Source organism: Liolophura sinensis, chromosome 10 (assembly GCF_032854445.1).
Source record: "Liolophura sinensis isolate JHLJ2023 chromosome 10, CUHK_Ljap_v2, whole genome shotgun sequence".
Classification (NCBI taxonomy): Eukaryota; Metazoa; Mollusca; class Polyplacophora; order Chitonida; family Chitonidae; genus Liolophura; species Liolophura sinensis.
In genome coordinates, this window is record NC_088304.1 from 4,447,067 (window position 1) to 4,735,424 (window position 288,358).

Consider the following 288,358-nt stretch of genomic DNA (forward strand, 5'->3'; position numbering starts at 1 on the left):
CATGTTAAAGCAACGGGAAACACGATGTCGCGTCATTCGTTCCCCACCTACACGCACATAGGCCCAGGGTTAGACAAGAAGAAAAAATGACACTTTAGGCTGCACAGAGCACATTTTTTTCTATCTGGTGGTGCCTGCTGCATAATTTTGCGATTTTTTCCTCGCCATACACATAAAGCCTGAAAACGGCAAAGCTGGCGTAAATCGCTGAGTCCATAGCGTCCTCCATCTCTAACACCCTGTTATTTATGCTGGGGTGTGTTGCCTCTCAGCCGATGAGAGTTGTTAAAACTGCCGGCTTGTTCGTGTAAACTCGGAACGTACATCCAACATTCCGGTTTCCTGATCGTCAAGTGGAAAACGAACTGCACTGTTCGCTACCTTCTGGAAGGAAGGATATGTACGAATTGCACTTCGGCGGTTTCCGACGGCAGTTCTCCTCCTAACACAGAAGGCTTCAGGACTCGTTCTTATAGGCAAAATGGAGTCGCCCACAGCTGATTTTGGCTAAATTATTTATAATTTATCAACTTGAGGTACATATTAGAATTTTTTATGGCATGCACCTTTCTTCTCCTTTAAAAGGAAAACCAGGATTCCGGTGAAGTACGCCTAAGCGGAAACAACTGCATCCTCGGGTTATATGAAGATCTATGCGTCGAAACAGTCATTTGTTTACCATTGCGTGTGTGTACATATACTGTGTCTTCTTGTGGCAGGGCGTCCATGCCTACAAAGTGCTGCCGCCAGTGAAATATCATGTCAAAGACACCAGACATGACACCTCACCAAGGCACATTATACTGACATGGGGTCAACCAGTATTGTTTCCTCTCAATGCTGAGCACCAAGCGAACTAGCATCAAGTACAATTCTTAAAAGAGAACCCCAACACCTTATATTCATACTAAATGTTCCCTAGACACACTATTTCGGCTGTGTTAGTATGTAAGCTGCCTTAAAAAATTGTTTCAACTAGTTCCACTTGAAAAAACCCATTAAAGTTGGACCGTCTGCCTATTTGGTAACACATAGAAACTTAAATTTTGTTTGAGTTCCCGTTACGGGCTTCAAGGTACGGCATGCTGTAGGGTATCACGCGCGCACAGTGGCCTGTAGGCGAGGTGGAGACCACGCTGTAGCCTCGTCGGCGCTGTAAGGCAAAGGCTAGAGGCTCCCAACATTTCGTGCCACAGCCTGCTGTTTCAAACAAACAAGTAACTAACACTTTCTGCATACCGGGAGTGAAAATCTGCATTTCTTTTGGTTTTTGTCCATCGGCCTTTTATTTTAACAGGCATAGCTGAATTAGCAAGTCTCGTACAACTACGATCGATTTCTCCTTGATCACTTAAAGCGTGTTTTTGATGAAGTCTGGTCCATATTTTCATAGCCTGTGGTATTTTTAGGGAATGCATGTAACTTTACAGTATTACAGTTGCAAAGCCACACTTAGGCGTAGAATCATCTCGAAATTAGTTGTAAAAGTATAGCGATTAGAGTCTCCTGAGGCCTGTGTTGTACACATATATAGACGAGCCTCACGTCTGCAGGGAATGTACCCCGTAACGTCACAAGGTCAATGGTGGCTCGATCGTAGTGGAGTAGATTTCTGATGTTTGATGACCACATTCTGCCGTTTTTCCCTCGGTTCCTTTTGCAACTTTACAGATTTTTTCCTTAAGAGGGGGTTTCATTGTCAGTTTTAACAATGCATGGAATTCCGAGTATGGCAGAGATAATATCCATGACCGAAAGCACTTCTTTAGCAGAGGCTGATTTTATGATTTCTGCTACGGGACATCTGAAAAAATCGTCAACGATTACCAGCAAATAGTCACTACTGGGAAATGGTCCACACAAGTCGATAGAAATGTTAGTCTACATGTGGTGCTTCCAGTAATTCCTATATCAACAAAGGTTCTGGTTTAACCGTGTCGACATTCGCTTAACATACAAGGCAGTCCTTAACATTCGATTTAGCGAATGCATCTTCAACAGGAACCACACTTTCTCACGAAGCAATGACTTCGTTTTGGTTATACCTTAATGGTTTTCGTGTGCAAGCTGTTCAGATTTGAGCTATAGTGACATCGGTATCATCAATATGTGTTCACGAAGAAGAACATCATCAAGAGTTAGCTCATCACGTATCTTGGTAAAAGTTTTGAGTGATGCGTATTGTGGATCTGGGGTTTTGGCAGATGTAACTTCATGCAACTTTTCAGTCTTCAATGTTTCAAAGACTCTCTGCAAAATAGCATCGTGCTTTGTGTCGCCGGGTACCTCTTGTAGAGTCATAGGTGTAGGAGTATCATACCCGATTATCAGATGAACAAACTGTTCAGCTGATTTGGTTGCCTTCGCTGGTCTAATGGTGCTTACTGGCATGGGATGCCAGTAGTAATAAGGCTGCGCTGGAACTCTTATGATTATGCAACGTTTTACGCAATATATGACATAATTTATTACATAGGAAGATGAAGCAAGACATGACGCAACATATTAGAACGTCATTATGGCGATATATGAATATGTGAATGTTAAATCACGTAATAAGTTCCAATCTCATACTGCAAGGGGAGGTAACTACTATCACAGAGCGGGCCAAAAAAAAGTTTGGGTCACGTGATTTTGAACGGGGCGAAAAGTTTGGGTCACGTGATCTTGGACGCGCCAAAAAGTTTGGGGTCACGATCGTGACGTGGAGCGTTGCCCAACGTATTGCACAACGCATTACACAACGTATTACGTGTGTTGTTACTGACATCAATCGACCAATCACAGCTTGTTATGAATTTACTCGGCCAATCAGAGGTGGCGTCTTAGAGCCAACCGTGTGTATAAAAGCCCCAACATTTTCAAAGTTCGGCGGTTGTTTGCGGTATTTTTTTTACCTAGGATGACGATCTGGCCCGCATTTACATTTTTCAAAAAGGCATGGACACCCCACTGGTTTTGAGTTTAAGAGCGGTGAAAGACATTTCACCCCGTGATTTGTTAGATCTCATAGAGAAAATGTTACAGTCTAATGAAACACTGGTTTTTAACGAAAGTTTTGAAATACACGTGGGTGTTATTAGACTCATTAGAGGAGGGATGAGGAAAAGAATTACCAATATCGAGGAGGCAAAATGTGTGAAGAAAAGTGTAGTACAGGTGGCTAGTAAGGATAATATGTGTGCAGCCAGAGCGATCGTCATAGCTAGGGCTTATATGTTAAATGACCCTGAAAAGAAAAGAATAGCTTTCTCTAACAAAGCCCTCCAAAAAAAATTGGCCTTAGAGCTTTGTCAAAAGGCTGGGGTAGATCCGACAGTGCAGACTGGGTTAGATAAGATGCATTTATTCGAAAATGCGACCGATACTCAGATAGTAGTGGTCGACGCTAATGCGGCCAATGCTATTGTGTATCGGGGAACAGTCGTACGACCTAATAAGATCTACATACTACACCACAACGGGCATTTTGATGTTATCACTAGAATGCAGGGTTTTTTTTGCGCGGTCATACTACTGCGAATCGTGTTTTAAAGCATACAACACACTGTCTTCGCATAGATGCGATGTTATATGTAGCATGTGCTACAGTAGAAACTGCCCCATCACGATACCTGTAGATTGCGGTGTGTGCAACAGGCGCTTCCACAGTGAATCCTGTTATCAGAGGCACTTGGAACGTAAAAAAAATGCTGTGAAGAAGGAATATAATTCCATATGCGAGACTTACTGGTCTTGTACTAAGTGTCGCCGGCTTCTCCGGCGCGACATTAGACCGCCTTGTAAGCATATTTGTGGTGAGAAATATTGTACCAGGTGTTTAGTGTATCATATGGGTGACCATAGGTGTTACATGAAGCCATTAGTGGTGAAAGAAAGTAGGAGTTTATACATCTTCTGTGATTTTGAAACAACGGTAGAATCAGATGAACATGTGCCGAATTTCTGCGTCGCGCACAAGGTATGTAATGAATGCATCGATTTCGATGACATACATCAGGCTTGTGTTAGATGTGAAGAGCGTGAGGTTGTTTTTAGAGGTGCAAACACAGTCGATGATTTTGGTAAGTGGTTGTTTAGTGAGCGTCACCATGGCTTTACAGTGATCGCCCATAACATGAAGGGGTTTGACGGGTATTTTATGTTACGCTACCTAATCGAACAGACTGTAAAACCTAATGTCATATACAGCGGTGGCAAAATCATGTGTATCCATATAGATAGTCTTAAAATGAGAATCATAGACAGTCTGAACTTGATCCCCACACGCCTAGCTAACTTTCCCAAGACATTCAACATTCCCGGCAAAAAAGGCGATTTCCCACACCTGTTCAATCTAGAGAAAAACCAATCCTATATAGGTCCATTGCCTGATATGCATTACTACGGCATTGACAACATGTCTAAAAGTGACCTAGACCAGTTCGTGAGCTGGTACAGGGGACTGAAGGAAAAAAATTACGTGTTTGATTTCCAAAAAGAAATGTTGGACTATTGCCGTTCTGACGTGACCATTCTCAGGCGGTGTTGTTTGAAGTTTAGGGAACTGATTATGGATATCACCACCCCCGAGCCCACAGCGATAGACGAGGAGGATGTGTTTGGCATTGATCCATCAAAGAGCATTACTATCGCGGGTCTTTGTTTTGAGATTTTCAAAGCCCGCTTTCTAAAACCGTGGGAGGTGGCATTAGTACCAGCAGAGGGCATAGTTGAGAGAGACCAGTTCTCACAACAGTCCATCCAATGGTTGGAATGGCTAATGCACAAGGATAGGCAGAATGGGGGGCAGTTGGACATCCAGCATGCATTGAATAAGGGTGAGCATAGGATAGGGAAAATCAAACTCGATGGTTACGATTCTACAACCGACACAGCCTATGAATTTTTAGGATGCGTAGTACATTCTTGTGTTCGGTGTACTGATAAGGACGCTATTAACCCCATAAACAAGAGAAATAACGAGAGTGTGTACAACGATACAATGGCTGGCATTCGTAAGAGGGAAGAACTAGGTCTCAACTGTATCTACGTTTGGGAACACGAGTTTAGAGAGGAAATGGAAACTAACCACGAGCTTAAGGAATTTGTAGCGTCTCTGGATGTGGTGAGTAGGTTAGATCCTAGAGATGCATTTTTCGGTGGTCGGACAAATTGTACAAAGTTATTTTACGAAGCAAAAGGCGACACGAGTGTTAATTACGTGGATTTCACGTCACTCTATCCTTATATTAACAAATACGCCGAATATCCTGTTGGCTATCCCACCATCATCACCCGTGACTTTGGTGATATACATAAGTATGTGGGTTTCATTAAATGTAAGGTTGTCCCCCCCCCTAGAAAGCTGTACCATCCGGTTCTCCCCTACCGCAGTCATAACAGGCTAATGTTCCCCCTGTGCAAGACATGTTGTGACAACCTTATTTAGACTTGTAAACACACGGATGAACAGCGTGCTATCACGGGTACATGGGTGTCATTTGAAGTACAAAAGGCCTTACAGAAGGGTTACAGGTTAGTCAATGTATATGAGGTATATCACTTTCCTAGAACAACTAAATATAACGGCAAGGATGACACTACAGGATTATTCACCGGCTATATTAACACATTTTTGAAAATTAAGCAGGAATCATCGGGATGGCCTGCATGGGTTAAATCTGAGGCCGATAAGGACGCTTATATCGAGCGGTATGAGGCCCACGAAGGCATAAGGCTAGATAAAAACAAAATCCAGAAAAATGCCGGCCTGAGTTCAGTGGCGAAACTAGCCTTAAATTCACTTTGGGGTAAATTCGGACAGCGCAATGGTCTTAACCAAAACTGTTTTATTAGCACGCCGGCAGAATTTTATCAATTGCTCAACGATCCGGAGAAAGACGTGAGTGATTTTCACGACGTCAACGAAGAAATCCTGTTAGTAGACTGGAAGAGTGCAAAAGAATACACCCCAACTGGGTCTTCTTCCAATATATATATCGCTAGTTTTACCACTTGTTTTAGCCGTTTGAAATTATACGAAGTGCTGGAAAAGCTAGATTCCCGTTGCATATACCACGACACTGACAGCGCCATCTATATTACTGAACCGGGACAATCCGATCTTCCATTAGGTGATATGTTAGGTGATTTGACATCTGAACTGGCCCCCGGAGATTCCATCAAAGTTTTTGCTAGTGGAGGGCCTAAAAACTACACGTACAAGACTAGGCTGGGTGAGACAGTCACCAAGGTACGCGGTTTTACCCTCAACGCCAAAAACTCTAAAGTAATCAATTTTGATACTGTATGCGATATGGTGAAAAATGTGATGAAGCGATGTCCTTGCTCTGGAACTGGTGAGGTTTGTGGATTATGTAGAAAGACCGTGTTTAACGAGCGGAAAATCACTCGTGACAAAACACGTGTCAGAATTCTCAACAAGCCCGAGAAAAAGGACTATAGAATCAACTATATTAAGCGGGTGATAAAGCCTTCATTTGACACTGTCCCGTACGGGTATTAAACACAAAACCACCTCCCCCCTCTCGTATGACATATCTGACATGTACATTTCGTGTGACTAGAGCCATATATACTTTGTGCAGCCGTGGGTTCGAAACCCAAAGTGATCATTTTTTTTACAGAACTAGAAATTGGGAGGTAATTAAGACATCACGATCTTACATCGGATTTGGATGTATAAGTGTATTTATTTATGTATATGAAGATATGTATATATGTGTATATAGCGTTTATGGGTTATACCGCTTAAACTTTGTGTTATGCTGTACATATGTGTGTATGTGAAAAAAATGTATCGAGTAATGGAAACGAATAAAAACACATAATTGTCTGTTTAGAATCATCTGACTCTCTAAAACACGGAGCTATGATCGTAAATAGGCATTTAAGTGTTTAACGAACGACTATGAACTGAACTAGAAAGCGGATGTGGGATTTTTTCACATATGATATTTATTAACTAGAATATACATAGACATATTCGGTTAGGACCATTTACCACCCGATCGTCAGATCTGTTGAAATCTGTCTCAGGTTGTATTCAACGGATTTGAGTCACAGGGCTCTGATGTGAAGCTTTTCCTAGGTAATTCGTCCTTTACAAAACTAAATGGCATAGGGGAAGTTGTAAATGTCATATTTATAGGCGAAGTAATCAAATATCTGAACGTCATTATCGTCACAGTCCCCATCGAATTCGGCTACTATGGTTTCCATAGACTTTCCTCTAAGGGATTGTAAGATAAAGTAGACGCAGTACTGACCACATACTGTGGAATGGGAGCCTTGTACACGTTTATCGTTAAATGTCCACGATCTTGTGTTGTTATTCATAAACTCGTGAAACTCATAGTGTATCGGGTAAATGCCATATGGGTCGAAGTAAAATCCTTTGTCTTTTGAGTCAATGTACATGGCCACCCAGTGTTCACCAGGTGCGTCATCCGGGTCTGTGTTACATACATAAGCCCTCTTTCCATTGGTCCGTATCTCGGGCAGCGTATTGCGTGAATAGACACCTTGAAAGTAGCCTTTAGTGTAATTATCACGCCTCAGTATCTTCTCTATCTGGAGGTTGTTCATTATAATGAATAGTCAAAAAGCACATTTCGACTTTTATCTATGTGGACTATGTTATCGAATTCTGCGTACACTATAACGTTAACGGTACTAGGCAATGGTACGGAGAAACGCATTTCTAACCTTATATTACCCTTCTTTATGAGATCAAAGTGATCACCGTCATTAAGTTCCGGTGACAAGTCAAATGCGAACAATGTGTACCCCCTACTGTAATCGGTTCTAGAAATGTTATTGCCTTCATCTCTGCCTAACTGTCCCGTGGCGGCAAACAAGCCGTGGTAAGCCCTCAGATAGTCGTGTCGCTCAAAGTTTAATGTGTACACAGGTGTCGGAACCTGCTTTTCATTCACATATAAACAGAGAAATGATGTGTTATAGTGCCCGAATAGAAATGGGTTTTTAGCGTATTCGCCGTTAAAACCACCTGAATCCACCATACCTATGATAATGCGCTTAGGTAACTGTCCTATATAGAGATTCTCCTGATTAACGGATAGATTACCTCTGGGAACACTAAACACCTTACAATCCACACGATTGATGGGGTATCGGGCTGGGGATCGTTCCAGCGCTTTCATATGCGCTATCTGGACGTGTGGATTTATTTTCACTTTACGTACAAAAAATGATATTTTCTGTATGGCTATCTTAAATGTGGGATTTTCATCATTCGTGATGACGCAAAATGCGTCATTACTTCTTACCAGTTTAAGTTTTACATCGACACCATTTATCAATAGCTTTGACTGGTGTAACATACTCAAGTGTGGCCGACCGATCATGTCAAAGATACGACTGTGGTTGGTAAACTGGCGGCGAAGTGTCAATCCGTCATTAGCATTCACGCTGTTTAGCTGTCCAGCGGTGTCTTTGTAAAACATTCCGCACGTCAGCTGTGACTCTTTAGCTTCTCGACCGTAACTCATAAGGGCTTCTATCATTGCCCTGTAGGGGTATGTGTTTGTAGGCATTGACAAAACAGCGTCATTTAGGGAAAGCTGCATCTGTGAAAACATACTATGCAAGGTATAATTTGTAGGCCCTACTTCCGTTTCACCACCTATAAGCGTCCCATCCCCATTAACTAACCGGGCACGGACGTAGAGATACGAACTCGCTAGGTCTAGATAATGGTCGGACGAACCACTCACATGAAATTCGATCGGGCCTGAATCAGTGACTGAAGAGACCGGTTGGTACTCTAGCCATTGGGAATCTTCAACGCTAGTTTGTGTGGGTGGGATTTTAAAAATATCTAAATTGTCATTCGTGCATAAACACGACATGGGGTGGATTAGACTCATCGTTAACCACTGAAAATATCTCTCTTAGAACCGTTCGCACGCCTGCCTCTCACTCGAATGACTTCTACCCGTGGCTTTTCTCTTTATAGGTTTTTTTTCCAGGCTGATCAAGACGATGCACAGCATTGTTTATGAGAGACCTACCGGCTTCTCGAGTTCGGCGTTTGGCCGACTCTTTAAAATTCTCCCCACCTACCACATCCCCCGCTATTTGTAAACCCGTGTGTAAGGCCTGCTTACCGACTGTTTTACCTACTGATTTAAAAATGGGTACTACTGAATTGAATAAGCCTCTTATAACATTCCCCAATCCATGCCCTCTCTGCACGCTAGCACCCGCGAAGAAGGGAAGTCCTCCCCCTCTTTGGGAATCGTAGTAACGTTGGTAAAATTCGGCATCTGTATAGGGTGACATTCTCATATAAAATTTGTTGACCTGCGTTTTCTGAAATGTAACGACACCACCACTTTCCCACGCTCAAATGGTATTTTCTTCCCTGAATCGTCTCTTATATCCACTTCTACGGTGAAAAATGAGTTATTTTGGAGGGGAAAATACTTGACATGTTCGAATGTGTGGGCTATGGACTGCCCCGGTTTACCCTGAACAGGTACGATTCTCATCAGAGGCACGAGCTTATCTCCGACTATGTGTGGCTGAACCACATCGGAATATATGTAAAGAGAATCCATGCCCCTATTAACGTCTAATATAGCAGAGCTCATGTGTATCCCGGGTGCGCACTTGCGATCCGTAAATCTCAGTATTTCTTGCAAAGCATCGCTGAGCACTACCTTCGCATTATCATTAACTATCAACACGGCTTTCTGATTAAACTTGTCGTAGCGCAACTTGATACTGTCTTGATGGGCTGTTCGAATTTCATTATTGAGTGCATCTACGAAGACTTTGCCCGAATTATAATATCCCTCTCTCATCGTGATTTTCACTGATTTGACATCGTCGTCAGTTTTAGAAATACTAATAAGCGATACCTCGTCGGATTGTACATTGTACCATGAAAATGGGTAATGAAACTCCACTATTCCTACTTCCCACTGCCCGTGAAGCTCTAGTGGACGGGGTAATCTAGTAATGTAATTCGTGAGTGTATTATTCGGAAAATAATCTAACGAGCTGTTCGACGGTAGAGTCAGGTAGAACATATCGAATTAAAACTGTATTAGAGCACTCCTCTGCGATTGCGGGTATTGGTTATCTTTAACGTAAACAAAAAAATAGAAAACTTAGAATTTAGACCACCTCAGGCGTCTGGTGCTAATTACTCTAGGTCCATAGGCACCCCGTCTGCCAGATCTAGTTCTGGGCGTGGGCTCGACCGATCTAGTAGACCTCGTCGTTACCGCGGGGCTAGGTGTGAAAACAGGTATTTTAGAGGGGCCTGGGGGTATACCCGGTTTGCGTTCATGCATGTATTCCCACCTCTGCCTGTTCCCGACTAACTCCAGAGGGACGTTAATGTCTTTCAGACCTTGAGCAAATGTCTCCCACCCCCTGGGAGTAAACTGACGTCTATGTCTCAGCACGTCGTTAACCAGATCCGAAATGTTAGTGTCAGGTATTGTATTATCTTTATATATAAGCTCGCCTTTGTCATTCCATGACATCTGAGGGCTGGACTTTATTCTCTCAATAAGGAGTCGGGCCTTTTTATGCATGGTTTTCGGTACACTCTCGACTATTTCACGCTCTATATTACTTCGTAACGGTTCATTCACAGCGTTGTCAGTTGACCTGTCTTGTACGACTTTAACGGGTAGGGGGGTAATTGACGTTGTTCTCTGGTTTTCAAATGTGAGATATTTCTGTAACGCATCATTGTACATTCTAACTTTTTCACGCTCCGTTATATTATTCCGTCTAAGCACGGACTCCATGTCTCTGTCTAGGGCCTGCATCATAGATAGAGTGCTATTGATAGGTATTTGTTGTTGTTGTAAGGTCTGCAACAACTTGGGCTCTATTAAAGCCATCTTTTTCACGTGCTCCATGCTCAACTGAATACCTTAGAAACGATAGGAGCTAGTATGGAGGCTAGGGGTGCTAACAGCGCTCCTAAAAATCCGCCTTTCTGTAGTATACGTTTCCTTCTCTTAATACTCGTATTTTTCTTGGCCAGGTGTCGCAAGCCCGTCTTGTGTCGCTGTAGTTTCGATTTGTGAGCCGTATTCAACGGTACATTGCCTTTTAAGATATTCGAGGCGCACTCGCACAAACAATAGATCAATTCCTTGTCAGCCCCTCTTAGTATTGTTTTCACGAGTTTCGGGTTAGGCTGAGAAAGTGCCTTTAAAGTAACGGCGTGCTTACGCAGTCTTGCGGACATGATGACTAATAACAAAGTGGCGATAATATCATGTGAACATTTCTTTTTATCATCTTTTCAGATACACGTACTGTATTTCACCTGGAAAAATGTTTGTTCGAAGCCTCAAATGTTCAGGTGTGTCCTGTTTAAAGTCCACCAGAAGATAACCGTGAGGCTGCGAGGTGGCGTCCCTATAGGCTTCCTGTATAAACTGTGTGTGTCCAGGGTACATCTGTTTGGCGAGATGCATGATCTGCGAGGCGTCTCTTGGATTTTTAAACAACACTAGGTAATGTGTGTTTAAATTGATAGTTCTCTGTTCTTTGTTTTTACTGAATAGGTTTTGTGTTATGTATATAACACTACAGGAGCAGTGATGGGATTGTTTTGTGAAAAGCTGTGACACTGTCTTGTCAGTCTCCATCATCAGATCGTCTATGATCAATAGCTTGTTGCCAGGTGCTTCGATGTCCTGTAGGCAGTTAAAACCTTCCCTGAAATCCACGTTTTCGCACTCTGCATATCCTTTTTGCCATACACCATAACACCATATCACTTTGTCCGGGGGTGGCTGGATCATAATAGACGCGTCACGGATAAGTCTCTTGACGAATTCTGATTTTCCACATCCACTAGGTCCAGATATGATAGATGTAAAGGGATGTCTTAACGTGACGTCCATCGTCACCTACTGATAGGTTTAATACCGTTCTGCAGGTTTATATAATATCTCCAGATCTGTTCGCACACCTCATCCGATGAATTATTGCATACAGTCAGTGTATACGCATGTAGTACGACTAATCTGCTGTGATTGACAACACCGTCGTTAAACATCTCGTTCAATACTGCCTTGTACGATTGAAGGGATGTGACCACGGACACCATGGCCATCCAGTCATGTTTTCTAGCCCTCCTCACAAATAACTGACAGAATAAAGGAAAGGTCACCAACATGTCGCGAGTGAGCTCAGCGGTCAAATGAGACTAGAACAACTAGTCGTGTATTTTCAAGGCCTTGTCTACGATTCTCATGTGTTCTTTGAGAGCTATCCATTGGTCAATCCCCAGTCCTATACCTTTCCTAGTAGGTTTGTCGTTCACAAACTTTCTGATGTCAATACGTGGACTATCTCTATACATACAAGCTGTCACTCTCACATTCTTTCCAATGGGCAAACCTACAGCTTTAGCGCACGTAGTTATGTTAAAAGGTTTTAAGCTAGTATTTCGTGGCGGCGACTTACTGCTACAACTACACGTGTGATTAACACTCAGCGTTATGGTTGTAGCTATGACAATAACCAATGACAGACTGATCAGTAAGCCACCAGCTGCGTATTTTTGGCGATGCCTAGCCTCCACGTTGGTGTTGATACCTGCCATGCCGCCTGTGCGAATGACTGTTTCATAGCATATTACTTTTTTTATAATGTTTTCAACATTTCTTTCGACACATATGAATTGAAGGCGGAAGGCCAACCTTTCCATTTGACTTTATAATAAGTTTTCCCCCCTCGACGTTTTCTTTCTAGGATTTTTTCTATTTTGTAATACTCATCATCCTTTTTAATAATTTGCTGTAGCTCTTGTTCGTAAAAGGTACCGCGCAATACTTCGCCGTTTAAATCACGTAACTTATACACAGGAGGTATTCTGGTATGTCGACTGTGAATTATGAATATTTCATCTGTCCACGATGGTATATAGCCTTTATCGAAAATGGCTTTCACCTTACTTACCCTAACGCTATCACCCACATTAAATTTAAATTTGGATTTAGTCTTTTCGGCGGGATACAAGTTCTTGCGTACTATGTTTTCTGTAAGTTTATTCACTTGTTCGGGAGCCATTTTAATACTTCTATGAAATGACTTGTTATAGCTAGATATCAAGGCGGGTAAGACATCCACATATCGTTGAGTATTCTTGGCTGTGAAGTATTTATACATTTTAGACTTTAAAGTCCTATTGAAACGCTCTACAATACTGGCGTGCGTTTCATTGTGTGTGTTAAAGTGGTAAACCTCATTGGATTTCAAAAACTGTTGAAATTTTCTGTTAAAAAATTCAGATCCGCTATCGGTTTGGAGATACACAGGCTTTCTGCCTTGTTTAAGTATTTTGCCGAATGCCTTCACCATTGTTCCACCAGTCTTATCTTTCATGGGAATAGCCCAGCTGAATTTCGAAAATACATCTATACACGTCAATAAATACTTATGCCCTCTGTTAGATTTGGCCATATGACTCATGTCCACCAAATCAGCTTGCCATTGGTCGTCGATCTTATCCACCTTAACTCTGTTTCGCTTATACCTCTTTGCAGGCGGTTTATGCAATGTGTACGCATCTTGTGTCTTTAACCACTCCTTGATTTCCTTTTTAGAGATGGTATACCCGTTCTCCCTGACTGCCCTGTACAAGGCCTGTACCCCACCGTATGATGATTGGCTGGCTGGGGTATAATACAGTTTCTGTAAGATCTTATCAATCTCAGATCGTGACGGATCCATGACTATCTCTGCAGCTTACTTCGGAACGAATGGTGGGGAACTAGTGAAACACATCGTATAAATAACAAACAACAGTGAGTACATTTTTTTCAAAACTGTATTCTGGGAATATAGACACATGATAATAGTGATAATACATAAACATTAGGCACAGTCTATTCCTTCGTCTTCCAGGCGATCATTCATGTCACCTTCATCTGTAACCAAAATGTTCATAACTTCAGACTTTAAATTGTCCATGAAGCATCTCGTCTTCAAATAACAATCACGCCACACTTCATCTTCATAATTGATCAGGAATACGGGATGCACGTATACATCCGCCGATTTGTACAGGAGACATTTCACCTCCTCGATGAGGGCATCTTCATCCAGGGAGGCAAATGCATTTTGAAACTGTTCGTCAAATGTCGCTAAGACATCAATGCCTTCTTCTCTCTTTAGACGGATGGCTTTCACAACAGCATCCTTGTATACACCATTTACAGTCTGTCGCAAGAATTGGGACCTTTTGCTGCGAAGGCCCCCACCACTTACGAAAGAGTCCTCATCATAATTGTCTGTATCACATTTCTTTATTTTCTTCCTAGCCGGAGCATTCGGGACGGTTGCATTCATCTCCATAGACATGAGTGGTGTCCCCTGGAACATATCGTCACTCTCCATGTAATCTCTCAGCACATTGATGATGTCTTCCGACACTTTCTTGAGGGCAACCCAGGCTTGCACGGAGAAGGCCACGCCTTTCATAGTAGGATACAACAGTCCCCTCCTACTCCTCTCCCACTTTCTTATATGGACGAGTGACATCCCCTTGTAGTCACCGTAGGACATGTGTATATCTTCCCCCAACAACAGAGGTTGAGGAGTGGGTTTGCCAGACTCAATGTGCATGTCAATGGTTGACATGTAAAAGATAAAATGTTCCCATGTCCTCTGGGTCATTGTGATGGCTTTGACACTCTCCCTGCCAGCTGTATCACCCTTCTTGCTCAGCTCCACGTAAATACTTGTCCTCTCCTGGAAGACTCTAGCGACGAGATCTCCATAGACTTCGTAATTCATGATGTCGCTAAAACTGGTGTTGTTGTTGTAAAGACGATTGTTGTTGATGTAGAAGCAGATGTTGTTGTCGTTAAGACCGGCGTTGTCGTTGTAAAGGCAAGCGTTGTTGTTGTTGTGCATCTGCTGTGATCTGTTGGAGCTGGATGCCGATATGACTTTTGGCGCAAATTATATAGCAAAATGTCACGTGACTGTTTCCATATTAGAGGTCTGCGATTGGTCTGATCATGTACCACGTGGTCATAACCTTGCTTCATCTTCCTATGTAATAAATTATGTCATATATTGCGTAAAACGTTGCATAATCATAAGAGTTCCAGCGCAGCCTTATTACTACTGATGCCTTGACACCAAGTCAGGTGGATTGTCCTTTCCATTTTTGTGCACAATAGGGTAACTGTACTTTGGAAGGCGAAGACTCAAGCGCTCAATTCTTACTAGAGATTTTGAGTGAGGGTTATTGATGATCAGTTCTAGTGGCTTGTGGTCAAGTGTAAATGGTGCTTTATGCAAATACAAATGAAAGTGTTCACAACTCCACACTATCGGTAGGGCTTCACGTTCTTTTAGTGTTCATGCAATTCTTAAAGAGAATGCTGGGTGGAATAAGATTTTCGCGGCCCATCACCTTGCCCGAAGTTGAAAAACAAAAGCCAAACATGGCAAACGTTGATATGAGTTGTCCGGTTCGAAAGTTTAAACGGGTGGATTACAGTTGAAAGATGGTTTACCAATGCTGGCATTGACATATTACATTTCGGGCGTTTTAGGGAGTAGGTGGATATCAAAGATAAGGTAGGGTTTGAGCCGGTTTTTAAAGTGAAATTGTCCGCGTGGAAGTCTACATGACCGAATATTAGATTTGGGCTAAACCAAAGCAGCGACGACGGTGTGATAGCTGGCAAATGGTCAGATGTAATCGGTGACATACAGCCTGTTGTCAATTTACCTCAATGCACTGATTAATTGCAATTTATTAGAGGTCACTGGTCTAGAATTACTCAAAACGCTGTATTGTCATCACATTTAATATACAATCACATTAAAACAAATGCATAGAGACCTGGACCAGCAGAGTCCTGGTCTGTTCATGAATACAAGATGAACCGGTGAAACACGACCTCTTGGCAATTTATCTCAGTCAGGGTTTTATTCTCGCGTTTCCTGTAAATGCATAAACAGTACCAATTGACAAGCCCACTAGCACCATGTCTTAGGTCAAAAAAAATCCAGTGATATAAATTGCAATTTATTAGACGTCACTGGTTTAGAATTACTCAAAATGTTGGGTTATCATCACATACATGTAGGTCCGTACATGGATAATTATCGATGCTGACCGTGGACATTAAGCATGGTGGGGATATTGTGTAGCTAGGAGTTCCCTGTCCGTTGAATTCTTGGTCGGCTCTGGCATGTAGAGGATAATGCGCTGAGGATCATGCGCTGAGGCTCCACAGTGGATTCACGACGAATGACCTCGCTTTGTCTGTCAAGCTGAAGAGAAGGTTTTCGGGGGGGGGGGGGGAGGAAATCTGCCATGGCATAGGTGTGTGTTGTCCTTTTGAACTAGTGGACTGAATGGCCAGGTGGCTTGAATGCGGCAGGTGGTTATCTCTCCGTGTAGACACCATGTGATACAGCAGGCTAAGGCATATTTTACTCTGCTTATTGGTAACCCTCCAATCGTACAGACAGGAGGCGTTAGACGGTGAATTCTGCTGGGCATATTACACGCATACGGGCGCTCATCGAACACACTCACCGAGACCGGCTCTGGATGGCATATTTTTCATAGGCCTACGCAACCCGGAACATTGAATAGGGCAGTACTAGTCATGTACAGATTGTATACATGTTTATAGCACTTTCCTGTTGTATACATAGGAGTCCTGTGTAAAGCGTGCCTCGTCGACAATGAGGCAGGGACACCCACTAGTGACGAGCAGGTCTAGGCATCTACATACAGGCATACCCCGTTATTCATAGGCCTAGTGTTTGATCGGGTTTGAGCCGTACTGTTTGTACAGCGATTACCTTGTAGGCTGGCCAGGGTTGCTCTCTCTACTTTTTTCGTGAGCACAACAAACTTCCCCGGTTACCTCCATTGTCCGAGCCTAGCCTGCTGAAGCTGTTCTTCCGCGTCTCGTCGCCATTTCCCTACTACGTACTGATAGCTCATATTCACGTCCAGCAAGCCAGCGCGCGTGGTTTCCATAGAGACAAGGATGTGAGTGGAAAGGAAGTTTATTGCATCACGGTGGAATGTAGTTTTCTTGTTGAAATACCTTTATTAGTACGACCAGTCTACATCCTATCAGGATACTACATGGATGTGTTCTGTTATGATATCGATTTGTGATTCTTTTTCTTTGAGCTAGATGTATCACGCCGCGGTCTTCTCTGATCGTCAGACAAGCAGCTAGGACGTCGCCTCCAGGCATACACCGAAATGTAAGTATATCACACAGTACACCAACATGTGCCATCTATATTAAACACGAACAAGCAAGCACGCCTGGTTCATATGAAAGATACAAATTTAGGTCAACGTTGTGTAGTCTTGACACGGTTTGGCTATTTGACTAATTTATTTGGTGTTTTAGGGCGCATATTTATACTCAACAATATGGCTGCCGAAAAGGAAGGAAAGGAAACCTCATATAGGTCTACCTTATATTTTAGACTATTTGTTACCTGGCCAACCTCATTACGGATATTATGAGACATTAGTATAGGTAGTAGCCTATAGGGATCCTCTGTCAGATTTAAAGTATTAGATTTATTTATTTATTTATTTGATTGGTGTTTTACGCCGTACTCAAGAATATTAAGGTATTAGATAATGTGTAGGCCTATAGACGTCGGCTACGTTCAAGCATCTAAATGTGTACAGGATACCATTTTGCGACATTTATATATACAGGCCTACACTATATATACATGGCACCATTTTGCAACATTTACATATACAGGCCTACGATATGTATACATAATACCATTTTACGACATTTACATATACAGGCCTACACTATATATACATGGCACCATTTTGCAACATTTATATATACAGGCCTACGATATGTATACATAATACCATTTTACGACATTTACATATACAGGCCTACACTATATATACATGGCACCATTTTACGACATTTACATATACAGGCCTACGCTATGTATATGTTCAACAGAAACATGATTCACAAACACGTTACAGTTCACTATTTAGTAGGATTGTCGTAAGACACCAATAGCATACATGCTCTACGCACAGTATTATATGCACTGCCATTAAACTTGTTAAACAGGTAGTTCAAGACGTATCCAATAACATACACACTTATAATGTTCCACCTCACCTTGTACGTCTGTGTCAATACATATCGTATTTTCGCTTGTGTCGCCCTGTAACTACAATTGAAACTCAACACGATCGACTCTTTCTGAAGATAAAGTATTTAGACAGTGGCCTTGATTTAATTAACCTACCACGCATCTTTAATGAACCTGATGTTCATAGTGCTGTGCCTAATTATTTTAATATCCAAGAGCCGCCTTGCATATCCTATGAGTATACAAATCCTATCGCTTCCAAAATTTTCAGTTATTCCCAGGCCATCAAGGATTTCGATTTGGCGACGTATACTTCTCGCGGCTATAACTGTGATTGTGAATCCTCGGTTTTTACCTACGGCAAATGTAAACATGTCCTGAATGGTGACCTTAATATTGTCAAGAATCATGATCTAAGGAATCTCTTTGTGAGGGGTCCTAAGTACAGAGAAAAGAGTAATGTCAACATTCGATCAAACAAAAAAAAAATATCATCTCGGCACTTGAGGAGTATGTTAAAAAATGGTCAAAACGGGAGAAAGTGGATTCTTCGTTACTTAACGATTGGCTTAAGATTGTCAAAAAGAAAGTTAGTTTAACTATACATCGCCTAGACATTGATGCTCTACCTAAAGTTAAACAGGTTCTGAAGGATCCCACTGTGAAAGAAACACTCGCTGACCTTCATAGTAAATTTGTCATCACTGTAGCAGACAAGGCTCCTAATAATGTCATCTTTATTTGCAAGAATTATTATTATCAAATTCTTGTTCAAGAGCCATGTGTATCTACAACGACATCCACGTATTCTGCTACTACATGTTCTCTGGAGGAACTATTTAACAAACACTAAACCTTTCTTAAAGAAAGCGCATAAATATACCTACCCGTCATGCAGAAATACCACAACTTTACTGGATTCCTAAAATGCATAAATCCCCATACAAGGCTCGATTTATTGCGGGTTCAAGAAGCTGTACCACCAAACTCTTGTCAACCCTACTTACAAGAACTTACAGCGTTACAAGAAGTTAAGTCATTTTGGAATAAGTATTGTTGTGCCATAACAAAAAATTCAGGTGTCAACTGCATGTGGATTCTTAACAACTCCAAACGTCTTACAGAAGAACTTGATGCTCATATGCATATACCGTACAAAGACGTGTCAACATGGGATTTCTCTACTCTCTATACTACAATTCCTCACAAAGATCTTATTGAAAGAATATCGTCGTTAATTTCTCTCGGTATTTGCTAAAACAGGTCACCGTTACATTAACGTCAGAAGCAACACGGCTTTCTTTAGTTCTACTCTTTATAAAGGTTACCACTCATGGGATGTTACATTATTTATTGAATTGCTTGAATTTCTTATTAATAACATCTATGTGAAATTCGGAGATACCATTTACCAACAGTGCATATCAGGTCCAATGGGTGCCAATTGTGCGCCTGTTTTGGCAGACCTATACCTGTTTTCATATGAATACGACTATATGTAGAAATTACTTAAAAGTAACATCTTTAAAGCTCGATCCTTTTCATTTACCCAGCGGTATATTGTAATATAATATACATATAATCTACTGGCGGTGAAGGAAATCTATCCACCTTCATTGGATTTAAAGGAGACAACAGATAGTCCTGATGGTACATCTTATTTGGATCTATATTTGTACAAAAACGAACAAGGTCTCCTTTCACGCTGCCTTTACGACAAAAGGGATAATTTCAAGTTTGATATTGTAAATTATCCTTATTTGGATAGCAATATACCAAAGGGTCCTGCATATGGAGTATACATATCTCCCTTATATTATACGTCAGATCTTGTGTTAATTGTGATGATAAAGACTTCAGTATAGCTTTTGACTTATTATACTCGTGATGTAGTGCTAAAAAGTAACTGCTTTTCACTGTGCGACAAAAGACATGGTGTTTATTATCAGTGTTGAAGGTAGACGCACGTTTGGACCAATGCTTGACCTCTGATGTGGTTGTAGTGCTTGACTTTAAACTCGTGACTGTTACTATAGGTATATAGGTTATAACATAGTGCGTTATAGGTTATATCACTGCATATGTCTTCCTTTCAGTTATCAGGATTTAGCGGTAATCCTTTGTCTTCCTGTCAATTATCAGGATTTAGCAGTGATCCTTCGTCTTTCTTTGAATTATCTGGATTTAGCAGTGATCCTTTGTCTTTCTCTGAATTATCTGGATTTAGTCGTGATCCTTTGTCTTTCTATCAATTATCAGGATTTAACAGTGATCCTTTGTCTTTCTCTGAATTATCTGGATTTAGCCGTGATCCTTTGTCTTTTTATCATTTATCGGGATTTAACAGTGATCCTTTGTCTTTCTTTGAATTATCTGGATTTAGCAGTGATCCTTTGTCTTTCTCTGAATTATCTGGATTTAGCCGTGATCCTTTGTCTTTATCTGAATTATCGGGTTTAAACAGTGATCCTTTGTCTTTCTGTCAGTTATCAGGGTTTAGCTGTGATCCTTTGTCTTTCTATCAATTATCGGGATTTAGCAGTGATCATTGTCTTTCTATCAATTATCGGGGTTTAACAGTGGTCCATTGTCTTTCTGTCAGTTATCAGGATGTAGCAGTGATCCTTTGTCTTTCTCTGAATTAGCTGTGATCCTTTGTCTCCCTGTCAATTATCAGGATTTAGCAGTGATCCTTTGTCTTTCTGTCAGTTATCAGGATGTAGCAGTGATCCTTTGTCTTCCTGTCAATTATCAGGATTTGGCAGTGATCCTTTGTCTGTCTATTAAGTATCAGGATTTGGCAGTGAACGTTTGCCTTTCTGTCAATTGTCAGGATTTGGCAGTGACCCTTTGTGTTTCTGTCAATTATCAGGATTTTGCTGTGGCCTTTGTCTTTCTGCCCAGTTATCAGGATTTGACAGTGACCCTTTGTCTTCCTGTCAATTATCAGGATTTGACTGTGGCCTTGTCTTTCTGCCAGTTATCAGATTTGACAGTGACCCTTTGTCTTTCTGTCAATTATCAGGATTTGGCAGTGACCCTTTGTCTTTCTGCCAGTTATCAGGATTTAATAGTGACCCTTTGTCTTTCTGTCAATTATCAGGATTTGGCTGTGGCCTTTGTCTTTCTGCCAGCTATCAGGATTTGACAGTGACCCTTTGTCTTTCTGTCAATTATCAGGATTTGGCTGTGGCCTTTGTCTTTCTGCCAGTTATCAGGATTTGACAGTGACCCTTTGTCTTTCTGTCAATTATCAGGATTTGGCAGTGACCCTTTGTCTTTCTGTCAATTATCAGGATTTGCAGTGACCCTCTGTCTTTTTGACAATTATCAGGATTTGGCAGTGACCCTTTGTCTTTCTGTCAATTATCAGGATTTGGCAGTGACCCTCTGTCTTTCTGCCAGTTATCAGGATTTGGCAGTGACCCTATGTCTTTTTGACAATTATCTGAATCTGGATTTCCGTCAACCGAAAGTAACCTACACTGAAAGGTCTGAACATACGTGTTTTGGCTTTTTAACAATTATTTTGAGGCTTACAAGATCCTTACAGATATATAGATACATGGTGTTATTTACAGGTCACCTTTTTGCAACTGATAAAAGGTATGACATGGTGTAAACATTTTATCTCAGTTGACCCCAGCGGGCTTGTGCGCTGGTCTTGTGCGCTGGTCTTGTTGGTTTTTCGGCGACAACCTGGGCTCTGGTCAGTAGAGGGTTTATCATGGGCCAGTAGAGTATTCAATATCTCTGAGCACTCTACGACTTTTAATTTGAGTTGCGCTGTAGCTCCTGATCTCATGTTTAGCTGAATTAAATACATAGGTATAAAGCATATAAAGCGTATAAAGCTAAAAGTAGTACCGGCACTTATAGTAAAAGAAAACTAAAACATGAAGTAAGGTCCATCAGTAAGACAACTGAAAACTATACGTAAAAATACTGTCATTTATTTTTTTAGAGTTTTGAAGAGTTTTGAAAGGTATTTTAATATTTGAATTCTATGATCCCGATTCCTGATCTTCACCAGAAGGAACGAATATTTGAGAACGTTATTTCATTCTTTTACTAGTGAGTAAAGATAGTTATTCCAACATTCAGTGTAGCGACTTTATGTGACTATAGAGTTTCTAAACTCTGATAATATGGTCCATAAAGCCCACCTTAGAATTCAAACGTTTGAACGCCTTTACCTCTATTTGCAAAAGTCTAAAAAAAGTAAATGAAAATATTTTTATGCTTAATAGATGGAAGTGCTCTGTTAGATGATGCCTACTTCGACTTTTAGAGGCCTTTTCCTTTAATGGTTAGTATTAGGCCTCATTGGTGTAGAATTACTCAAAATGGTGGGGTATCAAGTCAGAGTCAATAAACTCTTACATGAAAGCAATGCAGAGGGACCAAGCCCCGGTGACTAATTGTCAACCAATAGAATCCTTGTTTAGGCACTGTAATTCGATGACCACATTATTGACTGTAAACCTCCGGGAAGACACGCATAGAAGGAACATTGCTTCCATTATATTATTATATTTATTCTAAATAGTGCATGACTAGCAAGGTCACACAACAGGAGGAAACCATCGGTTCTAAACAAGAGGGATACCAGCATATGAGGGTGACTGAATTTAGTTTGAACGAGGGTCAAATTGATCTCAAATGTGACTGTAGGAAATTAATCAACAAATGGTTTCAGCAGTGTAACTTTCGTAGGTATAAGTATGTATGGCCTAAACTTTGACAGTGACCACACTTCCATGAAATGAACGCTGTTACCACCTGTGTACATATCGTCTGACACACATCTGTTACAAAATTTGAACCTATCTGTTACATCATGACGTCACAGTAGCTTTTACCGAGGATTGAATGAAAACTGCATTTATATAGTTTTCAGGAGTCTACAATGCGTCTACAATATGTCACCTACATGAGAATATCTTAGCTGGATAAGGGGTCGACATGACGGAAATTATCCGGAAGGCAGTGATCAACAATGTTGTTGAAAATTGGATCGGTGTGTAGGCCATATTCAGCCGATTTAGTGAGAATTGAAAATCAATTCACTGCCAGTCAAAACTCGTAGTGGTCAATACGATTTAATGGTTTAGCCTTTTATCCTCTAAGCTGTTAGGACAGACAAATACGTCAAGAATACATAAATCTGGCGTTGCCATGACAGTATCATAGGCAATGGTACGTGAAAGCGCCTGACTATCACAACTGCTTGTTGATTCATGCTGTGGATAAACACACGAAAGAGTTTCATAGCCAGGCTCTGGAATTATGATCCAGGGACCAGTTGTTTAAAAGTGTAGTTAAAGTTAAGTCAGGTTTAAACCGACGTTTCTAGTCAATAATCGCGAGACCAGTTTCCAAAACAGCGTTAAACACAATCCACGAAAGAACGAAGAAGGGATATATTTCGTGAGAAATTAGGACGGAATCAGGTAAGCAGTAGCAGTCAACAGTTTTCATTTTAACTGACCTCCTCATTTCTATCATTTATATGTAATTTTATGGTGGAATCTCTAATACTATCCTCTTAATTTACTATCCTCATCTATGAAACTAATTAAATCGCTGCGAGGTTGTCACATTGACTGCCAGATCTTCGGCGGTACCAAGTGCCTCGCCGTTGACAGCCATTTTGAAGTGTAACGTAACCTGCTTCCGGGTTTGAAATGCAACTGATTTTTGGTATTGAAATCCTCAAGAAAACTCTTAATCCTCAAGGATTTTGTTGGTTGACTAAGCATCCCTGAAGCCTGGTCCGTTTGCATTGTTTTAATGTCATGCTATGTTAAATGTGATGGCAAGTATTTCTAGCCCAGTCCATGACGTCTAATACATTGCAGTTAACATCAGATTTTTGCTTATCTAATTATGCTTAAGCCATGATACTAGGGGGCTTGTAATATGGTACCATTTAATCATTTGCATGACCAGTTAAAATAAAACCCTGAGGTAAATTTACAAGAGGCCGTATTTCACCGGTTACATGTGACCATTGGCTAGATACCAGACTGTTGTTGCTGCTCTGATTTTACTCACTATGCTACACCTCTATCACACTGTCGTGGCTGGTCTGGTTTTACTCTGAATGCTGTACGTCTATCACACTGTCGTGGCTGGTCTGGTTTTACTCTGCGTGCTGTACGTCTAACACACTGTCGTCGCTGGTCTGGTTTTACTCTCTTTGCTGCACGCCTGTAAGTATATTATACAAATGTTTATGGACAGATGTAGTTCGGGGCCTCCGTGGCTCAGTCGGTTAAAGCGCTAGCGCAGCATAATGACCCAGGAGTCTCTCACCAATGCGGTCGCGGTGAGTTCAAGTCCAGCTCATGCTGGCTTCCTCTCTGGCTGTACGTGAGAAGGTTTGTTAGCAACCTGCGGATGGTCGTGGGTTTCCCCCGGGCTCTGCCCGGTTTCCACCCACCATAATGCTGGCCGCCGTCGTATAAGTGAAATATTCTTGAGTACGGCGTAAAACACCAATCAAAAAAAAAAAAATCAATCAGATGTAGTTATACACCTTTAGACAATGACCGCTTCCAACCTAGCATTTAGCAACGGGCGTCTTCGAAGAAATATTTAACCGCTTTAAAGAACCACTGAAATCCTTCAAAAATGCGAAAGCTTGTCATATTTACATTTGTAATTTTACTGAAAAAGGGAATGTGTATTATTGTAAAAACAGGCCACATGACCTTGCAAAAATATGACAACAATCAGTGGTATCGTTTTCATACAAAATGCTATAGTTTTGTGTTCATAAATGGATCTTGTTGTTCCAGTCGTCAACTTTCGTTAAATTGAATACTGACAAAAGCAAAAATTCAACGTTGTCAGTTTTACCACGTATTCCTAATGCAGTAATGTAATAAACTATCGTGATTCAATGGAACTCGTTTTTAGCTGCCACCAACAGACTAAGCAACCCTTTAAGTTGGTCGTTCGGTCGGCCAAAATGAGGGACATTTTATCTCTTCACATAGCCACCAGGCTCATTCGTAGCAAAATATAGGGTGTCATGCCATCTGTTGTCATGCATAGCGAGGGTCATATGTGCTCGGAGCCGTCGCGGCTGTTGCTCGTTTCGTGATTGCTTTATTATATTTTTACCTTTTTACATCTTATAAACACATTACTTTACTGCGAAAAGTAATCCTGTATACAGCAGAGAGATTAACACCATCTCATATAAGCACAGTTCCGTTATGCTCCATTCACATGCATGACCTTGCATTATATATAGAGAGCCCGCGCTGTATAACTCACACAGTATGCGTTTCGGGAAGCAAGAATCGATCCGATAGCGCTGTTCATCTCAGTAACTGTGCGTACACACTCCCTTAATATCTACGAAAGCCAGCAGGACGTGTGTGAGGATTTTTTATCGGCCGCGTTTATAGAACTTTATAACAGCGTATATATATTGTACTGCCAAGTCACTCCGCAAATCCGGCAGCAAATACAATAGTAGCTGGGCACTCCGGAAGGTCAGGCACAATTGTATACACGTGGAAAATGTTGGGCGTCTTGTATCGACGCTCAACCGACGCCTTGCACATGTTGAATCGGACTGACTGACACCACTGACTGTTTACGAGGTGAGACGATCACTTAAGGACACTTACTTTTTGATAAGGCAGTGTTTAGACGATGCGATTCGGCGTACGATTGGTCGTATAGAGTCGAATTTAGTGGAACTAAAAGTCTTTCAGAACCCGCATAAAGACGATGTATAATGATGTTATTACCAGGGTATAATGATATAAGAGTCCATGGTATAAATTAGAGTCCATAGTATATTGATGTTAGGTTCCTTGGTATAATGATGTTTGGGCCCATGGTATAATGATGTTAGGGTTCATGGTTTAATGATAATGATCTTAAGGTCCTGGTATAATGGTGTTAGGTTCCATGGTATAATGATGTTTGGGTCCATGGTATAATGGTGTTAGGGTTCATGGTTTAATGATAATGATGTTAAGGTCCTGGTATAATGATGTTAGGTTCCATGGTATAATGATGTTAGGTTCCATGGTATAATGATGTGAGGGCTCATGGTTTGATGATAATGATGTTAAGGTTCATGGTATAATGATGTTAGGGTCCATGGTATAATGATGTTAGGGTCCATGGTATAATGATGTTAAGGCCCATGGTATAATGATGTTGGGTTTCTTGGTATAATTATGCGAGGGCTCATGGTATTATATATTAGGGCCCATTGTATAGTGATGTTGGGGCCCAGGGTATAATGCTGTTCGGGCCTATTGTAGTATGTTGTTGGGATCCATGGTATAATAATGTTAGATTCCATATGGTATAATGAAGTTAAGATCCATGGTATAATCGTTAGGGGGGCCTCTGTGGCTCAGTTGGTTAGCGCGCTAGCGCAGCGTAATGATCCAGGAGTCTCTCACCAATGCGGTCGCTGTGAGTTCAAGTCCAGCTCATGCTGGCTTCCTCTCCGGCCGTGTGTGAGAAGGTCTTCAGCAACCTGCGGATGGTGGAGGGTTTCCCCCGGGCTCTCCCCGGTTTCTGCCCACCATAATGCTGGCCGCCGGCGTATAAGTGAAATATTCTTGAGTACGGCGTAAAACACCAATCAAATCAAAAAAAAAAAAAATAATGGTTAGGTTCCATATGGTATCATGATGTTAGGGTCCATGGTATCATGATGTTAGGGCCCATGGTATAATGATGTTAGGGTCCATGGTATAATGATATTAGGGTCTATGGTATAATGATGTTAGGGTCTATGGTATAATGATGTTAGGGCCCTTGGTATGATGATGCTAGAGTCCATGGTATAGTGATATTGGGCCCCATGGTACAGTGATGTTAGGGTCTATGGTATAATAATGTTAGGTTCCATGATATAATGTTGTTAGGTTCCATGGTATAATAATGTGAGGGCCCATGGTATAATTATGTTAGAGCCCATTGTATAGTGATGTTGGGGCCCATGGTATAATGCTGTTCGGGCCCATGGTAGTATGATGTTAAGATCCATGGTATAATGATGTTAAAATCCATGGTATAATGATGTTACGGTCCATGGTATGATATAAATGTCTATGGTATAATAATGTTAGGTTCCATATGATATAATGAGGTTAGGTTCCATGGTATAATGATGTTAGGTTTCATGGTATAATGATATAAGGTCCATGGTATAATGGTGCTGGGTTCCATATGGTGTAATGATGTTAAGGTCCATGGTATAATGATGTTAGGCTCCATGGTGTAATGGTGTTAGGTTCCATGGTATAATGTTAGGTTCCATATGTTATAATGATGTTGGGGTCTATGGTATAATGATGTTAGGTTCCATGGTGTAATGATATGTTCCATGGTGTAATGATGTTAGGCTCCATGGTGTAATGATGTTAGGCTCCATGGTGTAATAATGTTAGGTTCCATATGTTATCATGATGTTGGGGTCCATGGTATAATAATGTTAGGTTCCATATGATATAATTAGGTTAAGTTCCATGGTGTAATGATGTTATGTTCCATGGTGTAGTGATGTTAGGTTCCATGGTATAATGATGCTAGAGTCCATGGTGTAATGATGTTAGGACTCATGGTATAATGATAATGATATTAGGGTCCATTGTATAATGATAGTGGAGTCCATGGTAATGGTGTGTGGAAACCTGTTAGAACCTGTTAGGACCAGCGTAGAACATTATATTGAACATTGTAACCTATACGCGCAAACTATTCAAAACATATACATTGAAACTGCGTTTACATTATGATTAGGATTGTCCCATTTTCTCAACCTTATAGCATATGAAAGAACAACTTTCAGTGCAATTTATGTAAATTTATAATTTGATTTTGGAGACAAACTACAATGACTGGATTGGCCAGTTTCTGGGCTTCACAAAAAGTATAATTTGATCAATCAACACAGAATAATATGCTTGAATAATACCTCGCAAGCGTGCGAAAAGTATTACAGTGATCTTGTCAATCAATGAGATGTCCGGGGTTGGTATATCCTGTACATCAGTACGGTGTGCAGTACCGGAATTTCTGTTGAATTATGATGGAATAACTGAATTATTAGTTTGGGTTATTAGTCAGTGGGGGGCTTGGTGATCAGTCAGGGTTTTGTTCTAGGTTTTTGTTTTCTTCCTGTAAGTGCTTAAATAATAACAAATTACATGTCACATGTTACATGGGCTTAAGCATAAAAAAATACAGTGATGTTAAGTGCAATTCATCAGGCGTCAAGCTAGAATTACTCAGAATGCCATGTTGTCATCACATTTAACATGTAAGAACACTGACCGTTTGCACAGTCTAACTAGCATTGTCTTCCACCAGTATTTAGGGTTTGTCTTTCTGTATATCAAATGTGGAGAAGTTTGTCTGTAACTCGGTGGCTTTTTCAAACCCACTGGCTGGTTTTTCTGACGGTGACATCACTGTCAGTCATCGTATTAGTGAAAATCCTTAAGTAAAGCGTTAAAAAAACAATCAAATACATTATACTAGATAAACAGATACAATGAAACTTGAGGGATCGCTGTTAAGTTGTGATTTAAACTGTTGTTGAAGTTTGTCGGAGTTCTATGTTCATGTGATAATGACGTGAACACGTGATTGCGTAGTGCACTCCACGCTCTTTTTGGCAGCGTATCATGTTCACCCGACCTACATGTATACTGTTTTACACTGAAATTTGTTGAGTTTCGGTTAGACTGTATCTGTCGGAAGAAACCTGGGTTATCCAATATATGTACATATTATTTGCTCTGTACTGTGCTCTACTCCATGTCAGAGTTCCACATGGACAGTAAAGCATACATACGTACATAACTATCGCTGAGCGCAGAGCAGTTCAAAGTAAAACGCCTCAAGAAAAACTGTAAAAGTCAACATTTTCATATTCTATACTTGTTTGTGATCCACATAACTATGTAGCTATCATTTAGACCGTCAGTATGTAATAGACATGTTATATGTAATGGACAGGTTGTATGTAATATACAGGATATAGGCAATAGACAAGATTTATGTAATAGACAGAGAAGAGCAACATGGGACTCTCTTCTATTGTTTTCAGAGGGTATAGACACTGATAACAAACAGCCAGCAATGAACCATGAAAAACACCACCCCTCTAATCGTTACTAACATTAAACAACAGTCAAATAAATATATAAATTAATAGCCCTAAATCAACTTCTTGTGTTCAAATAGACTAGTGGTATTTTTTCCACCCCTTACCCCCTCGACACACCAATCAAACCGGTCCATCAGGACACCACTATATAGGGCCTACCAGCATATCTGGGTAGTTAGATTTCAACGTATGCATTAAATGTGACTCCCATGATTAGCCATTTGCTTTTTCCTTGATTATTCTGTTATTTTATATGTTCACATACATTAACCGATGTGTGTATATACATAAGCGTACTTTTAATTCCTGCTTTAATTGCTCTGTGCATTTAAGCGTGACCTGGTCATTACCCCCCCCCCCCCCCCCCCCCCCCCGACACACACACACACACACAACCATATTGCTGGCCAGCGTCGTTTAACTGGAATATTTTTGAGCATAGAAATTGTCATTCAAATAAATAAGTAGGCATATTAAGCGTAACTATATTCGTTTCTATGGTAACCCTGAGCATGGATGCATAGTTACGCCGAAAAAGAGCAAAGCAAAAACGTTGACATTTGTATTCCTGGCGTTTCTAGTGTCTACATATCCCGGAACTACATTGCGCTGAGTCACGTGCATCGCATGTAGGCTGTCAGTATAGTGAGGCTTTTATAGTTAGTAGTCCTTGAGTGCAGTCACGTGACGAGTGAAAGTGCACACAGAATATGTTTATTTCTGGATATATCAGAACATGCAGCTCTGTATGTAGTATAATCGACTAGTGGCTGCATGTATGCCCCTACTAAATCGATGTCCTCGCAACAGCCCGTCTGTGTAAACACGTGTCCACACGGGACTCGACTCTCTACATTATAATCTCTCATCATGATTTGATCCAGACTCTTAGTAAGCTGGTTGTTTCAGTTTTTCAAAAGCCATCACTCCATAAATATCAGAGCTCAGAAGACATTTTCACGGTCTCTGTAGCCTCATATTAGTAAAACAAAATGCACGCATATAAATGTCTCCAAAAATAAGGCACTTCTGCCACCATTATATTTGCATGGCGTTGGAATAGCCAGCCTGAAAGAACACAAGTTCTTGGGAGTTTCTTTTAATTCAAGGCTGTCTTGGACATCTCACATTAACTTTATTACATGTAGTAACAAAGTATCCAGAGACACATTCGAGCAAATGTAAACTAAGAAACACTGCTTATTTTGTACTACTCTATGATACTCCATTATCTTTCCTATGCAAATGTTTTATGAGGTAACACATACATAAGTCATCTCCATCCCTTAGTAATTCTTCAGAAACGCATCATTCGCCTCATCACTTTCTCACAATTCTGGATCATGCGGCTCCAATTTTTAAGAACCTCAAAATCCCCCCACTTCCACAAATACACAGATACTCATCCTTGCTACTTTCACATAAATTCATCCACCAGTCACTCTCTCTTCGTCACAAATTCATACAGCTATTCAAAAACAAACCTAACTTTCACAATTACCCAACCAGATCCTGTTCTTTCAATCTCCATGTGCCTGTTCTAACTTCGAATCTATCAACACATTTCATAAGATCATCCCCTAGGGATTGGAATACACTTCCTCCAAACCTCAAAGTAATGACTATCACGTCTTTATTCAGATCCAAGTTAAAAGATTTTTAATTAACAATATTTGATCCACATTTGTCATACAGTCTACGAGACAGAAGGTGTCACACAAAATATTATTCACACTATTGTATAGTTAACTAGAGTGTTTATAGTGTTAAATTTCTATGTGAGTTTTTTTTCTTCCAAGTAAATTTGTTTTTTGTTAATACAGTTGTTCACTAATTATCGCTCCTCACCAAGCATGTATTAATATTATCTGATAATAATGAGTCAGGGATAGAACAAGTCCCTGGGACTTTATTCCCGCCATTTACGAGGTATGTCATTATATATATATTTACGTATGGTGAATAAACATCCAATTAAAAAAAATTAAATTCATTTTATACGGTCTCTGCAGCCTCTGCTGCAAATATGGTCGCGTTTATACGCTCTGTGTAGCCTCTGTTGCAAATGCAGTCATCTTTATACAGTCTCTGCAGCCCATACTGCAAATACGGTCATGTTTACACGGTCTCTTCAGCCTGTACTGCAAATGAGGTCATGTTTACATGGTCTCTTCAGCCTCTACTGCAAATGCGGTCATGTTTATACGGGCTGTAGCCTCTACTACAGATATGGTCATGTTTATACTGTCTTTGTATCCTCGGCTGCAAAAACGGTAATGTTTATACGGTCTCTACAGCCTCTACCGCCAATATGGTAATGTTTGTACGGTCTATGCAGCCTCTACTGCAAATGCGGTTATGTTTATACGGTCTCTACAGCCTCTACCGCAAATATGGTCATGTTTATACGCTTTGTGTAGCGTCTACTGCAAACACGGTCATGTTTATACGGTCTGTAGCCTCTACTGCAAATACGGTCATGTTTATACGCTTTGTGTAGCGTCTACTGCAAACACGGTCATGTTTATACGGTCTGTAGACTCTACTGCAAACACGGTTATGTTTATATGGTCTAGGCTCTACTGCAAATACGGTCATGTTTATATGGTCTAGACTCTACTGCAAATACGGTCATGTTTATACGCTTTGTGTAGCCTCTAGTGCAAATACGGTCATGTTTACACGCTCTGTGTAGCCTCTAGTGCAATACGGTCATGTTTATACGGTTTCCGCAGGTTTTACTGCAAATGTGGTCATGTCTATTGCATCTATTACGTGTGATGATTTTCTAGGTATCACACTGTCGTTCTGGTTTTAGTCTATGTGCAATGGTTTTACTCTCTATACTATAAGACGTGAATTATATTATCTGTGATATGAAATATGTGTTCCGTAATAGGTCTACTTTACTGGATCGCCTGGAATCCTCATTTGTTTGTCAATTTATTATTCAAGAATATCTCACCCATACGACGGTGGGCAGTCGAGTCCGAGAAACCCACGGCCATCCGCTGTCAGACCTTCCCGTTGGACGAATGAGCCAAACAGTAATATGAACTTAAAGGTATATATGTTATGAGAAGTTTACACGGTTTTACGCTTATTGTGATTGTACGAAGCGTTCCGCGCGAGGATACAACTAGTGAGGCGAAACCTACACAAGCCTACGTTCGTCGTAAGGCTCCAAAGGTCAAGCTTGTCTAGTGGTGGCAGGGATATAAAGTGAGCGTCGGGAGGGGCACCTTCGTTGTAATGATTATGGCAAGATAGGTCTTGAATAAGATTTTACTATAAAAGTATGGAAAATAAAGCAGGTGAGAAACACTTAGAATGTGTTTAGCCTTAAAATACCATAGTTAGACCAGTGTTAATTAATTAATTTTTTTTTTCAGCTGCTTGAAATAGTCAATATTGCCTTTTGTACCCGGATATTTGGTTACAGCCTAGAAACGCTAGGTATATTGACCCAAAGCACACGCGGGAAGACTGTCGTGAATCGTCAATGTTACTTGCCATGTTAGCGAGGTCAACGCGCAGTTCGATAGGGCACGCAAGTGCTTTTATAGTTCAGTCGGAGAGTAAGACTGTATATAAATACGTTGTCCCTCCTCCCCCACTCGCCTACCCCACCCGCCACTTGGAACTTGTGAAGGTAAGACATAAAGTCTTCAGTCTCGTAACATAAACCTGGAGGTTGGATGCATAGGCGAGATTGAATTCAAATCTAGTACGGTATATATACTGTGTTTGCGTTTGGGGTGGGAAACATGCGCCTTTCGTGCATGTGCCGCCCTCTACTCTAGGTTTGGAGCTCGAGCTTGTTTTAGCATGAGCCTCATGAATGATGTCCTTGCGCGGGTTTATGTAATCAGTATTCACCAATAAAATTGTTTCTGGTGGCCCTGGGAACTGGGACTATTACATGTAGGCACGCATATTACATGCATATAAGTAGGGGTGGGGGTGGGGGGTAGATTTCCCCAGGCTCTGCTCGGTTTTTCCCACTATGATTCCTCTCCGGCCGTAAGTGGAAAGGTCTGCCAGCAACCTGTGGATGCTGGCTACCGTCGTATGAATTAAATATTGTTGAGTACGACGTAAAACACCAATCAAATAAATAAATAAAGATAATATTGTGCATATTTGAGATAAAACGAATGCATGTGTATCGAGTAATAATAGAAGCAAAGGTTGATTTTTTGGTTAATTTTGACATCCCTTCCTGCCTCACAACCGTGACCATGGCGTTAAAAATTTTTGTACAAAATTTGCTAGTGGTGTCGGTGATATAAAGCGATTTTAGAGAGCGATACATATACGCTGTAAAAAATATGGTGATAGTTTCTATTGGAGAGGGATGCGGAGTAATGGCATTTGTGTACGCATATTATGCACCTGGTACACTGATGATTCTAGAGAGCAATATATTTCCCACTCACCTGCAGATTGCACTTTTTCTCTGCAACATAACAACTGGCCCCGGATAGCACAGTTGGTAGGGCGTCCGCTTCGGGAGCGGTAGATACGGGGTCAATCCAATCACATTTAATCTTTTAAAAGAGGAAGTTGTAACTAAAATATAGATAGATAGATAGATATGTGTGTGTGTGTGTGTGCATCCTATATATGCGCATGTGCATCCTGTGCGGGGGCAATAAGCTTATCTCGAGAAGATATAGCTGCGGTTATACATACAAATTATTGGATGTTAAGAGTTATCTCCCTTATTGGGTATGCCGTCAATGGAGCGGCTCGTATAGTTTACATTAGAAACTCCACATTGAGGGTGTATCTTGGAGCAGGTAGTTGTGTTTACCATGGCAAAGCCGAGATGTGCGACCCAAACAACCGTTCAGGTAGGGTAGTGTCCTTCAACAGTCATGTGTATAGAATATTTATAGCTGTAACGGGAATATGCGCCCATTCTTGGCGATGGGTGAACAGTTGTTTGTGTCACGCATGTGGCGACATTCTAATGTCGTTAATATGCACATTGTGGGAGTTGAGACTGCTCAGTTTCGTCCCACCATAATGCTGGCCTCCATCATGTCGGTGAAATATGCTAGAGTACCACATAAAACACCGTAAAAACGAAATCGCAAGCTCGAATTTTCCCAGCCCTGTGAGGGCATTTCCAGAATATCTACAAAAACTGCTGTCCTTGGACCGTCTCGGGTACTCCGTACTCCGCCAGATTTTCTTACATGTATACAATTATTTCGTCGGGGAATCTTAGACTGGGATCCGAGCGCCCGCTCAAGATCTTTTAACACGTACATTATTGCATTGGATAGTGGTCGTTTAGAAGGTAACTGAGCAAATGCAGAGGCTGTCTGTATATAGATATTGCTACATCCATTGTAGTGGGCAACAAGTAGAAAATATGAAACACTGTACCACTGTGTAGGCTTATATTGCTTTGTTTATTTATTTATTTCATTGGTGCTTTACGCCGTACTCAAGAATATTTCACTTACACGACGGTGATCTGCAGTATGGTGGGAGGAAACCCACGACCATCCACAGGTTGCAGCAAGACCCACCAACGTACGGCCGGAGAGGAAGCCAGCCTGAGCTGGACTTGAACTCACAGAAACCGCATTGGTGGAAGGCTACTGGGTATATTGGTGGACGCAAAGTGAACATGCAACCAACATACAAGTCACTGAAATCTCTTATAGTACTATTGATAGAAACTTTATAGGTATCAAAACCATGTCATGCACCGCACCTGATTCGCGGACTTCAAGCCTCTAAAGAGCTTGTGACATTTAAGTGACCAGTGTAAACTAACAGTGTTTACTAACACGGCTTGCATTACTCATGCATGTAGCCCTTTGTTGCAACAGTGTATTGTGACGTTATTGTTATATTTTTGTTACATTTTTCGTGCCAATTCATGCGTGTGGGCTGAGTCCTTTTTTGCCCTTAGTGTTAAGCCCGGCCTACACTGGACATTCAGTCACGATTCGACTTAACAGTTCGTCTCAGAGACCGATGACCATACGACCTTAAGACTGAATTGCAGATATGTGGAACGACTTGACTACAACTCCAGTTGAATCGTGTCGTTATTTCACATACACGCCTGCTTGGCGCCCAACACAACCGTCGGTTTGAGCTGAATTGAGTCTTGACTCCCATGTATACAGGCCTTTAATTCTCCAATTTTTGAAAAACACACATGTAGTGATTTTACCCTGGTCTACGTCCTCTTTACTAGTACTTGTGCTGAATGCGTGCCTCGCATGAACCTATAGGAGCTGGTAAACCTAGCGGAAATCTTTCTTCTACCCTGCCTTTGTTCACATCTTGTTTTCCAACGTTACCCTGTATAGATGTACAAATCTGTACTTTCTTCGTTTTGGTGCCCGTTAGGTTTCCGGGTAAATAGAATAGGACTTCAGCCTCACAGGTAAGTTTTGGTTAAGTGCAATAACAAAGAGAAGCCCCCACCACACCACTCCCGCCCTGGTGGGCCCCGTGAAGTGAATAGTTCTCCCTCATTTAAAACACAATTTTGTTCTTGATCGGGGCAGGCTCAGAGTTTGTTCCATATGATTAAGGGTGTCCTGATTGGTTGTGCCAAAAGTGTATTCAGTTTTAAATCAAGCTGAAACGGTAATACGCCAGGAACCTGCGGATGTTCGTGCCCCCCCCCCCCCCCCCCTCCGCCAGGTTCTGTCCGGTTTCTTCTTTCCTTAATTGCTTGTAGTCGTCATATAGGTGAAATATTCTTGAGTAAAACACCGATGAAATGAATAAATAAATAAATAATTCGTAATACCAGTCTTGTCGAAAAACACATATACAAAAGAAATAACACTTTATTTTGGTCATAAGATAATGGCCAGAAATCGTAATAAACTTTTTAACAAAACACACTTTCAGTTTATGATTAATCCTTTATTTTCCCTCTTCTTTTTGCAGAATGCCTGCGACAAGTAAAGAGGCTGTTCAGACTTTTGTTTTGTTCATCGTCGTTTCTGCCTTGTCGTACTACCTCTGGGACAATATCCAATTAACACAGACAAGACAAGTGTTTGTTCATCCGCTGCCATACCAGCTATTGGCAGCAAATTTCACAGGAAACAAGACGTTTATAATACTTGATTACGTAGCCTACACGATAAAAGGCAACGAAGACTATTACATCGGTAATTGTTTGGTGACTCAAAATAAAGCACTTGTCGACAAAGCTCATGCGGTTGTGTTTGCGACGCGGAAACTGAGGAGTAAATCGGCTATGCCTAAAGTCCGTCATCAGTGGCAGAGGTGGGTTTGGTTGCTGGACGAAAGTCCTTACCACCCAGTAGATGGACAACCATTTAAACTGACAGATTTCAACTACGTGTACAACTGGACGATGACCTACTCGAGTGATTCGGACGTGTACTGTCCGTACGGTTGGACAAAGCGGAAGGAAGAACCGGAAGCGGAAATACCTGATCTTGGAAAAAGAGACGGTCTGATCGCGGCGGTGATCTCAAACTGCGGCTCGGCTTACGTTCACAATCACAGATTTGAATACCTCAAGGAACTCAATAACACGGCTAAAGTGACGTTATACGGAAGGTGCGGGAAAGCCTGCAAAGGCTACGAGAACGGTCAACAAGGGTCTCCTTGCCCAGAAATTAAGAACCATCTGTTTTATCTGTCTTTTGAGAATTCGAACTGCAAAGAATATATCTCGGAGAAGTTTTACGGTAATGCCATTTCCATGGGAGCCGTGCCCATTGTTATGGGCGCCAGAAAGGAGGATTACGCACGCGTAGGTCCCCCAAATTCGTTTATTCACGTCAAAGACTTCGCCAGTCCTAAACATCTGGGCGACTATATTAATTCATTATCCAAAAATAGAACAGCCTATATGAAGTACCACGAGTGGCGAAAAGAGTATGAAGTAGATTACAGGGTACAGTTTATTAGTAGAAAAGTGTGGCCCCCTCTTTGTGATAAATTGAATGCTGACAAAGGGGAGGTAAACGTTGTGCGGAGTCTGGCAGACTTTTGGAAACTGTCAGATTGCGATGGTACAAAGTTTTGGTAAATTCTACAGTATTAAATGATTTCTGAACGCTGGAGTAGACAAAAGGGAACACAAAGCTTCGCGGGAGACAGAACGCTGATGTAGACAGAAGGGAAAACAAAGCATCGCGGGAGGCAGACATATACCTACTCGGACAACAGTATCCACATGGGCAACAGGCTTTTAGGCAACACAGCAAAAGACGCCTGGACAATGACACACATGAACACCTGAACAACAAGACGCTTGAAACTAACACACCTGAACGTCCACACATTTGAACGGCGACACGCCTTAGAAAAACAACACTCCTGAGCGCTGACACACCTAGACGACGATACGTCTGGACATTGACACACCTGAACGACAACACGTCTGGATATTGACACACCTGAACGTCTGCTATGACGAACTTAGCTGTGATAATGTGTGTATAGTCTATAAAACACGTCCGGACATTGGCACACCTGAACGACGACACGTCTGGACATTGACACACCTGAACGCCAGCTATGACAAACTTAGATGTGATAATGTGTGTATAGTGTATAAACAGGCATTCCAGTTTTATGCTCAAATGTCATATAGTTTAAAGTACTTACCATATATAGGCGCTAGATATTTGTTTACAGTTTGGTCTCTTTGTGTACAGTGTGGCTTCTTTGTATACAGTTTGGCCTATTTGTTTACAGTATGGTTTCGTTGTATACAGTTTCGTTCCTTGGATACATTTTCATGGTAGGTAAAAGTTTAGGTAGTATTGTGTCTTTCATGAAACTGACCCATGTTCTATTTTTATTATTATGGGAGACTGCATTTATTCTCCTCTTTGTCTGCTTCAGTAATAGCTTATTTCAGGTTTGCCTGCAAAATTATTTTTCAAAGATCTCAAAGAAGTGTGGCTCCGAAAAAACAAAGATTTCACGAAGACTCAGTAGAAATAAAGGCCCTAAATACTTGTCATACTTGTCAGTAGAATGACTACATGGTCATTGTATACGCTACCCAAAACTGTCTATGTCTGCAAGTATTCGCGTTCCCACCGTTATCGTTTATCCTTTTCTACAGCAGTGCACTTTCGATAGAATTTGAATCAAGTGGACAGGTTATTTAAAATACCAGTACTGATGAATTTTCAAAGCCATTGAAGCCAAAGACAACACTAAAATGAAGTATGCATCACATGAAAGATCATTAAAAACTGTCCAGGGAAATATTTGGATTTTATTTTTTAGAATTTTTCTAACCGAGTAAAATTGAGTTAAAACACCAGATTCTACGGTGGTCTGTTGTGACCCAGAGGGTATCAGTGACGTCACATCCATTTTTTGGGCCGAAATATTTTCCTGCAACGTCAGATCGGCGAATGCATGTATATAGATCTATATGTTCGTGTCTTTCGAATGGTGAAGTGTAGCAGTCGTATGCGGTTAAGTTGCAAAAACCTTACTTGACGTCATTGTTCCCAATGTGGTCAGAAAAGGCCAAAGTACAATATACTACTAATGTGCATTTTAGTAGGTTGAACAAATTATAAAAAAAAAAATATATCCAACTGTTTTTCTGAACAACAGTTTTTAATGGTCTTTCATCTCATATATTTAATATTTTACCAAAGATCAGTTCGGTGATATATTGTCGCCCATTTTCTTTTTCCATCTTTGTAGAGTGCAATAGTTTTATTTAGAGAAATCCAACATTATCATGTCTTGCATATATTTGAACGTTATAAATATATTTTACAACCATCTTTTTTTTTTGGTTGACTTAGATTTTAAGACTATATATGTTAAAAAGGTATGCTGTATACAGTTAGTAGTACTCTTTAGCCTGATTTTATAGAGTTTATAGATGTGTGTACGTTAAGTGACTGATTAGTAAACGGGATATGTTCGTGATGTTGCAATAGTACATAAATTTGAGTGCAGCCTTTGATTTGCCTACTTCAAACTATACAGCCAATCAGCGTCGATTCGGTTTTCCTGTAACAGCCAGAAAATGCGTCACAACCTAAGGTCATTTCCTCAGCCGTGCTTAACTTCTTATTTAGACAAAGCGCAGACTATCAAGCAAAGTTCATAAATCAAACTACATGTACTTCCGTGGACAGTTTCTTATATATTACTCTATAAAGACGGTAGAGTTCATGGAGTGATGCTGTTGAGTGCAGACTTAGCTAAATCATACGAAACATTGTGTAAAACTTTAGAATCCCGTGGCTACATTGCCAACCAATCTGAAATGCCGCGCTCAATCAAATGAGTTATGACTGAAATTCATGTTATAGTTTGGATTCATATCAGCACTGAAAAATTTCTCCCATTGCTTCATGTGGTGGCGTGGTAAGTAAATGGTGAGGAGAAAAAAACATGGGGGCCTCCGTGTGGTCGACAATGGCGGAGTGGTTAGCGTACAAGCGCATCAGATGAACTCGGAATCCTCTCATCATGGCTGTGAATTCAAGCCCACCTCATGCTGGCTTCCCCTCCTTTCGTTCGTGGGAAGGTCTTGCAGCAGCCTGCAGGTTGTCGTTAGTTTCCCCGTTTGCCTCCCACCAAAATACTGCCCACCCGCGTGTAAATTAAATAAATAAGAAGAGATAATCTTCCATTTAGTGCTAATCTGCTACCTGCTTGTTTGTAGACATTACTGAGAGGTTTGCCTTGATCTGCATGGCCTCTGTCGGCAGCAAATTTTGTATGCGTTATGGTCGTTCATAGAGAAATTGTTTTGGAAAACAGTGAACGCCGTTTAACCAGGTCGAATTGTGTTTCCATTGTCACATTTTTGTTGTTGTTTTCACACAAAAATAAAGCTTTTTACCGAAACATTTTTGTGTCCATGGCGGTGTGACTTTCCTGTGTTGTAGAAGAATGTATATGTGTATAGATCTACAGAGGATGCCGGGTGATGCTTGTGGCAGAATAAATTACACGTAGGGAAATTATTTGCAACTAAAAAAAGTCTCTTAATGTAACTCCTGGGTCATTTTAATTTATTTTATTTTATTTATATATTTGATTGGTGTTTGACGCCATTATTTTATCACTGTGTTACACTAGTATAGGACGACGACCAGGTTTACCGACCTTCCTGAAATTTCTGACAAAACCGGCGCTGCCACGTATGGCAAACAATACTTTCAGTTGTGTGTGGATTGACGTTACGACTGAGAGCAACTGGGTTTTGACGACTGGAAACAACACCGGCACTATATTGGGACATCTATATCATGTGGGTGAGACGATATTCCATATGGCCTCAGATGGTATACGTAAAACTCCAGGTCATACATCATTGGTGGTTGAACGTAATGGAACGACACGGCAAAGTCGCTGATCGCCCCCATACCCTGCAAATGGATTATACGAATCAATATACAGTTAATTCATATACAGGGAGTTAATTAATACGGTCATATTCAGAAAGACCTCCCCGTTGATCAGTGTTGTGTTTGCGATAAATCGACAGACGAAAGGGTGAAGAACATCACTGTGGGCAAAAATGGATAAAGGTTGTCTCAAACGCAGTGACAAAAAATGCCACCTCAACTACATTAGGTTTTCAAAAGAGACCACATTCCGAACAAACTTTTTCGTCAAAACTATCTGGGATAAGCCGCTGGCGGGCGTCGGTAAGCTGAAACCCGTTCCCCTGAGGTAAATGCGGGGTCACGAACCGGCGGTCGAACACCGGATGTGTAAGAAACAAGCTTAAGCCTCATCAAACAAAGCATATTAAAAAAACTGCTTGTTTCCCAGGACTGTCTGTCCCGACTTCTATCCAACACTTCGACGTTTGCTTTACTTTTTTATTATTTTTTAATCTGTAGTTGTGGAGAGTAAAATATGTGTAATCGGAAGTAAAGGAATTTTCAATGGCATGTTTGAAGATAAAATTCTAAAATAAATAAATATATATATATATATATATATATATATATATATATATATATATTTATTTATTTATTTTAGATTTTATATATATATATATTTATTTATTTTAGAATTTTATCTTCAAACATGCCATATATATATATATATATATATATATATATATATATATATATATATATATATATATATTTTAGAATTTTATCTTCAAACATGCCATTGAAATATATATATATATATATATTGCGCAAATATATATATATATATGAAAAAAAGCCATCCTTCCGATTTTTGATGAGGTTTGTGATCGGAAATAAGTAGTTATTGTGGCATATTGTAACTCGTTCCATCACGAGAATGGGCCTGAAACCAACCTTAATTGCTCCAGATTCACCGTCGTAATCATCAAAGCGGTCATTGTAAAGGCCGTGGAGAAATACCTCCGGTCGAAAAGCGTGAAACCGTCGCCTTCCATGAGAATCCGTTGTGTTGCCTCGAGTCACGTTTAACTTCTCCATGCACACTCCCATTTCGATGTCCTCCATGCCGCCATCTTGACGACAATTGGACTCATTCTTTCCGTACTTGTAAAGTTTCACCAGGGCCGCTTTGCTCAGAATGTACCCAGCTCCGCCTGCAAAGTAACCGTTTTTGTTTTTTAGAAAACTGGGCGAAAAATGATGTCCATAAAACACGGGTACGGTGCAGTCTTTGTCGGACAGGAAGTGACGTAAATTCTCCAAGATGACGTATGTGTCATCGTCAGCTTTTAGGAACCAATCAGCGTCGGCCAAATGGTTCTCATGGACGTACCGGAAAGCTTCCATGGTTTTGGCCGTCAGGTGATTCCGACCTTCGGATACGTTGAGACCTACAGTTGGGAAACTGTCATTCCTGACGGAGCTCATGAACAGCAGGATGTTACACCTTCGTCCCCATGTGTTCTTTACATGAATTGCTTTCTTATCCAGGTTCTTAGGCCCAGTCATGATCCAACATAAAACTCGTACAGTTTTCTCCAGGAGTTTAGCCTCAGTGTCGTTGTCTGCAGATGAAAGTTATCAATTGTGCCATGTACAAAGAAACCATACTGAGCTACAGTGTCTTTATTATGAATAATGGAGTCAAGGCATCACCACTTAAATGTAAATTTTCACAAGCTTTCGATCCACATACTGACATCATGATCATGATCATTATTGTTATTATTATTATTATTATTGAAAACCACGTACAAACTATAAGTCTTAAGCAGTCTGTGTTATTGTTTAATCAATTTCAAATGAAAAGGTCTTGCAATTTTTGGACAGTTTCCGTTCCTTAATAGGAAATAGTATCATTAAAATGAAAAGTTATATAAAGGGGGAGAAAAATCATTAAGAGTAGATACCTTAAATATACATATATAAATTTACATCAGTTTTGTGAGAGGGAGATTTAAATTCCAAAAATAGCATAACAATAGAACAGCTTTTGTCTCTCGCATTTTACATCCGGTATAAAGTTTAAATAATAGAGTGTCCATTGTGTTGTTAAAATACTTGTCACTGGTTTGATATAACTTTTTATCCAGGGACAGACACTTATATCCAAACTTTTTTCCTTTCACAATAGAATTGTTCCATAAATAAATGCCGATCTTGTTATGACTTGCGTGTTTATTTACTTATATGATGTTTATTTCCACTTAAACGACTGCGCTCCTGTTCATGGGTAGAGGAAACCATAGAGATCCTTGGGAAACCCACCACCCATCGCCAGGAATATCTGACAACGACTGTGGGGTAGAGGAGACCACAGAGATCCCTGGGAAACCCATCGCCCTTCGCCAGGTATACCTGACACGACTGCGATCCTATTTATGAGTAGAGGAAATCATACAGGTCCTTGGAAAACCCACCACCCTTCGCCAAGTATACCTGACACGACTACCATCCTGTTCATGGGTAGAGGAAACCATACAGATCCCTGGGAAACCCACCGCCCTTCGCCAGGAATGCCTGACACGACTGCGGCCCTGCTCATGAATAGAGAGCACCACACAAATCCCTGGGAAACCCGCCCTTCACCAGGTATACCTGACAAACCTCATCACGCAAACCAACCGCTCTTCGCCAGGTATACCTGACAAACCTCATCACGCAAACCCACCGCTCTTCGCCAGGTATACCTGACAAACCTCATCACGCAAACCCACCGCTCTTCGCCAGGTCTACCTGACAAACCTCATCACGCAAACCCACCGCTCTTCGCCAGGTCTACCTGACAAACCTCATCACGCAAACCCACCGCTCTTCGCCAGGTATACCTGACAAACCTCATCACGCAAACCCACCGCTCTTCGCCAGGTCTACCTGACAAACCTCATCACGCAAACCCACCGCTCTTCGCCAGGTATACCTGACAAACCTCATCACGCAAACCCACCGCTCTTCGCCAGGTATACCTGACAAACCTCATCACGCAAACCCACCGCTCTTCGCCAGGTATACCTGACAAACCTCATCACGCAAACCCGCCGCTCTTCGCCAGGTATACCTGACAAACCTCATCACGCAAACCCGCCGCTCTTCGCCAGGTATACCTGACAAATCTCATGACTTAAAGCCACAGCCGCAACAGCGAGAACTGCATTGAAGCTCGCGGTCTGATTGATCAAGCTCCGTTCGAGAGCGACGTTTTAGTCAAATGAGCCAGACGGAACTCTGTTTTCCCGGATTCGCGGCCCATCCTACTGAAGCATCGCCCAAAATTTTTAATAACGACGTTAAAAAAATTGGGTCGTTTTATAATTTCGTTTAAATGTGTTTGGGGGACGAAATATTAATTGTTAATTTTTGTTTGTCAAAATTAGAGTTAGAGTTCAGAAAACTGATCTCCAGTGTGTATAATAAACTGTCATTTCGAACTTACAATTATCTTATGTCCGGCTTGGGAACAACCATATTGCTAAAAGCCATTGCACTTGAGACAGATACACAAGAATGCGGGCTTTTATTTAACATTGCTTGAGTAGAGCTCTAAGAAGTGATACGGCTGTACCAAGTTAGGCGCTTCCCTGTGACTGAAAACTGAATATTGCGCCTGACAACAGAACCATCGTTTGTTGAAACGGCGTTAAACATTTTTTTCAGACCATGCTCCAGTAAAGAAAAGATTTTACACTTTCGGGTGATTTTACACTTTTGGGTGATTTCACACTTTCGTGCGATTTTACATTTTCGAGTGATTTTTGCTGGTTGTAAACTTGTATTTTCATTTACGTGGTACACGGTACATGCATTTAAATAAGTGAAGCAACCATCAGAAAATTTATAGGTTTTATATACCTTTATGGCATCGCTCATTCTCAAATCGTCTGAAAACTCCTTCAGATTTGTAGTCTTGCTGGGATGTGACTTGGTGAGCATGTTGTCTTCTGAGGCAACGCAGAGAGTGGGACAGAAAGTAGCTCCACACCAGGTACGAAGAAAAAGTTCCCATAGAAAAGCAGAGAACTGCGACTGTCATCCGTGAGATTTGTGCCATATCTCATTCCATCAAATGGGTTACAAATGCTTCGTTTTGAATTATGCTAGGCTTGCCATATTACTATCCCATAGGTAATTCACAGTGTATCAGAATCCGCTCTTATAACACGGCCGAACCAAGCACACTTTCGAAACAATGTAACTCAAGTTAAAATAGACGTGGATCTCGACGGTGGTCATCTTTAAAAAGAACTTTTGGACTACTTTCAAAAGGGAAAACCCCTTCAAGTCGAGGCCCCGCGCTTACGATTATGCACTGTATCTATATTATCAAACCGTTTGTCCTGTTCACATTATTAAACAAATATCTATCTGAGGCATAACACCCAAATTTATGTACTAGTACGTTTTTAATATAACGAATTAATACATTTTGAGTGGTGCTTGGCCGGAAAATGTTCCGAACTATTTGTTGAGGATTATCACTCCGCAAAATGGCGCCAGCCTGTTCTCCAGTGGTATTGTCTTGTACGTGTAATATGGGATCAATCAATGAATCGAAACGGCCATCTCCCCACTCCACGTATGTTGCACGAGGTGTTTACGGATTCATGCACGTTTGTTTACTCTGGAGATAAAGCTGCCAGGTTTGTCAGGAAGGCCATAACTGAAGCTGTAAATCGAATTTTTGATCAATAAGCAAGATAGGGTTGTTTCGATTTTCATGTCCAAGATCATACGGTGTGATTTGCAGCCGTGTATTAGAACATGTAGGTCATATGTCGCCCATGTTGCAATGCGATGTTTCTACCTTTAGTGATAAAAGAGCTTGAACACAAAATTCCCCCATTAAAAGGAAAACATGTTAACAACGCGATAAAAACCAACTTCTTTGTGAATTTAAGGCTGAATACGAACTCTTAATTTAATTTGATTTGAACCTTTAATTCATATTCGATATTTACACAAAAAAGTAAACCATAACTAAAAGAGCCATTGAACCGACATTTTAGCTTATTATTAAAACATTTCTTAACAAAAAAATATACAAATATGAAAAAGATTTGTAACAAAATAGTCCTCCTTTTCACAGCTATCGTATAAGCATGTATATATCGCCGTGTTACACCACATACATAAACACACAAACAGATGAAATATAAAAATAAACAGTAGGTAAATTGTAACCATACAAATAACAACATGTGTAAATAAAGTGTTAAACTTTAAGATAACAGTCAACAGTGATATACTGCAAGGTTCACTCCAATTCTAGCTGGATTGTCTCGTGTTCTAAAATGTGAAGACAGATCATTCCAGATCTTGCTTCCCAAAAACGTAAATCTGCGTCTCCCATATTTTTCACAAGTATGCTACAATTAATTTCTTTTGTATTAAAAAAGAATTGCTTTATTAAAAAACAAACATTCCACATTGGTCGTATGTATGTCTATGGTGAATATCTGTTCACTATAGATAATACAATTCAGTAGCTATATGATTTTACTTACTAGTTATGTGTTAGAACTCGAAATAAATAACATGTATAGCCTTAAACCAAGGTTGGTGGGTGCTACTTTTCCCGACTACGTATCAGAATACAAGGCTGTAAGTGAACCAACAGGTATTACCCCCCCCCCCCCCAGCCAATGATACCCTCGCGGGAATAGTGGTTCGTAAATAAGAGAATACACTAGCGTTCGTACATACACACGCAAATCTCTGTTAAACTTTAGTTTCAGAATGAGAGCAAAAAATGACCGTGTTTCTCGCATTAGAGAATGTTGTTAACCCATTAAAGCTTCAGTTTAGGATATCCCATGCCTTTGGTCGATTTTTTACCATGTTAACTTGCACAAATCTAACTTAAATGCACTGTCAAGTCTGTGAGAACATTGGCAATTTGCGGCATCTAACGATTGTTCATTTGCGTTTTATTGACCGTTCCTCATAGTTCATATCAGCCAACGAACCCCACGTAATGTTATCTCAACGGGTAAACAAGCGTCATCAGCCCCCATGGCACTGAGTGAGTGAGTGAGTGCTTGGGGTTTAACGTCGTACGTAATGTGCCTCCGTGTTGCGGGACGCATTTCCACCGCTCTGAGTGAGTGAGTGCTGCTTCACTGAGACGACTAACCAAAGGCAAGTAAGCAGCCCCGCCCGAGCCATTATACTCATACGGGTCAATCAGTCGTCGCACTATCCTCTTAATGCTGAGCGCCGAGCGAGGAAGCTATAACTGCTTCTTTTCAAGTCTTAGGTGTGACCCGACGCTGGTGTGATTGACCCTGGATCTACCGTTCCCGAAGCGGACGCTCTTCCAACCGTGCTATCGAGGCCGGTCTACCATGGCACTGAGGAGGAATGTATAAAGACATGTTAAACTATACAAATGGAAATAGAACTTCTGTATAACAGCGCAGTCGGTACTCACATATGAGGTTTCAAGGTCAGTCTGAAGGCGATTCTTGTAGTAAACATATGAACAACTTTGTTAAATGCGTAAGAGGAGTTTTGTAAGAAAATAAATATATATGCATTTATATACATTTTGAAACCGAGAATACAGCATGTTTAACGAGGGTTAGTGTGCCCGTTAGAGTTGTCAGAAAATTGTAGCGTCCGTTAAACAAACAAAAAAAAAAAAAAAAAGGAAGATCTAACCGGTCAGTTTGCACGGCGATGAATTGAAAAGTCTATCTCAGCCCTCAAGATATACTTCTGATTTCGAACATACAAACCTACAATGAAGTACAACCATACACATCAACATATGTATCAACTACACTTTATACACTCTAGTTGTGGAATTGGGTGAGTTATGGGGAGAAAGTGCTTCTAATGTTTCGGAACGACGGTAAACCACATTAACCGCACCTTCACACGCGCATTAAAACTTCCCTAGTGTAAATCCATCTCAACCAAGTGGTTCCCATAATCAACTAACCTATTCGGAGTTTCGCAGAGGCAAATACGGCCCATGGCAACCGCACAAATTCACAAAATAAATACAATACTGTAAAAATCATGAAGAGTGACTGCACTTGTAAGAGCTATCTGACCACTTTAATAAAATGTTAATGTTTTAACATTCTTCCAAGTATTCCCATTCCAACACCATGAAAAGTTGGTTAATCAACTCATTTAACCAGAAACAGAGGATAAAAGTTGGTTAGTCAACTCATTTAACCAGAAACAGAGGATAAAAGTTGGTTAATCAACTCATTTAACCAGAAACAGAGGATAAAAGTTGGTTAATCAACTCATTTAACCAGAAACAGAGGATAAAAGTTGGTTAATCAACTCATTTAACCAGAAACAGAGGATAAAAGTTGGCTAATCAACTCATTTAACCATAAACAGAGGATAAAAGTTGGTTAATCAACTCATTTAACCATAAACAGAGGATAAAAGTTGGTTAATCAACTCATTTAACCATAAACAGAGGATAAAAGTTGGTTAGTCAACTCATTTAACCAGAAACAGAGGATAAAAGTTGGTTAATCAACTCATTTAACCAGAAACAGAGGATAAAAGTTGGTTAGTCAACTCATTTAACCAGAAACAGAGGATAAAAGTTGGTTAATCAACTCATTTAACCAGAAACAGAGGATAAAAGTTGGTTAATCAACTCATTTAACCAGAAACAGAGGATAAAAGTTGGTGAGTCAACTCATTTAACCAGAAACAGAGGATAAAAGTTGGTTAATCAACTCATTTAACCAGAAACAGAGGATAAAAGTTGGCTAATCAACTCATTTAACCAGAAACAGAGGATAAAAGTTGGTTAGTCAACTCATTTAACCAGAAACAGAGGATAAAAGTTGGTTAATCAACTCATTTAACCAGAAACAGAGGATAAAAGTTGGCTAATCAACTCATTTAACCAGAAACAGAGGATAAAAGTTGGTTAGTCAACTCATTTAACCAGAAACAGAGGATAAAAGTTGGTTAATCAACTCATTTAACCAGGACTTGAAACAGAGGATAAAAAATTTCACACTTTTAATGGAGTTGGAATATGAACACCTTTGAAGGGTGGTTGAACATTAATATTTAATTAAAGTGGAGGGGAGGGGGGGGGGGGCGGTATTTGCATTTCCACGATCAGATAGAATAAAACCCAGGAGACCGTATTTGAACATTTGTCAAATGTCACGTTATCTTCGTCCCTCGGATTTAAATCGCTATGCTGTAGTTTTATGTATCTGTTACTTAGAAGTTGTAATTATATTCGTAATGTCATTAATGACTCTGAATGGTTAAATTAAGGGTAATGTTTTAATGACTCTAAATGGTTAAACTAAATAGGGTTAAAACAGGCTATCAGTCGGATTTGATGGCAGACACCACCCTTTCCCAGAAGAGCGTCTGGCCATACGAATTTTGTGTCATCTCAATGTACGTCTGCTTTTGAATGACGTCAATAATCTCTGGCGGAAGTTGGTTGATGGGAATGTCCTCCATTAGAACAAGCACTAGTACCTCTCTTCCGTTGTAAATTCCCTCCATCCGGGCCATGTTCAGCTCGTACATGCACCATTTACTTTTGAGGAACGCCCGCGAGAGAAGCACCACGGTTTTCCTGCTGGTCGTTATCGCATGAAGTATGTTGTCCGTGATGAACAATCCAGGAATAAACTCCCTCTTGTCGATGCATAGTTTTAGTCCCGATTCGGTTTCAAGACGCGGGATGATCTGCTCTCGAATGAAGTTTAAGTGAGCATCTTCGTAAGACACAAAGGCGTCGTAGCCGAAAGGATTCTCCGCAACGCTGTCCAGACTCTGGTAGCCAGTTCTCTTTCGCCAGTTGGTTGCCATGTACCACAGGTACCGGAGTTTCCAGCGCTGACGGTGAACGACTTTTACCGCCAACACGACCAAGAACAAGAATACCGTTGAACATAAGCCGCCGATGAGAGCCGCGTATGACCGACATCTTCGTTTGAGGGTGTTCAGGATGACTCTGTTAGCGGAGAGGGGTAGAGTTGTGCCATTCGCCAGTCGACAAAACGTGGACGCCAGATTCCTGAACGTTACCTTCGTTCTTGCCAGCCACTCGATGAAATGCTCTGTGTCACACACACATTGGAACGGGTTGTCCTGGATGTCGACCAGGACGGCGGAAAACTGGAAAATGTCGTCCAGGGCATGGCACAGCGACGGAGGCAGAGTCTGTAATTTATTGTGCGACAGATCCAGAGTTTGCAGTTTCGTCAAGCCGGACATGTTCATGTTCCAGTCCGTGAGATAATTTCCAGAGAGTCGTAGCTCGGTGAGGTTAGAGAGCCTGGAGAACAGATTAAACTCTAAAGTTTCCAACTGATTGTCCTCCATGTAGAGGCGTTTGAGTGAGGTGAGGTTGTAGAACACGATGTCGCTTGTAAAATGCTTTCCCAGTTTGTTCTGGCCAATGTGTAACGTCTCCAGTCCGGTCATGTAAGCGAAGAACATGTCCGAAACATAATTACATCCATTGCCAGTAAGATCCAGGTAACGAATGCTCTCAGCTCCTCGGATCGGACCCTTCCATTTGTTCAGTCCATTGTAAGCAAAGTTTACAAATTCCAGGGAGGAATTTTTCAATTTCAGTTCTGGTACAGTGAATCTGATTTTGTAAACTTTGCTGCAGTCCACTTTCCAAAGATTTGGGGGAAGATAAAACTCAGGTAAAGCCTCTTCATCGAGTTCTATACGTACGTCAGAAAGAACGCGGGAGTGTTTAAGATAACTCACATCCTCTAAACGAGGACCAAGCTGATGAGATAGTATGGAGTCAAAGCTTCTGGTGGAAACTTTCTGCACCTGTCTAGACGATATATTTTCTTGATGTCCGTTCGTCCGTCTATTTGTCACATCATAAACCTCTTGGTTACTAGCGTCAAGTTGTTCCGCGTTTTGCAGCCTCAAGAGAAGAAACACCTGATGTTTGTAGCTTTGTATATTATTCCAGGAAAAACTCAAGTTTCTTATTGAGAGAGGTAATGCCAATACAGGTTCCAACCCGATTATCTGCCCTATTGTATTATTGTCCATGTACAACTCTTCAAGACCTGTTTGGTTCAGATACTGGAAGTCTTCTTTTGTTACTATCGTCAACGAATCAAAAACATGTACTCTTTGCATGACGATTTTTCGTATTCTGCTGTTTTGAAGGCCATATGTGCTGATTCCGACTCCCTTGATCTCTAAATGGACGTTGTGGCTATAGTCGATGGTATCTATCTGTGGAAGGTTTGAAAACGTTTCTCTGTGGATCTGCGTTAAATCGCAATGACTAAGGTTCAGGGTTTTCAAGGAAATATTCTTAAAATTCACAAAGGTGTCCTTGGACATTGACTCGAAAGAGGGCGAGTGTGACAGATCTAATGTCTTTAGCGAGGATATTTTGACGAACCCTTTTCCAAACACTTTGTTGGTCAGGCCATTGATGAGAAGGGTTTCCAGGCGGGGAAGTTTACTCAGGGCGGAATCAGGGTACTGAGACTGACGGTTGTCAGAGGGAAAGGCTGTCTTCAGGTTCAGCCATGTGAGATTTGCGAGAGGGGTAAACACATCGTCGCTGAATGTTTTTGCTGTCATATGCCAAGGATTTTCATTCAACAGGAGTTTTGTGAGTCGATTCAGGCCACTGAACACCCCAGAGCCCATGTGAGACAACTCGTTGTAGGAAAGGTTCAGCACTCCCAGCCGACTCAAGTTCCGAAATGTACCAGCTGGAATGTCTCGTATCCTGTTGTGACTCAAAATCAGAAGAGTGACTCTATCTGGGATACCAGCAGGAACGGAAATTAGACTTCTTCCAGAGCAGTTCACAGTTAAGCCATCTGCCGATTGGCTGCACACACAAGGAAATGTGCGAGTCGTGTTGCAAACTTCATCCGCTCGGACTTTCTTTTCAGTTTGTTTGGCGGTCCCCTTGTTCAAATCTCTGATTTTCTTTACTGCATTCAAATCTACAACGCCCGCCTCGTCAGTTGGAATCAAACGATGATCTCGCATCTCGTTTGTAAAAGTGGCTCGCACATCTATTAGAGGGGTATTGATCATGACGAGAAAGAAAACAAGAGCAGCCAGAATAGGAGGTGATAAAGTCCTCATTGTGGAGCGACAGTCCTCTAAATCATCAGTCACGTCCCCGGGCTCTGAATCCCACCAATACCAGTTTACTACCTCTCCTGTCAACACAGAAATTAATACATGTTTATGCACTTAAACACTTCAACCATACATTCGTCCGTATCTACAGACCTGACCATGGGATCACGAAACGATCTTAAACTTAAGTCAAGAAACGATCTTAAACTTAAGTCAAAATTTCAAATCGTACTAAAATTGCCATTTCTCATGTAACAAGGTCCGAGTAGTGCTTGGCACCGCAGATTTTGGATCAGTTATTGTACAACAAATTTCAGCTAAAATAACGGAAAGGAACATATCAAATTTAATGGTTAAAGTTCTGAAATACGTCTAAAGATAGCTTCGAGATCCCGGGGCCTAAGTTAATCCATACGTTCATGATTCTAGTAATTTTTTTTAGCTTTTTTGATTTTTTTAACACATATGATGTTCGACACCAAGTGTAACATGTTGACCGAATTAAAGGCAAAGACACATTGGTGTGAAGTATACAGCAGATGAAAATAGTTCGAATTTTCAAAAAAAAAAAAACCCAGACTGCTAGATGTCCTCATTCAAAATTCATATACCTAATCCTATAGATCTCTGAATGGATTTCAGCTGTTAAGCCAGGAGGAATAAACGCTTTTAGTAAACAGCATTTCTGTGGTCAATCTTGTTCTTCCGGTAACAGTAGTAGCGGTAGATCCAGGATCAATCCTAGGTCGGGTCACATCTAAGACTTCAAAAGAGAAAGTTGTAACTTCTGTTGGCGTTCAGTATTAAGGGGTTAGTCCAACGACCGGTTGCCCCTTACCAGCATAATAATACCTTGCCTTAGGTAAAAGATAAACCAGATAAAAGGTTGCCTACTACACAAAAGAGCGGTGGAAATCCGTCCTGCAACAAGGAAGCACATTACATGCACTTTAAGGATTCTTTCGTCATCATATGATTGAAAAATTGTTAAGTACGATTTTAACTCCACGCACTTACTCACCCACTCATAAATGGAGGCAGCAGGCGCGTACAAATCTATGCGGAGAAATAACACTGACACACTGACGTTCCGTGAAAACGGCCGTGGAAAAATGTACATGGCATCATGCGTCACAACATTATACCGTACCGATTACTGGCATGTCCCGAAAAGACTTTGTCGTTACCATGGCAACCGCGCAAGTGGACAAATGTGTGCACCAAAATTGTAAACTTTATGTGGCAAACTGTTGGACTGTAGGCCAGAAACGAAATCATTTTTATTTATATAGTATATATAAGGATAATGGCTATCATCTGGTTACCATGACAACCGCGAAATTGACAAAGAGTCTCGGCACATCGTCATCTGTGTATCTATGTATCCAACGAAAATTAAAACTGCGTGGAAAATAGTGGAGTTGTAGGCCGGACACGAAATCATATCTATTTATTACATAGTATGTATAAGGAAAATGACTAACTGGATACAATGACAAGCGTGAAAAAGGACAAATGTGAGTCGCGACGCATTGTCATCTGTGCATCTATGTATCCACCAAAAATTAAAACTCTGTTTGGAAAACAGTTGGGGTTATAGCCCGGACACGAATTCTTACTTATTTATAACGAGTACATAGTGAAACTGGCGATCTGGTAATCATGGCAACCGCGGAAATGAACAAATGTGAGTTGCGACACATCGTCACCTGTGTATCTGTGTATCCACCAAAAATTAAAACTCTATGCAGAAAACAGTTATAGCCCGGACACGAATACGGACGGACAGGCGGACAGACGGACAGGAATACAGACGGACAGACGGACAAAACCACTACAATATGATACGCTCCACCTAATAGCGGGGGCGTATAAAAAGACGTCTATATATAGGTATCTAACTCTAAATAAAGGAATCTCAGTTTACGTGTGTACGTATGTATGTATGTATGCTTACCTTGGAAGGTGGAATGAATACTATACCCGAGGCATATACGTCAAACTTTGTCTGCGTTTCATTCGTGACATTCTATATAGTTAACCCGATTAGGCACTTACATCGGGGTAACCGATATCTTAGTCCAGGTGGGTCATATATAATAGATCTGGAGATTATGAATAATTTAGGGGGCCATACACATATATTTCGTTTTATCTGTATATAACCCAAGTGAACTATATATAGATGTGAATACTGGTCCTGTTGAGGGATGTTTGTGAACTTCCTCAACTTTCTCTGCGATGATTGCTCTACACTAAACCGACCTTTTTTATCAGGTTATTTATACAGTGACTTATAGTATGGCGGGCTGAAAGGGATCGTGAGTTTTATTGAAGGTCTAGGTATTTGCTAAATGGGCAGAGGTGGTATGGCTGAAAACATCTGGAATTTGCAGGGAAACACTGTAGGCCTTTCCGCTTGCCCTAAAACTCACTTCCGGCTTGCACCGACTCTCTGCACATTGGCATAACGAATAGCTGGGATGATCCTAAATTAATCCACTTCTGTATCCGAACATTCGACGCCGTTACTCTGATTTCCAAGCTTCAACACTGTTGTCTATAATATTTACATATATTTATTTCTTTGACTGTTATTTAAAAACATTTTCGCTCATGCTGGCTTCCTCTCCGGCCGTATCTTGGAAGGTTTTCCAGCAACCTGCGGATTATTGTGGGTTTACCCGGGCTCTGCCCGTTTGCCCGCTTTCCTCCCACTGGCTGCCGTCGTATAAGTGAAATATTGTTGAGTAGGGCGTAAAACCCCAATCAAATAAATAAATTTAAAGCCATAGTCAAGAAATTTTCACTTGTTCGAGGTGGTCCTCTCCGGCCGTACGTGTGAAAGTCTGGCCGCAACCTGCGGGTTTCTCCCCGTGTTCTGCCCCCGGCCATAATGCTGACCGCCGTCGTGTAAGTACAATACTGTTGAGTACGACGTAAAACACCAATCAAATAAATAAATAAATATTCGAGGTGGTGGTCAGTTTTATGGATGGAAGAAACAGTGGTGCCTTGGGTAAACCATGGAACTTTGAACCAGTTACTGACGGATTTCCCCTTGTTTGACGTACTTATATACACACCCAATTGGTGGTAGACAAATCGTTCTCTTGACAGCGCATGCGCCGCTCTCAAAGTTTTTGTGTTTTCTGACATCACATCACCGTGACCCCAGTGATAACAATTTAAAGTGTGTAAACCTATCATTGTTCGTAAATGGTTGTTATCTACTCATTATCTTTGTAAACATCGAATATCTCTGTATCCATGTAATCAAGTCAAAAAAGCATTCAAGTCAAAGCACGATGTCATACGCTGTATAATCGCCTATAAATGTGCCCGGAGCTAAGAGAAGGGTCATGAAGACCATAGAGAGTTATGACGCTTATTTCACCCCCAATTTATGCCAAATGTTCTGTTGACTGTTTCGTATAGTTTCGTAACAGTGTTATTATGTCAAATGTTCTGTTGACTGTTTCGTATAGTTTCGTAACACTGTATGGTTATTGGAAACTTCTGAATTCCTAATGCCATAAAACAAGCGCTAATTAATGTTAGGGTACATGTATATATAAGGGCATATGGGCCTACTATATAGTCACGTGACAGGGATCCCACCTCTCATATTAAACCAACCCAATGTGTGAGTAACAGGGATACATCCTATATCTTGAATTAATTTCAACATATCTGGAAATCTTGTTCAGATACGTGAAATTCGTTCAAACAAAGGCGCCATCTACAACAGCCTCAGTACTACGCATGTATAAAAAAGAAAAAATAATAATTAATTAAATACAATAAAAATAAACATCCCGGATATGTAAGACTGATTTCCAGATATGGTCAAACGGATTGAAGATATCTAGAATGAATTGGCGTAGGCCTATTTCCACATACCAGGCGAACTGTCCATGCTACTATGCACAGTACTTAATTGGCGGTATCTCAAACATATGCCTTACAAGTGTCTAGTTTTCGTTCCGATGAACTCTTCCCTAGATCCTAATGATTAACTAATGTGTTCGGATTTTGTTTCAGTGTTTTTAACTTTAAATTCGATTAATATTTTGTCAAATTAATGATACCGGTACTTTAAAAACTTATTTGTCACAATAAACTTTAGTACGTCTACGGAGCAATTCAGTAGGGTGCAGCCTCAACACACGTTAGCGTACAGTGTAGGCCTATACATAGGCTAGTAAATGAATAGTAATGTTAATACACTCAGCCTTATAGTATAAAGAAATAACACTAGCAGAACCAATGATTTCAACTTACAAAAATGTTGGAGCGGAGCAGCAAAAATGGCCGGCTGTCTTCCTGTCTACCGTTTTACAACTATTCCTTGTGCAAATACAGAACTGTCTTCCTGTCTACCGTTTTACAACTATTCCTTGTGCAAATACAGAACTGATATCACAGTTTGGAGGGTCCAGAGTGTGAGGATATAGTGTTTCATAGAACGTTACAGACCGCTATTATTTGATGTAAACAACATTCAAATACGATGTGATGTGATGTGATGCATACTGTTATTATGTGATAAACCACGACCGCGCGTGAATATCCGTCAACAGCCGGAAATTTGACTTAATCAGAATGCTGAACATTAAAACCATGTATTTGGGCCTGTATAAGTTCTATACAGGGAAAAGTGACTTTAGCCCTCTATACAGGCTTACTTCCTGATTCAAAGTTTAATATGGTCATCTGTATGAATTGCTCAAAAGCCCATTCTACGACGCACACCCATTTTCAATAAATGGTTCACAGAGCCCATGCGTGCCTGTTGGGGGGTAAGGATTTTTCTACATGTTTTCACACATTTTTTGTAAGACTGTTTATCAACCATGTTAACAATCACACCTTATAAAAGAAAAACTTCACTTTTTTCTACGATTACAACAGCATGGGTGATTCCATATATACATAAAATTTAGCGACGTATACGCCCACCTGTGCTGCTCATGGTTTAAGCAGAAATAGCCAAAAATGCAGTGGCGTTAGTTACAATTTATTAGACGTCACTGGTCTAGAATTACTTTACATGTTGTGTTGTCGTCACATTTAATACATATACATTAAACAATGCGCATGAATCAAAATAAAAAAAAACTTAAGTAAAATAAAACAAAAAATAAACATGAACATAAAAATGATTTCCAGATATTTCCAAATGATTTCAAGATATCAAGAATTAATTGGCGTATTTCCACATATCTGGAGAAGTTTCCATGATACTATGCACAGTACATTGCCGGTAATTGCCGGTGTCTCGAATAAAATATCTCGTGGAATGTTTAGTCCACGAGAAGAATCCTGGTTTACAATATGTGTGAATACAATACAAAGCACTACAGCCTAGAGAGTAAAAAAAATATGCTTTTTATTACTCTTATAGCTTTTTAACACTGATCTAAATGACGAATCTCTGACAGCTCGTAAAGGTTGGACTTACATGATGTAATTAGCCGGAAACTACCAAGTGTTAGCGGAAGGAAAATGCATAAAACCAGCCTCCTCATGTAGTGACTTGAAGTGCCATACTACCTGGATTAATGTACCCATTTGAACATTTTTTTACACTCAGTTTAACAATATATACAGAGGTAGCTAACTATGAATAAATAATAAATCTGAACACTCATCCTTTCACGAACTTCCGAGTTGGTAAACTTGTCAATGAAAATTTTGATTTTAGCCGTCAGAATGTAAGCTATATCAAAGTCTATCAAAGAACAAAAACAGCAATAGTTCTGTATAAAGAAATGAAAGAAACTGTGACCTGTAATTCGCCTTGGTAAAGCGTAGTGTGCCGAGTTTCAAACCACAATATCGAACAATATGGAAGAAGACGGGAAAACTCCATTACAAGGCAATGGCAGCACGAAACTTGGAACTAGATGTTCAAACTGTCACAGCGAAGCCACATTACAATTATTTTCACTTAAATATGACCATTCATTCTCACAAAAAAAATTCCCGAAAATTGTCAAAACACGATAAAACCGGCAAGAAGTTTTCTGTACAACGTCATATTTCTGATAAACCTTAGATCCATTATATCTCGTTGATCGGGATGTGAATCTAGGATACCCTTTGAACAATTCTTCACCACTGCAGTGTTGTCCCTTTAAATGTAGTGGGGGTGTTGAACATTTAACTTGGGCTGTGGGGACCAGTAGAGTGACATACGTATACTAATGGTGTTGAATTAGATAGCCAAGTTGGATATGCATGCACGAACAGATGAAATCAAAGCGCATCAGCTGAGATATACACTCTAATTATGGACAACTTCTAAACTAGCATGGTACACGATCTGGGTACTCATTTGATTCATTCGCCTCGAACAATCCTTGTGTCTTTACATTGTCGCTGAAAAAAGTTAATCTCTTCTCTTACCTTGTATACTTTCTTTGATATTTTGGTGGTTTGTGTTCAGCGTTTTGGAAATTACTGATTGCTGTTTTAATGCTGTACTCAAGACCATTTCATTAACAAGACGGTGACCTGGTTTATATGGGCAGGGAAATTGGAAGAGCCAGATAAAACCAATCCCACGGTATACGACCCTATTTCTTCTAAAATTTGGGCCACCTGGTCTTCTCCTTTTAGCCAATATACATATAATTCTAACGGTCATACTGAGTTTCTTTTTTCTCACATGGTTAGACCATCTAATAAACAACATGTTCAAATCTTCACTATTCCTGGTAAAAAAGGCTGGTAAAAGAAATGTCATATTCTACTTTCAACACTACTAATATCTGTCTCAAATTTTAGAAGAATTAAGGTACCTTCTACCGCAATGCTGTGGCCAAACCATTCAGTGAGAGCTAGATTTAAGCAAGAAGCCTAAATGACCAAAAATCAGTCACCTGCGTCAAGCTGGATGATTTAGCTAACTGACAGAAATGAACTGATAACAACAAACTTTCATGACATTTTCTTAAGTTCTTTATTTCTGATTATAGCAGCTACGTGACTGGAGAAGACACAGTGGAGATTCTTTGGTAAGAATTGACAACCATGTAACGTGAAAATGTCAGGTGCAGAATCCTAAACCACTCCATCTGACTCCAATGTGCCAGGCAAGCATGCTGAAAACAACAAGATAACAGATCTTATACCACTGCATCTGACTCCAATGTGCCAAGCAAGCACGCTGAAAACAACAAGATAACAGATCTTACACCACCCCATCTGACTCCAATGTGCCAGGCAAGCACGCTCAAGACAACAAGATAACAAATCTTACAGCACTCCATCTGACTCCAGTGTGCCTAGCAAGTACGCTGAAAACAAACAAGATAACAGATCTTACACCACCCCATCTGACTCCAATGTGCCAGGCAAGCACGCTGAAAACAACAAGATAACAGATCTTATAGCACTCCATCTGACTCCAGTGTGCGAGGCAAACAAACTGAAAAATACCAAATAACAAATCTTATACCACTCCATCTGACTCCAATTGGTCTACTGTACAGAGAGCAAAACCAGAGCAGTGAAAACGGTGTGACAGTTAGGAAATGGTCACACATAACCAATGAAAGAAGGCCTCCTGTCAATTTCACTCAGGGTTTCATTCTCACTGTTCTTCACGTAACATGATTAACTAGTTGCTCCCCCTAGAACCATGATTTACACAGACCTGAGTAAAAAAAACAGGCAATGATGTTAACTGCATTTAATTCAGGGTTTCACTTATCGAAAATGATAAGTAAAACGTAATGACACACTAACTTGTGACAAATTTGTAGTCTTAACATCTGAGTGAGAAATAATCTATAAAGTTTTGATTAACTTAAGGCAATTCCAAGATATTCTTCACCAGTTTTATTTAAAGGAAGATTTACCTGCCCCTTCAGAAAGTCCCTCCAGGGGGAGACAACAATAAGATCAGAAGTCATGAGGCTGACAGGCAGGTCAAGGACAAACAATGTAAAATACTGTCTGGGTAAACTGATGCTGTCCAGGCAAAAAACGTCCACACCTGTCAAGTATATAGAAGAAACAAAAACATGCTGATAGACTGTTAAGTGTGAGGGGATTTACCAGCTGGGGATTTGAACCTGAGATCTCTGGATTTGGAGTCCATACCTCTACTACTAGACTAACGGGAAATTCCCTTTAGCCCAGAGGCAGATAGAACTTATAAATCACCCCATTACATAAATATCTTTGTGCTCTTTATAGTGGGGGTGGAAAAATACAAAGCATCTAACGGGAGGGGGAAACCCTAGGGCGAAGTTACCGTTCCTCAAATGATCAGTCTTTTAGCTGAACTACTGTACAGTTTCAAATACATAAACAACACTCAGCTGTTCAAGCGGGCTCATAAAAAGATACATGAAAAGGTACCATCAAAAAAAGAGTATGGTCTTACAGAAAGGGAAGAAAGGCAAAAAAAAACTTTTCATTCTTTAGGCATATTTTATATTTCTTACTAGCCTTTTATTTTACGTATATTTTCCATAAGTGGTGGGGAATATTCGGAAATGACGTCATTGGTGAACATACACTGGGAACACGGGACCAGCTCAAAGTGAACATAAAGTCTGCCACATGGAAAAAGTGATATATGACACAGTTATCAGAGAAAAATATGTAAAAACTTCTATAAAAGTTTGAAAGCCGAGAAGATGTTCAGCACTGAGGATATGGCATTGACAGACAATTCACTCCAAGCAGCCATGTTGTAAAAACCCTTATGAAATTGGCCAATCACTAGTGCTGAAAATGTCACGTGATAACTGGCTGTCAAGTCAAAAAACCTATTAACTCTCGATTGTCAGTGTGCTTTCTTATAGTGGATAGACAGATATCGATGTAATAAATTGGATTTTGCTACTAGTTTAAATGTTAAACTGATGCGTTTTGAACCACACATGTATGAGCAGGGAACTGAGAATGACTTCCTGTGTCACAATGTGTACATCTTGGGCAGGATACTGCAGTAACTTATCAGGGTATACTGGTGAGAAAAACGCCTCAGAAGAGTCACTGCTTATTCAAAAATATTGTGACTTTGCATTATTACGAAAATATCTTTCCAAAATCTGTATGAAAGAATCTGTTATGAATCAGAAGATCCTGCTACGTTCAGTAAATCCCCTGAAGTCGGTAAGCCAAATGATTACACTGTGCAGGACGAGGACGAGCAGGATCGCTAAAACATGAGGCTTATGTGCACGAACATCGCCCTGACACAGTGCCAAACTAAAAGAAACATCGCCCCATTAAACACGGAACAAACCTGATACTCTTTAGTTGGGTATCAGGCATTACTGTTTGTATTTTCTCATTATCACCTTGTTTAATACTGATGGTGTGGGAGAGCTCTTAGGTTTTGTAGCGTCACTCTAGACAGCTATAACATGGCAAAACGGCGTCATCAATTGAGGGGCTGGGTGCTGACAATTGTTTGCTATTTATTTTGTTGATAAGCGGTGTAGGATTTTAAAAATATTGGTACAAGATTTCTGGAATACTACTTTATTAATTAATTCAGCTTTAGTGGCTGCCTTTATGTTCACTTTAACAATCTCTTCCCCACAACAAGGCTGTCTTCACACCTATCACTGCTGAAGTTACTAAAACAGGCTAGTTAATATTCAGACTGATCCTTAGTGCCTTAAAACAACTCCAGTTTAAAGCCACTTTTTATTTCTCATGAAGAAAGCTGAGAAGCATTTTTATACTTTGTCAGGCAAAAACTCCATGTATCCTTAAGTGAATTCTGATTGGTTTATTGGTCCTACAAATGAACATGTTTGCCTGTCCTGCCACGAAGAACCAATCACAATTCAGTAACTTCATTTGAACTGTCCAGTGGATGTCACATAATGCAAGACAGTATGAAGTTTTGTGGAACTGCCCTTACCCTTATAAGGTGTACTGGAGGTATACTTGAGGTACACCTTAGGTGTACCATTGGGGCGTAGCAGATCTGAAGTGAGGTGTGTCTAAGGTATACTTAAGGTGTATGTGAGGTGTACTGAAGATGTATCTGAGGTTCTGCCAATTATGCAAATTAGCACCTCAAGTACACCTATAATACACCTGAGTGGAGGTGTACCCTGTAAATATAAGGTAAAAAATATGATGCCTGAAGTACAGTTGAGGTATAGCTGAGGTGCATGCTCAAAGACAAGAAGTATATACACTGTTTTCACTTTTATTGTGATAGAAACAAGCTCAAAACACTTAAATGTTGACTGTATAAATTATAGATAAATTTAAGTAAGTTGTAAGCACATAGTGTTCTTTGTTTACTTCATTACAAGAACAGCAGTGATATTCATTTACATGACTCTTCTAGCTGACTGATCAAAATTTACTACTCCTTTTCTATGCCTTTTAGAACTGCTCATGTGCCCAAACATGTTACAAATTCTGGCTTAGGGAGCATCAATCAGTCCATAATTGTTTTTTTTTTTCCCACAGCCTGGAATCTATATGCACATTGTTCAGGGCAGCCATCTTGGAATTATCAGGGCCAAATATATCCATGCTCTGTGATGATTCAATATTTGCACACTAAATGGCAAGTCAGTCTAGGATGAGAAAAAAAATTTTTTTTACACAATTTTTTTTCTTTTGCACAAAAACATTTGTAATTTTCTGCTCGCCATTTTGTCTAAGGAAAACTATCTGAATCGGATCTTTTTGCTTTAAAACTTCAAAAAAAAGTGGTCGGGGTGTACCTGAGGTACAGGACGACTAAATTATAATCAAAAACTCTCAAAGTCTCTAAAGTGTACCTGGAATAAATCATTTAATTTTTTTAACTTTCGCAGTTTCTAAGGTGTTCCTGAGGTACATCTTCTTTGTCCTGATCTTTTTTTCCCAAGTTGCTGAGGTGTATTTGAGGTACATTATCTCATATTCAAAAACTGCTCAAACACTCTCAAAGTCTTTAAGCTGTACCTGAGGTACATCTTCTAAGTGTTGATTTTCCCGAGGTACATCTGAGGTATGGGCATATGACTGGGGTGTATTTGAGGTAAAGTGCACCTCAGATAATATAAGTGGGGTGTACACCTCATCTATACCTCACGCTAAGGTGTACATGTGGTGTACACCCCCATGTACACCTGAACTATATATCGCACTGAGGTGTACACCTCATATCTGTACGGGTATCTTATGGTTTGTTTGAGTGGCTTACTAGATTTACCTCCAACTGTTAAAGAGTGCTACATTCTCAAGGGAGGTAACTGTTAAAATAAGAAACCAAAAAGTCTGTATTCAGAAATCACTCATTACAGGTTACTTCAGTAATAGATATCCTTTCACCAAAGGAATGTTCTTGGGAACATCTCAGGTTTTAACAGGAATATCCACATCTACACATCTAAACACAATCCCCATTGTTCAAATGGAACAATCTGAGAGAAGAAAGTGTTTACAACATCATCTATTGCATTGCAGAGAATATGAACTTTTAATGTGTGTACCATAACATGATAAAATATTCAGCAATTACCTTCAGGCAGTCTTCCATCTGATATCAAATACCTGAAAAATACAACCATGGTAAGATATCTGATATTAATATACACAAAAACAACTACGATTAAATATCTGATAGAAAGATCTGACAAATCATCTTTGTTACTTATGTGATGACTGTCAGGTTTATGGGTGGAGGAAACCAGGGTGCCTGGTGTACTAAACAACAGACCTATGTCTGGTGCACGACAAACTTCTTAATGTAAAGTTGCAGCCAAAATAGCGCCAGCCGGATTTGAACATGCAACCTCACTGGTCAAGGGCCCAATTGTCACTTTAACAGGGCCAGCGAGGCTCCTACTGTAACGGCGTGGTCAAAAAACAGAGAAATGGAAATTTACTTACTGAAGAGCAAAGTATAGACTTCTGTGATTCTTGTGGCCACTTACACCATAACTGTCAAAGGTCAAGATCTACAAATGAGAAGGGAGGTAACTGTATGAGGGGATAGAACTGTGGAGCAAATGATAACACCTCCCAAAAAAACAAATAAAACAATAAATATATGTATGTCTGTCTGCTTGAGGTTTAACGTCATAATGAACAATTTCAGTAATATGACGACGGCGAGGGTGTGCGTACATATACTGCATCTTCTTGTGGCAGGGTGAGTCCATGCCACCAAAGTGCAACCGCCACTGAAGCATCATGCTGAAAACACCAGACAAGACACCCCACCCAGTCACATTATACTGACACTGGGCTAACCAATTCTGATTCCTTGCTCTAAACCCTGAGTGCTGAGCACCAAGCAAGGCAGAAACAAGTACTATTTTTAACGTCTTGACCCGACCTGGGTTTAATCCTGGGTCTCTGACTTCGAGGCAGACGCTCTACCCATTAACCACCGAAACGGTTAAAAAAATAAATAAATAACCAAAGCCTATGTCCCGGGTGACAAGGCAAATAGGGACAGCAATCATGATATGTAGAGGAAATGTCAGAAAAAAAAACAAAACAATTTCACACACCTCAAATTGTGGTGCACTTAATAATTCATGGTCTATGGTATTTTGCAGCAAAATAATAACCAGTACAGCACTTGTAGCATGAGCATTCAATCAAAATACAAGCAGGTCTGTCTTACTATACTTACTGTGTCAGGTTTGATCTCATGAATATAATCTAGAATAACTTTCCCACACAGTTTCTTGTCCCATATTATAGTTGGGTCATCCTGTAGAGAGCTGCAAAAGAGATGTACATAATAATATGTACTTGTAATTATACAGATCCCTTAAACAGACAATGAATTAAAGGAAAATTTTCAGAAAAAAGCAATACCTAAGGGTATAGTATAGCACTAATACAGTAGCAAAAATATTTGACCTCTCATTACCTATACCTTTCATATAAAATAAGATAGTGGTCAAAAACTGAAGGCATGGTGAGGTCTAGCTAATAAAGAAAAAACTAAACCATGAATTTATTTATTTATTTATCTCACTGGTGTTTTATGGTGGGAGGAAACTGGGAAGTACCCAGTAGAAACCCACGGCCATCCGCAGGTTGCTTGCAGATCTTCCCACGTACGGCCGGAGAGGAGGCCAGAATGAGCCCAGGAGTCTCTCACCAATACAGCCGCTGTGAGTTCAGCTCATGTTGGCTTCCTCTCCGGCCGTACGTGGGAAGGTCTATCGGCAACCTGCGGATGGTCGTGGGTTTCCCCCGGGCTTTGCCCAGTTTCCACCCACCATAATGCTGGCCGCCATCGTATAAGTGAAATATTCTTGAGTACAACGTAAAACACCAATCAAATAAATAAATAAATAAATCAACGTGGATTAGTCCAAAGAAAGCAAGAAAGATAGAAATAAACATTGCTATTATCCAGAACACAATTATTTAAATCTGCATTGGAACAAAAAAGTGTCAGCTTGCCCTAGGAACAAAACTAGTGTGCATAATTATTTATCCAGAAGAAAAAAAAATGTACCAGACATCCAATTTTGTTACCTGTTTTTGACAACAAAACAGTTGTTTCCAGGAATTCCAAGAATTTCACAACTTTTTTTCAATTCTTCTTCTCGCACATTTCCTTTGTGATAAAAATTACCTGCAAAAAGGAATAATAAAGTGATACAACCTACAGCGCACCTAATATTGCAAACCACCTTTAGCTCTCAGCTATGGGAGTATTTTGTCAGGTCACTCTGTACTTAAACCATATCATACCAACAAACTGACACACCACACTGACCCAGCCTAAATATGTCTTTCTTGTTATATATAGTAATCTTAAACTCTTCTGGAACTGTGTCTTTTGGTCATATTTTATTATGTATAAATTATTAACTTTGGGGAAAAAATTCACCCTTCAGGTAGTGCTTTATTTTTATGACAGTTTGCCTCCTACCCCATCCTGCAAACCATCTTGGTTTATGACAGTAACAGTTTGCCTCCTATCCCCTCTCGCAAACCATCTTGGTTTATGGCAGTTACAGTTTGCCTCCTATCCCATCCCACAAACCATCTTCGTTTATGACTGTTACAGTTTGCCTCCTATCCCATTAAGCTGCCATCCTGGTTTATGGCAGTTACAGTTTGCCTCCTATCCCATCCCGCAAACCATCTTGGTTTATGGCGATGACAGTTTGCCTCCTACCCTATCCTGTAAACCATCTTGGTTTATGGCACTTACAGTTTGCCTCCTATCCCATCCCGCAAACCATCTTGGTTTATGGCAGTTACAGTTTGCCTCCTATCCCATTAAGCTGCCATCTTGGTTTATGGCAGTTACTGTTTGCCTCCTACCCCATCCCGCAAACCATCTTGGTTTATGGCAGTTACAGTTTGCCTCCTACCCCATCCTGCAAACCATCTTGGTTTATGGCAGTTACAGTTTGCCTCCTATCCCATCTCGCAAACCATCTTGGTTTATGGCACTTACAGTTTGCCTCCTATCCCATCCAGCTGCCATCTTGGTTTATGACAGTTACAGTTTGCCTCCTATCCCATCCCACAGCCATCTTGGTTTATGACAGTTACAGTTTGCCTCCTATCCCATCCCGCTGTCATCTTCCTTTATGACTATTACAGTTCGCCTCCTACCCCATCTCGCAAACCATCTTGGTTTATGACTGTTACAGTTTGCCTAATATCCCATCCCGCTGTCATCTTCCTTTATGACTGTTACAGTTAACCTCCTATCCCATCCCCCAAACCATCTTGGTTTATGACTGTTATAGTTTGCCTCCTACCCCATCCAGCTGCGATCTTGGTTTATGACAGTTACAGTTTGCCTCCTACCCCATCCCGCAAACCATCTTGGTTTATGACTGTTACAGTTTGCCTCCTATCCCCTCTCGCAAACCATCTTGGTATATGACAGTTACAGTTTGCCTCCTATCCCATCCCGCTGCCATCTTCCTCTATGACTGTTACAGTTTGCCTCCTACCCCATCTCACAAACCATCTTGGTTTATGACAGTAACAGTTTGCCTCCTACCCCACCTCACAAACCATCTTGGTTTATGACAGTTGCAGTTTGCCTCCTATCCCATCACGCAAACCATCTTGGTTTATGGCAGTTACAGTTTGCCTCCTACTGACTCCCGCTGCCATCTTCGTTTATGACTGTTACAGTTTGCCTCCTACCCCATCTCGCAAACCATTTTGGTTTATGACAGTTACAGTTTGCCTCCTACCCCATCCAGCTGCCATCTTGGTTTATGACAGTTACAGATTGCTTCCTACCCCATCCCGCTGCCATCTTGGTTTGTGCCAGTTACAGTTTGCCTCCTATCCCATCCAGCTGCCATGTTGGTTTATGACAGTTACAGTTTGCCTCCTACCCCATCCAGCTGCCATCTTGGTTTGTGCCAGTTACAGTTTGCCTCCTATCTCATCCCGCAGCCATCTTGGTTTATGACTGTTACAGTTTGCCTCCTACCCCATCCCGCAGCCATCTTGGTTATTCCTTCGTTACTCCTCTCCAGTGTTAGTTATCTATGGTAACTGTTATCACCATGATAACTTTTCAACTTAACCCACCAATGATTTATTTATCTGCCGCCTTGGTGATTACGCAGGGCTCAAGAATATTTCACTTATAGGACATTGACCAGCATTATGATGGGAGAGAACAGGGCAGAGCCTGGGTGAAAAACCCACTGCCATCTGTAGGTTGCTGACAGGCCTTAAAACCAGGAAAAAACCCATGACCATCTGCAGGTTGTCGAGAGGCCTTCCCACATACATGCGTTGCAATCGCATTGGTGAGATACTCACGAGATATCGCTCTATGCTGGCACGCTACAGTCTTGGTATGTAACTGAGTGTTGGGTTCTGAAATCCTCCAGAAACTTATTATATAATGTATCCCAATTGCCGTCTGTAAGCATATTAACTTCATCTTTTCGATTCAACCCAGAAGGGCATAAAAAACACCATGTAAGTTGTGTTCTGGCAAGGTTGGGTGCTGTCAGCACGGACCTTTGGGACTGGCTCTATCAAGTTGGAGTTGCGATATTCTTGAGAGATGAGGATGGATTCACCGTTACAATGAAAGTCTGAAAATAGGACTCTCGGTCCATGCAGATGGACTAGATGTCTTTGGTTCACAAACATTCAAGATCTTAAACCTTTACAGGTAAATTTGTTTTGATTTATAGACTTGCAACTTTAAGAGCTTTCCTTTAATAGCAAGCTCTAGATTGAGAGAAATCTGCAATAATTTATTCATTTGCATGTATGTGTTATTCTGCCAAACTCCAGTGTATATGACACCATTATGCTATGCGACAATATTATGAGGACACTTTTTGTCACCTACGCCATCTGTTACTAAGGAAATGACGTTGTCTCTACTTTCCGGAATTTGGTTACCTATGGACTGATCTACTTTGCTAATTTGATGCAAACTGAAGTCATCGATTTATTATCTTTGAGAATTTTCAACGAGCACAGTAAAATGCTTCAGTTGGGAGGGGGTGTAATTACATCCATACCTGTGGACAAACAGAGTAAATAAATGCTCTTCCCCTGTCTCGCAAATTCCGAAACAGATGGTGCAAAAAACATGGATTCATCATCCGGATGGGCGATTACAAATAAAACTGACTGGCCGATTCTTGATGAGGAATGAAGTACTGTCGTAGCTATAAAAAATACGATCACACAGAGAATAAAATATGGGACAAACAGATCACGAAGAAGAATGTACATATCCCGTGTTTCCATGCTCCCGCATTAATCTGCACAGCATGCGATCTATTTTCACTTTCAAACTCTACGCTAAAAGAATAACAACAACAGCCATGTCGTGATGCGTTACGACTTTAGGCTATTAACAAAATTATAATTTGAAAAAGGCAACATTATGAATACAATAAACGAAATCGGACATTCCCTCTCGTCTGCAGAACCAAAATAATAGTACAATAATTTTCCATAAAATACATGCAATTGAATAATAAGTGCCGCACACAAGGTGCTGTTTGATTCAATCTTTCGGTTTCATTTTCAAGAAATCTAGTCTCGTTACATTTTGGTATTACTCAGGATGACCATTGAAAAAATATAATCCAAACATTGCAGGTAGGCCTATATATTTTTACTGAAATATATGTGTTGCTCTACTTTTTTCCCCTCTCGCTCTCCCTCCTGTTATCGAAGTCGAGTCCGGTTTCGTATTTTAAGAAAAACTTTGTTGACATTTATTCCTATAGTTGTACAAACTAAATGTCCGGTTTCTGGCAATGCCGTAAACCGTCGTTGCCTGGTGACAGTGTCAGTGGCTCCATTGCAGGGACGAATCATTAACACTTAGATAATTTTCGTCGAAAACTCAATTTGTGACTCATTTCATGGTGGATTGACGGAGTACCCTTATATCTAATTAAACTACCATAATTTTACCAGTGATTCAAGATGGCTGACGCCGAAGAAACAAATCCACCGGCGGAAAACACAATGGAGAATGAACCACAACAACAGAACGAAACCTCCACAAATGGTGCAGGCAAGTTACCAGATGTGATAATATTGAAAGACGTAATATGCAGATGTGCAATAATAGATTCTTTGAATCTTATTTGTAGGAAAAATATTGTTAAGTGAAAAAATGGGAGCAAACTTTAAAGCTGAAGTTGCTGTCCATTGTTTGTTGCAGTGGAAGACTTGAGGGCGAGCTAAACAAAAGTAATGTCCATGTGAACACACTGTCACTACTCACCATAGCACTTATCACAGCTTAGCCACTCCATTGTAAAATAGGCAGCATAACATCATCAAATGTTAATGTATGTAAGCACATCCAGGAACTAATTCAACAATGTTGAATGTATTACCTCCATATTTTATATTTCTGACATTCATTTGGTTGGTCAACCGACAAGGTAGTGTCACAATGTTAAACAAGAAGGGAGATCATTTAGGTCGTAGAATTAATCCAGGAACATGCTTTAAGGTGCTGTTAAAGTACCTGATGGGTTGGTCTGTGTAATTGAAGTAAGTTGTGTAGTGGATAGCTCTGTTTTCTGACCATAATATCTCATTTACTCATCACAATTGTTTTTTAAAATGTGATGAGTAAAACTGAACATTTCCAAATACTTTCATATTGTGACTTTCATCTCTTTGTCTGCAACTCTAAAGTGAGTGTGCTGTTGATTGCGTCTGCAGTTTCTGTCTAATAAGGCCTAATTACATAACCAACACTGATATCTATATGTACCTAATTTGGTAAGGCACATACAACATGTTCATCTATTGTGAAATCTCGTAAAGTTAAAATAAAAAGAGACATTAATTCAACAGGCAGACTTATTGTTGTTGAAGCCACATTTTAAGTGAGTGCCATTTTTACCCATGTTAATAGGTTTATTCCAAAATATGTTTTTTATTCATTGATTCATTTCCTTATTTCATTATGCAGATGCAGGTACTAATCTGGCTACAGAAAATACTGATACACTTGTGGCTTCAGAAAGTGCTGAACAGATTGAAGGTAACACCTCTTCTGCAGGTGAAAACAACCTACCTGCTGAAGATGTCACACAACCAACTGGTGAAGCTGAACAGGTGACGCACAGTGCAGATGATACACAAACACCACCTGAAGATGATACAAATGCAACGTCAGCTGAAACTACACCACCTAAAGATGATACAAATGCAGCGTCTGCTGAAAATACACAAGCACCACCTAAAGATGATACAAATGCAGCGTCTGCCGAAAATGCACAAGCACCATCTGCTCAAGATACACAAGAGCGGCCTTCAGATGAAGCACAAGCACAGCCTACAGAAGGACAAGCCGCTGTCTCTGACCAACACCCTTGTGAAACAGAGGAATTGGGTGAGATCGTTGGCCCTGAACCATCCTCCACCTCCATGCCGGGAAAGGGCATGTCATTGTCCACATCCAAACAGGACAGCGTGGCTCCCCCTAACACAGAGGCCGAGCCCCAGACTGAGCAGTCCGGGTCTGGGGCACCTACACCACCCCCTGCCCTCACAAAGACCAGCCGCCCATCAACAGCTGCATCAGAAGTTGTACTCACCAACACCGCACTGGTAATAATAACCAAATCATTACAGTTTTGTATATGAGGGGACAAAAAAAAAAAACGAAAAAAAAAGACAAAAAACAACAAGACAAACAGGTAAAATGTAAGATTGTTCATCGCTAAGGTTTAATTGCATGCACATGCAAGGTGCACTGCAAGTTTGGATTGGGCGGGGTGCCAGGTGGAAGTAGCTTTTGTTTCTGTAATAAACATGTATGTGGAAGAGGCCTTTGTATTAGACCTTCAAATAACAAATTCATTAACATGCATGATCACACATTCTTCCAGGGTAGTCACAAGGATGTGACTAGGAAAACAGGAGGTGAATGTAACAGGGTGATGTATAAGAATTTATCTCTGCTCTACTGGTAGAAGTGTGGACTGCAACCCAGAGATTGCTAGTTCAACTCCACAGCTGGTAATTAAGCCCTTTCGCACTAAATTTTTTCATTCATATGAAGAAAACCCAAGCTATTTTGGCCCCAAAAATATGTCATGCCAGCGTGTTATAAGCACATATGATTTGTTTGAGCATTAGCTATTGGTTAATTTACTGTGAGCTGAAGTATTTGTGACCAATTTGTTGGCCTGATTCGTAACATTGATTCCATTTCTGTTTCAGAACATGGTGTGGTCATTTGGCCACAATCGTAACGTTCCAGTGCTGAATCTGTCCGACTCTGAGAGAAAACTGATCATGTACACTTGTGCTCACACAGGTATCATCTATGACTTCATCTCCAACAAACAGTACCTGCTACAGGGACACGTGAGTAGACACTGAGTAACCTGAACCCTGGGCAGCCACGGTTAGCTGTACGCTGATGTTTTATGTTTTAATACCAACTCCATCTGGCTGATCATACACAGTTGAGGCATGGGTGTCTGTTGCACCTTGGACATGAAGAGCAACTTGCAACTGTACACATACCCTAATTCCTCCACCATTTCGTATAGGAACGAGCAACTTTCAGTGCAATTTATGCACATTTTTCTTTTGATTTTGCAGACAAAGTACTTTGGTTACATTGGCCAATTTCATAGTTTCACAAACAGTATCATTTTATGAGTGTACACAGAATAATACTTTTAGAATATGCTTGAATAAACACTTTGCAAATATGTGAAAAGGTTTAAGAATAACTGTATGGATTTTTTCTGGCACTTATTCAGAGTGTGTTTTGTCTCACTGTATTTGACCTGAAATTTTGTTACTATAAATAAACTACTCCTCTTGCCTAGTTCTGATAGTTCCAGGTCTTAGAAATGGTTTTTTTCAGGTTTGTTTGGAAAGTTAGATATCCCCCTGATAAAATGTACATGTAATTAAGTTTCAGTCCCAAGAGTAATATTTTCTTACCTTTATCTGCCCCAGAACTTCAAAAATGCAGTTTTTTTAGTCAGCATTTTAAACTTCCATGTAATCGGTAAATTTTGACAGATTTCTCTTAATATTAACTTTGTCTGTCATAATATTAACTCCAGGGGCCTAAAAATACTTATTTTTACTATTCACATATCATGCAGTGTTTCGATTGGTGAACATGTTAAGTCAGAGTTAGTTTTGTGGAATAAGACCCTGATATATTTCTTTTTTAATTTACCTGGCTATATGCAGGAAAATTTGTTTATTAAATGTCTGAAGCAAAGCTAAATCAAAGAAATGACATGTAGTATTCCCGTATAAAGATGTCATGTTCTGAACCTGTCCAATGTTTTTACTACATTATAATTGAAAAGAAAGCCTTCAGCCTTGCACATTGTTAGTCAATGTTAAGGTAAATGAGAAAACAAAACCTGTGTATGTACAAATCAGTAAATTGTTGTATTTTATCGTTGTCAGGCCAATGCCATTACGTGTACATGTGTGAGTGAGGACAAGAAGTGGCTGGCCACATCAGATAAGGGAGAAGGCAGCATGGTTATCGTCTGGGACACTCATACAAAGTACGAAAAAAACCTACGTCTGTTTAATATTTCTTTATTTGATTGATTTTAATGCCACGCTTAAGAACTGTTAGCTGTAACATTTGGCAAATGTTAGCAATGTTACCATGGTCCCACATGGAGTGGAAATATACCTATTCCCTGCATCTACATGTATGCATCTATATATTCCTGCCTAAGCATCCCTGTCCAAGAATATACATGTGTTTACATATTCCCTGCCCAAGTATCTACATGTATCTACATATTCCCTGCCCAAGCATCTACATGTGCCTACATATTCCCTGCCCAAGCATCTGCATGTGTCTACATATTCCCTGCCCAAGCATCTACATGTGCCTACATATTCCCTGCCCAAGCATCTACATGCGTCTACATATTCCCTGCCCAAGCATCTACATGTGTCTACATATTCCCTGCCCAAGCATCTACATGTGTCTACATATTCCCTGCCCAAGCATCTACATATGTCTACATATTCCCTGCCCAAGCATCTACATGTGTCTACATATTCCCTGCCCAGGCATCTACATGTGCCTACATATTCCCTATCCAAGCATCTACATGTGTCTACATATTCCCTGCCCAAGCATCTACATGTGTCTACATGTTCCCTGTCCAAGCAGCTACATGCGTCTACATATTCCCTGCCCAAGCATCTACATGTGTCTATATATTCCCTGCCCAAGCATCTACATGTGCCTACATATTCCCTGCCCAAGCATCTACATGTGTCTACATATTCCCTGCCCAAGCATCTACATGTGTCTACATATTCCCTATCCAAGCATCTACATGTGTCTACATATTCCCTGCCCAAGCATCTACATGTATTGTACATGTATGAACTTCATATTGACTGAAACCTCATATTGCTCAGTACAATGCTGATTGTTGTTGTTGTTTCAGCACTCCTGTACAGACTCTGTTTGAGCCAGCTGTCAGTGGCGTGGTGTGCATTTCTATGACTAGAGATGCTCGTTACCTCGCCACCCTCAGTGCCGGACCAAAACAGGTGAGCAGTTCCATTTTTTTGTTAGCTCTGGGCAGATCCACACAGTCTTTATTGTCGGATATACCACGAATTTTGGCAACCTGCTGAAGATTTTGTTTTTGAGCACTTTTCATTTGTCATAGTTACAGGGGTTAAATAGTGTTTTTCATCATAAACCCTTTTGAACCATGCAGTTAGCTCTGTTCCATAGGAGATCCATCGTAGGCATGGTAATATTTGTACCCAGTTTCCCAGAGACAGCAGTAGCACTTTAATGTCATTCCGAATTCTTCTGCTTTTAAATGCCCAATGGGGACTTTATGCCTGTATCAAGACTGTCCAAAACTGTCAACTCATTTGTTCTTTCCTGTATTAAGTCATAATTATCTGTGTATGTGTGCTGATAAAACACATGTGAAGTAAACACGCACTGCGAAGCCACAGAAGAGAATGATGTGTTCTCTTGTGATTTGAACCGTCTGTGTAGCTCGTTGTCGAGTCTTTCCATTAAGTAGACACCTTCATACTTGCTTGTCTGTATATGCCAGATCATCAGGAATAGGAAATAAGATGTGGACAACTTTTGATTCGGTGAAAGGTTTTAATAATTACCAACATATCTTTCGGTTTTATCCTTGAAAGTGAAAATGAAAGTATTTGGAGACAGTAGAATTTATTGCCAGTGATATAATTACATGTATTACAAGCTGAAATGTGTACAAACGTCTGTGCTGACCTCATATGTTTTCTGTTCGTCAGATGCTATGTGTGTGGGACTGGACAGTGGATGGAGACGCCCCGATTTGCTCTGCAGAACTCAAGTCATCATACGGTCTTCAGGTTTGTAGGTTTTCTTTATTGGTGTGATGATTATAGATAAATTATAACTTCAACTGTTTAACAGGTTTAAACCTCCATTGTAGGAGTAATAGGCCTGTTTGGAGCATACATGTCTACATCATCAATGTTGTGTTACTGGAGACTGCAGTTATTTCTTCTCTCGTGTTTTGATTGGTAGTAATGTTGAAGCAATAAGCACTTTCTATAACTATTATGACAATAGTTTAGATGAAACTTATACAAGAGTCTCTATGTACAACCCTCAAGACCTTCCTCCTTATAAAGCCTGTATAAGTAACTTTGTTCGGTACAGACAAATTCAACGCCCAGTCTCACAGAGGAAAGGTTTGACTCCTGAATCAGTCTCAAATGGTTTTCTTTTCAGAACTACATTCACTTCAACCCAGAGGATATCCACTTCATTGTTACAAACAGTGAATCACAAGTCATCTTTTATAACTGGGTGAGTACATGGGTTTCCTCATCTTATCATCACAAACATTGAAGTTTACTAAATGAAAAGGAAGTTAATGTGTTCTTTTATTCTTGTATCAAAATTGTGTATGGGAAACAACCAAAATTATCAATCTGTTCATGCACATTATTTTACCAAAAAAAACTAATCAGTGTTTGTTAATTGTCCAGTTTATGGCGATTTTACCAAACATAATTTTCTTTGCCCCATGTTTCTATTACAGCATGATAATTGCTTAATTTAGTTAATTGAATTTTATTATTACTTTAGCAAATTCAGAGCAGCCACTGTCTCTTATAACAAAGATAAATGATGAATGTGTAAAAAATGATCAAAAGAAGACGAAAAAAAATCATGGAAAAATATAGAATTTAAATAGTTGACAGCATGCAACAATGACATAATTATCTCCTCTCGTTGCAGGAGCCTGGTAGGATGGAGTATTATGCACCGCCCTTGACTGACCAGGACTTCAACAAGCCGGTGGGGCGCTACAGTCAGTCAATCTTCCAGAGTAACAGTTCCAGGGCGCTCACCGCCACCTCCATTGGGAATCTGGTTGTCTGGGAAAGTAACAAACCCATCACAAAAGGTATGCCTCCACCAAATTTTACAGTTTGATGGTACCATAACTCCTCAAGCTTTTTGCATGTGAAAGAGCATATTTTGCACCTTATTAATTTGATTTTGAAAATACAGTGCCTGAGTTGGCCAATTTCATGGCATCACAAAAAAGTACAATTTTATTAGTTTACACAGGATAATTGTTGCATAAAATCTTTCACACATGAGAAAAGGTTTAAGAATCACAGTATAGTGTAAGATATCAGATAAAACAAAGTCTTGGGTTTGGAAGGTATGTCCAAATCTGATTTCTTGTCAAAGCTGGCCTAGTGAAAGCTTTCATCCACAAACGTAGAATATAAAAACCTTTCTTGTCCTGATAGTTAATCTTGAAAAGCTGATGTCTGCTAACATTATTGGCTTAGGCATCTAAACCTTCCACAGTTGCTTGCCTTGTGGTATAGACTGTGCTAGTAGGAATATAATATTTTGATTTTCTCTCTTTGAGCAGCTCACAATTTACCATCAGCAGATAAGAAACCCCTGAAGATAATCCGTTTACAGGAGAAGGGGATCAATGTGCTAACTGTCACCGACCAGTAAGTACATGGCTGCTAGCTGACCTTACTCGCAACTCTTACCTCTCCAGTTTGTTTGTTGGGTTGGATTTGTACCTTGAACCTATCTTGTCTTCAGTATCAAACTGACTATTGCCCGTGACATGAACCTCTGTGATAAGGATTATATACCACTCACTCGACATATACTGTCCAGTCTTTACATTAATCTTTTCTTTCAGGCTGTAACATTCCATTTTACATGTGTTTTTCTCATTCGGGATAAAACTTCTAGGGTCCTACAGGTCAGTTGTGAACTTGAGGCAGTTTAAAATGATTTTAATCTGACGGAAAATCTTAAGCTGTTTGCCATTGAACATTGTGTATTTCTTGCAGGTTTATTGTGGTAGGAGACACAGCTGGGCATGTCAAGTTTTTTGACCAGTCACTCAAATTGGTCAACTGGTAAGTGTCAAAGTTGAATCAAAACTCAATTCACTTATGATTTTTTTGGTTATGACGTCTTTATTGAACAAACAGAACTATAGCTTTTTATGTCAAAGTGGGATGGGTGAATTTCACTGATTACTTTTAGAGTCTTGTCTATTAATGCATGCTGTATTTGATGTAAAAATCACCAAAAGTGCATTTTTTCAGTCTAATAAAGGTAACAATGTATTACTTCTGGTGCTGAAACATATTTTTTTTAATAGGGGGTGATCATACATTCCCAAGCAAACATCAAAACACCTTTTTAAGATAAATAGGTTAAGATCAAAGTAAGTTACTTGCATGTAGTTATGAATGAAATGTATCAGCATAAGCTAGATCAAAACATTGCATCTGATGAAATTTATGGGAATTATTCTTCTTTGCTCCTGTTTGAAAGGTTCTTGAATGTTTGGAAGATTTGTAAATGTTTGAAAGGTTTGTGATTGTTTGAAATGTTAACAGGTATCAAAGCTTTAACCTGGGCTCAGTAAACTCGCTGTCATTTGAATACGTGGACAATTTCAGTCAGGTGTAAGTATGGAGACCAGAATTTCATTAATGAATCACTCCTCCTATATTAATCAAACAAAAAACCCACCCCCAGAAAACAAGAAAGCAAAAAATAACAGATGTATGTGTGTTTTAGACCTGTAAATCATTGTAGATAACAGTTACATCTAGATACTATTTCAGACTTGCAGAACTTACAAGGTTCTTTGTAATTCTCTGAAAGGATACAGTGTATTAAGGGTGAATTTGACCTATATAGACATTTAAATGAAAAAAAGGAAACCCTCAGATGATGTTGACTCTCTGTATATGATATTTTTCAACATAGAGCTGTAATTAACCTGTAGGTGTGTGGTTTTTATATACAGAGCCCCAGAGTCCTCAAAGTACCCTCCTGATGCCACCATCTTAGCCAGTCAGTTTGTCATTCGGGACTTTATTGTTGGTACGCACAGTGCCATGTTTGGCCATGTCACTGCTGAGGGCACCAAAGTAAAGGTAATACATTTGGTTTTCTAATAACGATGTGACTTTTGGGAGTGGTTGGTGAGCAGGGATGTAGTGGATGTCAAGATATGTTCATATATCAAACTCAGTTACTCGTCCTCAATGTGACCAGTTTTCAGAGTAATCTCCCCTGAGTCCCAATTTTAAAGTTTTGACATTTTGAATGGATTTTTTTTCCCTGCAAGAATTTTTAGGAATATTCTACAATATTATCATCTTCTAGTTGTATTTTTTCTGATCTTTCCAGACTCCGCAAATGTTTCGTGTAATTGGCTTTCAGTTTTTCTAAACATTTTGATCTTGTCTTCGTATTCCTATACTAGTATGTTTTTGATCGAATGTGGAAAGGTATAGCTTCACTTATTACCTACATTCTTTCCTATTACTAACAATGTTGTTTTATTAGGTCATCCATAAGGAACATGACGCAGCCACTCACGCATTAGCCAGTCATCCATTTCAGTAAGTCATATGTTTTTCCACATGAGATAACAAAGAAATTAAAAGAAAAATATGCTTCTTCTGTTCAATTTGATGTTTAAGGTGTTGGATGTAATATTACTTATTAATTCCTTGTTGGTAAACCTTTTTTATCTGAGGCCAAATGATCATGATGGGAACTACCAAAGCTTCCAGCTCCGAAACTCTATTTCGCCCTGTCAGCTAAAGCACAGGACACCTAAACAATAGTACCAGAAATTATAATAAAATCAGTAGACAGTAGTACTTGGTTTATTTTCACCATGTCATGATTTTAAAGAGGTTTGGCATATGTCAAGCATTTTCCCGTTTTGGATATTTCATACATATCCTGTATAAAATGTCTTCCCAAGGAACATTTTGTACAATTTACAATTCAGTTGTTATAATTAAGAAAAGAGAAATAGCAAAATGTTGTTGTGTGCGTATTTCTAGTATATATTTTGTAAAAATCAAGTTATACTCAGCTGTAGTTTGATCTTTCAGGTGTTGGATGGCTGTTGGAGGTTTTTCAGGGTTTTTGAAAGTTTGGGACTACAGAAAGAAGTAAGTACTGATAATTGTTGAAAATGTTAAGGAATTATAAGTCAAATGGAGACCAATTCTGATAAAATAAATGAAGAATTATACTGAATGTTACTCATTGAGAAGTCTCTAGCATTGCGTTTGACTACGAAGTTCAACGAAGATTGTATTTTATGTCATAAAAGATTGTTTGTTGATGTTTTCTAGGGGCACTGTGTGCGGGAGGTTGTTGTGGTTGGGTGGGGAGTGGAGGTTAGGAGAGGTGCATATCATTTATTATTTATACCTATGTGAAATGTCAGGAATTCCATCACTGATAAAAGTGCTATTTCACGTGTGGGATATCACTTGTGCTGTTACATTTTGATATTTCACACCCAGATGCCATGACATCAAAAAATAAACATTTTGCTTTATGACGTTCAAATCTGAGCTCAGCGGGATGAGGACATAATACAAGTTTAGTGATCTTTTAATATTCGTACGTCATGTAACACGACACGAAGCATACAAGACATCACGTACGATGTCACGCTATATACAAGTCTGTGAAGGCCTACTAAAAAAGTCAATGTGAATATGAGAGTTACACCATACATTTCCATATTCTGTTACTGAGTACTTGTATAACTTATAACACATGGCAGTATTACATATATCAGACAAAGTACTGTGGTACTCAAGGAGACCATTGAAAACAGAACTAGGTTCCATGCCTATTATGTATAACTAATCTCTGGGGAATAACACATAATGAATGTCTGGCCCCGATAGCACAGTTGGTAGAGCGTTCGCTTCGGTAGCTGTAGATCCAGGGTCACTCCTGGATCGAGTCACACCTAAAACCTTAAAAGAGGAAGTTATAAATTCCTTGCTTGGCGTTTAGCATGAAGTGGATAGTTCAACGACTGGTTGACCCATATCAATATAATGGCTCGGCGGCTTACTTGCCTTCGGTAAGGCATCTCAGTGAAGCAGCACTAGTTAAAAGAGCGGTGGAGGCACGAAGGGAATCCGTCCTGCAACAGGGAGGCACGTTACATGCACACTAAGGATTTCTTCATTGTCATATGACAGTTGTTAAGCACAATGTTAAACCCCAAGCGCTCATGCACTCACATAATGAATGATATTAATCAAAATATACAGAACAAAATTTTCACAGTAATGCCTTCAGGAAGAGGTGTTTATGTCTGGCAGCTCACAGTATTAAATGTGAATCTTTTTTGTGTATTTTAGGATAGTAATTGGGAGTCGACAGTTTGAGAAAGGAAACCACATTTACAGCTGCACATATGACCCGAAGGGGGCGTTTCTAGGTAAAAGATTATGGATTAATTTTGTTGGACTGAAAATCTTGTCTAGTTCATTTTATAGTAGTCAGCTGGGATTACCTGTGAATGCGCAGTTGTCAGTGAAGTCATCACATGTGATGCTTGTTTCTTCTTCAGTTGATCTTCATTTATATTGAGCACTATAATATTGATTATGATAATGATTTATTTATTTTCTGAAGGAGACCAGTTAACTTTATTGCCATCACAGTTTAACAACTATAACTTCTGTTTCTTACCAGTCACGAAACTACATGCGATGTTCAGTATTAAGTTCAGTATTATTCTCATGCAATTCTAGACTCCACAGTTTCCATTACTCTCTGGACCTTGGTGGCAACAGGCGATTGAGAAACACTCTCTTCTCTGGTTGCTCATCACGCTTGCTTCTGACTGCTTTTCTACCACTTATATGACGTATATGACATGCATGCAAAGTTCTCCATTAGACCAAAATTAAAATATTTTATGTTTGATGTTATGCAACCCACCCTTCAAAAAGGCCTCGACAGAAATTCTTTTTTCATGTTTTTTACAGATGCCCAATTTTTTTTATATTATTTCATTTAAAATGGGTTTTTTTTTTGCCGATCATTTGAAATGTCACTTTGTTTATACAGATGCTCTTTTGAGACATACAAATCTGAATATCCGATCTAAGGATGTCTTATTTTTACTGATACGCGAAGACTGCTGCCATCCTTAGTCCGGACAACGTGCGCACCTGATTATGACATTGTATCTGTATTCAGCTACCCCATCGGCAAAGCTTGCTGCATACGCAATACTTAATATCCAGATCCACTTATTGCATGGTCTGTCCACAAGCTAAGACATTTAAGCATCTTTTGCAATCACTGACACTTACCTTATTTCGATATTTCTTCTGAAAATCTCAGTCAGATTCGAAAATAAGGTCTGCTTTGAGCTATGCATAGCGTGATACCGTCTACCTGATTGATGGTAGAGCGTCCTTTTCGGGAGCGATAGATCCAGGATCAATTCTAGGTCGAGTCACACCTAAGACTTTAAAAGAGGAAGTTGTAACTTCCTCACCTGGCGTTCAGCATATAGGGATAGTGCAAAGATTAAAGAGCAGTGGAAATCCGTCCTGCTACAAGGAGGCACATCACATAAACCTTAAGGATGCCTTCGTCGTCATATGACTGAAAAATTGTTGCGTATGACGTTAAACCCCAAGCACTAACTCACTCACTCTACCGGACTGACCTGAATTGGTACGTCACTCACACTGACACTGAGAAAACTTTGGTGCATAGAAACTATCTCTTTACTAGAACATCGTTTTGAAGTGGAAACAATGGTATTGACACTAGAAATGGCAGGTGCGTTTCTAAATAGATACAGGTTCTAATACAAAGGCAAAGCTGATGCTCCATCCTTTAATCTTCATGCAACACAACATGATTTTGGCTGTCCTCTTCCTTATGTGTGCAGAAAGACTCCCTAAATCTCACATAGTTCAATTAAAATTAAGAAACTTAGGAAAATGGCAACATATTTCTCAGTATGGATTTTGTTTTACTAGGCCACGAGGTCCCGTTTCACTCCGTCAAGAGTATCAGCTTGACAGGATTTTGGCTATATTTTCACAGGCTGGCCTGAAAATGCTAGCACGAATTGTTGACTTAAATTGCTTTAATAGTACTCATAAAAGTCTTTAGCAAATGTTTACTTGTTAGTTTTATTGTAAAGATCTTAAAATATTTAATTTGAGAATTGTCAAATGTTGTGTGACGTAATATAGTACTGTTTTGATCAGTGTTGAGGAAGTTTATTTGTGATAAATCATTTGAACAGGATTCTATGATTGTTCTTCCGTTCTGTGGAGAAAAAAAGCCCCCCCCCCCAAAAAAAAACCTGTCTACCCTCTTTTGTTATGAACGGCTTGTAACATCAAACAAACAATATTTTAATTTTGGTCTTAACTTGCCAAACTTGGTTTACTCTGAGTACTCAGGTTTTCTCCATCCATAATACTGGCTGCCATGATATATATTGAAATAATCAAATAAATAAATAAATCCAGTAATTATTAGACTTATATGTGTACCTATATTTTTGTCCTATCCAGCTGTTGGGTTTGCCAATGGAAGTGTGAGGATTCTAGATGCTATTTCGTTGGATGAAGAGACGGAGGAAGTGTTGCGATATTCACGTGACACAGTGACACACATTGTCTTCTCTCATGACTCCCAGTATCTGGCCACAGCTGTAAGTATATAACATGGAGGACTTGATATTCACGTGACACAGTGACACACATTGTCTTCTTTCATGACTCCCAGTATCTGGCCACAGCTGTAAGTATATAACACGGAGGACTTGATAATTCAAGTGACACAGTGACACACATTGTCTTCTCTCATGGCTCCCAGTATCTGATCACAGCTGTAAGTATATAGCATGGAGGACTTGATATTCACGTGACACAGTGACACACATTGTCTTCTCTCATGACTCCCAGTATCTGGCCACAGCTGTAAGTATATAACATGGAGGACTTGATATTCACGTGACACAGTGACACACATTGTCTTCTCTCATGACTCCCAGTATCTGGCCACAGCTGTAAGTATATAACATGGAGGACTTGATATTCACGTGACACAGTGACACACATTGTCTTCTCTCATGACTCCCAGTATCTGATCACAGCTGTAAGTATATAGCATAAAGGTCTTGATATTCACATAACACAGTGACACACATTGTCTTCTCTCATGACTCCCAGTATCTGGCCACAGCTGTAAGTATATAGCATGGAGGACTTGATAATTCACGTGACACAGTGACACACATTGTCTTCTCTCACAACACCCAGTATCTGGCCATAGCTGTTAGTAAATAGCATGAAGGTCTTGATATTCACGTGACACAGTGAAACACTAAAGGGAGTCATGAGATTTCCTTTCAGTTGTAGAATTGTGGACTTAAACCCCAGAGGTTACTGGTTCAAATAACCAGCTGTTAAGCCCCATCACAGGAACACATGGATTTAAGCCTGGGATCTCATTGCACGGTCAGCGGCTGATTGGCTGACTTTAGAGCACTGCCCATGGTAACCTTTTCCAGCAGATGAAATATGGCCAATCGGTCAGTCAGTCAGTTTCCTCATCTTTACCATTACAGGATGCTGAGTATACAGTGACTGTGTTTAAGCGTGATCTCTACAATGAGACTTTCCCTTACCAGTATGTAGGCAGATACAGGGCCCATTACAAGCTCATCAAGGATATCATGTTTGGAATTCAGCTGGATTCTAATTTCCCCAGGCTACTCTCTCTGGGAGAGGACAGAGTTCTGGTATGTACTAGCAAACTAATAATCTTTTTTAAAGCATGTCATTTTCAAATTTTGTAAATGTCACAAAAAATGACTGGCTTAACTTTGGAGAATTTATTTATTTATGCTGAAGACTGAACAGAGATGACAACATCTGTATATGTGTATGGCCGTGTAACCTACTACTCAACATATGTTTTCCATTGATTAGTTTCTAAGCTGGGTTAGGATTATGTGTATATAAATATGAAGTTAGTCTATATGTTAACAATGTGTGTGTTTTATTCCAAGATTAACAAATATTCTCATCATCATGCAAACATCAGTTTTCCCTGTTATCAGTGGACAGCAGCAGTAAATATTCAAGGAAATGAGCGATTTATTAATTGAATAATTGAATAATTTGATCACATTTCAGGTGGAGTATGATTTAGAGAATTCCACAGATGGCCTGAAGATCCTCAGCTCTGACAGAATAGAACAAAGTGCCATTCCTACCTGTATGGAATGGTATCCTCCAATCACCAAGGAGAACTTCATCCTTACAGCCAATGACCAGGTAAGAGATGGACCATTTGTGTTTTAGAGGGGTGTAGGGTAGGCTCTGATGAGCAGTAGGAACAGTTGTATGAATTAGTTCTTGTGATTCCTCAAAGAAATAATGTTGTTTATACGCTAAGCAATTTGTGAGATAAATGTCTCCTTTTCTGCTGTAAAAGTGATCACAAGAGGATTGCTTCAACTTTCTTTCTCTTGATTCATGAAAAATTGTTCTCTTCATTTTGGATTAAGATTGCTTAAGTAATCTCTGTTTTCTAAGAATCCAGTGTTAATGCTTCTCCCATAGTTGTGTGATTTTGTGTTCTTTTCTGTTGCAGTTTAAATATAAACTGTACAATGCCACCACAAAGATGTGCAGGAAAACATTACTTGGTCCTGCATATGGTTCGCCCATAAAGAAGTAAGATTTCTTTATGAAAACAACCCTAAGTATTTAAACATCATTATTTGGTTTAGTGTACTTGTAAAAACTTGAAACAATGTATATTGAAATTGTGTAGTCAAAATTGTTACATTTTTATTTTACAGATCTAGATTTACAGATCTCTAAACTACAGATTATATTCACCAGCTGTAGACTATATTTACTGTCATTATGTTTTTCCTTCATGTGCATATTTAATTGGTTGGGCATACTACCTTCAGACTGTGTGTCATCCCGACTGCAGATGAAATCAACGACAAGCGATATCTGGCTTACATAACCAAGGACAAAGTCGGCCTTCAGATTTTCCCACTGGATGGGAACCCACACAACTCTATGGCTCTGATTGCACATCCTGGAGGGGTATGTGAGCTTTTCATATATTTCCTGACATTTTCCCCCATCAGGAATTTTCTTTCCTATCGGGAATCTTCCGAGAACTTTTCCCCATCAAATATTTTCCCTAATTTCTTTCCCATCAGGAACCTTCCCTTTAGGATCTTTTCCCCAGCGGTAACCTTCTCTGACTTCTTTTCCCCATAGGGAATCTTCCCTGCCCCTTTCTCCATCATGAATCTTCCCTGACTTCTCTCCCCATCAATAATCTTCCCTGACTTATCTCCACATGAGGAATCTTCCCTGACTTCTCACCCCATCATGAATCTTCCCTGACTTTTCTTCCCATCATGAATCTTCCCTGACTTCTCACCCCACCATGAATCTTCCCTGACTTCTCACCCCATCATGAGTCTTCCCTGACTTCTCACCTCATCATGAATCTTCCCTGACCTCTCCCCATCATGAATCTTCCCTGACTTCTCACCCCATCATGAATCTTCCCTGACTTCTCTCCACATCAGGAATCTTCCCTGACTTCTCACCTCATCATGAATCTTCCCTGACTTCTCACCCCATCATGAATCTTCCCTGACTTCTCTCCCCATCATGAATCTTCCCTGACTTCTTACCCCGTCATGAATCTTCCCTGACTTCTCACCTCATCATGAATCTTCCCTGACTTCTCTCCCCATCAATAATCTTCCCTGACTTATCTCCACATGAGGAATCTTCCCTGACTTCTCACCCCATCATGAATCTTCCCTGATTTTTCTTCCCATCATGAATCTTCCCTGACTTCTCACCCCACCATGAATCTTCCCTGATTTCTCACCCCATCATGAGTCTTCCCTGACTTCTCACCTCATCATGAATCTTCCCTGACCTCTCCCCATCATGAATCTTCCCTGACTTCTCACCCCATCATGAATCTTCCCTGACTTCTCTCCACATCAGGAATCTTCCCTGACTTCTCTCCTCATCGGGAATCTTCCCTGACTTCTCACCTCATCATGAATCTTCCCTGACTTCTCACCCCATCATGAATCTTCCCTGACTTCTCTCCCCATCATGAATCTTCCCTGACTTCTCTCCCCATCATGAATCTTCGCTGACTTCTCACCCCATCATGAATCTTCCCTGACTTCTCACCTCATCATGAATCTTCGCTGACTTCTCTCCCCATCATGAATCTTCCCTGACTTCTCACCTCATCATGAATCTTCCCTGACTTCTCTCCACATCATGAATCTTCCCTGACTTCTCTCCCCATCATGAATCTTCCATGACTTCTTCCCAATCATGTCAATCAGGAATCTTCCCTGATCATTTTTCACTTTAAGAATTGTCTGTGACTTTTTTTTATATCAGGGATCTACCCTGAACTTGTTCCAATTTAGGCTACAATCAGAATCTAAAGTAACATCACAGTGCTTATTTTTTTGTACTGGAAGTTGAAATTTGCTTTATGAGGTGGTCACAGTTTTATGTTAAATTAGGTCTAAGATGTCTAAAATCATATTTCAAACTTTTTGCTACAAAGACAGCAACAGCTTTTGTAAAACCTGAAACCTGTCTACCGTTGTTGGTGTGAACAGTTCTTTGAAGACAGCTCAATAACAACTGTGTTGTTGATTGTAGGCCTCTAATATGGCAGTGAGCCATGACGGTAAATACCTGTTCACAGTTGGGGGAGCTGATGCGACATTACACATGTGGTACATCAACATCAAGTAAGTTGTGTAGTGTGGCAAGAAATAAACTCAGGATAACTGAGTTGTGTAGCATGGCAAGAAATAAACTCAGGACAACTGAGTTGTGTAGCATGGCAAGAAATAAACTCAGGACAACTGAGTTGTGTAGCATGGCAAGAAATAAACTCAAGAAACAACTGAGTTGTCTTTGTTATGTTAGTTAGGCCACCGTTAAAAATATGTCTGCTGGGCTTAACCTGACTGACCCTCCAAACAAGGGATCCTACTGTTAGCTTTTTTTTTCATTTTTGTATGTATTTGCTGGGAATTGTGAAATCTTTGCCCACTGCATATATATCTCTGCTGATGTGTGTATTAGTGTTTCACTTAAATACTGGCAGAGATGTGATACATTTCAAGTTGCCTAAAAAGTGTGATATTTTTGCTGACCATAGCATGATATTCCTGCTGGCTTGTGTAATGTTGATGTGACTTACTGAGTGTGATACTTGTTGCCCCACAGCGCTCTGGAAGCACAGGCCAGCGTGGGTGGGAAGGACTTGATCCCTTTTTACGGTTTACTTGATGGAGGTCGTGACGGGGAGCTGTTTGCTGAATTGGAAGACTACTTCTACTATGCGCAGATCAGGAAGTAAGTTCTGACTGTTACGTTACTGCTCAGTTGTACAAGCTTTCTGATCCTCAGACCACCTCAAGGCCACCCGTGACCCACTAGGTTATCATCAGCCTGTGGTATGTAAGCCTGGTTATAGGCTGAAGTTGGCTTGTACAAGTCCTGGCCCTACATGTAGGTCTCTACAAGCATCTGAATCACAAGTCACATGCATATGGCAAGTTAAGTTCTATGGCTTTTAAACAGGTGTATTTCTGTGACAGCTTTACTTGCAATTAGCTAACCTGTGTTAAAAATAACTTCAGTCAGGCACGTGTACAATGCAATACAAGACTTTTTTTATTTTCAGATTTTAAAAGAGATGAGCTTGTATTGTTATGAGCTAGTGTCTCAGACGTTTAAAGCAAATTGCAATTGAGAACATGACTTAGCTAGCCGGCTTTAAACCAATGATTTGACCCAGACTTTCTGTGTTACAGCCAAGGTGTGAACACGATGGACACACGTATGGTGGACATCAAGATCCCGCTGTCAGAGGTGCCATTTGTGATGAGAGCGATGGGATTTTACCCTTCTGAACAAGAGGTATTAAACAGAACTGATTCGGTGGCCTAATGGTTAGAGTGTCTGCTTCGAAGTCGGGAGGCCTGGAATTAAACCTGGGTCAGGTTATACCGTGGACCATAAAGATGGTACTTGTTGCTGTCTCACTTGGGGCTCAGCAGTAAGATGTTAGAGGAAGGAAACAGCACTGATTTGCCTGGTGTCACTATAATGTGGCTAGGTGGGGTGTCATGTCTGTTGTCTTCAGCATGATACTTCAGTGGCAGAAGGGCTTTGGCCGAATGGACCTGCCACAATATTTGTAGCCCCACCTAAATGTCTTCTGATCATATGACTGAAAAATCGTTAAGCACAGTATAAAACCAAAGCATTCATGCATACATGCAGGAAGTAAATTTATGATGGCAACAATTCATACCAGAAGGTGGAAGGCTACGTGATAATCAGATTTCATATGGTTTAGCAAGCAATCTTTCAAGCAGCAATTGCATCTTGATGGGGTAAGAATGGGTTATTGTGAGATGCCAGGAACCCAGGTAATTGTGTAGAGAGGAAGACATAAACTGTGTCTACATTGTGAGAGAAGTAGGGGGAAATGAGAGCAAATGTCCTTTCTTAGAATGATTTGTTACAAACTTTACTTCTATAAATTGTGGTTATGTTGTTAATTGGGTAAGAAATATATTTTGTTTTTGTTTTACTTCCCATTCCATTCTAAAAGCAATTGATAGACATAATGTTGCAGGAAGAATGGAAGAATTAACATTTGTAGCCAATGTGTCAAATTGTACTCAGTGCAACAATATTGTTCAAATGTGTTTTCTTGATTGACTGTCTGAAAATGTCTATTCAACAATACATGTATTTTTAAAATTTATTAGAAGTTTTTTTAGACACAGTTTTCAGTGTTGTTGCATTTTTTCAAGTCCACCTCATGGTGTGGCTTCCTCTCTGGTTAGATGTAGGAAGATCTGCCAGCAATCTGCGGATGGTTGAAGGGTTCTCTCCTGGGCTCTGTGTCTTAACACCGTAAAGCTGGCTATGTCGTATAAGTGAAATACTCTTGGGTACAGCATAAAATGCCAATCAGATAGATAACTTAAATTAAAATATGTGTGACCCCAGCTTTTGATTGTTGAATGTTGATTCTAAACATGAACATTACAGATTCTTTTATGATGTTGTGACAGTATACATATCTTAAACAATGTTGTGAGAATATCTTATAGTGTTCTGTAACTATGTAAGAGACTATAGAAGGAAAGAAAAGAAAATTGATTTTATATTGTTGGGATCATCTGTTATTGTTTTGACTTTCATGTGGTTGATTTGATTGCAGATTGAGGACATGCTGAATGAGGTGAAGTTCAGCCAGTATGTGGAGACAGGAGAGTTTGTGGATGATATTGACCTGGGAGACTTCATCAAATGTAAGATACCTCCTCAGCACATTAGATCAACAGGGGACTTTGAGTCATTAGCTGCGTGAAACTTGAAACAGTATTTGTTGTGGGTGGGATGGTAGCGTGGACTTTGTGAGGGAGGTACTTGTGTTTCAGTTGCTTTAACCAATACATGAGGCATCTGAAAATCCCTTGCCTCATTATTTTCGTGACTTTCGAAGCAGTTATTGGATGTGGGTGTACATCTAGAGCTGTTTAGGGGGTTGTACATGGACTGTTGCAATTACCATACACATAGAGCTCATCACATGCATTGCATGTGGAAAATCCTGTCATTTTTTAGTGAGGGAGTGTTGGTTTTACATCAGGCATTCGGACTTCTGAGTAGTTTGTCTTGGTTTGTGGCTATCATCAAAGTGTTTTAGGGTAATTTGGAGGTACAGTTGACATCACATGCAAATCACTTTATAGACCATATCATATTTATCTTGGTATGTGGTATTTTGGTGTATAACCTTGCTGGCATGAGAATGGATGGATGGATGGATGATGTTGTGAGATTGGTTGATGTGCTTGATGTACTGATTGTTAACCTCTCCCTCCAGTGTACATCAACCACCGACCAGCTTTCGGGCTCTCAACGAACAAACTTGCCTGGGCCTTTGAGAAGTTAGGACTGCCATCAGAGTATGGCTATTCCGTGGACAGGGGTGATCTTCTGGATATCTTGCAAACCAAAGGTGGGCAAATTTTGTCAACATAACTCTATCATATACGCCAGTGTTAAATATTATAATGGTTATCCTACTCTTCCCTGAACCTTCCAATACTGAACATTTTTAATGTTCACTAAACCCACAACACAGTGCCTTGGATTTGAACTCTCAACCTCATTGTGTGCTGATATCATGTCAAACAACTTCAAAAGCTGAGTAGTTTTGAGTAGTATGATACTATGCGGTATTGTTTCATATTTGCAACCCTCAGGTGAGCACATGACAGAGATTGAGTTAGCAGAGTACCTGACCACACTGATGGGCTTCAATGAGGAAGGGGGTAGCAGTGAGCTCCACGAATTTGACCCCACCACTGCCGGGGATTTACTTGATGCTAACCTGCCCGTACAGATCAATGCCGGACTGTTCGCACAGGAGATCCTTGGATTTTCCATGATGGGTGAAGATGCGACTTCGGCTAGCTGAACACGACTCAGACCAGCTGAACAGAAGATAAAAGCTAGTTTTCAACGTGTACATCTGCAATCGTCTTCTGTTTATCGTCACGTTAGGACATAATGCATTCAGTGACTTTTTCATCCAACACAGCCTAAAGTTTAGGTTTAATTCTTGTAAGTGATTGAAGGAGAATAAATTCTCTGAAGTCGTATTCATTGGAGAGATGGATTTTCCAACATAAATTTCCAATGTGGTACAAAATGAAACGTTTGCGTAAAAAATATGTGTCCATGTATATATTTTAAAGGGCAGTTGACATATTGCTGCCAAGACCCTTCTAAGATATCTCTTTAGTCTTTCCATCTGGATTTTACATACATGTACATGTATTTGTGATTTTAGCCAGGGTCTGTGATAAGCTATTCTGTAGAATCCGTCCAAAATCCACTAAATGAAGCTCACAAGTTCTGCCTTGTGGACATGAACATTCGTGCACAAGTCTACAGATGTATATTTTGACTGTGATTTATCTTGTATTTGTATGACGTGTATATATTGTAAGATCAAATTTTTATTCTACATGTATAAATTATTATAACAAATGTCATTGAATTTGAGTGTTTCTTATTGGTTTGGGATGATGGAGCACACTGCCCTCCTTCTGTTGTTCGTTTGTTTGGGATTTTACGTTGTTTTCAGTCTTATTCCGGTGACATCATGATATGTGTCTACTTGTAGCAGATCAGTCCTGCTGCTGATAGATCTGTAGTGCTGCCTCAGTGGAACACCATGCTGAAGTAAGTGACACAGTCCCACCCAGTCACGTTATACTGACATCAGACCGACCAGTCCTTCGTTCATCCCTCTTTATATGCTGAGCAACAAGTGAGGTAGTGTCAAGAGTACTGATATTAAAGTCTTACATATGACTCCATTTCTGATTGAACAGGGTTTGCTAGTATGACACTAAATCCACAAAGATTGCTAGTTTGACTAACAGGCAGAGGCAGACAGATCATATTACCACCATATCTAGTCTCAACAGTAGCTGGCTACCATTCACAAGTGATTATAACATAGTTGCCAATGACTGGGGGTTTACTCTGGCCACAATAGTTTCCTCCACCCATGACACTGACCACAGACCTAAATTTAGTATTCTAGAGTATGGCACTAATAGTGATCAATAAACTTAAGGCCCATCGCAAATAGGTGCCTTGATAATGTATGATTGCATTCACAACCCGTTTGATGAGTAAGGAAACAGGCATTGGAAATATGCAGTAAATCTCATCTGAAATTCCATTCCAAAATTCTAAAATTTATACAGGACTGTACCAGTACCTGATTAAATGCACTTATGGCACTTTCCAAGATAAAAAAAAAAAAAAAATGGATAGTTTTCAAGATCCTAAATTTTTCATGAAAAATTCTAAAGTCTGTCCATGGACAAAAGCTTCCCATGCTTGTTTAAAGGGCTGGTTAAAAATGTTAACATTATACTCATACAACAGTACATGAATTCTTCACAAATAAACCCTTGATACAAATTACATTTTATCTCAGTTCAAAAATATCCATACTTTAATCAGACATCACATACACATCATGCATTCAGTCATCCTATACACCAACAAAATATGGTTTATTATATACTAGCACAGGTCAAATGTTAAATGAAGCCAACCCCTTGTAGAACAGAAGGTGATAATGATACTAAATCGGTCCATATGCATAATACATGGCCACAAAGGCCTTGTAGGTTCACTGTATTTGACCTAAAATTTCTTCCAGGACCAAGCTGAGAGTTCTGTTGATATCAGAAAGGTGTTTTGAGGTTTGTTTGAGGCATAAGATGGCACTGTATTGGAAAAATACAAGTTTGAGTACCGAAGTAATGAATTATTACCTTTTCTTGGCCCTCAGAAATGCACATTTTTGGGACAAAATTTAACGTCTTATACACTTCATATATCAGGTTAATTAACATCTGTAACACTCCATCTTATCAACTTTGCAACATACACATGTTCAAAAGCAGGTAACTTCTGCATCAACTTGACACACCTTTATTATCAAATATTAATATTCATTAATTTGATGGATTTTTATGCTTTTCATATTTTTAAAAAATATTTTATCAAATAGTAAGACTGGCCGAATAAATCCTGTCCCTCAAAATAATCCATTTTTCTGATCTACATAAAAAAACATTAACGTAGCTTTTGGCCCATAGTAGAGCAACTTTATACGCCACTTTAACCTAATAACGTCATTCTCTTTTACTGGCTGCACAAAAACAAGCACAAATTCACAATAACTGTAACATCCTGCAATATGTCAATGCCATCTTGAAATCTGCCTTTTTGTTGAGTAAATAGCCCATGTTAACAGATGTCAAAAATACAAACTGTTTGTAGACAAACTACCTTTTTCAAATAGGACAAAGGTTTACTACTAAGGGTGACAAGATATGAGAAAATCAAGATATGAGAAATCAGGCTAGACTTGTTCTAAAACCATCATCAATAAAGTTTACATGAGGCAGGTTTGCATCAAACACCTTGGGAATCAAATTTAGATCAAGTGGGAATTTAAGTCAAGAATATGGATTTATACTGATATACAAAAGGGAATTCTGGGAAAATTTCAAAAATATCCAAACAAACTCACAGTGGAAACCAAACACAGTACAGCTGTGTTTTGGATGCAAGGTTTGAAAAACTTGCTTTTGATTTATGAAAAAATTGTTCTGTGTTCCAGAATAGGCTGGTATAAACTCTTTTAAAGTCATTCGTGAAAAATGCTTTTACGAAATGTTATCAAAATGCCCATTAGGTCATTCAACACAGCACCACACAACAGCACCAGGACCATGCATCTCCAATTCATAACTGTACCTTGGTATTTTTAATATTTGTAGTTTGGGGTTCACTTTTCTGCCTTATATACATGTAACTTTGCAAAGAATATTGTATTCATGTATATCAGGAGTCATCTCCTCTTGGCTTTGTGTTGCAACCCCCAGACTGGCTTAAATGCTTTACAATATCCACCCAATCATAACCTCTCGGTAACTCCCCCTTAGCGTCCAAGCGGTTCACTATTTTCCGTTTTTGGGCTTTTGATAAATGTTCTCTTTTCTCCTTTTTCTTTGCAACTTCTTCTTCTTTATCATCCTGGGCCACGGGTCTAGCTTCAATCTGAAAAAAACAAAACAAACAAAAATAGAAATTTTGTTTGGAAAGTTCCCAGGTTTAAACGGGGACTGTCCGGGTCATCTCTCACCAGTGCTTCCTAGTCCTCCTTCACCCATTCCAACCTGCTACCTACCCATCAACAGTCTGATCACCTCTAGAGTTTCAGGCTGATCTGTCAGCAGTGTTTCCTAGTTCTCCTCCCACTCCAACAGTTCACCTACCTACCTATCAACAGTCTGCTCACTTGTAGAGTTTCAGGCTGATCTGTCAGCATTGTTTCCCAGTTCTCCTCACACTCCAACAGCTCACCTACCTACCCATCAACAGTCTGCTCACTTGTAGAGTTTCAGGCTGATCTGTCAGCATTGTTTCCCAGTTCTCCTCACACTCCAACAGCTCACCTACCTTCCCATCAACAGTCTGCTTACTTGTAGAGTTTCAGGCTGATCTGTCAGCAATGTTTCCCAGTTCTCCTCACACTCCAACAGCTCACCTACCTACCCATCAACAGTCTGCTCACTTGTAGAGTTTCAGGCTGATCTGTCGGCAGTATTTCCCAGGTCTCCTTCTCCCACTCCAACAGCCCACCTGATCTGTCAGCAGTGTTTCCCAGTTCTCGTCCCACTCCAACAGCCCACCTACCTACCCATCAACAGTCTACCCACCTGTACAGTTTCAGGCTGATCTGTCAGCAATGTTTAACAGTTATCCTTGAACCACTCCAGGGGCCTCTGTGCTCAGTTTGTTAGTGTGCTAGTGCAGCGTAATGACCCAGGAGCCTCTCACCAATGCGGTGGCTGTGAGTTCAAGTCAAGCTCATGCTGGCTTCCTCTCCAGCCATATGTGAGAAGGTCTTCCAGCAACCTGTCGATGGTTGTGGGTTTCACCCCAGGCTCTGCCCGGTTTACTCCCACCATAATGCTGGCTGTCGTCGTATAAGTGAGAACACCAATCAAATAAAATAAATACTCCATAAAAACCCCAACAGCCCACCTACCTACCAATCAACAGTCTGTTCACCTGCAGAGTTTCAGGCTGATCAGTCAGCAATGTTTCCAGTTCTCCTTCACCTAGTCACACAGCCCACCTCCCCATCCATCAGCAGTCTGTTCACCTGCAGAGTTTCAAGCTGATCTGTCAGCAGTGTTTCCAGTTCTCCTTCACCTACTCACACAGCCCACCTCCCCATCCATCAGCAGTTTGCTCACCTGTGGAGTTTCAGGCTGATCTGTCAGCAATTTTTCCCAGCTCTCCTTTACCCACTCAAACAGCGTGTAAGTCATTGCACAGCCCAATAAGTCAGCCACCTGCTCTTTCACTCCAGTCATAATAGTCTCTCGCACAGAGTCAATCCTGAATGTCAAAAGAAAGCAAAAATGCTTACCAATCACAGTTGAAGGGTATGGTCATAACAACAGCTGACGAATCTTTTATTACAAAAGTATTGTTTGTGAAAATTCAAAAAGAACAATAAATAAATCCCCATCAAATCTAATGTACTGTCAGAATAAAAATTCTGCCCACCAATGAGAGACAACGGACAGATTAGATATACAATTAAATTTCACCAAGTTACCTTATAATTACTGTAATGTGTGTGTGTATAGAAACTGGAAGCTTGCAAAACCCAAATGGAACCTGAGTCTGTCTTGATATACTCACAAATGCTTGTTGTAAAACAGATCCAAGTTGATGTCTGGGGACTCATCTGGGTAGTTTTCTCCCCAGGAAACCTCCAACAAGAAGGATTTGTATGTACCATCCTCGCCATACTGTACAAAGGAAAACCAATATCAAAATAACCTTTAATAGAAGGACAGTACCACTGTTACTGATTAAAATATCAATTATGGTTCAGATTTCTAAGGCGATAGAAGTGAAGGCCTTTGTACCTGTGATAGATGTAACTTGCACTTCAACGACGTGTAAGGACATATATAGACCACGTGGCAAATTGCTTGTCTTCAGGAAGTGTAAGGACATATATAGACCATGTGGCACACTGCTACTCTTCAGGAAGTGTAAGGACATATACAGACCATGTGGCACACTGCTTCTCTTCAGGAAGTGTAAGGACATATATAAACCATGTGGCAAATTGCTTATCTTTAGGAAGTGTAAGGACATATATAGACCATGTGGCAAATTGCTTGTCTTCAGGAAGTGTAAGGACATATATAGACCATGTGGCACACTGCTTCTCTTCAGGAAGTGTAAGGACATATATAAACCATGTGGCAAATTGCTTATCTTTAGGAAGTGTAAGGACATATATAAACCATGTGGCAAATTGCTTATCTTTAGGAAGTCTAAGGACACTCAGTCATCCTATACACCAACAAAATATGGTTTATTATATACTAGCACAGGTCAAATGTAAAATGAAGCCAACCCCTTGTAGAACAGAAGGGGATAATGATACTAAATCGGTCCATATGCATAATACATGGCCACAAAGGCCTTGTAGGTTCACTGTATTTGACCTAAAATTTCTTCCAGGACCAAGCTGAGAGTTCTGTTGATATCAGAAAGGTGTTTTGAGGTTTGTTTGAGGCATAAGATGGCACTGTATTGGAAAAATACAAGTTTGAGTACCGAAGTAATGAATTATTACCTTTTCTTGGCCCTCAGAAATGCACACTTTTGGGACAAAATTTAACGTCTTATACACTTCATATATCAGGTTAATTAACATCTGTAACACTCCATCTTATCAACTTTGCAACATACACATGTTCAAAAGCAGGTAACTTCTCCATCAACTTGACACACCTTTATTATCAAATATTAATATTCATTAATTTGATGGATTTTTATGCTTTTCATATTTTTAAAAAATATTTTATCAAATAGTAAGACTGGCCGAATAAATCCTGTCCCTCAATATAATCCATTCTTCTGATCTACATAGGACAATATACTACTCTTCAGGAAGTGTAAGGACATATATAGACCATGTGGCACACTGCTTCTCTTCAGGAAGTGTAAGGACATATATAAACCATGTGGCAAATTGCTTATCTTTAGGAAGTGTAAGGACATATATAGACCATGTGGCAAATTGCTTGTCTTCAGGAAGTGTAAGGACATATATAGACCATGTGGCACACTGCTTCTCTTCAGGAAGTGTAAGGACATATATAAACCATGTGGCAAATTGCTTATCTTTAGGAAGTGTAAGGACAAATGTAGACCATGTGGCACATTGCTTGTCTTCAGGAAGTGTAAGGACAAATGTAGACCATGTGGCACATTGCTTGTCTTCAGGAAGTGTAAGGACATATATAGACCATGTGGCACACTGCTTCTCTTCAGGAAGTGTAAGGACATATATAGACCATGTGACACATTGCTTGTCTTCAGGAAGTGTAAGGACATATATAGACCATGTGGCAAATTGCTTCTCTTCAGGAAGTGTAAGGACATATATAGACCATGTGGCACACTGCTTCTCTTCAGGAAGTGTAAGGACATATATAGGCCATGTGGCACATTGCTTGCCTTCAGGAAGTGTAAGGACATATATAGACCATGTGGTACACTGCTTCTCTTCAGGAAGTGTAAGGACATATATAGACCATGTGGCACATTGCTTGCCTTCAGGAAGTGTAAGGACATATATAGACCATGTGGCACACTGCTTCTCTTCAGGAAGTGTAAGGACATATATAGACCATGTGGCACATTGCTTGCCTTCAGGAAGTGTAAGGACATATATAGACCATGTGGCACATTGCTTGCCTTCAGGAAGTGTAAGGACATATATAGACCATGTGGCACACTGCTTCTCTTCAGGAAGTGTAAGGACATATATAGACCATGTGGCAAATTGCTTCTCTTCAGTAAGTGTAAGGACATATATAGACCATGTGGCACATTGCTTGTCTTCAGGAAGTGTAAGGACATATACAGATGATGTAGCACATTGCTTCTCTTCAGGAAGTGCAAGGACATATATAGACCATGTGGCAAACTGCTACTCTTCAGGAAGTGTAAGGACATATATAGACCATGTGGCAAATTGCTTGTCTTCAGGAAGTGTAAGGACATATATAGACCATGTGGCAAATTGCTTCTCTTCAGGAAGTGTAAGGACATATAGACCATGTGGCACATTGCTTCTCTTCAGGAAGTGTAAGGACATATATAGACCATGTGGCAAATTGCTTCTCTTCAGGAAGTGTAAGGACATATATAGACCATGTGGCAAATTGCTTCTCTTCAGGAAGTGCAAGGACAGATATAGACCATGTGACACACTGCTACTCTTCAGGAATGTAAGGACATATATAGACCATGTGGCAAATTGCTTCTCTTCAGGAAGTGTAAGGACATATATAGACCATGTGGCAAATTGCTTGTCTTCAGGAAGTGTAAGGACATATATAGACCATGTCGCATACTGCTTCTCTTCAGGAAGTGTAAGGACATATATAGACCATGTGGCACACTGCTTCTCTTCAGGAAGTGTACGGACATATATAAACCATATGGCACTACTCTTCAGGAAGTGTAAGGACATATATAGACCATGTGGCAAATTGCTTGTCTTCAGGAAGTGTAAGGACAAATGTAGGCCATGTGGCACATTGCTTGTCTTCAGGAAGTGTAAGGACATATATAGACCATGTGGCACATTGCTTGTCTTCAGGAAGTGTAAGGACATATATAGACCAAGTGGCACACTGCTTCTCTTCAGGAAGCTTAAGGACATATATAGACCATGTGGCACACTGCTTCTCTTTGGGAAGTGTAAGGACATATACAGACCATGTGGCACACTGCTTCTCTTCAGGAAGTGTAAGGACATATATAGAACATGTGGCACACTGCTACTCTTCAGGAAGTGTAAGGGCATATATAGACCATGTGGCACACTGCTTCTCTTCAGGAAGTGTAAGGACATATATAGACCATGTGGCACACTGCTACTCTTCAGGAAGTGTAAGGACATATATAGACCATGTGGCACACTGCTTCTCTTCAGGAAGCGTAAGGACATATATAGACCATGTGGCACTTCTCTTCAGGAAGTGTAAGGACATATATAGACCATGTGGCACACTGCTTCTCTTCAAGAAGTGTAAGGACATACAAAGACCATTTGGCACATTGCTTGTCTTCAAGAAGTGTAAGGACATACAAAGACCATGTGGCACATTGCTTGTCTTCAAGAAGTGTAAAGACATATTTATACACTAGCCACTTGTCAAGAAATCTTGCTACCCTCCCAAACAAAGAGCAAACTGAAGATTCTGTCTTTCAGATAAAACAGCCGGCCCCGCCTCCTCCCATGTGCTGTCTTTATGTTTCAAATCAATCCCTTATAACCTTGCGTGTATGGATGCAAAACTCCAGACACAAAGGCAAAAACTCGACCTCAGTGGTCAAGGTGGTGTTAAACTGAGTACTGAGAAATGAGTACTGAGCAACGCTCAGTACTCATTTGATAAAAGCACATTTTTTTTACCTTGTACTGGAAAGTTGTTGGGTTCAACTGTTTATAGTTGTCATCTCCTTCATAGATAGATGACAGCACCTCAATCTCCTCCTGATGTCAAAACATAAGGTCAACAGTTACATACCAAACACGCCCAAATGCATACACACTATAACCTTTACATGTATTTAAAACCTACATTAAAAACAGTATCATTTGGACAGTTCAGTTATGAGAAGGTAAAACAAAATGTGGTCTGGATCAATTATTAAAGGTACCGTACGTTCTATAGGTATAATTGTAGACAAGTCATATATCACAGAGAAAACTCTTATAGCTGATGGGCATCAGTGTTATATTCATGTGACTTCACTTCTGGGTCAAGTACATGTACATTCCAATATGGCAAAGTCCTGAAGTCATTAGATATAGCTAAGTTTTGCACTATACATGAGATGCTTCACAATGTGACTTCGTCAAGCCAGGACTTGAAAGGCAAAGAGTCCTACTTTACAGGATAATTAGGATGACTGACTGGGTGGAGTAGAGTTGAGGTTCTGGTTGCTGTCTATTCATAATTTCAAGCATCAAGTTTCTTCACAAGGAACAGGAGGTGTCAAATAACATGCAGTTAAACAGGCCAAATGCTGATTTGAGTAGATACAGGGCACAGAAACTATCATATTTTTGGCCTTGTATATTCTGATTACATTTCTAGGAAAAATCTTTGACCTAAAAGCTTCAATTTTCATTTTTTATGAAAAAATCTTATGCAAGGCCTATCTTGTCTGAGTATAATTCGCTATTATATTTACAACTGCGCACATCCACTAATCACTAGACTGACCGAAGAGAGAGCTGATGATGGCTCAGAGGTGTTATGACTTCATTTCAAAACTATGAACTGTTTGTTGACCCCATTCCCAGCAGATTCATCAATGAACTGATGTCATATTCTGTCACATGATGAAAACCAGAACCTCAACTTTACAACTCCCTGACAATATGTCTGGCCGTAACTGAACTAACATACTCACCACTGTCAATCCCCATGAAATATAAACACTGAAAGCCCACTCCCTAATCATACTATCCCCACATCACTGGGTGTAACTCACTGGGAACAAAATACCACCCACCCCCTCACCTGAACAGGTCACCAGCCACCATGTAGTCATCTTCACAATTCATGAATCTCTAAATTCCGTGTTACTTTTGCTAGTGCATATTGTACCATGAACAGAAGTTGATGTGTGCAAGTCAGAACATGGTGGGCAGTGGGTTTTTTTTCAGGTCAGTGAATGAGACTTATTTTACTTCCACACAAACATAGCAAATTTTCAGCTTTGAACTGCCAGCATTTTCGATGGTGGTACCATGTATGTTAGTTCAGAAACTGTCGGAACAGCTGTCAAGTAAATATGCCAAGAACCCATGATGTTGTAAAGTTTGATTAACAATCTTCAACCTCTTGCTGTTCTCTACAGCTCATCTCTGATGATTGTCGTAATGCCCCGGGGAAATGTATGTCTACTCCATCATCCACTTAGCCATTTATCACACGTAACTTATTTGATGTCATTTTGTGAGGTTGCATCGTCTGGCCTGAGGTAAAATAGAAAAACCTAGATGTGAGATCTGTTTGTTTCTTCCCAGCTTAGCTTTCAGAAATACAGATCTGTACACCTCCATTTACTAACCTGGAACTAGCATGTGCCGTACTCAACATGTCAAAGCTGTACAGCACAAAAATGTGTTCCCTGTAATCCTTCAATACTTCTTACTTCATATTACATAGTTATTTGCGAATAATAAAGACCATAATGTGCCAATTAACCCAAATGTATCTGCTACATCGGCAGCAAGCCCAACTTGGCTAACGACCATTTTCAATTAGAATTCCGTCCGAGTGGGTGCGTCAGTTACATCTGTGTTATTTGCGATGTTATGGTCTTAACATTCCCACATAATGCGATAATATGAAGTTAGAATTACTTTAAGATCACGAGAGCTCTTTTAGTGGCGTACAGTGTTGGCACTTTGGAGACAGCACTGGTGACAGGACCGAGCTGCAGGTTAGTGAATGTAACGGTTCAGAGCGGTTAATGTGGCAGCTAAGTTGGGAACATGGCCAACCGATCTCCGAGGTAAGGAAAATCATACATTATTCGTTAGTTACAACAACAACAAAAGAGAAACTTGTCACTAGAATATTGTCACTAAAATAATACAAAGGATGCTATAAATTTCTCGTAAATCATGAGTTAAGATTATGTGAACGACAAACCTTTTGGCCGGTAATTGATTGCGGACTAAAGCAACTTGAAAAATAAAAATTTGGAAGAACACGTTGGGTTTCACTGACACTTGTAACCCACCTGTTTTCTCCTCTCTCCACTGAAGAGTTCCGGCTTTGTCGAATGCATACTCCTCACAGCGTATGCACGGCTCTCTGACGCGTTGTGCATTTCTGTGCATCAAGCCGTAATATGACAGCACAAAGAAAATCTCAACATCCGTCGTATGAGGATGCTCGAAGCACAGTTTCTTTAATTCATTTTTTTCTTGGCTGTTTAAAAACAAAAAGGAAAAAAAACGGAAAGAAAAATTGCGGTATTCTTTTGTGCAAAACTTCTTTCGCGTGTAAATTAGCCTAATGAAAGTGAGAAACTATTACCGTAAATATTATCATTTTGATTGGCCGGCTTGGACTGTGTGTGTGATTGTGATGGGTGGGGGAGGGGAGGGGTTCTTGTACAGGGTGTGTGCGGGGAGGGGGGATAATTTTCATTTTAAAAAACTGTGTCCCTTTCGCAGTTGCCACTGGTTTGTTACCTGAATTTTCATTTAGCTTTCCTAAATTTCATGTCAGCCTGTAAAAATCTCTGATATTTATATACAGAAGTCCTACGTATATCGGCCGAGTGGTTTATTGTACTGGTCATACCAGCACTACATCTACAAGGCACATCTCAGTAACGTTTTTCAGTTTTTATTCACAGACGTCTTAAATTTCCCTTTTTTCTTTTCACATTTTAAGCACAAAATTTTAGGAAATTATTATGAATTGCAAGAAGCCGGTGGTGTAATGCTGTGTTAATCAAGGAAAAGCAATTAATATATACCTATAGGCCAAACAGCATTGTGCCATGAGAAAGATTGGTTGTTTTTTTGTATTCATGTAAGTTTATCCCCACCGAATTTACAGATAATTATGAAACCTTAAAAAGAGGTTAAAATTTTGGCCACAGGTTATGTAACACTTTTATAATTCAAGTATCTGCATCCATTCACTTGTTGTTGCAATCGTGCAGTTATGGAGTTATATGATCGTTAGGGACCAGAAAATTATTTAAAGTTAAAAGACTTGAATAATAAAACACACAAAGAATTGGTTGGAAAAAAGAGGAGAAAAATCATGTCAAAAAAGCCTAGTATGGTACGGCCAACTTTGCGGTCGATTCTCTGTTATCAATTCACTTTTGTGAAAAAAAAAACTCTCAAAACACCAATGTCAAAATGTCAGCATTTTTCAAGTGTTAAAATTATGATGCAGTTAACATGTTAAATGTTGTAGAACGTTAGTGCCAACATTATCAAATGGAACACCACATAATGATTGTTTACAAGATCCAACATAATGTTGAATAATATCCACTTTTCAACAATCATAATGTATAAACAATTATAAACATATCCTAACAGTCAGGAACATCAACAGAATATTTTAATGTCAAATTAACACTTCTAAGTTTTATGATTACGACATTTTGCAAAAATTTTAATTTAACATTTTACGTTACATTGGTTTAATCTAACATTATAAATGCTTCCCCCCCCCGCTGCTGCCGGTATGTTATAGATTTAACATTATTAAAACAGTATTACGTAATAGTTCAATTCTGAACAGTGTATGCATGTCAGATATGAAACCGCGGTGTAACCAGTTGGTTTACTGGCTGAGCTATGTGGCGACCTAATCCGATTAAAAGCCAGATCGGCTGAAAAAAAAATACACAATCGGTTCTCCATACCTGATGTCAGAGTCGCTGATTTTGGTCAGATCGAATTCCTGCTTTCATTAGATTTATCCCTATGATTCATCTGTGTTTTGAAACGACACTTATGTCTGCTACCATAATTAAACACTGTATTTATTTATTTGATTGGTGCTTTAAGCCTTACTCTAGGATATTTCACTTATACGGTGGCGGGCAGCATTATAGTGGCAGAAAAACGGACAGTGGCTGGGGGAATCCCTCGACCATCCGCAAGTTGCTGAAAGACCTCCCCACGTGCGGCCGGAGAGGAAGCAAAGAACGTGCTGGACTTGAACTCAGAGCAACAGCATTGGTGAGAGGCCCCTTTCTTCATATTGTAGATTTCCGTTACTTGAAGGTTTCCTGCAACAATTCACGCATATCGTACATATTCGTCGCTTAACCCGGCCAATAACCCCGAACTTATTCATTTGATGCGTTGTCGAGTTATCACTAGGCTTCCTAAATTGCAGTATCACTCTGTCATGCTTTCAGGGTAGGGTTTATACGTATAGTTTATAGGGCTGTCCTATCGTGAAGTAGGGTTGTTGTATCGTAGTATATGGTTGCTATATCGTAGTGTGGGCTCTCGTATCGCAGTGCAGAGATGTCGTATCGTACAGTGCAGAGATGTCGTATCGTACAGTGCACGGGTGTCGCACAGAGTAGAGTTATCCTATCGTAGTAGGTCCTATATGGTTGTTATATAGTATTGGACTGCTGTCGTACAGTGGTACAGGCAAGTCTTATCGTAGCTTGGAGTTGTCCTGTTGTTGTGTAGGATCGTCGTATCGTAGTGCAGAGTTGTCGTATCGTACAGTGCAGAGATGTCGTACCGTACAGTGCACGGGTGTCGCACAGAGTAGAGTTATCCTATCGTAGTAGGTCCTATATGGTTGTTATATAGTATTGGACTGCTGTCGTACAGTGGTACAGGCAAGTCTTATCGTAGCTTGGAGTTGTCCTGTTGTTGTGTAGGATCGTCGTATCGTAGTGCAGAGTTGTCGTATCGTAGTGCAAGGTTGTCGTATCGTAGTGCAGGGTTGTCGTATCGTAGTGTAGAATTGTCATATCGTAGTGTGGAGTTGTCGTATCGTAGTGCAAAGTTGTCGTATCGTGGCGCAGGCTTGTCGTATCGTAGTGCAAGGATGTCGTATATCGTAGTGCAAGGTTGTTGTATCGTAGTGTAGATTTGTCATATTATAGTATATGCTTGTTATCGTGCTGTGGGCTGTCGTATCGTAGCACAGGGATGGCATATCGTAGCACAGTGATGTCGTGTCGTAATGTAGGGTTGTCGTATGGTATCGCAGGGATATCGTATAGTAGCACATTGATGTCGTATCGTAGTGTAGGGTTATCGTATCGTAGTACAGGGTTTTCGTATTTTACTGTAGAGTCGTCGTATTGTAGTGCAGGGTTGTCGTATCTTAGTGCAGAATTGTCGTATCGTAGTGTAGGGATGTCGCATTGTAGGGCAGAGCTGTCGTATTGTAGTGTCGGGTTGTCGTATCGTAGTGCAGGGTTGTATTGTATCGTAGTGTTGTCGTGTCTTAGTGTAGTGTTGTCGTATTGTAGTGCAGGGTTATCATATTGTAATGTAGGGTTGTCGTATCGTAGTGCAGGGTTGTATCGTATCGTAGTGTTGTCGTATGTTAGTGTAGTGTTGTCGTCTCGTAGTGTAGCGTTGTCGTATCGTAGTGCAGGGTTGTTGTATTGTAGTGTCGGGTTGTCGAAACGTAGTGTAGAGTTGTATCTTATCGTAATATTGTCGTATCTTAGTGTAGTGTTGTCGTATCGTAGTGCAGGGTTGTCGTATCGTAGTGCAGAGATGTCGTATCGTAGCACAGGGATGTCGTATCGTAGTGCAGGGACGTTGTATCGTAGTGCAGGGTTGTCGTATCGTAGTGAAGGGTAGTCGTATCGTAGTGCAGGGCAGCGTTATTTCATTGAATCGATAACCAAGGTATACGTGTATCTCTCGAATTCGGACTTCTAATTTTTCACAGCCTTTAGCTTTATAAAACCAAATATGCAAAGAATATATAAGCCTATGCATTATAAGCATTGCTCATTCAAATGAAGTGCTGTTCCCGCTACAGCCGATAGGTCCTTATAATTGACCAGCGAGCTCCCGTGTTCTACTCCAGGTTTGTTAGGTACTTTGTCGGTGGTTTACTTCATGCAATCCGGTCCCCTACACCCATAATTGCGTGACCGTCTTCGTATTAAAGTGAAACAGTGGCCTCTGTGGCCGTGTTGGTTAGCACGCCAGCGCGGGGTAATTTCCCAGCAACTCATGCTGGCTTCCTCTCCGGTCGTACGTGGGAAGGTCTGTCGGTAACCTGCTGATGGTTGTGGGTTTCCCGGGCTTTGCCCCGTACCCCCCCCCCCCCCCCCACCATAATGCTGGTCGCCGTCGTATAAGTGAAATATAAAACACAAATCAAATAAATAAATAAATAAATAAGGTTTTAGGTGCTAATTTTGTGCTTCAGAGTAAGGGTTTATGAATGAAAACACCAAAAGTATATGTACCAAACGATCGATTAACTAACCATTTAGCCACTCCAAAATGAAGGAAACATTTTCTGCATTCTAGTCTGCTGGCTGGTACTGTTAAGTTATAACTGGGCGACATACTCGTTACAGCGCATACGTCGCTTCGCGCTGAAAATGATGAATTACTGATGTATTTGGGTCAGATTATTTCACATGTTATATTCACAAATGTTGTATCATGTCACCATAGACAAATCATCATGCTGGCTTCCTCTCCGGCCGTACGTGGGAAGGTCTGCCAGCAACCCGCGGATGGTCGTGGGTTTTCTCCGTGTTCTGCCAGGTTTCCTCCCACTATAATGCTGGTCGCCGTCGTATAAGTGAAATATTCTGGAGTAAGGCGTAAAACACCAATCAAATAAATAAATAAATAAATAAATAAGCAAACAAATCATTTATTCCCCCGGGCTCGGCTAGGTTTCCTCCCACTATAATGCTGGTCGCCGTTGCATAAGTGAAATATTCTTGAGTACGGCGTAGGCCTAAAACACCAATCAAATAAATAAACAAATAAATAAGAAATCATTTATATCTTTATAATATTAACAATATATACATCACACTACTTAATACCGATTTAAATGAAGGCGAAAAAAAATCATTTTACGCATGATTTACTTTGGTTTTATCCAAAAACAACGGCGAAATGCGTATACTATATATGTGTACTATAAGTCATTTTTATCAGATAAATGAGTTTCTCGAATCGTCATATTTTGCAGAATTAGCCATCTCTCTTTTGCTCTATGTACAAGATTATTGGCAAAGTCAAGAATGGCTGGATCATGTGTCCGGTTTGCGGATTGTTCCAATTTCCGGTAATGATGTAATAGCCCAACAGTGGGATCAACAATGTGCTCTCGTTGAGCTCCTGAACGTACGGCCCAGATGTTGTGAATTCCCACAATTTCCACATTGCCTGGCTCCAAAATAAACTTGGATCGGGAGTAAATCGGCAGAATGGTGGATTCGCGATCCAGCGTCAACAAATAGTCGAGTTTCAAGCGTTTAGCTGTTGACAGTTGGGTGAAATTATCAGTGGATTCAGGCCAATCGCGTCTGAAAAACGTACACCGGAAATGGTACACATTGGTTTCCGGTAGAGCATCCAACATGGCGGACCAGTATTTGTGCTTCCTTGGTACAATAAGTTCATCCATGTCAGAAAACACCAGAAATTTGCTGGAATGCATGTTCCGATACAAGCAGTCGTTCAGGGCGGCCAACTGCCCGAAATAATGAATCTCAACTTCATTTATTTGTGGCCAGGTGTCCATTTCTAAAGGCACATGCCATTGGACAATTTGGACCAGTCCCTCTTTGGCGTATTGATTTAAAACTTTATCTACATTTGGACCAGTACTGAAGTTATAGAAGACGAAGAAGTCTGCCCCAAATAGCCGGTTGAATTCAATCATCTGCACCAACTCGTTCACTCTGTTATACCGCCTGTTCAGCGGACTGACACAAACTGTGAAATCCTTGGCCGGAAGCTGTTTCCTTGGAGACTCGTGAACGTACATCAGGTTGTAAGGCTTGGAACATTGCGCTGTCACCAAGGAAACGGCGTATGGAGCTAGTCCGGGTATCCACAGAGGACAGAGGAAGAAGACAGCCGAATAGCTAAAAGAACAGAAACAGGCAACATTGAGCAACAATAATGTGCAAGAGAAAAAAAAATTGAAGAAATATTTGAGTGGATATTGTATGGTTAATTCTCAATGTGGACAATTATTTTTATTTAAACATCTGTGTCTTGGCTAACTATATTTAACAGTTTTCGGTATACATTCCATATATGTTATCTTGTGTATGAACAGTTGCATTAAAAGCGTATCTGGGATACTTTTTACACATACATACCTCTTACACATACATAATTTTTTCTTCATATCATCATATTTTGTACAAATATTGTATGATGTACAAATATTGATCTTCCAATATGTTTAAACGTAACGTGTTGTGTGGGCTACGTATTGAATGTGACGCATCCAGTATTACATACTTTGGAAACTCCTTCTACTATACTTCTACTTCCAGGCGGATTTTCCCGTTACAGTTATATATATTTAAAGAGATTGTGATGCTAATTTTATTAATGAAACGTTGGATATTGTTTTGTCAGGTACCGCCTGAAATGTGATTCGGATTTTTCGCTTACGATTGGGTCCTATAGTGGCTCCAATTCAAAGATATACACTTGCTTATTTTCATGTTTTTAGTTCAATTGCCAAAATTTAAATATAATGAAGAATTTAATAGCACCTAATAAAACATGATAAATGGCATCGTTTTGGTCAAAACGACAATGTACATTGTAAGTACCAAACTCTAGAATTGATGGATCTTACACATCCGATGTCCCACCATCTTCTCGCGACGATGTTATATTACTTCCCATTCCATTCAACATGCGTGTTCTTGAGTGACAGTTCTGTATGGTCTTATCAGGCTCAATACAACTCGATGTGACATTGACAGAGGAAACAGTAATCAAGTATTTCATGCACATGTATTGGCTTACTTTTTGTCGTGTCCCTCTGGAATCCCAGATAAGATAGCCTGTTCTACTCGGAGTTGATCTGTTTGGTTGAACCACATCTGACAAAACAGAGGTTTGTCCAACAGCTTTTTCCTTGACACGCCAATAATCCTGACAACTGGAGCAATCGCCCTGCCGCTATCCCAGAACGTCGTACCTTTGACGTCATAGTGAGCCGAGAAGACGTAAAAATCCCTGTTGGACTTGGAGACAGCCTGCCAAAGGTCTCGCGCATGCCCTTTGCCTTGGGTGTCGTCGTTTCCCGGTGGTCTGACGAACCACACAGGCTTCCTAAGAAACTCGGCGCAATGGGCTCCATGCTGAGATTTGCGCACGTTGAACAGCTGAGCGGGTTCGGTGTGTTTTGTAGGGCGTTTTTCCAGTTTCTCTTTCGTCACCTTCCACTCACGCCGTAAGTTGTATGCAGCATGATACTTCATATTTTCACCGAACACATCTCTGTTCGCGACATTCTGGACATCGTAGTCATGTCTCGGTATTGTAAAGTATACAGGATTGAAGGGTGCAAACTTTTGCGATTGCACGTTAGCGACGTTTCCCTTGGCAATGTTCCCATTTTTCTGTGAACTCGTGTGGGGCCCCTGTCTTCTCGTGTCTCGTGTATAACGAGAATACATCACAAACATCAGGAAAGAGACATTAATAATCAGTGTTATGCATAACACCTTCGTTAAAGTCCGTCGCATCCTCATCGTGCTCTTTGATTTACATGCATGCGCACCCGTGCTGTGCAATGGCCACCTCTCTCACTGCCATCGATTCTCCCATAAACTCATTTGTTTACATCCAGATTCGAAAACGTGTCAGCAGTTGCGGGGTAGATTATCCCCGACCTTCAGGTCTACAATCTACCGTCATTTGCCTGTATTAGCCTGCCACAACTATTCCCCTAATTACATATAGTCAGCGTATTTCCTATGGTGATCTAGAGGATTTATTCAAGAAACACAAATGGCTAAGGATCGAACTACAGGGAGACAACAAACAAATTTTCACTTCTGGGGTAACCTAACACATTTAATTTGTCAACCCCCTCGCCTCCCCTCCCCTCCGTCGTCAACCACATTCTCCACCACATTTTTTCCCAGCTTACATACCATGTTATATTAGGAGAGGCCTAACCAGCTAGTCGATATGAGAAGCGACAGAAAAACAGTCTTAGGGTTTGTTCACTGTGTTGGGAATTCTTTGCTTTGGGGGTAAAATGCCCCACGCAGCAATCCTAGTGTATACACAGCCATTTAAGCAAGTAAACAAGGCAGCTGTTCACTACCACTGAGGGGTTAAAGAGCCAGCCTGTGATTCGACGCTACCCGGACAGGTGTGCCAAGACAAAACACGTCAAAATAATCGTAACATTCAGTATGAGTGAGAAGTATATGATGAGATATGCTAATTCAAAGAAGAGACATCACCTGTCTGATATGCTTTAGCAGGCGGCTTCAAACTAAAAGTCTCACTTGGTGTTGTATTATTTTTGTGTCATTTAAATGAAAACGATAACATGCAGCTTTTCGCAGCCATTTCGCAGGTATTTTGAGATAAGGCGATCGACATTTTCAGTATTTCATAGGAAGGTGAAAGTACAGTGTACCTCTCTTTTCAGAATAAAGAGTGGGTTTTCAAGATATAAATGCCAGCCTATACGGGAATAACCAAATTAAGTCAAAACAAGGGTAATGAAAAAACATATGGCGAGATATATACATATATATATAAGAAAACAATTAATCTTTCGTTAAATTCTTTTTTTTACTAGTTAACGTTACTGAATGCTAGTATATAAAATTATCAACAGTAAATTGTCTTGAGCACTAGTCGTCCATTCGGCAGTGAGGCAGCGTTATACATACGTCACGGGAGCGTCGCGTGCATGGTTAAGCGGTACATGGTGGGCTACCTCCAAATCCCGAGGTGCTGCTTCATTCCCGACTTCTTTTTTCTTGGATTTTATAGACCACCCCATAAAAATGACCAAAATGATTTGAAAAGTCATGAATTTATATATGATTTTAACAACAAACAGGGTGCTATGTGTTGGAGACTCCGCGGGCCACAGACGTGGTCGATTTGGTGGGTTGAAAATACATTAATTTACCACAAGACTAATTTTATACCAGTCCCATAGTAATACATATGGTATATTGAGAACTTTCGTTCAGTTCGGAATGGTGCTCGCGATGTAATACGAATATGATTAGGACGCACAGCAAGACAAGCTTGCAAGATAAGATCACAAAAAGCTTTCATAAGAGCCTGCATTTTCCTGATAACATTAGATAAAGCGCACGTGTTGAACCGCACCGGAAACTAGGACCAGTCTTAAAATCTGTGTGAACATAGGCATAAATCTAGCAAGATTATACTGAGTGCGGATGTGTTATGTGTACTGTTAGGGTCTTGGGCGTACTAAAGCTAACGTCCTATTTTATACATAGCTCGACAGCTATAAATCCAAGTCCCCGCACCCTTTTCACTTTCCCGTTCCGAAGAAGGCTTCGTAATGGCAGCGACTGTTGGTCTAGCCGTCGCTATCTTTCTGATGGGTTTTGGTTTGGCAATTGTACATGGCCAACACGTGAACACGTTCTGCATATTGCAATACTGCTCGTCAGAAATGAGCGCGTGCGCCTTGGACAGGAACTGCAAATTGGCATTGGCGTGCGTGCAAGATTGTGCGTCCAACCTAACCTGTTCGTTCGGCTGTCTGAATTCCTACGATGATGCCGAGTTTGACGCTTTCATGAAGTGCACTGCCACCGATCATGACTGTATCCAGCTGAGCCCTGACACACCTACCCAATGTCATCCACCAGCTACTACTCTGACCAACTTTACCTTGGAGGACATAAAAGGCGTCTGGTACACCGTCAAAGGCTACTGTCCGGCATCTGACTGCTTTAACTGCCAAACATCCACTTACACCATCGGTCCTCAACCCCTCCAAGGACAAGTAACCTGGAAGTATGACGTCATTGCTTCTGACGGCACCCTCCGTCATTTGCAGACTGTGGAAACATTTATTCAACCGGATTCTCAAAATGGCGGTATTCTGAACATCACACGTACCCAGTTCGGACTTGACGGACAAGAACAGTACCGTATCTTGGCTTTTTCTGGTGACGATGGCTATATTTTTGTGTATCACTGTGCAAATATGGGCGGTATTGTTTATGAAGGGGCATTCGTCTATTCACGAACGCGAACGCTGACGTCGTCGGCGCTAAGTCAGCTGATGTCACGCGCCGAAGCCTACGGATACAACATCACCACCTTTTGTTCCCCTAACACATCTGGATGTACCTCGGTGGAGTGAGGGAGGCAACTATAAACGTACAGTTACTCAACTCACCTTCTGCTGATGTTTTAGTTTACTGAATTATCCATCTGCTGACGATATAGTTGACTCATTTCTCCTACTGCTGATGTCACAGTTTACTCATATCTCCTACTACTGACGTTACAGTTAAATCATTTCTCCTTTTAGCGATGTTACACTTTACCCCATTCTCCTTTTGCTGATGTTGCAGTTTACTCATTTCTCCTTCTGTCCATGTTACTTTTACATGATTTATTTCATTGGTGTTTTCCGTCGTACTCAAGAATATTTTACTTATACGATGGAGGTCAGCATTATGGTTTGAGGTGACCGGGCACAGAACGGAGGAAACGCACGATCATCCTCAGATTGCTGACACATCTCCCCACTTAGGGCCGACAGTCGATGTTACACTTTACTCATTTCTCCTTCTGCTAATGTTACATTTTACTCATTTCTCCTTCTGTCGATGTTACAGTTTACCCAATTCTCCTACTGCTGATGTTACAGTTTACTCATTTCTCCTACTGATGTTATAATTTACCCATTTCTCCTTCTGATGAAATAATTTACTTTCTGCTGGTGTTACAGTTTACTCATTTCTTCTTCTGCTCATATTACAGTTCACTAAATGTTCCTTCCGCTAATTTTACAGTTTAATTCTTAATAAAGGAATAAAATTTAAAGCTGTTATCCAACAGCGTTGCCCGGTTTCACGCTGGTTAGTCTTTTACCACTTCTGGTAGCCTGATAAAGTCTCTTGCATAAAGCTGGCATGTTGAATTTTGGTGAAAAATCGAACTATTTCTGGAGAGTGTTATCCGCAATGACGTGAAAAACACATATCGAACGAGGAAAATTCTTTGAAATGTAATTTCAAATGTAATGTCGATGTATTCTCAGAAATGTTTTTGTTCGATACAATTGTGCAGTTTTTAGAGCTGACCTACTTTTGAGGTAATTTCACTGGTCTTTTACAACCTACTTTGCATATCAAAGGACATTTAGAATCTTTGTGGTGCCATCCACTTAAAAAAAGATTTCATGTCAATATCTTCAGTCGTTTGGGGGCGGAAGATTTTTAAGCTTATGAATAAATCAAAAATGCCCACCAAATCACGTGGCCGGTCAAACAGCACAAACATGTCAAAAGTTGCTTCATATTTTCGTTATTGCCACCTTTACCAGTTTTCTGTCACGTGACTTACAAATATGGGGGATATTGCACTTTTGCGGACTTTGAACGAAATTTGCGATAGAAGTACAGAAATAAGACCAGATTCGTGATCAGGACGTCAAACTATGTTAAGATATGGAAATTCAATTTTTTTTTCACATGACATCGCGTAAGATGGAATGTTTATACTTCACATCTGTAAAAAATCCATTTCTTAAATATTACCGCATATGTACACCGGATCATCCAGCAAAAGACGAATGGTCGTGGGTTTCTCCCGGGCTCTGCTCGGTTTCGTACCACCATTATGCTTGACGCTGCAGACTTATGTCATGTAAGTGAAATATTCTTGAGTACGGCGCAAAATATGAATCAAATAAATAAATAAATAAATAACTACCAATGCAAATACGGGTCCTTCATGTATGTAGAAATTCTTAACATAGCACACATACTTGTATATACAACTTCTCTGCAGGTCTAAGATAAAACTTGAAACTGTGAACTGCCAAGCCTTTTAATGGGATCTTTATTCAGATAACAAAGATATCTAGATGCCTCACAGGAGTGTATACATAGAGCCATAGATGTATGTATACATGCAGTTAGCAGCTGATATGGCCAGCTGGACGATTTCACACCAAGATATGCACATACATCTGTCAAGTGTATTTACCCATCACATCTTCAGAAGTTATGCAGATCAGTTTGTTGAGTCACTGTGGCTTACATGCTATAATAGTGTGCACGTGTTAAAAACGTGCAAAAACGTTAGAGAAATGAATGGATGAATGCTTGGGGTTTAACGCCGTACTTAGCAATTTTTCAGTCATGTGACGACGGGGAGTCATTAGGTTTGTGTACATACACTGTGGCAAGGTGAGTCCATGCCACCAAAGTGCTGCTGTTTGCTAAAATCGGGCCAACCAATCCTGTTTCATGGCTCTAACCTCTCAGTGCTGAGCGCTACAAGCGAGGCAACAAAAAGTACCAATTTTAGTCCTTGGTATGACCCAACCCGGGTTTGATCTCGGATCTCCCGGCTTCGACGCGGGCGCTCTTTCCATTACCGTTAAACCCCAAGCATTCATGCATTCGTTCTCCTGTCGAAGGAAGGTCTCCTAACAACCTGCGGAGGGTCGTTGGTTTCCCCAGCCCGCTGCCCGGTTTCCTCCCACCATAATGCTGGCCGCCATCGTATAAGTTGAATACCGGCAAACACCAATCAAATAAATGCCGGTAAATAAAATAAATCAATGGCCAGCATACAATTGGCAGAGCTAGGCAAACGGTTTAGCCAAATGTCATTGATTTGGTGTTATCAATAATCTATTAGCAGGCGTCTTCTGTAACTTACTGTAAGCACGGAGGATACTGAGACCCGGCTGGAACGTGTGGCCATGCTGCATTATGATGGGAGGAAACCAGGCAGAACCCGTGGGAAGCCCACGCCCATCCGGAGAGAAAGCCAGCACGAGGTGGGCTTGAACTCACAGCCATCGCAGAGACCCATGGGTAATTGTGCTGCATTCGCACCTTGTTATCCTTGCACAGTCAGAGATTACAACATATCATTTGGAAGATGTACCACACACGTGTATATTCTAGCATAGCACTATAAGATATACGCCACTTTGAGTCATGATAAGCGTAAATGCACCGTCACGTATTTCAAGTATATGGGGAACACCAACAAAGCTCATTTTCCTTCAAGCATGTATATAAATTTAACATCAACACAGCATATATTTAAACTGCCCATGAACTGTCATGTTGCATGGAGGCAGGAAACCAGGTTAGTTTTGACAAATTTTCAACTGTTGAAATTGAAGTTGAAGTTTAGTGGCCAATTGACCCATGAAGGCTTATAATCTACCTATAAAGGATATAATGAGCCTGTCCATTTCATGATAGTTTATTGGGAAATATTTAAATGTACTTTGAAAATCGGGAATAGGGATAATACATGGAATAAGTCACCAACATGAAGTAACAGGGTGAAAGCTTTAAATCAAGATCAAGGGAGATCAATCGCCCAATAGCCTGAAAGTACTGGTTTGATGCATGGAATGAGAGTTTTGTCCCTTGTGTGTATGAACACGTGCGCAACGTTTTTCTTTCGTTTTTTTAAGCCGCGCTGAGGACGCATGACTACACCAATCATCGTTAATGTTGCGTACAACTTGCAACTTGCCGAGCAAAGATACTCAGATGTCTTGCGTGTCCTGTGATCTACATAAAATAATACAGATATGTTAAATATCGATATATATATATATATATATATATATATATATTCGAGAAATTTATTCGAGAAATCTTATGAATTTTTTCTTGGGTCGTTTATTAATTTGATTTCGATATGTGAGTGTTCCCATTTTATTTCAGTTAAAACACTGCAGTCTGACAAAATGTACCGGTTTTTTGTTTCGTTATGACGATACTTCAGCAATTATTCCCCGCGATGTCAAAACGACCACTTTGTTTACGACAAACTGATTAAATATAGTCTGCGTTCAGAGCACATGAGTGACAACTCCTCTGTCGGCTGCACCCACATATGCCATGTATCATTTTTATAACGGGTGATTGGTCGAGTTGCGTAGGCGGAAGTCGTTTCCCACGTGATGATGACGTCAGACGGAATCTCTCTTTCACAAGTTACGACGACCATAACGGAGGCGATCTTCTGTGCACTTTTCCCGGTCTCTGGGAAGCACAATGGCTGGGGTGTTTGATTTAGAGCTTCACGATGCCCCAGATCAAGAAGAGGACATCTCAGACGATGAGTATTTGGTGGCCGATGACCAGATTGAGGTGAGTTTCGTGACTTGTGGTCGTGTGTCGCGCGCCGGTGTATTCGCCGGCTCTAACTTCGCAGTGAACTTCCTCACGTAGTGATGTAATGTCATTGTGTGAATGTTCAGTCGATCCGTTGACAATTGACACAAAGGCTGATTGGTAATAAACGGTCATAAAGTTACTCTCCTTAGATATGTTTCACAACGGCTAACAGTTAGACGTCTTCCTTTGCTTTCTGTCTCTTTTGTTCTGGAACCTCCCGGCTTTCAAGGGATTAAAATACCCTTCTCAGATGTCTGTATGGATCCTCAAGTTCACCGGCTTGACAGGAAGCAATCTGTGCGTTTGACATGTCTCCTGTACTCCTGAAATAATTTGTTCTTCTATCTGACTTGTATCCACATACTGCATGTGATACATTTCAAAGGAATGTTTGACCAAGTACAACAATAGTACTTCCCCTTCCTGTAGCTTAGCTTCGATGCCAATGAACACCACACGGAAACTTTCACTGACCTTCACAACTTGAACCCATCCTTATATTTAGTATGCATCAATTACCTTTGTCTTTCCAAGCCTGCATTGGTGTGCCGTTTATAACAATAATCCAGTGTTTTGAACTGTTGAATCTAGGAAGTCGAACCAATGTCCGCCCATGTTTATTCCATATACATTGTGTGATGTTTAATGAATTGCAGACACATATGACTAAGAATGACAATACGCAACAGCCTGAGCAAAATATTAGGCCCTACTTTCTGTCCATATGTGTTTCAGACTGTACAGGTTCCACCAACCACACAACCTTGTACACAAGAGGTGGCGTAAACATGTAATAAAACGTCTTCTGCATACCTTGAATGTTATGTCTGGTATATTACAAAGCTACTGCAGTGACGTTCCAACATTAGGATATGACATGACAATGTATAACATTGAGCACGGCGTTTAACCCCAAGCATTTCACTCAATGTATAACACCTCTGTGGCATCACAAATCTATGCAAAAATAGAAGAGTAACAGTGACATATCGGAAACAGTGATGATAAGTCAGTGATGGTGTCATTACACCTGGGCCCGGTTTCACGAAGCACTCTTAACGTTACATTCACTTAACTTCCATGGAAACCAGTAGTGTAGGCATTATGTCGTCATGGTAGTTGTGAGCTTGTAACCTTACAAGGACTTCATGAAACTGGGTCCAGATCTGGTGCAGTGAATTTATACTGTGCCTACCCCTTATGGTAAAGCGATTAGTGCTGTCTGACGTCAAGGGCAGGGAACCAGCCAAATCGTCCATCTGCAGACTGTTTCAATTAAGTGTGCGTGAATGCATGTGTGTTTGGTTAATAATTACTGAAAAAAAAAAAAAAAGAAAAACAATCATACAAAATTTCAAATACCATCCATAGAAACTTGAATTCTGTTTGTTTGTTTTTTTTTTTCAGACAATTTTTTAGACTTCTTCTGTTTCTAAGTATTTTGTTTACAATTGTACAATGGGCCTATGTCAGTTGCGTATATGTATGTCCACTCATAATTCAGCTCATTGGTTAATGATATGCGTTTCAGTACAGATATGTTAGCCTCCACATGTATATATGTAAATATAGTATGTATCGAAGCATGCTAAATGTTTACATAATAACTCTCACTATTGTAACAGTGTAATGAGTCAAAGTGTTTGAAAGGTGTACTTCATCCTCTCCTACATTGAACACAAGTAATGCTATTTAGCAATAGTATGGTGTAAACTGATAAACTCCCATCAGGTACATTAGTGATAAAACTTCTACAAATGTGTCAATTGAAGTTTTCAACTTGGATTGAAGTTCATTGACCTTTTAAATCACAGTTCAAAAGCTAAAATACTTCAACATGTGAGCAGATAAGGAGTTTACATTTCTTTTTATTTGTGTGCTTGTATGTACCAATATTACTTTTTATCAAGGCAGCTTTACAGCAAGGATAAAACTTATTTGTTTGCCAACATTTTAGTTGATAGCATTGTACTGTCAAAACTATGTAGGTGTCTTTTTCTTCTTTGTACATACTCACTGGTGAAAAATATCTGACAAATGCTGATACAAAATGCGTTGCTTTTTTGCTACAGGTAATTTTTCTGAGTGCTTTTTTTGGGTTGATCAGTTTGATATATGAATTATCAATTTGGCTGCCATAATGGTACATGTGTGGCTTTTTTATGTACACATGTTAAAACATTAATGTGTTGTCAGAAAAATCTTTCCTTTCTTGGAACATTAGTACTTAGGTAACAAGGCTATGCACTGTTTAAACTTGATCCTAAATGATTTTGAGCCAGGATCAAATGGGAAGCCAAGGATCAAACGGGATGCCAAAGAAAGATCAGTTTGTATCCCAAACAACAACCTATGTAAAATAACATAAACTCATGCACAAAAATGACATTAAAGTATAAACTGAGCAGAACGACTGTCTAATGTCAGAGCAAAAATCAGATGTTAGACAAAACCTCAGTCAAATGTTAAATGGAATTGGTGTCAGCTGTTAGAAGAACTGTCAAATGACAGGTGGAACAAATATCAGTTAACTAAAATTAACTGAGCCTTTTGAAAGGAAAATTTTAAAACATAATGAAAATTTAATGTGAAAGACCAAAAATATTTGTAATTGTGTTCTCCTGCATATAAGTTTCAATTGATAATATCAAAAAAAACAAAAACAGAAATTACTTTTACAGCTGAATTTTTGGTTTGTTTAAATGTCATAATTAAGGGTTTTACCTCTAAATTGACAAGCTGATCTATTTAGAATGGGGTTATCACCATGTTTACTTTGTGAAGTTATCTGATCTTAAGGACCTCTTGACATAATAAGTATGACTACAAAACCTATAATATTATATTTAGATTTTGGAATATTTACATTTGTGTCAAAGTTTGTTTCTGTCTGGAACAGGTAACACAGAGGAAATGTTATAAAGGCCAGTAACAGAGAGCCAAATGCAGAACTTTGGGCACACTTTAAGTAGTTTAATTTGAACTAAAATATTGTGAGATATCTTTAAGAAACCTGACGTTATGTACTGACTTTTGCTGTTAAAATTGCATACAAATCTTTGTAGGTTTAGTGCAGATGATTGTAGGGGATCTTTTCAAACATTTTAGTTGAATTTATGAGGCAATAAACCACATGACTTTTCCTTTTTTAGAGTGTGATATAATTTGGCCATGTGTGAAAGGGTATCAAAATGTTCCTATGTATAGAACAATGATACAGCCTCTTAACTCACCTTCGAAAGATTGTATTTATGAGGATATGTAGAAAGTCAAGTAAATCTGCATTCAGTGTCAGATTTGTGGAGTGTTAATAACTTACACAGAATGGTACATCTACAGGTACAAACAAAATACTGGAATGTTGTTGTTGTTGTGGAATATCTAGTCCCCATGGCACAGTACACATGTTACGTCATCTGTAGAAGCTTGCACCACATGGTGGAGAAATATGCTAACCTCTTTGGAGGAAATTGTGAACTGAATCATTTGAAATCTAATTGTAAACGGCTGCTACAAGAACTGGCCACACTTTGAAACTGAAACTCTGTATTTAAGAACTACAGTTTCGCTGATCATTGTTGCTATGCAGGTAAGAACACACTGACTATTTTTATGTTTCCAAGGTACTATAAAACAATTACTCTCAAAGACATTGTTGTCCTTTTTCAAAACTAATTTTTTAAAGTCGGTTTCAACACAACCGTAGGATGGAACCCATCATACATTGGTCATTTCTCAAACGTTCTCTGCGCAATAGAGAGAAGGAAAGATACATATGTCACATGATATGTTAAGAGAAAGAAGAAAAGTGTAAAGTGCCATGGAGACTAGCTATAGGAAGTTGCATGCTGTTAGGTAATGGACTGCTGATAATATCCATGAACATGGTATAGAGTTTTCATGTTGAAAGATACAGGTACATGTAACTGCATAGCTCAGTGCTGTGAAAAAACAAATCATGGCCCTTTGTTAACTAGAGATGGTTACAAATGACTTTTATTATCTTGTCTCTTAATATAGTGTGAACGTTCCAACATGCATCACATGTGGTGTTAATAGAGGATATTGCACTGTGAAGGTTGAATATCAAATATTGTTCAAGTGAGAGGTGGAAATGATAACCCACTAGCCGTGAAGGTTGAATATCAAATATTGTTCAAGTGAGAGGTGGAAATGATAACCCACTAGCCGTGAATATATTTATTTATATCCTGACATTTTCTCTACATGTATATAAATGCGTATCAGTTTACCTGTTGCATTGGTGAAAAAAATAAGCAATGTGCTATCTTCGTCATCTTTCTGATTCTATTCATACGCACTGCATTTTCGTTCATGTCCGTGCTCACAAAACCTTTTTACAGTTTTAAATGCTGTCTGTAAGTAATTATACATTCTACAAAGGTGCTTAAAGCTAATGCAATATACGTATTTACATAAATTAAGCACAGAACTATATATTGCGCGGAAGTGCACGAAGTCAACTGTGGGTCATGGGTCAAGGTCTCCAGCAGTGTAATCGCAAAATGTAATAACGAAAGTGGTATCTAACTCGTGAAGATGTCATTTTTATCAGTGAAAGAAATACTGGGATTTCACTGATGTATAAATAATAAAATAGATGAGCACTTCTTTAGTTAACCATAACGCTCATCGAGTTTAAAGGATACATGAAGCGTTACGGTTTTATTTCTTAATGTGCAGATTATCATGTGTAATAACAGATAACAGTGCAAACAAATTTTTCAACTTTCGCTTTGGGATGGGGGGTGGGGGAAGAATGGCTTCAAAGTACAGTTTTCTTAAGGTCCCAGTGTTCAGTCTGGAAATTAAGTACTTTGCAGTGGTGACTTCATCGATGATCCCTGTTTGAAAAGAACTCTGCGGGGGACCGACAGAACAGGTCTGGCCGAATGCAGGCCGGGGTTTGGGGAACAGACCGAATGGGAGTGGGTCTAGGGCATGAAAGGAGGCGCTAAGCTGGCTCAAAGAAGCCATGCAGTATCCATGTCACCTTGCCCATACCATAGCAACTCGGTTCACTGGGCTCGGGGCACTTTGGGGTTGTTCATGAGCAAGATAACGATGACATACTTTCTGAAAAAATCTGACCGTTGAAGGAAAATATGCATAATATAGAAGGGTAATTAACAGGTGTAAAGTACCCCCAAAGTGAAATTTTTTTAAACAAAAATTCCAGATCATACTTTTCTTCATTTGGCATAGAAGCGTAATCTTTGTTTTATAATTCCTTTTCATGTATCCTGTAAAATCAATTTCTGTATTAATGATATGTGTCAGGGGCACAGCATTCCGAATTGAGGTACACGCCTGAATGTTTCCTGTTTACATCATTTCATACATATAGGTCTGTGGTGACTTTACTAGTCTAGGAAGTTATCTGGGAAGTCCTACAGTTAGTAGTTAGTTCAATGATAGCTGTAGGCCATTGAGTCAAGTGGAAATCTTCTGTCTGATATGCACTGTGCACCAGTTTGATGTGTTTGTATTTTCTGCCTGTTCTTACTACTGGTAATAAAGTTGTTTTATTGAGGAAGCAGGTTTTCTTGTATATATATTTGCAGGTATGGGAATTGTCTTCCATTTCGCAGATTTCAGATTTTTTTTGTTTAGAGTGTAAAACACAAAAAGCCACTGATTTCATCAGAACATGTGATGATTGCTAGTGTAATTTGGAGGTATGGTAAGGTATTTTCAGACTTTCTTCATGACGGCCAGTTTCAATGCCTGTGTATAGCAGATGGTACACAGCTCTCAGATTTCTGTAATTGTGCACAGTTATACATGTAGAGCAGTAGTGTTGGTAGCAGTACAGCTGGTACTTCTTTTTATCCAAAACAAAACAAAATTTTTTGATTTTTTTTTTTTTTTTTGATTGGTGTTTTACGCCGTACTCAAGAATATTTCACTTATACGACGGCGGCCAGCATTATGGTGGGTGGAAACCGGGCAGAGCCCGGGGGAAACCCACGGCCATCCGCAGGTTGCTGACAGACCTTCCCACTTACGGCCGGAGAGGAAGCCAGCATGAGCTGGACTTGAACTCACAGCGACCGCATTGGTGAGAGGCTCCTGGGTCATTACGCTGCGCTGGCGCGCTAACCGACTGAGCCACGGAGGCCCCCAAAACAAAATAAAGTAAATCAAAAGTAAATTCGAACCAATTTAATGGCAGCCAACAAATGAAAGCCTATGCTCACACATTTGCATTTTAGACTGTTAAGCACATGAAACTACACTGGATCTATGTGAAGAGTAAAAATCCCATAAAACAATTTCAGGGCATCTCCAGCGGTCTAGCATCCCAAGGCTTCCGGGGACTTGGTGACCCTGAACTCTCGCCTTTTCTTCTGGGACAGTCAATCTATGGCCTCACCACTTTCAAATTGCTTCCAACGTGCCTCTATATACATAAACATGTGCATGAATGTCTGCAATGAAATCATAATCGTACTGACCATTCCAGACATGTGCCTTGAGAACAGTTGAACTGTTTGTTTGGTGATGATTTTACTTGGGAAGTTGTAAAGGTTTGTAGGTGACAGTTGCATGCTAACGCTGATTGTTTCTCAAGGACTTGCCAGCTAGCCCTGGATGACAGACTATGTTCTCTTTTTTATATTTGGACAGAGCTCGCATAGTCATGGCTGGGTCCCATTCACCCCTGGAGGATGCATGGTAACATTTCGGAAAGCCGCCCATTACTAACCTCCCTGGCATGTCCAATTCCACCTGTTAGAATGCTTAGTGTCCTAGACCGCTAAACAGATAAAATCTTGACCTGTCGATTCTTGTTCCCATTTATCTGTTGGATAAAGTTTCCTAAAATTTCCAAACAAGACACAAATTTGTAGTCTGGGGCTTTGGAATCTGACTTTGAAGTTTCTTTGCAAGAATTTAGCAGTATGCAAATCAGATAAGGACCCTCCCCTTTGTCATGTGGTTTTGTGAAGAGATGGAACTTGCAATTCCAAACCAAGTGTAACAGAGCACAAAGAGCTGGAGTGTTTTTATTTATTATTTCTTCATTTATTTTTAGTTTTATGTAGATGTATGTTCATGTGTACAAGTGGTTGTATTGTTCAGTGCGGGGTCTGAAAATATGTAGATTGTTGAAGAAAAATAATCAACAGAAAACAGAGAGAAACAAGGTTCCCCTGGGAGCATGACTATTTATTTGATTGGTGTTGTACTCAAGAATATTTCACGACGGTGGCCACATTACTGTGGGAGGAAACCAGGCAAACCCACGACCATACACAGGTTGCTGCCAGACCTTCCCATGTACGTCAAGAGACGAAGCCAGCATGAGCTGGACTTGAACTCACATTGACCACATTGGTGAGATGCTCCTTGGTCATTGCGCCGCGCTGGCGTACTAACCATCTCAGCCATGAAGGCCCCTTTACCATGCCTACACATACTTCCTGTAGAGTGCTCAGGTGGCCTGCCTTGCTGCCTTGGATCCCCCGTGATAGATTACAGTGATGGTAGAACCTGTTTTAACCTTGTTAGCTGACATATATATATATATGCTGAACTAAAATATGCACACATGTTGATGATATCCTACTCTTTGACTTTACAAGGCTGGTCTGATGTGTTACCTGGTTTACTATAAAGTGTGTCATAGACGTGAAGGTGTGAAAGTAGACCAGAGACACATGAGAGCTTGTGTGATAACAAGATATCACCAGTTTTTCGCCATACAGACCAGGGTGGTTCATTTGCCCTTAAAAGTTCAAAATAAAAATGACCTTAAAATGAATGCAAGTCATGTCACAAAGACCATTGTATCATTCAAATATTCATAATTTCCCACGTATAATTCATTGTTAATTGTATTTTTTTATCCGGTTCTGTATTCCGACCTGGTATGAAAAGAATCTGTATAAATATATTCTCACCTTTAATTAAAGCACATGTAAACAGTGTTAGGAATTAGGGAATGCCCAGTTTGTCGATCGGTTCCTGAGTTGGCTGACCAGTTAGATTAAGTTTTGCGCACGTGACAGCCTGAGCTGTGGGTGATGGACGGAAATGTCATGTTGTCCTTCTAACAAGCTTTCTGCTGGTAAACATTATGTGATGTTTATTCAGAGGTTAATTTCATTTTTTTTCTTTCTGTTCCAGGAGAGGTTCCTTGCCTCAAGTCGACATGCCATCCTTGAGTGAGTACATTTTGCACAGATGTAACACACGTACATGTACGATTCACTTGTAACATTTTGCACAGATGTAACACACGTACATGTACGATTCACTTGTAACATTTTGCACAGATGTAACACACTTACATGTACGATTCACTTGTAACACACTTGTGATCACCTGTAGCACTGTTATGACTCTATATGTACTGTAATTTTTCAATCTCTACGCATGTTTGCACGGTGCTTATTCGAGCATATTCTGATGGCATTATTCTGTGTGGACTGATAAAATTATACTTTTTGTGAAGCCCTGAAATTGGCCAATCTTGCCAATGTAGTTTTGTTTCCAAAATCAAATTGGAAATGTGCATAAATTGAACTTACTTTTTCATATGGGAAAAGGTTGAGGAATTGGGGTAACACATTTGTGTCACATTTATAGCACAGTTGAGTGCTCTGAATGTCCTGGACTGTGTTTTGCGCCTGTGAAGGTAGATGCATAAGAGCTGCGTGCATGTCCACATACATACATATATGAATATATAGTTTACACTAGCTTACACGGCTTATGTTTCTGAAGTAAAATGCCCCCATTACATATGTGTATTCACTTAGAGATAATGACCTGATAAAAAACATCCATTGATTTCCCAGGGGTAAATGAAGATTCATCAAGTTTCTCACGAATACAGTTTCATTTTTTGCTTCTGACATATGTACTGATAGGACTTGCATGTAGACAAGTGCATTTCCATAGTTATATGTTAAGCCTTGAAATTGTTTTATTGTATGTATGTGCATGTATGTTCAGAAGCTAAAGAACACACCTGTCTTTTCTTTGTTTATGTACCACATTTGTGTCATGGTACTTAGAATAGGGGAGTTTTGAGATGGAGCTCTTTTGCCGTTGAAGGTAAAAGCAGTCCTCATGTGTCATGTGACTTGTGGAAAATGTTAGGCAACCTTTGTTGACATTAATTTACCGATCACTTGTCTTACTATGTTCAGAAGGCACAAAAGACATTGCTTTCCCTTAGAAATTTCTCAAGTTCACAAATGTTGAGCTTCTCAATTTGCTCCATTGTTTGTCTGCTCTAAATAACCTTTGCGAAACCTTTTTCTGGTGCCCATGTTATATTAAATGTTATCCTATGTTTCATTGACATATAACATAGCAGTGTATTTTTTTCTATCTAAATATGTAGCACCTATATTTAAAGATCATTATAGTTAATACTCCATGGTGTAAATCACTGTTTGTGGGTCTCTTAATGTTCTGATTACCGGTATTCGTGGATTTTCATGGTAAATTTCATGTGATTAGTACCCTGTCAATGAGTCAAATCAGACTTCGTTTTGAACTGCTTTTGTTGATTGAAATCTTCATTTGTTTTGACAAGGAAAAAATTTTAGGAGAATTTATAGGTAATGCACAGAACATTCATCTGGATGCACCATTCAGATTAGTTTCTAGTATACATGTACGGTGTTGCATGATTTTTGGTTTTCTCAAACTTTTTTTTTGCTTAAGATCATTTTTGACAATTCCTTTTACAGACAGAGTGACAACCACATATTCCGTAAGCCATTAAAGCATAACCATTCTGTCTTGATCCATGACTATTGAATACTTTTTAAAAGTGATTTCAAGACCAATTTCTCTTGTCAGTTTAAGTCAGTCAAGACTGATATTCTAGGTTTATAATCTTTCTGGGCAGGCCTTCACACTTCGCTGGACTGGTATCCTGAAATACATGTAACAATAACCACATTTTGTGACGATTATCAGCTTGCAGTTTATATGTAGGTAGTGATAATTACTAATTACTCAATGAAGTGTAGTTACGTACAAAAATATTCAGTTGAAAGAAAAACGTAGTTTTGCGCAGAAAATGATGGTGGGTACGTGGAAAAATGATTTCTATAAACCCCTGCAGTTTGTACTAGGATTTGGAGTTTAACAGCAATGAAATTTATTACTGTAATTAATGTGTGGAAACTTGAAGGTATTAGACAGTGAGGAAGTATTACATGTAGTAAGCTGCAGCTGCAATCAGCAATATTTAAACTGAAGTATAAAATCCAAATGGAATTGTCTGTTTACTCTACTCTGTGTTATTGTTTACACAGTGGATGCTTTATCCCAGGGTCTTGTATCCTCACTCTCTTATAAGCCGCATTCACATGATGTGATCTGTTGTATTGCCTCTTCAAATTTGACAGGTTCAAGGAAAATAGAACATAACACCTACTCAGATGATGCGATTGTTGAATGCTAGAACTGCACAAAATTGTACATGCCCTGTTTTCATTCTACTAGTCAAATTTAGTGGGTCAAATCGACAATCATACTTATAACTACATGTGTACAAAGAACCCATATACTTGTATTTTGTCGCTTGGGGTTAAGCATGAAGGGGATAGTGTAATGACTGGTTGACCCATATCAGTATAATGGCTTGGACGGGGCGGCTTACTTGCCTTCGGTAAAGGCATCTCAGTGAAGCAGCGCTAGATGAAAGAGTGGTGGAAATCCGTCCTGTGTTTTGTCTTATGTGTACACAGAACCCATATACTTGTATTTTGTCTTGTAACTGCATGTGTACAAAGAGCCCATATACTTGCATTTTGTCTTGTAACTGCACGTGTACAAAGAGCCCATATACTTGTTTTGTCTTATGAAAACATGTGTACAAAGAGCCTATATACTTGTATTTTGTCTGATAACTGCATGTGTACAAAGAGCCCATATACTTGTATTTTGTCTTGTAACTGCATGTGTACAAAGAACCCATATACTTGTGTTTTGATTTCCAGTACATGACGATGTACAGAGAGCCCATGTAGCATAGTTCAGGATTTAATATGTAAGTGTTGCGTTGTTTTCTGTGTGACAGTGTGGAGGGGATGGAAACCCTGGAGTTGACAGAGAGTACGGTTAACCCAGGACCCCAGAGGGCTGGCCCTCAGGACTTCCAGCTGCTCAAAGTGCTCGGCAAGGGAGGCTATGGAAAAGTAAGGTGCATTTCCACTCGAAAAGAAAAAAAAATTAAACTACTGTAGATGCCTTCTTATTCTTGGGCATAAACTTTAGCGGATTTGGTAAGAAAACACATTTGCGGGAATCTACTTTCGCGGATCTTTTTGGGCAACTGATAAATGAAAATCAAACTTTAATACAGAAATGTCGAGTTATAAAACAACTCAAGCATTCAAGCAACAGTGTTATCATTTAAACCAGTTTGTACCTGTAAGATGTGACAGAATTCTATACAATACAGTAACTTGATCAAAGGAAGTTAATCCTCCTAAGCTTTTAATCTTTTGAAGACGAAGCTGTTGCCTGCTGTGTGAGCAAATATTTGTGTCACTCACTCTGGGAGATGACGAAGGATTAAATGTGATACAAATAAATCCCACTGTTTAATTCTCATGCATCAGCAGTGTGAATGAAACTTTGAGTAAACCGTGACAGATTTGAGTAATTTCTCAGAAATCATCATTATGAAAAGAAAGTTTGAAGTGCGGGCGCGTCTGAAAGGTGATCTGACTAGATGGCAACTACGGTCGATAAAAAAACCTCCAAAAAACAGCCTCTCTCATCGTATGTATATTATATCACATACACATGCCCAGTGCAAATTATCGATTTGTATCTAACTGCGGCAACAAATCAACAGCAACAACGTTGCAATGTGGCGATACTTAGACGGAGCTAAGCCTCCTTAAAAGAAAGCAAGATTAACTGACGATCAATTAAGCTGGATTTGTGAAATTCGGAATACATTTTAATGAGGTATTTCTAATTAACGCGTTTGAAAAAGTATTAGAACTGTAGTGCTTGTTAACGAATTTATAACTGTAATGCATGCTACATTAATAAATTACTTACATGGGTTATATATTCGATGGCACCTATTTTCGCGCAAATGTGTTTCCTGCGAAATCCCTGAAAGTTAGTTCCAAGCGAATAAAAAGGCATTTTCAGTATTATATAACTGACTAAAATTTTTGCCGTTTGTTCATATGACAGACATAGCTCTGATGGTTGAAAGTGAATTTATCATATATGTGTGTGATGCTAATACTTTGAATGGTTCACAGTGGAGTTTATTAAGAAACAGAGTAGAAGGTATTGATTAATTTAGTTCTATTAATAAATACTTTGCAATCCTTAATTGTGAAGCAATAAATTATCGACACCTTCTTTACCTGATGTTTATGTCATTGTGTATTATGTTTTTTGTGTATCTGCAGGTTTTTCAGGTCCGAAAGGTATCTGGAAATGACACAGGCAAGATTTTTGCCATGAAAGTCTTAAAAAAGGTGAGTTTAGGTTTGGATGACTGGAACAAAAGGTAGACTGTGGAAGTGATGAATGATATATCGTCTCATTTGCTGTGCTTATTGCATCTAGTGGGTTTTCTACTCAGAATACTGTTGAGGGTGTTCATACTTCAGTGTAGAATATCCTCTGTAGATATCATACATAATTACATCAAGATTCACATATGCAGCTGTCAAGAGTCAGAAATGGGATAAAGGTTTGGTTAATCCCAAGAGAAGAAGCATTCTTCTCTTTGGGCCTCTGTGGCCGAGAGGGCTAGCACAGCAGCACAGTGCAATGCCCCCGGATCCTCCCACCAATGAGGCTCATGCTGGCTTCCTCTGGTGCCATACATGAGAAGGTCTGCCAGCAGTCCAGGACGGTCATGTGCTCCTCCATGGTTTCCTCTCACCATAATGCTGGCTGCTATTGTATAAGTAAAGTATTTTCAAAATAAATAAATAAATACATTCTTCTCTTCACTGCTCTGGCCTATGTCTTGTAAGTTTGAAGCCTTGCTACAGGTAGTTTGGCTATGTCTTTAATGCAGTAAATGAGCTAAAACTTCTCCCAAAAGATTGCATTTTTAGCAGCAAATAATATACTACTTTTAGTGCTGAATTTTAAATTTTTACAATAGGATATCCTACATTCCAAACAGACTTTAAAACACCTTTCGTTGAAGGAGGTTTGTAAGGTAACTGATGGTGGTGTACTTTGGTCAATCTGGTTTCCCCTACTCCTAAATCTATGATGATCTCGTAGTTAAATAATCTTCAGTATGACAATAAGAACCAGTCAAAAAGATAAAAGGAAAACCAGGTGTGTGTACCTTCGGAGAGTCATCGTAACCTGTTATTTTACGTGACATTGTCATTTAAATTTTGTTTGAGTTTGTTTTGTTTTTTTTTTCAATTTGTCCTGGATTTGAATTAAAATCTAGTGTGTAGGTTGATGTTGGGCAGTTTAGTTAGCGAATAATAACTATTGTGGTATTAACTCATATTTTACATTCCAGATTTCAGCGCAACCCTGCGGCCAATGTAGTTGTCCAAAAGCCATGTATAATGGCAGCAGACTTAGCTCATGTTTAATACTCTGATACACAATTTTTTTTCTTCCAGCCAAGTAGACAAACGAAGGCTTGTCTTAAAGTTGAATCTGGTTTTAAGTTTTAAGACATTTTGAACACATGAGTCTAGAACTCTGACATGTAAGCTCAGCAGATGTGCTTACGGGCCGATGTCATAGTAAGTATGTAATAGCTACTTGAACTGACCTTTTAATTACTCATCTATCAGTTACGTGGTTTTTGTTTTTCTTTCCAGGCAACAATAGCTAGAAATGCCAAGGACACTGCCCACACAAAAGCAGAAAGAAATATTTTAGAAGCTGTGAAGGTGAGCTTGCCTTTCAATCTTGTACTTTTAGAAGCTGTGATGGTGAGCTTGCCTTTCAATCTTGTACTTTTAGAAGTTTTAAAGGTGAGATTGCCTTTCAGTGTTGTACTTTAGTAAGTACATCCCTTTGCTTCTGTAGTCAATGTTATGTATTATGATATATCTTCATTTTTGATGTGTTAATTAGTCAGAGGAAAGTATCGCCAGGATAATGTTTGGATTAAAATTCAGTGAAAGTGACCAAATGTATAGGGAGGCACATCTGTAATGCACCAAGAGTCATGTCCTTTATAATACACTGACTAATTTGGCTTAATTTGTTTCCATGACATTAGTTTCTCGTCTTGCCTGACACTGAGAGTTCTGTCGATCTTAGAAAGGTGTTAGAAGGTGTTATGAACCTGTAGATGGTCGTGGGTATCCACCCACCATAATGCTGACTGCCGTCGTATAAGTGAAATATTCTTGAGTACGGCGTAAAACACCGAGATAAATAAATAAATAAATGGAAGGTGATATGAGATTTGATGGAAAGTAGGATGATATATTGCTGGCAAGTTTTGGGACATAAATTTTAGTTCATTTAACATGAGCATTTGTAGTGCTGAAAGGTGTCAGAATCTGAGGAGGGTTGTCAGGTACTGAGTATCTGGTTTTGGCAGGTGGTAGGCTTCATTAGTAAAGGTTAAGGTTAAACAATTTTGTTATTTATGATGTCAAATAAATGAATTTATAGTGTTTGATCTCTGTTTTCAGCACCCATTTATAGTGGATTTAATGTATGCATTTCAAACCGGGGGAAAACTTTATCTGATTTTGGAATATTTACCTGGTGGGGAATTGTTCATGCAACTGGAAAGAGAGGGCATCTTTATGGAAGACACAGCATGGTGAGTTTGGCCATTTGACTCAGTTAGATTGTTCTGATGTCCTTCTTATCTAACTGTCATTTGCCCTTGTTTTAACCATTTTAATTGGCCCAAGCTTTTTAAAAGAGAGTCATAAGATTTTGTTGCCTGACTGTCTGTTTGGCCATGTTTGAGGCATTTTGATTGAGACTGTCCACACTCTGTGCTGTGCAAATGCACTGTGTTAAAACGGATCTCTTTGTTGAGTCTGTGTGATGGTTTATTATCATTATTAGTCATTCAGCTGTGTTCTGTCTGTCCTATACTTTTGGTTTCATTCTCTGTTTCCCTTGATTTGGTACATCATTATAACTATAGTTTTGAGCAGAATTCAAATTCATTTAGCTCTGGGTGAGAATATGTAATTTTTCCAGTACATGCAGCTGGCAGCGATGTTGGGAGATTTCAAAGATCTGAGTACATCTACCGTACATGTATGGGGTTGTAACTGATTTTCAGACCAGCAACAGATCTCAACATCGTCATATAAGTCCTATACTTGTCCTATATTAGAGGCAGATTTTGTGCTTTATTTTGAAAAAAATGTTATATTTCCTCTGTTTTGGAAGCCCTGAATTATTTCCAATATAGTCAAGGTTTTCCTTAATAATATTAGAGAAAGAGTTTAGAGCTGAAAGGTAGGCAGCTGAATGGAAAGCGTTCATGTCACAGTGGGTATTAGTTTAAATGATCAGAGCGTCCAAAGTAGGTAGCTACAGGGACAGTAGGAGACAGGTGGTATTAGGAAGAATGTTTTTGTATTTCCCTTATTTTGTGAAACATTCTGCTGCTGTTTGGGTTAAATGCTAGTTGAGTTAATTACAAAAATGTTGTTTTGTTTTTATTGCAGTTTTTATTTAGCAGAAATCACATTAGCTATAGAGCATCTCCATTCACAAGGAATCATCTACAGAGATCTTAAACCAGAAAATATATTACTCGACCATCAAGGTAAGAAATGTGAACATTTAAGCTGTTCTCTGTGACAAATATTTTTATGATATTTTGAATATAAGATTCCTCGCCATAGAAAGTTGATGAGTAGCAAGGTTTATCACACCTGAGGTTAAGTTCTGTAACATTTGGGTTCTATGAAGAGAAGCTCTTGAACGTTTCTGTTTGTTTTAACTTCTACTACTGATATGAAATATTTTTACAGGAGATACATGCATAAGTTATTAAATCTGACTCACTTGTATTCATAAAAATGGTTACAAGATTAAACTTTGCTTTGGAGAGGGTGAATTTTCACCATCCATCACTAAAATAATTCAGATTATCTGGTTTTAGCATGCCAGTCATCCAGTAAATTATTTTATGAATAAAAGCATTTATAGCAGCTTTTAATGAAAGTCTCAAAGACATTGAGAGTCTTTGAAAATCTACAAAAGATGTTTTGAAGCAGGAGAACTATACAGAAGATGTGATGATCCCAGTTTTCAAAAGTCATGTTTTAAAAATGTTTCACATGCTTTTTTTTATTTTACTTTTTCAGGTCATGTAAAGCTGACGGACTTTGGTTTGTGTAAAGAGTCTATAAATGAAGGGGCGGTAACTCATACTTTTTGTGGAACAATAGAATACATGTAAGTGAAAGAATTGATGTATGAACATTACTCTAATTCCGCTATCAGTTCATGTTTTGAAAACAACATCAGAACAGGCTTGTTTTTATTGCTGTTGGAAATTGCTTGTGCTGTGTTAAAATCGATTGGATTGTTTTTTTGAATACATGCTTTCCTAAGTTAATTTAATGTTTTTTTAGGCAGCTTAAATGTGTTGGCTCACTAGTTTTTTTCCCACCCATAAATCTGAAGGCTAAACACCAATCAGATACACAAATAGATTTTATATGTTGATAACAAATTTGATTGTTTTGCGATTATTGCACTCAAATATAGTAAAAAGATAACGCATGTGAGTTATGAACTTTTTACATTTTAATATTTAAATGCTGTGACTGAAAACACAGTTGTTGTCTTGCCTGTAATTGAGCTGAATCCTGCTGTTTTGATGCATGGAGGGTCGCATCATTGAAGATATTGTTAATTCTCCATGTAGGGCACCTGAGATTTTGACACGAGGTGGTCATGGGAAGGCTGTTGACTGGTGGAGCCTCGGAGCCTTAATGTATGACATGTTGACAGGCGCGGTAAGTCTGGGTTACCGTGGTAACATGGCATGGTAATAACAAGTGAGATGGTTTGTCTGCTTTTAGTTTTATTTTGTCGACTTGAAAATACAACTCAAGAATCTGCTAATTAGGCCATCTGCGACAGACTCGTATGCCTATCATGCCCAAGATCTCTTGCATACATTTTCACAAAAGAAATGTGGAATTTCTTTTGGAATTTTGTCAGTAATGCTTAGGTACAGAAATGTCACTATCAGATCTAACTCTCAATTTGATCATGTCTTACTGATGTAGTTTGCATTGATAAATGATACATTTGATTTGTGTTCTCAGTATCTCTTGTTTTGTTTTCAGCCGCCCTTTACTGCTGAAAACAGGAAGAAGACAATAGATAAGGTAAAATGGCATTTTGTCTGTTGTTTTGTTTGTTTATTTATTCATTTGATTATTGTTTAGTGGCATACTGTAGAATTCATCTAAAGATTTGATGTGGCTTCAGAAACACTGTAGTAGTTGTATAATGATTTTTGATGTTTTTATTTTTATGAAGCTTTCTCTCTTGTTAGTGTACCCCTTTTAAGGCATACAGCAAAAGTGAACCCCATCCTTATGTCACAAAACATTGTAAGTGCATCTTGCAGTAACAAGTCTTAAGATTAATCTCCATGGTTTGTTCATTTCAGATACTCAAAGCCAAGCTGTGTTTACCTCCTTACTTGACAAACGAGGCCAGAGGGTTGATAAAAAGGGTGAGTTTTGTGTGTGGGCTCACGTATAACAAAAATGAGTTAAATGTTATCATATTGATGGGATAAATGAGGAGGAATTTAATGGGTGAGTTTTGTGTTTGGGCTCATGTATAACAAAAATGAGTCAAATGTTATCATCTTGATAGGATAAATGGGGATGAATTTAATGGGTGAGTTATGTGTTTTGATCAGTGTAAAATCCTAATCTATCGGTTGACAAAAAGGGAATGTTAGTTTTGGCTTTTGACAGGTTTTTTCATTTTTTAAGAAAGTACTAAGCGGTGTTAATTCTAGCATTGATTGTGGCATACTAGTAAAGCACTAAGGTTCAGTAATCTTTTCATGAGTAATTGTAAAGTGATTAAGGTAATATCTACATTGTGACACATAACATCATGTACATGACTCCTCTTTTTTGTATCGTGTGTTACACTTGCACGTGGTAAACATCGTGTTACACTTGATACTTCTGGTTACTTTGTCCCATTATTGTTTGATTACACTGATGTGTTCTTTGTTTTCCTTACAGTTTGATATATGTTGTAATTGTTTTCTTACATATTTATATTTTTGTAGCTATTAAAGAAGAACCAAACTGAAAGGCTAGGAGGGGGGCCAGACGATGGTAAACCCATCAAGGTAGGTGGAGGGGAAAAACCAGAGTCTTACTGCCAAGTAAAATGTATTTGGTGAATATATGGGTAGACAAAATACCTGTCACTTGATGTTGGCTCGATGCTGTTTTGATGACAAAGGTTTATTTGTTAATGTTCCGGGTCCTGGGGCCATATGCATCTAGCGCCTTAAGACTTGAGTCACAAAAATTCTAATGCGGCTACAGCTGAGATGTTTTGCTCTGTTTGTACACTGATTCTTTACTGCAGAATACATGGGTGCTTGCATTAAGTCAAAAAGCACTTTCTTTTAGCTTTATAACTTTTTGCCAGTTATCTGTATCAGTGGTTTTATGCAGGTGACAGTTTTATGTTGTGTTTTTTTTTCACAGGGCCATGCATTTTTTCGTCACATAGACTGGAGTGACTTAATCACCAGGAAGGTGGAGCCTCCCTTCAGACCTTCTGTGGTGAGTGTCCTGTATCTTGGGGTCCATTACTGGCTGAGTGGTAAACAGTGCTGTGTTAGAGACAAGACAAAAGTTGTGTTGATTGTCACAAAATGTGATTTTTCCCACCGTAAGCCCTCTGTCTAAACTTAACTTGTGAACACCTGTTAGGTGTTCTGAAAATTTTTTGTTTTTTGTCATGATTGTTTAAATTTTCATGGAACTTGTGTTGGAATGTTTGCTTCTATTTAGTGACTGTTAAAGCAAACTCACAATTTACTGCCAAAACTCTGACAGTCAATAACACCATTATTTTGTGTTCTGAGGCGAACAGATATTAAAAAGTCAAAAAATGGAACTAAAATAAAACTGAAATTCTGTCATTTTGCTTTGTCTGATTTTCATATTTTCACAATTTTCCTGTTATGTCTGCAACAGGAAGAATTGCTGGAACTCTCTACATGTGCCACAGATTAGATCATTTTCCCTTTTTTTTTTTCATTGGGAAAAGATGTATTCTGCCTGTAAAACAACAATTTACATGTTGGTGGCCTTTTTAATGCAAGAAAATGCGAAAGCCCTCTGGATTCCTAGTTAAGGCACAAACCTGATTTATTTATATGTAAACGTATATAGAAGATAAGTATTCATCAGTACAGAGGATAACATCAATCACTTCCATGGAGTTATTGAGAGGAGCAGGTCATGGCCAATTGGTTCAGGTGCTTGCCTTTTCAGTCAGTGGGACACGTACTGTAATTCTTCAACCTAGCAATTTTTCAAGTGTTGCAGGCTGTTTATTCAGGCATATTCTGTGTAGGTTATAAAATTATACTTTTGGTAAAGCCCAGAGATTGGCCAATCCAAAGAATCTAGTTTTGTCTTTAAAATCAAATTATAAATGTGCATAAGTTGCTGTTTCATATGTGAACAGGTTGAGGAATTAGGGTATTGTGCGGGTTTAGGAACTGAATAATTAAATGAAAGTCTTGCCATTTGTGGGGCAAAAATATAGAGACAATCAAACACGGTTGATATAGTTGTTATCTGGTTGTTATTGATGTGGATCGTTGGTTGTTTCTTCAGTCAGGAGATGAAGATGTGAGTCAGTTTGACACAAAGTTCACCAAGCAGACACCAGTCGACTCCCCGGATGACACGGTGCTAAGTGAAAGTGCTAACCAGGTGTTTGTGGTCAGTATTTGATGTTATTTATGTGTCACTGTCTTCCTTTATGAATTTAAATAAGTGCAAGGACTGTTTTTATCGGTTGTTAAAGACCATTTGTCTTCAACCATTATGCTTCGGGGCGGAAGATCCAGGGTCAATCCTAACTCAGGTCACACCTAAGGCTTCAAAAGAGGAAGTTGTAGCTTTCTCACTTGGTTTTCAGCATTAAAGGGAAGTGCAATGAATGGGTGAAGGACATCAGTATAATGGCTCAGGGGAGGTGACTTACTTGCCTTCAGTAGGTCGTCTCAGTGAAGCAGAGAGGGATAAAAGAGCAGTAGAAATCCATCCTGCAACAAGGAGGCAGATTACGCATACATGCACTCTAAGAACTCTTTCGTTGTCACATGACTGAGAAATTAAGTACGACATTAAACCCCAAGCACTCACTCGCTCACCCAACCATTGTGATGTGTAGATCTATACTTGAAGTGTATGACACTTCACAAGTAAATTGCTAAAGATTGAGGGTTTCTGCACACATAAGACTAGAACGCCTTCATAAAATTATTGAAAATGTGTGAGTATGATGTTCAGAAAAATAAAACATAAAATATATAAATAGATATTTATTTTATTAACCCTTGTTAATATTTTGGCACTCTTCATAGCCCGCTCAGACAAAGCTGAGTTAAGACATGAGAACCTTGAGCCCAGTCTTCACCATTTACGTCTGTAGAGCCATGCCTCAAAATGTCAAAGATATAAATATATATATTCTGTTTTAGTTGTAGATGAAGGTTTTATGTTTATCTCCCCATCATGTTTCAGGGATTCACGTACGTGGCACCCTCTGTCTGGGAGGAGCTAAATAAGCCATGGATCGCAGAGAAAGAGCCGCGGTCACCAAGAAAAGTCACGGCAAGTTTCAGGGGACCATTGAGGTGCGAATAGGTCCGGCAGTGAACATGAGTAGCTGAGTCCCTAGGAATTACTTCAACTGAGAGGTGGTGGGGGGTGGGGGGTGGGGGATGGGATGGGGGGTGAGGTGGGGGGGAGACAAAGTCTTTTCATTAGTTTTTTTTTTTTTTTCTCTTTGATCTTCCACAAAATACACTGAAAGCACAAACAAATATTTTGTGTCAAATTTTTGACAATTTTATTGTAAAATTCTGAAGTGGCATAACAGAAAGTTTGGTGTATATAATGTCATAGGGGACTTATTCTGAGATTCTTTGAAGGGTTCATATGAGGTGTGTGGAGTTTGAAGGCATGGTTTGAAACATGTTCTTGAGGTGTGTGTGGGGTTTGGGGGAAGGGGTATGTGGGCAGAAAGATGGGATGAAAACAATGAAAGGAAACACATTCAAGTGGATTTAGTTTGAATTAGTCACTCGCTGAATCCCCACTGGTTTTTTCACTTGTCCAATCGAGAACACAGAATAAGGCATGTCGTTGTGTGGCTGCTTTGGTGTAGTTTGTTCTCTGTGTTTCTTTGTTCTTCTGGAAATATTTTAGTAAGGCAAAAAAAAAAAATTGACTCTTTAAGTGATTTTGGCATGCTGCTCTGTCCATTTTGTATTTGACTGGAAAATTTATTAATAGAAATAACTCATTTTTTTTTGTTTAAATCCTGGCAATCATTTATCACATGACAAAACATGGATTTGTTTTTGAAATTTGGCCAAGAGAAAAATTTATTATTTTTGAAATTTTGTGCATAAGGAATGGATACATGTGGGATACATCACTGGTTGTTGAGGGCAAAGAAAGCATTATGGTGAAATGTATGTCTGATGAAAGATTATTAAAAACTGTCCAAAAAATGAAACTTGGGATCAATACTGGCCGTTTTTTGACCATACATCCGGAGCAGTGACATCAGGTTGTTGCTACTTAAAACACATGGATTGGTAGAGTCCATCACTCAAAATGCATATGCGCGTAGAGGGATGGATACATTAACCAAACAGACCTTGGATTGAACTATTTCGAGTAAAAAATATGGATGTGACATCACTGATAGCCTCTGGGTCGTTACAGCCAACTGTAGAATCTCATGTGATCATGTGATCTTTACTCAGATGAAACACTTTCGCACTACTTTCCCGGGCAGTTTTCAGTGGTCTTTCATCTGATAATATGATGCTTCATTTTTAGTGTTTTGTTTGGTTTTAATGGAACACTATGGGGCATGGGAGTGGAATAAACGAAAATAAGAACCATGATTTATTTTTATATATAATGGGTTTTTTTTTGGATCAAGAAACCTTTTTAGACAATTCCAGTATCCTATGGAAGAAAAATATTACCTTTGATTAGTAAATTTACTGATATGTATAGTTCTTCCTGAGGAGCATCTATCTTGTCTTCAACATATCTTTTCAGCCTGTTCAATTTTACCATATAATTTTAAGACCACTTATTTTTGTAAAAAATTGGCATGGTTTACGTTTTAATCCTGCTTAATTTCTTATGTCTAATTCTTGGTCTTAAATAATTTAAGAATGAAAATTCCTTCCTGTTTTTGGCGGGATAGCCCTCTTGTCTTTTGAGTCCCATGTGTTTGAATGTATTTTTTTTTTTTTGCTCTTTTCTTTTTTTAAAATTCTGTTGATTATTTTCTGGGTTTCTGTCCATTGATTTGCTCCATCCTAACACATGCCCAATCAACTCTTATCTCTCTGTTTCTACAAACTTTAGCTTTTTTACCAAAGGTGAGTGCGCCTGTTTTTGTAATCCCCAGGAGCGTTTTTATAATAGTGTTGACTGCATGACTGTCTGCCGTTGTCGTTGTTTCTTTCTCTTTTTGTTCCTAGACTTCAGTGTCCCCTTACTTTTGCCGTGAGCCCTATGCTTCTCTGACCTTGGGAGGTTATTGGGTACATTACTTAGGCCTTTTCTCTTTCATCTTTCATGCATCTTTACATAAAGTTATCATGACCCATATTTCAACATTCATATAAATACTTGTAGATAATACAACATATAGAAAGCTCTGCACACCTCGGCTGCACATGTATATATATATGTATATATCACTGTAGCAATAATTAATGTAGAAATATTGTTCCAAGGTTAACATATGTACAAGCCTCCATTTTCATATAGCGGTAAGCTAAGAATACATATGCACAAGCCCTCAGCAAACAGACGGCTGTCAATAGGCACTGAGGGAGTGAACCAATGCACTTATCCATCCATGCCTCAATAACTTTGTAATTTAGTTTCTGTTTGCAAAGAATTAAATTACAGCGTATTTTCTGATTTATTTCTGTAACTGTAACTTTAATATGGCTCCAATATTATCACCTAGGCAGTTCATATTATATGTTCAAATCATAACATATAAAGTGTGGGAAGAATATTAGTAGATAAGTCATGCACCTGTGCCTGAGCCATGTTTCTCAACAGCTAATTTACATATATTCAGTGCATATGGTAATTTTGAATTATGCCAAAGCATCTAAAGCAAGGTGTTCACTTCTTGCAGCTTTTTAGTCAAGAAGTTTTCCAGATATATAGTGAAAGGGCCTTTCTTTTTCTCCACCAGTAAACCTATGTACAGGGGAAATATTATAATGTTAACAGTTTGTTTTACCTCACATTCCAAAAATTCAAATAAGGACTTTATAGAAATTCCTGGATCCAACACTGCAGTAATCAAGTAAATCAATACATGTATATATTGATTTTACTTAAGGCAATAACAGCTCTTAAAATCACATCCAAGGAACAGAATTACAATGTAAGACGAGTGCGCAGAGATGAAATCACTGTAACAGTGTGTATTTAAAGTATATGTAGACTTGCAAGAAAAGTGAAAATTGACCCAAAGCAGGGAGGACACATGTTTGTCTAAAGGATAGTGCAATATTACAATGGTTGTTTTTTTTAATGTGCTGTGGTATTTAAGAAGCCTAGAGCCTAGCCTTGTGTGCTTTTGACTTAGATTTGTGTGTCTGTACATGTATTGACTCTTAAGAGTCTTGGAGGTGATGGTTTTATAGTATTAGTTTCAGCTGGGCTACAATATATGTCACATTGTACCCCAGGTTTCTGACATCCATACTCTCGTTAACAGAATCTGAGGGTTTGTCATAGACTTTAGTTTGCTCACCTTTTTTTATTGACTATCATTAGAAAATTAAAATCCTGTTTGTTCATCAAAAATAATGTTCATAACATAAATGAGCATAATATTGCATATATCTTAAGGCTACAGAATTTATCAAGCTACTCTTTGGTCTCTGTGGGAAGGTCTGACAGCAACCTGCGGATGGTGGTGGGTTTCCTCTGGGCTCTGCCAGGTTTCCTCCCACCATAATGCAGGCCACCGTCGTGTAAGTCAAATATTCTTGAGTACGGCGAAAACACCAATCAAAAAAATTAATAAATCACTCTTTGGTCTCGACTTATGAAAAAATTAGCGTTACACTTAGACTTTGACTTGGACTTTGTAATGCATATAGACCTGCGCTTGAAACCTCTACGTCTTTTTTTTCTTGACAAGGTTACTATAAAAGTAAAATTTGTTTTAGTTTTATGTATTTTATTTTAACATGAAATGAAGTCAGTATTTTGATTTCATTTTTGAAGAGGTTGTGGACATTTTCCAATTCAGTGAACTTTAAAATGCATCTTCAAAATGACCAAGGTCACAAAGTTGTTCGAAACTCAGTTGAAGAATCTGAAATGTGCCAAAAACAGATCCATGTATTCAATATTGTCAATACAGTACAGGTTAACGAGCATGTTACAGTTTGACATGGGCTATATACATATATATTTGTGGGTAATTACATATACATCCTGGACCTGTATACTCTCTGTTGCTGCCCAGTAGACTGTTCACGCATGTAATTGGATGAGGAGACAATGATCCGGCTCCCAAAGACCCTTGTATCACAGCTTTTGTCATTGTTTCATGTCTATTTGCCAATGTATTTGTTCATTTATTCTGGTGAAAGGTAGATTTGGACTTATGTGTGATATGTGATATATGTACATATTTATTTAAATCTGTTTACCTCTCACTTTTTCCCCCCGTGTCTCAGCAGAAGTTGTGCGAAAGAAATCATTTTATTTCATTTCAATTTTTGTCTTGTATATGTAAATTCCAAAAAAAATTTAGTCAGGGAATCAGGATGTTGACTCTGATGCACAACTTCCATGTTATCATATGATCAGGATCTTGACTCTGATGCACAACTACCATGTTATCATGTGATCAGGATGTTGACTCTGATGCACAACTTCCATGTTATCATGTGATCAGGATGTTGACTCTGATGCACAACTTCCATGTTATCATGTGATCAGGATGTTGACTCTGATGCACAACTTCCATGTTATCATATGAGCAGGATGTTGACTCTGATGCACACAGCTTCCATGTTATCATGTGATCAGGATGTTGACTCTGATGCACAACTTCCATGTTGTCATGTGATCAGGATGTTGACTCTGATGCACAGCTTCCATGTTATCATGTGATCAGAATGTTGACTCTGATGCACAACTTCCATGTTATCATGTGATCAGGATGTTGACTCTGATGCACACAGCTTCCATGTTATCATGTGATCAGGATGTTGACACTCATGTACGGCCTCCACGTTATCATGTGATCAAGATGTTGGCTGATGCACAACGTCCATGTTATCATATGATCAGGATGTTGACTGATGCACAGCTTCCATGTTGGCTCATGCACAGCCTCAATGTTATCATGTGATCAGGATGTTGACTGATGCACAGCTTCCATGTTATCATATGATCAGGATGTTGACTGATGCACAACTTCCATGTTATCATATGATCAGGATGTTGACTGATGCACAACTTCCATGTTATCATATGGTCAGGATGTTGACTCTGATGCACAGCTTCCATGTTATCATATGAGCAGGATGTTGGCTCATGCACAGCCTCAATGTTATCATGTGATCAGGATGTTGACTCTGACGCACAGCTTCCATGTTATCATATGATCAGGATGTTGACTGATGCACAACTTCCATATTATCATATGGTCAGGATGTGACTCTGATGCACAACTTGCATGTTATTATATGATCAGGGTGTTGACTGATGCACAACTTCCATGTTATCATATGATCAGGATATTGACTCTGATGCACAACTTTCATGTTATCGTATGGTCAGGATATTAACTCATATCCACAGCTTCCATGTTATCATATGATGAAGTTATGGACTCTGATGCACAGCTTCTATGTTATCATACAGTCAGGATGTTGACTGATGCACAACTTTCATGTTATCATATGATCAGGATGTTGACTCTGATGCATAGCCTCCACATTATCATATGATCAGGATGTTGACACTCATGCACAGCTTCCATGTTGTCATATGATCAGGATGTTGACTCTGATGCACAGCCTCCACGTTATCATATGATCAGGATATTGACTGATCAACAGCTTCCATGTTATCATATGATCAAGATGTTGACAATCATGCACAACTTCCATGTTATCATATGATCAGGATATTGACTCTGATGCGCATGTTGTCATATGATTAGGATGTTGACTGATGCACATGTTGTCATATAATTAGGATGTTGACAGATGCCCAACTTTCATGTTATGATGTGAGCAGGATGTTGATACTCATTTTCCTCTTGCCTTGTAATGTACTCTGCATTTTGGTAGGGTTTTGTAAATAATGAGTTAAATTGGCATTGAATTATCCTTTCAATCAGTCGAAATCTTTGGTTACTAGTTATGCTTGATTTTTAGCCTTGGTTCCACAGAATTAAACACACAGGATAAAAAATGGTATTTGTGGAAAGTAAAAGTAAATTTGAGAATCCTATTAAAAATTTTGTCTTAGCCTTTACTGAAATTCTAAGCAACAGTCACTTTAACATGCTTCACTCTATACCTTATAGACATTCGGTTTATTGAGCAATGAATTAAAGACCCAACCAGATTACTTGGTTCTCAAGGGGCGTATTACTTCATGTGGGTAACAACCAGCTAACTTTCAGCAAGCTTCTGGCATTTCATCACCTTCACCAGACTATCCATTAATCTCCCTGAACATTTGGACTGAAATGGTCCATAAAAATGCTGGAAAACAACTCATATTAGGATTTTGAAAGTCCTTGAAGACCATTTTCTTTCTGTGGGTTGGACCCCTGGACCTTGTCAGGTGTGGGTGTGGAGCCTTTGCAGGAGATGCCTGTGCACATGGGGACCACATGTTGGTAACTTGTTACGGTGCACAGCCATTGCACAGGCACACTGGTGGTAGGCTAGCGGCACATAAACAGCATGCCCATAGACAGCTTTTAGCCTGGTTTGTACCAAAGGATCTTAACCTATCCCGAGGCGCCAAGGTTATACAGGATGTAACACAATCTGTTAGGTGTCGTAAATTTGAAAGAAACCTTGATCTATACCTTTGTAATAATTGAGTTCATGAGTTTGGTATGGGAGATATTGTCTGCAATTTCTCATCTTTCTATGTTGGTATATTTACTACCAGTGTCTAAGCAGTGGCTTGTCAGGCTGCCCTCTTGCTGTCAGAGTGTAACTTCAGCCACAATGAATATTGTTTCTCATGGATGTCTGTATCACAGAATTCCAGTCTTGATTCTGCACATAAGCACCTGACAACATTCCAACATGTGACTTATTATATAGTCCCAAACCTATACCAAAGGGGACACCTGTCAGTCCGTCAATCAATCAGTCAGTGTCACCAGACTGAAACTTCATGCATGGTTTCACAATGGCGACATACAGATAAATTTTTCTGACCATTTCATCTGTTGTCAACAAAATATGTTTTTCTTGTTTTTTTGAATTGTGAGAGTTTTTCCTACTTTTTTTTTTCAAATTGAATCATGACACCGAATTAATCTTTTTTGCACAATGTCACCACAAGTTACAGATTTTGAGTTTTGGGTCATTTCATCTACATGTATATTCAACAAAATTATTGTCAATTTTTTGTTGTTGTTGACATTGACATACAGTTAATTATAAATCTGATGGCTTAAATTGGTAGGCACATGCTTTTAAGATGTGGATTGATTTTTTTATGTAGTGGTTCTCAAAAAGTCCCTGTTGTTTTCCTGTCCTTTGGGCCTAGCACCCAGCCCCATCCCCGTCATCAACAGGAGTCTGAGTAAGACACAAAAGAGCTTTTCGCCTAAACCTACATTATATGTACATCAATCCCCTGCAAGAATAGACCTATTGCTTTCTGAAACAATGTCTACAACTAACAGTTTCTCGGTGTCACAATCAGAGCTTAACTTACATACATGTAGTCAGAGAGTGTGGGGTTTTAGCTTTTGTGTACCCTTAACATTTTCAAAATAGAGGCTGTTTTACTTGTATAGGAACTTAAGTGTTTTTTTCATCTTAAAATTAATCTGTATTTAGGACATAAAGTCGCAGAATTGTGTACTTTTCTGTTGTGTGCTGTACTCCCCACGAATCTAAATTGCTTAGTAATGTTTGCTAGTTATCAAATGTTTGAGTCCTTCATTTCATGGATTATAAAGTACACGATAACACGAACTATAAATTTTGTTGGAAATCCTGTAACTGGAAGCTGTTACAGGCTGATACTAAATTTGATTTTTTCACATATTATGGCAGAGGAATGAAAATTGGTTTTGAAATTTGAATAAATCCAGCTCATCTATGGTCTGCTTTGCTCAGAGGCTTGGCTTGCTTTGCTCCAGAGCTATGGAGCTTTACTAAATATGCAGAATGGTTCAGGGTCTGTTACCTTCAGGTCAGGAATAGTCAATGTGTCCTATTTGGAATGCATTATTTTCTTTTGAACAAAAACAGTGGGTGATAAGGCAGAGGTTTGTCCTGTAACTTCAGAGAGACAAAACATCAGCATGTTTGTAGCAACTGTCAATCATCAGTAAACCCCAAACAGTTTTCAGAGTATCCCCAATGTAAACAAAAATTTTTTAACAATTGTAAAGGAAGTTTTGCCACAAAAAACTCTTTTGTGTAAAGGTAAGAAGTCTTATGATACTCACCCTGTGCAAATTATATTCCTTCATGGGTAAATCAGTACTTGAAAGCATTAAAATCTAAATCAAATTGACTGAAATTAATATAAAATTAAAATTTTAAATTAATATTATGATACTAAAATGGGATACTTGATTACAAACATGTATACACTGATACGTTGCATGCGTGAAGAGCTGAAATAAACCATGTAAGGAAATATCGTTTTTAGACTTAATTAATGAATCTGTAATGGACCTCATCCCTGCCTTACTGCTTACTCTTTCTCTCTTGTTCATCTTGTTGAAAAACTTAAAAGATGTTTACTTTAATATTGGTCATGAAATTTTGAGATGTAATTCCTGCACTGGCAAGATATTCCTGACAATGTATACAATATTTTGAGATCTTACATTTTCTTTAGAAGTGGCTTACGATTGGTCCAAATAATGGAGCCTTTTGGATTGGTTCACTGTTGTCACAGCTGATAGCGGAGCATAAACTATTGAAGGAGCTGTTTTTATTTAAACTTAGAACTCTCTGAGTCAAGAGTGCATGCATGTCTTGCGCTTAAGTTGAAGAATTTTATCATAGTTTTTCGGTTTTCATTTGCAACTATAAGTTGAGAGTTTATATCGATTATTTCTTAGGAAATAACTCTATTGTAGAAATATACATGTGCTTTTTAGTGCCTACATAAGAGTTTGGGAGTCCAGCTGGTAATGTCTGCTGCATGTTATGACAATGAACAGCGACTGCAAATTTCAGCATCATCTAGATGTGGTATAACTTTCCGTGCATTGTTCCTGAAGATGCAAAGGACTGCAGCTTCTGGGTATGGGGAATGGGAAGTGTTGTCGACCCAGTTAGTTCTGCTAATTCAACTCTACAAACACTTGCATTTGTGTGAAATTTGCTATTAGACTACGTATACATATTTAATTTTGCATGCTAACTTCACACATGAGGATGTGTGGTTGTGAACGGTTTTATGGTTGTCTAGAAGCTGGGAGAGGGAAAATGAAATTGTGTTAATTGGCACTTATCTCAACTGTTCACTACTTTCAGCCTTCCCAAATGCCCACCCATTGAAGAACTTGCCCTTCCGGAAGAAATGCAAGTAGCCAACGGTTTCCATGCCAACGGTGAAGAAGCCATGGACATTTCGTCAGTTTCAAGTCTGCCACGTCGGTCGAGATCTCCAGCAATAGCCACAAACAACGCAACGCCCAAACGGTCCCCGTTTCCCGGGTCACAAAATCGGCCCCCACATCTACGTATGACTTAATGTAGACAATTTTAGGACTTGTGAAAATCTCTATTTTAATATTGTAACATAAAAGGAAAACAAATGAAAAAAGCTGCAGACTGATATGTACAGGTTATTTATTTCATGTGTGCTGTATAGAAGACATTTTTATTATGCTGACTTTGACGGATTGGCAAGAAAAGACGTGGTCTGACCATGTTCCTAAGTTATCTGTTACTATGAGTAATCATAAGAGCTAAGGTCTTGTTTAATTGGTGCGATTTGTGAAAACATCTTGTAGGATGCAGCTTATCACATACATTAAGAGGAGCTCTGATTCGTGTGATTTCTTGCAGTCAGTGCCCTTGGGTTGGGACTTTTGTGGTATGCTCCTAAATTTGTCTTGCAAAACCACATTATAGTTACTTGGCTTCAGCAAGGAGTTCTTTAAACTCTGGAAAACAGATTTTCTATGGTAACATGAATGTTAAAAAAGATAAGGATGTTGGAGCAATTTACATGTTTTTGTTTGTTTTTGGGGTTTTTTTTCCAGTCTGAGGTGATAAGGGTTACATGCTGCCAGCTGTGTTTTAAGCCTATAATATTATATGAAAATTTAAGACATTGAAGATTTATGCATATGAGAAGTGATACAAATGTTAATATCTGTATGATTGTGTGTGTACAGTATGGAAGTGTTTCAGCCACCATTCTGAAGTGTTCCAGATCACACTGTATTTTTGCATATTTATGGAACCAAGGGCTATACCTAGACTACCAAGTCAGCTTTCACAAAGTGTTGCATGGCAATTCAAATTTCTCATTGCATGGTTTTGCCTGGGTTACATCTACACAAGTTGATATGGATTACGAGAAAAGTTACAAAAAAACATTCACAGTTATCAACTTATCAGTTGTCACCTCTCGTTATTATGGATATTCAAATTGTCATATCAAAAAAGGCTCAGATTTTTCCATAGAACAGAGTTTAATTTAAGTGATTATTTTCTTCAGTTTGCAGCTCAGGTATTATTTCACAAAACAATGTATATATATGAAAGGCCATACATGTATACCAGTGTAACAATAAAAAGTGTGACAAATCAGCCGGCCAACATTAAACTGGTTATCCTCATTGTTGGTACGTTATTCCCTGTATTTAGGGTGTGGAGGGTTAAAGCTGGCTTAACTTAGATCAGAGGCATCGTAACATTGTGGGTTTGACAAGTAATTGCTGTACTCAAATTGTATTAACCCTTAACCTGAGAGAAACCTAAACTTTGATGCGCACAAATATATGAATGTGCTTATAAGTATAAAATATGCACCATGCCGCTGGTTATCTATTCTATTCTATTTAAAGTATCACTTTTATAATCTGTATATGGTAACTGCTTGTCATTGTACACCTCTTGGGGTATTTATTTAGAGGTATATTCAGTAGAGAGGCCTGAGGTGTATTACTCTGCTTGAGATCTGGTCTTGTTTTATGTCAGTCATTGTCTTTTCCTTTTTTATTGAGCTGCCTGATATGATTCGCTGTGCTTTCTTAGGCCTGTAGAGTATACATGTAGATAGATAAACAGAGTTCCGCTAGGAATATTCGTATGTTTAAAAGGCTTTTGTCGGTTGGCTAGCTGCTTTCATCATCAGCAAATCAAAAACGCTGTAAAAAAAAAATATTGACCATTAGAAATCTCTGTAACAGATTGCCTGTAAAGCAATCCAAACTTAACCAATCACCAGCTTTCTCTCTGGTATTGTGAATGAGTGAAACAGTGTTTAAAGTGATACATGTAAAGTACAACATATGTGTCTTTCAGGAAGTATAAAGCTGGTTTTTCATTGGCTGAGACACACTGACTTTTCCTGACAACTTGGTGCTTTGTAGAATTACATGTTCAAGTTCATGTATGATTATGAGAATTTGACAGTGAGACCCATCCCAGTATAAAGGGTACTGTGAAATAAATGGATAAATAAACGAAAAACTTGTGATATTGATAGCAAAGTGAAGCATCAAGATGTAAAACTGTACTAGTGATGATCGTGTTTGGTAGTGGGATACCATCTGACTTGTTCTGGTACAGCACTCAAAGGTACCCGCATCAATGCTCTCCCCATTATTAAACACTGTAGAGCTTAAGCCTTGTCTGGTTATGAATCAGAAATAAGACTTTTAACTGATCTCGTTAACACCTTCACAATTGAGTATTTCACCTAAAGTTTGTTTTTTTTAAAGTGCATTTTTGGAAGCACATAAGGACCTTAAAATGATACTTATGAAATTAGTAAAACTACACAAGAAACTCTTTATTAAAGTGGCTGAGTCAAGCAAAATGTGCGCCTTGAAAGAAGCTAAACTTCAGGTGAAATACTGTAATGTAAGCTCGGAGTACAATGTAGCCCTTTGTTCTTCTGTATAATTTGTTTATTTAATGGTTTTATCTTTGTATAGATCATATTGTTTATTATCAATGGTAGATTTTCGGTCATTTCGGTGGTTAAGTTTTACTGTAGGTGCAGTGCGAGGGACTGAATGTTATTCCTGAGTGAATTCCTGGCAGGTTTTTGGTTTGCATTAAATCCAGAGCACAGGAGGACATTTGTTGTTGAACACAAGATTTTGCGATTCCAGCATCAGATGAACCAGAATATTGTCTACACACCGACGGGCATCATTTCTTGTCAGCTTTTGGAGATCCTAAATATGTTAAAGGTCATTTGCACAATAAACCTGCAGTCTTGTATATAATCGTGTGACATTTGCATCGATGCTGATTGATGGATGAAAGTAAGTAAGACATTAGTCAGAGTAAGACATTCTGCTTGTGGTTTTGGACAACAAATATTGTCTTTGTGCACTGGACTTCAGGAAGGGAAAGAAGCAAATTGCACTGCACAGCCTATATGTATATAAATACCCAGAATATAGAGTCCTTGATAATTAGAGATATATGCAGTTGCTCCCAGTGGGAGTGAACAGCTTCAAATTAACCAGTTATCAAAGACTTAGAGGAAAACTTCAGTTTTATGGTTCTTTTTTTTTTTTAATTTATTTAGTTTTCTATTATTTGTTTCTTCAGATATATTATGTAATGAAAATTCTTAACACTATGTTTATTTATTATTAATGGTTCATTATAAATGTCTATGTTCTTAACTAGTTTATTTTGTGTTGAAAAAGGAAGATGCATGTACTCATGTTCAGCTATTAACGGTAAAAAGATACTTAACCTTGGCCTTCTTTGTTTAATGGGTTGCACTATTTCCATGGCAACGGCTGCTTTTCTTATAGAAATGGGTATGGGCTGGACCATAATCCACTGAAATCTCAGGGAGGATCATCGGTAAAGACAAATCCACGGTGAACAGTGTTAGAGGCTTTATAAAGGTTTTGGAGCTGGTTATGAATTCTGAGAATTTGAGAAGTATTTTGGATGAGTTTTGTGGTTTGCAATGCAAATTACCATGTAAAGGCAGAACATGTTATGAAAGTTAACTCTGTTGAACAGCGTAAGAGAAGTCTGTTCTGACGAGGAGTGATATGTTCACAATTAAAGATTGTAACTCTAAATCTCATTGGATTGTTTGTTTTGTTTACATGTGGACTCTTAGGGTTCTTCTTTGAGAAGAAATTGTGGAGAATTTACTGCCTCAGTCGTCCCCTAGCGGCTTAATTGACTTGCTGATTCCTTGGTCTCTCTGTTTCAGTTGACTCGCTGGCCCAGTCAACCTTCGCTGCCTCAGTCAGTTCAGTTGGCACTTGCTGTCTGACTGGCTCAGTCGACTTTTACCAGCTCAGTTGGCTCGGACTTGCTACCCCAATTGACTCACTGGCTCAGCCAACTGTCACTGCCTCAGTTGACTCTAGCCAACTCTCTGACCTGGATCTTGCTAACCCACTGGCTAGTTGATTCTCACTGCCTCAGTTGACTCTTGCCAACTCTCTGACTCGGACCTTGCTAACCCACTGGCTAATTGACTCTCACTGCCTCAGTTGACTCTTGCCAACTCTCTGACCCGGACCTTGCTGACCCACTGGCTAGTTGATTCTCACTGCCTCAGTTGACTCTTGCCAACTCTCTGACTCGGACCTTGCTGACCCACTGGCTTGGCCAACTCTCACTGCCTCAGTTGACTCTTGCCAACTCTCTGACCCGGACCTTGCTGACCCACTGGCTAGTTGACTCTCACTGCCTCAGTTGACTCTTGCCAACTCTCTGACCCGGACCTTGCTAACCTACTGGATCAGCCAACTCTCACTGCCTCAGTGGGATTAGTCAACTTTCACCAGCTCAGCTGACTCTGATTTGCTACTTCAGCAGACGCGCTGGATCAGCCAACTCTCACTGCCTCAGTTGACTCTTGCCAACTCTCTGACTCAGACCTTGCTAACCCACTGGCTAGTTGACTCTCACTGCCTCAGTTGGATTAGTCAACTTTCACCAGGTCAGCTGACCCTGATTTGCTACTTCAGCAGACGCGCTGGATCAGCCAACTCTCACTGCCTCAGTTGACTCTTGCCAACTCTCTGACCCCGGACCTTGCTAACCCACTGGCTAGTTGATTCTCACTGCCTCAGTGGGATTAGTCAACTTTCACCAGCTCAGCTGACTGATTTGCTACTTCAGCAGACGCGCTGGATCAGCCAACTCTCACTGCCTCAGTTGACTCTTGCCAACTCTCTGACTCGGACCTTGTTGACCCACTGGCTAGTTGACTCTCACTGCCTCAGTTGGATTAGTCAACTTTCACCAGCTCAGCTGACTCTGATTTGCTACTTCAGCAGACGCGCTGGATCAGCCAACTCTCTCTGCCTCAGTCGGCGCACTCGATTGTCTGACTGACCATTTGGGTGTAACTTCAGGTCAGAAGATTTATCATGGCACCTGGTGGTGAGAAGTGGTTTACTCCTGACAAGTGATATTTGCTGAAGGCAATAATTTGGGCTATTCTTGGTAAATACAGGAAATTTTTATTTGATTAACAAGTGTGGATTTTTGCCAAAAATCTCTAGTATAGCCTCATTTATCTAAACACTGCAGAGATAGAAAAAAACAAAAAATTTTTCAAATCAATATTCATCAAACTCAAGAATATGGGAGTTTGAACCAAATGGGTTTATAAGTAAATAATCGCCTGTCTGCAATCCAGAAGGTGGCCCACAAGAGTCTGGCCCAGGTTGTATTGTTCACCTATTGCTGTGGATATGTAGCGTTTCCTCATGTCTGAAATGAATACTCTCATAAACAACATAGGTCAAAGTACAGTTAAACAGCAATCGAGTAAATCTGAATCCAGGTCTACCAAGAATATGTAGATTTCTTCATTGCCGATGATATCCCATCCTACAATCATAGCAACTTTAAACTGGTTGCATCAAACTGTCTGCACAACACTGATAAGGAAGCGATGAGCGTCACCGTCGTATAGAGGCAGGGCCTCATTGGCTATATTAAACATGGTTGAAGTGCTGAGGTCCCAAGTTCAAATCCAGCGCTCCCTGTTTCTGCTGCAACTTGCACTCAAGAGGTCTGTCAGGTACCTGGCAAAGGGTTCCTCCACCCCTAAATCTGACAATCGTTACTCGGGTGAAAAGTCTTCAGCACAACGTTAAAACGGTAACCAATCACTCATAAGCAGACGAGCTTTCAATACGGACTTCAAAATTAGCTGTCTTATAATTTTTTGGGTTTTCAAGCTCAGCCTAAAGAGATCATCTAATTATAACAGGCCGATTCCACACAGCCACTTCTGACAAGTCCTAATGTAAATGTAGGTCGTCAGAATGCTTCTTTTTGGTTCTGGAAGTAGAATTTTGATACATTTCTCTTTTGCTTTCTATGGCTTCAAAATATCTTCTAAAACATGTTTCAAATCTTGATTTAATTCAGGAATGGCTTGTTGGACATTTCCCAAAGGAAATATCAGTCATCTCCGTGAGACAGCAAGAAAAATATTTCAGTATCAAGACTTACTACAAGAAGACATCATCATGAAATGACCATGACATTATGATAAAACACGGTGTGTCACAAAACAGCAAATTCTGTAGGTCTTCTGGTGTTGAATGTTTAGTCCATATGGAGAGATTTCCAAACTTTGAGCCATCTCAGTGTGTAGGTCATGTTCAGTGGTGAGCACAAGTGATCTTCAATGAACTTCGTGCAAGACCACATGAGTGTCCTTATGAGCACTACAGGCCGAATATTGCGGAACATCGAACACTCCCTTTCCGGAGCTAGGAACCGAACCAGCACTTGTGTGTCCACTCCCTTGACCATGTGCATGTGTGTGTTTTCTTTGTTATTAACTCCTTTCAGCCAAACCCATCAACAATGCCAAGGAATGTTTTTTGCAACAGAGCAAAATGACAACTATTTTTTCAGCTGTTAAAAAGCAAAGGTTAACAAGGAACTTTTTTACTTCACATTTCCAGAACATGAGAATTGCAGGGTATGGCAATACAAACTCTCGGATTAACTGTATCTTCATGATCAAATTTAATGCATTAAAACATTCAACATTTCAACATACAATATACTCATAAAATGCCTCTTTGAAGATTTGAAGATAGATTGCACTCATTGTAGACCTGAAACTAATGACAATTTCTGACCTCAGTCAGATACTTCACTGGACACCCTAATGTTGGCACCCCACTCCTGACCCATCAGAGTCAGTAAAGTGAATGATAATGACTTGATGCCACATCTGCAATATATCAGCCATGTCTTAACAAGATTTTAAAGTGCAGGAAAACATAACAAAGAAGTAAACACTAGTAGAAATGCTATTGAGAACTGTTTAGGTATGTGAAAGTAACACTTTAGATCAGTTTCAATGGATCAAATGCTGTAACGAATTTTTATCTGTTTATTCATATGATTGGTGGTGGACACCATACTCAAGAATATTTCAGTTATACAATGGAGGACAGTATCATGGTAGGAGGAAACATACAATCTTCCCATGTACAGCCTGGGAGGAAGCCAGCATAAGCTGGACTTGCACTCAGACCGATCAAGTTAGCTGGCGTGCTAACCCCCTTGACAAAATGTTTTTATTGTATTGTGGGTTTTTATTACCTGGTCCATAATAATATAGTACATGTATGTTGTCAATGACATCCAAATCACTTTTCTCTGATGTAGGCTTTTAATGTCCAATTTGTTTCTTTGATGCGTTTTTCACATTGCATGAGTGCGACCAAGTGCACAAGGACTTGGTCAGACTTGAACATGTATGTGTAGAAAAAGTTGTGACCTCACATGACAACTTACATTGTCAAGATTGTCCACAAAGCCCACCATGCATTTCATTGTATTTTATTTCAGCCCAAAAGGCTAAAAAAGAAATAAGTAAAAGTCTTTTCAGATTTCCAATGGTCTTTCTCCTGATGATCACTCAATTTTTACAAGGATTTTGCAGTTATATCTGAGGTTATTACACGTTTTAGCAAACCTAACAGCTTCTCTGTACGGCAGTATCGGGTACATGTGAATCTTCTCCTTTCTGTACTGGATGTAAGGGCCTTATCACTACATACCATGAATACACATCTTTTTTTTTCAACCAATCAGATGTCTGAAAATCCATAACTCCTGCAAGGCACTCTAAAACATTCCCACTCAATGTCTGTCAATTGAAATCATTTACCTGAACAACCACTGAATGGTTATGAAGAAACCATTAGAACAATCCCCTACCGGTCATCCATGACCTGTCATCAGCCATTCTCTTCATCAGCATCCTGCACTACGACTGGCGTAGATCGCGCCATCTTTCTGGCCAGGTACCGGGCTCTGGCATCTTCCACTGCACCTTCAGTTGTGCGGCGTGCATACTTTGAAGTTTCAGATTTTTCAGGTTTTTGTGCTGCATCTACTTCTGTTTCACTTTCAAGTTTTTGTTTCTTGGACAAAATGTCCCCTTTAGATCTATCAGATTCATCATCCGTACGTTCAGTTTGTGATCTTTTTGCTGCTGTTTCACTTTTCTCAGATCTAGATCTCGACTCTCCAGACCTTTCAGATTTGTCCCTACGTAACCTGGTTTCTGCTTCTTCAAGGTCTTGGACTGATCTACTTTCCCTCTCCCTATTATCTTGCCCTGACTTCTTTTCTCCGTCTCGACTGTCTTTATTTGACCTACTTTCCCTTTCCCTACTATCTCGCCTAGACCTGCCTTCTCTCTCTGCACTGTTTCGCTTGTTATCTCTATCCCTTCTGCTGTCATGTCTATCAGACTCTCTATCTCTTCTGCTATATCTATCCCTTCTACTGTCATGTCTGTCATACTCTCTGTCTCGCCTAGAATCTTTATCACTCCTCCAGTCCCTCCTTGAATCCCTGTGTCTGTCTCTCTCATAATGTTTAGAACTCTTCTGGTCTTCACCTCTTTCTCTTGACCTTGACCTCCGACTTTTGTCCTTGGACTTTGACCTCTCATCATCGGGTGATCTTGATCTGCTGAGTTTTCTACAAAATTAACAAAATTTAACTCTAAATACCATATTTTTCTTTCTAGCACTGCCTGGATTTGATACTGGGACTTCAACGGTCTAGGGCTAGAGAACATCTGACAGACATCAATATGTACTGTGTTCTGTACACTCTCTATCTATTTATGGTCCTCCCATAGAAAGCAATTTTTAGCATTAAAACTACAAAAATTTCATATTATAATTTCTTGTAAACAAAGCCTATCAACTATAAAACTATGACAAATATATTTGCTGTGAAAAAAAAACAACAACAAAACTTTTCTCACTTTAGAGGGACTGATCCTGACTTAAACATAAATGAATCACTTGTTATGACTGATTCATGCTTAACATCACACTGAAAACTTTTTCACTGATGTATAAGACTGTTAGCTTTGTGGGTGGAGGAAACAGGGCTGCCCGGGATTAACCACTGACCTTTGGTAAGTTACTGATGAACTTTCCCACATGTGATTTGAATGCAATTTTGGTGGGAGACGTGGTCTTCAACAACTATAGAGCTGTGCACATGGCCTATGAGCCCTGACTGTCAACCACTTATTTGTCACCAAGGTCCTATGAAGACTGAGAGCTGGGCAATCTACAAATTCCCTCTGTAAGGCCGAGAATTAACTCACATCTCCTGTGGTTAGGAGACTCACATTACTCACATCACCCCACTACCTACCAAACCCACCTTCCAGAAGAGCTATCTTTCTCTTCTTTGACCTTCACCTCCTCTTCTTTGACCTTGACATCCCCTTCTTTGGCCTTTGTTACTTCCTCTTTAACCTTGACCTCAGGATCCACTCCAGTTGTCTGTTTCAACAAGTGTCTGTAAAATCCAGTTAGATCCTTCTGCTTTGTCACATCCAGCCGAGCTTAAAAACCCAGAAAAAAGTGAATCCTTATTTATGTATTACACAAGATTTCCCAGGTGCATCATAATGCATACATTGGAAGATAGTGGGGAAAGTGAAAATATGCACAAATATACTTGAATTTTCTTGAGTACTGTGACCTGAGTGGTTGATACACATCCTTGTAATTCATTCTTTCACTGACCAGAAAATTGAATATCTGAGCCCGGTTGTTAAAAACTGGTTTAAGACTTAATAGTAAATACCATATTTAAGTTTAAACAATTGTACATCAGTATACTAAATATGAACAAAAACTTCTGCTGTTATACTTTGATTCTGGAGAGCCGCAATGGCTGCTGAGTTAAGGTTAACCACTGCATTACGTTACTTGTATTGAGTCACTCAAATACAGATATGCAGAGATAAACTACAAATTTGCAAGCTTGCTTGTACTGACAATCACTTCAATACAGATATGCAGAGACAAACTACAAATCTGTAAGCTTCCTCGTACTGACAGAGTCAGTCAAATACAGATAGGCAGAGATAAACTACAACTTTGCAACCGTGTACAAAAAAGTAGCAGCAGACGTGAATGCATTCTTCAAAGTCATGGATTGAGTTTAGTTTTGTTGCTCAGTTGGGTAAAGGACACCATCAGCATTACATATGCTACCAGTGAGCAATAAAACTACAAAGATTGCAGTAGGTCATTTGTGATCACATAGTTCTGAACAGTTCTGTACCATGGTGTGCTTTTCAGAACAGTCACAAAAAAACTGTACTGTGTGACAGCTCTTCTCTATACTGTTTGGCTGTGCACCAATTTCACGTCATCACCACAAAATAAAGGACCTCAAAGTTCTGTCTAATTTAATATAAAACTTGCAGTACTGATAAACTTTTGGACAGTAATTTGTGGACATCATACACTTCTGTTTAAAACTTTGCAAATATACAGAACAGTTACTGGGCAGAACAATGATCATTACAATAATGAAAAATCCAATCTCTCCTGATAATTGTAATGAAAAAGAAGCAAATTAAGATTCTGTTACCTTCCATTTCCTCTTCTAATCTTTCCCTTTCCTCTTCTGCCTGTCTTTCCTGCATTTTTTTCTTGTAGGCACTTGTCACAAACATTTCTTTGTCCCCAAATTCATCCCCCTCTGCCTCTCTTTCTTTTTGAACTTTCCGTTCTATTCTCTTCTCATTTTCTTTTTTCCTCTTTTCTGCTGCTTTCATCAAGTTCTCAATATACTTTGGCTGAAATGTTAAAAAGAGAAGAGAAAAGAAAAAAAGACAACCCAAAAAAAAAAGAGCCACAAAAGGAACAATGGCAATAAAACTAAAATTTCCTTTGACAGGTCCAGAGATATGGCAATTACAAAGACGGAAACAGACAGACGTACAAACAAGAAAACAGCAATGCACATTGCTAATTTAGCCATAAAGAGGGATGAGAAGATATCTCCCTCACAAGTTTAGATGATTATCTATGCCATGCTAGCTAATGACTTGCATACCTTGGACTCAGTTTTGTTGAATAGTTTAGCATCATTTGTCTTTTGCTCAGCTTTCATGTCATCATACAGATTGTCATATTCATACACGGAAGGGTCCTCTGCCAAAGCTTTGTCAATTTCCAACTGGGTCTGAAAAGACAAGATTTTGTGTGTCAGCTTAAGCCTATTGTTCACTGGCACTATTAGGCACTGTTCAGTAATTTTAATTGAAAACCAAACAAAGTACCAGGAACCAGTATAATCAGCCAGTTACAAATAACAAGCATAAATATGGACTGCAATCAGGTGTGGCCTGAAATAAACCAAACAAAGTACAAGGAACCAGCATAATCAGCCAGTTACATATAACAATCATGGATATGGACTGCAATCAGGTGTGGCCTGAAATAAACCACACAAAGTACAAGGAACCAGCATAATCAGCCAGTTACATATAACAATCATGGATATGGACTGCAATCAGGCGTGGCCTGAAATAAACCACACAAAGTACAAGGAACCAGCATAATCAGCCAGTTACATATAACAATCATGGATATGGACTGCAATCAGGTGTGGCCTGAAATAAACCACACAAAGTACAAGGAACCAGCATAATCAGCCAGTCACATATAACAATCATGGATATGGACTGCAATCAGGTGTGGCCTGAAATAAACCACACAAAGTACAAGGAACCAGCATAATCAGCCAGTTACAAATCACAAGCATGGAAATGGACTGCAATCTGGGGTAAAATAAACCAGGCATATGTAATGGCCACTGCAGTGAAGAACCCTGATATGAGAAAGGGTTATGAATCACCAATGGGCCTGAACTCTCTGGTCCCTTTCTTAAAGAAATCAGAGGAGTTTAGCCCAAATACTCAAACCAGAAAACAACCCATTAGTTGTCCTATGGGAGATTAAGAATAAGTGAATCTGATTGCCCTAAAAAAAAAAGACCTCAAAAAGGATTGTGACTTTAACTATATCTATTGATGCATAAAGACCCATGGAATTAACAGCTAACAAGAAACATAATGATATTTCTGAATTCACTGGCCAAAGACTTTTAACAGTTGTCTCAATACACTTTCCACTAGTGAGACAGTACGTTATGGGCAACTCAGCTAACAATGACAATTTTTACCTGCTGTTTTAAACCTGCTTTTGCATGTTTCTCAAATCCTTTGGTAACAGTAACTTTTTCCTGTAAAACAAATCAAGACAACAATATTATATAAGAGTTAAAAGAGTTTTATTAATAATAATAATAATGTGAGCAAAAGTGTATTTATTTATTTGATTGGTGTTTTATACCGTACTCAAGAATATTTCACTTATACGACGGCGGCCAGCATTATGGTGGGAGGAAACCGGGCAGAGCCGAATGGGAAACCCACGATCATCCGCAGGTTGCTGACAGACCTTCCCATTTACGGCCGGAAAAGAAGCCAGCATGAGCTGGACTTGAACTCACAGCGACCGCATTGGTGAGCGACTCCTGGGTCATTACACTAAGCTAGCGCGCTAACCAACTGAGCCACGGAGGCCCCTAGCAAAATTGTAGGTCTACAGTCAAGTATAGTTTAGGACATTACTATTTTTTCTTTTACCACGTAGAAAATGACACGTAATCCTCTGTTAAATATATTCATTGAAGGTCATACAGTTGTCATCATATCACCAAATATGGCCTTTTGTTTTATTTCAAATAAAATAGTTACCTCTTCATCACTTTCATTACCAAACACATTTTTGGATAACGATGTCTTGTTCTTCTTTGGAATAAACAATCCATACCTAAAACAAACAAAATGCATGAGAGAAAGATACACCACAACCGACTTCAAACGGACTTGGCAGGATTATTACAGCGATTATTTCGACTCCAGTTTTCGTTATCTCTCGTGCGCCTTTTCTCTGCGTATAATCATACGGGCATATGAACGTAAAACCATCTTCCAGACCACACTAACCACACTCCACTACAGTAAATTACAACGAATGAAGCTAAACTCTCATCTTCTGTTGCGATATGCTTTGTGTAGTACTAACTTCTTGCCAGACGAACCGGTGAACGCCATTTGTTTGGTCACATGATCCTTTGGCAGTCGCGCTGCTTTCTATAACGCGAACACTGAACATATTGTCATTCACACAACATTTAGTTTAATTTGACCAAAACGATGACCTGGAATATACAGTATACGGGTTCAATCCCAGCCCCAGACTTAAGATACCCCCCTCCCCCTTTTTTCTAATCTCTCACAGTTTTGGGGACCTTGCACGATGACAATGAGCCGTCGACGACGCTCTGATATTACATGGGTGAAGACCACTTTTAACTACATACCGGTAACTTAAGAAATGGTTACCTAATTTAGAGATATACTGTTGGAAGGCTGCATCGTTTGATTCGTGTACTCAACCATATGCCAATTAAAGTGAATCCTTATGAAGCTCAAAAACGGTATTTTGACGTTTAATTTATTGATACAGGCCTATTTGATTGATGTCTTACTCAAGAATATTTCTTATATAAATACAACGGAGTCCTGCATTGTGATGGGAGCAAACCGGGCATGGCCTGCATGCGGGAATCCTACGACCATCCGTAAGTTTTTTGACTTTTGAGTACCCGAAGGAAACTGACTCAAGCGTTGGTTTGGTTGAAGTACTCGATCATACTAATCAAACTAATAACTGTCGCTAACTAAAGCCCTTATTATAAGTGGATATGCAGTTAAGTACACACCCAAAATGACACATAAGAAATATACTGATCCTTCATTACATCATATTTGGTGTGTATTTTAGCTCAGCTGTATAAACATGTTTAATTTATACTCACCCTTGCTAACTAAAGTGAACTGGGGGTGGGGGGTGGGGGGTTGTTTGGAAATCTAGCGTGCACTCTTTATAGCAGCGTCGATCGACTCGTCCATGCTTGAGGACAATATAGCCTATGTTTGTGGATGCTGTATGCATGTACACGCATGTCTGGGGTTTAACGTCGTACTTAGCAATTTTTCAATCATATGACGACGGGGAATCATTAGGTTTGTGTACATACACTGTGTCTTCTCAATTTTCGTACACTCACAAAATAATCTGTTAATTTTAATGGAATTTATTTATTTATTTGGTGTTTTAAGCCGTACTCAAGAATATTTCACTTATATAAAGGCGGCCAGCATTATGGTGAGAGGAAACCGGGCAGAGCCCGGGAGAAACCCACCATTTTAATGGAAAGTCTGTTGTCTGTGTGATGCTAAAATGTATTCTGTTTTTATTACACAAAATTCTGTCATATTCAACATAACATCCTGCTAATCTATAATTAATATAGAATCGTTGTGTTGAATTAATAGAAAATGTGTGTTATATTTTTAAAAAAATAATCTGCTGCAATAGCATTCAAAATACATCCTAGCATCACCCAGGTAACAGACTTTCTGTTAAACAAAGTGCTGCCGCCACTGATGTATCATGCAGAAGACACCAGACATGACACCCCACCCAGTCACATTATACCGACACCAGGCCAACCAGTCCTGTTTCCTGGCTCAAACCAACCAAGTGACTCGGCAATAAGTAGCATTTAGACAGTATTGGTATGACCCGACCCGGGTTGATCTCGAATTCGAGTGAGTGAGTGAGTGCTTGGGGTTTAACGTCGTACTCAACAATTTTTCAGTCATATGACGACGAATCTCGAATTCGAGGTGGAAGCTCTAACCAGTGGGCCACCGAAACGGTATGGTGCACGTTACATGTATGTGTCTATAGCATGGCATTTTGCTGTGAAGCTTTTGTGTTTACCTCGGCATTCAAACCTGTCTGTATGCTTATATATAATACGATAAAAGTGATTTATTACCTGGTCCTACTTGTACCAAGTGTTAACTTCTGGCTTGTATGAAGAGACCATAACGTTTAACTCTCACAAGTTTCCGTGTTTATACATCTTCTAAATTAGACCAAAGACTGCGCGTATCACAAAGAAGAAATAAGACATTGAGGTTGCAGACTATTAGAAGGTCGTGAGTTCGATCCTGGTCGCAGCCGATTTGTTCCCCTATTCGCACATCAGCAGTGATGATTAACTATAAGCATATATTTACATCGGATTAATCTTCATTAAGTACATTCACGTGGCCAGTCTGGCGAGTTATTATCACATGCATATAGCCATAAATTCAGGGAAACAAATTAAATTAAACTTATAAACAGTGAAAACAGCTTTCTTCGCGGTGAAACTTTAATTTTCACCCCAGCGGAAATCTTTTAGACTGCATTCATTCAGAGATAAAGTTTAAACTACGTACTGTGAAAACTATTTACACCGGAGATAAAAACTTTGCATCCTGTGTAGAAAACAGTTGCAATAACTGAATGTGTCGAAAACCTATATATACGCTGCGGAGAAAGCCTTTACACCGTGTATAGAAACCTTTACGCCGCGGAGAAAAATTTTTTACCGACGTGGAATGTTGCTCGAAATACATACAGCTAATTTTGTCTAATCATTTTCTGGGTGTGTAATTCACATTTGTATTTATATACATCGTTATTTGTTCTTAATAGGATACTTACATTTTGAAACTAAAATCTAAAGTGGATCCTTAATTGTAGATTACGAGTTAAAATGAATAAGAAAATTCGAATGGCACTAAAAGGGCAACCGTACTTATACATGCATAGAAATGTCTTGTGCATTGCCCAATTCTTTTAAGAACTCAGTCTGTGCTTCATTCGTGATCGACTTTGTGCCAAGGATTTTCGGGTCAAATCATGCAATTAGGGGATTTCGCTAAGTCCTTCTGTTTGGGTGACCGTCTACATTGGGGGAAATTCACCACATTACGTGTCCTTTTAATTATATTAGGTATATGACATTTCAAGCCGATAAACGTATATACAGAGAGGTGTTCATTTAATTTTTAGGCCACAAGTTTATAAAGGCTTTGCTTTAAACTGTTGTAAAAAGAGAAAAAAATGAACGATAGTAGAAAAAAAGCATATAGCGTCCATTTCAATGAATAAGTATTTATAGTTTTTGCATAAGGATGTGGACAATACAATGTTGGCAGGGTCACGCAATTCAGATTTGTATTTATTGACCATATGGCGTTTATACTCTGAGAATCTGCCCCGTCACTTTGTCGGTTAGTTCCATTCCACACAATACGTTAATAAAGTACATCAAAGGAAATGAACCGATGCTCAGGCTACACAGGTCGTGAACCTTCACGGCTGATCCTTATACGTGTATATCCAAGGAAAACAACATGACCATGTCTTAGATGCATGGAACAGTAAGCTACGTATAAATTCATGGTTATATACGTGCATATGCTTATATCAATACGATGCAGTCGCTGTGATTTCAAGTCCAGCTCATGCTGGATGGTCGTGTGTTTCCTCCGGGTTCTACCCAGTTTCCTCCCACCATACTGCTTCCTACCATTGTATAAGTGAAATATTGCGTGTAACACTAATCAAATAAATAAATAAATAAATAAATAAATAAATATACCATGCATGCACCCACTAACTGTTATACGAAGTACCGTCCCACATACAAGCACTGTTATATCAAGTACCGTTCCACATGCACCCACTGTAAAGAAGCACAGTTCCATGGAGAGCATGACTTATAATAATAAAGTTCTTATTGGTATTTCTTACCGTTTGACTTACCAAATAAACTTAATATTTATTTACACGCATGCATGTAGCATAACATATAACGTACTTGTAGGTCAAGGCAGTTGGATAACTTCATGGGTGGGGAGTTGCCCATTGAAAATAGTCCATGTGTGTTTTGTCATGCAGATCATTTACTCAGTATAACTTCACCTTGATTACGGAAGATGGATTTATGACAACTGAACTCTTTCATATGTACTGTGTACATATAGCGCTGTGTGATATCAGCCCTCTTTTCAACACCGAAGCACGTTTATATATATATATATATAGATACACGCCGGGTTGATGTGTCGTTACAGGCACAGCGTGTACACGCGTACTTGTCAAAAGTCGAGAGCAATAAAGTCGATATCCACTCAGTACCCTGACCTTCGATTTCGGGGTTTATGTGAATATCTGCCCTTTTGAATGAATCCGAACGTGTCTGTCCCACTTTGACAAGAATGTACGCTTTATTAACTCTGCACACGGAAAAGAATTCGATTTCTGTCGGTCTTTGTTGGTACTTCTACATGTCGGAATCGGCTTCCCCATTTGGGACCACCCATGCTTGGAATACGTTGTCACGCCACCGGATATTTACATTTCAACGTACACAGGCCGTACAAGATACATTCCGCAGGGTAGAAGCGAATACGAACAGACCGCATATCTATTTATCCGATATGGGTTCCTATTATAGGCCTACACGTCACGTGTAAAAGTAGATACAGCCTTCTCTGCATATATATATATATATATATATATATATATATATATATATATATAATCGTTTGTGTCTTTTATGACTTCCATTGTAAGCGTAAATACGCGCAATTCACAGCTGAGTGAATTCCAACACTGTACAGGCTCACGTCCAGTCGATATAATTACGTTATTGGCTATCGTATCTCAAGACGGTGCAAGACGCATAGGGATTATAATAACTACTTGCAAACTGATCGACTTTACCACGGGTTCCATCATAGCGACCGCACCAGTGCTTGTTTTCCAGCCTTCGACACAGATGGAAAATAACAAGGTAAGTGTTAAGCTAATAAACTAGTCATGCAAAGATTTTGGTAACATAACTGTGTATACTGTTTAATTCCATCCATGCAGGATTTTTTTCAGCATACGATTTTAAGTAGGCCTATAAGCCTATATAGGCCTACATGTACAGAACAGTTTTATATGTAGGCCTACAGCGCTGAAACTAGACTAAAATTGTTCTTGTTGAGATTTAGAGCTAGTGCACGTTGTCAGTATAACGGTACCGGCAGCTCATCATTTATTTCAATGGTTATTGGTATCTTTACAAACCATACTCACTGTTAGGCTACAGGCTCCTGTGGGGTCACTTCCTACACTGTGAACGGTTTCTTGGTCACTGCTCGGCGCACTGGTGCGGCACAACACGATAATTGGTCCCACAGTGATCAGTTAATTCAATACCTGCGTCTACCATCATAGGAAAAAGACCAAGGCTGACCAAAATAAAGCCTTTAAATAAACATCGTAGACACTGTTTTGTTGCATCCTCCAAGTTCTATTATAACTGAGACTAGCAAGCAAGCTGTGTGGTGAGTTGCTGTTGTTAAAACCCCCGTTTTTGGATTTTCCGCTTTTTGGTTCTTCTTTTTGAAATCACTGCTTGTCGTACTGTGCAAGTCAACACGTAACGCCAGTTTTCAAAGAGATCTAACCCAGACTTATAGGTGATTCCATAAATGACTTATTTTACAAAAAGACATTGTCTTCTCGTTCAACCATATACAAGCGTTCAAAATAAATTCCAGAATTATGGATAACTAGGCTATGAAATTCGTGATCCATTATAAAATATTTAATAAACTCGGGATGTAATTTTGATTTGTTCCTCGACAGAGGCTTGGATCAAATGAAAACTAAGCTATCAAAATAAATTTGATAACCCTATATAGGCTCGGCTACTCTCTAAAAACTACTGTGTTCTAGTGGTAGACCTAGGCCTACACAATGTTATTACAAAATTGCACATCTAACTTTTGTCTAGCATCAGTACACAAGTTGTGTAATTCATGTAACTCATCCACAGTGACTTATGTAGGCCTATATAGGCTATGTATGTACCGGTGATACACGTGTCATTGTGGATGAGAAAATTCGTACACAATCGCTTTTAGAGAGTAGGACCCCAGATCTGTTATAGTGAGTCCATCAATAATGGCCGTCAACATTTCCATTCCAGAGTTAGCCAACACACGTTCGAATATAAAATTCCTAGGAGGATATACCTTCAGCAGGATACACGTGTACCTTCAGCAGGATAGGTGTATACCCTCAGCAGGATATATACCACAAGCTGGACATACCGCTAACAGACAAGACCTCCAAACGCGACCGTTAAGAGCTCATCAGACCATGAACCAACAAAAACGTTTAGAAATTCTCCTGGAAGAAAACCAAGAAATGACGATTTTCAAAACGAGAGACTTTAAGAAAACCGAAGAAGAACTGAAAACGGATAAGGTGATGTATAAGGCGTTGTTCAGAGTATCTGTGACCAAATATTTGTTTGTTTATTTATTTCATTGTTGTTCAAGGCCATATTCAAGAGCTTTGCACTTGTGCAATGACAGTATTATGGATGCTGGAAATGTTAACTCTCGAATCTGACTGATCTGGTTAAACGAGAAAACGCGTTTTCGTCAATGACAGGAAGATGTTGGCCTAGATTTAAAACGTTCATTTATATTTTTATTGGATTGTTGTTTAACTTAAAAAAGTTAACTGATACAATGGCGATGAATTTTATTGGCTGGGGAAACCTGAGTGCCTGGGGGAAACCACCGATCTTTGGCAAGTTACTCACGAACTTTGCCACGTGTGACGTACAGATATACACAGCATATTGTCGGAAGACGTGGTTTTTAACAAACTTTTAGACAGCGCGAGCCTGGCTGAACGCTTATTGTATCCAAGGCCACTCAAGCAACGAGAGCGGCGGAATCTACAATTTTCCTGTGTAAGACCGGTTTTGAACCCGTGCCTCTTGTGTCCTTTAGCTATTTACGTGCCAGGGAGAATTTGATCCGACAGGAAATGCAAAGTATATAGCGTACTGTAGCGCCTAGTTCTAAAATTTCAGACCTTGCAAATTTAATTTAGTAAAATGAACGACAAAGACTAGATAAAAATCATTATTCCCTAATCAAAGAGATTAAAAATGTATTCTAGAAAAAAAATGTCCAGAAAACACAGATGAATGATAAGGAAACAAAGTTAATGCAGCTGCATGGCTTTCTGATTTGTAAGTTTTACTTTTGTGTGTTTGTGTATTTAGAATGCTCAAATGGCTCCACGAGGGCGGCCGATCGCTAATTGTCACCAGCTACACAGTTTGGAGCCATGCACCTTCCCACTGAGCCTTCTTCCTCTTTCAGTAAATACAAAAAGCAGATATTTAAGACTGTAGCGTAAAGATAAGCAGGAAGCAAGCAAAAATGCTTGAATATGGTAGCAAGGTTGAAAAATAGGGTCATCACGTGAGGGCGGATCGGTGCGGGCCGTTTATTTCCTTCAATGTGCATGCTAAAAACGGCTTTGTGCACATTCACATAATTTGTGTATCAGCAGTGCACAAATCGTATAATTTTTAACGTTTAAAGCACCCACATTATAACCTCTTCGGTGGCCTAATGGCTAGAGCGTCCGACCGGAAGTTGGGAGATCCCGGGATCACACCCGAATCGGATCATACGAAAGACTAAAATTGGTACTTGTTGCCGTCTCGCTGCGCAGTCAGCACTGAGGGGTTAGAGAAAGGACACGTGACTAGTTGGCCTGGTGTCAGTATAATGTGACCGGGTGTTGTGTCATGTCTGGTGTCTTCGGCATACTTCAGTAGCGGCTGCACTTTGGCGGCATGGACTCGCCCTGTCACAAGAGGACACATCTAATGACTCCTCGTCGTCATATGATTGAAAAGTGTTGAGAACGACGTGAAGCCTCAAACATACATACACAATCGCTGAGTTCAGTGGAATCGGCTGAGAAGATGGCGGAGGCCAAATTCTTGTACATCTAAAAAGTGTCCTGGGTAGTCAAGTAGCTTGATGGCATAGTTGTACACCAGCAGTGATTCCGGTTGGATATCATATACACTGCAGTCAATCCGGGGCGATTCTACATTCCGGTATAAGCACCAGCGTGAACGAACATTGCCCATAGAAATGCCACTTGACAATGCAAAGTATGTAGCAGCAAGCGAGAAAAGTTCGTACTTAATTTGTGTAAGTTCTCCATGGGGCAAACTGATGTTGTCCGAATCTATGACTTTTCCCGCTTTACTCGGTCCAAAAAAAATACATATCTCAAAACGACGAACTTGTAATATTAGCTACCGTTTTCAACTCACAATGGTCTAAAGCTCTACATTCATGTTGTACGATACATTTTTCGATGTATCTGTACTTATAAAACACTTAAGTAATTCACAATCACTGCAAAACACTTAGGTCATTTAGAATCACTGCAGAGTCTGTGTTTTATTGGATGTAAGAGGGCACAGTCACTGCAGAGTCTGTGTTTTATTGGAAGTAAGAGGACACAGTCAGTGCAGAGTCTGTGTTTTATTGGACGTAAAAGGACACAGTCAGTGCAGAGTCTGTGTTTTATTGGACGTAAAAGGATACAGTCAGTGCAGAGTCTGTGTTTTATTGGACGTAAAAGGACACAGTCAGTGCAGAGTCTGTGTTTTATTGGACGTAAAAGGACACAGTCAGTGCAGAGTCTGTGTTTTATTGGACGTAAAAGGACACAGTCAGTGCAGAGTCTGTGTTTTATTGGAAATAAGAGGGGACAGTCACTGCAGAGCCTGTGTTTTAATAGAAGTAAAACGAGACAGTCAGTGCAGAGTCTGTATTTTATTAGAAGTAAAAGGGCACAGTCACTGCAGTCTGTATTTTATCAGAAGTAAGAGGATACAGTCACTGCAAAGCCTGTGTTTTATTAGAAGTAAAAGGGCACAGTCACAGCAGTCTGTGTTTTATTGGAAGTAAGAGAACACAATCAGTGTCGAGTCTTGTGTTTTATTGAAAGATAAGAGGGCACAATTACTGCAGAGTCTGTGTTTTATTAGAAGTAAGAGGGCACAGTCACTGCAGAGTCTGTGTTTTATTGGAAGTAAGAGGGCACAGTCACTGCAGAGTCTGTGTTTTATTGGAAGTAAGAGAGCACAATCAGTGTCGAGTCACAATTACTGCAGAGCTACAGCAGAAGGCGATGTCTTTTTACTGGAAGAAAGACCTCTTATGAAAACCATCGAATTTCTCACATTGTCAGAGGACATTAGCTTGGCGAATTGTGCCTGAACAAAAGACGGGAAAAGCCTCCTCGTTAAAAGCAGAAGAATATTGATTCTTGAGAAGATTATCGGGCCCGAACTACTTCCGGATTACTGCCGGTATACTTGTGCACGCGTACTCGCGTATACAGGATTTACTGAGCGATTGACCTGATAGACGATATAACATATTTGGATATGACGATCAGGTTAGAAGAAAGAAACAACACGAAAGGGAGCGGTCAAATGGAATCATAAGAATTTGAGGCTTGTGGACATAGTACCAAAGGATAATTATCGAATAGTACCAAAGGATAATAATCGAATACCACATTATTTTTACTATTAAAGACTCAGTGGATGGTGAGTCTCACATCTGTGTTATCACCATTATTCATTATCTATAAGAAATATATTGCATACTGGTCGATGTAAATAACGCGTTACTGAAAAACTCGACTTTTGTGTATCTGTCTTTCTGGTTGAAGTGTGGTTATGGATATATAACAGACAAGACACACCTATAAAACAAGATTAGGTGAAAAATTAATTTACAGATATGCGTAAAATATTTCCACATATGCATTTACAAAAATTTCCACTTATATATATATAAAAGAATGAGCATTTCCGGTCGAAGCTGTGTATAGTCTTTTGTTCAGTCCTGCCTTTGCGATGGCGTTTGGTATAAGTGAAATATTCCTGAGTAATACACACGCCATGCATATCAATTATTGCTTGACGTATCGGTACATAGAGTGCCCTAGTTCAAACCACCGGTCGCAGAAGACTACATTAATCACAAATCAGGTTATTTATTTGATTCATATTTTTACGCCGTAATCAAGAATATTTCACTTCTACGACGTTGGCAAATCAATAAATAAATTCGGTAAAAGCATATGATAATATTACCCCAAAACAAACTGGTATTCTGGCGATATTCTGATTATGTCCACAGCCATCAATTCAGAATCAACGCGGGCCTATAGGGGATTAGTGTCACAGCCCTTGAGCAATTAGATCACATGTTCGAATCCAGCTCCCGTTGGCTAGGCCTTATTTTTTATAGATCACTTATTTAATCTCCCTGCAATGCTTCCTATACTCCTTACAGCGTTTTCGCCGCTCTCTACTCTCACTTTACATCACTAACACCACCAGCAAATTTTGTACAGATATCTTGAATAACGCTGCGGTAAGTAAACACAACGTGATTTCGAGCCATCACCTGAAACAATTTTATTGATGAATATTAATTAAATAGTTTCGCGTAAGGACACCAGCGGTGAGGCTAAGCCTAAACAACCTTACGTGCGTCGCATAGGCTCTAAAGGACAAGCTTGTCTACTGGTGTCAGTGATGTGAAGCGAGCGTATTGATTGGTACATGCGCTGCAAAGAGCATGCCTGCCTCCACATACATGTATACCGACTTATCGCCTGTCCTTGGACCTGATGGCTATTATATTATTGAAAACTCTTGAGGAGCGTTATACATCCCTGAGTGACATAAATTAGTAAATAAACAACCACTAAAACTCATGTTTGAATGTAAATCATGTGTATTATGTATATGTGTATGTGCTTTCAGGAAACGTACGAGGCAGCGTTAACGGAGGTTCAGCCATGGCGAGCATCTGTTGAAGAGATTTTAGGAAAGATGGTGAAGTCAGACTTAACAGAGCTGAGGTAACTCATTTTTCAGATTGCACACCATGCACATACATAGAAAATACCTTGCTTTTTCCTATCTCTTCTATTTTTTCTTTCGTGCGTTCCTCCTTTCTTCATTCTTTTCTTCAACCCCATTTCCCTTTCTAGGACAGTTCCCTGTGTACAGTTTCTAGGACAGTTCCCTAGTTTGTTTCTCCTGTCCGACTGTTTTCATCCCCGTTCTTCCACGTTGGCCCTTTCGTCCTTCGATATATGGCGCTTCCGTTCTGCTTCCGCTTCGCCTTTGTCTGCTCTTTCCTTCCTTTCCTTTCTCCATGCATATATCCCGCCTTTTTGTTTCTTCCACGTCGATTTTTCTTTCCTTCTGTTCATCACCCCCCCCCCCCCCCCCATGTGTTTCTTCTCAGCTTCTCTTTGTCCTTTCTGTCCATCTGTGACTTTCCTTCTTCCTTGACGACATCGGCCTTTCTCTTCCCTCTTGCATTTCTGTCTTTCTGTTCTTTGATTCTTTCTTCCTCACTATGTCTATTTCTTTCTCTCCTTCCTTAATTGTTTTCCTGCCCTTCTTTTCCTTTCCTTCTTTCCTCGGTGTATCGCGGCTTCCTTAATCTTCCTCCTTCCGTTCATGTCTTTCTGTTACTTTCCTTCTTCCCGGGACGTAACTCTTTCTTTCACAGGTGGATTCACGCCAGTTGTCTTGACTCTCTTTCTTTCACCAGTGGACTTGCGTGAGTGGTTTCCATATTTTCTTTCATGATTGGACATCTTTGTACATCCGCACCTACTTTCACAGGTCACCTGTGAAATACGGCCTTTTGACGGTTTACCTCAGTTTGGGTTTTATTATAACTGTTCAAGTAGATGCGTAAATTGGAGCCAATTGTTGCGTGACGTAAAAATATAAAAGTTTACTGTACATGTATTATGACATCATACCGCTGAGTTCAGATTGGAACGTCTTGAAACATCTTTCTTTTCAACGTCATGACGTCTGGGTGTAAAATATGAAAATGTAAAAACAAAGCGATATCAATAAACTGTGCGAATTAACACTTCTATCCGCCCGCAACGAACAGCGGGTAGAATATAAAATCAGTGCTGATAAGTAGTCCGTAGTGACTCCTCGTCATCTATATGACTGAAAAATTGTTAAGCACGACGTTAAACCCCAAGCACACATGCACACATACACATCCATGTACGTATATGTACACACACACACACACACACACACACACACACACACACACATATATATATATATATATATATATATATATATATATATATATATATATATATATATATGATTGCCCATCACCAGTCAATCCTCCAATCAGTCCGCCCCCTGCGTTTGATTATTCACAGATCCATGATGCATCCGCCGCAGCACGTGAAGACTGTGTGTCAATGTCTGCCGGTACTACAGGGGTTACATGTTGATATTGAAAACTGGAAGGCCGTGCACGCCACATTCTCTGACACCGGGTTCTTTAGGAGTCTAAAGGCTCTAGACTTGGACAGTATCACGCATAAACAAACAGCAGTCATTAAAGGTGGGTGTACATATGCATCCAGGTATACTTTTACGCATTCACCATGCACGTGTGGCGTCAGCAGATCTGTCTATATATACATCAAGTTGTATATTTAAAATTTAAAGAAAGAAAACAATATAAAATGTCATCGTAGCCATCATCATCAGACATTGGAAAATGTATTTATTTCCTTTAATCTTTCAAAAACTTTCATCAGAAAATATATTCCATTATGGTATTTCAGTTCTAAAGTAAGGGCAGTTTTTCCCTTTTACACTGAAAACTCAAGTATTACTCAAGTATTTACGACATGCATGTTATGATTATTAAAAATTAAGCTCTTTTATTGGTCCGATATGAGCCTAATAAATTGCTATTAAAATCACGCAATTTTTCTTCTCTTTTTACCTAATTCTGCTTAAGTCTGGTCTTAAGCGGTGTGCATGTTGCCACTATTAAACCATTTATATGAACAGTGGGAATAATACCCTAACTAAAACCAACAAGAGGCAAGAGGCCAAATTTCAGATGTTACGTGTGGCCATTGGCCAACAATATCATACTTTCATCAGCTGCTCCTAGTCTGCTTACAGTGGAATGGTGTTTTATATTTTAAATCTGAATAACTGAAGATGAATGACATGTCAAACTAGCTAGAATCTTTGATGATAGCAAGACAGAAACTGCAGAATATTGCTAATATTATTATAAAAGTAGAGTTCAGGGCCCGGTTGTTCAAAAATGTTTTGGTTAATACCGGTATTAAATCATATTATATATTTACGGTTTTAACAAAACCCAGCAACCAATACAGTTGTGTAGAGACTAAATGGCACAGCAGGTCATTTGTTCATGTGTAATATACTTGTAATATATTTGTGAACAAAAAGTACAAATTGAAGACTTAAAATTTAAAATTGAAGGCTTAAATTTAAATCTTTAAAAAGATTTGAAAAACCGAGCCCAGAGGTTTATTTTTAGTTGAGGTACTTTAGTTTATTTTAAATGAGGTTAGCTTTACACTTCTACCAGATTTGCTGAAGAACATAACAGAAGAAGAAATGTTAAAAGTTAGTAGTTCCGGTGTGGGAATTCTGAAGTTTTTGGAGGCGGTTCTGGACTACTGTGAGGCTTCCAGAAAAGCTCACCTGAGCAAAAAGAAAGAAAAGGTACGCCGGTGTGTATACTGAGTGTACAATCAGTGAGGATGACGGAATGGATGAATGAATGGGTAGTAAATGGATGAATGGATAAATGGCTTGGTGGAAAGAATGGATATGGTGGTGGGTATGTCAATAGATGAATGAATGAATGGGTAGTAAATGGGTGAATGAATTAATGGCTTGGTGGAAGGAATGGGTGTGGTAGTGGGTATGTCAGTTGATGAATGAATGAATGGGTAGTAAATGGGTGAATGGATAAATGGCTGTTTGGAAAAAATGGATATGGTGGTGGGTATGTCAATTGATGAATGAATGAATGGGTAGCAAATGGGTGAATGGATAAATGGCTTGGTGAAAGGAATGGGTGTGGTGGAGGGTATGTCAATTGATGAATGAATGAATGAATGGGTAGTAAATGGGTAAATGGATAAATGGCTTGGTGGAAGGAATGGGTGTGGTGGTAGGTATGTCAACTGCTGAATGAATGAGTGGGTAGTAAATGGGTGAATGGATTAATGGCTTGGTGGAAGGAATGGGTGTGGTGGTAGGTATGTCAGTTGATGAATGAATGATTTATTTATTTATTTGATTGGTGGTTTACGCCGTACCCAAGAATATTTCCCTTATACGACGACGGCCAGCATTATGGTGGGAGGAAAACGGGCATACCTGGGGGGGAACACATGACCATTTGCAGGTTGCTGACAAACCTTCCCACGTACGGCTGGAGAGGAAGCCAGCATGAGCTGGACTTGAACTCACAGCGACTGCATTGGTGAGAGACTCCTGGGTCATTACGCTGCGCTAGCGCGCTAAGCAACTGAGCCACGGAGGCCCCTGATGAATGAATGAATGGGTAGTAAATGGGTGAATGGATAAATGGCTTGGTGGAAGGAATGGGTGTGGTGGTAGGTATGTCCATTGATGAATGAATGAATGGGTAGCAAATGGGTGAATGGATAAATGGCTTGGTGAAAGGAATGGGTGTGGTGGTAGGTATGTCAATTGATGAATGAATGAATGTCTAGTAAATGGGTGAATGGATAAATGGCTTGGTGAAAGGAATGGGTGTGGTGGTAGGTATGTCAATTGATGAATGAATGAATGGGTAGTAAATGGGTGAATGGATAAATGGCTTGGTGGAAGGAATGGGTGTGGTGGTAGGTATGTCAACTGATGAATGAATGAATGAATGGGTAGTAAATGGGTGAATGGATAAATGGCTTGATGGAAGGAATGGGTGTGGTGGTGGGTATGTCAGTTGATGAATGAATTAATGGATAGTAAATGGGCAAATGGATAAATGGCTTGGTGGAAGGAATGGATATGGTGGTGGGTATGTCAATTGTTGAATGAATGAATAATTGAATGAATGAATGAATGAATGAATGAATGAATGAATGGGTAGTAAATGGATGAATGGATAAATGGCTTGGTGGAAGGAAAGAATGTGGTGGTGGGTATGTCAATAGATGAATACATGAAGGAATGGGTAGTAAATGGATGAATGGATAGAGGGTTTGTGGAAGGAATGGATACGGTCGTTAGTATGTCAGTTGAGGAATGAATGAATTAATGGATGGTAAATTAGTGAATATATGTATGGGTGGACTGATGGGTGGATGTGTTGGTGTATGATGAACAAGTGGATGCATGGATGGACTGATGGGTGGGTGTGTTGGTTTATGATGGATAAGTGGATGCATAAATGGACTGATGGGTGGGTGTGTTGGTTTATGATGGACAAGTGGATGCATAAATGGACTGATGGGTGGGTGTGTTGGTTTGTGATGAACAAGTGGATGCATGGATGGACTGATGGATGGGTGTGTTGGCTTATGATGGACAAGTGGATGCATGGATGGACTGATGGATGGGTGTGTTGGCTTATGATGGACAAGTGGATGAATGGACGGACTGATGGGTGGGTGTTTTGGCTTATGATGGACAAGTGGATGCGCTGATGGATTGATGGGTGGGTGTGTTGGCTTATGATGGACAAGTGGATGCATGGATGGACAGATGGATGGGTGTGTTGGTGTATGATGGACAAGTGGATGCATGGATGGACTGATGGGTGGGTGTGTTGGTTTATGATGGACAAGTGGATGCATGGATGGACAGATGGATGGGTGTGTTGGTGTATGATGGACAAGTGGATGCATGGATGGACTGATGGGTGGGTGTGTTGGTTTATGATGAACAAGTGGATGCATGGATGGACTGATAAATAGATTGATGGGTGGGTGTGTTGGCATATGATGGACAAGTGGATGGGTGGATGGACTGATGGATGGGGGTGTTGGTATATGATGGACAAGAGGATGCGCTGATGGACTGATGGGTGGGTGTGTTGGCTTATGATGGACAAGTGGATGGATTGATGGATTGATGGTGTGGTTGTTTTTGATGAATGGTGCATGGGTGGATGTTTGAATGAACATGGGGTGGATTGATGACTGTTGAATGGATTCATGGATATATTTTTGAAGTAATATTTTTTGTGTCGCTACAGCTTATCAAAACCCAAGAAATGCACAAAGTGAAAAAACGGGAATTGGAGAAGATGGGAGAAGAGAAAGTTGCTTTGGAAACAGAACTGCGACAGTTGATGGGAAGACCAGAGGCCAGCGAATAACAGACGACAACTCCTTTTCTTTTTTTCTAATTTTTAAAAATTATTATTTTTCCCCCTTTTTTAGCATTTTTACAACTTTCATTTCACAGCTATTTTTTAAAAAGAATGACATCCCTTTCCGTTTGATTTAAGACCGTAATTTTAAAACGCTTTCTCTTTTCTCTTTGATACAACATTTATCTCATAATGGCAATAAATTCACCTACAGTTTTTACAAAAAATTGCAAATGTTTTATTAAAAAAAATTTTATTATTGTTTTGTCATTTTTTAGCCTCTCTGTTACCATGGCAACATAAACCTTGATGCTCGATAGGGATCCGTTTCAAATTGTAGAAAAAAACAGCACAGATCATGAACACATTGACGGGCTAGCAAACGTGCTATACTCCCTTCCCTTGCATGCCACGACATTCAGCGCTGACTTCCTGTTCTAAAGGATTTGGGTGGTGTACAACACTATGCTCAAGAATATTTACTGTATATGATAACTGCCAGTTTTATGGGTGAAGAAGACCGCAATACCCGTGATAAACCATGAGCTTTGGGAAGATGCTGAGGAACTTTTGTGTGTATGCATACTTGGGGTTTAACGTCGTACTTAACAATTTTTCAGTTATATGACAACAAGGAGTCATTATGTGTGTACATATACTGTGTCTTCTTGTGGCAGAGCGAGTCCATGCCCGCAAAGTGCTGCCGTCCGTGAAGTATCATGCCGAAAACACCAAGTCATGACATCCTGCCCAATCATAATATACTGACACCGGGCCAACCAGTCTTGTTTCCTCTTAGCTCTCAGTGCTGAGCGCCAAGCGAGGCAGCAACAAGTGCCATTTTATAGTCTTTGGAATGACCCAACCCGGGATGGATTTCGGGTCTCCCGACTTCCACGAGGACTTTCTAACCAATAGGGAGAAAACTTTTGATGTACAGATATGCACACCATATTAGTGAAAGGCAAGCGGCATTTCACAAACATTATAGACTGCGCAAACGCCCACACGAGCGTAGTCAACCATTTATAGTCACCTAAAGGACCCGTGCATACAAAGAGAAATGGAGAAACCTACTAACAAAATTCCTGTCCTAGGCTGGGTTTGAACCCGCACCTTGTGTGATGATCCACTGCAACTACGAAGGAAAGGATCTGTCTCTATATTTAGATAAATGTCCATCGATTTTCACGACAACCGATCACCCAACTGACTTTACCCAGGTGAGATAGGCCTTGAGTAAGATTTTTGGCCTGAATAATGAAAATTGTAGCTTTTAGGTAAGAATTTTTTTCTGGAAAAGTAATCAGAATGTGCTTAACCTTCAAATACGATAGTTTCATTGTCCTGTAGTATTTCAACCTTTAGAAATCGGCAAAAATCGACATTTCGGCCATTTATAGCTCCACATTATTTGTCACCTATCGGCCTTGCGAGGAACCCGGATGCTCAGACCCTGAGTTGCATTTTAGGTAATGATGACGTCACAGAACTTTCCTTAGCTGTAAGATGAATGCTAAACGAAATAGATCGAGGCATGCCATTTACGCTGTGGGGAAGACAAATTATTTTCATAAATTTTTATCGAACCATAGTTTCGCTCGTGTGACGGCCGGTCGTCATAAATGGATTTTGACGAAGGACAAAGGCTTTTCATTTCTTTTCAAACATAAGAGTGACGAAGTGTCAATTGTGAAATTTGCATTCTGTATTTATATACCATCTTTACTGCTCGAAGTAACATTTGGGTCAATTATTTGACTAGTGTACGTTTTACGCTGTACTCAACAACATGTCACGACGGCGGTATTTCCATCTGATTTATTTATTTATTTATTTATTTGATTGGTGTTTTATGCCACACTCAAGAATATTTCACTTATACGACGGCGGCAATTCCATCTGATTTATTTATTTATTTGATTGGTGTTTTACACCACACTCAAGAATATTTCAGAATAAGAATTTACCTCGACGACCAGCATTAAGCTGGGTGGAAACTGGGCAGAAGTACATTTGATTTATTTTTTTATTTATTAAATTGGTGTTTTACGCCGTACTCAAGAATATTTCACTTATACGACGGCGGCCAGCATTATGGTGGGTGGAAACCGGGCACAGCCCGGGGGAAACCCACGACCATCCGCAGGTTGCTGAGAGACCTTCCCACTTACGGCGAGAGGAAGCCAGCATAAGCTGGACTTGAACTCACAGCGACCGCATTGGTGAATTACATTTGATGTTTGGTACATATTTACATATTTATAACTTACAGAGGTCAGATTTATGGATGGAGGTAGATTTTCGTGGAACGCGAGAAACTCCCTGACGTAAAGCTACGGCCGAACCAACGGGAATAAAAATATAACCACGTGACTTCAGTCGCCTGTGGTTACTTACACCAGCACGTAACATTTCAGTTATTTCCACACATCATGCCATCAAACGACGATGGATAGGGAACTATTTACATGAAAATGTATACATAGTACCGGTATTGAATTATTTACCATTCCTGTAGTATATATATATATATATATATATATATATATATATATATATATATATATATATATATATATATATATATATATATATATATATATATATAGGCCTGGGCCGATACGGTTCAACCCCCGGGCTGTTCTTCAAATATGGTAGGTCCATCAATTCGTTAACCCAGATTGTTCGTGTAAGTATCTATAATAATATATTAGAAAAAAAAGAAAAGAAAGAGTCATCCCTAACTCATAAAACACGTGTGTGTGAGTAGTTTTATATCATTTAAACCTGCGATTAAGAGACCTCTCTTAATCTCGGTAAACAAACTAAATATTCACCGTGAAACAGAAACACATAAAACTAAGCACTGCACACAACTACAACATATTCGTGATAGGCGTACTAATTACCGTACACGAAACCTCCAGCTCATGTTAGCGGGTTTATTCTCCAGTCGTACAAACGTGGGAAGGTCCACCAGCACTTGCGGATGGTCATGAGTTTCAGCCCGGTTTCCTCCCACCATTATGCTGGCGGCCGTCCTATAAGTGAAATATCATTGAACACGGCATAAAACTCCAATGAAATAAATAAATTAAACGAAAGCAATACGTGACGTTGTAAAGGCATATCGTTCAGTCGAACCAACATGTTTCAAAACAAGAATGGCAGTTTTGAAGAGGTGAAAGTATAGGGCTACTAATGTAGTTTTTCCGTTAGAATGAAAAGCAACATATACAAACTATATATGTAAACAAATATGTAGGTAAAATATGAATCCAGATTCTGTATTGACAGAAGTCGTTCAAAAAATCAAAAAAAAAAAAAAAAAAAAAAGACCCACATGCAGTAGATCCACCTGACATAAACACATACATATATGTGTGTTTATACGTGCCAGGTCTCCTCAGGGTCACTTCGATCTAGAGCTGCGGACCGGGCTATTACAGTCACCTGAAGGGCGATAATAAACACCCTACATGTAGTTTCTTTGGACAAACCCCATATCCTATAATTTCTTTTCTCAAAAATGCATTACTTTATTTAAAAAAAAAAATTAATACACTGCATGTCTACTATTATCACGGCTGCTATGTTTGCTATATCTGTCCCATTGATGCAGGATAGTGCAAGCTCAATAAGAGCTTTATTCCCGCCATTAGTTTATTTAGTAATGATTGTAATCCATATTGCATGGTTGTGAATAAAATAAATCATACATATCAAATAATGAAATGATTTAAAACTATATGGAAGAACGGAATTGTATTTGTGAAAATAATGTGAAAATTGTAAAATTTACAGGACGTTGCTTTGTAGTGTTTGTACATGCACTGTATTATCACCATGAGATATACAACAATAATCTGTCTTCGTAGAGCAAAGCTTGAATACCTATAACTGTATTTATAGAGATGAAATCAGTCACTGTGTGTATAAGCCACGCTGGGTCTTTGTATTCCTCAATGGCCATTCACAAAAAGAAAGAAATTAAAAAGCTGTTTAATTATAACATATTAAATAAATAAAGTGGGATACGCCTCAATACATTCGCTATGATTAATATCTAAGAGAAATTATAAAACTTGCAGTTCTTTCCAGAGTTAAAATGAGGCGTAAGAAAAGAACGACAGCTTTGGAGAAACTACCAACTCGTGACAGCAGAGTTGTGTCCCTTGTCTGTTCTTTCTTTTCCTTTTTGTTGTCGTACGTCAAACTGTAACATGGCGTCGGCCTGCGCACTCGAATGGGTGCCCGATTCGTTGTTCAACACAGCAGTCACAGCAATTGTGACTTATTATAGCAAACATCGAAAGGAACTCAAGGCCCTGCCGGAAAATGTGCAGTTCGATATTTACTACAAGGTAAGGCATATCGTAAATAGTCGATGAAAACGGGCCTGGTTCAGATGACAGCTGACATGACAACAACAACAACAGTATAGGCGATACGGTGGTGTGCAGATTTACACTCAATTCAGATACAGGCCTGTTGTGTACCATATGACCGGTTATTCCACCGTTGCCATAACTTAGGTGTCAGTCATCAGAACTGTGTAATGTATATGTTTACAATGACTTCAAATGTGCCCAGATTAAACTAAACATTCTTGAGCATGGAGTGAAATACTAATCAATGACGAATAAATATGTACCAGTAAGTCAAAATGTACAAGCAATTACATTGGCTGAAACAGTTCTAGGTGAATTTATATATAAAAAAAGTCTTGATCTAGACACGAACTTAACATTAGACCGCTAATACATGCAAGCATAAAATCAGTTAAGTAAATATATGACATGACATTGTAGATTGGGAATGGTTTCTCAAGTTTTACAGTCATGTAGCTTACCATTCTATCAATATTCGAGGCTGTATTACACATCAGGGAACTTTACTTGTCTGCGGCAGTGGTTAGTAGATGACGATATTGAACATAACCTTACATTGAACAGTATAGAAAAGTAAAGAGCAATGGGTAATATTCTGAAAACAATACCTGTGATTATAGTGTGTTAGAACAATCGGAATGCCATGTGAAAATTGTGAATGTGAACAAAGCTTAGTTTTAGACCATAAGGGGATGTCTGTATTAAGTTTTATGTTACCAGTATTTAGGCAAAATTTTCACCTCTACATGCTTAAGTAGGCCTAAAGCCTGTGAGTGCAAGTCACAGCAATTGTGACTTATTATAGCAAACATCGAAAGGAACTCAAGGCCCTGCCGGAAAATGTGCAGTTCGATATTTACTACAAGGTAAGGCATATCGTAAATAGTCGATGAAAACGGGCCTGGTTCAGATGACAGCTGACATGACAACAACAACAACAGTATAGGCGATACGGTGGTGTGCAGATTTACACTCAATTCAGATACAGGCCTGTTGTGTACCATATGACCGGTTATTCCACCGTTGCCATAACTTAGGTGTCAGTCATCAGAACTGTGTAATGTATATGTTTACAATGACTTCAAATGTGCCCAGATTAAACTAAACATTCTTGAGCATGGAGTGAAATACTAATCAATGACGAATAAATATGTACCAGTAAGTCAAAATGTACAAGCAATTACATTGGCTGAAACAGTTCTAGGTGAATTTATATATAAAAAAAGTCTTGATCTAGACACGAACTTAACATTAGACCGCTAATACATGCAAGCATAAAATCAGTTAAGTAAATATATGACATGACATTGTAGATTGGGAATGGTTTCTCAAGTTTTACAGTCATGTAGCTTACCATTCTATCAATATTCGAGGCTGTATTACACATCAGGGAACTTTACTTGTCTGCGGCAGTGGTTAGTAGATGACGATATTGAACATAACCTTACATTGAACAGTATAGAAAAGTAAAGAGCAATGGGTAATATTCTGAAAACAATACCTGTGATTATAGTGTGTTAGAACAATCGGAATGCCATGTGAAAATTGTGAATGTGAACAAAGCTTAGTTTTAGACCATAAGGGGATGTCTGTATTAAGTTTTATGTTACCAGTATTTAGGCAAAATTTTCACCTCTACATGCTTAAGTAGGCCTAAAGCCTGTGAGTGCAAGTAAAACAGGAAGTCCATGGATGTCTGTAGACTCAAATGCAAAACAAGCAATGAAAAGGGGTGAATTGTAAAAGATTTATTATCAAATTTAAATCATATAGAAAAGCATTATTGTATAACAACATTATGGGGTAATCGGGGGCCTCTGTGGCTCAGTTGGTTAGCGCGCTACGCAGCGTAATGATCCAGGAGCCTCTTACCAATGTGGTCGCTGTGAGTTCAAGTCCAGCTCATGCTGGCTTCCTCTCCGGTCGTACGTGGGAAGGTTTTGCAGCAACCTGTGGATGGTCACGGGTTTCCCCCAGGTGGTGCCCGGTTCCCACCCACCATAATGCTGGCCATCGTGGTATAAGTGAAATATTCTTGAGTACGGCGTGAACCACCAATCAAATAAATAAAATAAAATATTGGGTAATCAGATAAACAGCATTAAAGATATACACAATAGTTTTCAAATGGAAGTTATTTATGCAGGGCACATCAGGGCAGGACACATCAGGAATTGTGGTCATGTCAGAAGTATTAATGTCTAGTCTACATGTATATTTACTTTCTATCCTGGTAATGAGTGACAGATTATTCAGCCTATAGATTCTGTAATGCTACTGATTGTGATGTCTTTAATACAGATGAATTTTAAAGTGATTGGTTATTCATATCCTATATCTAAGTATAAATACTTCCACATTCATGCCTTCATTTTAGTGCTAATTTACATCACATAGTTTGAAGCCTGTTCCTGTAATTTTTGTTAATTAAATGGATTTCGTTTCTTGTGTTCACAGTTATACAACAAGGGTCGACTCTGTCAGCTGGGACAGGAGTTCTCAGAACTGGATACCTTTGCCAAGGTTCTGAAAGTTAATGATAAAAGGTAATTGTTGTTGGTCACCATCTGACATCTCAGAAGTATAAAATTCAGTATTATGTGGCATTCAATAACAGGCCTTGAACTTACTGCCTTTGTTGAGAGAGTAACCTTTTACATGTCCATGTGTTTCCCTGCCTTTTGAGTGGAACTCTCATAAAGCTGGCCACCCAAAACAGTGGTCACAAATTCAGAACAAAGTTTGTGCATTAATAGCAACTTCTGAACGGTAAATTTGAGTGGTGCGTGCATTATTAGCAGGCTCGGCCAGCAGAGTAGGACAATCATTGTGTGAGTTCAGTGTGATATTAAAATAATGGCAAAACTTCAGTCAGTGTTTATGTATTCTGGGAAATATTTTAAGTGATTTCATCCAAATACCCAGAACTACATGTATATTACTGTGGAATATTGTAAAACAATAGACAGCTTTGGTAGCCTAATGGTTAGAGATCCGCTTTGACGTCAGAAAACCTGGGATTATACCTGGGAATCGCGTCACACCGTGGGCTTCAAGAACGGTACTACTGTCTTGCCTGACACTCAGCACTGAGAAGTTAGAACAAGGAAGCAGGACTGGTTGGCCCAGTGTCAGTATAATGTGATTGGGCAGGATGTCGTGACTTTGTGTTTTCGGCATGATACTTCAGTGACGGCAGCACTTTGGTGGCCCTTCCACAAGAAGACACAGTATACGTACACACACCTAATGACTCCATGTTTGTCATATGACTGAAAAATTGTTAAAGAATAATGTTTAATAAAATTGCTTTGGCAGCTATCACTGTTGAAGTCAGCACAGCTGGTCACTTAATTTTGAACTGACTGTTAGGACCTTAGGAAAACTGTAGTTTAAGGCCATTTTTACCCTCAAAGAAGAGAGGTGATAAGCCATTTTGTAGTTTTATATGCTAAGCCATATCATATTCTACATGTAGGTATTACAAAGTAAAACTGAGCGTTTCATGTATCCTTTGACACTGGTGACGTTAATAATTCCAGTACTATGTATAGGTTACCATATTGGCTTGTGTGGCTCTGTTCAGATTCGTCCTGGCGCTCCAGGAAGGGGCGAGCTTATTATACAGCCATTCAAATCTTAGAATTGAAAAATAAGCACTGGGCTTTCTAGAAAAGTTTGTGTATATTTTTGTTGTTGTTGTGAATCTCAGATGCCCAAAGTCAGACTTTTGACAAGGTTACTTTTCATTCCAATTCTCAGTGAAAGCAATTCTGACATCATGACATCACAGAGAGTAAGCCATTTGGCCAGTGACATAATATCATGACGCTTCAAGTGTCCAGTATAATCTGATATTGGACAACCGTCATTTACATGCACTACATACAGTGTAATAGCATTGGCACTGGACAGTTAGGTGTATAATAAAATGTTAATACAATAACTGTCTTACCTTGGTGTGATTTTTTAGTTGTAGTTTTTTTGATAGATATGAAAAATAGTTATTTTGCAAGTAGAAAATATGAACCGTGGTAGTGGTTGTGAAAAGTAAACCACAAGAGATATGTGTTACTTAATTTAGCAAAATGTACACTTATGATCAGCAAAACTTATTTTGTCTTTGTACTGTTTGTTTTAAAAGCTTCATTGCTTTTCAGTCTGCTATTTTCTTTTCTTCCCCCAGACATTTACTGCACCACTGTTTCCAGGCGCTGATGGATCATGGTGTCCACGTGTCCAGTATCCTGGCTGACACATTCTATCGTCAGTACACACCACTGCTATGTGAGAACACCTTTGAAAGGGAGAGGGCTATCCAACTTGGCTTCAGTCTAGGTAAGTCAGCACCCTGATATCTCATCACTGTTGTATGGGAGGAAGATAGGATGAGTTATGTGAGAACTGTCTCTATGCGTTTGTGTATCCAGCTGCGCGATAATGAAATAATGCTAAGAAAATTATGTAATAGTAAAATGTAATAACAAAATGTGATCAAATGTGATAACAAAATGTAATAAACACTTAATAACAAATGGTAATAAAATGTAATAACCAAATGAAATAACAGATTACGATAACAAAATATGATAAAATAAATCACAAACTGGCTACACAAGTATGTTACATTTATAGCTGTGAATGAAATCCTGACACAGAAGAGTAATGTGATATTTTATAATCCTGATTGCTGTTTGTTAAACAGGTGGGTTTCTGAACGATGCTGGCTGGATCAAGGACAGTGAGCGTGTGTTTGTGTCTTGTTTACACCTGTGCAGGATGGAGGACAACCCAGCAGGCTGGTGCAGAGCCCTGGAGTGCTGTGTCAGGTATAAAACTCTACACATACTTCACCAGCTGAGGGCTGTTTCTCAAAAGGCAATTAGCACAGTCATAGACTTAGGCTAGTCTTAAGTCATAAGATTTAGAAAATTACCGTTTCTCAAAACAAATTTATACCCTCGACTGGGTGCAGATTTTGCGTCCACGATGGGGTGTCTTAGATCGGTTGTAATAATGACAAACCTGCAGATTCGGTGGCAGGTGTGGCCCACAGACGCCGCAGTAAGCACCTGTCAAAACATTATGTGTGTTTCAGTAGCCTGCTACAGAAAATGGACCAGAGAAGCATTTGTGCGTGTATGTGCTTTGATAAACCGATGTAACAAAAAAAAAAAGATAGTTTGTCGTAAATACCCAAAGCTGTCACAGAGTTAAAGATACTTTTGAGAAGCCCTGTGGTAGACAAGTTTTATCAACTGTTTTTTGCAAGCTTGTGTATACAACCCAGAACAGATCATTTTTGTTTTTAACTTTTCATCGGTCATTGTAACAAGCTTTTAACCAATTGCATATTCAGTGAATGTCTTGTCTTCTCTCCTCTTTGAGTCTTCTGCAAATGAAAGTTGAATCCTATTCGGAAACTTTTTGATTTTGTATTTGTCACTAAGGTCTATTGTGTACCATGTCAGAAGCAAGGACTGTGTATTCTGTAACACTTTGCATTTGCCATTATGACTTGGAAACATCTTGACTTGGAAACATCTTGATTTGGAAACATCTTGACTTGGAAACATCTTGACTTTTTCAGACTGTTTCATGTAAGGAACTAGATCTGAGAGCTGTTTTATTTTCTCAGCTTTTCAGAAATACTGATCTGTACTCTTCTGTTCATCACCCTGGAATCCTGAAGTAATTCTGACTTTATTTGACATAGTTGTTTGAGAATAATAATGAGTGTAATGTCACAATTAACACAAATGTTTTTGTCACATGGTAAGCAAATTAAACTTCGTTGACCCATTTGATAGGTCACAATTGGATTGAAACTAAAAGATTACACCATTAAAAAGGCGACTGACATGTGTTTTGAGTCTAAACATTAAGTTTTTGTTTTTATAATAAAGCAGCTATTGCGCATAAAGAATATGATCCTACTTTTGGGAAGAGCAGTGTAATCCATCTTAGCAATGGAGACATATTATTCGAAATTGGTGGTTCAGATGATGTCCTGGGGGCTCCAACAGTTATATTTATTTTAGTTGTGATATTATGGTTCTTATTATTCCCGCACAGTCAGGTGATATGAATTCAGAATTACTTTAAGACCATGAGAGACCTGTTTTCTTTGCGTACGGCTTTGACGCTTAGTTGATGACAGATGACAGGACCGAGTTCTAGGTTAGCGAATGAAACAGTTCAGAGCGGTTAATGTGGAAGCTGAGCTGGAAACATGGCCTGTGGAAGCTGAGCTGGAAACATGGCCTGTGGAAGCTGAGCTGGAAACATGGCCTGTGGAAGCTGAGCTGGAAACATGGCCAACTGATCTCAGAGCTAATAAGGAACATGATCTGTACATTCCTTAACACTTCATGCATGTATTTGACAATTTCTCTTTGTAACCTTTACAAACCTTTACAAATGTGCTTTTCCAGGCTGTTCCATGTCAGGAACGTGAACTGCACCTACGAGGCCGCGGAACTCTCCTGTAGGGAGGCAGAAAAGATTGTTCAGCAGCTGGCTTCCTGCGGCATCAGCGTCAACAAGGCCACATTGTATGCTGAGCGTTGTGCGCTGTTGTTTGCCAAAAGCCAGTATGATGAGGTAAGACCACTTACTTGTCATTTCAATGCTTAGTGCGACTGGAATAATCTGATAAGTACAGTACAGAAGAACTTACACAAATCTGACAAGTACAGAAAGACTTACACAAATCTGACAAGTACAGAAGAGCGCAAACAAGTCTGACAAGTATAGAAGAACTTACACAAATCTGACAAGTACAGAAGAACTTACACAAATTTGACAATTACAGAAGAACTTACACAAATTTGACAAGTACTTAAGAACTTACACAAATTTGACAAGTACAGAAGAACTTACACAAATCTGACAAGTACAGAAGAACTTCAACAATTCGGACAAGTGACAGCTAACTATTTGGATGACCCCTTTGGTAAACCAGCTTTGAGGCTAATGTGACCGACAGACATGACAACATGTTTTACTGTTTCATGGTCCTGGACTCAGTACTTAGGCTATCATGAGCAAACAGACAGTGCGACAGTTGTTTTTCAAGCTACTGGCCAGTACAGCTGAACTATTACATATGGATCAAATTTCTTCTCTTCCACAGGCTTATAAATACTGTTGTATGGCCCTGCATGAGATTACGTACTCTATGTCAGCAAAGGTATGTAACTTTGTCCGGTATAAAGGAGTTTGTGACTCTGTCTGTTATTAAGGTGTTTGTAACTCTGTCTGCTGTTAATGTATTTGTAACTCTGTCTGTTAGTAAGGTGTTTGTAAGTTATGTATGTCAATAGTTAAGGCATGCAAGTCTATCAGTGCTTACAAATCCCAGAGAAAACACAAAACTGTTTCTATTTTTGGCAAGATACAGTGGTTGCCTTGACAAACCAAAATGTGGATTTTTTCATCTGAGAAAAAGTACAATCAGTAATGCTCCCAGTTTGTTGAGCTGGTTGTAAAGATGCACCACACAGACATGTCAGAAAAAATGCAGCAAATGTATTACTTGCTAAGTTGATTACCTTGGAAATGTGATGCTTGTTTGTCCATTCTACTTTGACCTGTACATGTACTATGTAACATTTCACGACATTTCTTTTTCGCATACAGGCAATTGTTGATGTTCTGCGGCAGTGTTCAAAGGTAAGAAATGAAGTTTACAGTGCCTTTTAACAGTTTCTTGTTTACTTATTGGATTTATTCCAGGCTTAAAACTACCAGTCCAGCTCTAACACAAATGGCACTTTAGTCCGGTGTAATAATTATGCGAAGCTTACCAGCCACTGCAATTCTTCAACCTTTTCGCATGTTAATCAAGTGTTTATTCAAGCTTCTTCTGAAGGCTTTCTATGTAGACTGATAAAATTATACTTTTCTTTAAGTCTTGAAATTTGTCAATCTAACCAGTGAAGTTTTGTCTCCAAAACGAAATTAAATATGTGCATAAATTCCAGTGAAAGATGCTCTTTCACATGCAAAAAGGTCGAGGAATTAGAGAAATACACTTTTAAACGACTGTGCCCTGTTATTTTAGATTGGCCTCTCAGTAAGTGAGAGGTCTGACTTGTAGTTGTGAATCATTAATGTCTTTAAATTGTGACATGACAATGAGAATGATGTTGATAAATAGAACCTTATGTGTTTATTGTTTGTGTATTTGTATTCAGGCTTGTGTGGTGAAGAGAGAGTTTGTGAAAGCAGAAGTTCTCATCAGACAAGCGGTTCACTTTGCCAAGTAAGTACACAGCTTGTAGATACAGACTTAAGACGAGATGCAAAAGATTGAAGTATTGCAGTTCACTGTATTGTGTTGTGATGGTATCCAGGGATGATGTCATCATTTTGCTGAAGGCGTTGTTTTCATGTAGGGAATCAACGCCTGGCCAACCATTGTGATCTTGAATTTGTCCAGCTATAGGCTGTTTAACCATGGTGATAAATCACGGGGTTCATCAGGTAATGGTCAATGGTTTACTTTAGTTATATATTTGATAGGTGTTTTAAGTCGTACTCAAGATTATTTCACTTATACAATGGAGGCCAGATTTATGGGCAAAGCCCGGGGGAAAACCACAACTGTCCACAGGTTGCTGCAAGACCTTCTCAAGTACGGACTGCAAGAGTTGGATTTGAACTAACAGCAGCTACATTGGTGAGGGCCTCTTGGATCATTGCCAGTGGTTTACTCTGGGCACCGGTAAACCCAACTGTTTGAATGTGTGAGAAATTTACATATTTGATTGCTATCAAACACTAACAAAACTAACAGGCAAGTTTTACTTGGATATGGGAGTTTAACTGCAGTAGTATGAACCTATTATGAATAATGGTGTTATTGCTTTCAGGGAAAACTTTGGTGTCCAGCACCCCAAGTACTCAGACGCACTGTTAGATTATGGCTTCTACCTGCTGAATGTGGATTCTATCAGTGCAGCTGTTCATGTCTATCAGGTGAGTACAGTTGTAACTCTGTGTAGTTACTTGTGACAGTCTTGTACCTGCTGAATGTGGATTCTATCAGGGCAGCTGTTCATGTCTATCATGTGAGTACAGTTGTAGTTCTGTGTAGTTACTTGTGACAGTCTTGTACCTGCTGAATGTGGATTCTATCAGTGCAGCTGTTCATGTCTGTCAGGTGAGTACAGTTGTAACTCTGTGTAGTTACTTGTGACAGTCTTGTACCTGCTGAATGTGGATTCTATCAGTGCAGCTGTTCATGTCTATCAGGTGAGTACAGTTGTAACTCTGTGTAGTTACTTGTGACAGTCTTGTACCTGCTGAATGTGGATTCTATCAGTGCAGCTGTTCATGTCTATCAGGTGAGTACAGTTGTAACTCTGTGTAGTTATTGTCACAGTCTTCTACATGCTGAATGTGGATTCTATCAGGGCAGCTGTTCATGTCTATCAGGTGAGTACAGTTGTAACTCTGTGTAGTTACTTGTGACAGTCTTGTACCTGCTGAATGTGGATTCTGTCAGTGCAGCTGTTCGTGTCTATCAGGTGAGTACAGTTGTAACTCTGTGTAGTTACTTGTGACAGTCTTGTACCTGCTGAATGTGGATTCTATCAGTGCAGCTGTTCATGTCTGTCAGGTGAGTACAGTTGTAACTCTGTGTAGTTACTTGTCACAGTCTTCTACCTGCTGAATGTGGATTCTATCAGTGCAACTGTTCATGTCTATCAGGTGAGTACAGTTGTAACTTTGTGTAGTTACTTGTCACAGTCTTCTACCTGCTGAATGTGGATTCTATCAGTGCAGCTGTTCATGTCTATCAGGTGAGTACAGTTGTAACTCTGTGTAGTTACTTGTGACAGTCTTGTACCTGCTGAATGTGGATTCTATCAGTGCAGCTGTTCATGTCTATCAGGTGAGTACAGTTGTAACTTTTTGGAGTTACTTGTGACAGTCTTCTACCTGCTGAATGTGGATTCTATCAGTGCAGCTGTTCATGTCTATCAGGTGAGTACAGTTGTAACTCTGTGTAGTTACTTGTCACAGTCTTGTACCTGCTGAATGTGGATTCTATCAGTGCAGCTGTTCATGTCTATCAGGTGAGTACAGTTGTAACTCTGTGTAGTTACTTGTGACAGTCTTGTACCTGCTGAATGTGGATTCTATCAGTGCAGCTGTTCATGTCTGTCAGGTGAGTACAGTTGTAACTCTGTGTAGTTACTTGTGACAGTCTTGTACCTGCTGAATGTGGATTCTATCAGTGCAGCTGTTCGTGTCTATCAGGTGAGTACAGGTGTAACTCTGTGTAGTTACTTGTGACAGTCTTGTACCTGCTGAATGTGGATTCTATCAGTGCAGCTGTTCATGTCTATCATGTGAGTACAGTTGTAACTCTGTGTAGTTACTTGTGACAGTTTTGTACCTGCTGAATGTGGATTCTATCAGTGCAGCTGTTCATGTCTATCAGGTGAGTACAGTTGTAACTCTGTGTAGTTACTTGTGACAGTCTTGTACCTGCTGAATGTGGATTCTATCAGTGCAGCTGTTCATGTCTATCAGGTGAGTACAGTTGTAACTCTGTGTAGTAACTTGTGACAGTCTTGTACCTGCTGAATGTGGATTCTATCAGTGCAGCTGTTCATGTCTATCAGGTGAGTACAGTTGTAACTCTGTGTAGTTACTTGTGACAGTCTTGTACCTGCTGAATGTGGATTCTATCAGTGCAGCTGTTCATGTCTATCATGTGAGTACAGGTGTAACTCTGTGTAGTTACTTGTGACAGTCTTGTACCTGCTGAATGTGGATTCTATCAGTGCAGCTGTTCATGTCTATCAGGTGAGTACAGGTGTAACTTTGTGTAGTTACTTGTCACAGCCTTCTACATGCTGAATGTGAATTCTGTCATGTTCACGTTTAATTGACAGTATTTTTTGGTCTCCCCTCATGCATTCACAAAATAATTACCATATCGATTAGTTGATATAATGAGGTACATAAATGTAATGTGGCAATGTGAAGTGGATTGAAAGCATAGCTGCTGAGCGAAAAGTACATGTAGAATGTAAACTGACCTCTGTGATACTGTCCTGTTTTCCAGACTGCGCTTGATATACGACAAGCAGTGTTTGGGGGTAATAATCTGCACATGGCCATCGCCCACGAGGACCTTGCTTATGCTTCCTATGTCCACGAGTACAGCTCCGGCAAATTCAAGGATGCGCGGTAAGACACACGATTCCCCAGGGGGTCAGAGAATTGTGTGGCTAGGTAGTGTTATGAACATACCCAGTTGAAAATAATGATAAAGCCTGCAATAAAATGAATAATTAAAGATATTCTAAAATTAAAAAACACATATTTGTCAAGCCGCTGAAAAAGGAGAATGAAGTTGACATTGTCAGATGCTACAAGGTAATGTCATGGCAAATGCCGTGGTTCTGGTAAATATTTGAGACAGTTGGCTGAATTGTATTTCAACTGAATTAAAAATGATAACAAAAAAAACAACCGTCCCCCCCCCCCCCCCCCCAAAAAAAAAAATGAGTTATAGGGCTCTGTATTGTCCTCGAAATTTTGATGTATGTGAATAAATTAATATTGTAGCAGTAGGGCAGTTACATGAACAGCTTTGGTATGTTTCTGCTGAGTTTCAACAATACTGTAGTAGAACATAGTGGATGCTGTGTTTTTATCTTTACTGTAATGACAAGAATGGTTTTTTTTTGTCTTCTCTCACAGAGACCATGCTGAGAAGGCTATTGAAATTATTGGTCACATTTTACCTGAAGATCACCTGTTACTTTCATCTTCCAAAAGGGTCAAAGGTGAGAAATCTTTTCTAATTGGGAGAGTGTAATTTTTGCCACTTATATAACCTGAGTTATTTAGGAAGATGGCTGGAAACCGTCCTAAGCAGCCACAAACATTTTTAACTGCTCGGTAAAACTGTAAATCAGTTTTTAATTAGGAATTCTTACGAGGCCATGTACACTTTGTGTCCCCGGGAATTATCTTTTACACCTCTTATTCGGGCAATATTTGTGGTGTTCAACCTTCACTGTGGAATATCCTGGAGCAGGAGCAGGCCTGGAGACATGTAAATTGTCCGGGAGAAGGTGTCCTGCATTTACATGTATTTTGACGTAAAGTTGTATCTCCGATTATGTCACAGCTTAGATGGGATATAATCTCGAAAACACCTGTATTTATTAATATTAATTAACATACAATTAACAAATTGTTACAGCTCTAATTCTGGAGGAGATAGCGATAGACACCCACGTGAAGGAGACGGGTGATCAGCTCCTACACGATGCACAGGATCTCCATCTCCAATCACTAGCCCTGGCCAAAAAGGCTTTCGGAGAAAACAATGTTCAGACGGCCAAACACTACGGCAATCTAGGAAGGCTGTATCAGTCCATGCATAGGTACCAGGTGAGTCTCACATTGTTAGTCCCCTGGCCCTCAGGCCGAATAAGGTACGTGAATGTTGGACACTGTATTAGTCCATTTGATAGATGGGTGTAGCAAGACTAGTGCACTAAGATTACGGAAGAGTACTCTCTGGAGTTATGCTGACAAGAAGGAAATGTGATGTACATGAAGGTCATGTACTGGTTTTAATGGTGTCAGTGAAATATATTTTGACTGAGTTGGATTTGTGTCTGGTGTCCTTAACATGGTGCTCCAGTGTGGCAATACTGAATAAAGATGGACACAATGGCCAGTGTATAGGCACAATGGCCAGTAGATAGGGACAATAGCCAATAGATATTCACAATGGCCAATAGATATGCACAATGGTCAAAACAGTGTTACAAAGAAATGTTAAAGTCCAAGCAATCAAACACGATTCTACTAATGGTTATAATTAATTGAGGAACTATAATTGTAAAATAGTTATGATTTATGATATCCATGCATGAGTGTGCGATGTGTGTGAGAAGTCCTTGACTCCATCCTTCTGAGAACGGTGCAGTTCTTCGCACTTCTCACCTCCTACAGTATTACTGTAATTCTTCTACCTTTCCACATGTTTGCAAGGCATTTATTCAAGGATAGTCTGGGAGGCAGTATTTTGTGTAGACTGATAAAATTATACTTTTTTTTTTGAAGAAGTGGAATTGGGCACGCCAACCAGTGTAGATCTATCTCCAAAATCAAAGAGAAAATATGCATAAATTGGACGGTAATAGCTCTTTCATGTGTGAAAAGGTATCTACATCCCTTTATAGCGACTATGTATATGAGTTGATGTATTTCATGCTTTTAGGAAGCTGAAGAAATGCACCTGAAAGCAATAGAAATCAAAGAACGGCTGTTGGGGGCGGAGGATTATGAGGTTGCGCTGTCGGTGGGTCACCTGGCATCTCTCTACAACTACGACATGGAGAAGTACGAGGAGGCAGAAAAACTCTACCTGAGATCCATATCCATAGGTAACTGCAGGCTGCCTGAAATGTTCTTCTCGTGTATCATTCCTATATGAGAAATCCTTGTAAAAAATGTTATTTATATTTTTTCTATTTTATTGATAATATTGCAAACTCTTAAAACTCATTAATGTGTTTAACAAATGTCTAAAGTTGTATAGTTTTATCTTCTTTCCTGTAATATGCCAAATATATTTTTTGGTGCTTGTGTGTATAGAAAACTCTTAGAATGGAACACAAACAGGTCAGCGTCTCGACAGAAAGCATTGTGATATTAATGCCTTTCAAGACTGCCTTTCGGGCCTGTTTATAGTTTACACATTTATCATTTTTCTTTAAGGGTTTCAGATTTAAAATATTAAAATTTAAGTGTGCTCATTGAAATTTGGACATATATGTGGTCAGCTAGTGTATGGAATGACTGGAATGACGAGTACAAGTACTAACAGTGTAGAGCATACATGTGGATTTTAACACTATGAATTCCAATGTATGTTTCAGGGAAGAAGTTATTTGGTGACGGGTACAGTGGCCTGGAGTATGATTACCGTGGCCTGATGAGGTTGTACCAGAACGAGGGTGACTTCGTCAGCATGGAGAAGTATCGCCAGGTGTTACAGGAGTGGTCCCAGATCCGAGATGTCCACAACTCCAAAGACGAGAAACCATTGGACTTCGCACCTCTGCTGAAACTCCTCGACATGATACAGCAGTATTTTGGTTAACAGGAGCCCACAGAGCTGACACGGGCTCGACACATAGGCTCTGTGATGTTGTTGTTGTTGTTATTGTTAGCATATACAACCGTGCTGTGGTTTTCACAACCACTGGAAGCCCGAGTGTTTTTTTTTATGTGAAGCAGGTGGTTGTAGCACACCTGATAAGTATGTACAGCAGGTAAGCTGAGGAGTGTGTTCATGTTTGTGGTTGTTTGTGACACACCTGGATGGACACACCTGGATGGTATAGGTTGAGAAGACATCAGAGACGTACCATATATTAAAAAAATGTATGGCTTTGTGTGGTTACGACATTAAATCAATCTCACTGAGGTCAGAATAGTGAGATTGATAGAGTAACTTCACATAACTAGATCTGAAGTAACTCCAGCCTTTAATATCAAAGTCAAATGTAATAGCTTCTTACACTACTTTCTGAGATTTAGTACCGGCTCTATACATGGACTTGTAGCTAATTAAATTTGAAGAAACATCTTATCTCTGTCTAGGGGCTGTTTGTCAAGTTAAAGTGTTCCTTTCTGTCAAATCCAGGGAAGATTCTGATCAGTGCTAACATTACTTTGGTATCTCCAACCAAAGAAAGGAGCAGATTGTATTTCAAATTTAGTTAGTGACATGTCATTACAGTGAGCAGAACTTTACTAGATCTGACTTGAGTGAGATTTGTGTTCTCTCATTCAAATGTAGTACTCTTAGTGTGTAAGAATGTGCTGCGTGTAGCACTGACCTCTTTGTACAGATGCGTCGCATGTAGTGCAGACCCCATTGTATGACAGTGTGTCGTATGTAGCACAGACCTCAATGTGTGAGGATGTGCCACATGTAGCACTGACCCCATTGTATGACAATGTGCCACATGTAGCACTGACCTCGGTGTGTGAGAGTGTGTCGTATATAGCACTGACCTCAGCATGTGAGGATGAGCCACATGTAGCACTGACCTTTGTGTATGAGAATGTGCAGTATGTAGCACTGACCTCAATGTGTGAGGATGTGCCGTATGCAGCACTGACCTCAGTGTGTGAGGATGTGTTGCATGCAGCTCTGACCTCAGTGTGTGAGGATGTGCTGTATATAGCACGGACCTCCATGTGTGAGGATGTGCCGCATGCAGCTCTGACCTCACTGTGTGAGGATGTGTCGCATGTATAATTGACCACAGTGTAGTAGTATACTCCTTATGCATCATTTACTTCCATTAGTGAAGATGCACCACATGTAGCCTGAGCAATTTGATTGGTTTTGTTCCACCTTTTTTCGACTATATCCTGCACTTAAGAGTGGTTTGGTTATTGATGACAAACTGATGCATTTGTTGTGTCCAGCAAATGTACATTCATATACAGTATACAGTTTATACTTTCGTTGAGAAAGCGTTAGTGTTCAGTGTTGTGCTACATATGGGGTAACCTCAAGGTTATGTGCTACTTCTGTGCCACTGCCTAGCTACAGTTAAGTCCTACACCTGCACTAAGTTATATCCTAGGCCTCAGTGCATTTTTGTGCGATTCTAGCAACATATTAGCTACATCCTCCTACATGTAACATATTAGCTACATCCTCTAACATATTAGCTACCTCCTCCTACATGTAACATACTAGCTACATCCTCCTACATGTAACATATTAGCTACATCCTCCTACATGTAACATATTAGCTACATTCTCCTACATGTAACATATTAGCTACATTCTCCTACATGTAACATATTCGCTACATCCTCCTACATGTAACATATTAGAACATATTAGCTACATCCTCCCACCTGTAATGTGTAACCTGTTCTCCTAGCTAGGCTTCGTTCTCACTACATTTTTTACATGCAAGCCACTTCCTTCCGGCTGCACGTCCTGACTTTTTGGGTATGTGCAACATCTTTTGTAGCACTACACTTATGTCATCCTTACTCATTTCATGTTACTTCAGCTCATACACATTTAATACCTGTTGGCTAGTCATGATGTATTGTGTACATGAAATTTTGTTACAATTTAAACTCTGGCACCAGCTTGCACCCTGAACTTAACCGCTGTAGTGACTTTCAAAGAAGACAGTGTTGTTGTGGTAGTGTTGCACATATCTCTGTGAGATCTCCATGCAAACAGAGTCAAGGCTCAGTTTCACAAGTGGCATACGACATTTTTTATGGTACATTTGTCGTACGATATTTTGTATGTTATAATTACCATGCCATTGTCCTATCCGTGCGATTATCAAACATGTACGACAAGTTTGTGAAGTCTTAGTCTTGATCATCCTAAGGAGAATCCGTAACTGTTGAAGACATGGGACCTTTGTCTTGCTAGACACGTGGGCATGTGTCGGAATGTGTCAGTCTGGAACTGTTTTGATACTGTTACAATGTGAGGACTGGAACAGAGCATAAATGCGTGTCACAAAAAACAGTACGAGAGGGATTTAGTTTCGTGTACATGTACTTTGTGTGAAAAGTATACCATCACTCCATGAAAGGGAAAGAGTTTAAGATCAATTCACATGTGCAGTGCCATTGTAGGTTTTTTTGTTGTTGTTGCTTTGTCCTTTGGTGTTTTTTTTTTGTTCTTATTTTTATTTTGTTTTTTTTTGTTGCATGATTTCCACTTTGATTATTGACCTTTGTCCTGTATTAGGTGCGGTACTTGCCTGTACACGTATTTATGTTATGTTCTCCACTTTGTTTACAGAGTACATGTTCATGCGTTAATGAGACAACAAAGTGCTGTACCTGTGACTGTTGTTGTGCTAAGTTTTCCTCACTGTAAATACATGTAGGTTTAGACAGCTTTGAATTTTACACAGCATTCTTATTTTTTGTACTTCCCCAGTAACCTCCCTTTATGACTGGAGCGATGCAATTCTGTCTGCAAATATACAAAATTGGTTATCTCCCAGAAACAGGCATGTGTGACACCTGTACCTAGCTTTGGGTCAGATTGAGGTAGAGTGTATCCTTAAGCTTTTGCAGTTTTGATAGCCATCAGGATAAGATTTTCACTCGTGTTTTCATTGGTAAGACCATTGAATTTCTTTTACCTGTACTGTTGGTTTTCTATTCATGTGTATTTCACAAAAAATTCATGTTAAATTTTTTTAGCATGCTGTAGAAACATAGATATCAATGATCAAAGAAAAACAGAGAAAGTCAGTTTCACTGGATACACCATCTTTGCATTTTAGATCTGACCAGTCCGATTCATGATTGCATGTGCAATATACATTTGAAATTATTAAGCTTGCGATATGACTTCACGAGAGCTCCACATACGGGGATATGGGGAATGATGATTTAAAAATGCACAGCGGCCACCTTAATCAGATGAGCAGATGCTAATACAGGATAAGAAATAACGTGACTTAAATGTTGTGCATTTTGCATGAAATTCTGGCTTCCAACCATTTTCTGATTTCGTTCTCTTCAGTCAATGGCGTGGACTAAAACAGCAAAATTATTGTTAAGGAATTTCATGTACCAAAATTGAATTTAAATTTGAAAAAGCAAAAAATATGATTTAATGATTCAGAAGATGACACATCTTCTAATGTCAACACATTCAAACAATATATGAGTGTAAGGTTTAGCTTTTTTGCATACTCATTAAAAGTACAGAAAGAGATGATGTCCTTTTCACTGAAGCTTCATAATAGAGTAATTAGTTTGAGAACCCCTCCCCCCCCCAAAAAAAAACTGTACCCCTCCACAAAAAATTATTATTTCATAAATTCCTCAGCTTTGACCTCTGTTGATGTCAGAGTGATAGAGCATTTATTAGGTGGCCAAACTCTAGGCCTTTCTTAATGTCTTTCCTGATTGGTAAGATTTTTTTGACTTTTCGCATTGGCTGAGGTAGCAGTATGTTGATTTTTAATAGTACAGTTCAAAGTCTGGGTGAAACTCTTTCACTTACGGGAATGTTGGGTGAGAAAAGCCTATAAATGCATATAAAATGAACAACTTACACTGTACATACTTTGTCAGTAGAATGTTTTTTTATTTTTTTTTTGGCTGAACAATGATCTTATAAGAAAATCTGCTGCATGTTTATATGGACACAATAGTTATGTTGGAATGTGAGATTAATATATGCCATCAAGTTATACTGCAAATCAGAGGTCTCAAAGTGTGTTGGCCTTAAGCCATGTAATACCTGGACCACATTTGACGGTATGTGTGGAAGTTTATTGTTGAGTCAAAACAGAGCTGTTTGAGGGGATGGGCATTGATCACAACAAATATCAAACCAGTTTAAAACGAGAAGATTGATTAGCTTTTTGCTTGTCATTTTTTTACCTGTGATTAATTCCTGACGTTTGGAGATTTCTGTTGAGTTTACTTTCTAACAACACATTCATGTAGATAACACTGATTTTCAAGCAAGATAAAATTCTGCTGACATTATGTTACAAAACAGAACTACAGGGAATATTACCTGTGTGAATTCTGTGAAGGGAAAGATACTGTAAAATTCAATGTGAGAAAGGAAACTATTGTAATTTGTTTTTTCACGGAGTTAAATTCTGTCATGGGGACCTCCGTGAACCAGGAGCCTCTCCCCAATGCAGTCGCTGTGAGTTCAAGTCCAGCTTATGCTGGCTTCCTCTTCGGTCATATGTGGGAAGGTCTGCAGCAACCTGCAGACGGCTGTGGTCTCCCTCGGGCTCTGACCGGTTTCCTCCCACATACTTAATGCTGTCAGCCATCGTATAAGTGAATATTTGTGAGTAAGGTGTAAAGCACCAATCAGATATATAGATACATGCAGTCAGAACAAGAGATGTGCTGATGCATATGTAACCTGTGCTGGGCATGACAACCTGACATTAAATGCCTGTTTTAGAGGGGGGAAAAAGTTGAAAATAGTCACTGTGATGTGACTGGTGGCATTCGTTATCAACACAGTGCAAAAAATCCCACCACTCAGTCAAAACATGTGACTGCATGTAACCCAGAGGAAAACAAAATTTATACAAACTAGGGTACAGTAATTCTTCAACCTTGTCGCTTGTTTACAAGGTGTTTATTCAAGCATATTCTGAAAGCATTATTCGGTGTAGACTGATAAAATTATACTTCTTGAGAAGCCCTGAAATGGGCCGATCCATCCAATGCAGTTTTGTCTCCAAAATCATATTCAAATGTTTGTATGTTGCGCTGAAAGTTGGTCTTTCATATGCGAAAAAGGTGAGGAATTTGGTTAAAGGTATTTTCAGATTAAGTTTTTAATGGCTTTTCTACTGATGCTGACTTAATTTTACAGTTTCCTCACCATTAAAAATTTGGATTAATGTATATAAGAGCATGTGGAGAGTGGCCAATTACTTACACAGGAAAAGGTGAGAACCTTTTCACCAATCATGTCATTTGCATGCATTTCTTCCATTCATGATTCTTTGAAATGAATCTGAATTGAGGAAGCGTGTCTTACCTGGAATTTATGTATGGTTCTAAAAAATTTGCAATAATTAGATAAAGATTTCCAAGTTTATACTGTTTTGGAATGATTCTGACTTAATTTGTGTATTAATGTGTGTATTGTGATAAAAATAAATCCTAATATATCTGTGTTAATTATGCTGACTATTATTAATGATTATCTCACTTTGGGTGAGCTTGACTTGTTTCATGTGTCGGCCATGTTGGTAGGAACATCATGTAAATATTAAGCGGATTTACACAAAAAAAAAAAAAAAAAAGATTCACTGGCTGAGAAAATGGCATTTTATATTGTATAGTTTTATGTTATCTTCAAATGAGTGTTACATGCAGATTAGAGAACGGAGACTTTGCATGACCTACTGTTAGAAGCCATGTTGGAGAAATGCTGCTATACCAGTTCATGTTCATATGCCTCCAATATGGTGGACAAACGGTTGATCTGCCAGTGGGGTGACATTGTGCACTACACGTAACACTACAGTAGTTCATTTTAAAATATATATATATATATATATATATATATATATGTATGTTTGTGTGTGTGTGTGTTTACGTGAATGTGTGTAAATATGAGATTTGCAAGTTTATGAGTGAAATCAGAATGTACTGCAATCATGAAGCTATTGACACTGTACATTATTAAAAAAAAGCATATAACTCTATGTCTGTATCTGTGTGAAAGGGGGAGAAACCAAGCTTATATGAAAGATGTGAAGCTCATTTGCTGTTGTACTTGACTTTGAGGCACTGTGTAACACAACAATACAGAAAGAAAAAAATTGAGGAAAAATCAAGTCCATCATACAATTTAAGTGTTCCCAATGTTAGAGTGTTAAGGTAAATGAAGACGGAATAAAAATTGTTTATTAAGCGAACAAAGTATAGTACCCGTAGTCAAAGTGCTGACAGTGAAATTTCTTAGGATGATATGCTATAATTACATTTTGATTATTTTTTTTTTCTAGCCACTGAAGTTTTACATTTTGAAATGAGTATCCAGGGTGGTTGTGTTGATTTGCCAGAACCACCTATATACAGTATAGTTTTGTTCACCAAGCAGACAGTTTGTGATTTAATTGTTTTCTCTAACTCGACCTTCCAGATTTTGAAGGGTTTTGGGAATAGGGAGTCTTTCCTGCTCATTGCTACCTATGAGATGATGATTTTTGTGAAAACTGGTAATGTAGTGTTACAACAACCCAAAGGCCAGTCCGGCTTTGATTGCGGTCGCCACTGCATGGGAATACTTACACTATTGGAAGGGATTTCTACTCATTCTTCCTGAAACTGTAGCAAATGTTTTGTTGGGTTGTTTGTCAGCTTTGACTGGGATTCATTATACAAAGCAGTCACATCATTACAGTGCATTTACCATATGTTGTTATAGTGACGTACATGTATGTATTCACCATATGTTGCTATAGTGATGTATGTATTCACCATATGTTGCTATAGTAACAAGTATTCACCATATGTTGTTATAGTAAAGAGTATTCACCATATGTTGCTATAGTAACATGTCTTCACTATATGTTGCCATAGTAACATGTATTCACAATACGTTGTTACAATAACATGCATTCACCATATGTTGTTGGACGTGTCTTTCCTCCCACCACAGTGCTGGCCGCAGTCACATAAGTGAAATATTATGAGTACAGCGTATAACACCAATCAAATGAATAAATAAATATCTTGTTAAAGTAACATATGTAATCAACATATGGTGCTCTAGTGACGTATGTATTCACCATATGTTGCCATGGTGATGTTCTTGTATGTATTCACCATACGTTGCTATTTTGATGTATGTTTTTCCACACGTTGCCATGGTGATGTATGTATCCACATGTTGCCATGATGATGAATATATTCACCATATATTGCCATGGTGATGTATGTATTCACTATATGTTAATTAACATGCACCATAGGGCAGAAGCATATGTTGTGAGTGTTTGCTATGAAGGTGTGCCTCTGGTGACATCCTTGAGTGGAGCCCTGGCTTAAGTCTACCAATAGAACAAGTGTAGTATTCATGAGGTGACTACAGCAGAAAATCCCAGTCACGTAAATTAAAAACAAAATGTATTGTGCAAATCCTTTTTGTAGTTTGGTCAGAGTTTCAAAAAGTGAGAGCTTGGTAAAAGTGTACAAAAAAAAAAAAAAGAATGCTAGAGAATGTGTATTATGAACTTAATTGCTATTCTGACCTCTTGCACTGATGTTCCATGGACGTGACTGTATATCTTGTGCCCACTGGTTGTAAATGAACACAAAACCGACCGGGTACAATGATAATTGTTACTGACATAAGGATTTTTATGATGATTGAGCAAACTTGGCTATTTAGTAATAGCATTTTATTGAATTACAAAATCGTAACATAAATTGTTAAAAAAAATTATGAAAAAAAAATTTAAAATGACATGTTTTCATGAGTTAGTGTCTAGCTACAGTGTGTACAAACGCTGCATCAGTGTGCATTGTTACAATCTTCGTAAATCTGTGCAATGTTGTCACATCTGTGTAAAATTAAAATTTTGGACAAAGGTGTAGGGTGGGGGGTGCGTGTGTGGTTGGGTGGGTAGGAGCGTTGATGTACTTACCCCACACAGCAGCTATTATCACTAGCGGAGTGAAATGTGTATTGGGTAATCTTTAATGTACATGTGTATGTAATATTGAGTGTATTAAACCATAGAGCATACATATTTATTACAAAATGTGTCTTTGGCATTATTTCTTGATACCTGTACGTGTATTGATTTAATTAGTTGTTTAACATTACCTTTGGTAACATTTTAGTCATCTCAGAACAATGGTTCCTTGTAGTAGGCCAGTCTTGAGACAAGTGCTACCTCACTAAAAGGCTATGCCTAGGACACCAGACATGTAACATGATACAACATAAAACTGATCACTAGTTCTAAGTGCTGTCTTATCATGAGTGCTAGGCAATGAAGTACAAATGAACAAAGACTGATGATTTTAATCTCAGTAGGGAGCAGGATGTTGCTCGATGGAGAGTGCTCCTAACCAACAAGCTCGCAAAGTGCGGGTTGAGTTCCTGCTGCGGACAGGGAATTTGCAGATTCCTCGCCTCTCATTGTTCTTGTAGCCTTAATGATACAAATTCGACAGAATGTACGTCTGGGTTATTTGGGTAATCGTATATTTGTTTAAGTCCACGTAACTTCCACTAATATGGCATGCAAATCAGGAATGTCACATGTGAGAACGTTTGTCTGTTGATTACCCAAGGTTGGTGGCTTACCATGGGTGCTTTTCCCCCACTCATAAAACTGCTCGCCATTGTATAAGAGAAAACTTCTTGAGTATGGAGCTAAACCACAATGACACAAATAAATAAGCATGACCTGACTTTAAATTGCACCGATCGGTCTCCTGGTCATGAGCTTACAGTGGACACCATAGTTGACACCCTCTAGCCTTTCAGCATGGCCTCACTTGGAACTTCATGAACCTGGTTCTCCTGGTTATAAAGTCACAATGAACACTGTAGAGGACACTCTGTAAACTTTCAGCATGACCTGACTGGAAAGTGAGCAGTAGTTAAGACTGACACTCTTTATCTTTCATCATTTTCGTACTTTGAACTAAATGTGTCTTGTGCATAACAGTTCACCGTTCACCCTTGATCTCAGTAAGCAATAAATTAATTAGCATCACAAATCATTACGGTGGATATAATGATATATATATGTACATGCAGTGTTTTGGACTGTTTTGCTATCAGTACTGCTGTACTTCAATTATTACCTGAACAATGAAATCATTATAGACTATGCTCAAGTGAAATTATGTCAAGGTACACCAGAAGAAATATACACTGATTTGCTTTTCGAACCTGAAAGCTTTCTATGTTAAACATTATCTCCATCAAACTATTGTATTATACAAAATTTATATAAACGTCTCTAGTTGTCATTTTAGTCTCCATGGGTTGAGGTATTCAGAATTCATGCTAACACTTACCTTACAGTGTAAGTGTTTAAAGTATGAACATCACCTCGGTAAGATGCACTGATGACAATGTACGAGTCTAAACCGGATGTGGATATTGAAAGATGGCGACGGCGTGGTCAGAAATCGAAACTGTTCGCAAAGAAAATCGCCGGGAACTATGTCTTCGAGGGCCAGAAGTGAAGAAACGGATTGAGAGGAACGGACTTGACGATGAATTGTACACTCTTGGGGGATTAAATTTCTTGGAAATCGCAGATACTCCCCTGACCTGCCTTGCCGATAGTTTGGGAAAGCTGTCTAATCTGACTTCTCTTCTCTTGCCGAACAACCGGCTTGAGACTTTGCCGAAAAGCGTTGGCGAACTGGTGAAATTGAAAACTCTTAACCTCTCGAATAATCAAATCAGCCGGGTTCCCGAAGAATTGACACAACTACCAGAGTTGGAGACGCTTAACCTCAGCATTAATCAATTGCCTGAATTTCCCTCTGTCAAAAATTTGAGTCGTCTTCATTTTCTAGATTTGTCTCACAATAAGTTGGAATCCTTGCCGGAAGACATAACCGACTCGAGTCTGAGTCATTTGAGTCAGATCCGAGCTAGTCAGAATTCTATCAGCGAAATCCCAGGTGACTTTTCACAGTTGCCTCACTTAAATGTGTTGGATTTGTCTGAAAATGCCATCACTGATGTTCCAGCGAATTTGAGCCAGTGCTTTAAACTGAAGGAGCTAAATCTAAAGGGAAACAAAGTGAAAGATAGGAGATTGAAGAAACTCATTGACCAGTGCCCAACTAAATCTATTTTGGATTATCTCAATGGGGTGTTGGAAAAGGAGCAGAAGGATGGAGGGGGAGGGAAAGGGAAGGGGAAAAAAGAGCGTAAGAAGAAGGGAAAGCAGAAGGATGATGCAGAAGAAGTTGAAGACTTGAGAAATCTGCTGCAGGTTTTGAGGTTTTCCGAAGACGAGACTAAGGTGGTGAAAGTTCAGCCATCTGTCCTTGATGTCCGACCATACATAGTCTGTTGTATCTTCAGAAACATCAACTTCAATCAGTCTGTTAACATGTTTAAGCACTTCATAACTCTGCAGGTAAAGACCCTCACCTGTATGGACTGTCAAACCCTGTGTATTTATGTATTTATTTGATTTGTCTTTACGCTGTACTCAAGGATATTTCACTTATCAAACAGTGACCTGCATTATGGTTGCAGCAAGCCAGTAGAGCCTGAGGAAGGCAGTTTTGTGGTAGATATAGTCATTATACATGCAGGTATCTGTTCATCTGGTTGTTGCACTAATGAGCTGCTGAGAAGCAGTAAGTAGCAAATTAAGTCATTCCCAAGCACTCTGGGCTTTTTCAGAGAAAAGATAAAAAATACCTGACTGCCACTGTGGAACATTATTGCATGAAACACCATAAGATAAACAGATAACTTGTACTAATTCAAGTACTTTGTGGACCAAAAGCTAGCTTTGGCATACGACTCTTGCTTAGCTATAGCTTACAACTTATGTAAAGGTAATTATCTCTAACTCTTCGGGTAATGTAATATGGCCATGGTATTGCTAAAATATTGCCTAATGTAGTGTTAAGCCATATAATCATTCATTCATTCATTCATTCACCTGGTGTGATTGATGTTGACCTTACTTTCCAGACTCGGTTGCATGACACACTGTGTCAGAAGAGACAGGTGGCGACTATTGCCACTCATGACCTGAAGAATGTGCTCATGCCTCTGTCCTATGAGGCTAAAGCACCAGTGGCCATTAAGGTAAGATGTGCAGGCTGCAATCCTAAGTCAAGAGATACTCACAATGAAAGACAGCATCTAACTAATGATTATATCCAATGAAAGACTACCATTCAGAGTATCTCAAACAGCATTAAACATTTTTTCAGATTTTTTCAACCCAGTAAAAGTTTAGTGAAGCTGAAGGCGACCACACCTTTACTCTAGCTCTCTATCATTAAAGTTATTTTCCGTATTATAGCCAAAGCAGTAGCCTATGACAGAAAAAAATTGTGGACTTGGGCAATTTAGGCCTTAGTGATAAATAGATTTCTTGTAAATTGAACATACGGGCAGGATATTTCTGCCACTGCTTGATCATACTGTTAATACAGTCAGCCTGCTATATCATTTACAGGTTAAGTAGCCTGCACATGCATGGCCGGAGAATCCCTAGTATAGGTCGTTGTCTGTGGAGGGGTTGTGTTGGTGATTTTGATCCCTTCGAAAATATTTACAAAATTACAATAGGATTACTGTACAACTAGATTCATGCTCAATTTTGAAACAAATGGAAACAAGTCTAAGCACCACTGAGACTGATCCAGGTATTTGACTGTCGCTGAATTTTATGCTTCATTTTTGTGGTGGTGTATGCAAGAAAGACAAAGAAGCAAAATTTAGATTCTTCAGTTCTCATGAACTTGGAGAGAAAAAAAATATATCATAAGATTTAATTAATTTTAAGCATTGTCTGATGAAATGCCGTCTTCTTGTTCCCATAAACTTTCGGCATCCCTAATGAATTTGTAACTGACTCGGATAATTGTTCTTTAGAAACTACTGACTAAATGGTAAAATGAACAACAAAATCTAAGTTGAACAGTTGTCTAAGTTGAACAGCATGTCCAAGTAGGCCTAGGGTATGCTGGGAAATGAATGCGGTTTGGTCCGAGACGGTATGGTAAGCCTGCTGTCAGACATAATTTGTGATTCCGTCGTTGAATATTACACGGCTTGTAAATCAACTAATTTTACGTCTGTGGTAGTCCGTAAATGCTACAGACCTGTCCCACAAAACTGTGTGAAGTGAACCCACAGCTATACATAACTAAATGGTTGTAAACGATCTCAAAATAGTGCCTTATGTGGTTCTGTGTTATCATATGTCACTTCAGCGAGTGAATGGGTGACGGCTACGTCACAGCTTAGGCCGTGCAGTCTGATAGCAGTCTTGATTGGATAAAATTCTCACAATGTCTGCCTCAGTTTATACAGTGTTACGGCTTCTGTTTTTGTTTACATGTATGTATAAGGCCCGCACTGCGTGCATTGACAGTGTTTCGCACAAACAGTGGGGCACAGTTTATAGACCATTAGTAGCCAGAAATAATAGACATTTACAAGAGACAATTTTTATTCAGAGCTGGTAATCCCCCTCAGTGACTTAAGCAGGACTTCTAATCAGGGGAAACTAAGAGCACACAAATGGCATTTGTGTAGAACAAGATATACTTTTTGTCAAATTTAAGGTTTTTATAATGCGATTTAAGATCTCATCTTTAAGTGAGAGGAAATATAACAAAATGGATAATAAAAATGTGAAATAAATAAAAAAGATGGCCAGATTTCACCTCTGAGGGAGTTCTAGCAGCCTTAAAATTGGTAACTCATGTAGCTCTGCTTAGGAGGAATGGGCCAAACACTGATAATGCTCCTATCAGTATTATAATTTGTCTGGGTGGGGGGCATTATGACATGTATGACTGAAATATCATTGGAGATGGCATTAAACCAACAAGCAGCCTGTGCTTCATCAAAGATCTGATTTCTCGCGATTTTTTCAGTTAACCCCCCTGTTCAAGCAGAAGGAAGTCTCTGCGGCGGCTCTGATGAAGTCTTTGAGACAGGAGGCAGAAGACCTGAGAAAGGAGAAGAAGAGAAATACTTATAGTGGCATTCACAAGTAAGATGTCTGTTTATGCTGGATATTGTGGCATTAAACCTTTTTTAATTTATTGATTATGTTTGTCAACATAGTTAATACCCCTGATAAGCTTTCCATAGGATGGAGATGTGGATGGGTCACACTGTCTCGGACTGCGACGTCATATCTGGAGCTGGCTGCAGGCTATTAAAGTTAAGCGGAACAGATGATGGACTTAACTCTTTGTTTATGAACACTGACATTCAACCTGAGTGCCAGTGTTCGTTCCATAAGGGTTTTTTTTTTTTTTCTCATGTGGGGAATGAAATGTTATGACTAACTTTGCACTTTGCTAAAGGGGTAAAAAGGGACTTTCTTACTGTCATACAAATTTCCAGTATCATTTCTCATTTTGGTCAGGTAAATGTTGCTCTTTTAATATATTTCAATATGCTGTTGAAGTGTGGGTGGATATTGCTGTTTTAGGTATTTGGATCTGCTCAAGGATAAACCTCACTACCCCTGTCTGTTGGATGCTGAAGAGCGAGTCCTCTCATTTCCTCCAATCACAAACTCAGATTTCACAAAGGTAACTGCTGGTTGGCTGAGTTATTTCATACATCTCAGCATGACAAAGTCTTGCCTGAAGATTGAAGGAAGATTGGAAGGGAAATTTTCTTTACATTTTATCAGGATAGGATATGAAGATTCCAAGATCTTCACTGATAATATTTCCCTGGTTTCCTCCCGCTATAATACTGGCTGCCGTAAATGTATGGCATAAGCACCAGTCAAATAAATAAATCACTGATAGTATCTCAGAAAGCCAGTAGAAAGTTGGAGCATTGGCGTCATAAAACAGGAACCACTTTGTATCCTAGACAAAGTCATTATCAAAGAGAAATTCATGTGTGCCTCAGTCAAGCACTCTGCATTAAGGGATTGGTTGAATGCTTATCAGGCTAGTTCTACTATATTGAGACTGGATTGGGACTCTGGCTAAGGCATGGTGTTCCAGTGCAGAAGTACTATATGTAGAATAGTATCTAGACCAAAGGGACATGCTGTTTAAAGCCAGAATTGTTAAATATGGAGAATGATACTGGGTAATCAGAAGGATTTATTTCCATTTTCCTGTGTAGATTTCCAAGGAGACGACAGACATGCTGATCGAAGTGACCAGCTCCAGCAGCCTGGACATATGTAAGAAGATATTAGACAGCCTTCTGAAGGAGTCCTTGGATATGGGGATAGGGGGACCTGTGGGTGAGGGCTCTGAGCCCGGGGCCATGGATGCAGCAGCTGAGGCTGGGGGTGGGGAAGGGCAGGCAGGTGGGGGAAAGTTCCAGCTGACAGTTGAGCAGGTGAAGATTGTAGATCAGGAAGGGTCGCTTAAGGTAGTCTACCCCTCCCGGACTGATTTCACGGTTGAAGGCGTTCATGTGATCAGAAACTAGGTCTTCTGCCTCACGTGCTTGTGTTTTTCCACTTATTATAAGCTTGAATGTCCAGTGCTACTGGTGCTTACAGTGTACTCCAGTATACTGTTCTGTGAAATATTTTCTCTTTCATTTTTTAAACAGAGTATGCGACCTAATACCTCGACTCATTATTGGTGTACTACATTAATTTATTGTCGAATGAATTTTTCTTACCATTCTGAGAGGTAACTTCATAAATTTAATGGGACAGTGTTTTATATGTTCAGTGTTTTCTTTTTTAAATTGATTTGTGCACCTTTTATGTCTGGTTATTTTGTTTTACACGGCATGTCTACATGTGTCCAAGGGTGGGGGGTGGGGGGGTACTTAGGGGACATAACTCTGTCTGTTGATGGCCCCAATCATAAAAAGCTGTCAGATGAAACAATATGGTGCAGATTTTGTGCTGAAAGAAAGTGCAAGTCAGTAAAAGTGGTCAAATATTTGATCTTTGCCCACAATGCAAATGTACAAAATTTAAGAGAAAGTTATTAAGTGATATTGTCATCCAGGGGGACAGACCAAAGGACATGCTTCGTTTTTTAATAATTGTAACAAAAGTTAGTTATTTTATTAGTAGACATAGGTCAGTCATTTTCCATGCAGCCGTGTTTGGCTATATCAACCAATTTCACATTATTTATAAATGTGAAGAGCTATCATTATGGTTGAATACTGAAATGGCGTAAATCACAGGTCAGATAAACAATGAGACGATGTATTCAGAACACCCAAGTTTTGTTGGAATAATTTATAGATTTCTGACCACTGTATGAAACTGGTCACAGACTTACAACAATACTCCTTGTTTATTCAACTTTATTTCACATTTAAAAGTGAACATCAGAATATTTCATATGCTTGAGGAAGGGGCAGCTGTACAACATTTATTGTTTTACGTCATATTCGAGAAAATTTCTCTTATACAGTGGCAGCCAGCATTATTGTAGGAGAAAACCAGGTGCAGGGCAAACCCAAGCTGTGCAAAGTAAATTTTATTTGTTTTGCATGTTATCTGTGACAGTACAGCACATGTATGAGTGTCTCTACATTTGTAACTGGTGCTTCCTGGGTAATATTGTTACTGAGGGTTTGGTATACAATTTCGTTATTTTTGGCCCAGCTACAGTTTTGTAAAGCTGCATTAGTTTTTCCAGTAGGTGAAGTATTGCAGTAGTTCTTGTCTTCAAAATGACTTCTGTGGAGACCGCAGAAATTCAGTTTTGGTGACTCTCCATGGGAAGTGAACATGGCTGACAAAGTGTATGAACTGTTGCTTGTTGTTGCAGAGATTGCCCACCTTTTGTGGGAAAATTGACAGAAAAGTTATGTGTCAACTTACTCCTTTTATGGTCTTTTTTGTAAGCAGATAATTCTTCAAAACTAGAAAGAAAAGATTACGGTCACATGTCACATAATTTGAGCATATTGAGACAGAAATTGCACTTTCTGCAGACTTCTGTGGAAGTGTAACCTTAGATACTACGGGAGATTACTGTAGGAGTTTAAGGGTGTACTTGTGTAACTGGTCACAGGTATGAGCAGCTGGTTCATTTTAGGCATATTCAGTGGTTTTTGTCTTATAGTTCCCAGGCAAAAGCAGATAACAGCCTCTCTGCAGTGTCTTTATTAGTGTTGCACTTTCGAAACAAAAAATCAGACCTGCTAAATCTAATCAGAACCAGCCTGTTAAGACAAAAAAAAAATTGCATTTCAGTCAGACGGTAATGCTTCGTAATATACTTGCTATTATTAAGTCTTGCGTATAGATGTATGATGATAATGTTAGCGAGTAAAGTATGACTGCTGATTTGTTAGTTTTTCTCGCAGTGTTGCTTTATACAAAGCTATCTGCTCTCTTCTTCTTCTGCCAGGTTTTAGGTTACCGGTGCACATTTTGCCTTGTACTCATTGTTCTGTGAAAAAATTATGCCTTTATTGAAACAGTGCATTTTTATTTCTGAATATCAGTTTTTTTTTTCTTGTTCAGCACATTTGTATACATCTTTATGTCGTTGACTGAAATTAAAAGACAATTGCATCATGAAAGTGTTCATTTATCAGCTTATGTTAAAGTGTTTAAGGGACTTTCGTGCCAGCACAGCACAATGACTGAAGTCTTGTCTCTTACTTGTGGGATTGCTGGCTTCCTCTCGGGTTGTATCTGGAAAGATCTGCCAGCATCCTGTGGATGGTCGTGAGATAATACTGGTTGCCAGGGTATATCTAAATTGAGTATGGTGTAAAATATCAATCAAACAAATCAATTGGGCTCTAGTGTTGGCTGTTGGTCTTAATGGATAGTGTCAGGACACAGTGACTGAATGGGTGTCCCATATGGTGTCAGAACAGTGACTGAATGGGTGTCCCACATGGTGTCAGTACACTGAATGGGTGTCCCATATGGTGTCAGTACACTGTGACTGGATAATGTCCTCTGTGCTGTCTACACTGTGACAGGATGGGTGCTCTGAATGGTGTCAGTACACTGTGACTTGATGGGGTTCTGTGTGGTGTCAGTACACTGACTGGATGGTGTCCTGTATGATGTCTGTACACTTTGACTGGATGGGTGTCTGTACACTTTGACAGGATGGGTGTCCGTACATTTTGACTGGATGGGTGTCCTGTATGGTGTCTCTACACTGACTGGATGGGTGGTCTGTACTCTGTGGTTGGATGTGTGTTCTGTATGGTGTCTCTACACTGACTGGATGGGTGGTCTGTACTCTGTGGTTGGATGTGTGTTCTGTATGGTGTCTCTACACTGACTGGATGGGTGGTCTGTACTCTGTGGTTGGATGTGTGTTCTGTATGGTGTCTCTACACTGTGACTGGATGGCATCCTCTATGGGTTCTGTACACTGTGACTGGATGGGTGTCCCATATGGTGTCAGTGCACTGTGTATTTATTTATGGATTTGATTGGTGTTTTACTTATAAGAATATTTCACTTATAAGACGGCAGCCAGCATTATGGTAGGTGGAAAGCAGGCAGAGCCCGGGGAAACCCACAACCATGCCACATACGGCCGGAGGGGAAGCCAGCATGAGCTGGACTTGAACTCACAACGGCCACATTGGTGAGAGACTCCTGGGTCATTGCACTGCCCTAGCGCGCTAGCCAACTGAGCCACGGAGGCCCCGCAGTGCGCTGTGACTGAATGGGTGTAGTGCTTCAATGGTGTGTGTGGGGAGACAGTGCAATCTGTTTTTCAGCACTAAAACTGTCAAATCATAAGTTTAGGTTGTTTTTATGTAAGATAGTATAGACAAAGTAGGAGATATACATTATTGATAGGGCAGACATTATTAATAGGGAAGAGACATTACTGACATAACAAGGACATTATTGGTGGGGCTGAGACATTACTGATAGGACAGACATTATTGATAAGATGGATGTTATTGCTGGGACAGGGACATTATTGAAAGAACGGCAATATTTATAGGACATAATAGCACAATAAAACCAGCATGTTTATATAAGAAAATACATTTACACTCCTTTAAATAAACAATGTTAAACATCTTTAAGTTGGTGTAATGTACATAAGGCATTTTATTACCTGAAAAAGTGCATGTGTAGAAAGAGAGTAGATGTATAACCATAGGGAACATCATTCTAATATCAAATATTTAGTACTAAATCTGGAAACCTTTAATAACTCATAAGTCAACACACATGTTTCCGATGAAAAGACACAAAATATCATTTAGAAAACAAAACCATACAAAAATATTGTAAGTAATATAAAATGTGGTTAACTATTATCTACTTCTTGGAGTTCTTACATGTATATATATATATGTATATAGCTATATATGCGATGTTCAACTGAAAAATACTGAAAAATTAACATACAATATGACAAAATAACCAGAATTCACATATATATCACACATTTCTTTTTCTTTGAAAATTGACAGTGTAGTCTTGGACATTCTCACAAAATACTTAATCTACATGTATGTAGAGGTTTTAGCACCTGGATGTGTATTCAGACTTGGCACCAAGAAATTGGTGAGATGGGTACCAAGAAACTTTAGCACCTGTAAAATTCAAAAAAGGGTACTGAAAAAAAGTCTGGTTACTCAATGGCCACAAAAATACTAAGCAACCAACATTTAAGTAGGGTGTAAAAATACTAAGCAACCAACATTTAAGTAGGGTGTAAAAATATTCGGCACCCAAAATTTGGTACATAGGGAACGGAGTCGACAGCAACAAATAGTTACAGGGTACAAAAAGGCTGGGCTTCTGACCTGTGATAACAATTGTACATATTTTTGATTTTTTAAGTTGTTAAATTTCACACAACGGTAATATCTTAAGGTTCAATAATGTCAGCCCAATGTAAAAAAAAAACAAAAAAAAAAAAAAACAAATAAACAAGATTAACAAGAAATAAATCACATTCCTCAAAAAAAAAACAAAACAAAAAAAACAAACAAAAACAAAACATGAAAAGCCCATGTACCCAAGCAAGACTACTTTGGTTACAATAGATGAAGTAGTTGTACATGTATATGAATACATTAGCAATTATTTCCAATAAAATACATTTGGGGTCATTCTGTACACCAATACTCAATACTCAGACGCAGATGCTCAACGGAGAAGCAAATTCAGATAATGTATATCTCACATTAAAACTTACGCATGGTGTAAGTTAAGTTTATCTGAATTAAGCAATACTTTGTCTTGTCACAGTAATTGCACTGAAACCGAAAGAGGAACCAACAGACAGATCCAAATTACTATCCCTTCCTCTTGCTGAAGCTTGGGATAAGAATTTTGTCTAGCCCAATGACAGCCTCCAAAGTAATAAGTGAAGGTTCTACATACTGCATGTAATATTCCCTAAATCATCGACTAATATGGCTAGTAAAATGTCACTTTAGATCCATAGTTCTAAGATATTTTCATAAAATTTGGAAAACTACAATGTAATACTGAAGTAGGAGCGCATGTAAACTTCACTAAAATGATAAACTAACCTGTCCAGATAAGACAACATTCATCTATGCCTAAAGATGCACTATTTCTGAGGTCGAATTTGTTGAGGATTGATGGTAGTGCGGTTTCTCAAAGACTCTTGGTCTATCAGCCAGACTACAGCTTTGGTGTATCTATAAACACACTATAGCTTTGGTTTATGTATAATTATTTATTTGACTGGGGTTTTAATCCAATACTCAAGAATATTTTACTTGCTGGGCTGTGCTCAAATTTAGGGTGGAGGTACCGTACCTGACAAACCTTCTGACTTTAAACTACAGCATACAGAGTACCTGGCAAATGGTCAAGGGCTACAAACTTGTGCAAAAGGCCATTAAACTAAGTTAAACCATTCACCTGAGGCGACACTTAAACCCAATGTGATAGAAAGAGAACTAACAGCCTTTGTGATTGGCTAGAATTTTATGCATATATTGGTGTGATCTACAGAGAAAGGGACATCACTGGACTGTGCTGTTTTTGTCCTGTCTAAAACACCCTAAAAACGTCTCAAAAAACACTTTGAAAATAAATCTGAAATATGTTTTACATATATGTTTCACAAAATATTCTGGATTAAAGGCATAAAAATAGCACAAAATACCTTCTATGCCTTTGTTCACATGGCATGCGTGTATCTGAAAACAAATCTAGTATGATTTACACTGATAAAATATACTGGCTTATGACCGAATATAGACAGATAGCTCAACTTTATTTGACACAAACTGCTACATTACTGCACACATTGCCACAAATACATTACTGATAGGGAGCGTGAATGGCATCTGGATTCATTCTCATCAACTCATTGCATATCAAATTTGCGTAAAACCTAATCCGCCAAATGATCAAGCACTTATATTGTAAATCTTGTTATGGACAACTGTTCTGATTCCACTGAAGTGGTGTATTGATGTCTGTGCTCACTACATGTATGTTAAACCATAAAAATATTACTGTCAAGACTGTCCGTCCATTGAAAGACTTCAAATATTCTTCAGCCTTATCTTGCTAAACAGGTTTAAATTGAAAAAAATTGACGAACTTTTTTCACACAAAAGCACTACAAAAACAAAATATGCAGCGTATCTCTGTAGAAACCTGCAAGGTGTGACCCATATTAACAATGAGGTATTCATCAAAAATTTGAGGAACACTGAACCATGTCACTGTACATGAAGTTCTACACACAAACAACCAATCAGAGATGAGTACACTTGTTTTCATCTGCATATAGTTCTGCCTCACAGTCACCTGTTGTATCCCTTGGTGATTTTTCTTCTCCTTTTTCGTCAGACTTGATGTTTTCGGTTTCCAGGGTGGATTCTTTAACTTGCATGTCACACTGATCCATGTCATCCATTCCCTTCTTCCTCAGAGGCTCTGAAGATTCGCTTGACTCAGCAAGTTTCTTCTTTTTGAGTTTACGAGTTAAGTAGATCCAGATGTAAGCCGGATGAACATATGTGAGCAGCATCAGCAAAATCAGCACAACATTTATCTGTGTAAGAAAAGAAAACAACAAACTAGACAATCCTTCAAAAAATTATCTGTACAAGATTAAATTCACCCCAGTAGCACAGATTAAATTCACCCCAGTAGGGAATCACTGATGATTCTGGTTATTACAGTACAGAACTTTTATAAGTAACAACAAACTACATCCACCTGTGGCATACAAACCGAAATCAAACAGAGTGTGTTACTATGTGGTCACACTTACAACCATGGGGTCATATTACGTGGTCACACTTACAATCATGGGGTCATATTATGTGGTCACACTTACAATCATGGGGTCATCATTAAGAGGCCCCTGAATGATCAGAAACAACGGGTACTGGACCATTCCAAAAATGGCTGACAAGGTCAAGGTTGTTCCCAGAAGAATCCCAAAGTACTCAAATGGGAACCTGAGTAAAAGAAGGAAGAGAAATAAAACTTTTACATATCTGTTATCTTACACTTTAATTTATATTCATATTCTTACATAGAGCTTACACAAATAACTATGCCTTTTAAGTTACATTTAATTTCCAATAATTAAGAAGAGGTTCAGAGTACAAAATCCTGCTCAATCCTGCATTTATTAAGTTCTTAAAAGTGTTCTTAATGAGTAATTCAAAGCACACAGAAAGAAACATTGATCTTTCTTCGAAATGACAAAGTCTCTGTTTTGTCACTGAACCCTACAATGTTGAAAATCTCCTGGGAGATTTTTATGATTCAACAAACTTTCTCTTTTTGAAGTAGTCAACTTCTTTTGTCATTATTTCAGTATTTTATTCATTCCAGTGCTGAGAAACACATCTCCCACTCACTTGGTTTGTTTCTCTGTACATGTGTGTAGGGGTTCCAGCCAACAGGTGGGGCAGGAAGGGGTCGGCAATACGCCTGTCTCCTACTGCCCCACTTCTCCTGCTGGCTGGGACAGTTAGGGGACAGCACTATTGTTGTGTCCCTTTTGTATGTATGAATATATCTACCTTCACTTTTCAAACTACACGATGCTTTATCTTGTTTTATATGTATTGATGTACTTTTGATTGGACTCTGAAGTACATATTTCCTATATATTGCTTTTCTGTGAAGGCCTTGGGGAAGAATAGTTTGATTGTAAATTGAGTTACGTTCGATAAATAAAGATATTATTATATGTATTGTATTATTAGACATGCACGTCACTCGTAAGGTTGCAGAATGAATCATGGGAAACCAGTATGCCTCTTTGAACTACAGTGACTATATACACAATTACAGTGATTACGTACACAAGTACAGTGACTATGTATACATGGGCAATGACTACGTACGAAAGTGCAGTGACTACGTACACAATTACAGTGACTATGTACACAACTACAGTGACTACATACAAAAGTGCAGTGACTACGTACACAATTACAGTGACTACGTACACAACTACAGTGACTATGTACACAAGTGCAGTGACTATGTACACAAGTGCAATGACTACATACACAAGTGCAGTGACTACGTACACAACTACAGTTACTACGTTCACAAGTGCAGTGACTGCACTGACTACAGTGACTGCATACACAAGTGTAGGGGCATTTACAGATTTTTAATTTGGGAACTGCTTCAGTTTTTGTTCTGTTTTTTTTTCCGGTTTGCACTTTCTCTTTGACACATACTTTGTTTTGATTTCTCTGAGGGATGCCACCATTTAAGAGAGGTGTACAGGAAACCCAAACCGATATCGTTAAAGTATCTGATTTCAGACAAGCTTCACGAAGTGCTTGACCTGTACTATCCTTTATATATCTAGATTGCCGTGCCAAGACAAAGGGCCCCAGCTTTTCACAAAGTATCTGATTTCAGACAAGCTTCACGAAGTGCTTGGCCTGTACTATCCTTTATATATCTAGATTGCCGTGCCAAGACAAAGGGCCCCAGCATTTCACAAAGTATCTGATTTCAGACAAGCTTCATGAAGTGCTTGGCCTGTACTATCCTTTATATATCTAGATTGCTGTGCCAAGGCAACGGGCTCCAACATTTCACAAAGTATCTGATTTCAGACAAGCTTCACGAAGTGCTTGGCCTGTACTATCCTTTATATATCTAGATTGCCGTGCCAAGACAAAGGGCCCCAGCTTTTCACAAAGTATCTGATTTCAGACAAGCTTCACGAAGTGCTTGACCTGTACTATCCTTTATATATCTAGATTGCCGTGCCAAGACAAAGGGCCCCAGCTTTTCACAAAGTATCTGATTTCAGACAAGCTTCACGAAGTGCTTGGCCTGTACTATCCTTTATATATCTAGATTGCTGTGCCAAGACAAAGGGCCCCAGCATTTCACAAAGTATCTGATTTCAGACAAGCTTCACGAATTGCTTGGCCTGTACTATCCTTTATATATCTAGATTGCCGTGCCAAGACAAAGGGCCCCAGCATTTCACAAAGTATCTGATTTCAGACAAGCTTCACGAAGTGCTTGGCCTGTACTATCCTTTATATATCTAGATTGCCGTGCCAAGGCAACGGGCTCCAACATTTCACACAGTATCTGATTTCAGACAAGCTTCATGAAGTGCTTGGCCTGTACTATCCTTTATATATCTAGATTGCCGTGCCAAGACAAAGGGCCCCAGCATTTCATAAAGTATCTGATTTCAGACAAGCTTCACGAAGTGCTTGGCCTGTACTATCCTTTATATACCTAGATTGCCGTGCCAAGACAAAGGGCCCCAGCTTTTCACAAAGTATCTGATTTCAGACAAGCTTCCCAAAGTGCTTGGCCTGTACTATCCTTTATATATCTAGATTGCTGTGCCAAGAAAAAGGGCCCCAGCATTTCACAAAGTATCTGATTTCAGACAAGCTTCACGAAGTGCTTGGCCTGTACTATCCTTTATATATCTAGATTGCTGTGCCAAGACAAAGGGCCCCAGCATTTCACAAAGTATCTGATTTCAGACAAGCTTCATGAAGTGCTTGGCCTGTGCTATCCTTTATATATCTAGATTGCTGTGCCAAGGCAACGGGCTCCAACATTTCAGAAAGTATCTGATTTCAGACAAGCTTCACGAAGTGCTTGGCCTGTACTATCCTTTATATACCTAGATTGCCGTGCCAAGACAAAGGGCCCCAGCATTTCACAAAGTATCAGATTTCAGACAAGCTTCACGAAGTGCTTGGCCTGTACTATCCTTTATATATCTAGATTGCCGTGCCAAGACAACGGGCTCCAACATTTCACAAAGTATCTGATTTCTGACAAGCTTCACGAAGTGCTTGGCCTGTACTATCCTTTATATATCTAGATTGCCGTGCCAAGACAAAGGGCCCCAGCATTTCACAAAGTATCTGATTTCAGACAAGCTTCACAAAGTGCTTGGCCTGTACTATCCTTTACATATCTAGATTGCTGTGCCAAGACAAAAGGCCCCAGCATTTCACAAAGTATCTGATTTCAGACAAGCTTCACGAAGTGCTTGGCCTGTACTATCCTTTATATATCTAGATTGCCGCGCCAAGGCAACGGGCTCCAACATTTCACATCTTTAAGTATCATGTTTGATCACATTTCAAGGACAAGTAGTAAAGACACATGTTATATTTATGTTGTATTTTTAGTAATAATATTTGATAGATTTTGTTTATGTATTTATTTGATTGGTGTTTTACGCCGTACTCAAGAATATTTCACTTATATGACAGCAGCCAGCATTATAGTGGGAGGAAACCGGGCAGAGCCTGGGGGAAACCCACGACCATCCGCAGGTTGCTGACAGACTTACCCACGTGCGGCCGGAGAGGAAGTCAGCATGAGTTGGACTCACGACAGATTTTGTCATTGAAATATCATTAAAACGACATCTTATCTTGTGAATGCATTATACTGTTTCAGCAAATCTGAAAGCTTGTACCCAGGATCCCCCACCACCCACTTACTTTTAATTATTAAATTTAACTATTTTTCATAAATATGACATTGTCTGAATGGTAACCCTTCAATGACCTGACTTCATAGTATGAATGAATAATTACTGCTTAACACCTGTCTTCAAAAAAAAGAAAAGATTCAAAATTTACACAAATTTCAAAGAATTTAGCTTCAAACCAGGCAAACCAGCAATTTAGTTGATGTGTCGTGAAAGCGAGGTGTGTTGATCATGTGATATCTGAAAATAGTTTAGCTGGTAGTCTCCATTTTGCGATTTTGTAAGACCTCTGTCGCAGTATATCACCTAAGTTTAGGTTAAGCTTTTTTCAAGTCACACATGATGCTTGATTCTGACTGATTGCTCCACCTTGTAGATTGCTCCACTTCAGAGTTTGTTGCTAAGTTTGATTAATTTCTTTTCAGAAAAAAAACCTTAGGCATTGGCATCAAAATGGTATATTGTTTTACATCCTTAAGGTCTTTCTAAAGTTATGTTTTTACTGTCCAAACTTTAGGAGAACACAACAGGTACAGCTGAATTCAGTGGACATTAAATGTTCAAAAATATACATACGCATTAGCAACAAATGCTGAGTTGGGTCCATAGATAAAGGATCTGTTGATAACATGAAGAGCAAAGGTGATATATTGGACTTCTAGGACTGGGACAGCTGCACAGATTGACAACAACAACACCACTGTGCAGTTTAACACGAAGGAAGGTATGGCAGCATGCAGACGCTCTGAAAAGATACCAGGACACAAGCATAATAATAATATCCAATCCCTGAATCTGCCAAAAAATTGTGGTTCACTGAAGTAAAGCTCAAATAGGATGTTTTTTTTATCATGTTAGGAGTTGATCTGCTCGTACTGTTTTTATAACAGGTTTTATAATCCATCCATCCTCTCTGGTCAACAGTGGAAGATCTGTCAGCAACTGGCGGATGGTTTCCTCCAACCATATATATATATATATATATAACCCAATTGCCATTAAACAATTAAGCATGCACACGTTCAGATGTTAGGCAAGATGTATGATAAGTCTCATTAAAATCGGTGAGTTCAACGCTAAACCCCCAAGCACTCACTCACTAAAAATCGGTGATTACAATGTGAAACCCCAAGCACTCACTGACTCACTCAAAATCGGTGAATACGACATTAAACCCCAAGCACTCACTCACTCAAAATCAGTGAGTGCGACCTTAAACCCCAAGCACTCACTCGCTCAAAATCAGTGAATATGACGTCAAAACCCAAGTACTCACTCACTCAAAATCGGTGAGTACGATGTTAAACCCCAAGCACTCACTCACTCAAAATTGGTGCAGTACGACGTTAAACCCCAAGCACTCACTCACTCAAAATTTGTGCAGTACGACGTTAAATCCCAAGCACTCAATCAATCACTCAAAACAGGTGAGTACGATGTTAAACCCCAAGCACTCACTCACTCAAAATTGGTGCAGTACGACGTTAAACCCCAAGCACTCACTCGCTCAAAATTTGTGCAGTACGACGTTAAATCCCAAGCACTCACTCAATCACTCAAAACAGGTGAGTACGATGTTACACCCCAAGCACTTACTCACTCACTCAAAATTGGTGCAGTAGTTTGGGAGGAGATGCATGTAAAAAATCATGTCCACAGACAGACAGACAAATGGATAGACAGGGTGAGTCCAGTGTACACCCACCTCCAGTATAATAAATAATCCTCCCGCAATTAAGGCTGCTTTTCTGTTATTTCCCGACCTTCCCACTTTTATAATCTTATCAACATTCAGGTTGTTTTTTCCCCATCTCCTGTGTTGTATAATTATCCCTGATTTGGGACGGATGTGAAGAAATTATTCCCTGGTCATGATGGTTTTTCAACCTTACCAAGTTTTGGGTCTATTGTATTGGTGTCTCCCATGTTTTACAACTTGGTATCTCTCCAGTTTCACAATTTTACTAAATCTGGGGTTGTTGTATTGGTATCTCTCATGTTTTACAACTTGGTACCTCTCCAGTTTTACAACCTTACCAAATTTGTGGTTGTCATATTAGTATCTTCCGTGTTCAATAATCTTACCAAAGTAGGGTTTGCTGTATTTAAGTATCTCTTGTGTTTGATAATCTTACCAAATTTAGGGTTGTTGTACTGGTATTTTTTCCCCGGTTTCCTGTCCATCAATCGCCCACTCATAGGAGCTGTGAAGATTCCGAAAAACTGCATGGCTGAGAAAACTGACGTGTAGTAACTGACTGAAAGTAAAGAATACACCATGTAATGAGGGATACCACAGGGAAGGGGAATAACTCTGTAAAGTACAATCTAACAATATCACATTGTGAGGAATTTTTTATAATATTGGAGTTTCCAGTTTCATCACTGAAGATAGGTTAAAAAAGTCATACTGTGCCATGTGACCTCTTAAAAATGTCATACAACCATTTCTGACTGTACATTTAATTTAACATGAGTATCAGGAGAAATGTTTCAAAAAATATTATTTTCACTATATAAACGATGGAGAAAATGAGTATTTGTGAACTTTGATGTTTAATGCAGTCAGTCATGCTTCTAGAACACAGAAAAACAGGTGTTCGGTAAATTAATGTCAACGAAACTTGTATAGCAAGTCACATGACACAGTCAATAGGACTCCTATTATCTTTAATGATAAAAAAGTCAGGAACTCCGCTATTGCCGAAATACAACAAATGTTCAAACTCAGGGATTCCACAGATACATACACATGTTATTTTTTTAGCATAATTAAGTAGAGAAATAACAGAAAATCTGACAAAGCAGTGACAGCCTTCCAATCACCAATCAATTGCTTTCCAAGGATACATTAGCATATGCACACTCATTGTTTCTATGAACAATATTGTTCTTGCTGTAACAAAGACAGGTCTACACACATCTGGTGCATCAATTAACAATCAAAAACGATGAGAGCAGGCATCAATATGCAAGTTAAGATCAGGCAGTATTGGATTTCAACAAGCCTTGCACAATTCCAAGAATTTACAGGTGAAGGCTATTTTAAATATCCTCTAATAGGTAAGATATCGATGTTGTTCCAGTTATTGACCAATTTACAATACACTCACTTTTTGTTTGATCTCCAGCAGCCAGTGTTGTTATCCATGGGTTGAAGACTCCGACAAATAACCAGCTGCGAAGTCTCTGGAAAGACATCCACGCCACTTCCATGATGAACAATGGAGAACATAACTCTTTACGCAGGCTTGTTTCTCTCTCCCCAAAGATAAAGTCCCCGTCATACATCTGGTCCAGGTCAGGGTTATCTCCCTCTGCATCATCCCCGATGCTGGAAATCCCGGCGACGGAATGCAGCGAGAGAAATGGACTAACTGCCGGGGAGGAATGTGGTGCCGAGTTGTGACCAGAAGGCATCAGCCCTCTTTGTGACGGAACTGCCAAGTTGTTCCCAAAATTCACACTGTCAAGCGAGACGGAAGGGCGATGGTCATGGGAAATCGTCCTCTGAATCTGCGGGATGTTAAGGAGGGATAGGTGATGCGGGGGAGACCTGACACTCTCTGTTTTCTCCCGCACACTGGTTCTAGTTCCCAGGCGTGAGCGCCGGTTGATGCTCATGTTCGAGTGGTACAGCATGGAGGTGGAAAGGCGGGGCACATGATTGATAGCCAGTAGACAGTTCTGAGATGACATATCAATTTCTCTTAGCCGGGACACTGCTGGGGTTTTGACGAGAGGTTGCCCTGGACTCACCTTCTGAGAACCATCCAGATGAGGACTGCTCTGCTTTTTGTTTTTGTCCACTTCAGGTTTGTCAGAAGTTTTGTTTCCCGCCTCCTCGACCTCTACATCTGGCTTGGTGTTAGGCTTACCTGTTTGACATAGCTGCTGTATGGGAGGGTCCACTTTGAAGTTCTCGGGCAGAGGCCATGGGAAGTGGTACTTAGGTAAGGTGAAAAACGTGCTGATACTGACGACCAGGCTGAACGCACAGGCCTGAATCAGGAAACATGTGTTCACTTTGATACCTGCTTCATGGGCAGCCTGAAACACAAACCAACAGTTCCATGTGAAAACCACAGACCTTTGGCAAGAAACTGACAAACTTGTGATCTGAGACAGAATATACATGCTATATTGGGGGAAGGCAAAAGTAAACACTGTTATGAAAGCAGCATGCAATCACAGTCACAAATGCAATCACATGTCCCTTGAAAGGCAGCTTAAGAAAGCTCAGGTAAGCCATCCATTAAAAACTCTTCCTAACCCAGCGTAACCCAATGCGATGGGGAAAAGTAAGGTAGTTCAGAAGAAAATTCTATTTTCTTTTAGTTTGAACAAGGATTTTAAAAAATACTGTGCAATGAACTTAAAACCCCTCAGCCTTGAGCACATGTAGAATGTAATGAACAGATTCAGCTTACTGATGGTTTGTAATGACATGTAGGTCTTCTCTGAGTGGCATTTCTAAAATTTAACTTAAAGCGCTCAAAATCAAAAGGGTTATTCCTCATGACAAGGTGTAAGTTTGGTGAACTTGGGCTAAACCGTTCTAGAGATAGAGCGTTTACAAGCCTTTCATAAAATTTAACTTAAATGGCCCCAATGACCTTGAAGAAGAAGGTCAAGGTTGCTGAAAATCAATAGGGTTCTTCCTCATGCCAAAGTGTTTGTGTGGTGTGAGTTTGGTGAATTTAGGCTAAACCATTCTAGAGACATCATGTTTACAAGCCTTTCATAAAATTTAACTAAATGACCTCTATTACCTTAAAGAAAAAGGACAAGGTCACTGAAAATCAATAGGGTTCTTCCTCATGTCAAGGTGTAAGTCTGATGTAAGTTTGGTGAACTTGGGCTAAACCATTTTAGATATAGTCCACAACACTTACAAGGATACATATGACGCACGGAAGTCCGCACGCACGGATGGCCAGATGGACGCCCCTAAGACAATATCCCTTGGCCAATATTGGCGGAGGAGTAAAAATCCTGCTTTTTAGCTCACCTGTATATCAAGGTTTTTTCTAGTCCCTTTCTTGTCGTGGTAGTATTGGAAAATTGGGTTTTCATGAAATGAATTGAGTTTCTGTATTTTTCTGACTTTGGGGTTGTTCTCCTTTCGAATGTGTGTTTCACTATTAATGGATTAGTGCTGACTTTTTCTTCATCTCCCGCTGGAGTCGCTGGCATATCACCACTACTGGTCAAACGTTACGTTCACTTTCGGCAGTCAGTATTTTCCCTAACCGACAAACAATACTACCCACAGACAAATGACTACTCACTAGAGGGGTCCATTCAATGCACAATACGTCCGCGTGAGGGAGGTGTGAAACATGAATATGCATGACCAGCCAACCAACCAAACTACAGTTAATAAAAGTATGGCGTGAAATATTCACTTCAGGCTGACAAGTGACAATTCTCCATGCGGAACGCCTTTATTTACACCTGAAAATACCACTTTCCGGATCCTGTTATCATTTTACTTTTCTGTTTGATGTCTTGTTTTGTTCACTTGACATGATTTAAGGTTTCAAGAATTGTATAAACTATTTTGTGAAAATTTCTTGGGTTCACTAACTCTATGCAAAGCTCAGCAACAAGAAAACATTAATGTACTAAATATCTGACTTTCAGAGAAGAAACCAAAACTAATATAACATTGAGTTTAAGATATGTACAGTAAATGCCTTATGATTTGTACCTCATAAATGTTGAAGTGTGATTTTCATTTACCAAACTATGAGGCGTTTAATAAAAAAGATTAAAATGGGTATGGGAAGAAACACTACTGCATGGGGAGTTTTTGATACACTGATGACAAAAAAATATTGAGTTTTCTGACTGTTGAAAAAATATTAAATACTGAGTTTTCTGATTGTTCAAGTTGTACTTTTCCAGCCCTATATGGCTGGAAAAATCCCTGAAAGTACATGCATACCTAATGTCTCACCTTGAGGGACGGCTCCCAACAACAGTCAAGGTAATGTGAAGGTAAATGTTAGGGGTGGTATCTTAAAAGGTACTGCATGCCTTTGGCCCACGTTTTACATACACATATGTAAAGCACAATCCCACAAGGAGAATGTTCCATTGTTGATGTGCTGTGTGCATAAAAATTACCATAAACTATAAAATTCATGACTTAGTGCCTGTGAATAATAGAATCAATGCTACAGTAAATGGATAGTATCAAAAAGTCCTGCAAGTACTGAGCTGAAGTTTTTCATGTGTCTCTAAAAAATGAGCTCTTGCTAGCCTTAACACCAAACCTAAGGATGGAGGGCTGGCATTTTGGATGATGCCTCACCTTGAAGGCGAGGAAGATGACGGCGCTGCAGTCGTAGGAGCCAGCATACAAGGACATGATGGTGGATCTGAAGCGAGGGATGAGGTTAGCCAGCTGAAGGTTTGTCACCAAGATCAGGTAGCCTCCGTACACCAGCAGGGTGGCCCCAGGGTAGAGGAGCAGGGGCTGCTCTGAAACATGACAAATACAGGCTACTGTCAGCAGGGTGGCCCTGGGGTAGAGGAGAGGGGGCTGCTCTGAAGCATGAGGAATACAGGCTAGTGTCACCAGGGTGGCCCCAGAGTAGAGGAAAGAGGGCTGCTCTGAAGCATGAGGACTACAGGCTACTGCCACCAAGATCAGGTACCTTTTGTACACCACCAGGGTGGCCCCAGAGTAGAGGAGAGGGGGCTGCTGTGAAACATGAGAAATACGGGCTAGTGTCACCAGGGTGGCCCCAGGGTAGAGGAAAGGAGGCTGCTCTGAAGCATGAGGAATACAGGCTAGTGTCACCAGGGTGGCCCCAGAGTAGAGGAAAGAGGGCTGCTCTGAAGCATGAGGAATACAGGCTACTGCCACCAAGATCAGGTACCTTTTGTACACCACCAGGGTGGCCTCAGAGTAGAGGAGAGGGGGCTGCTGTGAAACATGAGAAATACAGGCTAGTGTCACCAGGGTGGCCCCAGGGTAGAGGAAAGGAGGCTGCTCTGAAACATGAGAAATACAGGCTACTGCCACCAAGATCAGGTACCTTTTGTACACCACCAGGGTGGCCCCAGAGTAGAGGAGAGGGGGCTGCTCTGAAACATGAGAAATACAGGCTAGTGTCACCAGGGTGGCCCCAGGGTAGAGGAAAGGAGGCTGCTCTGAAACATGAGAAATACAGGCTACTGCCACCAAGATCAGGTACCTTTTGTACACCACCAGGGTGGCCCCAGAGTAGAGGAGAGGGGGCTGCTCTGAAACATGAGAAATACAGGCTACTGTCACCAAGAGCAGGTAGCCTGTGTACACCACCAGGGTGGCCCCACAGTAGAAGAGAGGGGGCTACCCTGAAACATGAGAAATGCAGGCTACTGTCACCAACATCAGGTAGCCTCTGTACACCACCAGGGTCACCCCGCAGTAGAAGAGAGGGGGCTGCCCTGAAACATGAGAAATACAGGCTAGTGTCACCAGGGTGGCCCCGGGGTAGAGGAAAGGGGGCTGCTCTGAAACATGAGAAATACAGGCTACTGCCACCAAGATCAGGTACCTTTTGTACACCACCAGGGTGGCCCCAGAGTAGAGGAGAGGAGGCTGTTCTGAAACATGAGAAATACAGGCTACAGTCACCAGGAAGGCCCCGGGATGCAGGATCTGGGACTGCTCTAAAAAATGAGAAATATGTAAGGTACATGTACACAACCAGGATGGCCTCGGGGAGCAGCAGCAGGGGCGGTTATACAGGGGTGCTGTAACAATAGTAAGAGAGGGTTTTGTGAAAAACGACAAGACAGCGAGCTGTGAAAATGACACTGTAGAGAGCTGCACATTTTGAAAATGGAGGGTACTATGAAAAAAGAAGATGGCAACAGTAAGTGCTGTGAACATTTACACTTGAGAGTGCTGTTAAAAATTACAGTGGAGAATACTGTGAAAAATGACAACAGAGACTGCTGTGAAAAACTAGAATGGAGAGTGCTGTGAAAAATGAAAATGGAGAGTGCTGTATAAAATGACACTGGAGAGTGCTAAATGACAAGGACAGTGTTGTGAAAAATGACAAGGGAAAATGCTGTGAAAAATGACAAGGGACAGAGCTGTGAAAAATGGCAAAAGAGAGTGCTGTGAAAAAAGATGAGAGTGCTGTGAAAAATGACAATGGAGAGTGCTGTGAAAAAATGACGAGGGACAGAGCTGTGAAAAATGACATGGGAAAGAGATATGAAGAATGACAAGGGAGGGTACTGTGAAAAATTACAATCTAGAGTGCTGTGAAAAATGACACTGGAAAGTGCTGTGAAAAATTGCCATGGAGAGTGCTGTGAAAAATGAAAAGGGAGGGTACCGTGAAAAAAGACATGATAAAACATGTGGTTGTGTTAAACATGTTACCATCAGTAGTTACATTTAGATTCATTTCTGATAACAGCAACGTAAAATGCTGAAATACTAATTTACAATATAGCTCAGGTGCATGTTTTACGTGAAACTAACCAGTGTGTCATAGTGGCTTTTGTTACCTGTACAGGCAGTTGACTTCCAAAACTTATGGAATCACTTGATCGGAAGTAAGGATAGAACTCACCTGGTGATGCAAATATGAGACACAGCATCGCTCCAATAAAGCACACACTGAAAACACACAACGTATGCAATATGAGAATGTGGTTACTTACATATATGTTGTAGAATCAGAAACAAGGTTGCTTTGATAACATGTATGGTTGCTTGTGATCAGAGATATATGATTGCTTGTGATCAGAGATATGGTTACTTTGTATTTGAGATATGGTTACTAGGGGCTTGAGATACAGTTACATGGGGCTTGAGATACAGTTACATGGGGCTACAGCTATGGTTTCTTGGGATGAGAGATACAGTTGCTGCAAGAGCAAGCTACGGTTACTTGGGTGTGAAATACAGTTATTTCGGATACAAGACATAATTACTTGGGATCTGAAATGTGATTAGATGTAGACTTGGGATTATCTCGGAATCACTTCAGCAACATCAGTGACAGGTTATCTTGGCATCAGTGACACATATGTGCTGATGTCCAGGACACAACACAGTCACTTGGCATCTGTGTTTGGGTTACTTGGAACTGTTGACACTTAGCATTCAATGTATGTGATGGCTACTCGCCATCCGTTATATGGTTACTTGGGATTAGTGACAGTTATGTTCACGGAGTATCCAAGAGATCAAACACTGAATCAGTGATGTGACTACATGTTCTTTGGATCAGTGACGGCTAATTGGGATCATTGACATGGTCACTTGGGATCAATGACACGGTTACTTGGAATCAGTGAAATGGTTACTTGGGCTCAGTGACAGGGTTACTTGGGATGAGTGACATATTACTTGGGATGAGTGACATGGTTACTTGGGCTCAGTGAAAGGATTACTTGGGATCACAGACATGGTTACTTGGGATGAGTGACATGGTTACTTGGGATGAGTGGTAGGGTTATTTGGGATGAGTGACATGGTCACTTAGGGTGAGTGACATGGTTACTTGGGATCAATGACAGCGTTACTTGGGATCAATGACAGGGTTACTTGGGATCAGTGACAGGGCTACTTGGGATCAGTGACAGGGTTACTTGGGATCAGTCACATGGTTACTTGGGATGAGTGACAGGGTTACTTGGGATCAATGACAGGTTTACTTGGGATCAATGACAGGGTTACTTGGGATCAATGACAGGGTTACTTGGGATGAGTGACATGGTCACTTAGGGTGAGTGACATGGTTACTTGAGATCAATGACAGGGTTACTTGGGATCAATGACAAGGTTACTTGGGATGAGTGACAGGGTTACTTGGGATGAGTGACATGGTTACTTGGGCTCAGTGACAGGGTTACTTGGGATGAGTGACATGGTTACTTGGGATGAGTGACATGGTTACTTGGGATGAGTGACATGGTTACTTGAGATTAGTGACAGGGTTACTTGGGATGAGTGACATGGTTACTGGGGATGAGTGACATGGTTACTTGGGATCAATGACAGGGTTACTTGGGATCAGTGACAGGTTACTTGGGATTAGTGACATGGTTACTTGGGATGAGTGACATGGTTACTTAGGATCAATGACAGGGTTACTTGAGATCGATGACAGGGTTACTTGTGATCAGTCACAGGGTTACATGGGATCAATGACAGGGTTACTTTGGGATCAGAGACAGGGTTACTTGGGATCAGTGACAGGGTTACATGGGATCAACGACAGGGTTACTTGGGATGAGTGACATGGTTACTTGGGATTAGTGACATGGTTACTTAGGATCGATGACAGGGTTACTTGGGATCAATGACAGGGTTACTTGGGATGAGTGACATGGTTACTTGGGATGAGTGACATGGTTACTTAGGATCGATGACAGGGTTACTTGGGATCGATGACAGGGTTACTTGTGATCAGTGACAGGGTTACATGGGATCAATGACAGGGTTACTTGGGGTCAGTGACAGGGTTACTTGGGATGAGTGACATGGTTACTTGGGATGAGTGACAGGGTTACTTGGGATGAGTGACATGGTTACTTGGGATCAGAGACATGGTTACTTAGGATCAATGACAGGGTTACTTGGGATCGATGACAGGGTTACTTGGGATCAATGACAGGGTTACTTGTGATCAGTGACAGGGTTACATGGGATCAATGACAGGGTTACTTGGGATCAGAGACAGGGTTACTTGGGATCAGTGACATGGTTACTTAGGATCGATGACAGGGTTATTTGGGATCGATGACAGGGTTACTTGGGATCAATGACAGGGTTACTTGTGATCAGTGACAGGATTACATGGGATCAATGACAGGGTTACTTGGGATCAGTGACAGGGTTACTTGGGATGAGTGACATGGTTACTTAGGATCGATGACAGGGTTACTTGGGATCGATGACAGCATTACTTGTGATCAGTGACAGGGTTACATGGGATCAATGACAGGGTTACTTGGGGTCAGTGACAGGGTTACTTGGGATGAGTGACAGGGTTACTTGGGATCAGTGACAGGGTTACTTGGAGTCAGTGACAGGGTTACTTGGGATCAATGACAGGGTTACTTGGGATCAGTGACAGGGTTACTTGGGATCAGTGACAGGGTTACTTGGGATCAGTGACAGGGTTACTTGGGATCAATGACAGGGTTACCTGGGATCAGTGACAGGGTTACTTGGGATCAATGACAGGGTTACTTGGGATCGATGACAGGGTTACTTGGGATCAGTGACAGGGTTACTTGGGATCAGTGACAGGGTTACTTGGGATCAATGACAGGGTTACTTGGGATCAATGACAGGGTTACTTGGGATCAGAGACATGGATACTTAGGATCAGTAACATGGCTACTTAAGATCAGCTCCGTGGCTCAGTTGGTTAGCGTGCTAGCGCAGCATAATTACCCAGGAGCCTCTCACCAATGAGAGGCCTCTCACCTCTCACCAAATCGATGGTACACCCAGAAACAGGAAAACTGGGCAAGTTTGCCAGGGACAAAATTTATGGTCATTTAGGGTATACTGTCACAAGAGCACATCAAAAGGGGAAAACTGGATAGTTTACAAATTCAATGGCTGGGACTGAACCCACACAAGGTTTTCCCTGGATACTGAAAGACAAATGCCTTCATCGTTCTACAATGACCCATTCATATGGGTATATTTTATATTATACAGTCCGCGATCCCTCTGACATTAGGTTTGGCAAAAATTTTGTTTGTCCAAGAATGACCCGAAACCAACGTCAGAGCGCGCTCCATTTAAAAACTTGATGCAGTTACCAGCCCTTGTCAAATATGTTGAGGCCATCAGTACAGCCGTTCGTTTTGAGTATCACCACGGGAACTCGGGCTCATGAAGCCTAGGAATAAGCCATCAACACTGTGCTTGTGATACATCGACTGACGAAAAAAAGGGAACATAAATGTCTACAAACTTACCCTTACCCTTACAAGGTGTACTGGAGATATACTTAAGGTGCATCTGCGATGCACCACTGAGGTGTAGCATATCTGATCTAAGATGTGTCTCAGGTATACTTACAGTGTACGTTGCTGAGGTGTATTTGAGGTACATTATCATATATTAAAAAACTGCTCAATGTTCAGGAGGTATTTATGAGGTATAGGCATATATGTGCACCTCATCTATACCTCGCATTGAGGTGTACACCTCATGTCTGTCAAGGTAAGGTTGTGGAGACCTATTTGAGGGAAAATTTTGCCTCAAATGCATAACAAACTGCGACAGCAACACCTTCAGGTTTTTAAATGAAGCATGCTCTAAAGTTGTTTTGGGGCCATTCTTGGCCCAACACAATTTTTCCAACCCTAACATCAAAGCGATTTCAGACTAATATTATAGTCAAGTTCCAGTTGATTCTTACATTGCAATAACACGACATAGTCTGGTGCCGAATCTGTCATAGAGCAGGCCATTCACAAAACACATGATACCAGTGAAAACGGTGGATATGCTGAATATCAAGTTAAACTGATTATCTTGTTCTTTGCAGGTCACTTTTGGTAAAATCAGCCTATCCTCTGATGTGGCATTGAAATCGTACGCGCTGGAAATCTCTCCGAGTGCCTGACTGATGTTCACACCGAATAAACCAGACTGTGCTTCCTGGACAGATGAATATGACCCGTTTGATAACATGGACTGGTTGAGCGGACACAAATGACGGAAATACCCTTCATCTTTGTAAACGTATACAAGAGAAGCCCAGCCGAAAATGATTCCTCCGAAAAGCATGATTTCTAGCGATCCACAGATCACCATAAAGCCTTTCAACAGATTCTCGCCTGCCATGATTGAAGGGTAAATGTTCATACAAACTTCATCTGCAGGTTACCATGAGGCAGCCCTTTCAACGGTTGTCTGTTTAACTCTTTGCGAAAATAAGTGCTTCTTGCATCCATCTCAAATCCCCGAAACCATACGACACCCTAGCGCGCCACAACAGATTGGTAACAAACTGCAGGGACTGGTACATTTCTGAGGCGTTTTGATTGTAGCACGTATTTATTTATTTATTGTTTGGTGTTTTACGCCGTACTCAAGAATATTTCACTTATACGACGGCAGCCAGCATTATGGTGGGTGGAAACCGGGCAGAGCCCGGGGAAACCCACGACCATCCGCAGTTTGGTGGCAGACCTTCCCACTTACGGCCGGAGATGTAGCACGTATATAGAGTGTATGTATGTAACGTGTGTATTGGGGAAAATTCCTTCCAACCAGCCCAGAAAACTGACTGCCATTGTATATCAAGATTTTGTCAAAACAGGAAAAGAACTGAGAAGAAAAATTTCCATATTCTGCCTGTCGACATGTTGCCATCGTGGACTTTATGGATCAATATGTCGTTACATAGGCCTATACGTATGCGGTATAAATCCATCCAGTGGACGGATGAACACGGTCGATATAACCCTTCTGAGGGCCTATATATGCATAAAGTGGGACTTTAAAAAAGACAGATTTACTTTATTTGTCATATTTACAAGTACTTAATTAAACTGTTTGTATCCCAATGCACGAAGAAGTTGTATGGGGCCTACGACAGAAATACCTGCTCGATCCCCGGCGTCCCTGCTTTCGCAGCTATATTTAAGTTTTACTATTCCATATTCCCAGAGTCTGTACCGCCGCTGTAGCTAGGAATCTGATAGTTTAATGTAAAGGGGGTATGTAAAAGTTACACTTTACCTGGAGGTAGAAAAAACAATTTGGGTTACGTGTTTTTTTATATCTGACCAGGCTACAGCGTGTTAAATTTAAAATACAGAGCATTGTGGTAGGCCTATTCTTTCAAAGTATTGGTGTCAGAGTGATTCTGATTGGGTATATATATGATAAGTTCAAGGCGAGGCGTAAAAAAGTAGGTTGAAAATAAAACTACCAAGCTAAATTATAAATTCTTCAGGGTGCTGAAGCTATTCATGGCATTAATCAAATCGGCTAAAATAAACCAACCTTTACCACGTGATTTAGAAACTATATTACATTATAGATGTTACATCTTATACAACTAAAAACGTCTTCTTCTTCATGATAACTTACCGGAATCTTACCAAACTTGCCAAATATTTATGAATCCATAAGCAGTCCCAAAAGATATATTGAAATAAATTTCGCGTATATGCCAATTAAATATAATGGTCCGCTACAATACGCAGTTTTCGAGCTACGTCATTACGACAACAGAGTGATGTCCTATTGCAAAATGACGTCGCCACTTTACGGCACGGTAGGGCTAACTACCTATCTTATAAGATGGTACTGATCGTTTTTAGATCAAAGTACCGGGATAACATCATTATTTTTGCAATATTGGGAACCCAAATCCATCCAAAAACATGATTCAGGCGATCAGTCTAATGCTTTTTAATTAGTACTCTATATTCTATATACGACCGCATGTTAAAATTACCAGATTGGCCCTTCTGTGTCGTAAAGCGACGATGTTATATAACAAAGGGACGTCACTCTGTTGTCGTAACGTCCTATCTCGAAACCTGCGAATTGAGGTGAAATAGCTGAAATTAAAGATAGAGATATTTTAACGGGACAAAACTCTTTCAGATAGCTGCACAGCTTGATGTAAGGATTATTGATATATAAGATACAATAATGTCGGGGCCCCTTTTGGCATAGTGGACTCCAAAATATGCGTTATTGGCGACTTAATTAAATCAAAGTAAAACACAAGCTGCGAGTCTTTTCTTAATAAATTCTTCTGGGTGTTAATGCGTGCACTGAGTGTGCTGAACGGAATCTGTCTGAACCTCGTAATCTGTCGGCCATATTGAATTTTATGAAAACCTCTTAGGAATCTTTCCCTCAGAAACTACGAGACCGATTTAGGTGAAATTTTACATACTGATACAAAATTTTCCTCCAAGTGCAAAAAGCGTTTGATATCCTCAAAACTATAACTAGAAATCCAATGATTACCATAACCGTTACAGAAAATTGTTTTGGCATTTGAATATATCAAGTATGCTATCTTACGTAGTCCGATTATCACGCAAACGATCTTAATTTGTTCCTGTAATGTATGGTTTTGTCGTAAACTTATTAAATTATCTTAACTGGAAGTGACCTTATCGCCTATGCAAATAACCCTGAAAGAATAGGGTAACACCATTCGATATTCCCCTGCCTGGAAACATATTTACTTCAACCAGCGGAATGCTGTTTACGAAGAGCCCTAGCGATTATTCTTCCTCTGTGCTTGCCATATCTTTGAGTGATATGAGAGAAATTTCATGAGCTCATACTCAATAGCCTAGGATGGGAGTCAAAAATGTGGAGATTTTAAATCAGCGGTGTCTAGAGACCTCGCGGTCATTTTGAACTGAAATGTTCTTCTCTTTCACGCACAGCATGAGCGATAACTTTGAGATTTGGTACACGTGGACATCACGTGCACATCAGTCCAATCCTCGTAATATTTTTTATTTCTTTAGCTACGTATTAAATGGGTCTGTGGGCTTACGTTTCAGTTATCAACGTCTTATCTATGTTTGAAGTTTCTGTTTTAAAATACATGGTTGAATATCATTATTGTCATTGACACAAGTGACGTTCTTTGAACTCTAGTTCCCAGCATTGAATTAATACGGAAACCATTATTGCCACGGTGAAAAAAAAATGGAAGTAGATTGTTTTTGTTTTCGAAATTTCTACTTCATACTTATGTTGAAATTTCGACATGTCACTGACACAATCTGATGACACACGGAGACATCGTATACAGTAATACACACGGCACATGTGCATAGTTTGCTCCTGATCGCGATACCAGCATCACGACACCATAAGACGTCGAAATTTCGAGAAAAAACTCGAAATTTTGACACAGGAAAGTTGAAATTTCGACACCGGAAACTCGTAATTTCGAGAATAAAGTCGAAATCTCGACTTTTTAAAAAAATCCAAACCCTTTCTTTCACCATGACACCGATGGACTCCGTATCTGACTTAAGAATTTGTCAGTTTATTGCTTTGAAATAATCGTGTAGGTCACCAGTAGAAGCGATGATTTGCTCAGGTTCCCTTTTAAACTATATTAGTTAACATATATATTTCCAGAATTTTGTTGAGGTTCATTTTGTAAGCATACTTATTTCCTCAGCATTTAGTTAGTCTCCGCTGCCTGTAATTTATTCTTTGTGAATAAGATTCGTGCATTTTTGCTTGCTCTCTCCCGGAAAATATTTTTGACTTAACTTCTGTCCTCTTCACGTTTTTTCGTTTTAATAACTTATTTCCAACATGAAATCTCAAACCACGGCTTGCGATTGTGGGAAAGTGTGTGGGGACTAAATACAAGTGATGCTGTTGAACTAAAGTGCCATCACTTTGTTTGGCGACTTGGTCAATACTATTCTCACTCTGGTTTCATGACGTACCTTAAATAATGCCTTAAAGAGCCGTTTCAGCCAAGATTCTTCTATTGACGAATGGAAGAAGAAGGGTATCTTGTCCAGCACAACATGCGTTCATTCACATACCATGCATGAATTTTTTCAGGGAGGCCTCCGTGGCTCAGTTGGTTAGTGCGCTAGCGCAGCGTAATGACCCCTGCAGAAGCATCTCACCAATGCGACTGTAACCCGGGTCATGGATCTGGTGGACCTGTTCAGTGGAAGTAAATGATCAACGCCGACTCAAGTCTCCAGGACATACAGGAAATACCTGCAAGTAGGAATTTATTACGTTATACAAACTTTATACGAAGCACACCGTACAGTAGGCCTATGTCGGCCGGTCGGTGCGTGTAGACGCCCCGGTGCTAGAGTTACACTTCCATAATCAACAACTTGGCATAATGTTATGACAATATAGGATTGTCAATCTTTCATGATTTACATTGCGGCTCGAATACTACATGGCCGGCTAACTATTAGGCGAATTGGCGTTACATTACCAAACGCTGTATTGTTACACAAACATGTTCGGTGCATTTATTTTACCGCTAGTCTTCCATAGTTACAAAGTAATTCCATGAATACACTTATCATTGACGTGTATCATATCAAATTATAGCTGTGCACATGACTTTATCAGCGAACATATTTAATTTGTAAAACAATAACCTAGAACTCCAGATATATGTTCCAAACGGGCTACAATACAACTTTTAACTGACAAGTTTTTCCACAAAATGCTAAACATAGACAATAATAAGAAAAAGCCCTCGATAGCACACGATCGCATGTGACGTGATCGTCTGCATTAACGCTAACTTTAATTACGAATCTAAAGTTTCTTTGTATGAAATACATGCAAGCCGTGACATTCAAAGGTAAACTATGATCTAAGGCACGAGACAACATGAAATTTACAAAAGTACATCACTGCAAGTAGGAATTTATCACGTTAAACAAATCCTTAAAAAAGTTCACTAAGCGGTCACGGACTTTCAGTTTGCTACAAACCTACATTCCTGAAGTCTTCACACTTTAGTACTGCATATTTTTCGCAGATAAATCTGTCAGATTCTCACATGATTGCTGTGAGTTCAAGTCCAGCTCATGCTGGCGTCCTCTCCGGCCGTAAGTGGGAAGGTCTGCCAGCAACCTGCGGATGGTCGTGGGTTCCTCCGGGCTCTACCTGGTTTCCTCCCACCAAAATGCTGGCCGCCGTCGTATAAGTGAAATATTCTTGAGTACGGCGTAAAACACCGATCAAATAAATAAATTTTCTCAGATCTTCAAACGATGCCTAGTGCTTACAGAAACAAAATTTTCGGCCATTTCCGTACAAATTCCTCGAGTGACGTCATTTTCCTGGAGCGACGTCATTTTTCCTGGAGTAACGTAATCTGCATATACCTCTTCCTCTAATTCTATACCAGTGACGTCTAATAAATTGCAATTAACATCATTGCATATTTTTTACCTAATTGTGCTTAAGTCATGGTACTAGGGGGCGTGTAATGCGCTACTATTTATGCATTTACATGAACAGTTAGAATAAAACCCTAACTGATGCAAACAAGAGGGTGTATTTCACCGGTTTGCCAGCTATCACTGTCGTCGCTGCTCTTTTGTGAAGTCATAGTAGCGTCAGATGCGGTAATGTAACGTCAAACCAGGAATTTGTACGGAAATGCCCGAGCATTTTTTTTCTTTTTTGCGCTGAATTATACTTTTCGAAGAGAGTCATGTTTTTTTTTTTATCAGAGAGCAGGGAGAAAGGGGGGGGGGATGTACAAACTTAAGTGGATGTACAAACTTGTGTGGATGCACCAACGGTGCCGCGAATCTGTTTCCAAGACGATACCGCTACACCCCTCTGGCGTTTCATAAGCACTCTAGAGAAGAAGAAATATTTTTGTTTTCCATGTGTATCGACCAAAGGTCAAGAGTGTTTGGGGTTTGCAGATTTAAGAACATATCCCTTGCAGTTTAAAAACCGATTGTAAAACAATACAGGTAGGCATATCCGGCAAAATGATGTAAATGCTACCAGATGAGATTTATTGGATACTTCGGAGGCAAACACTTGTCATACCAGCTTGGCGTGCCAAATGCTATTAACTTAGCATAGTTTTGTTATTAAAGGATTTTTAATGAGGTCAGGAAAGAACACTATAAAACTCATGTCGAGCAGGAAATGCAGAAGGTGCAACACGCAGTCATGTCAATAATTTTAACGCATGGCTCTTCACGATAAATTAAATCATTTAGAGCGATTAGAATATCTTTTGTTGCTTTTTGCTTGAATAAACTGCATGCTAACTGGTCATTACAGATTATAGACTCCTCACAAGGTCATTACGCTCCTTGTAAGGTCATTCGATGAGAAGCTATATACCCTCCTATAGTTACGAGTACGCGATATCGTTATCAAGGGAAATAACTCGCGTATAGGAAGTTCTTCCTCATGACAAACAGATCTGCCTTCTCTTAAAGGTATTTTTTAAGTAAGGGTATCATGTTTGTTTAATTTTAAAAGATGTGGTTCGCGAGAGCAGGAATACCTTTCAGTGATGCTTTACGTACAAATCAAACTTTTTTTTATCTATGTGATTTTTATTGATTCTTCACTATGTGTCTTGCATAAAATTTGCCGGAATGATTGGGTTTTTCTCCGTTCACCATTATGACATATAGTAAGCTATGTATCCAATTCACAGATAAGGCCATCAACCGGTAAAATATGCCACACGTGAGAGAATTTGCCGGTAATTCGCCAAATATCAGTGGCTTGCCTATTTTTTACTTATAGGATGGTGGCTAGTTTCATGGGTTGAGGGTTCAAATACTACAGCATGGAGAAGAATACAACAGCAGCGATGATAGTTACCAGATTGTCAAACCGGTGGAATCCGACCTTGTGTCGGTTTACTTCATTTAGGATTTTTTTAAACCAGCGTAAACCACCAACCTTTGGCATGGTTACTGAAGAACTTCCCATGTATGGCTCACAGATATGCACACTATAGTGATGGAAGATAAGTGTTACACTGTTAGATCACAAATGACCACACTAGCGCTTTAGGGACTTACTGTCAACAAGGTCTCACGAACAGTATGGCCGAGAATTCCATAAATTTCCTGACCAAGGTCAGAATTGAAGCCCCATCACGTGTGTTCTAGCTGCAATTCGTGCATAAAAATGCACTGAGCCACGGCGCGTTTCCGTTTAACCTCTGTGGTTGGGTGCACAAAATGCAGGTACCTTGTATACCTGGTTTAATTCTGCTCTCTGGAATATTCTTGGCTGGTTTTAATGACAATGGAAATTTTTTTGAGTTCTAAAGTACAGCATGAAAAGCATTTATGTGGTCATTGGCCAACCGACAATGTTATGGCTGCTTCGACCGTGCCAAAAGATGGCTGCTTGTAAAGCATAGCATATCCAATGGCAATTTAAAAAACATCTCAAAGGTAAAGAATACAATAATTAAAAACCTGCATATATGGACAATTTTCACCAGAAAATAAGGATGTTTACTTAAAACAAACGTGTGCATATCACAAGCGATTTATGCCATCAAATTCCCAGTCTGGAAAAGTTTCGGTGGCAACCATTTTGTAAGAGGGTTATCGCCATTGCGCCGTTACACTCTAACGCTCCACATATAAGTTAAATTAACTGAGCCCATATAATTTTGAAAAATGAAGGCGTGAATTGGTGGGTGTATTGGACGGATTAGCACACCTCGATACGGTGTGAAATATATAATTAAGACGTACAGCATAGAGAGAGAAATCATATCAGCGACTATAGTGTGATAGCTGGCAAACGGTCACACGATACCGGTGAAATACGGCTACAGCATAGAGAATAAACCAGAGCAGCGACGACAGTGTGACAGCTAGCAAATGGTCACCCGATACCGGTGAAATACGGCCTCTTGTTAGTTTACCTCACTCAGGGTTTTATTCTAAATGTTCATGTTAATGCATAAATAGTAGCGAAATACACGACCCCTAGCACCGAGGCTTAAGGGAAATTAGGTAAAAAAATGCAGTGATGTTAACTGCAATTTATTAGATGTCACTGGTCTAGAATTACTCATAAAAAATGAGCATCACTTTGTCACGCAGGCGCCTACAAATGTATGTTGTGTTTGAGAGATTCTCTGGGATTGTTTCTAAAAACCAGGGGTGGGGGGTTACATACTTACTGGCAGTTGCGCATGGTCGTAGGTTTCCCCCGGGCTGTTCCCGGTTTCCTCCCACAATAATGTTGGTCACCGTCGTGTAAGTTAAATATTCTTGAGTAGGCGTAAAACATCAATCAATTAAATAAATAAACATTTACTAACATCTCAGCATTACTGAACGTTAATACGTAAGCTGATCACAAATTATTGGTAGTATCGATCTGTATAAACCTGTAATTAGTGTGACTGTATTATATGTGGTGGAGACACAACGCTTTGGGTTTTCTAGACCAGTGACGTATAATATTTCACTCATCAGATCACTGAATTTTATACATAGAACTGTTTAAGCCATAGTGCTAATATATTATAAGTTAATATAAGTTGCTACGTTTTAAACATTTTTACATGAACAGTTAGAATAAAACGCTGACTGAGGTAAAGTAATTTAGAGGTTACGAGACCACAGTGTTCTGGTCTTACTCTTAGTCTTTCGAATTGCACACATTTCATTACTGCCATCTGTGCATGACGCGATGATTGTTTGTAGATGGACGACAGAAATCTGTCATTACCTCACGCGTATCATTTTACTTCGTTGTACTGTAATGTACACGGGAAAATAGTGACATAATTCTGCAATTACAAAATTCAATGCAGATTTACTTTCAATCTGCATTTAAATGTGAAATTTTACACGGCCTTTGGATATATGTTGGTGTCGGTCAATCATTTAATAGTTCTGCATCGGTTATCCTCCTTTTGAAGTACCAGTAAAGCTAACATGTGTGCTTTTTAACAGCAACAGTTACAAACTAAAGCTTGAAAGAGTTTATTTTCTCAGCTGATTATTTACGGCCATATTTATGCGATCAGTAAATTTTATCTTGATTTCCAGTAGCTTGTTAATTCATTTTTATTTAATTATATTGTATCCCGATAACATATCACAAATGTAACTTCACCGGATGACTATACCGTATTTTCTATAGACCAGTGTCCCGTAAAAGATATGCAGGAAAATGTTTGGTGATCAAATAACTTATTGGGGGTCTTGGTATTGAAGACACACAGGAAGGAAACATAAAATCTTTTTGTCATGTATTCAACTACGTAAGATACATGTAAATCTGCAGGATAACCTATGGAATGATGGACAAATAGTAGTTATGTTTACATTGTTTTTTAAAAAGTATTACACATACAAATGACAAAGATGTCAATTAACACAAATAAAGATCCATTCTAAATCCTGTTTTTAGGGAGAAGTCGTTGCTTGGTTCTGCTTTACTGTATATACCGGTCATACGAGGCCATCTCATCTAGATTGTGACGGAGCCTAACTAAAAACAAACCCCTTGATCGAAGACGGGGAAAAAACGCAATAAGCTAGAACCGCAAATGCTGTGCGCTGGTTTAGAGTGAGGTAAAGTTGTAATGCTCGCTTGCTGTCCACGCCCCAGTGCGCCAGCAGTCTAGCCTGTTGAGCGAGCTTGGCGGAGAGTTAGAGAGAGGCGCGGAGAGCGGATAAACAGGCTATGCGCTCAGGAGAAAATGCCCGCAGGCGACAACACAAAACATGTCGTGATAAATATGAGCTAGTTAACGGGACTTGCGTGCGGCTTCTCGTGATAACCTTGATAGATCTCTTCAAGCTTATCCAGTCTTTCCAAATCATCCAGTCAACTGCTCAGTCACATAGCCAGCCACTTGGCTCAGGCAACCAGTGCTCTACAAGGCTTTACAGATCTGTTACCTATACGGACTATTTATTAAGACTAATTATCACTCGTCTCTTGTTTTACACCTGCGCACCTTGATTGTTTGTATGCACACAGGTAGGCCTGTTTCGCCTGAACCTGTGTCTTCAGTGCTCGTTTCGTTCGATACCGAGGCGGGTGTCAGATGGCGAGATGAGGCGATGACGATGGGAATGACCACTTAACTCACCTGGATTTCACTTGTGATTAACACACCTGAGCTTTACCTTGATGTTTATGTCTGATGGGGACATCCTTTCGAAACTGAGGTAAGGTCATCATCGCATTGACCACTATAGGCCTGTGTGTAACTGTCCTATAATCCCGTCTTATATGTACACCTATACGTGATATTCACACTTTTTAGAAGCATAAGCAAATATATTATAATCGATTACATCGGACAGGAACGATTGAACACCGTACTAAATTACGTCTTCGCATTAACAACTAGATAACGTTTTAACCACACAGATTATGTGTCAAAATTTTACAGTGATACAGACTGACGGATTTTTTAAACGGATAAACAGAAATGCCGTGTGAACATTACCGATATCCTGAAATATAATCGTTATGGATATTTCGTGATATTGATGTATGATGACAGGTACAAGTTATGAGAAAACGTGCAATAATAGGACCTTTTATTGCTATTACCTTTACCTGTGCAAGTTCTTTAATCATACTGGATAACCATAACCCAGATGACGTATAATCTTAGGTTGAGTTATATTAGTCGAGTAGTTTAATGAGCGCCCCACCCCACCGCCCCCTCCTCGCCCACAAATAACACATTTGTCATATGGCCTTATCCGCTGATCGAATCGATACTATTTTCAGAGAGATCAATAAGATCGCCACAGTCTACACATGTGCATATGCATATATATAGGCCTAAATGACACCGAACGCATGTAAATGGGTGACTAAATTTACAACAATTTTTTTTTTGACCATATGCAACAGTTCGTGTGCGCTACAACTCTGCTTAAAATACATGACGTAGGTAATGACAGAAATAATGTTCAGGTATATAGCGAGCTATATGCATGTTCATAGTCATGAAACTCCACGTAAGAACTTAGTCTAATAAATAAATTACTGAAAGTAGTATTATCAGTGATATTCGTAACAACTTTTGTAAAACAATATCTCCATTTTTTGTCTGTCACATTACCTCACTTAACATTGTTTCGCCATGACATATATCATGGCATTGACACCAAAGTGGCGTTAAACCATATTCACACATTCCCGTTTTTGAGCAAGACATCTGCATGAAACTCTTAAAGGTTGGCAGAATGTATATGGCAGGAACATCTCATGCTTCAAATTCCAACATTCAGTCAGCCAAGCAGTCAAGCAGTCAAGCCGTCAGTTGGCCAAGCGGTTAAGCGGTCAATCGGTCAATTAATCAATCAGTTAAGCAGCTAAGCAGCTAAGCGGTCAATCGGTCAACTGATGAGTCAATAGTAGCAGTCGTTTTTGCCAACGAGAAATCCATGTGTAAACCAAGGAGTCTAGTATGGATCATTCTGTTTCAAACAGGCCGTGTATTCGGATTCTATCTCAAACAGGCAGAGTATTTGGATTCTATCTTAAATAAGCAGGCTGTGTATTCGGATTCTGTCTCCAATAAACAGGCTGTGTATTCGGATTCTGTCTCAAATAGGCAGTCTATTTGGATAACAAGTTAATTATGAATTATATTGGCATGACACCTTGGTTTGATGTGAATGTATTGAGACTAGTATGTGTAATGTCATTCGATGTGTTACTAAATTTCTCAACAGTAATGCCTCAGCCAAGGCATGATAATCAGGATAATCAAGACTACCACTAGAATTGCAGAATTGAAGGCTGTGCATGAAGTCCAAGATGCAAATTACTCCTTGTAATAAAATAAGTCAATAGCACAATAAATTGTCACTTTCACGTCTTCACTGTAATCATTTATATATGAACTCAACCATTCCAAGTTTAAACACCTCATATTCCATGGTGTTGCTAACAAGCCTAAAGATCGCTTATAATGTACATAATAGAATGAAATCAACAACCAAGATATCTGACCCTTTTTTAGGAATGTTTGCTGAAGGCGGATGGTTGTAAAGCTCTTATTCTAAAGTCTCTATACCTGAAACTTTCCTGTCTAATTTCTTGCTTCATATACTCTATTAGTTGTTTCGCTGTTTGTGTTGAACGTTGTTTTGGAAGTACAATTCAGAGTTTCCTCAACAATATATTTTGTTGTAAATTGAAATCTTCAAATGTTAAGTGATCAAGTAAAGAAAATGTACAGGTTGCCGCAAAAAAAGAAGAAAAAGAAACGCACATGTATAAATATCCTTTAGTTCACTGCTGAGGATATATTTAGTATGCTGTCATTCTCGGCCAAGTTACTCAATGAGAAAGCCAGAATGTCCGCAATCATACAAACCTATCAACACCAGCTCATTCAGCGCAGTACACTCATGATGTCAGTGGCCTATCTCGTCATTCTTTACTCGAGATAGGCCACTGATATTATGAGTGTATCAGCAAAGGTACCAAGAGCCCGTTTTACGAAGAGGGTATAACTTACGTCTAACGTAATTAACCGCCATGCCGACACATACCGTAGAGATACGTCGCCATGGGTACGTGGGAGGGTCTTGCAACAACCTGCGGATGGTCGTGTGTTTCCCCCAAGCTCTGCCCAGTTTCCTCTAACCTTAATGCTGGCCGCCGTCGTATAAATATTCTTGAGTACGGCGTAAAACACCAGTCAAATATGGATTGCAAAGTAAGCAACGCGCATATCTATCAATATCACCGCCATGGAATCAGTTTGAGCAATGCATATCTGTGTCAGTATTACGGCCATGGTATCAATGTGAGCAATGTGCATCTCTCTGCCACATGGTACGGTAGGACGTTTTTGCCTTCCGCAATAAAAGAGTTCGAACACGAAACACCCCTATTCCTTAACACGTGAAGGGGACACCTGATTAGTACGGTCTATAGTCGGTTTCACAGAGAGCGTAAGCACACAACAGTACCATTGTGACGTAATGCCCTCAGAACCGTAGATTCTTCATAAGATTTCACAGGGAGATGCCACCCGTCAATCAAATATTGGGCGTGTATGTAAACATTTGCATATTTACGAAGATAAATCCTCGTACGAAGTTTTATTTAGTGACCCTTCCTCCCTATTGTGAACATATGGGCGTGAAGTTACGAGTTCTGTGTGAAACGGGTCAAAGGTCACTCATGCTTGCACATCGGCCATCTTGGTAAGGGGCAAATGCTCGCCTAGAATGCTCTTCTAGTAGACGTGCTGTCGGTTAAGGCGATCCCTGAACATTATATAGCTGGCTAAAACAAAAATGCTGGGTAACTTTAATGTGAGTGATAGTTCTGGAAAGACCTGTACCACGGACTGATTCACAAACGTTTTGCTTATCGTCTTAAAAAAGAAGACTTTCAGGTTTTAGCTTGTGTTTATGTGTTTTTTTTCTCTCTTTTGCTTTCTTTTCAAGCAACCCTGATGTTAACTCCAGTTTGCTGAAGTAATGATATATAAGGTGTCAGGCACTCATTTGCATGCAAACGATGAAGCAGCCAGAGGCTGAAAAAATTGCTTCTTCACGTGGATAGCCATGTAACACCATTAATTTGACAAGGTAATCCTTGCAGGGTCTCACAGGATTAAATGTAGACGTTGCAACTAATATTTGTATACCAGTCGTCAACGTTCCAGGTCAATAAACGCAAAGACCATTTTCCAAAACGCGAACCACCAAGGAACTAAGTACATAAAGTTGGAAATTAGAATAGAATCATGAATAAATAAACACTCAACAGCTTTAGATGATGTCGGATCTGAGGCTCAAGGCATTTTTAGGTCCATAAATTTAATAATTCTCCAAATCACATATCATGCTAGATTGTACAAGTATATAGTGTGCGCCATCTTGAATTCTAGGCGGAAGCTCCCTCATGGTGCAGTCGCGTGCCATGGTCAAGCATTCTCAAAGTGACTTTTGATTTCTACGCTGTCAGTTGTTGAACGTGCGTGGCAGATAATTATATTCGACTGGATTTTCTAATAGCCAAGTTCTGTACACCGACTCCTTATTCTCAGCCATTAGATGCACGCGATGACAGAATTAATGACGGTTGTAATAAACCATGGCTAGCAAAAATGATCTAACGCCGACCTGAAAACGACGTGGGTGGGAACAGGGGGAAACAACCAGTTATGTCACTGTATTTTAAGAACAGCGACACGATTTTTATTTCTGTAAAGCTCGTTCTTGTACCTGTCACAAATAAAATGCAACGTGGTTGATTAAGTTCAAGGCCTTGAAATGGTTACACAGTTAGCCCAGCGCACGAGGTTTACTTCAAAGGGCTAGCTAACCTCGTTCACATACAACAGAAATATGAGAGCATTTTGTTTTTAATTTATAATTTAACTTCCGCTTAAATCATTAAGATAATTACCCGTAAAGATAGATGATCAATCTGAGCGTACTAAATGCTGTAAAAGTACTTTTCTGTATATCTGGGTGTTTTTGTGTGCATGCTATACATTTTTGCATACAGTCGAACTTACATATTTTTATTTACGAGTTTTTAAGTGGAATAACCAAAATCATTGAAGCGTTATATATGTTTTCCATGCATCAGACGCATAGGAAGATCCTATTTTATTGAAAATAAAAGGTGCATTAAAGTAACCCAGGAGGTGCCATTTGCGACAGGAGGTGCCATTTGCGAAAGGAGTGGAATGCAAATAACAAAGGATATACTGCGGATTGCATGTGTTTTGCCTAAAGAAAATTACCATGCTGTCTTTAACCAGTTCTAGCATGCGTGTGCACGTCTGATCGTGGGCGAGACGTATACACATAAGGTCGTCTGCGGTTTTCCTGGCTGTTCCTTGGCTAGTCTACCTGTTCATGGTACAGCCTAGCACAGCAGATGACTAAATGCTAGGACACGTGCTGCAAAACGGTTTTGGAGCTGTATGTGAAAAACGGCTGAGTTTAGAATACTGTGCGCCATTGTCCTCATGCCGGATGCAAATGGCTTTACAACATGCTCTGGTGGGATGGAGGGGCTGTTTAAGAGGTGTGCCCAATGCTTTGGAAATCCATCCTAAATTTTTAGATTTAACTAGAAGTTAGTGATCTTCCTTTGTATTGCCTTTATTTTCATGGTACTTATTTAAATAGATGAATTCAATAAATGCAGTTTTATCAAAACTTCGTCCTATAAGTTACGCACTGGATGCCATGGAGAAAATCGGACAGTTCCATATGTTACCTTTAGTGTATCCCGATTATCCATCGGAAAGGCATAATACATAAATTGCAGAATTCATTAAAATAAATCTGTGCATAATTGAATTAATGGAATGAAATTCACTACATATCTTTAAATTTAGGAGCTCAAGGGTTTTTTGTCACCTAATTAGCCTGGCTGGTTTGTTGTATGGGAAGTCTGGAGTGTCTTTGTTCGTAAATCCACAAGAAGCATGTGTTCGACAAGAACGTAGACATCCTGTTTACACTCACTGCCTTTAGGCAAAGACAAACGTAACACCATAAAGCTATATTCTTTGCTGTCAATGAAAAGAACTAGCCACAGGCTTTCAATTTATACATTTTAATTAGTAAAACTCGAGCGGAAAGCTTTAAAGGGGATCTTTTCAAGAAGTATTTAGGCAGTGATGTCAGACTGTAAAACAGAGAAAAGGGGAAACTCCGATCAGATGAACTTTTATCTTCTGAGTGCGAATAATAGGAAACCTTTTCCATGGCGACTTGGGTCTAAACTGTAGCTGACCAGTGTTATGAATATGTAATATGCTGACCAGCTTGCTCACAATAATGTCATCGCAAAGGCAAGAATGAACTACACAGCTCAGCACCGATTTGCTTTAGGTTAAAAATATTTACTATTTAGTGTTTGTTAACATGTTTTCACACGTGATTGGATGAAAGCATACTAAAATAAAAAATTGACTGTTGTTTTATGCCATACTCAAGAATACTTGACTTATACGACAGCGACCTTCATTGTGGCGGAGAGGAAGCGAGCATGAGTTGAGCTTGAACTCACAGCAATGGATTATTGCGTCGCGCTGCCACGCTATTTTCCTCGGGCACGGGGGCCCAGAAAATATTATGCAGTGACGAAGGCATTGGAACGTCTTCGGTATTGTACAGTATTAAGTATTATGACTGCGGCTTTGAGTCAGGAGGTTATCATTTTAATATCGCCGTCTGATATAGAAGCACATCATTTTTGGAAAAGGCGCAAAACACCAATGCACAGGGATTCTCTTAATTCACTGAAACATTTGCTGAAAGCAGCAAAGGTATTCTGTTTTTGGTAACAAATTCTTGTGTTTGTTTAGAAGGTTGTTGTGTTGAACCCAATGTACATGTATTCTATTATTCTGCGGGGTTACTGCGTCGACATCAACACAATATCCTGTTATTTTACAGGAGTATTTCGTAATTTTACGTATCTTTTGCTAGTATCAGATAATTCAGCAGAATCTAGAATGGTGTTAGAGCATTGTGTTAAATTTAGCTGGGAAATGTGCCATGTTTTCTCGTTTTGTCAAAATACTGACTTGAATTTCTGAAGAGAAGGTGATGTGCTTTATTTTACCAAATAATTTGAACAGAATCCTCTATAGAGTTTACTAACATTACGCCGTTTCACAATTTTTTCTGTATGATTTCCATTCACCATTTTGGGCTAATGAACAGCAGAACGTTCTGGGAATCAGAGTTCTTATTTTTTTTTTATTGTCAAACATACACATCTGTTTGTAAAAAGGTTATGGCGCCCGAGATCAAAAGGGCACGTGGGAAAGGCACGAGTCAAACTAATCATAACACAATTAACCCATTTTCTGTAGAGTCATTTTTATGTAAATGAACATTCCGTAATAATTTTACATAGCGTGAATGACCCCATAACATAAACGTTCTTCTTTCACTTCAGTGTTAAGCAACGAAGCCTGCGATTGGCCCTGTGTGTTACCAGTGCTCACTGGATGAGGTCGCAATGTTTACCATCCACCTTAGCGTAACGTAGAGTTGTTATGGATGACAAACCAGCCATAATCTTACCCATGAAATCAGTTCTGTTAATAATGATGACATCATCGCTGTTTTGATGCAAAATTAAAGAGAAATAATTTCTTAACACCTTTAATGTAGGAGGCTCGATGACCTAATGAAGTGATCAGGATAGTTGTGCATCGGTTTATCTATTTCCTCTGGCTAGTGTTTTACTCCGTACTCAGAATATTTCATTTATATGACAGTGGTCAGGTGCATAAGTGGGTGAATCTGGGCATGGCCTAGGACGAATGTGCGGCACCTCACAAATGCTTGCTGTAACATACAACAGTGTGTGAGCTACTAAATAAGCTGGGTGTGTAGTATCTCAGACGTAGGAAGCTGAATGTTGACATTCAGTGCTTACAACATTTTTACTCTAACAAGCTCTATGTTACTCAGTTAATCTTAGGTTTAATATATTGAGTGATGTTGTGTTCCATTTAACTTACCGAAAAACATCTTGTAAACGATAGGATGACTACATTATGGGTGAAATTGGTTATGTACTACCTAACCAAAACGTCTTGTAAACGATAGGATGACAACATTATGGGTGAAATTGGTTACGTACTACCTAACCAAAACGTCCGGTAAACGATAGGATGACCACATTATGGTTGAAATTGGTTATGTACTACCTAAGCAAAACGTCTTGTAAACGATAAGATGTCTACATTATGGGTGAAATTGGTTATGTACTACCTAACCAAAACGTCTTGTAAATGATAGGATGACCACATTATGGTTGAAATTGGTTATGTACTACCTAAGCAAAACGTCTTGTAAACGATAAGATGTCTACATTATGGGTGAAATTGGTTATGTACTACCTAACCAAAACGTATTGTAAACGATAGGATGACTACATTATGGGTGAAATTGGTTATATACTACCTAACCAAAACGTCTTGTAAACGATAAGATGTCTACATTATGGGTGAAATTGGTTATGTACTACCTAACCAAAACGTATTGTAAACGACACATTGATTGTATACATTATGGATGATATCTGTTGTCTGCCACTTAACTTAAAATCTCATTGTAAACAACACGTTGTCTACACTATGGATGCTATTTGTTGTGTTCGACTTGACAAAAAAGTCCAGTAAACGACAGGCTGTCTACATTATGGATGCTATTTGTTGTGTTCGACTTGACAAAAAAGTCCAGTAAACGACAGGCTGTCTACATTTTGGATGCTATTTGTTGTGTTGCGCTTTACCTTTCAAAAACTTATTGTAATTGAGCCAGTGTACACTCTGGAGAAATTTGACCTGTGTCTGTAAGCAAACATTCCCTGTAAACCACGAGCTTCCCATTATACGGCTCAATTGATTCAGTTCAACATTTCGGATCAGAGAAATCGAGTTCTAATCCCAGTGTTACCCACAAACAAAATTTCTTTAGCAATATGTCTTAATTGCACGTTACCAGCCTTTTTGCGATTTTGCACGTGTGAAATTTACGGACGACGACTGATATACGGGTGTTAGATTATCAAATGCTACACATTTTAGGAATGGATGTTCCCTTTTTATCGTTTCCTTGCCAATACCCAACGGTTTACTCCATATCTCTCCACTTACGACTAAGGCACTAATCAGCCAAGCAGTACATCAATGAAATCAAATATTCTATGCCAGATGCATATTATATGCACAAGGCATGCGCGGATACTGTTCATCGTACTGTTCCGGAAGTACTTATATTGTGTCGGTACAATACACAACCTTTTTCCGCATTGTGTTGTTCGCGTGTTACACCGTTATCTACTTTTCCGATATGTTTCAGTACAACACACAGCCTTTACCCCCATTGTTGTACGCGTGTTACACCGTTATCGACATTTCCGATATGTTTCAGTACAACACACAGCCTTTACCCCCATTGTTGTACGCGTGTTACACCGTTATCGACATTTCCGATATGTTTCAGTACAACACACAACTTTTCCCGCATTGTTGTACGCGTGTTACACCGTTATCGACATTTCCGATATATTTCAGTACAACAAGCCTATGAATATATGTGACCTACATTCAACTTATTCATGAGTCTAGGAATTTATGTGACCTACATTCCACTTATTCATGAGTCTATGGATATATGTGACCTACACTCCACTTAATCACAAGTCTATGAATATATGTGATCTACATTCCACTAATTCATGAGTCTATATGAATATTTGTGACCTATACTCCACTTATTCATAAGAACAATGCCTGTATCTTATTATAGTCAGTACATATAATGTCTCGGTATAGTGTACACAATAATATTATAATAATCCACGAGTACCGAAGTAGCTCTCGGCCACGTCATACTGAGTAGACCTCATTATATGTACATGCACTGTTACTGTGATTGCCTTTTTCACCTGTTAATTAGCATGTACCTGTTGTTGCTATTTTAGGTTTGTAAATAATGACCTATTTAAGGTAGCACGCCCTAACGAACAATAGAACGCCAGGTAACAAAGTCTTCCCCGCGGGCACACTGACATGATCTTTCCGCACTTTAGGGCGACTTGTCACTAAAACGTTGTACACATATACAGTGTAAAGATAGTTAAAGAATTTGTATACATAAAGATATGGGTTTGATGCAACAACTGAGCTAGCTACTAGATACTGTAAAATACGTCGTCCATACAGAATGATAAGGGGGTACTTTAACCAGCTATATCCTGTTATTTTACCTGGCCAGTTGTGTAAGTTATGCATATTATATATAAAATTCCTAAGTACGAAGTTAAACAACTATCGGATTTATTTACTTGATTGGATATATATTTTTTTATTTATTTGATTGGTGTATTACGCCCGGGAGAAACCCACCACTATCCGCTTGTTGCTGCAGACCTTCCCACGTACAGTGACTGGGTATATAAGGCAGTGCACAAATAACATTTGACCTATACGACGCCGTTCCGCCTTCGGGATGAAGCAAAACAGAGATACTAAGGAAAACATCATCACCTCATTTTTTTTAGGGATGTGTGTAACTGGCCTGTTTTTAAGCATTTACATAAACAGTTAGAATAAAACCCTCCCTTTGGTAAACTGATAAGTCATCCGATTTAACCGGTTACGTGTGACCGACCATGTGACCGCTATCACAGTGTGAATGCTGCTGTAGTTTTACTCTGAATTCCAAAGTATTTGTATTACCCTAAACAATAAATATTTCTTTATATTTCTTTATTACTGGTGTTTTACGCTGTACTCAAGAATATTTTACTTATACGACGGCGGTCAACATTATGGTGGGAGGAAACCGGGCATAGCCCGGGGGAAACCCAAGGACATTCGCAGGATGGTGGCAGACCTTCCCACGTACGAAACAATAATAAACAGATTATTCCATGATGTCATGGTCAATCACATGGTCTCCAAAAACAACGTTAACAGGGAAACTAAACGGAGCCCTCAGTTATGCCAAGGTTAGTTATATGTTAAAAGGATAAATAAAAAATTATCATGTTATCCTATCGCCAGTTATACAGCATGAATTAACGCTGTTAAAGAATAAGGAGACTGGCACGCTGTGCTATGCCCTTGTTATGGCACGAGTTTATTCAGTTAATAGGGTAAATGAAAGGGCTCTCCGGTATATGCACGTACTCTGATGAAGATACTATACCGCCATCTTACGACCAGTTACTAGTACATGACAGGCTTATACACAAATTATCTATGCGTATATAGATAAGGGCACATTACCAAAATGAAATGGCTGAAACATGTAGTTTGCTTCAGTAAAGAAAAGGTGCAGGGATTTGCAGATCATATTTAAAACACACCCTGACGTCGAAGACATTGCCATTGACGGTTAAAGTGAGTGAGTGCTTGGGGTTTAGCGTCGTACTTAACAATTATCGTCATATTATCATATGACGACGATGATGGTTAGATAAATTCAGTTCAAAGGTGGTCTCAAAAGTTGATGCTAATTTAGGAATACGGGGTTGGGCCCTGTCATTATGGATGTCTGCATTTTTACCTACATGCAGCGGGACCATAAACCTGTATATCCGGCCTTTATGTATAAACATACTGGATGCTCCTCTATCAACACACATTTAATGATTAGGTAACATACAGGGAATTTTTTGAGAGAAGAAAAAAACTCCCAACGAGTCTGCCTTGGAAAAATTAATTACATCTGGCCCGTGAAGTGCTCTGCTATTTCGAAGTGAAATAATATCTAGATGTGAAAAGCAAACATCAGCTAAAGCTTGTATTGTTCTTTTCTTCAGGGGAATTATTAAATGTTTCTGCAGCGTGAATTTCTATCTAAACGCGATATATATCCACTCCTTCTTTGTTGTGAATTGAAGCAGGCACTGGTGTGATTGGCATTTTTTAACACAAACATTTTATTCATGTCACTGTAAACTTACCGGATATTGTTTGTTCGCTTACCTGGGAATGAGAAGTCATGATTTTACTTCGTCACGAACGTGTTTCCTGCAGTGTACAACTGACATATTTACTGTAAACAGATAAAACGTCAGGATCAGTTTCTCCATGTCTGTTGTGTAAAACATTCTTATATGAGACAGAAATTTCTAAATGAAGACAAATGACAAATGAACAATCGTAATCCCAAGAATCATATGTATTGGACTAACCTGTGTGTTTTTTTTCTTTATTGACAGATGGAAACACTAGCTGTGTTAGTCATCCTGACGTTCATCACGTCAGCTGTGTCACAGGTCTCAAAAGGTCCCGCTTGTCGCCTTGACGACTTAGCCCTACTTACACCTCAGAACAAGATTCAGAGGCGGGAAGTTTACCTCGGTCTCATACTTCCGGTCCATCATCATGATCCACAGACACAAAAGACCTGCGGCATCATTGACGAAAGAGACATATTGCACCATGAGGCGTTTTTCTGGGCACTAAACACTTATGACGAGCGCCACAACCTGACGAGTTCTACGCCAAAGTTACGTGGCGTAGCCTTTGATACCTGCGGCAGTCCGGACAGATTTTACTTTCGGATGAATGACTGGATTAAATGTTCTCCCACCCCGGATGTCGCCAAACCTAACACCCTGGCTTTCTTGGGGTATGACAACGGTGAGGTAACAGCCAAAGGCGCTCAACTTTTCAACGGTTCACGAGATGTTTTCGTGAATTTGTCACCCAAAGGACCAATGTTTAAAAAGACGATCTATCCTAAATATTACACCCTGTCGCCCAGCGTCGATCAGGAAGCTGACGCCATTGTTGCGTTCATGAGGCAGCAGGACTGGAGAGAAGCGGAGGTGATTTACGTAAATGATGTGTACGGTAAATCGGGACTGGAGTCATTCTCAGCCAAAGCGAGAGCTGCTGGCATCAGCGTCACGTCCTCTCAAGATATTGCTCCTAGAGCGGACGACACATCTATTCGTCAGACTCTGCAGGGGACAGACGTGAACACGCCAGCTATGGCCGTTATTGTTGTATTTGCATATGGAAAACAAAAAGCCATTGTACACGATGCGTTGAGCGACCGATTTGTGATCATTTCCTCGGGAAATTTGGACGACTATGGACGGACCGTGGCTTCTAATCGACCCGACATTCTGCTGACGTATCATCACCCCCAGGTAGCTATAAACAGCTGGGTGAATGATTTTGAACGCTATCTCGCTGATTTGACTTTGAACCGCAATGACGTTATCAATCCTTGGTTCGCAAATTATTTCCGACAAAAGTTGAAATGCGGGGCATCAGGTAAGCCGCCATGTGATCCCGGCTTAAAGTTTGGAAAGGCTGCCTCCCCAAGTCCAAATCCTACGGCTCTGATCATCTCAGCCGTGGATCTGATGCTGGGTACCTACTTCAGCGTCACTGAATCCTGTCCGTACAGGCCCGACTGTCCAGGCTATGACTTCAGCCTGCTGGAGAGCGAGTTTCAAACGAAGATACACAGGGCTTTACTTGACAAAGGAGGTCTTGCTTCAGGCACTCACGCGCCAGAAGATTGGGAGTATACAGTTTACAGGTCAAGTGCGGCTGGTGACAGAATCGTCAACACGCACGTACGTAAAAACGAAATTTACAAATAGCCTGCAACAGAGAATCGTTATCTGTCTTTTGCTAATATTCGTAAGATCTCCCACAAGAAACGACTTTGATAGACAGTCAGATATCGTAAATTTCGTTTTGGTAGTTCCCTAGAAGCGAAAACGCGGCCCTCACTGGTTCATTGTCCGAGGCCACAAGGTCCCTGTCTCGAATCCAGTTCATGAGGATACAGCTACACTTTTAAGTCTGGAGATACGTCAGATACCTGTGATTGTTTGCAGTAGTTTGGTTTCTGGTTTAGTCCACCCATAAAACTTACTATGTCTCCAATAGATTAAAAACATATTCAGCATAAGGCGTTTAAATAAACACAATATGAAATACTACAGCATAGGGAGCGAAACCAGAACAGAAACGAGTGTGTTACTTGGCAAATGGTCAGGCGTAATCGGTGAAGCCTAATAATGAAATAGGCCTTAGGGGTATGGAACGTGTCGAATGGACACCTTTAAATATAGTTACTACTACTGATATTTGACATGATCCAATTACCAATTATGTTAATACATAAAGTTATTTGATTTTAACTTGTGTTTATTCGTCTTCCGTGTACGGTGCCTGAAAGACTTTTTCTGCACTTGCCTTTTGTACAAAATAGTACCACAAATTGATAAAAGAATTATGGTGATCTACTGCCTGGATGGATCAAAGTATTCCTTCCTCCATAAAAGAAAATATTTCAAACACTTTTCACCGTGCCAGTTAAAGCTTGGCCGTCAGGAAGCCTATTAATTCCATCACCCGTTGACATCATCTCCAGTGGTTTACTTCTTAAGGGTGATACAAATATAACAGCCTGTTCTGTATATATACGTATTTGTGCATCAAAATGATGTCGATTAGATTCATTTCCTCTTGTGTACAGGTGATAAATGGATAATGTAATTGACGTATTTTGTAAGTTTTATTGTGTTAGGATTCGCATAAAAGACACTTGAATCCCCAGATTACCAGGAATCTGTTGGATTCGATTTAGTTCTGATTGAAAACTAGGGAAAATTGCGGGAATAATTTCAAATAGAAAATTTTGTCCATAAGTTTAAACAATAGGTGATAAATTTGCATTTCTATAACATTTATTCGATGTATGCAAAATGAACCATAAAATTACAAAAGTAAACATTGAAATCACACTTCACATTTCGGACTTGAGTCAGACAGGTTTTCTGTAATAAGCAAGGGCTGGTCTTTTGTACATTTTGCTCATTTCGTGATAACGGCAGAAAAAAAAACACCATAACTATGTTAAATTCAAGTGTAAAACAAAATATTAAAGGACCAATTCTAAGAGGAATATGTTGACATGAAGGTCTAGTGTTTACATCTATCAGAGAACAAAGTAACAGGTAGATATTATTGTACCCCGGAATACCTTCAGGCTTCTGCCATAACACTCAGTGTTTCAGAAATATGAAATATTTGATTAATCTGTATGTTCTCTTAACACAACTGCTCATGGTGGTCTTGTTATTGTCACATGTCGGTTTTCAGATTGGATATGTGAAGAAATCTCGGTCACAAACGGAAGTCTCAGTTGAGCCAATCGAAGGCGTTGTTATGCCAGGTCGACGAACGGTTGCGACTCGCTGGGATATCGGGCACGGCTGGATCATCGCCATTGGTGTACTGGCTGGACTAGGCATCTTACTGGTCATCATTGCAGCCGCCATATTGATTCTCCTTTACCTGCGGTCAATCCGAATTAGCTACGTCGTCCTTTACGCCATCCTTCTCTTCGGAGCCTTCATTGGTTATCTGACCCTCTTCGCCTTCATCCCCGTCCCCACGAAGGCCACCTGCGGCATCACGCGCTTTGGGATCGGACTGGCCTACAGCATCTGTATCTCCGTCATGGTTGTTCGAGGATTCCTCATGTTCAAAAAGCAGGAATCCGCATTCGCTCTTCCCATATTCATCTATCTTTCATTCGCTCTGCTGGTTGCGATTGAAGTCGTCATCATAGTCATGTGGCTTATCCTTGTGCCACCAGATGTCGCTCTCCACATCGGGTCCTCTTTCGCTTGGGGATGCAATCACTACACCTCCGACCCGTGGCGGACAGACTTCGAGAATCATCTTTTGGCACTGATTTACATTATGCTTCTAATATTCACCCTCCTTGTGGTAGGACTGGTGCTGCTGAAGATGAGGAGACGATGGAAGGATCGGTTGATGAGGATCGAAGCTATTCTGATCCTCGTGGCCGGTGTTGGGTGCACGCTGTTGTGGCTCGCTTGGACCCTGATCGGTGGCCTGTTGAAAACAAACCGCTATGCGCAAGAATTCGGCGACGGCGCCTTAGCCATTGGACTTTGGTTCATTCTTACACTCCTCGTAATTCTGCTTTTGGTTCATCTGTGGTTCTATTGGAAGAAAAGTCACGGAAGGTTGGAGAAGCACACAAGAACCACCACAACTACTTCTCTCCACAATTCCATACCCGTTATAACGACTATACAAAACCGGCACGTCATTGACGACCGGCATGACGACAACGTCATCACCACAACTGCCGCCACAACGTCGACCACAACAACAACAACCGGCAAGGAAATAGAGATTCCTATCATAGTCGTGGACAACAAACATGGGCAAGCGATGGAGATGAGTCGCGTGGAGGATTCCAAAGTGAACCACACTGGGCGGGCTAACGGGAATGTGGTGGCTACCAAGCAGACGAAAAAAGAGGTTCACACCCTCTCGGATAGCCACACCCTCTCGGGTAGCCACACACTCCCTGGTAACCACGCCCACTCGCGTAACCAGACCCATCCGCGAGACGGGGAAAGGTATGCGGCTCACATGACCACAGCGAAGCTAAGCGGAGCTACTGACAACCTAGGTCATCATCATCACCACCATCATCACCACTCATCCAGTCATCATCCCAACAGCAGCTTCTATTGTTCGGAGTGCGGTTACGCCATTGACCCCAGTAAGTACGGACATACCTCAGTATCTATAGTGTGGTTATATACGCTATTGACCCCATTCAGTGCAGGCAGCCATACCTCAATATCTATAGTGTGGTTATATACGCCATTGACCCATGCCAGAGCAGGCATACTTCAGTATCCATAGCGTTAAACCCCAAGCACTTACTCACTCAGTATCCATAGTGTGGTTATATATGTCATTTACCCAAGTCAGCACAGGCATAGATTGTATACGCCACTGACCAGTCAGTACAGGCATACCTCAGTATCATGGTATGGTTATATACACCATTGACCCCACTCATTACAACCATACCTCAATATCTATAGTGTTGTTATATACGCCACTGACCCTTGTCAGTACAAGCATACATCATTATTTATAGTGTCATCCATTGTGTGGTTGTATACGACATTGACCCCACTCAGCACAGAACAGTGCCTGTGCTCAGAGTTTGCTTGAGGTCCTTTTTTTGTTTTTTGTTTTTTTTTTTGTTGCCAGGAGATAATTTCAGGAATTGATTACGTTTTATGTTTCTTGTAAGTCTGAAGATACCCAAATGCTCAGAAATTGGTTACACCCTTTGTTTTTTGTAAGTCAAGGGAAATATTCTAATGCCCCAAGTTTAATTTCTCCATTTCCTTTATATAAGTGTGCAATGATACTCCAATGTTCAAAAATTAGTTACACCTATCCCCCCTCCACCCCCGAGATATCAGTGTGCAGTTATCTCTTTGATACCAGTAAGCCTTTACTACATGCTGGATTAAAATTGTTTGATTAAAAAGTGAATAAATTTTTAAAAAAAGGGAAGCTTCTTACTGTAATAACACTGGTATACGCAATATGTCTTGAATATCAGGTTTTGTACATTTTTTTTTATATCTCATCGTATTTCAGACGCTTTACACTTGAAGCATCCGCGGAGCGAGCGGAGCTCATCCCACAATACCAGCGTCTACGTCGCCGACGCAAGTGGCCATCTAGCCAATGGCGACACCAGTTTCGCTCATTCTGATGGCGCTACTCACGCCATCCATGACCACCGTAAGTTTTTCTTTGGAATATGTCCTCCAAATTGACAGTCACAGTTCTTCGTTGCGCTGAGCTTTAATTACAAATATAATTGTTAAACGGTCAGCTTCGGTATTCATTGTCGAAAAGCTGATTACAAATACGGATTTCATGATATATATATATATATATATATATATATATATATATATATATAATATATATATATATATATATATCGGGTGGGCATAAAAAAATGGGCTGTACTTTGATGCTGCATTACTCCATTATCCTTTTGTTCAAAGCCTTTCAAACTTTAGACATTCAAAATGACATGATTTTGTTAATATACTGACCAAGTTTCGAGGTCACATAGCTTGAGTAGTCTGTACACATGGTTAAAATGAAAACATAACCTCAAAAACGAACGTTCCAGCGACCCACATTGCATCACCTGTCAGGGGTGATGAGTAGGGCCTCGCGTCAATCAAGTGTCGTCTGGAAAAATTGTCTGGCTCTAGTGTCAGAGAAACCCTTCTTCCAGATAGGCACAGGTTTTGCTGAATCAAGATGGTTTTCTCTGCGGCGGACAAGAAATTGATCACCTTTTCAAGTAAAACAAGGTAGAACATTATTTTGAAATGTCCTAAACATACGCTTTTGACTCTATTTTGATTTTGGTTTCCGCGAACAGAAATGTTAAAGGATGAAATGGAATATTGGAAGGGAGATATTGAGTGTCAATGTACGGTCCATTTCTTATGCCCGCCCGATATATATTGGGCATTCTGACGCCATAAGCAGGTAAAAAGTTCACCCTTCCGGTCCAAAACCGGAAGCTAATAAATAAACTGTTCCAGCAAATAGATTAACTTAAGCAGGCAATGACAAGTCTACGTGAAACTATGGTCGTGTTTGCTCAGGGATAACATAAGGGTCATGCTATCGCGAGGCACACATATGACCAGTGCTATATGTGTATCTTATGAGGTAAAAAGCCCATAGTCTAGTGAAGTATTCTTTCACTGTACATTGTCTGTATCAAATTATGACATAATTTTTAGCATTGCCTAAGAACCGAAGACTTCTCATAATGTTTTCAGCCATAATCATTCATTCAGTTCAGATGTGTACAAATCTGTGTTTACTTCTCTTAATATCCATATGTCAGTAGAATGAATGAACGAACGAATGCATGGGGATTAACCTCGCCCTTAACAGCTTTTTAGTCATATGACGACGAAGACATATGTCAATAGAGCACATTTTCCTCACATCGAGACACTGTTCAATTTTAGATCCAATTTACACGAAGAATCCGTACGGCGTCTACAGCACCCCAACAATATACTACAGCAACAGGCGACCGGAGTCCATTTACAGCACCAATCAGCGAGTGATGAGGATCTCGCGAGATTTGACGGGACGTCCACCTTCCAGAGTCGGGATGTCTTTTTCGGAATACGACAGAATCGGCCACCAGAAAAGAAGCTTTAGAAGTAAGGCTGATACACTTATTCAGTCCGCCCACAATACTTATTTATTTGACTCCTATTTAACACACAACTCAAGAATGGTTTTCACATATGGCAGGACCACCGACTATTGGCAAGTTGCTGACGAAGTTTTCAAAATGTGACATAAAGATGTACAATATTGGTGGACGACAAGTGGTCAAACTCTCACATTCACCAAAGCCGACCACATGTTTATTATTGTTTTTAAGACCGTGGGAATGTACAAATTCCTTGCCCAAAGCTGTCCAGAGTACTTAATGATAATAATAAAAATTTAACAATATAAAGACTACAAAAATTGTAAGCTCGTGAATAACTTCGTAAACAGCTTCTTGTTAATAGGCCAAACTTTCACTAATTGCATTTGTCATTGTTTTCCTGGTTTTATGAAATCAGATAGATATCTTACGGTATGCATTTTGTCGAATTCCAGCCAAATATATGGTTTTATCATACAGTAGTTAACCGCCTTACATGGATGATTATCTCCGGCCGTAAGTGGGAAGGTCTGCCAGCAACCTGCGGATGGTCGTGGGTTTCCCCCGGGCTGTGCCCGGTTTTCACCCACCATAATGCTGGCCGCCGTCGTTTAAGTGAAATATTCTTGAGTACGGCGTAAAACACCAATCAAATAAATAAATAAATACATACATGGATGATTTTCTTCACATATGTATGCATAACGTCCACTTTAACAAAGAATCACGCCAAATGCCAGGACGTTAACTTTCTGTCTTTATTCTTTTCAGGAACCAAGTCAGAGGAACAACTTGGTGCATTGTAGCCAACTACTATGGCTACCTCTTGAACCGATGACGTCAGCCGCGTGTTGTGACGTGTTATTTATAACATTAGTATGTGCCATATCTAAGTGTATGTAAATTAAAGGTCTGCGCCTCAGTTTCGCATCTCCTGCGATCTTCTGCATCAATTACTGGCTTTTGTGACTCGAAGCTTCAGTGGTATAATTATGCTTTTACAAGCCAAATGGGCACTGTGCTAAGTATACGACTTCCGGTACCACATGTGACATGCGAGGGCCCTTTTTACTTTAGTGATATGAAATACTCCCATGAAGCGCGATACTTGACACCGGTTTTGACACAAGTGTTGTCGGGTAGGCTTTATTAGGACACCGACTGATACCTACAGTACTTATCGGCGTATTACAATCTCTGGAAAGAATACAGATTTACAACTCGGTGCGCGTGTGTTAACATAACTTATTAACATAGTTAAAGCATAACTTTAACTTATTACGCTTCCTTAGAGAAAGGAAGCTTTTTTGATCTGATTTGTAAATATTATTACACTCCAAGGTAAAGGAAACTTGTTAATCTGTCAGTGATATTCTCCGAGAAGAAAACCGGTTTGAAGGTGAATTTCTCATTTTTAACGTGATACATGTACATTGGGTTTATGTTTTCTAAATCGTACTACTTTTAAAGCCGAAGATTCATCGCCAGAAGTCCAACAGAAATCGTTAGGTGTAGATCGATCACATTTGTAACACGAATTAGAGGAAACTGACAGCGATATTAGAAGCCCAATAATGAAATAAAAAAGGGAACACCATTATGCAAATGTGAATATTTTTAACTGGTTTATTGATGCTTTACAAGGCGGACCATTACTTGGCTTTCTTAATACTGTACAAAACGCAGGTCGAATGTAAATAATTTTTGTAATACTTGTACATTGTGTTTCGTTTCACCACTTTTTCACGTTTCGAGTGATTCATCCTCAGTTTTGGTTCGAGTTCATTCAATTTCGATCGGAGCGAACTTCAGTGTGTGTACATTTTGAAATATTTTAACATTCGCAATTAAATATTTTTAGTTTAACAGGTAAACTTAACTTTCTGACTCCGACCCCTAGGAAGTACAAAGTTCTAAATAACTCAAGTTGTATCCACCTTATGAATTTAACCCTATGTAAGACATAGTCTCCCTTGTATCGCATTACCCAACGGACTTTAAACCATAACTTTTTAGGTTAAAACCTCCATTTGCATTAAAGCGTGACATGAGCCAAGCCACATCAAACGTTAGCGTGATTGGCTGTACTAGTCCTACCCCGTGCTATATCCAACAATCTACAGTGAATTAAAATCCGCCAAGGCTTTCTGCCGATATTTGTAATAACTGACCATTAGCCATTATCATTTAATTTGTAATGAATTGTCTTGTTTATTGTGTATCAACATCCTTGTTGTCATTTACATACTAGTAACCCATGGTAACGCCTAGTAAAACCTAGTAACCAGTGGTATAACCGGAAATGGTGGTCAGGTGATCATCACATTGTCTTCCTCTTTATCTGTTTACTGGATGATCGGTTTGGTTGGACACTAAATTTAGTTAACGTTGGTGGTCTTTTCTCATCTCGTAATTTCTAACGTTATCTGATATTTTAACGCGAGCCATGTGGCTTTGAACCATTGAGACAAAATTGTCTGGAAGAAGTGTCTGATGCTGTTTGTTTTTGACTTGTTATCGGCTCTGTTACACGACAATGTAATGGATGTCAGGTACCGTAAGAATATTTGATTCTAAAACCCCACAAACTTCTTTGGTCACGAGGAACAGGGTCCCTGTAAAAGATACAAATTAGCGTTTTATGTATGAATCTATTTCATCTATTTAGATGCAGAGTTGTTCCGTAGCTCTGTTTAAAAAGAAGGAATCACGTGGAGATAACCAGATGTGTTACCTTTATTAAATACTCCATCCTTTCAGAAGGAACTTTAGGAAGTTTCCTTAATCATTGCATAACAATGTCAACATCTTTGATTGTGACTTCTGACATTGACAGTAAAATCAAACTGAGTGCTCTCCTCGGTTCAGAGGATTGTGGGTGTATTACCATATGTTCACTTTCGTTGATGTACATATCGTTTATTTTTTGTCTTATGTATCTGTGTAATACACTGCTGTATGTGAACGTCACTCCGTAAAATTGAACAGTTGTGCCAAACTGTACATAAACGTTTGTACTCTTATTTAACCGATACTGTTTGAGTTCTGTTTGTGTCGATTATAAAGTCATTCACGAATTGGAGGAAGAAGGCGATAGTCCGTAGCAAACCTGGTGTTTTGTGTTTCCATGAATCATGCTGGCACAAATATCAACATTTAATCCCTGTTTGACTTGAGCCATTAAACTAGGTAATATAACGTGGCCCGGGGGTGACATTTTCATTGAATGCTAGCATCATGTCCGACATTTTCATTGCCGAGGGAGACAACACGCTAGCACGGCGCAATTACTCAGGAGCGTCACACCAATGCGGTCGCTGTGAGTTCAAGTCCAGTTCATCCTCTTCGGTCGTTCGTAGGAAAGTCTGCCAGCAACCTTCGGATAGTTGTGGGTTTTCCACGGGCTCGGTCCATTTTCCTCCCATCATAATGCTGGTATTTTCGTATAAGTGAGTACGGCGTGAAACACCAATGAAACAAGTAAATAAGATTCCAATTGTACACCATGAAGGGAAGTTTCAAGACGATATTCGCAAGACGCATTTTCCAAAACAACCTGAAACACCAGTTCCTAAAATAATATGTTACATTCTGTTATTCGACTGATACGTTTTGAATACTTTCTACATCTTTGTATTCCGACTGCAGTAGGATGGGGAGGGGCATTTTCGCAGTCTTTGCTTCTCCCATCAATATGGCGTACAAATCTGTATGTAACATTTGGGAAAGTTGGGTAACAACTTGCCAAAGAGAGCAAAGAGAACACCAACGTGAAGTGTGTGTCAGATAAAAGACAATTAAACATTGTCCACAAACATAGTTTGATTAATTTTTGGAATGTTTTCAGCCCAGTAAAATGCATTTGAAGCTTTGGATTCTACGATGGTCTTTTCTGACTATATTGGAACCAGTGACGTCACATCAGGTTTTTACCACTTAACACACACAGACTGCTAAATTTCATCATTCTAACTGCTGTGAATGCATTCGCTGAATGGACCATGAAACAAAAGATATGGATGTGACACCACTGATACCCTTTGGGTCAAGACAGAAAACCGAAGAATTTTATGTTTTTGCATCTTTTTACTCCACTGAATAAATTTTAAGAAAATAAATCAAACTATTTTCCTGGACAGCCTTTAATGGTCTTTCATCTGACTTCATTTTAGTAGTTTCCTTGCCTATAATTTACCCCAAGCACTTCGGTGTTCTTCACTAATAAAGCTCATGTGAACATTTCTTGAGTTTGGCGACAACAAACAGTCAAATCAAGGTGAAAATTCGCAGAAGGCGTTTAAAACGCCCAGTTCATTTTCTTATTTGCATTCTCTTAGATTGGAGACTCCAGTTAGATTGTGGACTCCCATGGCAACAGGGATGGGATAAATCAATTTATTGTTGAACTAATCGCACTCGTGTCACAACGATGAATGTCGGGGATATTACAGGTCAAAGCGAGTTAACAATTGACACTATTATTTTTGCGCAGGATATCTCTGTGTTGGACTGACGCAGTAATTATGAAACGTAAAATGGCATTAAATTGCCTCATTCACAAGACTTCATGGTTACTTACTCGCTCTATTATGTGATTTTAGATTGCCACTGTCTTAAAGCAATAATCCTGCTATTACAACATCCACAAAGTCTAATGATTGTGGATTGATGCAGGCGTCTAATTTCTATGTTCATACATAACATCCTACATTATCTCGTATTCAAAAACCGCTCTAAAACTCTCAAAGTTTGAGGTACATCTTCTCAGCGTTGTTTTTTTTTTCTCCAAAGTTCCTGGGGTACATTTGAGGCATACGCATACTGGGGTGTGCTTGAGGCACAGTACACCTCAGATTATATAGATGGGGTGTACACCTCATCTATACCTCACTCTAAGGTGTACATGCGGCGTACACCCCATAAACACCTCAACGATACCTCACCCTTAGGTGTACACCTCATGTAAGAGAGATGATCTACTAGACATCGTTCATAGTACTGCCATGCTCTTTAATAGATCTCTTTCATACACTTCCATAATCTAATAGACGTCGTTTATAGTACTGCTATGTTCTTTAATAGATGATCTCTTTCATACACTCCTATGATCTACTAGACATCGTTCATAGTACTGCTATGGTCTTTAATAGATGGTCTCTTTCATACGCTCCCATGATCTAATAGATATCGTTCATAGCACTGTCATGGTCTTTAATAGATGATCTCTTTCATACACTGCCATGATCTAATACATATCGTTCATAGTACTGCTATGGTCTTTAATACACGATCTCTTTCATACACTCCTATGGTCTAATAGACATCGTTCATAGTACTGCTATGGTCTTTAATAGATGGTCTCTTTCATACGCTCCCATGATCTAATAGATATCGTTCATAGTACTGCTATGGTCTTTAATAGACGATCTCTTTCATACACTCCTATGGTCTAATAGACATCGTTCATAGTACTGCTATGGTCTTTAATACACGATCTCTTTCACACACTCCCATGATCTAATAGATATCGTTCATAGTACTGCTACGGTCTTTAATAGACGATCTCTTTCATACACACCTATGATCTAATAGACATCGTTCATAGTACTGCTATGGTCTTTAATAGATGATCTCTTTCATACACTCCTATGATCTACTAGACATCGTTCATAGTACTGCTATGGTCTTTAACAGGTGACCTCTTTCACACCATTGATCTGTGAAAGACCCTAGTCCATATGGTAACTTTAACAACACGAATCGTTTTAGGGATTGATGTTGCAAGAATTCATACATAAATATGTCACCTTTAGTAAGTTGACTTATATTTGTTTTAAAAAAAGCTGCTTATGATTAGTAGGCTTCGTTTAAGTTTCAGAAAAAAAGAACCAAAGCACTGAAATGTTTCTGTCTACTTTATTATTATTTACTACAATAATAAAAATGGACGCATTCAATGTGACATAGTTACACAGGTGACAAACACCAACACACGGTCCCAAAAACCAGATTTTCGACACAAGACAACACAAAAATGCGTTGCCTATCCTTGAAATACTCTATTGTTTCACGAATAATGATCGACTGCCGTAGCAGTTTATAATTATAGCAAACCAGGGAGAACATAACAAAGTCTCGACTGCATGTAGCTTGATCCATCAAGCAAGGTGTATTTCTTTATTCGGCATTAACGCAATTTCTCGCGTGCTTTCTGTTTTATGCTTGCTTTTGTATCTCTCTGAGGTCACGTGATACACAAATCAAACCGGTTTCACGCTCCCATAAACACTAATCAAGCACAGGAAAAAAAACAGCTATGGCTAAGTAAGAAAATATGCAAATGTGTGATAGTGAGAACAAGCCTTTTTTAAAGCACACTGCCATTACATGCACACACACTTTCACCTTAAAACGCACGGACTCGTTTGACAACTGGTAACCCGTTGCCCGGGGCAACGTAGATGTCGTCTGCTCTTCTCCAGTCTATTTTCGTCGGCCCAGATTTAGGGCAGCTCTTAACGTTGAACATTCATCTGACACGGAATTCCAGTTCAGGGCTTGTTCTAGACCTAACAATGCCCTCAGGCAAACTTATTCGTTATCTTTTTTGTTGTTTAAAAACCTGGTTCAGGATGGATGACGTTGTGCATCATCACAGGGATAGAAGCCACGGCCAGCTGTGAAGTCAGTGTTGAAGAGAAGACCTGTCTTAACAAGGGGATGCTGGTGACGTTTTAAAGGGAAACTACCCAGAAACGGTCGACTCTACAGTTCCATTACGTTAACCAAAGGTAAGGCGAGGTAGTCTTCACGCTACGCTGTGCAAATTTGTAGTAGACTGGGGGTTATAAAATGAGGAAAGGTTTATGTAAGGCGATGGGTCGCGAGGGAGGGGTTGTCTCAACACATATAACCGGTTATATTTTTGTACGCCGTAAGTGGAAATCTCTTCACATCAAGTCATCAAAATATTCCAATAATGGCAATTTGAAATTCAGTCGATCTGATGAATTCGGATTAAAGTAGTTGCCAAATACAATGTGGTTACATGAACCTTGTATTTGTGAGAATGAAAATGACACCGAAATTCTGCACTAGTATGGAGGCGTATAAAAATGTAAATCGACAAAAAATATACCGAAACATTTTACGATGTAAATCGTGCTTATTTATTTCACTGGCATTAATCGCCATTTTCAGGAGTTTTTCAGTAATACACGTACGTGTATAACACCGGACATGTTTTTTGCTGGAGGAAACCGGATGTAAATATCCCTTCCCCTCTGATTTCAAGCCTGTGTTGACAACATAAGCCAAATTATTTCATTTTAAACTTTAATGATAAGGAAGTATGTAACAGGTGCGTTTCTGTGAGATGTGTTAGTCAGTACAGAGACAATACCGTCTCATACTGTTGATCTGATGAGAAGTTTTGGCCGTATCCGTGTCTGTGAAAAGTTTTTGTGGTAAAGGCGGTGCGCATCTTCATACTGAGCTCACGCCAAAGTAGGTGTGGTCGCTTTCCCTCATGTCCATGACTGACAGCCTCGCGGTGGTTTTGCATTACCCGCAGATGTCACAGAAGTAGCAATATCACGTATTAGTACACGTGTTCAGATCAGTTTTAAATGAAATATGAAAAATACATCATACATACAAAGCTAAAATGTTAGGCGTAAAGAGAACCAGTGGTGAAGGCATCAGACTGGTAGGGGAATAGAACACACGCCCCTATCGGAATAAAGAAAACTGTCATACACGTGTCTATGTTACATTTTGTAAGCTTTAAATTGTTTTTAACCGACAAGAGATATAATGCCACACATTTTCTAGGTATATGTAATCACACTAGTAAATGTTTGGCAGAAAACTGGCCTTTACAAATTCATTAATGGTTTGTTTGTATTTATGAGTGAGTGAGTACTTGGGGTTTAACGTCGTACTTAACCATTTTTCAGCCATATGACGACGATTTTTATATTTATGTACTATTGCAGTTATTTGCATTGTTAAACATACATGAATGGTTTATCTCAGTTTTTTTTGTAATCAAACTCACAAATTTAAGCTTATAATTTAAGGTTGATACGTGATCTACTCCGTACCTTCAAACTTTGGTCAAACTTTAGTAAACACGTTCAGAGATGTGGCAATGGAAGGGAGTGGCTGTTTGTAATATATATGCATATAAATATACCAGAAGTAAAACTGCCATGTTTATATTAGTGGCAAAAATAGCAAAACATATATAGCCTTGACGAAGGAACTAAAAAATCGCGACTTTCTGGATAAAGATAATAGAAAGTAAGAGCCACTTACTATAGATTGCTATTGATTTCGAACTATTAATATCCCTTTCGCGGGCCTAATGCATTTGTGCATAGGGTATAACTAGGGAGTAGGTATGTAGGGGAGGTAAAATGCATGTATATTCGAGAATTGTATTTTGTTGCCGTTTAAATATGTTCTCAAGCATGTAAAATAAGATGTGGGCTCAAGTGAGAAAGCCTAAAGTGGTGAGTATGAGTGCATCATTTGTCCTGTGTTTCATCTTACACTGGTCATAGGAACAGTTAACAGAAAGAGATGTGATATATACACTATGTGCTGTATTCTAAAGTGCCTTTCATTATAAGCCTATATGAACATATGCTACATAATGTGGAGGTGACAATACACACTGTATTGTATTATAACAGTTTACTGGCCAGATGAACACTTCGCATATAAGGTGGTTTTATACACATCGTGTTTGGGCTATATTCTAACATCATACCTGGGAAGAGCAATCAGATCATACCGCCATGAAGGCAATACCTGATTAGATTAACTGGTCTTTGTATAGGTGTAGTTGACACGCTACTATTCAGCCCTTACTACCGGAATCAACTGTCAAACTGAGTAGACATATTTCAGTAGGATAAGCAGCACAATGCCATATACCGGTAAACAATATACAAATTAAACATGAACAAGTAAAAGTGAGGTGCAAACGGAAACTGTCAGTAGTTGTTGCGGATGCGACAAGGCGTCTGACAGAGCCACATCAGTGCTGGCATCATCCTGATCATAGTCACTGCCGAGAGGTGGAGTGATATCATGCCCCACGATGTTTAACCCGGCCTGGGTTTAAACATTGCTACGTTAATATTCCAAATTCAACGTCTACAACCCACAGAACTGCAACGTAACTGTAATGTTAACATCTACTGTGAATGTTTAGAATTCTTAACATCTATGTAAGCCTACACGGTTCCACAGTTCAGTAAACAGTTCATGAAACTTAGTCTTAATCAACAAAGGCGAAATAATGAAATAATGGTATATTGTTAATTGTGTTGATGGAAATTATATCGTGATGAAACGAAAGCCTTTCATGGGGCGCTCAATTCTTGAACTTAATTATGAGAGACACAGGCATTAGAGCCTTATAATCATTGTCCACTGTACTTGCAATCAATAAACGGCAATCAGCTAAACCCAATCGTCCACTGAAGTAAGTAGGTTTCGCGGGCCCTCGGGATCAACCGCCCACAGTAATATTCAGACTAACGAAGCTCTTGGGAGTTCCCGACCCATATAACCAGTACCAGCCTTTTTGGATGTTACACTTAATCTGGACTGTCATGGCAACACCTAAATGGCGAGTTATTAACTTGTTACCATGGAAACCCATGCAATCATGATAAGCTTCGAACTTTTGCTCGCGATATGACGTTAACCTCTCAGGTTTGAGAAAATGGAAGTTTATCTTTGCATTGGTGTAACTGACAATTTTTTGTTTATAATATATCTTACAATTTTGAATAAAAATTCCCACCATCCACCGATATGTAGAGGTAATGAAGCAATGTAGATCAGCCGACATAAATCAATAAACCGTTTTGGTCCGAGAGTAGCATGAACAATCTACTGACATCGAACCTATACATCCTCACTACACGTGCCATAACTTTGGTTGTGCATGTGCGTGAGTCTGTGACATTAACTAATGCAAATGCCGGTGGCAGCTGAGGAGGTTAATGTCTGATGAGCGTTTCGTGAAGTTATGGTGATAGCCAGAACAGGTGTATTAGGTTACATCCGGGCTACCTATAGCCGATGTAAATGGTCACCAGAGTAGGCCTACTGATTTGTGAACCGAGGCCGAAGAATGGGCTTACGTTTTCTACTCCTAAAGGTTTGTAGACCAGTCATCTTACCTACAATCATCACCAAACATGTATAGGCAAGCCATGTGACGCAGTTGGTCTGACTGTTTACCATTCATCTTACTCTGGGGACGTGTAGTTGCCAAAGGGAGATAATCCATGGCATCAGTAATGCTACACTTCCATGTATGAATTCTGTACTGAACTATCAACCAACCCACTGATGTTACTTTTGTTAGATTGGTAGATCATATAAACGGATGGAAGATAAATGGTAAGGAACAGTCAAGATATTACCGCTGATAATAATACATAGAGTGAGTGAGTGAGTGATTGCTTGGGGTTTAACGTCGTACTTAACAAGCTCTCTGGTGCTGCTTCACGGAGGCGACTTACCGAAGCACCGATGCATCTCCGTGGAGTCTATGCATCCTTGTACGCTCTCTGCATCCTGATACCGACTATGCATCCTGGGACCCCTTATGCGTCCTGGGACCTTCTATGCATCCTGGTACCGGCTATGTATCCTGGGACCATCTATGCATCCTAGGAACCTCTATGCACTCTGATAGCGTCCATGCACACTGGTACTCTCTATGCTTCCTAGAACCCCAAACACCCGCTCACTCACTAGAACCCTCTATGCATCCTGATACCGGCTATGCATCTATGCATCCTGGGGCCCTCTGCGCATCCTGATAATACTATGCACCCTAGGACGCTCTATGCACCCTGATACCATCCATACATCCTGGGACCTTCTATGCATCCTGATACCGGCCATGCACCCTGGCGCCCTCTATGCATCCTGGTACCCACTATACATCCTGATACCGGCTATGCGTAATACTAGTATGGCAAGACAATTCGAAAGACTGCGTTATTTTTCCATTCTGCAATAAGCATTTCTATGATATTCAGATTTAGGGTAGGGTATTCATTATTTTTATAAACGTATGGACACATCATAGGCCACTATCCGTGAAATGTATCTTTAAATTTGATGTACGTGAAATGCCAATTTATTCATCACCGATTTCACGCATTTAGTACCTGTATTAAAATGGCACATTAAAATTAAAACCAGAGTAGAATTCACAGACTAAGAAAACAGAAGATTACCAAGTTCATTCTTAATTTTACACGATTTTATTTCATGGAATAGTTCCTCCACTGTTTGCTTCTGATCTGACTGCACATAGACCTGCACAGTAACGATCATCTGTGAGACTGATATACCACTGGATAACCATAGCAAGCTTGCTTGTTTCAGATGGCGTGGTCATTCTTCGTGGCCGTGATCATAGGCTGGACCGTCGCAGCGAACGCCCAACAGAATGTTACCTCTGTCCCAGAAGTTGGCTCGTGCCCCGCAGACAAAGCGGGTTGCCAATCTGTCGACCAGAACGTGTTCATATTTCCCGCCTCAGGAACGTCGGCTCAGGAACTGTACATCGGTGGTATCTTCCCGGTCCATGATCGAGGGATTGAGCCGTTTTCGTGTGGAATGATCAACGTAGAAAGTTTTCAGGAAATGATGGCATTCCAGTGGGCCGTTCAGACATCCGATAAGAGACTGGTTGGCGCGATTCCCGTAGCAAACAAGGGCTCCGTAGTCTTCGACACTTGTGGGACAGATTATTCCGCTACGCAGTCCATCCTTGGATTGGAAACGTGTAAAAGTAAGCCCAACCACGTTGGAGTCTCCACACCAGATTCCATCAGTACGTCAGAACGCCACGTTGTTGACAGACAGAAAATCCTTGGTTTTGTAAACGCGGTAGATAGCAGAAATGGGCAAATGGAGACCGAGGCCAGTCATATTATGCTGGGGCTTCAGAAACCGGTTATCAACACGGGCACATATAGCGCTGATTTTGCCTCTAATAAACCAGGGGCACGATTTAACTTCGTGACACCGACTATTAAGCAGGAAATCGAGGCGAGCACCGAAATCATTAGAAAGAGTGTTTTTGCCGAAGAGATTTTCGCTATGGTCGTTTACTCCAGCGATGAATCTTCTACCAACGCTTATAACGAATTTAAAATTGCGGCTAGTGCCAAGAATATTTGCATTGTGTTCGAAAGCAGACTTGACACACCTTTGCAGGAAAGTCAGCTGGAGGATGCCGCCAGTGGTATTTTGATGAACCAAAATGCTCGTTTCGTTCTGACTCTTCTACCAGAAAGTGCCTTCCAGGAATTATACTCACGAATTTTGGGCAAAACAAATAATGTTTTCAATCTGACCTTTGTTTTCCCGCCGTTCACTGAAAAGGCGAGCAATATAGTACTGAAATCCAGTGTTCATGCCTTGGGGGCCGTTCAACTGCGCCACGCTCCGGGGCCAAGGTTTGAGGACTTCAGGCAGTTCTACAGGAACTTGGACGAAAAGGCTTTCCCGACTGTGCCACTTTTTGCAGAGTTTTGGCAGCAAAGATTCCAATGTAATTTACAGGGACAAAATGGGAACAATGCCCTACGGTACAGAAAATTTTGTAACAATTTAACGCTGTCTCTCAGAAATGATGACATCACATCAAGAATTGGCTACGTCATCACTGCTGTAGACGCCCTGTTGATGAGTATTAAAGAAATCTGTCCACGAGGAGACATTTGTCAGAGTCTAAACCAGACCATGTTTGATCAAGCTATCCCAAAGATTGTCAAGAGGGGCGAAAAGGTGTTCGACGCAAAGACTGGTGGACCGACATCTTTCCAGTTCGATATATTTAACCTTCAGAAAATGGAGAAGGAGGATCAATACGTTCAGGTATGCAACCATTTAGCCTTACATTTTTAGACAAATTTAATGGTATAGTTTAATTTTTGTAGCAAAAAAATTCTGGGTTGGGACATGCAATTTTTTTAAAGGCGCCTTGTTTGTTAACGCCACGTTTTAGACATGTAACCATATAGTGTTTCTCTAAGAGATAACACGTCAGTGGAACTTAACTGGGATAACTCTAAATTGGGTCGTCATAAATGATCATTTTAAAGCAAATCGTGTGCCGGGAAGGATAATGTTTACTGATTAATGTTCCAACGCCGTTAAATAAAGAACAAAAAGTAGATCTGTGAGTTAGTAAAGGGCAACAAACAGGGGATATATACAATTAACATGCTTACCACTTACTTCACACAGTTTACAAACTATTGGTTTTAGAAATTAAAACACAATGGCATGTATGCTAGCATCAGTGACTTTGCCCCTGGCCAATGAGGTTGCATCCTTGAGTCTAGTTTTGGCTGATATCACCGCGGCTTTAGCTCAGGATTTGTCTGGTTCCTGGCCAAGGGAAGCAGACTGGAATACTGTCCACCACTGAGTATATACATTTCTTTCCTGGCTCACCCGGTTTTCTTAACCCAAGTCGTCGATGAGTGGAAATGTGTGGATTTCCGACCATGCACAGGGAATTCCCGTCTCTCATTGTCCTTTGGAGCTTGGTTGCTGTCGCTTCTGTGACCGTTTGCGCAGTCGTACGTTATAGTCATTGACCACTTGTCATCAGCTATATAAATGTAATGTGCATATCTGTACTGTCCGTGGGAAAGTTCGTTAGCAACTTTCCAAACGTCGCTGACTTACCTTGAGCTCTCCACCGATGAAGCTATCATCGTATAATTGAAAAATTCTTGTGTGCCGTTACATTGCAAATAAATTGACAAAGAATAGTAATATATAAATAATAGACGTGCATGTTTTTTGGACTCCAAGTATTTGATTTTTATATATGTAATATGCATTTTCATTCAGGTGGGAACCGTAAAACAGGATGCCCAGATTAGCTATTTGAAGGGCTTTAGCATCATGGCATATCAACGACACAGAGGATCTGGTAACGACGAAGTGGTGCAGACGAAACCAACGTCTCTCTGTAACCCACGATCATGTGAGGCGTGCCGAGCCCCGCCTCCAGTCGTCACGACGGTCCCGCCCCCCAATACCACTGTGACGGACGACATGGAGCGAATTCTGGGCTCTTACGGTCCCCTGAGAACTCATCGAATTGCGAAGAACGCCTACGTCACAGGGATCTTCTTCCGACAGTTCCGTGAAGATCGGCAGTACACGAGCCGACTGTATGCATCAGACTATAGAAGCATTTGGAGTATCGCCTTGGCGGTTCTGGCTGGGCTAGGAATCATTGCCGTTATCCTACTAGAGATTTCCCTCATCTACCTTATTCTCACCTATAAATTCGAAGGCCCTGAAGGGAAGCGTCGGTCCCACTTAAACCTGCGCTCTCTGTGGTTAGGTCAGCTACTGCTATTCGGGATTTTCCTGTCCTACCTCACGCTCTTCGCTTACCTGCCCGTGCCGACAAAGGCCAGTTGCGGCATCACCCGCTTCGGAATCGGCATTTCCTACGCCATCATTTTCTCCTGTCTTCTTGTTAAGCTGATGGTTATTCTGCATACCCGGAACACAGCAAACTACATCCCAGGGGAAGTGAACTCCTCCTTTCAACACAGTATCGGCTACATGGTCTCTATTTTTCTGATCGCTTTCTCTGTCCAGCTGATAATCGCTATTCACTGGCTGATCCAGGTTCCCCCAGAGGCTGTCCTCGTAAGAGACAACGCCGGAGATCTGGTGTGGATCTGTAATCACTACACGTGGTCGCTCCAGCACGGCTTCTGGGAAATGCCCATGTTTTTCAGGACGGAGTTCGAGAACCATATCCTGTCCCTTATCTACATCATGTTCCTTATTCTCCTGACTTTCTTCTTCGCCCTCAAAGCCTTTCACATTGTCGTTAACATGAGGGAGAGTCGATTTATCGCCCTCGCCACTGGCATCTCCATACTGATCTTCATCGCCTGGGGTCTGATCGGAGGCCTCCTCCGGAACCACGAAAAGTCCCACGAGATCGGGGACGGCTGCATCGGCTTCGGGCTTTTCTTCACCTCCACAGTCATCCTGTTCGCATTATTCCTGCCCAAGGTGCGACAACTCGTCGTGATCGGAATGGAAGGCGTGTTCCTAGAGGACGACAAAGAGACGACGTACGCCAGTTCCATATATTCGCCAGCCTCAGTTATCTCTCCCAGTGGACACAGAAGCATGTCTGGTTACGCTGAGGGTAGCGTAATCGGCATGCACCCCATGGACCGTAGCGTCCACGTCGTTAGCGACGCTCACAACTTCTCATCGGATGACATGAGTCGTCCCATTATTACCGTGGACACCAGCTTCATGTCCCCAGATCCTCCTTTTATTTACGATCCACGTGAGTATACGGCTTTTTAAATATACGAGCAGATAAAGACATTAATAGTGGATAGACAGAGGAGTTATATATTTATTCATTTGATAGGTATTTCACTCATACGACAGCCTCCAGCATTATGGTTCGAGGAAACGGACAAAAAGGTGCTAACCTAAAAACATAATCAACAGTACTAAAATGAAAATCCTATTTTTGTATTTATTTATTATCTGATTCGTGTTGTACGCTGTAAGAGAATATTTCACTTATACGACGGTCAGCCTTATGGTGGGAGGAAACCCGGTAGAGTATGTTTTTGCTAATAGGCCATAGTTTGTTAGTATCGTGAATATTTCGCAGGAATATTTTGGCGAGACACATTGCTTGTGTTTGGGCGGGGCAGGGTGGGGAGGGGGGGATTAAATAATGCACGTCACATATTACTCACACCTTAATTGTCTTCCCACCAAGTCTTTAGTGAGTTATCAATTGCAGGGAAGGTGCTCTTGGATTACTGGGATTTAATCTTCTTTAACAAACAAGATAGAATAGATTGATTTATCTCGTTTTGTGAACGGCTGGTATTTAATATCCAAAGCACAATTAGTGGCACGTACACACAATGCATAACGGAAGGTACTGTCATGATATTAAGCACCAAAAGCCTTTTTTGTAGCTTTTACATATTCCCGATTCCATATATATATATATATATATATATATATATATATATATATATATATATATATGTGTGTGTGTAATTACAGACATACAGTATAGAGAGTAAAACCAGAGCATCGACTACATTGTGATAACTGGCAAATGGTCATACGTATCCGGTGAAATACGGCCTCTTGTCAATTTACCTCAGTCAGGGTTTTATTCTAACTGTTCATGCAAATATGTCTTTTCTCTCCTTTTCAGACGCTCTGCAGCTGAAGCATCCCCGAAGCTCCGGGCCGTCCTTGTACAGTGTGCGCAGTACACCAAACCTATACGATCCCCCAGACGTGTACTCGACTAGAGGGACAAAACTCACGCGAAATTTCACGGGAAGAAGTTACATGAACGAGACTTTCTCAGGATCAGAATACCCTTCACTGTATCGACCAAAGTCTGAAACTCACCTGTACAAACGTGAGTATTACCAAATATCGAGCTTTTAATGTTTTTCCCATTAACCCCATTTTTCCAATCAAGGGGAGATCACTGCGCTTGTAAACAAGCCTAACGCTACCATAGACCTTGTTCTTCAAAGTAGATTATAAAAAAGGGAAAGCATAGGTAAATTTTCAACTGATGAATCAGTCTTTAAAGTGTTTACCTTTAGCTTAAAGTGGTATTATTAATTTTCTACGAGGTGATTTTCAGCCAAATTACACAATTATAAAACCAGCATGTCAGTAATCATATAACAACAAATGAAGCATTTAGAGTGATGACACGAGGTTGCAACAGGACGTCCATATCGGCATCTATTGTCACCATCGTGTACTACTATGTGTTTGCAATTTTGTGAGAGTATATGTAAAAATAAATAATTTTATACTAGTACTATGTGTTTGCAATTTTGTGAGAGTATATGTAAAAATAAATAATTTAATCCTACTGGTCCAGTGTATTAATTATTGCAAGCTATCCATAATATCGTTAGAAAAATATGTTTATGGTAACCAGCCAATACATGATCAGTATGATTAAGGACGTGCAGCATAGAGAGTAAAACCAGAGCAGCCACGACAGTTTGATAGCTGGCAAATGGTCGCATGAAAATACCGCCTCTTGTCTGTTTACCTCTGTGAAGGTTTTATTCTAACTGTTCACTTAGAAGCATAAATAGTAGCAATTTACACGCCCCCTTGTTCTATGGCTTACTTGTTAGACAACACTGGTCTGGAAATACTAAGAAAAATACTGTGTTGTCGTCACATTTAAAATACATGGACATCAAAACAACGCAAATTCTCTCCCGCTGAGTGACAGGTTACCATTAAGGGATGGTAGAGCAGTACTGTAGTTGTTTGAGATATACGTATTCCAGGGGCTTTATATTTTCCGTTAATGGAAATGACATACACGAGGCATGTTGACATGTTTTACTGACAAATAGGTGTCTGAATCTGATGTTGACTTGGTTCGAATATCACAGTTGTCTCAGTTAAGTTATACCACTAGAAAAATGTGCTATAGCGAGGATTACATAACCCAAATAAAGATAATGCTGCTAGAAATATTCTAAATTCCTAATAGACATGACCGGATTCCTGTGAACCTTAAGTAGATACTCTGATATCCATTTCATGAATTAAAAACAAAGCAGGACAAATAATGCTAATTTGAAGCACATTCTATCTTGTATTTTCTTTATTTTCAGATCCTCGATCGGAAATAGGATCCCTTTGAAGAATGTATATTTGGTTCTCCCTCGGATTTATTTATCCGTGCGGTGTATACAGGCGCTGAAGACTGATGCCATTTCTGATCGCCATGAACTTTGAACTTTGTGAAACGTCTACTCTCATATTTATTCACGCTGATGTAAGTGTAAATTACAATTTTACTGGCAAATCAAATCATTGGTATTTCCTACCCAATTGTTTTGGTCAAACTCAGCTCAGATGTCCCGTTTAATGGACAAATTTGACTTATCTGGTAACAAAGCCAGTTCAATCTGTGAGTCTGATTTGTAAATCTGTAAATACATGTTGATTTTGTAAATATATGTGTTCAATGCATTTTTGATATATTATCGACATACTATTATCCTTATAGCGTTTTATATGTATAATATAAGATATCGTAAACACTCATATCAAACAGTATCTAACCGTGATTTTACTTATTTTGATGTAGTTAAAAATTTCTGTACAAAATTTAATGGTGGTGGCACAGATGTAATCTAAACGTAGGAGCCGTGCATTCCCTGAGAGAAGAATGGAAGTGTGACCAAAAATTGCAAGTCGTTGAAATCTCGTTTGTGAAGAGTAGACATGCGTATACCAATCGTCAAACCTAAAGGGCGTTACGGGTCAAAAATCACAATCCCTTAAGAACTTATATATTCTTGTAGCAGGAAAATGGGACGGATAAAGCATCCAACAGCTGGATATGTGTAGGAGACAATTGCATGTATACATTCGCCACGAGTGCTCTGAAACAATACAATTCAGAGATTGTAGTCATTAATCTCCAAATTGACTTACGTCAGTACTGTCCACCAAATTACTCAGTCCAGGCATTATGACCTGTGATGATAATGACACACAATGCAGTATATACAATAGTCCAGACGCTTGACCCGATCGACATGTGGGGTCAAATACACACCACCAACATAGCTTCAGAGGTAGCTTTCTGATTAGCTGTTGGCAAATCTCTCTTTAAATCATGACAGCCTCGTTTTCACTGACAGTTCAGCAACTTATGGACCAAGGCTCTGGGGAATCCCTCACTGACATATGACCGTACAGCGTACATCTATCAGTAGTCTGTTATCGTTATCAGATTCACCTTCCCTGACCTAACATCTGTCCTTACAACTAAAATAATTCCGTGCAGCTCTGTGAACTCTCACGCATAGATCCTGTCAAGGCACGAAAATGCTTCTGACAAGAGAAATTCACAAGCGATCGCCTCTCCTTAGCAGTTCAAACTTTTGAATTCTGCGCCAATGCCCTGAGAACATTTCCGCCAATGAAACAAAGGCAATTTTAGCAATGGAGGTAGTCAGTACTGGACCCAGTGTTGTCAGATCAGGGAAGGTAATACGGGTCCAGGTTGTGGACTATACATGCAAATGTACCTTACAGAGTTATGTCCCTTCACTAATCACAATACACTTCTAGACCATGTACCATGATTCCTTTTCTTTAAGGAACTATTTCTTAACGTATCTCTCATTAAGAATGTCTGTTGCGTTGAGAAGCGTGGTATATATTACTCGTCTTACACTGTCCAAAAGCATAAACCTTGTTATTTAACAGGTTGTAAAATTTTCCAGAATGGTTTCTTTTTCACCACTATTGATCACTCCAGATATTTTAAAATCTGGATGCTGATGCTGAAGTTTTACTGACAGACCGGCTTCATGGAGGTTTCATGAATCTTAGCCATTCAAATCCGACATCCCTTTGCTACTCCTTAACCACAGTGGGTTGTTCAAAGATAATAACAAGACTCACATCCGAAACTACACAACACACAACTCCTCAAAATAATATCTCAGAAAAAAAATATAAATAGTAAGTAAAGTAATTTGTAAGAGAGAAGTGGTCATCAGTTTTATGTGATGCAGTGAAAGACAGTCGATACGATAGGCATGCCATTCAATTCAACTTTCGCAAGAGGATCAAGGGAAAGTCAGAGGTAAGAAGTTCCTCTCCGAAAGCGAGTAGGTTCCGTTCTCTGGCATGAGTTATAATATGTTCATTAACCCAGTATTTATAATCTGCTGAGCTCAAAATCCATAAATCATAGCCTGGAAATGTCTTAGCAGGCTGCGTTTGAGGAATATGTGCACAGACAGGTAGGGTCAGGGAGACAATCTTAATCGGATATGACAATAAGAGCAAGATCACACGGGGGGAGCGGGGTTGTTGCTTACTGTAGATATACCAACCCACAAGACACAAACTATGTATCAGAACCAGAAAAAAACACATTGTTGACTGGTGTTTTACGCCCTACTCAAGAATATTTCACTTACACGACGGCGGCCAGCATTATGTTAGAAGGAAACGGTCAGTGGTGTTAACCTAAGAGCATAGTCGACAGCATTGAGAAACGTACTTAAGAACATTTTATTTTTACGACGGCGACCAGCATTGTGGTGGCAGGAAACCGGACAAAGTATTTTTTGTAATATGTCATAGTTTCTTTGTCTCGTTCAATGCGTTATTTTCACAACATAATTGTATCTTCAAAAATTGTCTTGAAAGCTAGTATGAATCTCGGGCACTCTGCTTTATGATTGGGTCTAATTCCGATTAACCCGGGGGTCTGAGATATATATTTTGCTATTGACAGCTTATTCTAGCATGGTACACGATTTGACAACTGATTTCGCTGTCGCCTAAAACATACCTTGCGTCTTTCCAAGATCATTGAAATCTGTTGACTGCTTCTCTTTGCATGATTTTATCCTATTTTAGTACTTCTTAGTTCTTTGGTGGTATGTGTTGAACGTCGTTTAAGGAGTTGGCCTTGCAATTGTCGATCCAGATCGTCCAGTTTTGTTGACGGCTGATATCGGAATGGGGAAACGGGTCTGGGACGGGACCGGTGCAGCGTGCCACTCTCTTGATAGAACGGGCCTTATGAATATGACAAACATTCCAGAGAAAACCTTGGAATAAACTATTATAATATATAAGATTTAAAATGCAAAAGACTGAACGCCTATTCCGCAAAATCACAGCCATACTGTGGCGAGAACAAGGCTGAACAAATGGAGAGTAAATGGTTTTCGAAGGGATGATGAGAACATCCAAAATAAAGCAAATATAGGCGGACGTTTGTATAATCAGCTACCAAAAAAGAAAACGTAAAATGCAGTTAGAATCAGACAACCGTGTTATTATATAATATAAAATCCAGAACATTTTACATAGTACTGAGTGAAACCAGTGATTATGATACAGGTCAATGACCTTTAAATAATAAAGAAACAGCATGTCTGGCAACGCTCTCAACCAAATGGAAAGTTGACAAGGTAACCATTTGCCAATAATCACACCGGCGTCACTTCTCAGTGTTTACAGTTCCATGCTGTAAGTCTTTGACAATGAATAGCCTTTGTGGAGCATTTAGGGGAAATCCATGCAATCAATTAGAATATATTTGATGACCTATATGACATCTGATCGGAACCATTTCTCCATAATCTCTCTGGAAGGCACAGGAAAAGAGTAGTTCAGATCATATGTGATCCAATAAAAAATAATGAATGCATGTCTATGGGTGTAATTCACAGTATAAATATTACACATAATAAAACATAATTTGGAAGAGAAATCACAAACATGACTTGTACATTTTCATGTTGTTAGGAGTGAAAAATTATTTGTATGAAAAAGTTTTTGCCTTCTCCAGGAGAACTTTGGACTTCATTTTTAGCATATATGGATTAATTTCTTATACACTCAGCCATTCTGAAAGCTTACGTTTAAAGGCGTCACGAGGGAAAACAGTATTATCCCAGTCGAAAAACTCAAACTGATTAAGACACCGGAAGTTGTCTAAGATGACATTTCCCCAGCGGACCAACATAATATCATGAGGAGATAAGAAGCCTTCAACCAACCTATGTAAAAGGCATTCGTACTTGAAACAAAGCAGTCTGTCGCCTGGTGCCTCTGGTGAAGCAACAACGACGACTTTCTTTGATTTCAACAAGGCGTCAAGAGAGGAAGACAAATGAAAGTTGTCAGGGGTAAGAAGTTCCTCCCAGAAAGCGAGCAGTTCCCTGTCCTTAACATGAGCTATGATATGTTCATTAACCCAATATTTAGAATCATCTGAGCTCAAAATCCATAAATCATAGCGTGGAAGTGCCTTAGCTGGCTGCGTTTGAGGCATATGTGCCCGCACAGGTAGGGTCAGGCAGACAATCTTAATCAGATATGACCATAAGAGCAAGATCACACGGGGAGCGTACTTACTGTAGATATACACACCCAAAAGACACAATCCTGGCATCAGGCCCAGGAAAACACACTGCTGAACTCGAAGTACAACAGAGGCCTGTTTATCAAACATATGTTCATCAGAGAGGACACTTTGATACATTTCCTTGTATGAATTGTTCAGTTCTGTTCGCTTAACTGGAATGAAATCATAGCCAGGAATTAACCAATTTATACCGTCTGGAAGACGTGGTTCCACAAGAATTGTCCACGGATGTTCAGGTGTGACGTTTTCAGACGTCTTGGAGCTAGCATTGTAGAAAGTTCGAGTTATGTAAAAAGTGTACAGACCAAATCTCTCCGGGGTCAGACAAAATCTGAGGTATAAGTCTGTATATAACGGTCTGTCAAGTTCGCCGGGGTCTTCATCATACGTAGATCCAGAGAGAAGTGTATTTACAATGATGTATTGATCTGTTTTGAAATTTCTCTGTTCAGCGTAGCTAGTAGAGACGAGGGCGTTAAGTACTGGCGAGCAGCCATTATAGGAATCCGGCAGGAGCACCGGGTCAATCTTACCGTTTATTTTGTAATGGGGACTTGGCATGTCATAGTACGGAGTGTCCACTGATGAATAGCGCATGGTAACACTCAGGACAGATCCCGGAGGCGCAAAAAGTCGAGTAAAAATGGGATCGGCTTTCCGTAGTACAAAATGACAGACGCTTTTGTCATTTGAAAAAAATGAATAATAGCCACAATCCTCTTCTGTAATATTTAATATAACCAACTGAGAAATTAATTCGGTGTTGTTAATTTTCTCTTCGATGCTGTGTCGTGACGATGTAGTTACCAATGTAACCTCACCCTTATCAACCATAAGCCATTACAGGTTTGGATTTTTGTCTGCTGAATGTAGGTCTATATGATACATACAGTCGAATGAAACATCCTCTCCTGCTGATCTGTAAAAGTACTGCACTGAAAATGCCAAACTGGTATTTCCTAATTCATCAGAGGATATGGCTCTTGTTATATTCCTATCACCCAAAAACACGTCATGACTAGTTGTGAGATTGTAGGCGTATCCGCTCATCCAGCCTGTCACTAACTTACTATTCAGAGCACATTCACAACCATACACGAGTAGCACAGCTGACAGTAAACACCTCAGTATATGACCACGGTGAGGAATCCAGCCGTCTCTCCTCAGAAAACAACACAGTTTGAACGTGTCGAGGGCACGCCCGCCATAAACCAGGGGACAGAGGACGAGCGCGTCCAGGAGGCAGGACCATAACTGAGACTGGACACCTGGCATAGGGCCTATTCCTCGGCGTTGTTGTTGTAATGAATTCTTCATTGATGAAACGCTCTCACATATTCTGTCTCAGACGGGGCTGTAGCCAGGCCTCAGTGTTCTCATTTGCCAGGTGTCGAACCCTCAGGATTCTCTGTAAGGCGGACACGTCTGCATTATGATCATCACGTGTGTTCTTCGACCCACCATTTCTTACCGACTTCGATCGACTTTCCCTTACATATAAATAAGAGGTCGACCTGTACCTGAGCAGTTAAAAATAGACCGAGGGAATTCCCCTGTCTTGCATTTCACAACTGCACTGTGTCCAGGTATGCTTTACAGGCCGCTCTGGGCGGCCTTGACATACTTAACTGGGGCACATGGGTTTACTTCTGTCACCGTTTGGTTCTCTTGTTGTGTGTATTAGTTTGAAGTGTGCAGGTGCGTGCTTTCCTTGATCTAGGATCACAGACAAGACCGCGTTCTGCTCTGTTGAGGCTGTGATGAGAATCGACCGATAGATTTAGTATCTATATGTACTTATGGTGGTAGGTAAATGATATTACATCATCCATTGACCAAAAGCGTTACATCGATTGGTACAATTAACAGCTGATACACTATCGGCTTTGGGGTGACATTGTATAATGTGAAACTATTCTGTGTTAATACAGTCACATAGTATGAGATTAAAGACATACGGCATAGAGAGTAAAACCAGAGCAGCGACGACAGTGTGATAGACGCACAGCATAGAAAGTAAAAACAAGACCAGCGACGACAGTGTGATAGACGCACAGCATAGAAAGTAAAACCAGACCAGCGACGACATTGCGATAGACGTACAGCATAAAGAGTAAAACCAGATCAGTGACAACAGTGTGATAGACGTACAGCACAGAGAGTAAATCCGGAGTAGTGACGACAGTGTGATAGACGCATAGAGGGTTAAACCAGAGCATTATTAATTCAATTAATACACGAATTAAAGGATGCTCTCGCTAGCACCGGCATGCCATTGGTTATTGTGTTGAACTGGTTACCACGCTGGATGTTTGAACAGTTGCAAACAAAAATGTATGTTTATTATATACTTTCTTCGGTCTTAAGTGGTTTGTGTTGAACGTTGGTTAGGATATAAGTTTTATGATTATTTATTTATTTATTGATTTGATATGTGTTTCAAGCCGTACTCAAGAATATTTCACTTATACGATCCCGGGGGAAACCCAGGACAATCCACAGGTTGCTTACATACCTTCCACGTACTTTATGAGTATTAATGCCAAGTATATAAGTAGACTATTCCAAAGCCTGGATTAAGAAAAATGTCCAAAATATGCATTTGTCGATTAACCTATGTACATTCCATGAAAGAACTTCTCAAGAAGACAAAATATGGGTGGTAAAATTAGACCCACAAGTTGTATCCACCTATTATTTGTTTATGTACTTGTACTTATCCAGCTAGCGACACAAACTATTCTAACATGCCTTGTTTGACAAATCATTGCCTTTTATCTTTAATAACAACACCATGTTCCACATTGTCCATATCTTCATATTTTAAATTTCACATTGGTGCTTTATAATTTTAAAACCTTAATTTATAATATCTCTGGTTTATTTTGTAAACCGTGTTATACTCATTAACATTATGCTGGTACATATAAAATTTGGCACAGATGCGACTTTATATCTCTATACCAAAAACGTTGACACCTCTATGCCCGTGTCGAAAGAACATACCCATTATTGTTTGAAAAACACACAAACAGCTTAAATTTGTGACTAAATGGTAATGAATAATCCTTTTTATTCAGACATCACAAGAATTATGTCATTTTCTCGGATGCTGTGTCATATTTCAGTGCCAAGGGGATAAGCATTTAATGTCATATATAGCGCTATTTCACGGATATTTTAATATTTGTTCATTTATTACCTATTGATAACACAGGTGAACAACACGGAGAAAATGAAAAAGGTTCCTGTCAAGCTATACATATAGAATTTGACCAGCACAAAAGCTCTACTTTATGCACTATTAATAAGAACGACCATTTTAGTGCAACTCCTTTCAGAAAATTCGCCTGCTTTTAAACGTTACGGATTTGACAATTTCAATGACAAGTTAGGTGCTTTCGGAAAAGAGTGTGTGTGTCATTGTGTGTGTGTAAGGGAGGGTGGCAGGGGTGCTAGGGGTATTTCTGTAACTCATTCATAGCTGTATGTATCTAAATGTGCTTAACCCGGGTCTTGCAATGCCTTTTATCGCCCATCCCATGTAGGAATCTGAAGCTGTACGTTACAAGGCATATCTTACTTCTTGGGAAATATTCCAAAAGTCAAAATATATAATTGCCGTATATAGTAGTGCATAATATATGTCTAAATCTTCACATTCTGACTCGTGATGATAATTTACACTTCGAAACAGATATTCGAATTGCATCCGTCAACACATTGGATATGACAGGTCAGTAATCACAATTAAGGCCAAAACTGCGTTGACACCGACCACCAAAGAACTAAGGAAGTATATAAAGTACGAAAATACGACGGAAACATGCAAAGAGCAGTCAACGGCTTTCAGTTATGTTGGCAAGATGCAAGGTAAGTTCTAGTTAACTGAGGGAAATCAGTATTAAAATGGTGTACCATGCTGGGATATAAATTGTCGATAACAAAATATGTATCTCAGCTGCGTTTTTATTGCAACTGTTTATATTTTCGACGTGGCGACCTAATTCCACATGATGAGTACACAGACTCTCGCCCCGGGTTAAGCGGAATTAAACACATTTATGAAGCAGAGCGTTAAACACAATTATAAATCATTATAATCAGTTACTACATGTATCATGAGGCGTTTAAATGGCCTTTTAAATTCAGTCATAAATTCAAAATTAGATTTCAGTCGTACAATCAGTTTTAGGAAGAGCAAACGCAGCATGAGGGAAATCCCCTTGTGCATGTTGTTCCGGGGACACGTTAGTATGACAGCAGACCCTCTTCACGTGTACAGAATATTAGACTTCACCGGGCACCACTATAGGGACTCATTCATTAAGCCATTGTAAAATCTTACGTTCGAAGACGTCACGTCGTAAAACAGTAACAGAGAGGTTAAAATACTCATGAACGACCTACTAGTAATGACTGACGTCTTCATTTTCTGTATTTAAGTCAAATCAATTAAGTATTGATAAATATCAAAATTTAGTATCAATTTTTACCTTCAATATGTAGAGAAAGTGTAATTTTTCAACTGCATGTAATTTATGCATATTGCAATGTGCGACAACGACAAAACGTACATGCCGCAGTTTTCAAACTCACCCCATGCTGAAAACATGTAAACAGCGTTCTGTTGTCCGCCATTCGTAATATATATCACCGTTGACTACATGAAAAGAAAGCATTGGTCTAATTTACTTGTTGGACGCAGTCCGTGTAATTCGAGTAACCTAACATTATTCCGTTGTACTGACACGAATTCGCTTAGTCCCAGTCCAATCGAATCAACATGAGATCAAGGGGAGTTAAGCAGTTCTGAATAACCAGGAGTGACACACATTCAAACTGATGACAAAGTGATCGCCTCCCTCTGACTCTGGTGAAATAATGACAATGGCTTTCTTGGCTTGGTGGAGAGAATCGAGAGACGAAGTCAAACTGTAGACATCTGGGGTTAACTGTTCCTCCCAGAACACTTGTAAATTCAGATGCCAGGCTTATTATATAACGTGTTCACTGACCCAGTATTTAGAGTCGTCTTAGCGCAGAACCCACAAATAATATTGAATGAGCGCTTTGACTGAAAGTAATTGAAAAATATGAGATCGGGATGGGAATACCAATAGTGCAGACATGAATACCATATTGATGGAAGACAAGTCGCCTTAAATGAACGTTATACTGGGCAAGGAGAGTCGTTAGCCGCTTATTGTCATCATATAGAAAGGACTATACCATAAAGAACCCCACGAACATGCAACGAGAGAATAGAATCTGCAAATTCCTTGTCCAAGGCCAGGGTTGAACCTGCATCTCGAGTGTCCTAGCAATTGAAAGACAAGAGTCATGCTCACGTAGTCAGATTAAATCATGTGTCAAGGACATGCAGCAATACCTTTCCTCGCCACGTATGCCCCAAAACCATAGTCTAAGACTACACAGTGGAATGCGTTTGCTCTCCTTATAGTTATTCATTGAATAGGTAGGCCTATACACTTCGTTACATGAGTACCGATTTTCCTGTACCAGGAAGAGAGGAATAACAATTCTTAGAATAGCCTGAACCACAGTATAGTTATATCTCTTGTTATGCATTCGACCCTTTATGTGTAAATTTGAAGAGGTCGGTCAAGGACACTCGTGGTTATGTCCACCTAGCGCTTATATCAAACAGTTTGAGAAAACCTTTTCGAGTGTAAGCATTTAGTAATGTCTGACCAGGCTCAATGTGCAGTCAGCACCACAAAGCCTCGTTCATTTTAATCGGTCGATCATTCTTATAACGGGCGAGGCAGCGAGGTAAAGAAAAGCGACGTAATGAGGTAACGATAATGATAATCTCGCTACTTCGCCGTCTTGCATCTCTACCTCACTGCCTCGCATCACTACCTTGCTACTTCGTTATTTCGTCACCTCGCTTCACTACCTCATTACCTCGCTGTTTCGCCCTGTATTAGAGAAGAAACATCTGGAAGAATAGAACTTAAATATATGTATGAAATCTTTTCAACAGAAATTAGTGTTCATTTGTGATTTGTCCTGTAGGTTAGTCTAAGTATAATCAAGTCTTATATAGTCTTATCTCGAATGTACACCTTATCGATTAAGCCATTGCAAAATCTTACGTCTGAAGGCTTCTCTTCGGAACACGGTATTATTCCAGTCAAAAAACTCAAACTGATTATGACGCCGGAATTTGTCCACACTGGCATTGCCCAAACGGACCAACATGACATCAAGGGGAGATAAGCGGTCCTCAATCACGCGGAGTGACACACATTCAAACTGATGACAAAAGTAACCGTCTTCCGCTGACTCTGGTGAAATGATGACAATGATTTTCTTGGCTTGATGGAGAGCGTCCAGAGAAGAAGACAACCTGTAGACACCTGGGGTTAGCAGTTCCTCCCAGAAAACTTGTAGTTTCAGAGCCCGGGTGTAGGATATAACATGTTCCTTAACCCAGTATTTAGAGTCGTCTGAGCTGAGAACCCACAAATCATAGCTCACTGACGCGATAGCTGGGTGTGCCTGAGGCTTATGGACATGAACAGGGAGGAACATGGACATAATTTTAATCAGATACCGCCATAAGACCAGGATCAGACGGGGAGCATACTGACTGTAGATATATAAACCCACAAGACACAGACTAGGGACCAGGAGAAAAAACACACAATACTGCATCACCATGACAACATAGGCCGAGTTAACAAGGTCTTCGCTGTCAAAAACTTCTCTGTTTCTGTCTGCAAAATCCTTGTCTCGCAAAACTATTAGTGTGCTAGGTTCGGTGGAACGATATCCTGGAAGGAACCAGTTGAGGATTGCAGGTATCTTTGGAGTCACGAGAATGGTCCATGGGTGTTTGGCTGTCACCTGTTCACGTGCCTTCGTGCTGAAGTTGTAGTAACTACGAGAAGAAAAGAAGCTATACATGCCGAACCTCTCTGGGCTGAGACAGAAATGGAGATGAAGATTTATTTCATAAAGTCGGTCAAATTCATCTGTTCCATGTGAATCATTGAGTTTTGCTGGCAAAGTAATGTCCCATGTCCCCAGTAACTTAGAAATATAATCATACTCTATCATGTAGTTGATTGCGTTCAAGAACGGCGAACATCCGGTTGATTCTTGTTGGTAAGCGGGGTCGATCTCGTCATTTATTTTATAATGCATTTCCGGTGTTGTATAAATAGGATTATATGTGGAAGCCGCTTGTAAATTGAGTCGTAGTATTCCACCAGGGGGCACAGTTAAACGAATGAACGGTGATTTAATTTCCAGTAACAAATGGTATCGCGCGTCCAATGTAAATTCCT

General features: G+C 39.7%; 16 protein-coding genes across 25 annotated transcripts; 8 read left to right on the forward strand and 8 right to left on the reverse strand.

Annotated features, from left to right (window-relative positions):
• Nucleotides 1-7,589: 7,589 nt before the first annotated feature.
• LOC135476429 (uncharacterized protein F54H12.2-like) lies at nucleotides 7,590-8,168 on the reverse strand. The gene has a single exon (XM_064756456.1). It carries the CDS (start codon nucleotides 8,166-8,168, stop codon nucleotides 7,590-7,592), a length of 579 nt encoding a protein of 192 aa, XP_064612526.1.
• An 8,429-nt stretch (nucleotides 8,169-16,597) lies between these two features.
• On the forward strand, nucleotides 16,598-40,170 carry LOC135476264 (alpha-(1,3)-fucosyltransferase 7-like). 4 transcript variants are annotated; one of them, XM_064756240.1, is made up of 2 exons: nucleotides 16,598-17,259; nucleotides 36,233-40,169. In XM_064756240.1, exon 2 carries the CDS (start codon nucleotides 36,234-36,236, stop codon nucleotides 37,350-37,352), a length of 1,119 nt encoding a protein of 372 aa, XP_064612310.1. In that variant the 5' UTR covers nucleotides 16,598-17,259; nucleotide 36,233; the 3' UTR covers nucleotides 37,353-40,169. The 4 variants fall into 4 exon arrangements, with proteins under 4 accessions (XP_064612310.1, XP_064612311.1, XP_064612312.1 ...); XM_064756241.1 differs by lacking the exon at nucleotides 16,598-17,259 and adding an exon at nucleotides 22,635-23,597; XM_064756242.1 differs by lacking the exon at nucleotides 16,598-17,259 and adding an exon at nucleotides 24,876-25,763.
• A 154-nt stretch (nucleotides 40,171-40,324) lies between these two features.
• LOC135476266 (glycoprotein-N-acetylgalactosamine 3-beta-galactosyltransferase 1-like) lies at nucleotides 40,325-44,891 on the reverse strand. The gene is made up of 3 exons (XM_064756243.1): nucleotides 44,554-44,891; nucleotides 41,599-42,269; nucleotides 40,325-40,683 (listed from the first exon to the last, which is right to left on the reverse strand). The coding sequence occupies exons 1-3, from the start codon at nucleotides 44,750-44,752 to the stop codon at nucleotides 40,543-40,545; spliced, it is 1,011 nt and encodes a 336-aa protein (XP_064612313.1). The 5' UTR covers nucleotides 44,753-44,891; the 3' UTR covers nucleotides 40,325-40,542.
• Nucleotides 44,892-46,351: 1,460 nt separating this feature from the next.
• On the reverse strand, nucleotides 46,352-56,184 carry LOC135476679 (toll-like receptor 4). Of its 3 annotated transcripts, XM_064756786.1 has the most exons (3): nucleotides 56,080-56,184; nucleotides 49,183-51,875; nucleotides 46,352-47,051 (listed from the first exon to the last, which is right to left on the reverse strand). In XM_064756786.1, exons 2-3 carry the CDS (start codon nucleotides 51,796-51,798, stop codon nucleotides 46,992-46,994), a joined length of 2,676 nt encoding a protein of 891 aa, XP_064612856.1. In that variant the 5' UTR covers nucleotides 51,799-51,875; nucleotides 56,080-56,184; the 3' UTR covers nucleotides 46,352-46,991. The 3 variants fall into 3 exon arrangements, with proteins under 3 accessions (XP_064612856.1, XP_064612854.1, XP_064612855.1); XM_064756784.1 differs by lacking the exon at nucleotides 46,352-47,051 and having other exon boundaries at nucleotides 48,653-51,875; XM_064756785.1 differs by lacking the exons at nucleotides 46,352-47,051; nucleotides 56,080-56,184 and adding an exon at nucleotides 52,407-52,904 and having other exon boundaries at nucleotides 48,653-51,875.
• Nucleotides 56,185-58,781: 2,597 nt separating this feature from the next.
• Nucleotides 58,782-68,215, reverse strand: LOC135476433 (N-acetylglucosaminyl-phosphatidylinositol de-N-acetylase-like). Its single transcript, XM_064756459.1, has 7 exons — nucleotides 67,018-68,215; nucleotides 65,278-65,377; nucleotides 64,418-64,508; nucleotides 63,667-63,734; nucleotides 63,296-63,327; nucleotides 59,664-59,800; nucleotides 58,782-58,904 (listed from the first exon to the last, which is right to left on the reverse strand). Exons 1-7 carry the CDS (start codon nucleotides 67,031-67,033, stop codon nucleotides 58,782-58,784), a joined length of 567 nt encoding a protein of 188 aa, XP_064612529.1. The 5' UTR covers nucleotides 67,034-68,215.
• Nucleotides 68,216-69,054: 839 nt separating this feature from the next.
• Nucleotides 69,055-90,757, forward strand: LOC135476276 (cilia- and flagella-associated protein 251-like). Of its 2 annotated transcripts, none has more exons than XM_064756256.1 (26): nucleotides 69,055-69,283; nucleotides 70,199-70,839; nucleotides 71,455-71,601; nucleotides 72,676-72,779; nucleotides 73,689-73,794; nucleotides 74,533-74,613; nucleotides 74,999-75,076; nucleotides 75,512-75,680; nucleotides 76,164-76,251; nucleotides 76,606-76,674; nucleotides 77,164-77,232; nucleotides 77,580-77,709; nucleotides 78,125-78,180; nucleotides 78,685-78,744; nucleotides 79,963-80,042; nucleotides 82,153-82,292; nucleotides 83,211-83,384; nucleotides 83,782-83,922; nucleotides 84,242-84,324; nucleotides 84,570-84,711; nucleotides 86,326-86,417; nucleotides 86,902-87,030; nucleotides 87,492-87,597; nucleotides 88,916-89,006; nucleotides 89,585-89,719; nucleotides 89,967-90,757. In XM_064756256.1, the coding sequence occupies exons 1-26, from the start codon at nucleotides 69,193-69,195 to the stop codon at nucleotides 90,179-90,181; spliced, it is 3,417 nt and encodes a 1,138-aa protein (XP_064612326.1). In that variant the 5' UTR covers nucleotides 69,055-69,192; the 3' UTR covers nucleotides 90,182-90,757. The 2 variants fall into 2 exon arrangements, with proteins under 2 accessions (XP_064612326.1, XP_064612327.1); XM_064756257.1 differs by having other exon boundaries at nucleotides 83,274-83,384.
• A 649-nt stretch (nucleotides 90,758-91,406) lies between these two features.
• LOC135476405 (RWD domain-containing protein 4-like) lies at nucleotides 91,407-101,180 on the reverse strand. The gene is made up of 6 exons (XM_064756414.1): nucleotides 101,082-101,180; nucleotides 100,263-100,399; nucleotides 98,825-98,905; nucleotides 95,017-95,126; nucleotides 94,563-94,707; nucleotides 91,407-93,357 (listed from the first exon to the last, which is right to left on the reverse strand). Exons 2-6 carry the CDS (start codon nucleotides 100,284-100,286, stop codon nucleotides 93,142-93,144), a joined length of 576 nt encoding a protein of 191 aa, XP_064612484.1. The 5' UTR covers nucleotides 100,287-100,399; nucleotides 101,082-101,180; the 3' UTR covers nucleotides 91,407-93,141.
• Nucleotides 101,181-106,064: 4,884 nt separating this feature from the next.
• On the reverse strand, nucleotides 106,065-108,381 carry LOC135476435 (uncharacterized). The gene is made up of 2 exons (XM_064756461.1): nucleotides 107,924-108,381; nucleotides 106,065-107,019 (listed from the first exon to the last, which is right to left on the reverse strand). The coding sequence occupies exons 1-2, from the start codon at nucleotides 108,379-108,381 to the stop codon at nucleotides 106,065-106,067; spliced, it is 1,413 nt and encodes a 470-aa protein (XP_064612531.1).
• Nucleotides 108,382-110,465: 2,084 nt separating this feature from the next.
• On the forward strand, nucleotides 110,466-111,278 carry LOC135476436 (uncharacterized). Its single transcript, XM_064756462.1, has one exon. The coding sequence runs from the start codon at nucleotides 110,466-110,468 to the stop codon at nucleotides 111,276-111,278; it is 813 nt and encodes a 270-aa protein (XP_064612532.1).
• Nucleotides 111,279-115,131: 3,853 nt separating this feature from the next.
• On the forward strand, nucleotides 115,132-149,062 carry LOC135476849 (ribosomal protein S6 kinase beta-1-like). Of its 3 annotated transcripts, XM_064756991.1 has the most exons (17): nucleotides 115,132-115,275; nucleotides 123,457-123,494; nucleotides 126,374-126,491; nucleotides 127,734-127,802; nucleotides 129,132-129,203; nucleotides 129,960-130,093; nucleotides 130,962-131,062; nucleotides 131,607-131,697; nucleotides 132,173-132,263; nucleotides 132,600-132,641; nucleotides 132,929-132,994; nucleotides 133,571-133,633; nucleotides 134,001-134,078; nucleotides 135,144-135,251; nucleotides 136,059-136,171; nucleotides 137,931-137,944; nucleotides 145,313-145,501. In XM_064756991.1, the coding sequence occupies exons 1-17, from the start codon at nucleotides 115,180-115,182 to the stop codon at nucleotides 145,366-145,368; spliced, it is 1,350 nt and encodes a 449-aa protein (XP_064613061.1). In that variant the 5' UTR covers nucleotides 115,132-115,179; the 3' UTR covers nucleotides 145,369-145,501. The 3 variants fall into 3 exon arrangements, with proteins under 3 accessions (XP_064613061.1, XP_064613060.1, XP_064613062.1); XM_064756990.1 differs by lacking the exon at nucleotides 137,931-137,944 and having other exon boundaries at nucleotides 145,313-149,062; XM_064756992.1 differs by lacking the exon at nucleotides 137,931-137,944 and having other exon boundaries at nucleotides 136,059-136,148; nucleotides 145,313-145,480.
• A 2,808-nt stretch (nucleotides 149,063-151,870) lies between these two features.
• Nucleotides 151,871-158,451, reverse strand: LOC135476521 (nuclear speckle splicing regulatory protein 1-like). The gene is made up of 7 exons (XM_064756566.1): nucleotides 158,410-158,451; nucleotides 158,079-158,154; nucleotides 157,502-157,561; nucleotides 156,371-156,499; nucleotides 155,903-156,110; nucleotides 154,679-154,862; nucleotides 151,871-153,976 (listed from the first exon to the last, which is right to left on the reverse strand). Exons 1-7 carry the CDS (start codon nucleotides 158,436-158,438, stop codon nucleotides 153,226-153,228), a joined length of 1,437 nt encoding a protein of 478 aa, XP_064612636.1. The 5' UTR covers nucleotides 158,439-158,451; the 3' UTR covers nucleotides 151,871-153,225.
• Nucleotides 158,452-162,898: 4,447 nt separating this feature from the next.
• Nucleotides 162,899-174,586, forward strand: LOC135476522 (dynein axonemal heavy chain 10-like). 2 transcript variants are annotated; one of them, XM_064756567.1, is made up of 6 exons: nucleotides 162,899-163,090; nucleotides 164,279-164,559; nucleotides 168,968-169,065; nucleotides 170,419-170,606; nucleotides 171,621-171,757; nucleotides 174,267-174,586. In XM_064756567.1, exons 2-6 carry the CDS (start codon nucleotides 164,452-164,454, stop codon nucleotides 174,387-174,389), a joined length of 654 nt encoding a protein of 217 aa, XP_064612637.1. In that variant the 5' UTR covers nucleotides 162,899-163,090; nucleotides 164,279-164,451; the 3' UTR covers nucleotides 174,390-174,586. The 2 variants fall into 2 exon arrangements, with proteins under 2 accessions (XP_064612637.1, XP_064612638.1); XM_064756568.1 differs by lacking the exon at nucleotides 162,899-163,090 and adding an exon at nucleotides 163,427-163,631.
• A 4,023-nt stretch (nucleotides 174,587-178,609) lies between these two features.
• On the forward strand, nucleotides 178,610-192,924 carry LOC135476437 (amyloid protein-binding protein 2-like). Its single transcript, XM_064756463.1, has 16 exons — nucleotides 178,610-178,750; nucleotides 179,275-179,299; nucleotides 179,558-179,643; nucleotides 181,235-181,323; nucleotides 182,964-183,115; nucleotides 183,483-183,606; nucleotides 185,212-185,380; nucleotides 185,913-185,969; nucleotides 186,419-186,451; nucleotides 186,976-187,043; nucleotides 187,654-187,759; nucleotides 189,861-189,985; nucleotides 190,502-190,587; nucleotides 191,010-191,200; nucleotides 192,039-192,204; nucleotides 192,700-192,924. The coding sequence occupies exons 1-16, from the start codon at nucleotides 178,610-178,612 to the stop codon at nucleotides 192,921-192,923; spliced, it is 1,842 nt and encodes a 613-aa protein (XP_064612533.1). The 3' UTR covers nucleotide 192,924.
• Nucleotides 192,925-202,458: 9,534 nt separating this feature from the next.
• Nucleotides 202,459-209,547, forward strand: LOC135476420 (leucine-rich repeat-containing protein 47-like). The gene is made up of 5 exons (XM_064756444.1): nucleotides 202,459-203,454; nucleotides 204,024-204,140; nucleotides 205,946-206,064; nucleotides 206,512-206,614; nucleotides 207,168-209,547. The coding sequence occupies exons 1-5, from the start codon at nucleotides 202,465-202,467 to the stop codon at nucleotides 207,480-207,482; spliced, it is 1,644 nt and encodes a 547-aa protein (XP_064612514.1). The 5' UTR covers nucleotides 202,459-202,464; the 3' UTR covers nucleotides 207,483-209,547.
• A 2,569-nt stretch (nucleotides 209,548-212,116) lies between these two features.
• On the reverse strand, nucleotides 212,117-230,816 carry LOC135476307 (equilibrative nucleobase transporter 1-like). The gene is made up of 8 exons (XM_064756297.1): nucleotides 230,332-230,816; nucleotides 226,513-226,559; nucleotides 224,244-224,413; nucleotides 221,038-221,974; nucleotides 220,060-220,182; nucleotides 218,501-218,669; nucleotides 214,301-214,424; nucleotides 212,117-214,012 (listed from the first exon to the last, which is right to left on the reverse strand). Exons 1-8 carry the CDS (start codon nucleotides 230,778-230,780, stop codon nucleotides 213,713-213,715), a joined length of 2,319 nt encoding a protein of 772 aa, XP_064612367.1. The 5' UTR covers nucleotides 230,781-230,816; the 3' UTR covers nucleotides 212,117-213,712.
• A 40,263-nt stretch (nucleotides 230,817-271,079) lies between these two features.
• On the forward strand, nucleotides 271,080-276,885 carry LOC135476790 (metabotropic glutamate receptor 2-like). The gene is made up of 4 exons (XM_064756922.1): nucleotides 271,080-271,927; nucleotides 272,915-274,391; nucleotides 275,295-275,507; nucleotides 276,745-276,885. The coding sequence occupies exons 1-4, from the start codon at nucleotides 271,148-271,150 to the stop codon at nucleotides 276,771-276,773; spliced, it is 2,499 nt and encodes an 832-aa protein (XP_064612992.1). The 5' UTR covers nucleotides 271,080-271,147; the 3' UTR covers nucleotides 276,774-276,885.
• Nucleotides 276,886-288,358: the final 11,473 nt, after the last annotated feature.

Bases quoted from the DNA above. Each gene is read 5' to 3' on its own strand.
- LOC135476429 (XM_064756456.1), bottom strand. From the start codon at position 8,168: ATGAAAGCGCTGGAACGATCCCCAGCCCGATACCCCATCAATCGTGTG.
- LOC135476264 (XM_064756239.1), top strand. From the start codon at position 35,641: ATGTACAAATCTGTACTTTCTTCGTTTTGGTGCCCGTTAGGTTTCCGG. The intron at 35,718-36,232 runs GTAAGTTTTGGT...TTCTTTTTGCAG, and splicing joins ATAGGACTTCAGCCTCACAG to AATGCCTGCGACAAGTAAAG.
- LOC135476266 (XM_064756243.1), bottom strand. From the start codon at position 44,752: ATGGCACAAATCTCACGGATGACAGTCGCAGTTCTCTGCTTTTCTATG. The intron at 42,270-44,553 runs GTATATAAAACC...TTTCATCTGCAG, and splicing joins GAATGAGCGATGCCATAAAG to ACAACGACACTGAGGCTAAA. The intron at 40,684-41,598 runs GTTGGTTTCAGG...ATCCATTTGCAG, and splicing joins GTGAATCTGGAGCAATTAAG to GGTATGGGGGCGATCAGCGA.
- LOC135476679 (XM_064756784.1), bottom strand. From the start codon at position 51,798: ATGAGGACTTTATCACCTCCTATTCTGGCTGCTCTTGTTTTCTTTCTC.
- LOC135476433 (XM_064756459.1), bottom strand. The intron at 63,735-64,417 runs GTAAGTATAGTA...TCTCATTTGTAG, and splicing joins ATGAGATCAAACCTGACACA to ATCTTGACCTTTGACAGTTA. The intron at 59,801-63,295 runs GTAATTGCTGAA...TATACTTGACAG, and splicing joins AGATGGAAGACTGCCTGAAG to GTGTGGACGTTTTTTGCCTG.
- LOC135476276 (XM_064756256.1), top strand. From the start codon at position 69,193: ATGGCTGACGCCGAAGAAACAAATCCACCGGCGGAAAACACAATGGAG. The intron at 80,043-82,152 runs GTAAAAGATTAT...TGTCCTATCCAG, and splicing joins CCCGAAGGGGGCGTTTCTAG to CTGTTGGGTTTGCCAATGGA. The intron at 89,007-89,584 runs GTAAGATACCTC...CTCTCCCTCCAG, and splicing joins CCTGGGAGACTTCATCAAAT to TGTACATCAACCACCGACCA.
- LOC135476405 (XM_064756414.1), bottom strand. From the start codon at position 100,286: ATGAGCTGTAGAGAACAGCAAGAG. The intron at 98,906-100,262 runs GTTGAAGATTGT...TTTTGACATCAG, and splicing joins GCTGTAGAGAACAGCAAGAG to GAGGAGATTGAGGTGCTGTC. The intron at 94,708-95,016 runs GTGAGTATATCA...TTTGACATTCAG, and splicing joins CTGTTTTACAACAAGCATTT to GATTGACTCTGTGCGAGAGA.
- LOC135476435 (XM_064756461.1), bottom strand. From the start codon at position 108,381: ATGAAGTATCATGCTGCATACAACTTACGGCGTGAGTGGAAGGTGACG. The intron at 107,020-107,923 runs GTAAGCCAATAC...CTGTTCTTTTAG, and splicing joins CCAGAGGGACACGACAAAAA to CTATTCGGCTGTCTTCTTCC.
- LOC135476436 (XM_064756462.1), top strand. From the start codon at position 110,466: ATGGCAGCGACTGTTGGTCTAGCCGTCGCTATCTTTCTGATGGGTTTT.
- LOC135476849 (XM_064756990.1), top strand. From the start codon at position 115,180: ATGGCTGGGGTGTTTGATTTAGAGCTTCACGATGCCCCAGATCAAGAA. The intron at 132,995-133,570 runs GTGAGTTTTGTG...ATATTTTTGTAG, and splicing joins CCAGAGGGTTGATAAAAAGG to CTATTAAAGAAGAACCAAAC. The intron at 133,634-134,000 runs GTAGGTGGAGGG...TTTTTTTCACAG, and splicing joins ACGATGGTAAACCCATCAAG to GGCCATGCATTTTTTCGTCA.
- LOC135476521 (XM_064756566.1), bottom strand. From the start codon at position 158,438: ATGGCGTTCACCGGTTCGTCTGGCAAGAA. The intron at 158,155-158,409 runs GTTAGTACTACA...TGTTTGTTTTAG, and splicing joins ACCGGTTCGTCTGGCAAGAA to GTATGGATTGTTTATTCCAA. The intron at 154,863-155,902 runs GTAACAGAATCT...TGGGTTTTTAAG, and splicing joins ATTAGAAGAGGAAATGGAAG to CTCGGCTGGATGTGACAAAG.
- LOC135476522 (XM_064756567.1), top strand. From the start codon at position 164,452: ATGAACCAACAAAAACGTTTAGAAATTCTCCTGGAAGAAAACCAAGAA. The intron at 169,066-170,418 runs GTAACTCATTTT...GATTATTCACAG, and splicing joins TCAGACTTAACAGAGCTGAG to ATCCATGATGCATCCGCCGC. The intron at 171,758-174,266 runs GTACGCCGGTGT...GTGTCGCTACAG, and splicing joins TGAGCAAAAAGAAAGAAAAG to CTTATCAAAACCCAAGAAAT.
- LOC135476437 (XM_064756463.1), top strand. From the start codon at position 178,610: ATGGCGTCGGCCTGCGCACTCGAATGGGTGCCCGATTCGTTGTTCAAC. The intron at 183,116-183,482 runs GTAAGTCAGCAC...TTTGTTAAACAG, and splicing joins CCAACTTGGCTTCAGTCTAG to GTGGGTTTCTGAACGATGCT. The intron at 185,381-185,912 runs GTAAGACCACTT...TCTCTTCCACAG, and splicing joins CCAAAAGCCAGTATGATGAG to GCTTATAAATACTGTTGTAT.
- LOC135476420 (XM_064756444.1), top strand. From the start codon at position 202,465: ATGGCGACGGCGTGGTCAGAAATCGAAACTGTTCGCAAAGAAAATCGC. The intron at 203,455-204,023 runs GTAAAGACCCTC...CTTACTTTCCAG, and splicing joins AGCACTTCATAACTCTGCAG to ACTCGGTTGCATGACACACT. The intron at 204,141-205,945 runs GTAAGATGTGCA...CGATTTTTTCAG, and splicing joins AAGCACCAGTGGCCATTAAG to TTAACCCCCCTGTTCAAGCA.
- LOC135476307 (XM_064756297.1), bottom strand. From the start codon at position 230,780: ATGAACATTTACCCTTCAATCATGGCAGGCGAGAATCTGTTGAAAGGC. The intron at 221,975-224,243 runs GTGAGGCATCAT...TTTGTGTTTCAG, and splicing joins TCATCTTCCTCGCCTTCAAG to GCTGCCCATGAAGCAGGTAT. The intron at 214,425-218,500 runs GTATGTATATTT...TCTTTTACTCAG, and splicing joins TCAGCATTTGTTGCTAATGC to GTTCCCATTTGAGTACTTTG.
- LOC135476790 (XM_064756922.1), top strand. From the start codon at position 271,148: ATGGTCGTTTACTCCAGCGATGAATCTTCTACCAACGCTTATAACGAA. The intron at 274,392-275,294 runs GTGAGTATACGG...TCTCCTTTTCAG, and splicing joins TCCTTTTATTTACGATCCAC to ACGCTCTGCAGCTGAAGCAT. The intron at 275,508-276,744 runs GTGAGTATTACC...CTTTATTTTCAG, and splicing joins TGAAACTCACCTGTACAAAC to ATCCTCGATCGGAAATAGGA.